At 34.7% G+C, this 288,358-nt stretch overlaps 15 protein-coding genes and 1 long non-coding RNA gene across 27 annotated transcripts; 9 read left to right on the top strand and 7 right to left on the bottom strand.

The window, feature by feature from the left end:
• Positions 1-81,184: 81,184 nt before the first annotated feature.
• LOC132281870 (uncharacterized mitochondrial protein AtMg00820-like) lies at positions 81,185-90,300 on the bottom strand. The gene is made up of 2 exons (XM_059783532.1): positions 89,875-90,300; positions 81,185-81,298 (listed from the first exon to the last, which is right to left on the bottom strand). The coding sequence occupies exons 1-2, from the start codon at positions 90,298-90,300 to the stop codon at positions 81,185-81,187; spliced, it is 540 nt and encodes a 179-aa protein (XP_059639515.1).
• A 19,151-nt stretch (positions 90,301-109,451) lies between these two features.
• On the top strand, positions 109,452-112,855 carry LOC132286258 (uncharacterized). The gene is made up of 4 exons (XM_059788541.1): positions 109,452-109,962; positions 110,093-110,214; positions 111,972-112,124; positions 112,543-112,855. Exons 1-4 carry the CDS (start codon positions 109,738-109,740, stop codon positions 112,640-112,642), a joined length of 600 nt encoding a protein of 199 aa, XP_059644524.1. The 5' UTR covers positions 109,452-109,737; the 3' UTR covers positions 112,643-112,855.
• A 1,717-nt stretch (positions 112,856-114,572) lies between these two features.
• LOC132285757 (zinc finger BED domain-containing protein DAYSLEEPER) lies at positions 114,573-125,366 on the top strand. Of its 9 annotated transcripts, XR_009472603.1 has the most exons (8): positions 114,574-115,082; positions 115,179-115,266; positions 116,224-116,347; positions 117,056-117,124; positions 121,128-121,349; positions 121,663-122,537; positions 124,127-125,159; positions 125,244-125,366. XR_009472603.1 is itself a non-coding variant. In XM_059787958.1 (7 exons), exons 3-7 carry the CDS (start codon positions 116,326-116,328, stop codon positions 125,039-125,041), a joined length of 2,046 nt encoding a protein of 681 aa, XP_059643941.1. In that variant the 5' UTR covers positions 114,573-115,082; positions 115,179-115,266; positions 116,224-116,325; the 3' UTR covers positions 125,042-125,366. The 9 variants fall into 9 exon arrangements, 8 of the variants coding, with proteins under 8 accessions (XP_059643941.1, XP_059643944.1, XP_059643942.1 ...); XM_059787958.1 differs by having other exon boundaries at positions 114,573-115,082; positions 121,185-121,349; positions 124,127-125,366; XM_059787953.1 differs by having other exon boundaries at positions 124,127-125,366.
• A 526-nt stretch (positions 125,367-125,892) lies between these two features.
• LOC132285758 (protein CHUP1, chloroplastic-like) lies at positions 125,893-128,350 on the top strand. 2 transcript variants are annotated; one of them, XM_059787962.1, is made up of 3 exons: positions 125,893-126,273; positions 126,417-127,180; positions 127,293-128,350. In XM_059787962.1, the coding sequence occupies exons 1-3, from the start codon at positions 126,015-126,017 to the stop codon at positions 128,286-128,288; spliced, it is 2,019 nt and encodes a 672-aa protein (XP_059643945.1). In that variant the 5' UTR covers positions 125,893-126,014; the 3' UTR covers positions 128,289-128,350. The 2 variants fall into 2 exon arrangements, with proteins under 2 accessions (XP_059643945.1, XP_059643946.1); XM_059787963.1 differs by having other exon boundaries at positions 126,162-126,284.
• An 8,143-nt stretch (positions 128,351-136,493) lies between these two features.
• On the top strand, positions 136,494-137,343 carry LOC132285367 (oleosin G-like). Its single transcript, XM_059787548.1, has one exon. It carries the CDS (start codon positions 136,578-136,580, stop codon positions 137,082-137,084), a length of 507 nt encoding a protein of 168 aa, XP_059643531.1. The 5' UTR covers positions 136,494-136,577; the 3' UTR covers positions 137,085-137,343.
• A 7,894-nt stretch (positions 137,344-145,237) lies between these two features.
• On the bottom strand, positions 145,238-145,949 carry LOC132283166 (uncharacterized). The gene has a single exon (XM_059785082.1). The coding sequence runs from the start codon at positions 145,884-145,886 to the stop codon at positions 145,461-145,463; it is 426 nt and encodes a 141-aa protein (XP_059641065.1). The 5' UTR covers positions 145,887-145,949; the 3' UTR covers positions 145,238-145,460.
• Positions 145,950-151,135: 5,186 nt separating this feature from the next.
• On the bottom strand, positions 151,136-151,998 carry LOC132284660 (CLAVATA3/ESR (CLE)-related protein 12-like). Its single transcript, XM_059786784.1, has one exon. It carries the CDS (start codon positions 151,618-151,620, stop codon positions 151,309-151,311), a length of 312 nt encoding a protein of 103 aa, XP_059642767.1. The 5' UTR covers positions 151,621-151,998; the 3' UTR covers positions 151,136-151,308.
• Positions 151,999-153,844: 1,846 nt separating this feature from the next.
• Positions 153,845-167,190, bottom strand: LOC132282925 (uncharacterized). Its single transcript, XM_059784765.1, has 10 exons — positions 166,962-167,190; positions 166,713-166,835; positions 163,742-163,862; positions 161,348-161,476; positions 160,782-160,891; positions 160,516-160,699; positions 159,523-159,726; positions 155,723-155,950; positions 155,331-155,535; positions 153,845-154,452 (listed from the first exon to the last, which is right to left on the bottom strand). Exons 1-10 carry the CDS (start codon positions 166,982-166,984, stop codon positions 154,358-154,360), a joined length of 1,422 nt encoding a protein of 473 aa, XP_059640748.1. The 5' UTR covers positions 166,985-167,190; the 3' UTR covers positions 153,845-154,357.
• A 1,832-nt stretch (positions 167,191-169,022) lies between these two features.
• LOC132286599 (early nodulin-like protein 5) lies at positions 169,023-170,667 on the top strand. The gene is made up of 2 exons (XM_059788957.1): positions 169,023-169,212; positions 169,793-170,667. The coding sequence occupies exons 1-2, from the start codon at positions 169,023-169,025 to the stop codon at positions 170,119-170,121; spliced, it is 519 nt and encodes a 172-aa protein (XP_059644940.1). The 3' UTR covers positions 170,122-170,667.
• An 18,892-nt stretch (positions 170,668-189,559) lies between these two features.
• Positions 189,560-194,390, top strand: LOC132285864 (kinesin-like protein KIN-8A). The gene is made up of 7 exons (XM_059788096.1): positions 189,560-190,621; positions 191,329-191,602; positions 192,232-192,282; positions 192,377-192,469; positions 192,547-192,912; positions 193,246-193,926; positions 194,115-194,390. The coding sequence occupies exons 1-7, from the start codon at positions 189,819-189,821 to the stop codon at positions 194,196-194,198; spliced, it is 2,352 nt and encodes a 783-aa protein (XP_059644079.1). The 5' UTR covers positions 189,560-189,818; the 3' UTR covers positions 194,199-194,390.
• A 5,545-nt stretch (positions 194,391-199,935) lies between these two features.
• Positions 199,936-201,774, bottom strand: LOC132282481 (protein MIZU-KUSSEI 1). Its single transcript, XM_059784184.1, has one exon. The coding sequence runs from the start codon at positions 200,968-200,970 to the stop codon at positions 200,200-200,202; it is 771 nt and encodes a 256-aa protein (XP_059640167.1). The 5' UTR covers positions 200,971-201,774; the 3' UTR covers positions 199,936-200,199.
• Positions 201,775-201,906: 132 nt separating this feature from the next.
• On the bottom strand, positions 201,907-209,569 carry LOC132282482 (protein Dr1 homolog). Its single transcript, XM_059784185.1, has 6 exons — positions 209,175-209,569; positions 209,005-209,067; positions 207,818-207,907; positions 204,054-204,148; positions 202,539-202,607; positions 201,907-202,279 (listed from the first exon to the last, which is right to left on the bottom strand). The coding sequence occupies exons 2-6, from the start codon at positions 209,057-209,059 to the stop codon at positions 202,121-202,123; spliced, it is 468 nt and encodes a 155-aa protein (XP_059640168.1). The 5' UTR covers positions 209,060-209,067; positions 209,175-209,569; the 3' UTR covers positions 201,907-202,120.
• A 7,437-nt stretch (positions 209,570-217,006) lies between these two features.
• LOC132285714 (G patch domain-containing protein TGH) lies at positions 217,007-254,853 on the top strand. Its single transcript, XM_059787909.1, has 16 exons — positions 217,007-217,350; positions 218,107-218,197; positions 218,294-218,388; positions 221,935-222,038; positions 222,828-222,889; positions 222,977-223,051; positions 224,817-224,968; positions 234,024-234,099; positions 234,186-234,272; positions 234,421-234,498; positions 238,134-238,278; positions 241,630-242,119; positions 242,278-242,562; positions 242,643-242,771; positions 246,133-246,351; positions 253,091-254,853. Exons 1-16 carry the CDS (start codon positions 217,216-217,218, stop codon positions 253,880-253,882), a joined length of 3,015 nt encoding a protein of 1,004 aa, XP_059643892.1. The 5' UTR covers positions 217,007-217,215; the 3' UTR covers positions 253,883-254,853.
• Positions 254,854-255,958: 1,105 nt separating this feature from the next.
• LOC132285713 (putative phospholipid-transporting ATPase 9) lies at positions 255,959-265,392 on the top strand. 3 transcript variants are annotated; one of them, XM_059787907.1, is made up of 12 exons: positions 255,959-256,037; positions 256,339-256,817; positions 258,333-259,681; positions 259,920-260,030; positions 260,349-260,625; positions 260,998-261,086; positions 261,167-261,275; positions 262,672-262,881; positions 262,986-263,111; positions 263,565-263,663; positions 264,076-264,267; positions 264,368-265,392. In XM_059787907.1, the coding sequence occupies exons 2-12, from the start codon at positions 256,425-256,427 to the stop codon at positions 264,992-264,994; spliced, it is 3,582 nt and encodes a 1,193-aa protein (XP_059643890.1). In that variant the 5' UTR covers positions 255,959-256,037; positions 256,339-256,424; the 3' UTR covers positions 264,995-265,392. The 3 variants fall into 3 exon arrangements, with proteins under 3 accessions (XP_059643890.1, XP_059643889.1, XP_059643891.1); XM_059787906.1 differs by having other exon boundaries at positions 255,961-256,817; XM_059787908.1 differs by lacking the exon at positions 255,959-256,037 and having other exon boundaries at positions 256,684-256,817; positions 258,305-259,681.
• A 591-nt stretch (positions 265,393-265,983) lies between these two features.
• Positions 265,984-266,815, bottom strand: LOC132285715 (probable calcium-binding protein CML15). The gene has a single exon (XM_059787910.1). It carries the CDS (start codon positions 266,693-266,695, stop codon positions 266,192-266,194), a length of 504 nt encoding a protein of 167 aa, XP_059643893.1. The 5' UTR covers positions 266,696-266,815; the 3' UTR covers positions 265,984-266,191.
• A 5,696-nt stretch (positions 266,816-272,511) lies between these two features.
• Positions 272,512-273,744, top strand: LOC132284387 (uncharacterized). Its single transcript, XR_009472260.1, has 2 exons — positions 272,512-272,730; positions 273,384-273,744. It is a non-coding gene; the product is annotated as an uncharacterized LOC132284387 (long non-coding RNA).
• The last annotated feature ends 14,614 nt before the right edge of the window (positions 273,745-288,358 follow it).

The raw sequence follows: 288,358 nt of genomic DNA, 5'->3' as shown, positions 1-288,358 counted from the left end.
AATCAATCATAATTGTAAGACAAATAAAAATCATGCTATTAATAATTACAATAAAAAATAGCAAATGTAATCAATTAAGCCCAAATATTTCGTACTTAATATCATATAACCTCTCCTTTGGGTGAGAATATAATATATAATAAACTTTACAACTTTTTCACATAATATATAAGAATGTAAAATTTATAAAAAATTTAAACACCTTAAGGCAAGAAGAAATCTTCAAAATTTATACATTTCATAAATTACAAATATTTTGAATTGAACCAAATAAAAATCTCCTTTGGGCGGATTATTATTTGTTATAATCTAAAAATGCAATTTTGATCCAAATAACCTTGGACCAAGAAAATTCTATAGATTTAACACCTAATCAATCTAGTAAAATTTTCTTAGAATTGGATCAAATCTTAAATTGGCAAAAACAAAAAATGACAAATTTTAATAGATTTTGACATACCTAAATCTTCACGTCATGCCCAACATATTTGTAGAATTCTAAAAATGTGTAGTAACATACGTAGAGTTTTATTGAGTTGTAAATATCTAGATTCTTTGAAAAAAGTGTTGTAAAGAAATATCTAAGTCATTCATTAGGGAAGAAGGAAATAAGTGACCGTATAGCTAGAATTGGTTGCCAATCTTTGACTACATCTAACCTCGTTTGTCAAAATTATCACAATGATTGACCAATTGGAATATGATTGATTGACCAATTGGAATATGATTAACAAAATAAAATATATTACAACATCATATATAAAAGTTATTGGGTCTCATATATAGTGATAGGGTATATGTCAAATTACATATAGTAATAATAATTGTATAAACAATACTATGGGTGAAAATTGTAGAAACTCTAGATGTTTTCTGATTTAATCCCAATAAATTTAATCACAATATGTAGTTATTAATTTAGTCAAAGTAGTAATAATATATACTTTGTTATTAAAATGGGTCACTCTTGCACCGAAGATGAACGGGGCTAAGCGATTTGCCGAAGCTGTGGGATGTAAAAATATTCTAATACCACATGTAAACTAAATTAGGATATCATACACATACATAAGACACACTGACTAAATACAATTAGGTTAAACATACCTGCGGAAGCTTATAAACTAAATAAATCCAATCTAATTGTTTTGCTCAAATGTCTTTTCAATAGGGCTAGACTAAATCAAATTAAGCGCACGTGTGAGAGTGGGGGACCAAGGCTGTATATATAGATATTATCTAATAATATCCCTCCCATCAAGGAGTCTATCAGATTACTCATATCATGTGTAATCCCTATCATGATAAGCATATATACGTACTTTATATTCATATTTCAAGGCACATGATTACATACGATTAAGGTACACCATAACCCAAAACTTTATAAATATCACATCTTTATAGGGTATTCGATAACTCATTATTTGATCTCAATCTTCAATCGGAGTTTTCTTTAAATGTTTAAGATAAAATAATGCCAAAAATGAGCATCAAACCTTGTAATTGCTGATCCCTTTGTGCAAAGAGGAAACGGTTTGTTCACCTCTTTTTCAGTGACACTGTTGTTATTTGAAAATTTAGCCCCCTAAGTTTGGATTTTTTCAGCAAGACAAGTCTCATCCTTTTTCAAAATGGCGACTGGATCTCGTTGGTGGGTAGAGTTCTCTAACTCCAAAAATCCAATTATATCGCCCATAAAGTGGCAAAACTGTCAAGAGACCCCATCTTTCTTATGATGTACTCCTTGTTTTATGTAATGCTTTCTTCTTGCCAGGTTTAAAAATTACTTTTTTCCACAATTGGTCCCAAAACAACTTCACTTCACTTCACACTCCAACCTTCCATGAGTCAAGTGTTTCAGAATGGTGGGCCAAAGTTGAACACTACATCTATGTGAGAAAATATTTAATTTCTATTAACCTATTTGGGTAAATCAATCTTTAAGAAGGTTTCTTTACAAAATATTTAGCCGGAGAGAGTTGATATGGTATTCTTAATTTTAAAATATAGTTACTAAAAGTCTATGGGATTATGGCAATGATGATAGTGACGTAGAGGAGTTATTGAAAGGCTCCCCGATTGTATGATATAGAAGCCTTGCTATAACATTCTTCAACGCATTTGAATTCATTTTCAACAAATCATGTTTGATTTAATCACATTGGAATTAAAAATAATGAAAAGAGAACATTTGTGTTGAACATAAATTTGAGTGTACAAAGTTTAATTTCATCATTTTAATGGTCCCGAATTTCAACTTTATTATCATCATTTTAAAGTGTTATTATTATATCACCATTTTGTTAGAGCAGAAATGGGGTATTACAATCAAAAATAGACCATGATTTGAGATGTTGGTGGAGTCACTTTAAGCATTAAAGATATTGCCACGAACACATGCAGAACGAAATTGATGAGGAGATGCAATAAAGTTGGAAAAAAAAAAAGGACATTGTCTGGTCGTCAATAATTTATGCCTTTGCTTGATGGCCTTGTACATTCTTTCTTTTTCCTTTGCTTATAAAAATCTCACTTAAAAAAAATAAAATAAAATAAAAATAAAATAAAATTGTTAGTATTCTGGCCTTGATCTCCATATAATTGTTAGTATTTCAAAAAAGAAGACTAACGAGGATCATGATTTCATCACGTGAGGAGGAAATCTTGCACAAAGAAACTGCATTGTTTTGGTACCCATCTATAGAGTCCCATGCTGGGTTTTGCATAGCCTATGTTGAAACTGCTGAAACTGCACGTTGTGCTTTAAAATGAGAATATTCTCAGTATTAGGGAATTGAGGTATGTCCAAAGACATATTACTTAAAAATAATTTTGTTCAAAGTGATTAATTGCATAATTGTTAATATGAGTTCAACCTATCACATCAAATAAACGGGTGTTGTAACTCAGGTTCAAAATAAAATTTGAGTCACAACTTTAAACTTATAATTAACTTTTCAATACTTTCAATTTAACTTTTACAAATTATTTTGAAAGTGTCAAATATTTGTCTTATTTTATTTCTTTAAGAAGACTTTGAGAACAATTTTTAATTTCTCTTTGGATTTGCTTAATACATTTAATTTATAAAAAATATGTTTAATACGTAAGAAATAGTCTGAATTTTGAATGAATTAGAAACTGACAAAAATAAAGAATATTTAATTTCTCTCTGGATTTGCTGGCGGGCCACTGGGCAAGTGGACTGGACATGGAAAAGAAAATTCAAACAAAGTTTCTTAAAATAGGCTGAGTCTTTCGCACTGGAGGGCCGAGTCCGCTAAACTCGTCCCGGTCTACCTCTGTTCCAATTGGTGTTTGAGATTTTGGTGTGTGTGACAAAGTGGGCCTCATTATTTTGACCCAGATTCAATTGGCAATAATAGTTTAATTATTGAATGACAGAAAGAAAAAAGATTTTTAAGATATAAGATTAGTTAGTTGTTACACAAGCTATTATAATACATAGTTATAATTAGGGTACACATCCATCCGAGACTTTTCTGAAATTCAGGGGACATTTTGCTTTTCATATACGAGTACACGTTGAGAGAAACATGTAAGAAGGTAGGCGACATTTCTGAATTCCAATATAGTACTAGTATCAATGTATATTAGTATTTCTATAAATTTTACACGTGGATTAACTAAATTTAAGTTTCAGTGTGTAAAATAGTTATATAAGTGCATATATTTGTGTCCACTTACATAGTTCAGGCTATTGATTTTCACGTCCATATTCTTATATAGTTATATAAAATAGTTGTATAAGTGCATATTCTGAAATTCACGTCCACTCAAATACAAGGGCGGATTTAGCCTTTCTAAATGGGGTGGGCTAATTTTGGACTGAGCTAACTTTGGACTAGCCTACCATTACTATTTTTTTTTTTGGGGCTGGACTTAAAGTAGTATGGTAAATTTTTTTTTTTTTTTTTTTTTTTTTTGTGGTGGGTTGAAGCCCAGCTTCTCCCACCCTTGGATCCGTCCTTGCTCAAATAGCACAGAAGGCTATTGATTTGTCGGTTTTAAAACGTAATTACACATTATTCAAGTTTCAGTGTGTAAAATAATGTGTATATATATATATATATATATTTTTTAAAAAATAATGTTTATGTAATTGGAGAAATTAAGTAGGGAACGATATTGACTCTCCAACAATGTACTCTAACACTTTATTCTTAGTTTTTTCTAAAATGAAATTACAAGTCTTTATACCACACAATGTTTTATTCTTATAAATTATAATGAAATTCACATTCTTCCCGTGTGTGTATGTAAAAGAAAATAGAGTTTTTTTAAATTAAAAAAAAAAATTTTAAAAAAAAACCATCACATTCCCTTTTTCTAAATAAAGTTGTTTCTAAATGGAACACTGTTTTTAAATCAAACTATGTTTCCTTCTAGACTCATCACATCCCCTTTTTTTTTTCTCTCACCAGAATCTCTTAGAGGGCTCTCTCCTCAAAAGTAAACACTATACAACTTAAAACACATCCTATTCACACACAAACATACATGTACAAACACATATATTCCTCTCCCCCTCAAAAGTAAAAGCCCAATAATAAAACTTAAAAACACATCCTATACACACAAAAACATACTTGTACAAACACATATATTCCTCTCCCCCTCAAAAGTAAAAGCCCAATAATGTTGAAATATAGAATCACAGCCCTGACGCAATCAAAATTCAAATATTATGTCATTATTTTACAAAAATATGGAGAAAAAAAAAATTAAAATACAAGCATCATTTTCATAAAATTGCACTATAATTTTAAAGAATGAGAGGAAAAAAAAAATTGTGCATACATCATACATAAGTGCAAGAATAAAAAAATTTAAAAAGAGAGAATAAAAATATAAAGGAAACAAAATTAGATTTGAAGAGAAAATTAGGATTTAATTGAAAAAGAGGGATGCGGAAGGGATTATAGAAACTTGAAAAAGAAGAAGAGAAAAGAAAGGAAGAGTTGTAAAAAAATTACTGTACATACAACAAAGTAAAATTAAAAAAGAGCACTAATTAAGGGCTGGAAGCTGCCCCGATTATGCCTCTGGCTCCATCAATGATTTGGACAGGTAAGAACATTGATGATAAGAGACTGTGGAATATAAAAGTTGAAAACCAAAAGCAGATAATAAGCTGACGAAAAGATTTGATGGTACTAAGAAATAGGATACAAAACTGATTCCTGTTCTATAAAAGCAGAAACATATATGTGTACGTTCCCATAGAAAGGAATTAAAGACATGTCTGAGCCAGCAAACCCTCCGCCTCCTCCGGCAGAGCTAGTACTGACCCCTTCCATGTCTGATCCAGAAGTAGTACTACTCCCGGTGGTTGAGCAGCAGCAGCAGCAGCACCAAGTCCCAGACAACCGTCAAGCAAATGCAGTACTGGAAATTCCACTTCAAGAACAACCCGTTAATAATGTTGGTGCAGCTCCTGCACATATTATTAATGCTGCCCACCACCACAATCTGGACTGGTCGGTGATGGTGGCTGGATTTTGTTTTCAGTCTGCAGTCACAATCGCCTCACAATCCATTCAAAATCATCCAGCTGACAAACTCCCTACAGCATTTCATATGCTATGTCTCGCTATGGTAGTTACTGTTGCCGCAATTTGCGTATCAAAGTACATCGCTACAAAGTTCCCAGTTGGAGCTCGAGCACTAGACCATGTCGGGATCCTCTCCGGGGTCACCGCCTTCCTCATTGCCGTCACAGTATCTGTCCCAATCTGCCTCAAGATCATCTCTTGGATCATCTTTGTTATTTCCATACTCGCCATTCTCCTCGTCAACCGCCACTAAGTACTTCTAATATAATTAATATTGGTACGTTCTAAGCATGTCTACAAATTAGTGTATATATATATAGTATGAAAAGATTGAGTGGGGCAGCTGCTTCTTTTGTGCCACTGTACTCGTGTCTTTTTGGCTGGTTGATTATGAAATGGACTAATTTGTATACATACTATATATATATTATGTATATATATATAGTATGATTTCGGTAAGTATATCGTTTTATACCATTTCTTAGTTGTTGGTGTTTTACGACTGTTTCTTAAGGCTCATCCATGTTCGGTCAACCTATGTTCGGTCAACCTATGTTCCAATTAATTGACAATTGGATTTTGGTAACTGACAAAGAGGCCTCCTTATTTTCACCCAGATTACTTGACAATTCTTATAAAGTTTAATCAATATTCAAAGACACAAAAAGTTTTCAAGATGTAAGATTAGTTTTTACATAAGCTATATAATAATACTGTGCGTAACTAGAATTACTGGTACCCATTCATCGGAGCCACTTCATCTCCAACTCACGCCGCACTTCCTTTCATATGTGAGTCCACGTTGAGAGAAGTATGTTTTCGGAGTTTTTAAATTGAAATTAATAAAATTGGAGAAAATTTTGATTTAAAGTTTGTAGCCTCAGATCATCTGTTTAAATATATGACTGTGTAATAACTCACATAATTAGTTACTAGTTTTTTCTTCTGTACTCCCTCTCTCTCTAGCTTTGAGAACAATACTCAAGTCCTCCTCGAAGATCTCCTAATTGGATCAATAATATGCACATGTTAAAACATTAAATAATAATAAAAATAAGATTAATCCATTTTAACGAGTTAACCCGGTTCAAGAGATGCAGATCTCTGAAATTGCTTCTCTCTCCAACCTCCAACAAAATCACCTTCATCTACCCAACCCTCATTTTGATACCCCAATCAATTTCCATCTTCGGAATCTCCATACTTCTTATAACAAATGTCCACAACAAATGATTTCTTTCTTGACATCTTTCTGCGCGTAACATCCTGCGCAGCCAAAAAAAAATAAAAAATTCATCCAGCTTTTCCATTCTAAAATTTCTTAGTAATTTAAGTCAAGTCCTCCTCCAAATATGTGCAATCCCTGAAAAGGAGAAAGAAAATTTCCTCATCAATAGTACAAAAGTGGGGAAAGAGCTAGTACTACTAATTCGAATAAGTAACATGGTCGCCAAAAGTCAATGCCAATTTTGAATCCCATTAACGGGCTTCCTCGTCTCCTATTGGGTATATGAACTAACAACACCAAATTCAAGGGTTCAAGGATTGGAGAAGGAATATATATATATATATATATATATATATATATATATATATATATATATATGTAAATCCCATTGCGTGGATGAAAAAAAGAAAAGAAAGAAATATTAGTCTATTAATATATTCATACACTAAGGCGTACACCTAAAAATATTGTTATGTCAAGGTGAGCAAAGATCCTGTTATGACAATAGACCTTCGTTGCCTAATTTTTTATTATGAAACTAAGCAAATAGGCGAATTCATTTTCTAGACTCTGATGTTTATTTTTGTTTTTATTTTTTTTGGTCTACTTATTCACATTGGTAATAACATCTTCCATTCTCTGTTCTTTCTCTAGAAAATGTTTTTGAGGACCCAATAAGTTACTCTTATGATTAGAAACTTTCAAAATTTATGGTAAAAGAAAATTTCTTACTGTGCTATTTAAATTTCAATAAGGTTTTATGTTAACATATATTAACCAAATTAATTTATGATAACATATACCCTCTTCAATTTAATAGAAGATGCCTTTGAAACAGCAGCTCTCTGTCCTTTAGGATTTTTATTTTCTCTGCTTAAACCCTGTTGCTTGGCATGAAAGGCAAATAAACCCTGGTTGCGCGTACATATTTAGTAGAAGACCAGCCTTTGTGCCCGCATAGGTCCTTGCATTTTATTTTATATTATTAAAAGACTTGTCTTTTTGACCTTTGCCAAAACAAAAAAAAACAAAGGTGAAAAGACAAAGCTTTCGTGCCCCCTCCTTTTTCTGTCACGTTCATCATTTTGCCATTGAACATTGAAGTATTACAGAGTACATTTTTTATATAGCTAACTAGACTCTCTTTCCCTCAACAATATGTGAATAAGAAGAGGTATAAATAAAAATGACAGAATTTTGAAGAGAAAAATTTGGGTTTAATTGTTATTGAAAGGATTAAAGAAATTTGAAAAAAGTAAAAGATAAAATAAAGGAAAAGTTGTAAAAAAAAATTAGGTAAAGATTTTGTAATTTTTTTAAAAAATTACATTCAACAAAGTAAAATATAATTAAAAAATGAAGAAAAAAAACAAGCACACGGTGCTTGGGGAAGTTGTCCAATGTCCCCCATTATGCCGTGTAGGGGAGGATTACAATGATAATTGAGATTGTGTAATTAAAAGCACACATGCACGTCAAAAGCAAGCACCAAAAGTAAAAGTAGACTATTTTTCTATTTAATTCCATTATCTCTTTTAATATTGAAGGCTTCGTTTGGGTTGAGAGATTTGAAGAGAAAAGAAATGGAAGGAGGGTGACTAGCATGTTTGGTTGAAAAGAATAGGATAGAAAAAAAAGAATTGGGAAGGATTTAGAAGAATATCTATCCCTCTAAATCTCTCATATTGTATCCCTCCAAAATTGACTAGATTTGGAGGAATTTGAAGGGAAAATAAGCTAATAACAAAAGTAGCCTTCTGTATATTGCTTCACTTATGTATATTCCATCACACCACAGCATTAAATTAGCAGTTGTACAGAGAGAGGGGGGCAAGCTTGAGAGTTGAGAGACAGCGGCTAAAGCTTAAGAACGGCGAACCCGAACTGGAATAGTGGGTGATGAAAACTAAAAAATATGGGTTTTGATTTTTTGAACAATCTGAAATGATATGCCGATATGGGTTTTGATATAGGTAATAGGTTTTGAACTTTTGATTCTTGTCGACAGATAGATTAACTAAAATATATGGGTTTTGAACTTCTAATTCTTGTAGATTTTGTAGTTTGCAGTTGTAGAGAGAGAGAGAGAGAGAGAGGGCAAGTTCAGAGTTGAGAACGAGAATAGAGATGGAGGTGGCTAAAATGATTTGCCCTACTAACCCCACAAAAAAGGATAAGATAGAAATTTTAATTATTATTCTTTTCTTTCTTTTCTCTCCTCTATGTTATCCAAATAAGAATATTATTCATTTCTTTATTTTCACTCCTATCTATCCACATATAAATATAAATTATAACTATCCTTTTCTTTTTTTTCTTTTCTCTCGTGACTAATGTTGTCTTTTCTTTTCTGATCTCTCCTGTATATACAACTAAACCTGAAAGTCGAGTGAAAATTCCTCCGAAACATTCCTCTTTTCTAAAAGCAAAAGTTCCCATGGAAAGGAAATTAAGAAATGTCTGAGCCAGCAAACCTCCCGTCTCCTCCGGCAGAGCCACCAATCCTCCCTCCTCCGCCAACAGTAGTACTGCCACCACTTCCTTCAGTAGTGGTTGAGCAGCAGCAACAAAACCAAGTCCCAGACAACCGTCAAGAAAATGCAGTACGTACTTGACATTCCACTTCAAGAACAACCCGTAAATATTGGTCAAGCATCTCCTGCACATATTAATGCTGCCAACCACCACCACAATCTGGATTGGCCGGTGATGGTGGCTGGATTTTGTTTCAGTCTGCAGTCACAATCGCCGCTTAATCCATTCGAAATCATGACAAACTCCCTACACCATTTCATATGCTATGTCTGACCATGGTAGGTGCTGTTGCGTATCCAAGTACATCGAGCTCGAGCACTAGAGCATGTTGGGGTCCTCTCCGGGGTCACAGTATCTTCACCACTCTGCATCAAGATCATCTCCTGGATCATCTTTGCTCTTTCCATACTTGCCATTTTGGTCTTTAACATAACGGTTTAATTTTATAAATAATTATTAATCGGTTTCTAAGCATGTCAAGTAATCATTTTTAATTTATACCAGGGGTGGGAGATTGTTTAATTGCGTTAAAAACTTAAAATTATTATATATGAAAAGATTGAGTGGGGGCAGCTGCTGCTTTTCTGTCCCTGTACTCTGTTTTTGCTAGTTTTGTTTTTATTTATTTTTTATGAATTGGATTTCACTATTTCAGTTTCTTATTTATTTATTTACTAGTATTTATTACAACAGGGTTATATATCTCTGTGTGTTACGGTTTATCCATATGTTGGATTGGTAGTGTGTTCCAATTGCTATTTGAACCCAATTGGTCCTGTGTTCCAATTGCTACTTTTTTTTGGTTATACTGACGAGTAATACTTTAATAATCTTGTAATATTGATGATAAAGTATTATTAATTAATTAAATATATGGTGGCACATAGTGATATTGTAACAAATATGATTCACTAAATAAATACATTTTTTATTATTATATAATATGATTCACTAATTTAATCCCAAGATTATTAGTACAATTTTGTATATATATATATATATTTATAGGTATAGTTACTAAAAATTCTTTTGCACCACTTAACAAATATTCTCTTAATTGTTATTATCTTATTAAACAATTTTATTAATCAATACACAACATCGTCCACACACTAGTGCAACCATAATAGAAGTGCCGTTTGTCTTTAAAAAATTCAAAATTTCATCTTTCTTTGCATCAGTTTTATCTTGCAGTGGCTAATTCTGTGAAAGAGTATGCCTCTCTATTTTCCACGTGTGTCTAAGTCACACAAAATGAAAGTAAAATGGAAGTGAGAAAGCGTTAAAGTGTAAAAAATTTTAAAGTAAGAGCATCTTGAGAACGTCTATATATTAAGTTTAAATAAAATTATATCAGATTATAACATATATATTTTTTATTTTTTTATTTATTTAAAAACATATGTTAAGTATATTTATGATTATTTATTTCATTAATGATATATATAATAAATAAGTTAATTTTTTTTTACTAATAGAGAGAGAGAGTCACAGACATGGTTTCACCGGACACTCGCCGAAAATGATGACGTACGGCACAATCCGTAATAATTTCATTTAAGAATGGAAAGTTTGAGCAGCCTATGTGCTGGACAAGACTTGGCTCCACATGTTCTAATGTGGCACTTTACTTCAGTCTTAGAAACCTCGTATTTCCCACTCCGTCGGTCAAACCAACGATTTCGCGGAGTAATGGAGAGATTTGAGTTCAAGTTCTCGGTGGAATCAGCATTTAGCGATGGGTCTTCGCTCAGACGTCTCTTCGCAAATATAGTAGTACTGCACAGGAGGTTGGTCTCCTTGACCAGCAATTTCATTGGGGAGCGCTTTCTTTGGTTGGACTAAGATCCAAATCCAGCGGGAGGTTCAAAGTTCGACTACCTCTCCTGCGCAAAGGAACATGTGAGATCTGGCTTCAGCACGCGACGGCTATGGAAAGAGATGTTCAACTTCCGATTAGTGAACCTTCCGACCAGCTTCCGCGTGGACTCAAACTCGGGACTAGTCGTTGTCTGAGCCAACTCAACTTTCAATGGATAGAGAACTCTATATTGTTCCAAAGGTCTATAGCCTATCTACCCAAAAAAGGTGCATATAGCGCGATGTTCCATTGATGTGGGGTGGTGCATAGGTCTTGCCAAGTTTAATTTCTTGCTAGCTCAGGGCAACCCGCAGGCCTATTTCGAGACGCAACTAGAACTCACTTTACAAGTGGACTGTTCTGAGTTTTTGATTTGGGTGCTATCTTTGTGTATATGTTTTCATTCTTATTTTTGGTGTTTTCTCTATTTTTTTCACAATCCTTTTTTGATTTGTGATTTGTTTGGTAGATAAGAAAATAACACACAAACCAACCAAGCCAGCCGTACGAATTGCATGGAACGGACACAGAGAATACTAAGCCGTAACTAATAGGGCTTGAATATATATATATATTTCTAGGAAAAGTCACATGCAACATACGTGGTGGTTATTTTGTAACTTATAAAATTTTTATTTTTATATTTTTTTTTGTTAATTGTTGATTTGAAGCTTGCAAAAGTAAACCTTACAAAAAATTACAATTTTTTGCAACTCTTTTTATATTAATTAATAAATATTTTTTATATTAATTAATAAATACTGAAATATTTTGAAATTGGTGGTAGAGTTTGAGTTTTGTAAAGTAATAAATTCTTTTAGATTTTTATATTATTACTGAAATATTTATACTTTATTTTTTTTATTAATTAATAATTTTTTATTTTAATACTGAAATATTTGAGTTTTGCAAAGTAACAAATTCTTTTAGGTAATTTAAATTTTATTAGGTAATTTGTAATTTGAATTTTATTAGATAGTTTGAATTTGATTAGGTAATATGTATATATATATATATATATATATATATATATATAAAATAGTATAGATTTGAATTTTATTAGGTAATTTGTAATTTGAATTTTATTAGGTAATTTGATATTTAGTATAATTTTAAATTTACAATAGAAATTCAATTCTATTAATTTTTAATTAAATTTCAAAATAAAAATTCAATTATACTAATCATACATTATATTGAAATTGATATAAAAATTTATTATATGGAGTTTGTGCTTTTTTGGAAGACCCTAGGTTATATTTATTTTTTTTAAATATATCCTTATCTAATATGATAAAGTTTATAGAAAATAAAATAGGTAACTTGTGATAGAATTTTATAGAAATTATTTTATTTTCTTTACATAGATCATTGTCTAATTAGATTTCCTTTTAATAATAAACTCATAATAAAACTCGAATCAAGAAAAAGCTAGAGATTTTCTTTTATTAAAAAATTCATAATAATAAATAGATAATTCATAATAATAAATTGATAAATAAGTTAATTTAAATTTTATTAGTCTGATTTTAGAGTTTTATAGATTTTTTTATATATAAAAACACTTTTTATACTCTTGATAGAGCTTTTGTATTTTATTCTGAAATTCTAAATTTCTAGAATTCTGAATTTCTGTACCCCTTTCTTCTTCCTCCATACCTGTAACGACCCAGTCATTTGCCTTTCTTTCCTTTTTCTTGAAATTTTACGAATGAAATTTTTTCGTTTAATTTTCTTTTCTGAGCATTGTTTCGTGTCGCTTAGTGTCATCTTGAGTACTCGGAATTGGTTCCTAAGACTCTTTTCCGTGGATTGACAACATCCTTTGAGGACCGAGTCATTTTCACATTTTTCGTTTTTCGACACTATTCACTTTTCGTCATTTTCCCTATTTCGTCCTTTTCTCTATTTTTTCTTTTCCCCGTTTGACACTTTGTTGGCGTAACCACACTTCTTGTATTCGGAGTTGGTTTTTGACTTCATGTATCTCCATCTTGAGTGGTTTCCACGAAATACGTATCTTTACTTTTGCAAGAAAGTACTCTGGTTGCTCCCGGTGTCCATAGGGGCATGGATGAAAAGTTTTTTGAAATTATTTTCTTTTTTTGGGGTATTTTTCGTAAATATCTTTTGAAGATATTTTATTTCAGGGGTTTTTAAGAAAGTATTTTTGGAAGATATTTTTATTCTGGGCCATAAATACAGTTTTCACTTTTTAGAGGGGCCATTGTGCAATTAATGAAAGTTATTGCAAAATGTGTTGTTTGAGCCTGGATTCTCGTACGGGATTCATTTTCACATTTCGTCGAGTTGTGTACTCTTGAAATTTCCTCTTGGTCGATATTTTCCAGTTTCAGGGTTGCTGGCCCCAGTTTGTTCCAAACTTGTTTTAGGCATAACTTTCTGCTCGGGACTCAGTTGTTGTCGCCGTTTCTTCTGTTATTCATATTTTATCATTTTGAATCTTTTTCATTCACAAAGTTTTGCCATTTGAGCGCGTCTGCTCAAATTTTACTTTTTCGGACCCGACGGGGCCCGTTCGAGACACTTTTTGAGATTTCTTTAAAAAGGGGGTGAGATATTTCATTTTTCATCTTCTTCCCTCTTCATGCACGACCTGGAGCTCCCATGGCAGCCCAAGGGGTGCTGTCATCTTCTCTCTTCTCTTTTAGTTCACTTTTCCTTGATAGAAAGTCTTCGGCCTTAACGTTTGTTGTTCCCCTCGCCGTGCTCTACATTTCCCACTTATTAGAATTCAGTTTTGACTATTTCTTGAGTTTGGTTTTGAGGTCAAATTATGATTTTGATGGGGCTTTCATGGGGGTTATGTTCACGGCGTTATCCTCGACAAAGCTAGTAGTTTCGTCGGATTCGGAGCCGTTCCATTTTGGAAGGCCTTTGGGATTTTCATCTCAAATTGAGGTAGGAGATATTCTAGGTTTAAATTCTTGTTATATAGCATGCTTGTGATGCTTATACTACTTGTTTGCATGATTAAATATAAAATCTAGAGATTTTATTATTTATTTTTCTTGTACGGGATCTAATTTTTCCGGTTGCTCATGACTTGGTTTAAACATGTAGCATGATTTTATATTACCCTTTGATATGCTCATTATTCTGTATTAAAATTGGAACATTTGAATAAGTATTAAAGATTTTATTTAATATTTATCTTAGGTGAAAGATTAATTCACATGGCCTTAACTAGTTTAAAATCAATTTGTGTTAGCATATTAAATTAGGCCTTAGCATGCTCTCCAACATAGTTGAATTTGAAAGTGATTGGAGTTGTTTTGAAAATTAGTAATTATTAATTAATTTGAGTAATTAATTTGCCCCGAGTGCACTATTCACTCTATTTAAATTCCAACTTGATATTCTTGATTTACATGCCATATAGTTTCACATATATTTGATTTAGAATATTCGGTTAGGTTTTGAAACCTTTTATTTAATTAAATTATATGTTTGAGATTTAATTCTTATGGTGATATACAACTTGGAATTGTATTGTGGCATGCTAGAAAATTAAGTTTTGGTATGGTTGTTCACATGTATTAAATTGGGATTTATTGTATGAGAATTGCAACTTTTGTTTTATATTTAACTTTAGTGAAGGTTTAATTCGCATGGTCGTAAATTGAATGAAATAAACTTGTAATGTGATATTACATTAGTCCTTGGCATGTTTTTCAACATAGGTTAATTGGAAAGCATTTGGTTAAGTTTGAAAATCAAGAGATTTTAATTAAAAGAATTAATTAAAATCTATTTTGTGGTCCCATTAGCTTAATTAAGGTTTTAACTTGATATTTGTATTGGCCATGACTTGTTTACTAGTATATATTAATTTGGGACTATAAGAAGTTGTTTTAGAACCTTGGTAATTAAATTAGCATGATTTAATTAAAGTTCTACTTTGTTGTTCCAACAACCTAATTGAGTTTTAGAATGGATATAGGTGATGACCATGCCATGTCCTTTAACATGTATTAAATTGAGGTTATTTGGAATTGAATCGGAATCTAGAGAATTTAATTATGTTTATCTATTTAAATTATATTAATTTGCTCCATGATCTAGTTGTGTTTTAGAAGTGGTTTCTATATTCAAATCATGGACTTAGACTTGTTGTATATTCATTTGGTTATGTTTTGAACATTGGATAACATAGTTGCTATATTTGTATTCGTGATAATATGTTTTCCTTATTAAATATATTGTTACTTTGTGTAATGATTTGCACACTTCGTGTTTAACATCTTTCATGCATAGCGTGTAACGAATCGCACACTGAAGATTCGACATTCATCATATCATATTAGTTGTGGATTTAGAGCATGTATTATATAGGTTTCCAAATTTGGTTGTGCTTAGTAGATAGTTGATTATCTTGCATATTCCTATTGATATATGCGTTGTTACACAACTTGTTGATTTTAGAAATTTGGGGATGTCGTTATTTGACTATGGCTAGGACGTGGTTCTAGTACGGGGGATAGTACCTCTATATGGTCTAGTGGGCACATAGAGAGGTTACCCATGGGCTAGTAACCCTAAAGTAACTATGTTGTTGGTCTGATCCGGCGTGACGTCCGAGTATCCACTTTGTTTGATTTCGCATTTCATTTTCAAGTTGATAACTAGATGATATTGTAACTTGTTATTTCTTATTTGTCGTTCCATTTTAAGTTACATGATGTTAACTTTGCGAAATTATGCTTTATGCGTTGTATTGGAAGTTCCAATGTTGGTTAAATTCCATCGATATTGAAAATTGTATTTTGACGTTCTAACAAAGCTTAGGATTGATCCTATTGATTCATTTATAACTTAGACGTTAGGTGGCATGACCCACTTCTGTTGTTTTCGTGCTTTAGATTTCAAGCTGATAACTTTAAGAAATTGTGTTTTGTTGCCTTTTATAATATGCTTTTATGTGGTTAGATTGCATTGAAGTTGTAAATTGCGGTTTGATTGTTCAGCATGGCCTAGGATGATTCCTTAGACTTATTTAGAACATAGACGTTAGGTGACATGATCACTTTAGTTGTTTCTGTATTCGAGATTGCAAGTTCATACTTTTAAGAACCTATATCTTGTTACTTTGTACAACGTGCTTCCATATTGTTTAAATGGCATAGATGATGTGATTTATGCTAGAAACACTCTAAGGTAGCTTAGGATACTCCCTGAGTCTCATTTCGATATAGACGTTAGGTGGTATGAACCCCTTTAACATGTTTCACCTTAAGGTGATAAATTTGTAAAATGCTAGGTCGATGCATTCTCATCTCCTACGAGTAGCTTTATATTACTCACCCCTACGATACTGGGGCATATTTCAGGTACGAAGACTTGGTTCGTGACGCCTAGCATTCCTTGGATGTCGTGTAACTTTCAAGTTTCCATTTCATGCGAATGTTAACATGAAATGTCATTTTGTAGACTTATATGTCAAAATATGTATATTTGATTCCATGTATGTAATGTGTACTTAAGTACACTTCTTTCAATATATTTGATATATATGAGATGAGGCCGGAGGCCAATGAACATTATATTGTATTCTATGTACTTTTTAACTTTATGAAATATTGTGAAAATCTTGAAAAATTGTAAGTCATTGCTTCACCATGGTTGTATCAGGTGTGGGAATTCCATTCTCATTCTTTCATAGGGTCTCATAAATCATGTTTGAAGTGTGGTCAAGGGCCAAACGGTCATTTGATCCCGTTTTGTATATTTGGATTCCGAGTTTTCATTCCAAGTTCCATTTTTGCCTTTTTGCCAGTTAGGGGGTCAGATTTTGTATCGGTGGTATTTTTAAGTCGTGGACCATTGTAGCACGTCCAAATAGGTAAGTTACGTTTGCGTGCATGGTCGTTTCCGGGCAAAACCTTATCGTTTGTGTTTTGAGCCTCTTGTGAATTCAAATCGTATTTTTTTTGCATATTCTGATCTAGGGGCATTATGGACCTGTCACATCAGGTTTATTTTCTTCTTTTAACATGGTTGAATAGAAAACATGATTTTAGGGGGGGTTTCTTCTTCGTGTTTTTCCAGAAAATGTCGTCTTGGTACCGGAAATCCCTCGTGAAGTTTCAGCTTCCAGTTTTCATTTAGCAGCTTTATGACCCTCTTGTTCAGTTCTGATCTAGGGGCATTTTGGGGATTTCACAGTGAGTTTTTTTCGATTCCGTCTTCAAAGTCGGGTAGAAAACTCAATTTTAGGAGGGGTTTCTTCTTCGTGTTTTTCCAGAAAAACTCGTCTTGACCTCCGTTTCAAGTCTCAGTTCTGAGCAGATCAAAAAAAATGTAGCAGCAGCCAAGGGCTGCCACCAGCCATGTCTTTGGGCGCCGGTGGGCTCGCGCATGGGCGCCGTGTGCGCCATGGCCCTTGTCGGGCCGCCGCGACGTCAATTCTTCTTTTGGACTTTTCTCCTTCATCCGGACTCCGATTCAAGTGAATTTTTTTTTTGAATTTGACCAATTTTTCGCTGTCTTTCCAACGGTGTGCTCAATTGCACCCGGTTCTTCTTGGATAATTACCAGTTTGCCTTAAAGCTTTAAGTGTCCGTTTTTCGTCGTCATGCCGTTTCTCCTTTGTCCGGACTCCGAATCATGCGATTCTTGAGTCTATCTTGTTTAGTTTTTCGTTGTCCTTCCAGCGGTGTGCTCGGTGGCACCCGAATCCACATTTTTTAAAAATGACTATTTTGCCCCTGGGGGCTTATTTGTCATATTTTGACCTTTTACTTCCGCATCAGTTCTCATTGAGTTCCATGACCTCATGGAAGGCCACTTTAACTTCTTAGAGTCTTGTTTTCTGTTTTCGCTTCCGCATATCGAATCCGTTATCGTGTCAAATCTTCAGTTCATCCCGGACACGCTGGCCTAAAAACCAGGGTCGTCACAATACCTATATTTATAGGTTTCTTGGATTAATAGGATGATGACATGTGTCCTCCTAATAATGACATAATCATAATTAGGCCGAGTCGGTTATATTGGGATAATTATCCATAAAAAATAAAAATAAAAACTATTCTTTTTGTATCAATTAAAATATATTTTACTGTGACTGATTTTATTAGGTAATTTTTGGAGTTTTATAAAAACTATTTTTTTAAAAACTATTAATATGACAATTTATTTCATCATCTTCCTAATCACTTTTCATTAATAAAATTATACATATACATTTATATTTAGTGGCGAATTTTTAACAAAACGAACAAATCATATCATAATGTATCTATATTTGTAATTTTTCTTTTTTTCGTTTTTTTATTTGAATTTATCAACAATTTATTAAATAAAACAACGAATTATAACGGTATCGATTAATAAATATTTTTTATTATAAAAGTCATAATAAATAGATAAATATATTTCCTTTTATTAAAAAACTCAAAATAAATAGATAAATAGGTAATTTGTGTTAGCGTTTTATAGAAACTCTTCTAAAACCTCTTTTTATATTAATTCATAAATAATTTTTATATTAATAAGACTTGTGTAATACCCTGTAATTAATTAAAGAGTTTAGTTTATTTAAATTCAATTATGTGAGGATTCCTTTACCTATTATTGTGCATGCTACATTGTTATATTAAGTTCATTTAATGGTGCATGTAAATTAATTGTGTGTGTTAAAATAGTAAATTTATTCATTTAATTGTGCATGTATTATTATAATTAATTTTATTTGTTGATTATGTTTAATTAATCATTATTAGTTAATTAAAAGTATTATATTTGTGTTATAAAGTATTATGATGATATAATGTATTATTTTGTAATAACAATAATAATAATTATATAAATAATAATAATATAATAATAATAATAATAAAAGTTTTATTAATAATAATATTAGTAATATTAATATTAGTATTAAATCAATGTAATGATGAAAAATTAAATCTTAGGATAGGATTTACCTTAGGACATCTTGCTTGACTTGGCTTGCTTGGCTTAAATGTTATAGGTAGGGATATGAGAAATGGGTGAGAAGTTAATATAAATTAGATATTTGTATTATATATATTATATAAGTTTGTATATATATATTAGTAGCCAACTTACTCTAAAGGCGACTTACTTAAGTTAGAAAGCTTAAACATTACAGAGAGCTATTTTATAGGAGTGAAAGGAAAAGAGAGAGAGAGAAAGAAGCTTGGACCGGTGTAGGCGATTTTACCCGACTACGCGCAATCGGCGGATTTATTTTAAATCCATAAGGCAAGTTATTATCTATTTTTCCCCTTTGAATCCATAAATTATTCATTTAATTTATTTCGGTTTTTTTTAGAGACTAGAAACCATGGTAGGAGTTTCAATAAATTATTTTTAGTTTTTTAAAATAATGTGTTTTAATTATTAAAGAAGTTAGTTATTTATTTATTAGCCTATGTAATTAAAATATAGCTAAAAATAATTAAATAAGGCTTTAGGGATTTTTCTAGAATTTTCTAGATTTTTCCGAGGCTTTTCTGCAATTTCCGGCGAGCCTCCGGCGAGGATTCCGGCCACCGGCAGTGAAGAAGATGACCGGAGTGATCCGGTGTGATGCGGCGCATGGTAGGTTAGTGCGCGCGTGCATCTTGGCCATTGGTAGAGTCTGATTGATCCGGTGCATCGCGGTCCATGCTACCGCGGTACACCCGGATCCATGAGCACAGGATTGAGTGATGAGAGGGTGAGATGATTCAGTGTAGCGCACCCATAGTAGGATGATGCAACCACCGAATCAGGAGCCGCCGCGTCAGCAAGTTACCATTAGTGCGCGCGTGGCAGCGCGTGCGCGCGCGTGGAACGCTCCAGACGCGCGTGGGAGGGCGTGCGCGCGCGTGGCTGATGCCAGACGCGCGTGGAAGCGCGTGGGAGAGTGGGAAAGCTTGGCGGCGCGTGTGGGGAGCTCTGGGAGGCGCGTGGGGGAGCGTGAAGGGCCTCTGCAGCTGCTGAAAAAGTCCAGAATACCCCTAGGGACTGTTTTGTCATTACCAGGACCTTCACTATACATTTTGGGGCCTCGGGTTGGCATTTTTAGAATTAACGGGACATTATATTATTATTTTATTTCTCGTTAATTATTATAATTGTCCGATTAATATTTCTAAATATTAATTGTATCAGTTAAAGTGCGAATCGCTAGTAAACATATGTAATTAATTTAACGACTATTAATGGTATTATTTTATTATACTGTAATAACCATTAATGTTAAATTAATTAGTGCTTGGTTTTATTCATATAAATAACCCATTATATATTATGGAATATTTATACTGTTAATCATATATAAACCATGATTATTATGCTGTGTGCATTTCAGGAAATAAATGGACTGTTCATTATGTCGCATTTATATTATATGGATGTGTTGCCATATAGAACCATATGAGCTGGCTAATAAGTTTAGACTTATTTATACCTTATGCATTCGTTGTGATAGACAGATGTGTGGCTGTCGGAGTATGTGGTTTAATATTATTGGCATGTGTTGCCTAATTGACATACTCGGTATATTTATTAATATTACTGGCATGTGTTGCCTAATTTGTATGCTCAGTATATTCATCAGTACTTTGAGAGGTGTTAACACTGTGTAGTTCGTTATAGTCTGTGTTGTCAGTACCGTGCACCATGTATAATAGCTGATTTCCCGGGTAGGCGACACTTAACCACCTAGTGTGAGTCTAAGTGATCACCGTCTATTCTGGTTGAGGTCATGTTATACATTGGATAGTTCCCTTAGGATGTTTACAGATATAGTACTCAACCGATTCATAATGATTAATTTATTTGATTCTCTGATTTGGGTCATAGTAGAGAGGACTTGCTCGTGGGGTTGACCCACCATTGTTGTTATTTCAGGATACGGTCAGTACCCGTTCCAAGGTTGAGGTTAGAAGTGTGGAACCACCATCCGAACTCATCTACTCTTACGATCCAGTTCAGGGTAGAAGTTGTATGTATTACTTCAGTTTCAGTTTTTATTTACTTTTGACGTTGAACTCTCAGGGTTATATTGAGGGATCCTTGACATAGGATTTCCAAGTTGTAATGAAGTACTGTATTAAATAAAGGATGGATGGATGTTGTATTATTTAGTGTTCCTTTCTTGTCTAAATTCTTTTATTATCATCATTTTGTATTCCATGCTTGTATATTGCCAATTGTTTTTGATATCCCTCGTTTTTCGTGTATAAGCCTGATCAACTTATGCGTGGAAAATGTGGGGGTGTTACAACTTGTCTAATTAGATTTCCTTTATTAAAAAACTCATAATAAATAGATAAATAAATAGTTTGTGTTAGAGTTTTATAGAAACTCTTTAAATATATCTTTGTCTAGTGTGATATAGTTTTATTGAAAATAAAATAGATAATTTGTGATAGAGTTTTATAGAAATTATTTTATTTTCTTTAAATATATCAATGTGTAATTAGTTTTAATTTTATTAAGAAACTCATAATAAAAGCTAATTTGTGGTAGAGTTTTAGAAAAATTATTTTATTTTATATATCAATTAATAAATATTTTTATATTAATAATTATTGGCTGATTAGATTTTTTTATTAAAAAATTCATAATAATAAATAGATAAATAGGTTAATTTAAATTTTATTAGTTAGATTTTAGAGTTATTTTTTTATTTTTATTTTTTTTAAAAAAAAGAAACTCTTTTCATATGATCAATTAATAATTATTTGTATATATAAATAAATAATGAAACTCTTTGCACATTTAATAATTGTATAGATAAAAACTGTTTTTATATCAATTAAAAAATATTTTTTCTCAAACTCTTTGGCAGAGCTTTTGTATTTTACTCTAGAATTCTAAATTTCTAAAATTCTCAATTTCCGTACCCCTTCATCCATACCTTTATTTATAAGTTTCTTGGATTAATAGGATGATAACACGTGTCCTCAGATAATAACATAATCATAACTGGGCCGAGTCGGTTATATTGTGATAATAATCCATAAAAAATAATTATTCTTCTTATATCAAATAATAAATATTTTATTAGATAATTTTTAGAGTTTTATAGAAACTATTTTTATAAAAGCTATTAATATGAAAAAATTTATTTCATCATCTTTCTAATCCATTTTCATTGATAAAATGAGAAATGATACATATACATTCATATTTAGTGCCGAATTTTTAACAAAAATAACATATCGCATCCTAATGTATCAAATATTTGTAATTTTTCTTTTTCATTTTTTTTTTTATTTTTCAACAATTTATTAAATAAAATATCGAATTATATCCGTATCAATTAATAAATATTTTTTATTTAAAAAACTTATAATAAATAGATAAATAGGTAATTTGTGTTAGAGTTTATGGAAACTCTTCTAAAACCTCTTTTTTATATCAATTCATAAATAATTTTTTATATTAATAATAATTGTCTAATTAGATTTCCATTTACTAAAAAACTCATCATAAATAGATAAATAGTTAATTTGTGTTAGAATTTTATAGAAACTCTTTAAATATATTTTTCACTATTGTGGCAGAGTTTTATTTAAAATAAAATAGATAATTTGTGATAGTTTTATACATATTATTTTATTTTCTTTAAATATATCCTTATCTACTTAGATTTAATTTGATTAAGAAATTCATAATAAAAGCTCATTTGTGGTAGAGTTTTAGAAAATTATTTTATTTTATATATCAATTAATAAATATTTTTTATATTACTAATTATTGTCTAATTAGATTTTCTTTTATTAAAAAATTCATAATACTAAATAGATGAACAAGTTAATTTAAATTTTATTAGATATATTTTAGGGTTTTGTAGAGTTTTTTTTATTATTTATAAAATCTCTTTTTATATCAATTAATAAATATTTTTTTTATATAAATAAATAAATACTTAAATACTGAAACTCTTTGCACATTTAATAATATATTGTATAGATAAAAACTCTTTTTATAACAGCTAAGAAATATTTTTTTATATAAATAACTAAATACTGAAACTCTTTGTACATTTAATAATAATATAGATATAGATATTGATTTAGAAAAATTATTTTGTATTTTATATAAATTTTTTCAAAAAATTTATATTAGTAATTCTTGTCTAATTAGATTTTATTTTATTAAAAAACTTATAATAAATAAATAAATAGGTAATTTGTGTTAGAGTTTAATGAAAACTCTTTAAAAAAACTCTTTTTATATCAATTAATAAATAATTTTATACGAATAATTGTTGTATAGTTATATTTCATTTTATTATAAAATAATAATAAATAAATAAATATGTAATTTGTGTTTGAGTTTTATAGAAACTCTTTTAAAATATCTTTTTATATCAATTCATAAATAATTTTTTATATTAATAATACTTGTCTAATTAGATTTTTTATTATTAAAAAAGTCATAATAAATAGATAAATAGGTAATTTGTGTTAGAATTTTATAGAAACTCTTTAAATATATCTTTGTCTAGTGTGATATAATTTATTGAAAAATAAAATAGATAATTTGTGATAGGGTTTTATATAAATTATTTTATTTTCTCTAAATATATCCTTGTCTAATTAGATTTAATTTTATTAAAAAAATCATAATAAAAGCTAATATGTGAAAGAGTTTTAGAAAAATTATTTTATTTTATATATTAATTAATAAATATTTTTTATTTTAATAATTCATTTTATATTTAAAAAACTCATAATAAATAGATAAATAGATTTCCTTTTATGAAAAAAGTCATAATAAATAGATAAAAAGGTTATTTGTGATAGAGTTTTATAGAAACTCTTTTAAAATCTCATTTTTTATCAATAAATAAATAATTTTTTATGTTAATAATAGTTATCTAATTAGATTTTCTTTTATTAAAAACTCATAATAAATAGATAAATAGGTCATTTGTGTTAGACTTTTATAGAAACTCTTTAAATATATCTTTGTCTAGTGTGATCGAGTTTTATTGAAAATAAAATAGGTCATTTGTGATAGAGTTTTATAGAAATTATTTTATTTTCTCTAAATATATCCTTGTCTAATTAGATTTAATTTTATTAAAAACTCATAATAAAAGCTAATTTGTGGAATAGTTTTAGAAAAATTATTTTATTTTATATATCAATTAATAAATATTTTTTATTTTAATAATTCTTTTTTATTAAAAAAAACTCATAATAAATAGATAAATAGATTTCATTTTATTAAAAAAGTCATAATAAATAGATAAGTAGGTAATTTGTAATAGAGTTTTATAGAAATTCTTTTAAAACCTCTTTTTATATCAATTAATAAATATTTTTTTATATTAATAATAGTTATATAATTAGATTTACTTTTGTTAAAAAAACTCATAATAAATAGATAAATAGGTAATTTGTGTTAGACTTTTATAGAAACTCTTTAAATATATCTTTGTCTGATGTGATAGAGTTTTATTGAAAATAAAATAGGTAATTTGTGATAGAATTTTATTGAAATTATTTTATTTTCTCTAAATATATCATTGTCTAATTAGATTTAATTTTATTAAGAAACTTATAATAAAAGTTAATTTGTGGAATATTTTAGAAAAATTATTTTATTTTTTATATAAATTAATAAATATTTTTTATTTTAATAATTCTTGTCTAATTAGATTTTCTTTTATTAGAAAATTCATAATAATAAATAGATAAATAGGTTAATTTTAATTTTATTAGTTAGATTTTATTTTTATAGAGGTTTTTTATTTATTTTTTTATTTATATAAAAACTCTTTTCATATCATCAATTAATAAATATTTTTTTATATAAATAAATAAATACTTAAATACTGAAACTCTTTGCACATTTAATAATTGTATAGATAAAAACATTTTTTATATCAATTAATAAATATTTTTTTATATAAATGAATAAATACTAAACTCTTTGGCAGAGTTTTTGTATTTTACTCTGAAATTCTGGATTTCTAGAATTCTTAATTTTTGTACCCCTTCTTCTTTTTTCCATGTCTCTATTTATAAGTTTGTTGGATTAATAAGACGATAACATGTGTCCTTTCCTGATAATGACATAATCATAATTGGGCCGAGCCGGTTATATTGTAATAATTATCCATAAAAAATAATTATTCTTCTTATATCAATTAATAAATAATAAATAAATACTGAAACTCTTTGCACATTTAATAATAGCTGGATTTCTAGAATTCTTAATTTCTGTACTTCTTCCTCATTTTTCCATGCCTCTATTTATAGGTTTTTTGGATTAATAGGATGATGACATGTGTCCTCTCATAATAATGACATAATCATAACTAGGCTGGGGCCGGTTATATTGTAATAATTATTCATAAAAAATAATTATTCTTTTTATATCAATTAATAAATACTGAAATACTAAAACACTGAAACTCTTTACACATTTAATAATAGTATATAGAATAGATATAGATATATAGGGGCTTTTTTGTCATTTAAGATTACAAATATTTTGTTTTAAAAATTTGAGAGTAAAATAGTCCATTCGCATGTACAAGAAGCCAAAAAGTAAATTAAGGTGTAAGTGAAAGTTAAAACTCAAATTTTCATCTGACTGACCAATAACATAACCTCAGGGGTTTGAGTGTAATTTACCCATGATTGTACGATAGTATAGTAATGTTATATAGCTGGGACACACAAGAAATTTAAGTAATTAATGTATATATTGAGTAATAGTGTAAGTAATAAAAGCATATATGGTAATATAGTTGTTCTATATCACTAGGATTCTATCAAATTTAGTTATATAAAGTAAATTGTATGAAAATCGTGAATTAGGAAAACAAATTCGCGAATTGCAAAAATTGAATTTTGTGCTGATCATTTTGAACCCCCAAACTTCCAACAAGCAGCAAAGCCTAGGAGCCATCATCGGCAGTAGTCAACCAGTTATCCTCTCCTTCCCCCCCCCCCCCCCCCCCGGCAATGAGTCCAAAGCGGGTGCACTCTCAAATCACAAATTCGCGTGCGGAGCTTGAGAGCGGGGCCTCTCAAAACACAAATTCGCGTGCAAAGCTTGAGAGCATGGTCTCTTTAGACAAATTGTGTGACTAAGGAATATATATATAAGAGCACTAGAAGATCACAATTAAGTAACTAGTAAGTAATAATCATCTTTGCTTACCCTTTAACTACAAAAAAAAAAAAAAAAAAAAAAAAAAAAAAAAAATGCAATAATCATCCTGTAAGGATAAGTTTACAGAGGTCCATTGATGGACTGGGCTGAGAAAGGGCCGTAGAAAATAAAACAAGTCAAATTGAAATAGAGCCCAAAAATCATAGCCTAACGAGTTGCAACCCAAATAGACGTAACAAATGACTGTTATTAGAACTCAATTCTTGTTCACTTATTTTATTTTATTTTTGTGATAACCCCAATTAATTATAATTGAAGGTGCCATTAAAGATGATTTTGCTTTCAAAAAAATTCTGTGTCTAGTGTCGGGTCTGCCTAGGAAGGTGTTTTACAAAGAAGACTAAAGTGGATCAGGATCCACTTTTATGTGATGGGATCCTATACACATCCTGTGCATCAAAGGTGTGTCACTGAAACGAGTATTCCTTTCGCACAGGAGGGAATCTAGGTTTCACTAAATACGGGCCGAAACTTGTTAGTTTGAGTCTTTCGTGCATTAAACAATGACTTCTAAATAATTTGGTATATCTTAAAATAATAATAATAGTAATATAGGAAAAAATAAATAATTTGGTATATCTTAAAATAATAATAATAGTAATAATAGGGAAAAAAAAAAAGTCTCCACCATTATGATGCCATTGACGTATCACCGGTTTACATTAATTTTTGCTAAATTAGTGTCGTAATCTAGTAATAGTTCGAGGACTTCTGTCAAAAAAAATGTTACAAATGTTGAAATTCTATAGCCTTAAAAAGGGTGAGGACTGAGGAGACTCCAAACCTTAAAAAGCACATCACTTGTCGTTCATTGTGGTGGGTAGAGCTCCAAAATGACACCTATTGTGTTTCTGATTATGTTTTGATAGTTACAGACAAGACAATTTATTTAATTACATCTTTATTTAGACATCCCTTCGTACCACTGGTCCACTACGCTTCGACATAGTATAACATTACATGTTATATATATATATATATACCCTCAATTTTCCAAGTTCCAACTATCATTATTGTAATTACAAATATATATAAAATTTTTATATATATATAATTTGATTTTTTAAATTTTTAATTATGATTTATGACAAATACACACAGACACTTCTTTTGCCATTATAAAATTTGAGCTTTCATTTTTTTTCACTTTTAAAATTGAAGAGAATGGTTAAAAACTCAATTATTATGTTCGGGGTAAAATAAATAATTAAAAACTCAAATAGAAACAGTGTGAAATTAAATTAAGTAATGTGAAATTGAGGCAAGCGTATCAATTCAATATGAAAATTTCAAATTTTCCCTAGGTTCAAACTCTTGACATTATCTATCAAATCCATGGAAAAAGAATGCAGACACTGGAAGTCAAAGACAAAGGGTTAGTGATTTTCAGTTTAGGACTTAAAAAACAGTAGACTGATTAATAAGGTGTGGGAAAATACATCATATAATTACCTAATCTAGAACATTCCCATTAAATAAACGCTTTACTAGGTCCCACTCCCTCCAAAAGTTCAAAACGACAAACAAAAAGGACCAAAACGCAAAACCACAGTGTCCAACGACATCGCCGCTTTTCTCTCGTCAGTGGCGGAGTTAAATAATTGTGGTGACACAACATCCGCCAATCTCTTCCACTTAATCTGCTCACAGTCGGCATCACCGTACACGTTTCAGAGTACATCATCATCTGATGAAACCCATTACACATTAACAATTTATATTAAAGTTAAAATTAGACGATAAATACATAAAATATATTAAAGTTGAAAATACAAAAAACAAAAATTGGTCTTGGTACTTTATAAAGAGTACAATTCAATTTATATTAAAAAAATTAAAAATATTTAATAAAACTTAGTCAGAAAAATCAAAATTTAACTTTTTATCGAAGTAAATGTGACCATCTTACATTTTGAGATGCAAAATTATAAATTAAAATATTTCAATCATTGTTATAATTTTGTTGCTTGAACTGGGCTGAGTTAAAAATTTGACAATTGATTGTATTCATGAATTAAAATTTTAGTTTTTTGAACTGGGCTTAACTATCATTGATGCATTGATCCTCTAAGTTAAATATTCTCTAAGTTATCCTAAGTTGAATTCGTTACAGATTGACGCGTGATATTTAAAATCTATCTATATACTGCTAGTGTTAAATCACGTCAAATAATTTAAAGAAATTTTGAAAATTGTATCGTTTTAAGATAAGGAAAATTTACCAAAATTTAAAAACTACATCGTTTTAAATTAAGAAAAAATCACCACACTTTAAAGACGTTTAACTTTGTTATCTCTCCTTCATCTTTTCTAAAAAAATCCTCCCCCTCTCTCCTCTTTATTCATATCTTAAACAAGTCCGGATGATATCTGTTTCTCTTTTAAATAATAACAAATTAAAAAAAAAATATTCTTAGTTGGTACTCACACGTGAGACGTTTAACTTCGTTATCTCTCCTTCATCTTTTCTAAAAAAATCCTCCCCCTCTCTCCTCTTTATTCATATCTTAAACAAGTCCGGATGATATCTGTTTCTCTTTTAAATAATAACAAATTAAAAAAAAATTATTCTTAGTTGGTACTCACACGTGACACAACTCCGGTTCCAAGGTATTGTTTGCACCTTGCTGGAAATGTTTAAATTTTAGATTTTTTTTATCATTTTATTTTTTGATTTGGGTAATACAATAAAAAAAGGTAATAAATCCGTTAAACCAGAATTCAACTCAACTATAGGCATGATTAATATTACTACAAACAGTATTTTGGATCAGTAGTAGAGATCAAAATATCATGCATTTGTATTGTCATCATTCTACATATTGTATTAAGAATTTTTTTTTTTTTTTTTTTTTTTTTTTTTTGCTGAAAAAAGATTAAAACCATGTAATGTACTTATTTCTATTATTTAAACTACAAGTGTAGAAGATATTTTTTTGGAAAAGATAAGGGAGAGATAACCACATTAAACGTCATTAGAGTATAATGAAATTTTCTTAATTCAAAATGGTGCAGTTGTTAAACTTGGTAAATTTTTCTTATCTCAAAACGGGGCAGTTTTTAAAATTTCTTTAAATTAGTAGACGTGGTTTAACACCAACAGTAGATAGATTTTAAAGGTTACGTGTCAATTTTTAACAAATTTAACTCAGAATAACTCAGATAATATTTAATTTAAAGGATCTAAGTCCAATAATAAAATAAACAGTTTCTTGTTTAAATATAAATTTTTTTTTTTCTTTTGAAGGAAAGAAATATAAACAAATTATTTTTACCATATAAATCATTGTATTACATATATAAATTGATATTATAAGTATGTATTTATTGTCAAATTTTATTTTTTGAAAGTTTTTATTACCATAAATTTACATGATACATGATTGTGTATTGTTTTTTAATTATGGAAATTATGGCCTCAAATGGATGTCTTTTAATTAATTAAAATGATAGTTAAATTCAATTATGGAAAGTAATGATATTTTATACATATATTACTATATTACATTATGATACTAAATTTAAGGCTCTTCCAAATTAGAGGCCCTAGACGACCGTCTTGGTCTTGATCTTGCCCCGCCCCTGACAACGAAGGCGTCTGAGTGTCCCATGTTCGAATTTAACTTAAGTACATTAGTTTAGTTAATATAATTTATTTTTTATTTTTTCAAAAAAGAGAGATTGGACTTTCGAATTATGATAAAACAATATTATTATAAGTGTGTGTATTTATTTAAATTTTGTTAAAAAAAAATAATCAAACTTAACTTTGTTAAATTAAAATTATTTTTAAGTTTGACTTAAGTTGAAATAGTCAAGAAAATGTGTTCAACTTTGATTTGCTAGCTGCTTGTTAAGTTTGAGATTAAATTCACCACTTTTTTGAATTTACGGGCCAAGTTCAAATTCAAATTAGTTACTGTTACGAGGTTTACAATTTATTACTATTAATTAAGGTATTTTTTGTCGCGAGTCTTAAAATTTTCTGTCAAGATGTGTTGATCAAGCTGATCAAACTTGATTTATTTAATAATAAATAAATTAGTCTAAACTTTTTTCAAATTTAATTTAATTATCAAATGGGTATGATTAAATTAAATGTTGATTGAACAACTCCTTCATAATCAGTCCCCACATAATTCAATATCCCTATATATATATATGTATCGATGTGTATATGATGTGATCGTAGGGGTTCTGTTTCAGACGATGATCGATATTATTGTCACCGAAGGCAATCAAGACGGAGGCAAGATTACTTCGATTGTTAGAGAGATCGGCGCTTCCACTCTCGTAGTCGGACTTCATGATCACAGCTTTCTCTACAAGTAAGTTCAATCATTCCCATTCACAAATTTGAATTTTCATTTATAACCAAATCAAATAATTGAAATTTGATTGATGATTAGCGATTTCAGGCTACTTAATTTGAATTAATGAAGCTATATATGCTTCAACGAAGAATCCAATGCGCGCGCGCACACACATATATATCTGTGTGTGTATATATATATATTGCTACTCATATGTGGTTTCCACGAAGAATAGTCTATTGTTATATATGTGTATCTATATGTGCATATATATAAAAGGGTTAAATGCAAGAAATCCCCCTGGATTATTGGGAAAACTGCAACTAACCCCCTAGACTTTAAAAAATGCAAGAAACCCCCTAGACTATGCAAAATTATTGCAGATAACCCAATCCGTCCAATTTCCGGTGATATATGACCATTTAAATTGGTTTGTTAATTTTAAATGACCATATTGCCCATAGAAGTATGAAAGGACAATAATGCCCCTAATTTCCAACCATTGACAGCCATTCCTTATAATTAAACTGACCCAAACAAACCTTTATAAAAAAATTCCCAAATCAACGACTCTGCTCTGCAACCTTCTAGGATTTGTCTTTGTTTTCAATTAGCTGTTCATTTTGCTGAATTTGGTGGTCAGAAACAACAATTGTCGTGCTTTTGTGCGAATCAACTGTGCATCTTGGTAAGGGTTGTTATCCATCTGTAGGTTTGTATTTTGGAAAGAGCGAACAATTTTTTTTTCACTTTATTCATCATCGTGCTCTAATCGTATCCATCAAATTTTATGTCTCTATGTATGGTAAATATATATGGTATTAGTTTCTCTATTAATTTTCATTTATATGGTATAATTTGCAGAAAATGAGTGTTGAATCATCTGTAAGTCATAGTTTTCGGGGTGTGGTGCGAAGGGGTCCTTTTAGGAATAGGAAATATTGTTGTGACAAAAGGGCAGCTGTGTTCATATCTGAGTCAACTAACAATCCTGGCAAGCTCTATTTCAATTGCAAGAATAAGGAATGTAATTTTTTCCAATGGTGGACTCCTCCAACAGGTTTCGGTGAAACTATTGAAGATGGAGATTGTGATACCCCCAGATTTCCTGATGCGGGTTGGCCAGGCCCATGCCCAATTACCCGAGGATATCAAACCAATTAGCAATTTAATGAACACAGAATACAATATAGAAAACAAAAATGAATAAAATTTTGCTGAAAAGAACCTAGAATGATAATCCAATAATTGAAAATCTCAGAATAAATAATTTCATTGATAATTAAAACTATTTTGATACAACTGATCCACCACGAATGGAAATCGTTCTCCAATTTATACAACTCGGGAATCCATCTAGTGGACCCCTAAAATATCCAATGGTACTCAAAAGACTGGAACAAAACCCAAGTCTTAACATGAAATAAAATCCTACGCCATCAGTAGAGTGAATAACTGTATCTGCTCAGCACGATCAAGCTCTACAGCCCAGAACTGACGAACACCTGAAAAAAATAATAAAAGGGTGGGTCAGGCCCACGAGCAAGTTCTAATCTAACTGCAATCCATACAGTGACCCGATACGCAGATACACCATAGATACCTCACAATATCTATCTAGTCCATACATATATATATCCACACTATGGGACATTCACTAAACTATAGTAGGGATCTCAACCTGAATAGAAGGCAACATGCGAATACGCACCCAAAGGTGGGCATGAGTACCTAGACCTAACAGGGTACACCCAACCAACTATAACCAGCTACACATCCACTGCATATACGCACCTTAACCAACAAGTTTGAGACTCAAGCTCAACTCGTGGTACCATAAACATATATATCTAAACTCCGTTCCTAACCATTCACAAGAAATCCAATAAGTCATTCGGCGTATTCAACCGTACCGACTTATATATATATAAGGAGGATTTATTCAATAACCCGTTCCCTTATTCCAAAATAGGTAGGACCGAGTATTTTAAATCAGTCTGTCCCTAGTATGCCACCGTCCTATACCGGTGCATACAATCCACAAAGTCCATATAATTGATAGAACCAGTCATACTGTTCACCAATTAAAATCCATAAGGTAGGAATTAACGTTTCGAGCTAAACCATACCTAGTATGTCACCGCCCCATACCAGTACATACGTTCCTCCATATCCATGTAAATTACATCATATATATTTATTAAGATAGTAATTTACAATCCAAAACAATATCCAAATAATTGCAGCAAAATATATAAAGTTCCAGCAATTTAAATCCTAACAGTTAACCCTATAATTGCAGGAGATGAGTTAACAAATCAACAACTAACATCCAGAGCAGGCATAGATCACATCTAATACATCAATGACCCTATAATATATTTAAAATCATTATATAAATATACTAAATCCCACTGGAATGCCTAAAACTAAGCTTAAGCATTTAAAACTTCATCTACCCACTAACCGTATACAATATACATAAGTTTTATACGGTTTGATCCGTTAATTTATAATTAACCTTAAATCAATTTAGGGTCTTAATAACACCCAAAATTAACTATTTAATCCCTCCGTGAAGTCCCATTAAATTTCTAAAATTTAATCAAGCTATTTAGTTCCTTTATTCGGTTAGTAGCATACACAGTTGTATATTTTTACATTGCTTCATCCTTTGTCTTAGAGACTTAAACCATGCAACAATAAGTTTAATAACACTTAGAATTAACTAATTAAATCCTCTGTTAATTCCCTACAACCCATCGGAACCTTCCAATTGCTCACACAGTGCCCAAAACACCCAAACAGAGCTTTAAAAACCCACCTGTACGCACCAAAATTGAGCCTGCTCTTTAAAATAAAAGAGCAGGCTCTTTTTTTTTTTTCCATTGAGCCAGCTCAATGAAACCTTGGAGCTGGCTCTTTGCTGAAGGAGACGGCTCTTGGATTTCCAGAGCCGTCTCTCTCTTCCTTGAGAGCCCCCTGTTCAGTCTCTGCTCCATTTTTACCTATCTGCCCGTTCTCTGATCAGTCCCTACCCTTCTGTTTATTTCTTAAACTGATCTTAAGGGTTTATTATCACTCTATTAGCATCCCCAAGGTTTGATTACAGCAATTTAAATTAATTACAAAGCTTAAGTTTGCTATTGAACTTACCAAGCTTTTAGTATCAAAACTGAAACTATATGCAGAAATAGAAACGGAACAGATTACACACGTATTTAAAACAGAATACTAACGTCCGTATGAGTTTTGTATAACCCCAGTAGATTTCCTATATTGTGCCTACAAAAGTTGCCATCAAATACAAAGACTAAAGCTACGATAGAAACCACATGCTTAAAGTACAGAAAACTGAAACAACACTTGCATACACTGTAACAGATATTGATTTCAACACATACAGACCAACAATATAACACATAATAAACATATCAATTCCAATTTCTGCTTGATTAAACCCTAGAGATTATCTAGGTGCACAGAACACGGCTCAAAGGGAAAGAGGAAGATAGAACTTGCCTTTGAGATTTCGGTTCAAAAATCCCAACACCGTCTTCTAGATTTTCCGGCGACTACTGACTACCTTCAAGTCTCCTATGGCTCTAGTTTAATCCACCACAATCCTCCCTTGATCCCCTCTGTTCTTCTCCTTGACAACCCTTGCGGTGCCTCCGTTCCCCACACTTTGTTTCTATGTTATCTCCCGTGTTTTCTTTCTGTGACTTTGATATATGAATAAACTTTGTATTTATGTTTTAAACCCTAAGTCATCACAATGATGTATTTATAGACAAATACAAACCTAGGTCCAAGTAAACCCTAAACTTAAATCCCAATTAATCATGTCGGCAAGTCCATAAAAATACTAAAACCCTAATATTATAGCATATATTAATTATAATTAATAATACAAGTTTTAATTATTAATTAATACAAATAATTGAAACTTATCCTATATACATATATACCCACATATACATATATATCCTTCCATGGGTAAATACTGTACCCATTTATACTATCTTAAAATCCGTGAATCCTATCCAAGCCCAACCTCATTTTAAAAATAAGAAAACAATACATTTACTTAATTAAACATTTAAATGCACAATTAACAATTTAAATCCAATAAAGAACAAAACAATAAAGCGAATTGTCATATAAAAATGAAAGAAAATAAATTAAATTCCAATTTTATCCTTTTTAGAACTAGGGGTATTACATTCTTATCCCCTAACAAACGGAATTCTGTCCTCAGAATTCACGACCTTGAATTATTTTACAATTCATTTCCGTTCCGTTGTGGACTCTGCCTCCGTGTATAGGCTCCACCACATTCCAAATTTTCCAAGAACAATTTATAGGTCCGATATAAAGGAAACACAAAAATTATTCAACACCTAAACTGTATTTAGCAACCACGCATCCTGACCCAAATTTTGATATAGGGTAGAGATCCCTATTCCTCCAAATTACATAACATAGATGTGTAAAAAAAAAAATTATATGCATTCCATCCCAATGTTTTTAAAAATACTAATCGATAGGCTACTGCCTAAATGGAGAAACACCATCTATGAAAAGTCAATTTAAGACACAAAAACTGACCTTCCTCAATAACGCAGCTTGCTTCCGACATGGAGGACATCCTAATCACATACTTGTGTCCCCAACCAGTCCATACTCCCAATCCGAGCAATATAACAAAAATAAAACACATAACAATCAAAGATAAAATAGGTAATGCAACACAAAATAACAAAATCAACCACATAGACACACACAATACACCCAAACAACCAAAATACAATTCCGAATTAGAACATCCTCCATTCCAGAGAAGGAAAACCTCCTTTGAACTCAAGTTCCCAAATTATGTCACGACAGTTCATTTCGTAGATTAGTTTACACCAACTCTACCAGTATCATTCACTATACTACTGGTGAATGAAAACACACTTGTGCAATTCGTCGTCCTCAAATTTCAGTATCCCTTTTCTTGGATACGCCAAAATCTCCTTCCTTAGGATCCTCTTCAGAATCCTACTCTTCGCCTCTCTCCTCTTTGAACACAACTGAAATTATGTTGGTCCCAATAAACGGTGACCTACCACCCACACCTTAATCCTTCCTTGGCGTATACTTTCTAAGCAACGCTACTCTTAGAACTAAACCTTTGATCCTAAGTTCTGCTTCTGGCAAGGAACTCGATAACCTATTCCTTTACTCCTTTTGGGTCCGTATCTCCTTCACCTTGAACCCCATCCTCCTCCTAGTGTCAACACTTCCATACCTATGGAATATAATTGACATCAGCTCCTCCTACCGAACCGTAATAAGAGTACAACGAATCCTAATATGGCTCTAAGTTTTTCAGAGACGCAACGCGGAAGTCTTATAATGAAAACACTCCTAAGGACACTAGAACCTGGAGTACTCTGATACCAACTGTGATACCCCCAGATTTCTGGATGCGGGTTGGCCAGGCCCATGCCCAATTACCCTGGGATATCAAACCAATTAGCAATTTAATGAACACAGAATACAATATAGAAAACAAAAATGAATAAAATTTTGCTGAAAAGAACCTAGAATGATAATCCAATAATTGAAAATTTCAGAATAAATAATTTCATTGATAATTAAAACTATTTTGATACAACTGATCCACCACGAATGGAAATCGTTCTCCAATTTATACAACTCGGGAATCCATCTAGTGGACCCCTAAAATATCCAATGGTACTCAAAAGACTGGAACAAAACCCAAGTCTTAACATGAAATAAAATCCTACGTCATCAGTAGAGTGAATAACTGTATCTGCTCAGCACGATCAAGCTCTACAGCCCAGAACTGACGAACACCTGAAAAAAATAATAAAAGGGTGGGTCAGGCCCACGAGCAAGTTCTAATCTAACTGCAATCCATACAGTGACCCGATACGCAGATACACCATAGATACCTCACAATATCTATCTAGTCCATACATATATATATCCACACTATGGGACATTCACTGAACTACAGTAGGGATCTCAACCTGAATAGAAGGCAACATGCGAATACGCACCCAAAGGTGGGCATGAGTACCTAGACCTAACAGGGTACACCCAACCTACTATAACCAGTTACACATCCACTGCATATACGCACCCTAACCAACAAGTTTGAGACTCAAGCTCAACTCGTGGTACCATAAACATATATATCTAAACTCCGTTCCTAACCATTCACAAGAAATCCAATAAGTCATTCGGCGTATTCAACCGTACCGACTTATATATATATAAGGAGGATTTATTCAATAACCCGTTCCCTTATTCCAAAATAGGTAGGACTGAGTATTTTAAATCAGTCTGTCCCTAGTATGCCACCGTCCCATACCGGTGCATACAATCCACAAAGTCCATATAATTGATAGAACCAGTCATACTGTTCACCAATTAAAATCCATAAGGTAGGAATTAGCGTTTCGAGCTAAACCATACCTAGTATGTCACCGCCCCATACCGGTACATACGTTCCTCCATATCCATGTAAATTACATCATATATATTTATTAAGATAGTAATTTACAATCCAAAACAATATCCAAATAATTGCAGCAAAATATATAAAGTTCCAGCAATTTAAATCCTAACAGTTAACCCTATAGTTGCAGGAGATGAGTTAACAAATCAACAACTAACATCCAGAGCAGGCATAGATCACATCTAATACATCAATGACCCTATAATATATTTAAAATCATTATATAAATATACTAAATCCCACTGGAATGCCTAAAACTAAGCTTAAGCATTTAAAACTTCATCTACCCACTAACCGTATACAATATACATAAGTTTTATACGGTTTGATCCGTTAATTTATAATTAACCTTAAATCAATTTAGGGTCTTAATAACACCCAAAATTAACTATTTAATCCCTCCGTGAAGTCCCATTAAATTTCTAAAATTTAATCAAGCTATTTAGTTCCTTTATTCGGTTAGTAGCATACACAGTTGTATATTTTTACATTGCTTCATCCTTTGTCTTAGAGACTTAAACCATGCAACAATAAGTTTAATAACACTTAGAATTAACTAATTAAATCCTCTGTTAATTCCCTACAACCCATCGGAACCTTCCAATTGCTCACACAGTGCCCAAAACACCCAAACAGAGCTTTAAAAACCCACCTGTACGCACCAAAATTGAGCCTGCTCTTTAAAATAAAAGAGCAGGCTCTTTTTTTTTTTTCCATTGAGCCAGCTCAATGAAACCTTGGAGCTGGCTCTTTGCTGAAGGAGACGGCTCTTGGATTTCCAGAGCCGTCTCTCTCTTCCTTGAGAGCCCCCTGTTCAGTCTCTGCTCCATTTTTACCTATCTGCCCGTTCTCTGATCAGTCCCTACCCTTCTGTTTATTTCTTAAACTGATCTTAAGGGTTTATTATCACTCTATTAGCATCTCCAAGGTTTGATTACAGCAATTTAAATTAATTACAAAGCTTAAGTTTGCTATTGAACTTACCAAGCTTTTAGTATCAAAACTGAAACTATATGCAGAAATAGAAACGGAACAGATTACACACGTATTTAAAACAGAATACTAACGTCCGTATGAGTTTTGTATAACCCCAGTAGATTTCCTATATTGTGCCTACAAAAGTTGCCATCAAATACAGAGACTAAAGCTACGATAGAAACCACATGCTTAAAGTACAGAAAACTGAAACAACACTTGCATACACTGTAACAGATATTGATTTCAACACATACAGACCAACAATATAACACATAATAAACATATCAATTCCAGTTTCTGCTTGATTAAACCCTAGAGATTATCTAGGTGCACAGAACACGACTCAAAGGGAAAGAGGAAGATAGAACTTGCCTTTGAGATTTCGGTTCAAAAATCCCAACACCGTCTTCTAGATTTTCCGGCGACTACTAACTACCTTCAAGTCTCCTATGGCTCTAGTTTAATCCACCACAATCCTCCCTTGATCCCCTCTGTTCTTCTCCTTGACAACCCTTGCGGTGCCTCCGTTCCCCACACTTTGTTTCTATGTTATCTCCCGTGTTTTCTTTCTGTGACTTTGATATATGAATAAACTTTGTATTTATGTTTTAAACCCTAAGTCATCACAATGATGTATTTATAGACAAATACAAACCTAGGTCCAAGTAAACCCTAAACTTAAATCCCAATTAATCATGTCGGCAAGTCCATAAAAATACTAAAACCCTAATATTATAGCATATATTAATTATAATTAATAATACAAGTTTTAATTATTAATTAATACAAATAATTGAAACTTATCCTATATACATATATACCCACATATACATATATATCCTTCTATGGGTAAATACTGTACCCATTTATACTATCCAAAAATCCGTGAATCCTATCCAAGCCCAACCTCATTTTAAAAATAAGAAAACAATACATTTACTTAATTAAACATTTAAATGCACAATTAACAATTTAAATCCAACAAAGAACAAAACAATAAAGCGGATTGTCATATAAAAATGAAAGAAAATAAATTAAATTCCAATTTTATCCTTTTTAGAACTAGGGGTATTATAGAGATGAAGCTCGAATAGGTCATGTTGCGCCTCTCAGTTCGTTCATTGCAATTGCTAAATTAATGTTTGTTGGAAGCATGTTCTTCTTTGGGTTGTCAGTTATAATCTTATTTTGTTGCCTTTTTATGAAGTGAGTTTTTTAGCTGGGACTTGATAGTGTTGGATGTTGAAGATCAATTTTAGGAGTGGAATTTTTTGGTTGGTTGGGATTTAGTAGTGTTGTATCTTTATGTATCATTTTAACCACTTGTAATACTTGAAGTATGTTGAATGAAAATTGTGTCTATTTTGTTTAATGACAGTGTAATGCAATTGTGTGTATTTTTTGGTTATATGTGTTGTGCAATGCAATGACAAAAAATGCAAAGAGGTGTTTTTGGTTGTTTGATGAATGACAGTGCAATGCAATTGCATCTCTTTTCTAGTTGTATATGTTGTGCAATGACAAAAAATGCAAGAAGGTGTTTCTGGTGGTTTGATGAATAAGAGTGCAGTGCACTTGGTTGTTTGATGAATGACTGAATGATAGTACAGTGCAATCTGTAATAGACTTAACATAACATGCTCATCTCTCCATTTTTATGCACATGTTTGTATGTAAATTGGTATGGATGAAATTTTTTCTAAATTCATAACAAAATTTAGAAATTCCATAATAACAGTCAATAAGAGAAGACTCAACTGAAATCCATTTAAGCTTTCATTCATTGCAATTGGAACTCCATAATAACAGTCAATAAGAGTTTCTCTTATTGAAACTCCATAATAACACTGCCTATTACAATGGTTAAACCACGCATATCATGATATTCCCTCTTATTGTGATACCCCTCGATTCTAGAGCCACGGGTGATCAAGTCTGAGCACAGATCCGAATTATATCAAACAATTAATATTTAATCGAACACAGATGGCAAAATGAATTTAATAAATAAAGTTTAAGCTGGAAGAAACTAAAAGTAAAATCCTTTATAATTAAATACTTAGAATCTGATAATCCAAAACTCCATCAGTTTAACAACTCGGGAATCCATTTCTAGTGGACCCCTAATAAAAATCCCAAACTAAATGAAAGTAAAAATTGAAAATAAAATCCAAATCTAATATTTAGAAAGAAATCCTACGTCGTCGGTAGAATGGAAGATCGTCTCTACTCAGCACGAACAAGCTCTAGACTGGAAATGTCCGATACCTGAAAAATGATGAGTGGGTCAGGCCCACATGCAAGTTCTATACTACTACTACCCAAGCAGAGACCCGATACGCATGTACATCCTAACCAATCCAACAATAGCTAATAGTCCGTAGATAAATATATATATATAATCACACTACAGGACTCTCACTGGACTACAGGCCTGTCTTAACCTGACTAGTAGGCACCATGCGAAAACGCACCCAAAGGTGGGCATGACTACCTAGCCTTAGCAGGGTACACATCCAACCATCATAGCCAGCTATGCATCCCAATGCATATACGCTCCCTAACCAACGACTCTGAGTCTCAGGCTCATATCGTGGCATCATAAAAATATATTTAAATTCCATTCCAAACCAAAGTGTCACTCAATTATTTATTGATCTGACACAGAAGACAGGTAGGACTTAACTTTTGTAGTTAATCCATCCCTTAATCCAGAGTAGGTAGGACTTAGCATTTTTTTGAGCTAATCCCCCTAGTATGACACCGTCCCATACCGGTGCATACAAACCATCCATCCAGTATTGATAATATATATATGATAGCATAACATATCAATATCAACATATCCAATCATAAGCATAACAAGAATGTTTAATTAGCATGCTTGTTTCATACATCTAGTACCTGATTCTCTGACAAATTTTTAAATGCAGAGAAAAAATATAACCATCCTGTAACTCACAATAAGCATAATAATAATAACAATAGCATATACATGCTTACTTGTAATTATTCCACAACATCCCACAAGTTGACATAAATAAATTCTTGGTAACATCAACTGGTTTCATATTAAGTATTAACTGAATTATATTAGTTAATAGGCTTAATCCCCCTACCACTGATATATGATTTACATATCAAACTCCTAATTCAGTTGCTAATTTAAAATTAATCAACTTGAATCATCTACAAAATTTCAACTATGTAAACTTCCTTAAAAGTGTCTTACTGTCACTTATGAATATATATAATCATTCTGTAATCTAATAAACTTAACTTAAATTACAGAAAGATGATTTAACCATATTACCATTCCCAGATAAATTGCAACTCATAGGGTTATGCACTTAAAACCCTCTGCCTCCAAGAACAGTCCACAAGTTCACCTGAAACTATAACGGTTTAAATCTACCGATTTCTTTGTAATTTATTATGTATCATCACACCTTCAGAATTTCTAATAGGACTTAGATGCTACTGAAACATCCCTGCATAGCTCCTAATAGCATTTGAAAACACCAAATTCTGAAACCCGTAGCCAAAACCATCACTGAAAAGGCGAAGAACTGAAACCTGTTGAAGGAGCCGGCTCCGCACAAAGTGGAGCCGCCTCCACTACCAAGTAGAGCCTGCTCCACTTTTTAATTGAGCCTGCTCTACTTGAAATAGAGCAGGCTACTTCCCGTGTGCGTCGTTTTTCCAATCCTAGCGGTGTCCGGCTGTGTTGATCCTCCAAACCAAATTTCTTGCTGATTAAAATTAAGTCCTTGGGTGTTCAAAAGTTAATTAACTTCCTTGATTAATAATCACATTCAGTGGGAACAAGAATTAAACAGAATAATTTAAAAACGCTTAACATGTACCTAAAAGAAAACATACTGTTCAACTTCTTCTCCAACTCCGGCAACTTTGTTCCTCCAACCCACGTTTCCTATGGATTAAAACTAAGTCCCAAAGGGCTCTAAAGTTGTTTAAGTTCATTACTTGTTAATCAAATTCAATTAAAACAAGAACAAGCACAAACAGTTTCATCACGAACGGAAAATATATACAAGAACCCATACTGTTTGAAACAAATAATTACAACCAAATTAATTTAGCTTTATTTCTTCCTGGAACTGAATTAGAGATACAAAGAACACAGGCCAAAGAGATAGAGTTAGTAATAAAACTTGCCTTACACCGACGTCTTCTTAAAATCCTCCGGCAAACTCTCTGCTTGCTCTCACTTTGCCTCCACAGAATAACTTACGTTTTGTTTTATTTTGTTTTAAACCCTAACCCACCGTATTATGCATATTTATAGGCTTTGGCATTAAACCCTAATCCATGCATAACTATAGGTCTAGCTACAATTATAGTCGGCTCAACTAATTAATTTAAGTAATTAAAATAACACAAATATATAATAAAATTAAAACTATTTTATTAACCCAATTACACTTAAACCATTAATGCCAATTAAATAATTAAAACACTAACAAGTAATTCCAATTAAATAACGAAAAACAAATATCATTTAAATAAATTAAATCACCACAAAAGAAAACAATTAAGCACCTAATAAAAAAAAATGACACATAATCAAATAAAATGCACTTAAATAATAAATTAAATACCATTAAATACCAGGAATATCCTTTTTAAAATTAGAGGTATTACACTTATTGACTGTGTGTGCCATAAGGTTATATCATCAGATTAAACCAAATTTGGGTTAACATACAGAATTTTCCCTTATTGCCTCTTCGAATTCAAAACCTCATAATTTTGACAAAATCCAAACATAATAAACCATAGAATGTCCCAAGGTACAAAGACCACCCTTTTTTCTCATGCTTGTGACCTAAGAACAAAGTGACATAACATACAAAATTTTTCTCTCTCTCATACATAACCTATCATACATTCAATTGCAGCCCAAAAAAAAAAAAACATTTCATACTGATAAAGTAGTCATACATTCAAAAAAGTTTAGAACAGTAACACTGATAAAACAACCATACATTCAGAAAAGTTTAGAATAGTTACACTGATAAAACAAGCATACATTCAGAAAAGGTACATAAGAAGACTGTTTTGAGCTAGTCTTTCACATAACCACATAGTGACAACACCAAAAAAGCCAACATATGTAGTCTTCACTCCATTATCTTTAACAACCACCAAAAAATCAGACTCTTCAAGTCAGCAACAGTAGAGTGACAAAACCATCATCAACTCTGTGGCGATATCAACTACCAACATGCATACTCACTATCCATCATTGAACTGTTAATCAACCAATAAATTTGTTAACCATTTTGTTAACAACAACAAACAAACCATAACATTAAATCTGAATATGTTATGTTTTGAACTTGAAAAAGTATGGTATGTTTTGAAGTTGAAAATTAAATTGATGGCTGAGTTTGTGACAGCTGCGAATATGGTATGTTTTGAACCTGAAAATAAAATTGGTTGAGAAACATGATATTTTAAACATAAAGAAACCATAACAAGTGTGTGTACATAACATAACATTGGACATACCTCTTGGTTTGAAGGTGCTGGAGCAGGAACTTTAACTCCTCTCTCTCTCCCTCTTCCAGCCCTTCTTCCTCTTCCTTTTAGTGGCATCCCAGCAGGTCATCTTGTTCTCCCTCTTCCAACATTTGGTGGTCTACCTCCCCTCTTTGGTGGAGGTTTGTCAATGATGAAAGGCTCAGGTATTTTGCAAGTCCTTGAGTTATGCCCATTCTCTTTGCACTTGGTACATTTTAGACCAACCATTGACCTGCTAAGCTTAGTTGAACCTTTGGGATCATCACTCTTCTTATTTCTAGCCTTTTTGGGCCTACCAATGGGTTTTCTATAATGTGGTGGAAGTAATGGGTCAATGGTGTCAGTTTTCATTAACCTTTCCATTGGAATGGGAAGGATCATGCCACTATAATACTTCACATAGGTTTCCCTCTGATAAAATGGGTGAGCATATGTAATACCCCTAATTTTAAAAAGGATATTCCTGATATTTAATGGTATTTAATTTATTATTTAAGTGCATTTTATTTGATTATGTGTCATTATTTTTTTTTATTAGGTGCTTAATTGTTTTCTTTTGTGGTGATTTAATTTATTTAAATGATATTTATTTTTAGTTATTTGATTGGAATTACTTGTTAGTGTTTTAATTATTTAATTGGCATTAATGGTTTAAGTGTAATTGGTTTAATTATTCTATGTGTGTCTTATTTTATGTGTGTCTTATTTGGTTTAATTGGGTATACTAATTATTATTTTGTTCAATTAGGTTATTTGTTAAGTATTTAATGGTGAATAGGGTAATTAGGTAAATACATCTAACTAGGGTTTTAATTATAGTATAAATTAGGGTTTTATATTATAGCCGTCGTAGGTTTCTACGTTAATTGGATGGGCTGGTTAGGATTGTGAGTTGGACTTAAATGAACCTAGGGTTTAGGAAAACTCTATAAGTATAAGGTAGACGTCTGTGTAGGGTTTTTTTTAAACAAAGCACACGTTTTGTGGAAGTGGAGAAGGAAAAACGCAGTTTTTCACATTCTGCCAAGGTTTGATCAAAGCTCCGATCCCGCTTCGTCCGTGGTCCGATTAGCTGAAATTTGGAGGATAGGTTCACGACTCAGTGACGCACAATCTGAACGGTGGAGATCAGAGTTTGACCTCGGGAACAGTGATTCGTACTCGTGAACAGTAACTGGGTCGCACAGGTTTTTTTTTTTTTTTTTTCCATTCTGCCCAGATTTCATCAAACATCCGACCCCGCTTCGTCCGTGGTCCGATCGAGCTGAAATTTGGAGGATAGGTTCATGACTTAGTGTCGCACAATCTGAACGGTGGAGATCAGATTTTGAGTTCAGGAATAGTGTTTCGTACCCGTGAACAGTAACCGGGTTTTGGAACTCGCCGGGATTTTTATAAGAAGACAACGTTGAAACTTTGAACAAAAGTTTCTGAGGCAAGTTTCTATCCTTACTCTTTCCCTTAGGCTTCATACTCTTTGCACTCTTAAATGATTCCAGGATTAATGAAGATTAAACCAAACTAAAATGATATCTGTTTTGCTATGAAACTGGTAGTTACAGTAGTGTTGTATGCTTGTTCAACCTAGACTAAGCATGTTTGTGGATGCATTGTGGTTCTATGGTTCACGTTTTTCCTTACTACTACTAGTATAAATTATTGGAAGGATGGGTCTAGATGATAGTTATCTTAACTTCTGTAATAGCAACTGTTGGAACTTAAATACTATGAGGATTTGAGTTTAACACTAGATCGGTTTTGTGGAACACTATAATTTGAGCATGTCTACATACATACTGTGAATATTGTTTTAATGCTTACATTATCACAGTTAGTATCAACTGTGGAGGTTAGGATTTTGTAATACATACCCTACATATCTGTATGTCATTTGTAAAGTGTTAAATGGAAGTTTTAATTAATTCTGTCTTTATATCAGACTAAAGAGAACAACTTAAATTGGGCATGTATATGTTGTTGTTGTGACCCTGTTTATCAATGCTTATTTTATCACTACTAACATTGAATGTTGGAATTTAGTTGATATATACTTGATTTATTGGTATTATTGACTACTGGAGGATTAGAAAGTAGGCACCGGTATGGGACGGTGGCATACTAAGGATGGGTTTGGTTTTTAAAACAATACCATTACCCACCTAATTGGAATAAGGATGGGATTAACAAAAAGTTAAGTCCCGTGGATTTGTATTGTTATGGCAACTACTTGTTGAGCGGCAATACCAGGGATTTTGGATGGATTTTATATATGTACTGTTATGGTGCCTCGGTATGAGCTTGAGCCTCAGGACCGATGGCTAGGGAGCGTATATGCATCGGGATGTGTAGCTGGCTATGATGGTTGGAGGTGTACATATGCCCACTTCGTGTGCGTTTTAGCATGTTACCTCTATTCAGGTTGAGACCGGCCTGTAGTCCAGTGAGAGTCCTTTAGTGTGACTATATATATATTTACGGACTATCAGCTATTGTTGAATTGTTTAGGATGTACATGCGTATCGGGCCTCTGTTTGGATTGTAGTAGTATAGAACTTGCGCGTGGGCTTGATCCACTTCTATTTTTTCAGGTACACGACAGTTCCAGGCTTAGACGTGTTTGTGCTGAGCAGAGGTCTCTATTCACTCTTCCGACGATGTAGGGCTCTCTCTATAGTTTTATTTCTGAACGTTTATTACAGTTATTCTATCTTCCGTTTGGATGTTTGATAGGGGTCCACTAGAGATGGATTCCCAAGTTGTAAACTGATGGAGTTTTGGAGTTTGGGTTTGATGGATTTTAAAAATTATAATATTTTGCGGATTCTATTTTTAGTTCCTTCCAGCTTTAATTTCATTTCTTAATTTATTTTGTATTCCGTGTTCATTATAAAATATTAATTGTTTGATATTCCCTCAGGTTTGGGCCTGGGCCTGATCAACCCGTGTCTCGGATCCGAGGGGTATCATAGCATATGCCTCAGGAGAGTCCCTCTTAATGAAAATACATGCCACAACATGCCTACATGGGATACCAGTCAAGTTCCAAACTTTACAGCTGCAGGTTCTTTTATCAATGTCAACTGCCTCACTAATGCCATAGTATTGCACCTCATATTTGTTCTCACCAACATAATGAACTTTACACATGGTAGCTTGCTGTTTGACTTTGTTCAATGCCTTTTATATATCTGGACATAAGAAGCCAAATTATGTATGCATCCATTCCCTCTTACACTGGAACCTTAGCATTAAGTGTCTTCTAATCCATTCAAGCATGTAGATTATTGGTTTATCCCTTGCTTCAAGAATTACAGCATTCCTACTCTCACAAATGTTATTAATGAGCACATCATTTTTTGAAGTTTTAGTGAAGGATGACCTTGCCCACATTTTAGCTGGCATCTTTGTTAACCATTCATAAGCTTCAACATTCAAGTCTCTGATTTTCTCATATGTTGTTGAAACTTTACTTCAGTGTATGCCCTTGCAGCTTCCCATAATTCTATCTTTAGTTGTTGGCCTTTGAACCTCAGCTTAAAATTCTCATAAAGATGTCTCACACAAAACCTGTGATCTGACCCTTCTATAAGTGAATCAAATGTTTCTACTAAACCCTGTAAATGAGACATCAAAATGTCAGTGAGTGCAAGTGTGTGTGAGTGTAAGTGTGTGTGGATACTGTATGGCTGCAGGTGTGTGCAAGTATGTGTAAGTGTAGGTGTGTGTGCAAGTGCAACTGTGTGTAACTACAAGTACAGGTGTGTGACTGCAAGTGCAGGTGTGCAAGTGTGTGTAAATTGTACCTTTTGTCTGTCAGATATGAAGGTTATATTATGGTATGGCCCTACAGCATCCATCAACTCTCCCATGTACCATTCCCAGGAATCTCTAGTCTCTGACTCCACTACTGCAAATGCAATTGGAAACATTTGACCATTACCATCAATGGACACTACACTAAGTAGATGACCACCATATGGTCCCTTTAGGAAGCATCCATCTACACCAATTAGTGGCCTGCAACCTAGCTTAAAACCAGTTATCATTGCAGAGTAAGATATAAAGACTCTTTGAAACCTTCTAACATTTTTAACACCAGTGGGCTCAGTTTGCAGTTTAATTATATTACCAGGGTTAGTTCTCAATATCAAACTACAATAATCCCTCACTTTACCATACTGCTCAGCATCATTCCCCTCAATCATTTCTAATGCTTTTCTTTTTGCCCTATAGACTTTGTCTTTGGACACATTATGTCCATATCAGTTGCAATGATGCTCTTCAGTGTAGCCAAAGGAATCTTAGGGTTTAACCTCACTTGTTCACAGTATTTGTTTGCTAAGTAGGATGATGAGGCTTGTCTATTTGTATGAAACCATAAACAGTTACTATGATCTGGCACATAGGTCTTAATAATCAAACAATCTTCATTTTCAGGTTTGCTTGCATGTATCCTCCAACCACATTCAGCCTTGCACACTGCAGTTACCCTATCTCCATCATTCATTGTGAACATGATATCAAACTTGTTTCTCAATGCTTTTTCCCTAAGAGCTAACCTAAAATCAGCAGCTGACCCAAATTTCATTCCTATTTCAAGTTCTTTTTCACCAAAATCTCTTGAAGGAATGTAATCCCGATGTGTAGAACCACTATCAATACCTTCATCATCAGATTCACATAAACTTATCAACTCATCATTAGGACCATAATCACTACACATTGGAGCAATAAGTTCTGTTTCCCCCACTGGATAATCCCACCTAAACTCACCATTTGAGTTAACCTCATTCTCTGCCCCATTCAACAAGGGTGCAGTAATGCACAATAAACATACTAAACACATCTAAATCACATTTCATTTCTCTAAATTGTTGCCACTCATAGGGTATTTTGTAAAACACTCACTGATCACCCCATACCCAACTCAGTTGCCATCCCTTGAATCTCAAGAAATGACATCTTGTCAGAGTCTATTTTCTCAAACTGAGTTATATTTCCTCTTAGATATGTCATTGGGGGTGATTTCTCAAAGATACCACCATGATGAAGTTCAATAGTAAACATAGCATCCATCTACAACAAGAAGTGGGCTTACTTAAAAAAGATATAGATACAACATTCAAATACTGTATAGGCAGCAAATTTACATATAGCAGAAATAATGCAATCATTAAACAATTAGAGCACATGTTCAGTGTGTATGTCAGTATAAAAAAATAATTAGAGCACATGTTCAGTTACATGTGCAATTTCAGTTACATAAAGGGACCACTATAAACTATGCAATCAATAATGGTGGGTCAAAATTAAATACACAGCAAGACCACTTCATATCATAAAAGGCCATTTGACTAACATAGAGGGACCACCATTTCATATAAAGTTAGTAAACAAAGACATTTTATACTGTTTGATGCAGACAACAACAGAAAACAAAGTTTGATGCAGACAACACCATCATACAAAGTTTGATGCAGACAACACCAACATAGAAGCAAACAAAATGTAGACTAAGATTCAAACAAGCAAAACACTATGACCTTTTAACAAACAAAAAAAAAAAACAGAAAACAACATGATACTATCAAAGGTCTTTCAACACAAAGAAACAAAAAGAAAAAGATAAAATCACAGACCATCAAATATATATTTTTAGTCCCATACTTCATTATGTCGACTTAGACTTTGTAAAAAGCAAGAAACATCATTTATAGAGTCACTATCCAAACTGTACGAGAGATACAAAAAATTGATGCACACAGAAATTCAAAAAATCAGCTGATTAGAGAAAGAGAGTTACTGATCACAAGTCGGGCTCTTTAACGCAATCGTGATATAGGGTTTCACATATGTGATAGGTCACTTTTGTTGATTAGGTTTGCCGAGCATAGAGTATACATCAACACCACAAATGGATGTTTGTGGGTCTGTGGCGCGAATAAGCTAGTTGTTGGTAGTGATACAGTATAAGAGATAACATACCTTATCTCTTTGGTGTGGTGTCGAGCTCCCATTTGCTGTTGAGATTTTTGTTGCCATGTCAACAACCTAATATGACAATACTTAAAACGGTGTCGTTTCAGAGTAAGGGCAAATATGTCATTTTTCTTTTTCGGTGACCTGATGGGGTAATATGTAACAAAATCAAAGTTCGGGGGGATTTTTTGAAGTCCAGGGGGGTTAGTTACAAAACCCCAATAGTCCAGGGGGGTTTCTTGCATTTAACCCTATATAAAATTATAAATACAGGTGCATATGTTTGCGCTCCAGTTTAAGTCAAATGACATTATTAATTACATATGTGTTCAGGCGCCTATATAAATTTTCTGTTTACATAGGTGGTTTATAAACTTTGAGAATAGTCCTCCGCGTGTCTCCAAACATGGAATTAATTTGAAAAAGTTGCTCTTTCAAAAATTTGAATTTATTTGATATTGGGTTCATGAGAGGTGATTGTGTACCACTGGTTGTATCTTCGGATTGTTTAAAGCCAATTCTAGTCCAGTTGGTTAGGAATATTTGAATGTGTAGGTCATCAAACACCATAGTAAATTAATTGATTTAATCTGAGATAAGGACCAATTAACCAGATGTCTTAGGTTTGATTGAGTTCCAAATCACTTGGAGTAATTTTTTGTGAATAAGAGTTTTGAATAAATAAATTTTAGGCTTCTTGGGACGTGTGTTGATATAATGGCGATAATCGCACGATGTGGATATAAGTACCAACATTTTCATGAAAAAAAGTTCTATGTTCAAGGACAGGTCTCTAACTAGAACATCTGGTATAGGTTAATAATAATTACACCTTTTTTTTTTTTTTTCACTAGATTTCTTAAGTTGGACCCCAGTGTGGTGGCCCTGTCTATTCTTTAATCCAAAGCATCTGCAACAGGATTCGAATAGGAGCATCAAACAATTAGATTAAAAGGGGATTATTATATGACCGGGGATTACAACTTCTCGGCCAATCACAAGCTGACATGTAACCAAGTAAATTTTCAATTTTCAGATGCTTTCCACCATTAACAGTAGTTAAAGGCAGTTAATTTTGGTTTTTAGTTATTGTTTAAGGCTAGGTTTCATTTATGGGCCTGGACCCATCTGGTTTGCCCTAAAGTGAGCTTGTAATCCCTTACAGGCTGTTTGGCCAAAAGGCCCTCACTGTAAGTACTTTTACATTTATAATACTTGCTTAAAATTGTAAATAATAATAATAATAATTGAAGGGCTCGCTTTATTACTTGTACCTAGGATTACAAAGAAATCCAGTGAAAAAGTATTTTGGACTCGAGTTTGGTTTAGGTGTGGTCCTGACCGGGTGATGTTGGCTCATGAAACAGGTTCTTTTTATGAAATGAGTATGAAACATTTCAAATTATTAAAAAACATCAATAATTTCTTCATGGACTAAAGACAAAAATTACCATTATTCAAGCTTGACTTCTGTAACATAGAGTTCATTGGGAGTATTCAAGTGCACTTGTTAATCCTACAAAATATACACAAGTCAAAGCCATTAAACAAAGTTGAGCTCGAGTTATTGAACAATTAAGTTGTTATGCAGTCCTATTGGATCATATATTCTTTTTTCCTTCTCCCCTTTGAAAAATGATGCTCACGCTTTAGTTTTCAATCCCCAGCTTTCCGTTTTGGTTTTATGAGGCAATAACCCCAGCTTAAAAGTCCAATTCACTTTTTCCAATAAACAAATTAATTCTAAAGAGTAATGCTATTGAGACAGATTACTGTAACCATCTATTTGTTTAGTTGATGACGTTTATGTGCATTTGATACCGTGGATAAGCATTCGTTTGGGTTTGAGTATTAGGGCTGAGAATCATTTTCAAAATCGTGGGTCCCTTTCTTGTAATGGGTTGGGCCACATTTCATGGGTGGGGCCCTTAAGCCGGCATAATAAGATGATGACAGTGAATAATAGGGTCCCTAAACAGTCTGGTCCTATTCTCAGCCCAGAGATCATTTATCTGATGTATACAGTCATTAATGCATTGTTCCCATGAACTTTTGTTCTGTGAAAGCAATAACATGCATTTGGTTAACATATATATATATTTTTTTTCAAAAAAATTGTAGGAAAATACAATTTTATAGTTTAAATAGTATGAATGATGAAAGTTACTAGAAAATATTTGTACTTACATGCCTTATTATACGAAATAGTAGAATAATAAAAATAAAATTGTGTTTCACCCATCTTTCTATACCCAATTGTTTTGTCAGTTGTTGATTCATAAATTTTAATGTCTAATTGACCCCTAATGAGGTCAGTGAACAAAAATGTAACCATCTTGGAAAACTTTATATTTTCAATGATCTTATAATAAATGGACTTAAGCAAAATGCTATCAATAAAAAGTACTAATAAATATATATGAAAAAAAAGGATGAATTTTTAAAGTTAAAAATAAAACCTTGTAAGTCTATTCCGATGACTCATAGAGGTAAATTTATATATGTATATAAATACAGAATTATCTCTATTTCTAAAGTCGATTCTAGTTTTAGTATAATCTGTAATTATGCAATAAATTCAAATGTATAAATATTCTGTTTGGATTTGTTTGGAAATCTAGGGTTTCTATTGTATAACTTGATCTTCGTTAATGTTTTCAATTTTGTGGGCAGATAATTCAACATTGAAATCTAGTTTTACGTATATGGATGTATTAAGTACTCCGTTTGCTTTTCTATTTCTTTAAATACTTATTGAATTTCATCGATAATTTTTTGTGTAATCATATATGCCCGATCCTATGTGTTTTAGTTCATCATATTTGTGAGGTTTTATTTGATTTGATACAAAGTGCGTTGAGTTCAATCGAATGGCTTTATGTAGACTTTACTAGTTTAATTTGGGTTGTTGTGTTTGCAATTTTAGTAAATTTGTTGGAAGACCATAATGTTTATTGAATTTCATTAATGCTGCCTTGATTTGGAGTAACGAATCCGCCGTATGGATTTGATATTTTTACTAAAATTGGTGATTGTGGCTTTCACTATTCTGTGATTGAATTTTCATTTTTTTTTTTTTTTTTCCAATAGAGTTTTTGCTTGTAGTTGCAGACATCGGGTTATTTTTTTTTAATGTATTTGCTTGTAATTGCAGATATGAGATTATTTATTATGTTTACATTGGATAATAAGAATTGTCATGATTGTTAATTCTTTTTCATGATTATATAATATGTTTGTTTCTAAAATATTATTTTATTTTTACTTTGTTGGTGTTTGTCAAAGATCTACGTTGTGGTCAAGTCCATCGGACGGGACGGGTAAAATAATTTACCGAAAATTAATGAATAAGTTATTTTTATTAAATATTAGTATTTTTTTTCTCCGTAAATATTTTAAGACAATCAAATATCAAAAAATAAAAAAATATTTTACATCCAAAGTAACGGAGCCTTAGACAAAGGGAACCTTAATGTCTAAACAATGTAATACTCCAATCCTTAGTTAAAGAGACATAAAATCGATGGGAAAATATAACATGCATACTGTGATTTTTTACTATCCTTTCGTCCCTTGTGTGTAATTAAGGTCACAATTTTAGGCTAATGTTTTGTATGATAAATTCTATGGCCTTCTAACCCAACTAGGAGGTTTCTGACACTTCATAACTTTCTAGGAGTTCTTGAATTAATCACTGGAGTAAAATCAGTGGCCTCTCTCTCTCATTTTTCAGCTTTTGACGGAGTAAAATCAGTGGCCTCTCTCTCTCATTTTTCAGCTTTTGACAAATCAATTGAAGCCTCCGGCTGAATATAATATATACGAAGTGTATTAATACACTGTAGAAGGGAAAATCACAGGTGGAGACCAATGATTCACCTCACTGGAGTAAGCCCTGAGAGAGAGGGGGCAGACAGTTAAGAAGATAAACTTTCCTCTAAGCTTTATTGGTGTGCCATTTATTAATAGGGAAAACATTTGACTAATTAATATAGCTAAATATACTCAATAATTCCTAAATTGATTGTGGTGTATAGATATCTTAGAAACTAAAGAAACATCAAAATTGCAATGCCATTCCTGATCAGGTGTGCACAAGAGGTCCTGTTGGAAACCAATACTCAAACCACAATTAAGTGGTGTGCACAAGAGGTCCTGTTGGAAACCAATACTCAAACCACAATTAAGTTAACTCTTGTGTTAGAGTATTCTATTTTATATATGTTTCATTTTTTTTTTTTTTCATTGTATGCATTTAGTAATTTATTTATGATTGTGCAGATGGATAGCATTGTGAATGCAGTTGCTATTATGTTTCATGGATTGGAGAATACACTCTTAGCATTGTGAAATACTGTTGGGACATGGCTAAGGGATTTTTGGGATTACTGCCACTTCGGAATGTAATTGCTTGTCTGATTGTAGTAACACTAATACATATTGTATATGTAGTTATATTGGTATTGGTAATACATACTGTATCTGTAGTTATCTTGGTATTGATTTTTGTGTTGGGAAAGATAACTTTTGTGACATCTCAGTGAATATATTCCGGGACAATACCTCTATAATTGTGAGCTGTTGTGAATATTTAGTATGATAAACTTGTAAACTTGTTTTTACCTTCCCAGGTATACAAGATTCTCACTAGACTTGTTGGCTACAAAGAGACTCATTCATTTATATAGACATCGTTTCTTTTGGAAGCATTTCAATCCATAGCCAAGATATTCTTTCAGAAATATTCCTGTAAAATATCTAAATATTATAACAAACTTTTAGAATCCACAACCACCCTGTAAACACTGCACAATTTCTCAATTTCTCTAGACTAACTCAAATTTCTACATCTGCCCATAAGGACAGATGTCCTCACAAATTCAAATTTAGTCTTATTCACAAGATCAAATAATTATTTTTCACTATAAATCTCCAAAACTAAAAATAATCTGTGTGGTGTGAATAAGTAAGTTACCTACATAATATTAAACAAACGGTACACATGAGGTTCATCATCACTACACACCAATCTATAGGTCTTATTTTCCTCCTTAAAATTAGTTCAATCATAATTGTAAGACAAATAAAATCATGCTATTTTTAATTACAATAAAAAATAGCTAATGTAATCAATTAAGCCCAAATATTTCGTACTTAAAATTATATAACCTCTCCTTTGGGTGAGAATATAATATATAATAAACTTTATAATATATAATATATATAAGAATGGTAAAATTGGCAAGAAGAAATCTTCAAAATTTATACATTTTATAAATTACAAATATTTTGAATTGAACCAAATAAAAATCTCCTTTGGCTGATTATTATTTGTTATAATCTAAAAATGCAATTTTGATCCAAATAACCTTGAACCAAGAAAATTCTATAGATTTCATAAGTGAACCACTTTGGTATAACACCTAATCAATCTAGTAAAATTTTCTTAGAATTGGATCAAATCTTAAATTGGCAGAGACAAATAATGACAATTTTTAATAGATTTTGACATACTTCAATCTTCACGTCATGCCCCCACCAACATATTCGTAGAATTCTAAAAAAGTGTAGTAAGGATAGATTCCAATGTACAGAGAGTTTTATTGAGTTGTAAATATCTAGATTCTTTTAAAAGATTGTTCTAAAGAAATATCTAAAGTCATTCATTAGGGAAGATGATACTTGTATAAAGTTTCGAAAATAAGTAATTGTATAGCCAGTGTGTGTACTTGCATTGTAAAATACAAATGCAACTTTGCAAATCTTTGACCACATTTAACCTTATTAAATCCCAAACCCATGGTGTGTGTATATATATATATATTGATAGGCTCCAAAACGTTCTCAAAATTATCACAGTGATTGACCAAAATCTGATAAAATAAAAATACAGAAATATCCACTAAATATTTAGGTCATGCTAAATCACGACACAAGTTTGTAAACCATTGGAATATGATTATATATTACGAAATCATATATAAAAGTTATTAGGTCTCATATTTAGTGATATATATGAAATTACATATAGTAATAATAATTGTATAAACAATACTATGGGTGAAAATTGTAGAAACCCTATATGCCATCCGACATGTAAACTAAATTAGGATATCATACACATATACAAGACACGTTGACTAAATACAATTAGGTTAAACATACCTGCGGAAGCTTATAAACTGAATAAATCCAATCTAACTGTTTTGCTCTTCATCCGGAAAGAAACAATAGAATATTGTTTTAATCTTCCACCCTCTCCACTTTTGCTCAAACGTCTAGTGCTAGACTAAACCGAATTAAGCGTATGTGTAAGAGTGGGGACCAAGGCTGTATATATAGATATTATCTGATAATATCCTTCCCATCAAGGAGTCTATCAGATTACCCATATCTTGTGTAATCCCTATCACGATTCTTGTGTAATCCCTATCACAATAGGCACATATACGTACTTTATATCCATATCTCAAGACACATGATCATATGCGATTAATGTACACCATAACCCAAAACTTTATAAATATCACATCTTTATAGGGTATTCGGCAACTCATTATTTGGTCTCAATCGTCAATCCGAATTTTCTTTAAATATCTAAGATAAAATAATGCCCAAAATTCTTACAATTACAGCATCAAACCTTGTAATTGTTGATCCCTTTGTGCCAAGAGGAAACTGTTTGTTCACCTCTTTTTAAGTGACACTATTGTTATTTGAAAATTTAGCCCCCTAAGTTTGGATTTTTTCAGCAAGACAAGTCTCATCGTTTTTGATATGGTGGCTGGATCTCGTTGGTGGGGAAAATGATTACATTGATGGTACAAGAGATTGTGGAGTTTAAAAGATGCCGCTTGGTACCAAAAGTTTAAAAGATGCTACAGTAAATGTTTTACAAGCAGGCTTAAAAGATGCGGCATCTTTTAAATTCCACAATCTCTTGTACTGAAAGTCAAAAGTGAATTAGTATGCGTTCACACAGAGATGGAGGAAATTAATGTCTGGGCCCGTAAATTACAACAGGGTTATTAAAAATTTTTGCATGTGTGTTAGGGTTTATTCATGTTTGATTGGTCCAATTGGTGCTTGAATCTTTGACAGTTATGTGGGATTTTGGTCAGTGTGACAAAGTGGCCTCATTATTTTGACCCAGATTTAATTGGCAATTATATAGTTTAATTATTGAATGACAGGAAAAAAAGTTTTTAAGATGTAAGATTAGTTTTTACACAAGCTAGAATGTTAGTACATAATTAGAATTCCTGGTACACATCCATTGGACCCACTTTATTTCCGATTCAGGTGACATTTTCCTTTCATATAGGAGTCCACATTGAGAGGAGTATGTAAGGAGGCGAGACTTTTCTCCTTATTGTTCTATAATTGAAGAAGAGGAATGCAAAATTTATTGAGGCTGCATCCCGTCGTAAGGAACTGAAGCTAAGGAATTAGGGAAAAATAATTAAGATAATTGAACTAAAATTTTATTCAATTCCACAAATTTTGATTCAATGCAACCGAACATAGACGGAAGGAATTAAAGAAATTTGAAAAAGTAAAAGAGAAAAGAAAGGAAGAGTTGTTAAAAAAATTTAGAAACGGATATTTTAGGAAGGCAATTTTTAAATTTTATTTTTCCTAGTTGCAATTGTAAAAATTAAAAGATTGTAAATATAAAATATAGTAATTTTGATTGGACAGGAAAAGAATTACATTGATAATTGATGGTACTAATAGAATGTGGAATATAAAAGAACCAATGAAAAACATGACACCCTTGTTCTTTTTCATTATTTCTAGTTCTCTTTCATCCACAATCTATCAGAAAAAGAACTAAGGGAAAGCAAAACATCCTTGCTATTTTTCATTGCAGAACACCCTCCATATATATTAGTTATGGCAACTAATATATATCAAATGTATTGCCATATCAAATATAGATATAGTTACCTTGTTAAACTAAATCATCTCTTTAATGTTTTGCTTATATCAATAGAACTTTTATTTTTATTTATGCAAATTGTGAATTATTGCCCTATATAATCTAAAGCTTCGTTAGTTTCTGATGCGCTGTTGGCATATCATGTTAGTGTGCCAGAAACTTTTAGATGTTTGAGCTCTAACCATATGATAAAAATGTAGTGACCATGGTAAATAATTTAAATACATGAAACTTCCACATCAACCATAAATAAATTTGAGCAGCAGTTGGACATAAGTTCAAAGTATTTGTTGTGGGATCAATGACAACAAGTATTATTATAACATTATAGATGCTGATAATTATATTACAACCCCATTATGACCCATGGCTCGGTCCAAGATTGAAGAGGAATGGATTACATGGATGATTGATGGGGTGGGTTACGAAGAGATGTGGAAATTAAAAGATGCTCCCTGCTTTTGGTTCATACTAAAAACAGAATATTTGTTCTGCTTTTACAATTCCACTTTTTCAATATTAGAGCAGAATAAAAGCGGATCAGAATTGTAAAGTAGAATTGATTATTTACAATTCTGCTTTAGTACGGTAAAAGCAGAACAAATGCTCTGTTTTTAATATGAACATCTTTTAAATTCAACAATCACTTAGTAGTTATTACAATTCTGCTTTAAAATTGTAAAAGCATGATTGAATTTTAGTACTGTAAATGCAGAACAAATGTAACAAATGTTCTGTTTTTAATATTTTAAATTCAACAATAACTTAGTACTGTGTTCCCATAAAGAGAGGAAAGAAATGTCCGAGCCAGCAAACTTCCGGCAGAGCCACCAAGCCTCCCTCCTCCACCAACTTCCTTCCATGGCCGATCCAATATAAAGGAATGAAAATGAGATTTGAAGAGGACAATTAGGATTTAATTGAAAAAGGGGAATGCAAATTTTTTGGAAGGGAGTATAGAAATTTGAAAAGGTAAAAGAGAAAAGAAAGGTTGAGTAGTAAAAAAACTACTGTACATACAACAAAGTAAAATTTATAAAAAAAAAAAAATATGAAAAAAGAGCACTCAGGTCTTGGGGGGAAGCTGCCCCGATTATGCCTCTGGCTCCATCAATGATTTGGACAGGAAAGAAGGTTGATAATCGATGATAAGAAACTATCGAATATAAAAGTTGAATACCAAAAGAAGCCGTGTTGATGGTACGAAGAAATTGTGGAATTTAAAACATGCAGTCATCTCATAAAATAGTATTTGAGATTTACATCTACAAAAGTTCCTAAAATTCCTCCAAAACTCATTCCTCCTGTTCTATAAAAGCAGAAACATATACGTGTACGTTCACACAGAAAGGAAAGACATGTCTGAGCCAGCAAACCTCCCGCCTCCTCCGGCAAAGCCACCAACAGTAGTACTACTTCCTTCCATGTCTGATCCGGAAGTAGTACTACTCCCGGTGGTTGAGCAGCAGAAGCAACAAGAAGATCAAGTCCCAGACAACCGTCAAGCAACTGCAGTACTGGACATTCCACTTCCCGATGCAGCTCCTGCACATATTAATGCTGCCCACCACCACAATCTGGATTGGGCGGTGATGGTGGCTGGATTTTGTTTTCAGTCTGCAGTCACAATCGCCGCTCAATCCATTCAAAATCATCCTGACAAACTCCCTACAGCATTTCATATGCTATGTCTCGCTATGGTAGTTGCTGTTGCCGCAATCTGCGTATCAAAGTACATCGCTACAAAGTTCCCAGTTGGAGCTCGAGCACTAGACCATGTCGGGATCCTCTCCAGTGTCACCGCCTTCCTCATTGCCGTCACACTATCTTCACCACTCTGCCTCAAGATCATCTCTTGGATTATCTTTGCTATTTCCATACTCGCCATTTTCCTCGTCAACCGCCACTAAGTACTACTTCTAATTGATTTTATAAAATTATTATTATTGGTACGTTCCTACAAATTAAGTGATAAATTTTAATTTATGGGAGTGGGGAATTGATTGATTGTGTGTTAAAATTAGTATATATGAAAATATTGAGTGGGGCCAGCTGCTTCTTTTGTGCCATTGTACTCCGGTCTTTTTTTCTAGTTTTGTATGGCTGTTTGGTTGATTATGAAATGAATTTCGGTAAGTTTATTGCATTATACCATTTGAACAATTTCTTAATTGTACTCCATAATAGTTTACATCTCTTTACACATGTATTTATATACATGCGTACTTGATTTACCAGTAAAGCTAGATAAGATATAATTCCATTGAATAAGGGATTGATACAAATAAGGAAGTAAATTAGACTTTAAAGGAATCTAAATATTTGGTGATGAAGAAAAGATCCCTAATCAGTAGTGATTTGGGATTATTGCCTAATACTCCCCCGCAAACTGGATGTCGGTAGAGAGACCAGTTTGGAAGAAAGAAAAGAAAATTGATTCTTCGAAAGACCTTTTGTGAAGATGTCAGTTAGTTGATCTTGAGAGGGAACAAATTGAACACGGTGACTGCCACTTGCAACACGTTCGCGCACAAAATGATAATCTAGTTCAATGTGTTTTGTGCGTGAATGAAACACAGGATTAACTGCCATATAAGTTGCACTAAGATTATCACAATAGAGAGTAGTAGGAGAGGGGATTGTAACACCAAGATCTTGAAGAAGATACCGGATCCAAATAGTCTCAGCACATGCATAGGCAAGAGCACGATATTCTGACTCGTCACAGGACCTAGAAACAGTAAGTTGTTTCTTGGCACACCATGAAATTAAATTAGAACCCAAGAAAACACAATATGTAGTAGTTGATCGACGATTGTCAGGACAACCTGCCCAATTAGCGTCGGAGAAAGCAAGAAGATGAATAGCACAGGGTGAGCGTTGAAAGGATATCCCGCGCCCAAGAGACCCTTTCAAGTAGCGAAGTATACTCTTTACAGCAGCCAAATGTGGTTCTCGAGGGTGACTGATAAACTGAGCTGCATGATTCATGGCGAAGGAAATTTCTGGCTGTGTAAGAGTGAGATATTGTAATGCACCGACCAAATGACGATACTTAGACGGATCTGACAAAGAAGCCCCATCAAAAGCAGACATGTGCATACGAGCAAAGATCGGCGTAGTGCATGGTTTACAATCAATCATATTACTTTGGCGAAGTAAGTCTAATGTGTATCGTGTCTGCAATAGATGCAAATGATCAGGATGACGCACTACTTCAACACCCACAAAATAATGTAAAGGGCCAAGATCCTTGATTTCAAACTCCTTGGCTAACCTTTGCAGAAATGAAGAAATTAGAGGTGGAGAGCTGTCGGCTAAAATGATGTCATCAACGTATAAAAAGATAATCATCACCATATAAGATTTACGATACACAAACATTGAAGAATCTGCCCGACTTTGAATGAAACCATAAGCAAGGAGAAACGAACTAATTTCTTGGAATGAGGCACGTAGTGCTTGTTTGAGACCGCATATGGCTTTATGTAACTTACGGATATGATTAGGATGAGTTGGATCAATGAAACCAGGAGGTTGAAGCATGTAGACTTCTTCAGATAGTGACCTGTGAAGAAAAGAATTTTTAACGTCTAGTTGACTAATAGACCAGCCATAATTCATAGCAATACTGAGGACTGTTGTAATACACCTAGTTTTTAAATACACCTAGATTTTAAAAAAGATAGTCTCGGTATTTTGATTATTATTTTATAGAATTTTTATTTGTTTAATTATTAATTATTTGTTTAAGTGGGTTTTCTAGTTGTTTAATTTATTACTTGCCTTTGTTTATTAATTTGGTGTGTTTAATTGATTAATTGATTGGTTAGGTTATTAAATGGTATTTGAATTAAATTGTTAATGATATTGTATTTTTATTTCATTCAGTGTTTTATTTTATTTCTTGTAATATATTTCTGGTAATGTTAATATTAGGTTATTAACTTAAGGACGTCTTCTGGTGTAGCCGACATAGAATTTAATCGTAGGTTTTGTTATGGGCCGACTAGGATTAAGTTTAGGGTTCTATCTCTTTTTTGACAAGGATTAGGATTTTAGTATTAAGCCTATAAATACACCATTATGCTTTAAGCCTAGGGTTTACGTTATATCATATAGCACATACACGTAGAGTTGTTCTGTAAAAACAGATGGTAGAGGAACAGAGCATTGTAAGGATTGGCAAGGAGGAAATCAGAGAGGACCAAGGAAGGATTGTGGTGAATTATCTCGGAGTACTAAGAGGCTTAACAGTAGTTCGGTGTTGCCGGAATAGTGGACACGACGCCGGGATTTCATAACTGAAATCACAGGCAAGTTCTCTTCTTCCTCTCTCCCGTTGGCCTGTGTTCTGTGCACCTAGATAGTCTCTAGGGTTTAACTAATTAGTAATTGAAACTTACATGTTTAATATATGCTTTGTTGATGATCTGTTTGCCTTAAATTCAAATCTGTTTACAATTCGTGTATGGTTGCTCCCAGTTCTGTTCATTAAAACATGCTAAAATCTGTTGTGATTTTAATTATTATTCTTACTTTTATCTTTTGTAAATGAACCATGGGGATGTTAATGGGATGATATAAGACTCCTAAGATCAGTTTGTGAAGAGGAACAGAGGGGTTGGAATAGAACTATAGTTTCAGTTTTGTTCCTAACGCGTGATAATTTCGGTAGCAAATTTAATCTCTGTAATTGATTTTAATTGTTATTATCAAGCCATTCGGATGCTACTGGGTATTAATATGACACCTAACATTAGTTTTAAAAACCAAATAGAAAGGTTGCAACTGGCCGGAGTTGAAGCAGAGGTCAGAAACGAAGCAAATGAAGCTGGAACAGAGAAATAGCTCACATGGGGGGAGAGAGCCGGCTCTAGATTGTCAAGACCCGGCTCCCACCTGTTTAGAGCCGGCTCTAAGGTGGTTTAGAGTCGTCTCTATGCTGCATTGAGCCTGCTCAATTTTTCTAGAGCAGGCTCTTTCATTATTTTGTGCGTACAGTGACTTTTCAGTTACTGTTTGGGCACTTGGGGTTCCTGATCAGTTTTAGAAATTTAATAGGTTTTTAAGTAAGTAGTTTAACATGTAACTAAGGTCTTGAATTTCATAAATTTACCCCTTAGTTTTAATAGAATTAACAATACGCTATTTGACAACTTTGCGTACGGTTAACGGCTGGAAGGAGAATATTAAATTCTTTGATGCAATTACATGGATTAATACTGGATTTTAATTGCTAGATTGTTAATCTTCTTCCTGCGATTATTTGGATATTAGTTTTGGATTGTAAATTACTAAACTGTTATATATATGATGTAATTTACAAGGATATGGAGGATTGTATGCACCGGTATGGGACGGTGACATACTAGGGACGGTTTAGCTTAAAACGCCTAAACCTAACCTAACGGATTAAAGGAATGGATTTATAAATATTGAATCCTAATTATGTTTAAGTTAAATCAACTACAACTAGGTTGAATGGCTTCCTGGATTAATGGATGGTAGTTAAGTCATATCAACTGAATAAGTTGAGAGACTAACTAGTTTGTTTATTGTATGTCAGTTCAATAAATATTTGAACTACATACCCTGGTTTTGGACGGACTTTATATATATGTTTATGGTACCACGAGATGAGCTTGAGTCTTAGACTCGTTGGTTAGGGTGCGTATATGCAGTGGATGCGTAGCTGGTTATAATAGGTTGAGGTGTACCTTGTTAGGTCTAGGTACTCATGCCCACCTTTGGGTGCGTTTTCGCATGTTGCCTTTTATTTAGGTTGAGACCCATATTATAGACTAGTGATTGTCCCTTTGTGTAGATATATTTATATGTATGGACTAGATAGGTATTGTGAGGTGTCAAGGTGTATCTGCGTATCGGGTCACTGTATGAATTGCAGTTAGATTAGAACTTGAGGGTGGGCCTGACCCATTCTTCTATTATTCTTTTCAGGTGCAGGACGGTTCCAACCTTAGAGCTTGATCGTGCTTATCAAGTACAGTCTCTCATTCATCTACTAATGTAGGACTTCTCTCGATGATTCTAGTTTGATGTTATTAGTTCCAGTTCAGTTGAGATTTTCTTTAGGGGTCCACTATTTGGATTCCCAAATTGTAACCTTGAAGGTTTTGGAGGATTGAATTAATATTATTTATCGTTGGAGGATTTTATTTATATTTCTTTTGGTTTTCTTTATTCAAATTCTTAATTTTCTATTCTGTATTTGATTTAAAATACTTTAATTGTTTGATATTCCCTCGGGTTTGGGCCTGGGCCTGATCAACCCGTGTCTCGGATCCGAGGGGTATCACAGTTGGTATCAGAGCACTCCAGATTCAAATGTCTCTAGGATGTTTCGTATTAAGTCTTCCGCGTAACATTTTCTCTTGATTAGAGCTTAAGTTTAGGATTCATTGTATTCTGTTACAGTCCATTTAAAAATCGTACTGATGTGTGTCTTCTGTGTTAACAGAATGGTTAACGCTAGAACCAGATGAAACCGTAGGCAGCGAAGGGAAGCAACACATAGGAAGCAAGATCTCCTACAGCTTTAGCAAATGGGGGAAGAACAGCTACTACCTAGGTTTCAGGAGGAGGAGCAAAAGGAAGGTGGTCAGTTGCATATCGAGCAGGAGGACGAACATTTAACTCAGGAGTCCTAGGACCAGGGTTGCAATCAAGGCATGAAACCAGAGTTTACTCCTCAGTTAGTTTACACCATTGTTCAAGCTGCAACAGCGGGGGTAGCAACTGCACTTCAGAATCAGCTACACGTTCAGCAGACACTAGAAGCAGTACCAGTGGTGAAGAATGTGTTTAAAGGACATTGTTATGCCTGCGGAGATTATGGGCATACAGCCAGACAATGTCCTAGGTTTGCTCGGAGATAGCATAATGAGGGATCACAGGCAGGATGGGGTCAGTCAGAGGCTAACCAGCAAAGGAGACCGTTTGGTACTTTTTAGGGTACTTGTTATACATGTGGGGAGATGGGTCACACTTTCAAGCAGTGTCCCAAACAAGGAGATACCGGGCCGGCAGGAGGGTACCGACTCACAGGGAGGATGGTTCTATTAGGAGTTTTGTTTGTTATTTATAGTAGTGGAAGTATTAGTAGAAGTGTGGTACAGATTTAATCACGCACACTAATAGCGTGTTAAGGAATATTTTATTATTTTCTTTTGACAGGTTATGGTTTAAAGTATGTTGAGGTTTTTTCTAATAAATGGTTTATGGAACTATTTTGTTTTATTTATTATTCTTATTGCAATAATAAGGATTATCACAGTAGAGTGATTGGTTTTGGACAAACAAACAGATATTTGTTTATATGTATGTTGTGTTGAGGCAGGACGATTACCAAGGAGTTATAAACGAACTTGTGTAAATCGATATGGTAGTTTTGTTACCGAATGATGAAATCCCAGGATAGCACGATAATCTAAAAGGGTGTAACTTCGGAGTATTTTAGTTACCTTCCGTATTTTGCTCTACGGAGTATTCATCATTTTAGTTTGGATAGTTCAGTTGGTGACACTGTTGCAGGCTCAGATTTTTAGCCAATCTAGTGGTTCTGGATATGCACACTCATGCTGTGTTACTTGGGATGGGCTGATTATCCTATTACTCTGGCCAAGTTAATTATTATGATGGGTCAGTTATTTTCACCATTCCTGGTCAGGACATATACGTCGATGTTATACCACGTTCTAGTGGGCTCACTAGCACCTACTTGTTTCATATGGAGGAGGAAACAGAGCAGGGGACTACTGTATTATTGGATAACATACCAATTGTACAGGATTTCTTGGATATATTTCAGGAGGTTCCAGGGTTGCCGCCTAGTCGAGAGATTGACTTTGTGATAGACTTAGCTCCAGGCACCACGCCTATTGCTAGGGCACCGTATGGGATGGCACCAGTGGAGATACGAAAGTTGAGGGATCAAATTCAGCAGCTACTCAGCCGGGGTTTTATACGCAGGAGTACATCACCTTGAGGAGCATCGATTTTATTTGTGAAGAAGAATGATGGTTCACTTCGGCTGTGTATAAATTACAAGGAGTTGAACAAGGTTACTATTCGTAACAAGTATCCGTTACCCAGGATTGATGATCTTTTTGATTAGTTGAAGGGAGCTGCGTACTTCTCCAATTAACGGTCTAGATATCATCAACTTCGGGTTCGGGAGCAGGATGTTCCGAGGACGGTATTTCTCACAAGATACGGATCTTATGAGTTTCGAGTAATGCTATTTGGGTTGACTAAGGCACCAGCGATTTTCATGGATTTAATAAACAGAGTCTTCAGGGCTTACTTGGATCAATTTGTCATTGTCTTCATAGATGACATTTTGATTTACTCGAGGTCAGAGGACGATCATGCTAGACATCTTCAGATAGTCTTGTAGACGCTTCGTGAGTACCAGTTGTATGCCAAGTTCGAGAAATGTGAATTTTGGTAGTGGGAGGTGAAGTTTCTAGGTCACGTGGTGTCGGAAAAAGGAATAGCGGTGAATCCAGCTAAGGTTTCAGCAGTGGTTGAGTATAGACAGCCTACTTCACCTACTGAGATTGGGAGTTTCCTCAGTTTGGCAGGATATTACAGGAGGTTTATTTAGGGATTCTCAAATATAGGGGGACCACTCACTCATCTGACTAAGAAGGGTGTACGGTTCGTGTAGGATGAACATTGTCAGAAAGCTTTTAATGAGCTGAAGACTAAGTTGACTCTGCACTGTTTTGTCTACCCCACAGAGCGGGATAGAGTATCTGGTCTACACCGATGCTTCTTTGTAGGGACTTGGATGTGTTTTGATGCAGGAAGAGCTACCGATTTTGTATGGATCTCGGAAGCTTAAGCGTCACGAACTTAATTATCCAACGCATGATTTAAAGTTGGCAGCAGTGGTTTTTGCCTTACGCATTTGGAGGCATTATCTGTTGGGTGAAGCCTTCAGATTATTTAATAATCACAAGAGTCTGCAGTATTTGTTCACTCAACGGGAGCTGAATATGAGACAACGCAGATGGTTGGAGTTTGTAAAAGGCTATCACTTTTTTATACAGTATCATCCGGGGAAAGCGAATGTGGTGGCGGATGCACTCAGTCGCAGACCTGTTGGTAGTATTTCTGTTTTATTCACTATTAAGTGGAATGCTTTGAGGAATGTGGATGAGTTATCATATGCTTTTATGGCTTGCATGTGGTTACACCTTCTATCATTCGCAAGGTTCTGAAAGCTCAACTCAAGGAACAGCAGTGCATTGACAAGGTTGCAGAGATAGTTTCTGGGGAAATTACATTTTACTATGTTGGGACTGACGGAGGCTTGAGGTATAAGGGATGCTTAGTAGTACCTTCTGCTGACGATTTGAGGAAGGATATGATGACTGAGACTCATCACTCTGAGTTTTCGGTTCATCCAGGAAGGGATAAGATGTATCAAGATATGCAGAGGTAGTTTTGGTGGGCTGGTATGAAGAGGGACATTGTTTTTTTGTTTCTCAGTGTAGTACTTGTCAGATGGTTAAGATTGATCATCAAAGGCCATCAGGAGCTCTACAGCCACTACCGATTCCGGGGTGGAAATGGGAGAGCATATCTATGGATTTTGTGGAAGGATTGCTGAATTCTTTCAAGGGTTATAACTCCATTTGGGTCATTGTGGATAGGTTGACCAAATCAGCGCATTTCTTACTTATTTGCACTGACTACACCTCAGAGTAGTTGGCGAGGCTTTACATTTCAGAAATTATGAAGCTACATGGTATTCCATTGTCTATTATATCAGACAGGGATTCGAGCTTTGTGTTTGGCTTTTGGAAAAGTTTTCAGCAGGCTTTGGGTACAGGATTACACCTTAGCACTGCCTATCATCCTCAGACTGATGGACAGACTGAGAGGGTAAATCAGATCATGGAAGACATGCTACGGTCGTGTGTTTTTTACTTCAAGGGACACTGGGAGGATTATTTGCCACTTGTAGAGTTTGCTTATAATAATAGTTTCCAAAAGACTATTGGGATGGCACCATTTGAGGCATTATACGGGCGACCGTGTCGCTCACCTGTTTGTTGGATGGAGGTTGGTGAACACAAGTTTTTGGGTCCTGAGTTTATTAAGGATACTTCAGAGAAGATTGCTCTTATTCGGGATCGCATGCGTACTGCCCAGAGTCGACAGAAGAGTTATGCTGATCGGCGTACTCGTGCTTTGGAGTTTAGGGTTGGAGATCAGGTTCTACTCAAAGTGTCACCTATGAAGGTGTTATACGTTTTGGGAAGAAAGGGAAGTTGGCACCGCGATTTGTCGGTCCATTCATGATTACGGATCGAGTCGGAGCTGTTGCATATCGGTTGGCACTTCCGGATAATTTGGATCGCGTCCATAATGTGTTCCATGTTTCCATGTTGCGGAAATTTCTGCGAGATAAAGATCGGTATCAGTATATCAATGTTGGGGAGATTGTAATACCCCTAATTTTAAAAGGATAGTTTCGGCATTTATTTTTGATTTTTATTGTATTTTTGCGTGATTATTTGGTTTAATTATTTTTATTTATTAATTTTATTTAATTGTTTACCTATGTGACATGTATTTAATTGGCATTTATTGTTTAAGTGTTTTAATTGTTTAATTGGCATTTATTGTTTAATTATGAATTGTATTTTCGTTAATTGTTTCTTGTTTTCTTTAATTGGGTTGTGTATTTAGTTATATGTGTATTTTCTGTAATTGGATTAGTTTGGTCATTCTAATGTGTAATTGGTTTATTTAAATGTTTTAATTAGATTAAATTATAGATTAAATTAGTATCAGTTACTGTATTAAAATAAATTAATAACTGGTCTAATTTTAAACAGTAGGGTTCCCTAAGAGGTTACGCATATGTAGCCGAGTATCTTATAACCTAGATTGTTATATGGGCCGACTGACTAGAGTTTTACATTTGAGCTCTGGCTTTAATTATACAAGGCTTAGGGTTTAGGATTTTTACTCCTATATATACATAGTTGTAATCTATATTAAGGATTGGAAAACCCCTACTGACGTAACATAGAGACAGAGAGTTACAGAGTGAGGCTTTGAGAGAGCAGAGCAAGTTTGTGAGGTTTCCAACCGAGGCTTCAGGATTTGGCTTAGGAAAAGGGAAAAACAGAAGTAATAAGAGGCTAGATAGTGTTGCAATGGTTGCCGGAAGTTAGGACGACGGCGACAAGTTTTGAGTCTAAAACTACAGGCGAGTTCTTCTCTTCCTCCTTCCATCTGGCTTGTGTTCTGTGCACCTAGATAATCTCTAGGGTTTAATTAATTATTAAATCAGAACTTAAATGCTTACCATATAAAATATTGATGATCTTTGCGTATTAAAATAAATTCTGTTTAATGCTTGCAAGTCTTGTTTCAGTTCTCTGTTTTAAGCATTTTTTTGTTGTAGCAATTTTAGTTTATGCAATTGTTTTTAACCTCTGTAAATAAATCATGGGGATGATTATGGGGTGTTATAGGACTCTTAAGATCAGTAGTGAAGAGGAACAGAGGGGTTGGACTAGAACTGTTATTGCAAAATAGTTTCAGATTTATTCCTAACGCGTGTTAGTTCGGTAGCAAATTTAACCTCTGTAATTGATTCTAATGGTTGTTATCAAACCTTTGGGATGCTCCTGGGTGTGATAAGATGCTTAAGATCTATTTTAGAAATCAACAGAGTGGTAGGAATTGATCAGAGAGGGAGCAGACGGACTGAAACGAAGCAACGGGGACAGAGGCTCTCAAAGGAGGTGAGAGCTGGCTCCATGGATGTGGGAGCTGGCTCCCACAACAAGTAGAGCCGGCTTTAAGGACTCCTAGAGCCGGCTCTAGGCTGAAAGAGCCTGCTCCCAAAATTTGGAATATACGATTAATTTTATTTTTTATTTTAGTTTTTAAGCACTGTTTGGTATTCTGGACACTGTTTAAGCCTTGGGATGTTTCTAATGGATTGTGGGGACTTTTCAGAGGATCTAATTACTTGATTCTAAGTGTGATTAAACTAGTTGATGCATGGTTTAAGTCTCTAAGATAAAGGATAAAACAGTATAAAAGCGTATGACTTAGTACACTGTTATTGGATGGGATGAAATAAATTGTTTAGGTTAATTTAGCAATTTGTTGGACTATAATAGGATTATAGAATTTGTTCTAAATGCATGATAGAGTCATTGATATATTGGATTGGGTCTATGCATGCTTTGGATGCTAGTTGTGTAAACTATTAAACTGTTTCTTACAATTACATGGTTTAATTATGGGATTTAAATTGCTGAAATCTTAAATACTTTTCTGCAATTATTTGGATGGTGGTTTTGAACTGTAAATTTACTTGTTCATTATGTATACATTGTAATTTACCTGGATATGGAGGATTGTATGCATCGGTATGGGACGGTGACATACTGGTGACGGTTTAGCTCTAAACACCTAAACCTAACCTAACGGATTTAAGGAATGGATTTATAAATATTGAATCCTAATTTTGGTTAAGACATGTCAACTGCAACTAAGTTTAGTGGCTTCTTGGATTAATGGACGAAGGTTAAGTCACATCAACTGAATAAGTTGAGTGACTAACCAGTTGGTGTGTTGTATGTCAGTTTGTTGAATATTTGAACTATATACCCTGGATTTGGATGGATTTTATATATATGTTTATGGTACCACGAGCTGAGCTTGAGTCTCAGACTCGTTGGTTAGGGTGCGTATATGCGGTGGATGCGTAGCTGGTTATAATAGGTTGAGGTGTACCCTGTTAGGTTTAGGTACTCATGCCCACCTTTGGGTGCGTATTCGCATGTTGCCTTCTATTCAGGTTGAGACCCATATTATAGACTAGTGAATGTCCCTTAGTATGGATATATTTATACGTATGGACTAGATAGATATTGTGAGGTGTCTACGGTGTATCTGCGTATCGGGTCATTGTATGGATTGCAGTTAGATTAGAACTTGCTCGTAGGTCTGACGCACTCCTTTATTATTCTTTTCAGGTACAGGATAGTTCCAGCCTTAGAGCTTGATCGTGCTTGTCAAGGACAGTCTCACATTCATCTGATTACGTAGGATTTTCTCGATGTTTCTAGCATTTTATATTTTAAATTTTCATTTTCAGTTAAACTTTTGGTTAGAGGTCCACCAGTGGATTCCCAAGTTGTAACCTTGAAGTCTTTGGAGGATTGGAATTTTATTATTTCAGTTATGCATGGAGGGTTTTATAATTAATGTTTCTTTCAGTTTTATTCCATCTTTATTATTTCATTTTGTCATCTGTGTTCGCTTTAAAATACTTTAATTGTTTGATATTCCTCGGGTTTGGGCCTGACCTGATCAACCCGTGTCTCGGATCCGAGGGGTATCACAGAGATTGAGTTGCAGCCGGTTGTAACTTATTTGGTGCCACCGTGTCGTATTGTAGACCGTCGGGATCAGATCCTTCGTAGCAAGGTTATTCATTTAGTTTGTGTTTAGTGGAGTCATCACGATGAAGCTGAGTCTACTTGGGAACGGGAGGATGGCATTCGTTCGTAGTTTCCTGAAATATTGGAAGAAGGTAAGAGCGAATTCCGAGGACGGAATTCCTTTTGTTAGGGAGGAAGAATGTAATACCCCTAGTTTTTTAAAAAGATAGTCTCGGTATTTTGATTATTATTTTAATGGATTATTATTTGTTTAATTGTTAATTATTTGTTTAATTGGTTTTTCTGGTTGTTTAATTTATTACTTGCCTTTGTTTATTAATTTGGTGTGTTTAATTGATTAATTGATTGGTTAGGTTATTAAATGGTATTTGAATTAAATTGTTAATGATATTATATTTTCATTTCATTCACTATTTTATTTTATTTCTTGTAATATATTTCTGGTAATGTTAATATTAGGTTATTAACTTAAGGATGTCGTCTGGTGTAGCCGACACAGAATTTAATCGTAGGTTTTGTTATGGGCCGACTAGGATTAAATTTAGGGTTCTATCTCTTTTATGACAAGGATTAGGGTTTTAGTATTAAGCCTATAAATACACCATTATGCTTTAAGCCTAAGGTTTATGTTACATCATATAACACATACACGTAGAGTTGTTCTGTAAAAACAGAGGGTAGAGGAACAGAGCATTGTAAGGATTGGCAAAGAGGAAATCAGAGAGGACCAATGAAGGATTGTGGTGAATTATCTCGGAGTACTAGGAGGCTTGACTGTAGTTTGGTGTTGCCGAAACAATGGACACGAGGCCGGGATTTCATAACTGAAATCATAGGCAAGTTCTCTTCTTCTTCTCTTCCGTTGGCCTGTGTTCTGTGCACCTAGATAATCTCTAGGGTTTAACTAATTAGTAATTGAAACTTACATGTTGCTTTGTTGATGATCTGTTTGCCTTAAATTCAAATCTGTTTACAGTTCGTGTATGGTTGCTCCCAGTTCTGTTCATTAAAGCATGCTAAAATCTGTTGTGATTTTAATTACTATTCTTGCTTTTATCTTCTGTAAACGAACCATGGGGATGTTAATGGGATGATATAAGACTCCTAAGATCAGTTTGTGAAGAGGAACAGAGGGGTTGGAATAGAACTATTGATAAGCGCCGAATATTGCATATTCAAGCGCCCTTAATTGCATTAGTTAAGTCCATTGTTCGTTTAATTATGTAGATTACTTTCATTTGAATATTTTTGTGCATTTTCAGGTTCAATTGCAATAAAGGAGTAAGAAGGGTGTTTTGTAGAGTTTTTGAATATCAAGGTGCCAATTCTGAAATTCTGGCAGCAGTAAAGCCCGAACTTTGTTCGCCATTTTGACCTACCAAACTCAAGAACTGGACTTCCATCATGACATAAAAGATTTAGAGCTCTGAATCAGCTTTCCAAATCTTCAAGCGGTTTGTCATTCGGAGTTCGGAGCAGAGAGTTATGATCTTCCTATTAGAGGTGCTCAGAACTGCCTGGCAGCAATGAAATTCTGCCTTGATCTTCATTTTCGACCAACCATCCTTGAGAATTGGATCTCTACCAAAACATGAAGTATCTAAAGCTATGAATTAGATCTCCAAATCTTCAAACGGTTTGTCATTCGGAGTTCGGAGCGCAATGTTATGGCCATTTCATCAAAGTAGGTCCGGGCGGAGCAAGTGAAGCATGGAACTTTTTACACTAAATTCGAGTGCTCGAGGCCCTATTTCGAGCACTCGAAATTTGGGCAGAATGCCCTTCGGAAATGGCTCATTTCAGCCCACTTGCACCTTGGTTTCTTCATTTTGTTTTCCTCTTTAATGAAGTGGTTGGAGATGTTGGTTGGTGGCCTCTTGGAGTGGATAAGATATCTAATAAAGGGAAGGAGGCCACACATTGCAATTAAGCTTCATTCTACAAGATTAGAGGAGGGAGAAGAGAGCAAAGAGGAGGGTGTGTTCTTGAAGCCAAAGGAAGGGAGCTCAAAAAATGGCTTATTCTTCCAAGCTTCCTTTTTCCATTTTTGTATCCATGGATAACTAAACCTCCATCTAGGGAGGTGATGAAGCTCTCTCTTGTAAGCATGCTTTAATTTCATCTAATTTGGGGAATGATTCATGTACATGGTAGTTTCATGATTTAGAGCACTTACACTTGTTGTAATGGATTTCAATGCCTATAAATGATCATGTTGAGTTCATTATCTTGTCTTAGATTTTATCCTCTCATGATTATATAACTTGCATCTTCATAGTGAGAATGGAAATGAAATTGTGAAATGGGTTTAAAGGCATGTTGTATGAGAAATTTGTTAATCCATAGCTTAAGACTTCCTTTTGATGGATTAATCTTGTATCTTGACTTCATGTGCTATTACCATAGTGATTGAGGGGTTTGATGGTCCCTAGCTTAGTGAACATGTTATGGCTACACCCTAATCTAGGTAGTTCTAGCATGTGGCTCTTTGAGGGATTATACTTAAATCTTGATCCTATGATTTTCTTGAGGATAATGTAGCAATCTAGTATTGTTACATATCATTGCCATGTAGTGAAATTATTTCCCAAGTTAATAGAAATTTAGTATGTTTATAGGATTGGTGGTGAATTCACTTCCCTAGACCTCCGTTTCTAGACTTCTTCCTCTTAAATTCCTTGCATTTATTTCTTTAAGCACATTTCAATTCTAGTGACTAAGTGACAAACCAACAAAACTTTATATACCCCTTCATCATTCTAAAAGTAATCTAGACTCTTAGGTTGCCATAGACTAGCGCAGTCCCAGTGGTTCGACTTACCCGACCAATAGCCCTATTTTACAATGATTCGTGCTATTGCGAATGTAATACCCCGATAATTTTAAAAGATTTATTAATTAGGATTAATTATTTTATTTTATTTTTCAATGATTTATTTTATTTTATTGAGTGCTAAATTAATTATCTTATTTTAATTAAGTTATATTTCGTGATTATGTATGATGATTGATTGTTTGTGTGGTTGATTATTGATTGAATTATTGGTGTGTTGATTTTATTGGTATTATATGACTTAGTTGTAAATTCTTGTTTGTTTATGTGCTTCATGTAATTAGTATTTTAATTTCTGTATTTAATTAATTATCTTATTTATTTAAATTAATTGGATTGGGCTTAAGGAAAGTTGGACCAAAAGATGTGGTCTTGGGCTTGTATGAAACCTTATTGGGTTAATTAATGAAGGTCCGTGGTTATTTAATTATTTAAATGATCACTTTTGTATCAATTATATATATATATATATATATATATATATATATAATTATATATAAATATAATTAATTAATAATTGTTATGGAAAGATATATATATAGATATATATTTATTGATATTTATAAGTATATATGATTTAATTAACTAATGAGTTAATTATGGAAGGAATATATATTTATATATATATATATGTTTATAGATATAAATTATTTAAAGATTATTATTTTAATTCATAATACTAGTTGGAATAGGATTTGGAATTTAAGATGTATAAAAATACACATAAGGCTTTAGGGTTAAAGGTTTTACACGTTAGAAAAATAAAACAGACAGAGAGAGAGGAAGAAGAAGGGCTGACAAGGAGGAGGTTGGATCTGAAAAGGAGGACGTCGGAATTGGAAGAGATAATTAAAGCTTAAAGCGTCGGTTTCGTTTCGAAACCTTCAGGCGAGTTTTCTCTAACTTTCCTCTTAGAACTCATAAGGATTTCACCTTGAGTATCAAGGCTTTAATTAAATTTATTTGTTTAAAAATTATGGTTAGATCGGAATAATTAAAAAGTATAAACTATTATATTTGATTTTTAGATTATTGGATTTTAATTGATATATATAGGTGTTATGTATATTTTAAAATCAATCTATAGGTGGATTTGTGACCCAAGAGAGTTAATTATGGTTTCTTTATTTTCTAGAATTGTTCTGTAATTTTCTGGAATTTTTCTGATATTTTTAGGAATTTATTAGGATTTATTTTCCTATTATTTGTTAGGAAAATAAATAAATATATATATATATATATATATATATATATATATATATATATATATACTAGGTAACTGGCGCATGTGGAGCGGCGGCACAATAAAGAATTGATCCAGTGCGGCGCGGTGTAGGATAATAGGGTGTATACGCCAATTAGGGCCATTTGATTAATTAAACTTATGTGAATTGATATGGTGCATCGCGGCGCATAAAACTTTGGTGCGCATGTGTATCTGGACCATAGAAGTGGTCTGGTCAACTATGGGATTATTTGGTGTATTGCAGACCATGAGAAGATGGTGCACTCGCTGATCTGGACCTTAGATCTATTATAGTTAATAGAAAATAATCTAGTGTGAGCGTGTTCATTTGCGCACTCATTTATGACCATTGGATGCGGCATAAAGGAAGTGATGGATTCAGTGTGGTGAGCTCACGGTAGCTGAAAGAGCTTAGCCAATACCAGCACACAAGGAGGCTTGAATCCAGCGCGTGCAAGTGCATAGTAAGCACGTGGGCGCGCGTGGGTAACTATGTTGGCCTAATTCGACACTAGAAATTAAAACGGTCATAACTTAGTCATTTTAAATCGAAATTGGGTCATTCTTGAACTCAAATTCAAGGATTTTTCGTCTTCTTTCCAATGGTACCAATTTCATTATCAGATTCCCATCCTACTAGGAGATATTTATGTTTTAGTGAGAAAGTGTCGGAAAACTATTTAAACCAATATGGAGTATTTAAAGGAAACTATTTCTGACATATTTAGTTGCACTAATTTGTGTAAATATAATAAATTAATAATTTGTTATGGAAGGAAGTGTGTATATATATATATATATATATAATTATTTATATATGTGTATATATAGTTTAATTTGTCTATGAGTTGTATGGAAGGATGAATATATATATATATATATATATATATATGTATGTATGTATGTATGTATATTGATTTTAAATAATCAAGGATTATTAAAGAAGGTGTTAAACACATATATACATTAAATAACATATGTGTAGGTATATATATATATAAATCATTTAAGATGATTAATATTATCATTCTTATTTGGCATATCTTAATAGGCTGGTTGTTAAATTAATGATATGCGTATAATATGCATGTGATGGCTATGTATGATTTAGCGTATTGTTAATTTTAAAGTTAATTCATGGTTAAAGTGTGGGCATGGATGAATTGTCAAATGATTAAATATATTACCTAAATATTTGTATGAATAGAATACATATATGGAAAGTATGGATGAATTGCTAATTAAATGTATGAATAAATATACCTGTGGAGGCATGGTTGAATTGCCAATGTATAAATATACATACACGGAGGCATGGTTGAATTGCCAATGTATAAATAAATATACTTATGGAGGCATGGTTGAATTGCCAATGTATAAATAAATATACTTATGGAGGCATGGTTGAATTGCCAATAGATAAATAAAAATATTTACAATGGCATGGTTGATTTGCCAAAGCATAATTACGTTGTTATGTGTTAGATGATTAAAATATCATCTATGGTTGTTGTATGTATGGATTGGATTAGGGTTAGATATTCTTAAATGAGAATAGTTTAGTACTTACTGGTTAGTGTATTATTTTACATTAATAAAATAATATTGGGGAAGACGTGGATGATTTGTCAAAACTTGGATTTTGGATATGTGATTTAAACAATTAAAATCATTAGACATGTATATCGTGCTTTATTAAAGTTAAAACTTTATTAGGTTTGGTTTTGATCAGAGATGATCTGCTTATTGGTTTTCAGAGGCCTGGTAGAGTGAACTTGCTCGTAGGGTTTAACCCACGATTTATTTTTCAGGTTATTAGAGGTTCCAGTCTCGAGGTTGAGGATCCGCAGCTGGGAGACTGTCATTCGTCTATTCATCTTGTGTACTTTTAAATAGTATTAGATTATTGGATAATGTTTTAAGGGGTCCTTGAGTTATGGGATTTCCGAATTGTAATTGTTGGAGAATCATTAAGTAATATTTATTTATTGGTTTTCTTCAGCGGTTTATTTATTCTTTATTATTCTTCTTTGTATTATGTGCTTGTTAAATACTTAAATTGTTTTGATATCCCTTGATTTTGTGCGCGGACTTGATCAATCCGTGTTCCAAAATTAGGGGGTATCACAGCAAAGGTTGATGTTTAATTGACCAACCGATCAATTTTTGGCGCCGTTGCCGGGGATTGCAAACGGTTTAGCGACCAAAGTTCTAGGGTTAAATTTAGTTTGATTGTGAATACTGTGTTTTGTGAATATTTCTTGTGTGGTTTAACCATTTTTGTGTTGTAAGTGAGATTCTAGGAACTCGAAGCTCGCCGTGGGGAATGCTAGCAAATTGTTAGTCTAGAGGACCCCAGGTAAGTCTCTTGACCTTCTAGTTTCAAATTATGGATATTGTGCATGTGTTAAGCTTAGAAGTAGTTAAATTGCAAGCCCTTATCGAGGCTATTTCAATTGTGTATTTTCAATTCCAAGCATCGGTCCTTGTCGTGGCCATTTTAATTTTTGTCTTGATAATTAAGGAGAAAGGGAATATCATTGTATGTGGAGTTGATGATAAAGAATGTTGTGTTGATTATGTTGTGTGTTGTTGATGTTTAACTCCTAGATGGAGAATAATTATCTCCCAACTCAATTCTACACACCACATGCGTTTTGTGCTTTTTGCTCTAGTAATACACATCATACAAGAGATTGTCTTCTAACGAGACAATTCTCGGATTTTTATCTAGAACAACCAAATGAAAATTTCTTTGAACCGAGTAGTGATCCATACTTCAATGGTTACAACTCGGGTTGGGGAGACCAACAAAACTTCTTGTGGCATGACATAGGAAATTCAACCCCACAATCTCATATGCAACCTTTTCAACCCAATGATCATTCTTTCCCGCCCTCTTCTCCTTTTCCACCGTCTCCATTGGATGAGCTAATTGTTGCTAACAAACAAATGATGGAGTCTATGCACACGCAAATGATGGACTCCAACAATCAACTATTGGCTTCCCTTGCTAGCATGTAATCCACAGTAGAGTCTATCAATCAAGTGGTACCATATCACCAGTCCCAAGTTAGTGCAATGATAGATGACCAAATATCTCAAATTCAACAAAGGATTAATGCTAAAAATCATGAAGAGGAGGAAACATTTTCATGTGAATTTATGGCCAATCCAAAAGAAAATTCTATGAATGATGAGTTTACTCCTAGTAACTTTCATCATGAGAATGATCAAGTGGTTATTACATGTGAAAATGATGAAATGGTGGTTGAAGATCAATTTGTTGCCCCACATCAAAATGAGGCAATTGTGGCTCAAAATGGGAAAAATAATGATGTAGAGATTGTCTACCCTACTCCAAAATAGCCCCTACATAATCCTTTGCTTGATGCACCTCCTTTAATGGAGGATCCTCTAAAAGCTTGCTTAGCTCATTTCAATTATGAGAATTTTGATGTTGACAATTTTTTTTTGGAGGTAAATTCTTTGTTTGATATTCCTCCACCTATTCACTCTCTTCCTTGGACAACATCAAATGTATCCCTCTCTTGGGAGCTTGCATCTCCTCTCATTCCTTCACATGAGTTATCTCAAGCTATTGAGCCCGAACCGCCAGATAAGTGTGAGGAGGATGTTGAAAGTCTGAAGGATAATTTGTCGAGCATTCCCGTGCTCAGTATGACCCTTCATAAGTCTTTGCTTAGTGCACCCTCACTTAATCCATCTTCTAATAATCCAAATCAGCCCCATAATCCAAAGTATTTCATTGAGGATGAAGAGTGGGTTGAGGTCTTTCCGCTACCTCTTTTCCACTTTTGTCTTCAAGCTCTTCCTCCTTCGCTTTTAAAAGAATTATCCTATTTAGGGAAGCTTGAATCTCTTGAGAGACATGGTATAGGGTAAGGAGGACTAACCTGATCTCGGTGTGTCTAGCTATCGAGATTTTTGAGGATTAGTACCTACTCTAACTTCGTCTAGCTATCGACATTAAATTTAGCAAAGCAAGGGAAGCAATTCTTTCAATTTCCAAGCTTCCTTCTCTTTGAAATTGCTCGTGCCTTGCAAAATTTTCTGGGAAACGGTTTAGAAAAGCCAAAAATTTGATTTTTCTTAGACCTTCTCAACTCTAATTTTCATTCCCGGAAATTTCCATCGCTTCCTAGCAATTTCATCGGATCTTGGGAATGTTATTCATGTGCATAATGTCTCATTTGTAATACATTCTTGAAAATTTTCGCAAAATCATCCATGCATTGAAATTCTTGCACTGTTTAAAATTTTTCCATGCATTTGCAATGTTTGAAATTTTTTCAAAATTCCCCATGCATTGTCCCATGCAAAATTTCAATTTCTTTCCATGCATGCAAAGCTTCAAAAATCCATCCATGCATTAGATTGGAATAATGTGCAAAGTTTTAAAATTTTCCATGCATGGCTTGAATTGAAGCTGCTGCTTGCAATGATTTTTCAATGCATGGGAATGACATGAAAAATTTTCGATGCATGGAAAGGCATGCAAAGTTTTCAAATATTTTTCCAACTGCCATGCAAAGCTTTAAAAATCTTTCCATGCATGGGAATGGCATGCCAAGTTTAAAAATTTTCCATCCATGCAAAAATTTCAATCCATTTCATCCATACACTCAAAACCTATCCATGCAAGATCTTTCATGCATTCAAGTTGGCTGAAACATTCAATCTCCAAGTGCCAATTCATTTCAAAGCTACTGAGCCAATTTCGTGCCCTCCAAATCCCATTCAGATTGCTCCAAATTACCACACCAATTTTGCATACTCACTGCCCAAGTTTAGAGCACTCTAGCTCCCATTTGGAGTGCTCTAAATGTGAACCATCAATCCCAAGCTCACTGCCTTCATTTAGAGCGCTCTAGCTTCCATTTAGAGTGCTCTAAATTTTCAGCCCAACATCCCGCAACCACTGTCTCCCATGGAATGAGATTGCAAATGCAAATGCATGGAATTTCCATGCATGGACTCCATTTTGAACAGCTTCCATTTCCATGTTGCTCACATTCCATATTCCATTGTAACAAATTCAACTTCTATGGTGCTCACTGTCTTGCATGTTTTCCCCTTTCACTCCTTACTTCAGTCCTCACAGCCGAGCTCACCCCCTAGCCTACTGAGCCATTTTCGAGCACTCTAAATTCTAGTTTGAGTGCTCGAATTTCATGCACCAACCCACCCAACTCACTGCTCTCAGTTCGAGCACTCGCCGATCCTATTTGGAGTGCTCGAACTCCACCTTCTTTCTCTCTCCATAGCCAACCCCAACATACCGAACCTACTGGCTCCATTTCGAGCACTCGAGCTCCCCCTAGCGAGTGCTCGAACACTTCATGCCAACGCCCCGAGCATTCGTTGCCTCACCCTCATCGTCTTCTCTTCCTCTCGGCCATCACATCTATAAACCAAACCACCCATCAACCATCCCATGTATACAAACCCAGTCCTCACCACCCACAACCCACCTCTCCCCCAACACAACACCACCCATCGGCAAAACCAACCAACCCTCCCTAACCCCATGACCTCGCACACATAGCACACTCTCTCTCTTGGCTACCTTACCAACAAATCAACCTCACACCAAGCCACTTTTCACCACCATCCCCTCATGCATGATCTCCTCTCTCTCTCAACCCGAGCCACGCCACACACCAACCCTCCATTTCCACTCTCTGCCGGTTTCTCGAGCACTCGAAGAAGCATTTCGAGTGCTCGAGCTTACTCGACCTTCCTCACACTAAACATCCCGAGCTCACTGCCCTCCATTCGAGCTCTCTTACTCCCCTGCTGAGTGCTCGAAACACCACCCAACCACCCATGCTCACACGACCCAACTCTCGGCATTTCAGTTCCGCAGCCACTGCCAGTTTTTCGAGCACTCGAAGTCCAACTTCGAATGTTCGAACCCCCTCTCAACCTCTCCCAAGCTCTCTCACTCACCACCCGAGCACTCAACCTCTCTCAACCTCTCGGCATCTCTCCATCCAGGCCAACCCAAGCATGCAACCACCCCTGCATGCCAACTAACCACCACCCAGCCACCAACCTACCCACACCAAGCAACCCAACCCCATCACTCCTCTCAGTTTGCACCAATCAACCCAACCCCATGCAAACCCAACCACCATCAACACCAACTCCACGACCTGCATCACCCTCTCTCTCAACCTCACACCCCACCTCCACATTCAACCAACCTAACTCACAAACTCAACCTCATCTCCTCTAACCACAACCACCTCACCACCCCCTTGCATGCACACCACCCTCTCAACCAAACCAACCTCTCATGCGACCAACCCCTCATGCACATCTTAAAAATATATATATATATATATATATATATACATATATATTTATATATATATAGATATAATACTAATAATAATAATACTAAATAAATAAATAAATCAATTTTTTTGGCATTGTTTTGTTTTTCATCTTGCACTATACTTCAGGTTAGAGTTTTTATTTTTGTTTTGGTTTTTCTTACGAGCCCTATGCTTTTCCATGTATATTTTAGTTATGTTTTGATAGGTCTTCATGTCCAAGTTTGGGGGACGCGTTTGCGCATTTACATCGATGGATATTTTTGCATTCGTCACTCTACTTGGTAATATTGTTCTTTTACCTTCTTTGCTCTTATTTTTGTTTCACTTGTTTTCACACATTGAGGACAATATGACATTCAAGTTTGGGGGTGCAATAGGACATTTTTGGTTTCACATTTTTGCTAAGCAATGATATTGTAATTTGAAACCTGTTGGAGATGAAGCATATGTTTAATACCTTGTGTATAGAAGCAATTGAAATTTTTGAAAATAAAGAAAAATTTGAGTTGAAATGATTATGTAGATTCAAATTAGTCTGTACAAATGTCTCAATTAAATTCTCGCTGGATTTGACACTCTTTTAAGCTTCACAATGCACATTGGAAACTTAACTGTGAGGCATGCAACTTGGTCAACCTTGACCTTGGCCTAGTTAATTTGATTTGATGAACCTGATAGATGAATATCTTTGGCATGATTTAAGTTGTCTAAAAAAAAAAAAAAAACTGAGAAAGAAAGAAAAAAATGACCAGTTGACCTTCGTAGCCTTTCCAACTCAAGCTATTAAGCTCTAGGAGTGTCTCTACACTTAGCACCCTAAAGCCGTTTGGTTTGGGAGTTGTTGGCCTAACGCTTGCTACAGGAGTTGGTTAGAAAGCTTAAAGGACTTAAACATTGCACGGTCATTCAAAAAAATTGTAATAAACATGGTTCGCTAGAGTTCGTAGCCTTTCCAACTTGAGCTATTAAGCCCTTTGGAGTGTCTCTACACTTAACACCCTAAAGCCATCTGGTTTGGGAGTTGTTGGCCTAACGCTTGCTACATAAGTTGGTTAGAAAGCTTAAGGGATTTCAGCATTGCACAACCATTCTATGTTTCGCTTATGAGTTACAATAAATTATCAACAAGCAATAAAAGTTGTCTTGTAAATAAAATCATGCATGCCTTAGGGACCTCATTTAAAGGGGAATTCAATGATTTGAAAACTTGTGCTTTGGAATTGGAAAAGAAAGTAAAAGCTGCATGTTGAGAATCCAATTCACTTTCACTGAAGCTAGAGTTAATTTCCATTCAAGAGATGATAATTGAGTTATTTATATAGACTTTGATGTTGATGCATGTATGTGGAAATATATTTAGCCAATTTTTGTATCAATGCTTCATATATGGAAGGTAGTTTTCCCAATTACCCCATCTCCAGTTTTTGTCTGTTTCAAGTTGTATTTGAGCTATGTATCTATCTCATTTTACCATGGATGATATTTTTGTAGTAGCATGCCCATGGTTGTCTTTTCATTAAGTTTTTCATTGTAGTTTTGCTAAGGGACTAGCAAAATGTAAGTTTGGGGGTGTGATAAGCGCCGAATATTGCATATTCAAGCGCCTTTAATTGCATTAGTTAAGTCCATTGTTCGTTTAATTATGTAGATTACTTTCATTTCAATATTTTTGTGCATTTTCAGGTTCAATTGCAATAAAGGAGTAAGAAGGGTGTTTTGTAGAGTTTTTGAATATCAAGGTGCCAATTCTGAAATTCTGGCAGCAGTGAAGCCCGAACTTTGTTCACCATTTTGACCTACCAAACTCAAGAACTGGACTTCCATCATGACATAAAAGATTTAGAGCTCTAAATCAGCTTTCCAAATCTTCAAGCGGTTTGTCATTCGGAATTCGGAGTAGAGAGTTATGATCTTCTTATTAGAGGTGCTCAGAACTGCCTGGCAGCAATGAAATTCTGCCTTGATCTTCATTTTTGACCAACCATCCTTGAGAATTGTATCTCCACCAAAACATGAAGTATTTAAAGCTCTGAATTATATCTCCAAATCTTCAAACGGTTTGTCATTCGGAGTTCGGAGCGCAAAGTTATGGCCATTTCATCAAAGTAGGTCTGGGCGGAGCAAGTGAAGCATAGAGCTTTTTACACTAAATTCGAGTGCTCGAGGCCCTATTTCGAGCACTCGAAATTTGGGCAGAATGCCCTTCAGAAATGGCTCATTTCAGCCCACTTGCACCTTGGTTTCTTCATTTTATTTTCCTCTTTAATGAAGTGGTTGGAGATGTTGGTTGGTGGCCTCTTGGAGTGGATAAGATATCTAATAAAGGGAAGGAGGCCACACATTGCAATTAAGCTTCATTCTACAAGATTAGAGGAGGGAGAAGAGAGCAAAGAGGAGGGTGTGTTCTTGAAGCCAAAGGAAGGGAGCTCAAAAAATGGCTTATTCTTCCAAGCTTCCTTCTTCCATTTTTGTATCCATGGATAACTAAACCTCCATCTAGGGAGGTGATGAAGCTCTCTCTTGTAAGCATGCTTTAATTTCATCTAATTTGGGGAATGATTCATGTACATGGTAGTTTCATGATTTAGAGCACTTACACTTGTTGTAATGGATTTCAATGCCTATAAATGATCATGTTGAGTTCATTATCTTGTCTTAGATTTTATCCTCTCATAATTATATAACTTGCATCTTCATAGTGAGAATGTAAATGAAATTGTGAAATGGGTTTAAAGGCATGTTGTATGAGAAATTTGTTAATCTATAGCTTAAGACTTCCTTTTGATGGATTAATCTTGTATCTTGACTTCATGTGCTATTACCATAGTGATTGAGGGGTTTGATGGTCCCTAGCTTAGTGAGCATGTTATGGCTACACCCTAATCTAGGTAGTTCTAGCATGTGGCTCTTTGAGGGATTATACTTAAATCTTGATCCTATGATTTTCTTGAGGATAATGTAGCAATCTAGTATTGTTACATATCATTGCCATGTAGTGAAATTGTTTCCCAAGTTAATAGAAATTTAGTATGTTTATAGGATTGGTGGTGAATTCACTTCCCTAGACCTCCGTTTCTAGACTTCTTCCTCTTAAATTCCTTGCATTTATTTCTTTAAGCACATTTCAATTCTAGTGACTAAGTGACAAACCAACAAAACTCTATATACCCCCTCATCATTCTAAAAGTAATCTAGACTCTTAGGTTACCATAGACTAGCGCAGTCCCAGTGGTTCGACTTACCCGACCAATAGCCCTATTTTACAATGATTCGTGCTATTGCAAAGGTTGATGTTTAATTGACCAACCGATCAACTATAGTTTCAGTTTTGTTCCTAACGCGTGATAATTTCGGTAGCAAATTTAATCTCTGTAATTGATTTTAATTGTTATTATCAAGCCATTGGGATGCTACTGGGTATTAATATGACACCTAACATGTGATACCCCTTGGATCTGAGACACGGGTTGATCAGGCCCAGGCCCAAACCCGCGGGAATATCAAACAATTAAAGTATTTTAATATGAACACAGATGACAAAAAGAAACAATAAAGATAGAATAAAGCTGAAAAAAATAATAATAATAAAACCCTCCATGTATAACTGAAAATTGAAACTCCAATCCTCCAAAACTTCAAGGTTACAACTTGGGAATCCACTGATGGACCCCTAACCAAAAGTTCAACTGAAACTGAAAACTGAAAATAGATAATGCTAGAAACATCGAGAGAAGTCCTACATAAACAGATGAAAGTGAGACTGTCCTCGACAAGCCCTATCAAGCTCTAAGGCTGGAACCGTTCTGCACCTGAAAAGAATAATGAAGGAGTGGGTCAGACCCACGAGCAAGTTCTAATCTAACTGCAATCCATACAGTGACCCGATACGCAGATACACCGTAGACACCTCACAATATCTATCTAGTCCATACGTATAAATATATCCACACTAAGGGACATTCACTAGTCTATAATAGGGGTCTCAACCTGAACAGAAGGTAACATGCGAATACGCACCCAAAGGTGGGCATGAGTACCTAGACCTAACAGGGTACACCTCAACCTATTATAACCAGCTACGCATCCACTGCATATACGCACCCTAACCAACGAGTCTGAGACACAAGCTCAACTCGTGGTACCATAAACATATATATAAAGTCCGTCCAAATCCAGGGTATGCAATTCAACTATTTATTAAACTGACACACAATAAACCAACTAGTTAGTCACTCAACTTATTCAGTTGATATGACTTAACTACTATCCGTTAATCCAGAAAGTCATCCAACTTGGTTACAGCTGATCTGACTTAGTCACAATTAGGATTCGATATCTTTCAATCCATTCCATTAATCCATTAGGTTAGGTTTATGCATTTTGAGCTAAACCGTCCCTAGTATGTCACGGTCCCATACCGGTGCATACAATCCTCCACATCCATGTAAATTACAACATATATAACAGTTCAATAATTTACAGACCAAAAACCACCATCCAATAATTGCAGAAGGAACCTTAACAATCTAGCAATTAAAATCCAGTAGTAATCCATGTAATTGCATCGAAGAATAAACTATTCTAAAAATTAACATCCAACACATGCATAGTTCAAATTTAATAAAACAATGACCCTATCATGTATTTAAAATTAGTTCTATAATAATATTATAGTCCAATAAATCGCTAAATTAATCTAAGCGATCTAGTTCCTTCCATTTGGTAACAGAGTACTAAGTCATATACTTATATTTTGTTGTATCCTTTAGCACAGAGCCCCCACTATGCCACAAGTCCAATATATTACTTTAAAAGACTTCATCGTGCATCTAAAATAAATTTAAACTCATTTTATAGCACCCTAAACCATCAGATTAAAATTAATCAACAAATTTCCTTTCAGCCGTTAACTGTACGCAAAGTTGTCAAATAGCGTACTGTTAATTCCATTAATACCAAGAGGGTTTTTGATGCAATTCAAGACCTTAATTACATCATAGATTATTTATTTAAAAGCCCATTAAAATTTTAAAACTGTTCAAGAACCACAGGTGCCCAAACAGTAGCCATAAACACTGTACGCATCAAAAAAATGAAAGAGCCTGCTCTAGAAAAATAGAGCAAGCTCTAAATCAGCATAGAGCTGGCTCTACCACCACCTTGGAGCCGGCTCTAAACAGGTGGGAGCCGGCTCTTGGTATTCTAGAGCCGGCTCTCTCTTCCCCTGCGAGCTTCCCCTCCGTTTCAGCTTCGTTCTGACCTCTGTTCCAACTCCGGCCAGTTGCAATCTTTCTGTTGGGTTTTAAAACTAATTTAAGAGTCATATTTAAGCCTAATAGCATCCCCAAGATTTTATTACAATAATTTGAAACCAATTACAGAGATTAACCGAAGCCATTTAAATTGGTATGCTTGAAGAACAACACTGAAAATTAATTTTAGAAAAATTTCAGTTCTCTTCCAAACCCTCTGTTCCCTTTTACCACTGAACCTAAAGATCTTATATCAATCCCAAGGACATCCCCATGGTTCATTTACAGAGATTAAAAGCAATTCCAAAGACTAAAGTTACAACAGAGCAACATGCTTATAGAACCGAAAACTGAAACGAGACATGCATGAACTGTAACAGATTGATTTTTCAACATAACAGATCATTCACATGACATATATTAAACATATATCTTCCGGTTATTGATTGGTTAAACCCTAGAGATTATCTAGGTGCACAGAACACGAGCCAAAGAGAAGGAGAAAGAGAAGAACTTGCCTTTGAGTTTCAGACTTGAAACTCTAAATTCTCAGCTTCTGTGGTGATATGTTTGTGTCCTAAACTGTAAGTCTGCTTCCCTAGTAACTTGGTTCAACCCAGAGACACCTCCTATCTTCCTCTGTTCTCCCCCTGTACTTCACAATTTCTGTGTCTTTCACAGAATGCAATTCACGTCTCCGAGTAACTGCTATGAATCCAAACCCTAAGCTTACCGCACATAATATATTTATAAACTTAACTCTAAACCCTAATCCTTGTAACCTTAAAGCCAGAGCCCATCTCGGCCCATAAACCGACCTAAGATAAATACTTACGTCGGCCACCCATGTAAATTGCAACCCTAAATTCACGTAGAGAACAGAAAACTAAATTCCCTTAAATTTAAATTTCCATTAAATAAAATTGATTAAACAATTAAATAAACACAATTAAATAAATAAATAAAATTATATAAACAGTTACCAAAAACATATTAAGTAACATGACTGATTAAACAAATAAACCATTAAGCAATTTATTAAACCAAATAATGCACATACAACCAATTTAAACAAATGAAAAACAATAAGATAAATAAAAATGCGATAAAGACAATAAAATAAATAAAAATGCAATACAATAAATATTAAAAATGCCGAGACTATCCTTTTAAAATTAGGGGTATTACATAACATTTGTTTTAGAAACCAAATAGAAAGGTTGCAACTGGCCGGAGTTGAAGCAGAGGTCAGAAACGGAGCAAACGAAGCTGGAACAGAGAGATAGCTCGCAAGGGGGGAGAGAGCTGGCTCTGGAATGTCAAGAGCCGGCTCCCACCTGTTTAGATCCGGCTCCAAGGTGGTTTAGAGCTGGCTCTATGCTGCACTGAGCCTGCTCAATTTTTCTAGAGCAGGCTCTTTCATTATTTTGTGCATATAGTGACTTTTCAGTTACTGTTTGGGCACTTGGGGTTCTTGATCAGTTTTAGAAATTTAATGGGTTTTTAAATAATTAGTTTAACATGTAACTAATGTCTTGAATTGCATAAATTTACCCCTTAGTTTTAATAGAATTAACAGTACGCTATTTGACAACTTTGCGTACGGTTAACGGCTGGAAGGAGATTTACTGATTAGTTTTAATCTGACAGTTTAGGGTGCTATAAAATGATTCTAAATTTATTTTAAATGCACTGTGAAGTCTTATAATTAATAAATTGGACTTGTGGCATAGTGTGTGGCTCTGTGCTAAAAGATAAAACAAAAGATAAGTATATAACTTAGTACGCTGTTACCGGATGGAAGGAACTAAATTGCTTAAATTAATTTAGCGATTTATTGGACTATAATATGATTAGAACTTATTTTAAATACATGATAGAGTTATTGTTATATTAAATTGGAACTATGCATGTTCTGGATGTTAATTGTTAGAATATTAAATTCTTTGATGCAATTACATGGATTAATACTGGATTTTAATTGCTAGATTGTTAATCTTCTTCCTGCGATTATTTGGATATTAGTTTTGGATTGTAAATTACTAAACTGTTATATATATGATGTAATTTACAAGGATATGGAGGATTGTATGCACCGGTATGGGACGGTGACATACTAGGGACGGTTTAGCTCAAAACGCCTAAACCTAACCTAACGGATTAAAGGAATGGATTTATAAATATTGAATCCTAATTGTGTTTAAGTCAAATCAACTGCAACTAGGTTGAGTGGCTTCCTGGATTAATGGATGGTAGTTAAGTCATATCAACTGAATAAGTTGAGAGACTAACTAGTTTGTTTATTGTATGTCAGTTCAATAAATATTTGAACTACATACCCTGGTTTTGGACGGACTTTATATATATGTTTATGGTACCATGAGATGAGCTTGAGTCTCAGACTCGTTGGTTAGGGTGTGTATATGCAGTGGATGCGTAGCTAGTTATAATAGGTTGAGGTGTACCCTGTTAGGTCTAGGTACTCATGCCCACCTTTGGGTGCGTTTTCGCATGTTGCCTTCTATTCAGGTTGAGACCCCTATTATAGACTAGTGAATGTCCCTTAGTGTGGATATATTTATATGTATGGACTAGATAGGTATTGTAAGGTGTCAACATGTATTTGCGTATCGAATCACTGTATGGATTGCATTTAGATTAGGATTTGCGTGTGGGCCTGACCCATTCTTCTATTATTCTTTTCAGGTGTAGGACGGTTCCAGCCTTAGAGCTTGATCATACTTATCAAGGACAGTCTCTCATTCATCTACTTATGTAGGACTTCTCTCGATGATTCTAGTTTGATGTTTTCAGTTCCAGTTCAGTTAAGATTTTCTTTAAGGGTCCACCATTTGGATTCCCAAGTTGTAACCTTGAAAGTTTTGGAGGATTGAATTAATATTATCTATCGTTAAAGGATTTTATTTATATTTCTTTTGGTTTTCTTTATTTAAATTCTTAATTTTCTGTTTTGTGTTCGATTTAAAATACTTTAATTGTTCGATATTCGTTCGGGTTTGGGCCTGAGCCTGATCAACCCGTATCTCGGATCCGAGAGGTATCACAACTGTACGAATTGTCGTAGGCTTAACCACTGGGCTCAACGTCTCATCATAATCGAGACCAAGTTGTTGATGAAATTCTTTAGCAACCAAGTGAGCTTTATAATGTTCAATGCGACCATCAGAGTGACGTTTAATTTTAAAAACCCATTTACAACCAACAGGAGTGTGAGAAGAAGAAAGTGGAACCAAAGACCATGTACCTTTCTTTAAAAGAGCATTAAATTCATCAGTCATTGCCTGACACCACTCAGGAGAGTGAGCTGCATTAGTATAACATGTTAGCTCAATGTCTGTAGTGTGGAGAAGAGACGCAAAGGCCTGTGGTAATGGGTGTTTAGTGGTAACCATGCTGTGAATATTCTTTTCTTTCAGAATGCCATCACGAAGCCTTGTAACCATAGGATGTTAAGAAGTAGATGATGGAGCTGAAGTGGATATTTGCTCAGTTGGAAAAGAAGATCCAGAGACCATTACAGAGGATGGTGGAGCAATGGGTGTAAGTTCCTGAGATGTGGTAGAGTTTAGGGCTGGATCCATGAATGTGGAAGGTGTATTTGGTGTAGTAGATGATGGCAGTGTGAAGGATGATTGTGGAGAGAAAATCGGAACAAAGACGATGTCATTCCCTGAAAGTTGCGACGGATAAAGCGCATTTAGCAGTGCAGTGGCATATGGAAATATGGACTCATCAAATTTAACCTGTCTAGAAATGTATAGTCTTCCAGTGTGCGAATTAAGGCAACGATATCCTTTATAATGTGTACTGTAGCCTAAAAAGACACATTCAATAGAACGAGCTTGTAATTTGTTAGTAGTATAGTCACCAAGAAAGGGATAGCAAGCACAACCAAAAGAATGAAGTTCACCATAATTAGGTGGTGAACCAAATAAAGCCTCAAAAGGTGATGACCAACCCGAAACTGAAGTGGGTAACCAATTAATAAGATAAATTGCAGTAGCCATGGCTTCAACCCATAAATTAAAAGGCATGTGTGAAGCAAGAAGTAATGTACAACCCATTTCAGAAATACGGTGATGTTTGCACTCTGCAACACCATTTTGTTGCGGGGTGTGAAGACATGAAAGTCTATGGTGAATTCCTTTTTGTGCACATAAGGTATGGAAGTTTGTGTTATCAAATTCTTTTCCACCATCACTTTAAAAAGTTTTGATACACAATGAAAACTGATTTTCAACAAACACAAGAAATGAGGTAAAGTGAGTGAAAGTTTCTGACTTATAAATCCATGTGTAGCGAGTGTGGTCATCTATAAACAAGAGATAATAACGGAAACCAGAAATAGAAGTAATGGGAGACATCCATACATCCGAATGAACTAAAGAAAATGGTGTAAGAACATGTTATTTATTAATAGTAAAAGGAAGTCTTGTAGACTTTCCTAATGCACAATGCTTACAAAAACTAATGCGAGAAAATTTAAAAGATGATCCGAGACTTTTATTGGAACTTAAAACTTGCAAAATTTTTGATGAGGGATGCCCGAGACGATGATGCCATAAGGAAGAAGAAACACAAAAAGCAGATAAAGCATCGCGAGGAGCCACATCTTGTTTAATAGGGTAGAGACCACGCTCACATGGCCCTAAAAAAGGATAGAACCAGTACGTAAATCACGAATAATAAATCCCCACGGAAGAAAAAGAAAACTAATAGAATTATCATGGGTAAATTGAGCAACTGACAACAAATTTTTGGTCATCGAAGGAACATGAAGTACATTGAAAGACGAAAATGTGAAGAACCAGTTTAAAGAGAAAAGTTACCAGAGTGCGCAATAGGAAGTGAGTCACCATTGCCTAAAATAACCTGAGCATTATTACCATAGTCAGATTTCTGAGTCATGTGACGAGCGTCACTCGTCATATGATTTGTAGCACCCGTATCAGGATACCAGTTAGGACCCACAAGTTGAGATAGTTACATTCCAGCAAAGGTAGAGACGAGATCATCATCAAATTGAGAAGTGCGGGAGGAAGGGTGCTGCCCAAGAATGCCTTGATGCGTACTATGGTTATTGTCATAACTATAACCACCACGACCATAATTGTTGCGACCTTGATTATTTCTAGCAAAACCAGGACGCCCATATCCACCACGATTGTTATCATAACTATAAGTGTATTGACCAAAATCACCACGCCCGTATCCACCACGAGTATTATTATAAATGTTGTTGGAATAATTAGAATGGCCTCCACGACCATGACGACCACGACAAGAATTAAAATTTTGGCCTCCACGGGTGTTGGAAATAAAGGCAGTGGGTGTGGTGTTTTTAGAACTGGGATGTGATGTAATTTAAGATTTAAAACAAAGAAAACAAGCACGAAGATCCGAAAATTTGGGAAGAGGAGGAAAATTGAGAATAACAATTTTCAGCATAGCATAGTCTGAGCCGAGACCGTGAAGAGCAAAAGTAACGAGGTCATTATTAGAGACTGGTTCATTAATGGCTGCGAGGGCATCAGAGAGAGATTTGGAGTGTTGTAGGTATTCAGAGATGGATTTGGAACCTTTAGAAAGTGACAAAAGCTGGGAGCGAAAATTCGTGGCATTGGCAAGAGATTGTTGAGAAAAATTTTCTTTGAGACATTCCTAAATTTGACAAAAAGTGGTCAACCAAAAACTTGAGACAAAACAGAGGGAGAGAGCGTAGCATTAATTAAACTGATGAGAGTTTGATCAGTTCTAAACCATGCTGTGTACTCCGGATTAGTGACCTCAAATTTGCCATCAGCAGAGAATATGGTTTGAAAAAGACATGCTTCGGATCCGTCAATAAACCTCCAAAAATTTTGGCCGACAATAAACGGCTTAATTTGTGATTGCCAAATAAGATAATTTGTATCCGTGAGTTTGATTGAAACAAGGTGTGTGTGATAACCCTCAATTTTAGAGCCACGGGTGATCAAGTCCGAACACAAATGCGAGGGATACCAAACAATTGGTATGTAAATAAGCACGGAATACAAAATGAAATATGAATAGAATAATAAAGCTGAAACAATTCTAAATTAAAAATCCTCAAAATAATATAATTTAAATCCAATAATCTAAAACCTCCATTACTTTAACAACTCGAGAATCCATCTAGTGGACCCCTATCAAAATCCCATACTAAATAGGAAACAACTGAAACAAAATCCAAAGCTAAACATGGAAAATAGTCCTACGTAGTCGGAGGAATAAGTGACTGTATCTGCTTAGCATGATCAAGCTCTAACCCTGGAACTGACGAACACCTGAAAAATAAGAGAGTGGGTCAGGCCCATATGCAAGTTCTTTCTTACTACCATCCATACAGAAACCTGATACGCAGATACATCATAGATATCTCAACAATAACTAAAGTAGTCCATATATGTATACATACACACTATAGGACTCACTAGCCCAATAGGTCTATCTCAGCCTGAGTAGAGATACCATGCAAATCGCACATAAAGTGGTCATGTGTACCTAGACCTACCAGGGAACAACAACTATGTCCAGTTATCCATCCTAGGCGATATACGCACCATAACCATGATCCAAAGACTCAAGTTCATATCACGGCACCATAATCATAAATACATAAAGTCCATATAAGCCTACTACAAAATATCATCCATCTAATATAGTGACCTGACATATGTATAAAAAAATCCATCCAGAAACCAAAGTATGTCATTTAATTGTTTATTGATCTGACACCAATATGAGTAGGACTTAACCTTTATGGTTAATCCATACCTCAATCCAGAATAGGTAGGACTTAGTGTCTAAACTAATCCATCTTTGGTATGCCACCGTCCCATACCGGTGCATAAATCCTCCAAATAACATAATTGCTAAAACGGTAATAAGTACTCATCAGCCATACTCCAGGGTATGCATAAATTAAGTTTAATACATATATGACCATATTAGACATTCATTATATGACCCAAAAATCATGTTCCAATCCTTTGAATTGCTAAAATAAAACTAAACATTTAAATCCTTCATACAGTCCATAATTTGATACAGTTTACAACAAATTAAATATCAATTTAATCCAATTAAAGCATGGTTAATTGCAGATAATCCACTATACTTATAACACTGTTGAAATATGACTAAACATTATTAAATCATATACAAAAGATTTGCTAAGTTCCAGTAAGCAAATTAATTAACAAAACAGTATGCAACATGTAGGTTTTTTCTTAACTTCATGTTGCTCCATTCCTTAATACATTAATGTAACAATGTTTTCCAATATTTTTATAGGTCCATAGCAGTTATTTACAACATTTAGTGCAATTTAAACGGCTTAAGAATACCCTGTACAGCCCAAACACACATGGGAGCCGGCTCCCCACCCTTGGGAGCCGGCTCTAAGGAGCTGGGAGCCGGCTTTTGCCTTGAAGAAGCTGGCTCCCTCCTTTTGGGAGTAGGCTCTCTCTCCTTTAAGAGCCGTAGTCCGCTACTGTTCGTCTTCTTCTTCTCTGATGACATTGCAGAACCTTCTGTAATGCCTATTACAGTTCCTAGGGTTCAACTTCAGTCCCAGATTAATTATACAACACTATTATGCATCAACGACATAAATTATACCCAAGCTTAAAATCAACGACAGCAAGATTTAATTATAAACTTCAATCAACCCTAAACCAGTTTAATTCAACGAAATCAAATACAGTTCAAACTTGCATAAAAGATATGTTTTAACATTAATTTAAAACCTGAAGTCTACCTAGGCATGCACATAATGCAGGTGTAAGGGAATGAGTTAGAATATGAACTTGCCTTCAGTTTCAGTATTGAAAACTTAACAACCGTCTCTGAGTTTTCTGACCACTTCCTAGACTGCCGTTCTACACCTCCGTTGCTCTTGGTTCAACCAGAACCAATCCGTTCCTTCCTCCTTGAACCTCTCTATTAATCCCTCAAGTCTCTCTCTCTCTTTCTCTCTACCTCTCAATACGTGAATAAGGTTTTTGTTTTACCCTAGCACGTCTCACCCTAAGTCTGACTATCACAGTATATATATATAAGCTTTAATAAACCTAATTCTAAGTCGGCTACCTTATCCCACGAGAACTCATAAACATAAAACCCTAGAAAAATGTTGTATAATTAAACAATTAATAAACTAATTTAAACTAATAAATCAAATGTTGCATATAAGTAAAATAAATAACACAATTTAAACCATTAAACAATTAAAATAATTAATTCAATTAAATAAAGCAAATAATACAATTAACTCCATTAAATAACAACAATTAAAATAATTAGGCAAAAAAAACAAATAATCAAGCAAATAATCAAAGAAAAATGCACTAAAATAATAATTAAAATACCGAGACAATCGTTTTAAAATTAGGGGTATTATAGTGTGAGATATTGGAAATAGTGAGAGACGGGGAAGAGGAAATAAAAGTGGCAGATGTGGAGGAGACTGGTTCTATAGACATAGTGAAGCAGAGATGTAGAAGTGTTAGACGAAAAAAAAAAAAAAAAGACAGCGAAAATGTGATAAGGATCAGAAAACTTGTTGGAGTATTTGAATACTCTGATACCATGAACAATTTCTTAATTGTATTCCATAATAGTTTATATCTCTTTACACATGTATTTATATAATGTGTACTTGATTTACCAGTAAAGCTCGATAAGATATAATCCCATTGAATAAGGGATTGATACAAATAAGGAAGTAAATTAGACTTTAAAGGAATCTAAATATTTGGTGATAAAGAAAAGATCCTTAATCAGTAGTGATTTGGGATTCTTGCCTAATACCATTTCTTATTGGTTGTTGATGTTTTACAACTGTTTCTTAGGATTTATCCATCTTCGGTCCACATATCTATATTCCAATTAATGGCTGCTTCAACCCAATTGACAACTGGAATTTGGTCACAGACAAAAAAGCCTCGTTATTTTCACCCAGATTACTTGACAAATGACAATTACGTAGTACTATATAGTTTAATCATGGGTTAAATGTTCTCACACCCCCTCAGGTTTCAGTTTATTACTCTCACATTAAACCTTAGCCAATTTTGCTAATACACCCCCACGAGATTTAATTTATTTTGCCGTGACACCCCTTTCTTTTAAATTGATAAACTATGATGCCTAAATTACTCTCCATGGTTTTATGTAAATATAATGCCAATTTAATGGACTAAAATAACCCTAACAATTCTTCCATGGCGAACCCAAATACCACCACAATCACAATATCACCAGAAAACAAACCATGATCACCCCAACCATCGCCACCACACCACAACCACCTGGGAGGAAAAAAATTAGAAGCCATGGCCATTATTATTTTTGTAAAGTCATTCCTATAGAATTTACCCAAAAAAAAAAAATAGAAACAGAGGTTAGTTTACCAAAAAAAAAAACATATGATATAGATCTTTTTTTTTAAAAAAAAATTCCATTTTAGAACCACCTAGGAGGAAAAAAAAAAAAAAAAAAAAAAAAAAAAAAAAAAAAAAAAAAAAGCCATGGCCATCACTATTTCTGCAAAGTCATTCCAATAGAATTTACCAAAAAATATATATATATATATATAGAACAGAGGTTAGTTTACCAAAAAAAAAAAAACATGATATAGAAATTTTTTTTTAAATCCATTTTTGTTTCCAAATAAAAAAAAATTTCATTTTATTTTCTTTCAATTTCTCGGAAACTAAATAGAGAGTTGGTTTACCTAAAAAAATAAAAATCTTTGGGTAACCACTCTACCTCTTACAAATATAAACATGGAACGGTGTCCCTCGGTTCATTGCTAGTTTGAATGCTTGAACTGCCGTAGATGGATGGCATTCTATTACTATACTCTTGACAAGGTTGAATCTGGTGAGAAAAGCTCGGAGACGTTCATCTTCATGCTGCTTCATCGTAAACAGACTTGAAATATCTTTGGCCGGATGCTTGTTCGCGTAATATTGGCTTATGAACCTATCACACAAGGTCCAGAAGATATCCACTGAGCCTCTTACCAGGTTCTTGAACCAATTGAGCGCTGGTCCGGTCAGGCTTGTAGGAAAGCACTTGCACATCAAAGGATCATTCTCCGTGTTCAGAGCCATTTTCAATTGGATGTGGTAAACATGATCGATCGGATCACTCATTCCATTGAATAGAATGAAAACTGGCATAGAAAACTTTCTTGGATTTGGAATATTCAGAATCTCGACTGTAAGTGGTGAATTAACTGTTTATGTTGCTGAGCGAAGGGCCTCATTCTCCCTCGGCAACCTTGGGAGAATCCTTTGATCTGCAAATCTGCCATCCGAACCTCTGTAGTCGTACATAGCCATTAAAGGCCGGTAAGGCAGATTGAATGATCTTTCCTCCGTGAACTCTCTCTGCCATGGTGACGTAACCTTATTGTGGCCAAACTCCATGGCTTCTTCACGCATCAGTCTTTCTTAATACGGATCGAACACCATGGCTTCTTTTCGTCTGATCCTCTTGCGATGTGGATCCAAATGAATAGATCATTCTCGATCCTCTACGTGACGGATATTTGACGATAAATCGCCTGGCCTAATCTCTTCGCGATGAAGATCCGTGTGATTGTTTCCTTCCTGCTCACCTTGGTGAGCAGCATCAAGTTGCAAGGCTCTATCTCCTACTGGAGGTGGTCGTGGAATTGCCAGAGCCTCCCGATGCTCCATTCCAGCTCGCAATTCTGCAATCTCTCTTCTCAGGGCTTCAATCATGCTTATTAACTCATCAAGATTCGTTTACTAGCCATTCTCTTGTGGATTAGAACTCTCACCTCCTATCATCGTTCCTGATAGGAGTAGAGTCATCAACCGTAAATTCCTGACCGGATTTGAACTGTGCTAATGCGAATGCACTAGATCTGGCCTTAAAACTACCTGAATTCCGATCTCTTTCCACCAGATCTGATCTACAATCTGTTGATTCTATTCCTGCCATAAACTCGTCAGATTTAATCTCGCTAAATAGATCAAGATTTTTCAGATCTGACTCCAATCTCCAAAGATCAACTAGAACTAGATCTCTACAAGACAAATCATGATCTTACCGATCTTCCTCCAACTTCCAGAGATCAAACTTTTTCATCACGAATCAATCTTCATCATTTCCCACGGCCGGTGCCATTGAAGATGTAAGAAAAATGCTCTCTCAATCTAGAAAGAATAATTATACCCTTCAAAAATATTTCGATCCCTTTTCCCTCCCTTTTTCGCCTATTTATAGACTGTCACAATCATTCTTGAAGCTTTCTAACTAACTTCCTTGCGCTAGGCTGAACTTTTGAGCTTGCCTTTGTTTTGAGCCCATTTCCTTTTGTTTTAATTTGCTTCTCAATTGATCCTCTGGTCCTGGGCTTGCTCAATAAGGATTTGTTTTATTTCAGTTGCTCTTACCCAACCCGTTACTAACAATCTGGATCGCGCCCGGCCCAAGTCATTTTTAGTATCTTCAAATTAGTGATGAATACAACCAAGGAATACAAAACTTTCGCTGCAATCCAAAATGGATGGATAAAACTGTATATTTAAAACTGAAAATTTCAATCCATATGTGGCAGTGAAATAAATGAAGAGAGTGAAAACTAAAACTAGATGGTTAAATGAAAAAAATCTACATACAGTGTTGGAGAAATACAAAAACGTATTCAGAAATAATGAAGGATCAAGGTTCAGTTATATTTCTTTTATAAGATAGAATACACTGTTGCAACATGAGCAACATGATTAGAAAAGTTTAATTTCCGAAAAGAAAGAAAGAAAGAAAGAAAAGAAACATAACTGGAAAAGTAAGTATAATAGGAACAAAAAGAAAAATAAAACGGAGAACAGGTGACCACATCCATAACCAACCCTACTTGGCACAAATTATCGCAATAGCTCAAGACCATATGGTTTCAGTTTCCCCTTAAACTTCCTTTTTTTTTTAATTTTAATTTAATTTAATTTAATTTTAAAATTTTAAATAATTATTTTAATTTTTTAATTTCTTTTATACCAATTTTTTTCATTATTTTAAATTATTTAAATTTATTTTTAAAATATTAAATTTTAGTCAATTTTTTTATTTATTTAAATTTTTTTTTTTAGTTTATTATTTTTAAAAAAAAATTTTAATTATTTTAAATTTTTTCTGAAGTTTTTAAAATTTTTTATTTTAAACTTTTTTTAATTATTTATAATTATTATTTTTCATTTTTAAAATTATTTTTTTAGAAAAAATTTCTAGAGAAAGGATTAATGAACGACAAATTTAGAGAGAGGAGATTGTCAGTAAGAGAATTTTAAAGAGAGAAATGAGTTGAGTGCAATATAGAATAGATGTGTGTTATGTATTTATTATGTGATAGGTGAAATGTGGGTTGAATATGGTTCAACCAATCTTAACTGTCAAATTAAGTGGTTAAAAATTACGTAACCCATCTTGACCCTCAAATTAAATATAATTCACCCATAATTATTAAAAGACAGGCTAATATAGACGAGTTGATAATTTTTGACTCATTTTGATACCCTAGTATTATGTAAGATCGAATTCCTAATGCTTAGAATTTAAAGTCGGTGATTGAATCGAGTAAGTAACACGGTCGCGAAACGTCAATGCCAATTATGAATCCCATTAACGGGCTTCCTTGTCTCCTATTGGATATGTGAACTAACAACACCAAATTTAACGGTTCAATGATTGGAGAAGGAAAATTTATAAATATATATATAAATCCCATTTCGTGGATGAAAAAAAGAAAATAAAGAAATATTATTGTTATGTCAAGGTGAGCAATGATCCTAGTATGACACTCGACCTCGTTGCCTAATTTTTTTTGATTGAGACCCTCAAGTAGGTGTTTTGGCTGTCAATTGGGTTTCAATGGTTTCTACGATTAAATTTAATGTGATGTTTGATATAAGGTTGATTCTAGATCAATTATCTCAATTGTCTCTATTTATATATATATTTTTGATAATCATGGGAGTTCGGATCAATTTGCACGCACATTGACTAATTTTATGAAACTCTGAAATTAACGACCAAGTCTCTATTACCCAAATAGGCGAATTCATTTTCTAGACTCCCATGTTTATTTTTATTTCTTTGGTCTACCTATTCACATATGTAGTAACATCTTCCATTCTCTGCTCTTTCTCTAGAAAATGTCTTTGAGGACCCAATAAGTTGCTCTTATTATTAGAAACTTCCAAAATTTATGGTAAAAGAAATTTTGTTCCTGTGCTAGTTAAATTTCAATGAGATGTTATGTTAACATACCCTCTTCAATTTAATAGAAGATGCCTTTGAAACCGCACCACTCAGTCCTTTTGGATTTTTATTTTCTCTGCTTAGATCATGTTGCTTGGTTTGAAAGGCAAATAAACTCTGGTTGCGCATGCACATTGGATTTTGGAGAATTTAATTAATAAAAAGAAAATAAAAATAAGAGAACTTTGAGAAGACCAGCCTTTGTACCAGCATAAGTCCTTGCATTTTATTTTATATTATTAAAAGACTTGTCTTTTAGACCTTTTGGCAAAACAAAAAAAACAAAGGTGACTTTAACTGAAAAAAAAAAAAAAAGAAAAGAAAAAAAAACAACAACAAAGGTGAAAGACAAGCTTTCGTGGCCTCCTTTTTTTACGTTCATCATTTGCCATTGAGCATTGAAGTATTACGGAGTACCTTTTTTATATAACTACTCTCACTCTCTTTCCCTCAACAATGTGGTGAATGTGGCGAAAAAGAAGAGGTATAAATAAAAATGACAGAATTTTGAAGAGAAAAATTTGGGTTAAAATGAAAAAAGAGGAATACAAATTTTATTGAAAGGATTAAAAAGAATTGAAAAAAGTAACAGATAAAATAAAGGAAAAGTTGTGGAAAGATTTTGTAAAATTTTTAAAAAATTACATTTAACAAAGTAAAATATAATTAAAAAAACTGAAGAAAAAAAACAGCACACAGTGCCTGGGGAAGTTGTCCAATGTCCCCCATTATGCCCTGTCTCCGCGTAGAGGAGGATTACAATGATAATTGATATTGTGGAATTAAAAGCACACATGAACGTCAAAAGCAAGCACCAAAAGCAAAAGCAGACTATCGTTCTATATAATTCCACAATCTCTTTTAGTAATGAAAGTCAAGAGTGAAAATTCCTCCGAAACATTCCTCTTTTCTAAAAGCAAAAGTTCCCATAGAAAGGAAATTAACTCCTCCGGCAGAGCCACCAATCCTCCCTCCTCCGCCAACAATAGTACTGCCACCACTTCCTTCAGAAGTGGTTGAGCAGCAGCAACAAAACCAAGTCCCAGACAACCGTCAAGAAAATGCAGTACTTGACATTCCACTTCAAGAACAACCCGTTAATAATGGTCAAGCATCTCCTGCACATATTAATGCTGCCCACCACCACCACAATCTGGATTGGCCGGTGATGGTGGCTGGATTTTGTTTTCAGTCTGCAGTCACAATTGCCGCTTAAGCCATTCGAAATCATGACAAACTCCCTACACCATTTCATATGCTATGTCTGGCCATGGTAGCTAGTTACTGTTGCCGCAATCTGCGTATCCAACCAAAGTACATCTTGTTTACACCCTTATTTTCCACTTTCCAGTAGGAGATTACCTAGGTCGATTTCAATGGAAAGGTACTGCGGCGTTCCAGTGGAAAGCCTTACAATACATGACAGCCAAAGAAGTAAGCGGTTACATGCAAAGTGGGACACATGGCAGCCAAGGAAGCAAGCGGTTACATGCAAAGTGGGACACATGGCAGCCAAGAAAGCAAGCGGTTATAAGTGGTTACATGCAAAGTGGGACACATGGAAACTTAGGAAGCAAGTGGTTGCATGCAAGCTACCATTACTAAATTCTATAAATAGGGCATATCTTGTAACTTAGAAAGTCTGCTCAACGCCAATCAAACTACGCATTTCAATACTATCCTTACTTTTCATTGCAATGCACTTTCAATATGATTAGTTTCAGTCCTGCACTTTACTTTTCATTAGATAATTTTACAGTCTTTCCAATTACTTTCTCAGTTCCTCCTAGCCAGTTAACTTTCCCAAAGTCCTTTATCAAAGGTAAAAAGAACCCTGAGGTATTCATTCCAGACCTCAACACAATCGCCTGGTCCCGCAGTCTTCCTTCTGGAATATTGTTTGGATCTCTCTTTGGAACTACTGCAGTTCCTGGCATGCCCACCCGGTTCCATCGGAACCTGCGCAAGCTCTTTTCAGGCCAAACATAGTGGCACGCCCGGCGGGACATTCTGAACGAAGTGTTTCTATGGCGGGAGGAAAAAGACACGGCAAATTTGTTCAAGATCCTACCGAAATTGAAGAGGAACTGGCTATTGAACTTCCTGATGAAAGTTCGCGGGCCATTCCTGAAGAAGGAGAAAAGATGATTGCAAAGTTCGTCGAAACAATGACGAGCAGTCCAAATATGGATATGACACGATTAATTAGTCATAATCACAACGAGATTATTCGAGCACAAGACAAATTGACCAGCAAACTAGAAGCTACGATTGAAAGGTCTCTTGTTAGTCTTCCTCAAAGCATGACTAATCTGACTCAGAGCATTGTCGGTCTTCCTCAAAGCATGGCCAATCTTTCTCAAAGTATGGCCGATATTAATCAAAGCATGGTCAATCTTTCTAAAAGCATGGCCGGCGTCCCTCAAAGTTTGGCTAATCTTTCTCAAAGCATGGCCAACAGGCTAAGTAATTCGGAAGATTCTCAATAATCGGCCGTTCCAGTGAACAGGCCAAGTACGTTTGTTGAGGGGAGTCCTTCTTATCAGCTTGTGCATTACATGCCATAAGCGCAGACGATGCAGATGCCATATGCACAATCAATGTCTATTCCAGTGGAACAGCATGTGCAGAATCCTGTGGTAATTCCTCAACAGGTTTGTCATGATGTTTTTACTAACAATTGGCATCAATTTGGGTCTTCTCAGGGTACAACTTAGGCAGGTCAATTAGAAAATCAGTTGTATTTTTCACCCAATGTTGGCCAGCAGAATGTTCAGCCACCTCCTAACATTCTTCAAAGACCACCTCAGGTTTTTTCTATGGCAGTTGAGGGGCAGAACGTACCAAGGGAGCTTCCTGAAGAAGGAGGCAATAGAGATCGCTGGAGGAATAACCCAGACCCAAACCCAATTCCAGTAGTGTTTGGGGGGCATCTAATGGCCAACTTACCCAAAAGTTGGCCAGAAAATACAAACTCACTACCCCAACCTATGGTGTCGATTCCACCAGCAGTGAAGTCGATTCCGCCAGTAATGAAGTCGATTCCACCAATAGTGAAGTCGATTCTGCCAGTAGTGAAGTCAATTCCACTACCACTTCCATCGCAGATGCAGGTTCCACCTAAGGTACAGAATCCTTCAGCAACAATGAAGTCGATTGCACTGGCAGTAGCTCAACCACTTCCATCGCAGGTACAGGTTCCACTTGAGGTGCAGAACCCTCCACCAGCAGCAGTCCAGAAAGTTCAATTTCAGGTCCAACAGAATATTCCACTTTCGAACATTCAGCAGCCTAAAAGCACACCACCAAGGACACTTATGGCCTTTCCAATGGCATTCAAAATTGAACGTCCTCCAAGGAAACCTCCTAATCAAGGAGTAAATCTAATCCGTCGGAGGAATATTCCTTTAGCAGACCCAAATCCTATTCCAGTGGTGTTTGGGGGGCATCTAATGGCCAACCTACCCAAAGGTTCGCCAGAAAATACAAGCCAACTTGCTGACTTCTCCCAGCAAGACTGTGGGTTGGTCATGAGGAATGTCAACAAGAGTTTCCATAGGAAGCCGTATCACTTCTTCCATTGGAAGAAGATTTTCCACAGTAAGATTTTCCTTCAGAAACGGCATATACTTTTCAATCGTTGTATATTCTTCCACATGAAGAATATAACAGTCATAGTATTTTTCTTCCAATTTTGGAAAAAAAATGCTATTACTTTATTTGTCCCAAATTCACATCTTGTGAATTTTGGGGGGCAAAACTTGGCCAATCAACTATGTTTTTGGCCTGAAGATGTACAAATCTATCCTCCTCGTAAACCTCCAGACCCCAGGGGGCAATGAAATTGGACGTGAGGCTTCAAATCTTTATTTTAGTTAAATAAAGCTGCTTAAAATTTTCGGCCCAAAGGTACATTCCGGCTGAAAAATTTTAGTTATTATAATATCACATGGCAAATTCTCACTCACATCTAAAATTTGATATGCCTTATAATTCTTCAAGGAATATCAGGCGCATCAAATTTGGGAGGCAATGTTTACACCCTTATTTTCCACTTTCCAGTAGGAGATTACGTAGGTCGATTTCAATGGAAAGGTACTGCGGCATTCCAGTGGAAAGTCTTACGACACATAGTAGCCAAAGAAGCAAGCGGTTACAAGTGGTTACATGCAAAGTCATGGGACACATGGCAGCCTAGAAAGTGAGTGGTTACATGCAAAGTCATGGGACACATTCTAGGAAATGGGCGGTTACAAGCGGTTACATGCAAAGTGGGACACATGGCAGCCTAGGAAGCTGGTCGATTCTAATGGAAAGTTACTACGACATTTCAGTGAAAAGTCTTACAACACATGGTAGCCAAAGAAGCAAGTGGTTACAAGTGGTTACATGCAAAGTCATGGGACACATGGTAGCCTAGAAAATGGGCGGTTACAAGCGGTTACATGCAACATAAGACACATGGCAGCCTAGGAAGCTGGTTGATTCTAATGGAAAGTTATTACGACATTCCAATGGAAAGTCTTACGACACATGGCAGCCAAAGAAGCAAGCGGTTACATACAAAGTGAGACACATGGCAGCCAAGGAAGTAAGCGGTTACATGCAAAGTGGGACACATGGCAACCAAGGAAGCAAGCGGTTATAAGTGGTTACATGCAAAGTGGGACACATGGAAGCTTAGGAAGCAAATGGTTGCATGCAAGCTACCATTACTAAATTAGATAAATAAGGCATATCTTGTAACTTAGAAAGTCTGTTCAACGCCAATCAAACTACGCATTTTAGTACTATCCTTACTTTTCATTGCAATGCACTTTCAATATGATTAGTTTCAGTCATGCACTTTACTTTTCATTAGATAATTTTACAGTCTTTCCAATTATTTTCTCAGTTCCTCCTAGCCAATTAACTTTCCCGAAGTCCTTTATCAAAGGCAAAAAGAACCCTGAGGTGTTCATTCCAGACATCAACACAATCGCCTGGTCCCGCAGTCTTCCTTCTGGAATATTGTTTGGATCTCTCTTTGGAACTACTGCAGTTCCTGGCACGCCCACCCGATTCCATCGGAACCGGCGTAAGTTTTTTTCAGGCCAAACACATCTCTACAAAGTTCCGTGCTGGAGCTCGAGCATGTTGGGGTCCTCATTGCAGTCACAGTATCTTTACCACTCTGCATCAACATCATCTTTGCTCTTTCCATACTTGCCATTTTGGTCTTTAACATAACGGTTTGATTTTACAATTAAATAATTATTAATCGGTTTCTAAGAATGTCAAGTAATCATTTTTGATTTATACCAGGGGTGGGAGATTGTTTAATTGCGTTAAAAACTTAAAATTACTATATATGAAAAGATTGAACGGGGGCAGCTGCTGCTTTTCTGCCCCTGTGCTAGTTTTGTTTGTGTTTTTATTTATTTATCATGAATTAGATTTCACTATTTCAGTAAGTTTATCCCTAGCATTTCTTATTTATTTATTACAATAGGGATATATATGCTTGTGTGTTACGGTTTATCCATGTTGGATAAGTAGTGAGTTCCAATTGCTATTTGAACCTTGGTCCAGTGTTCCAATTGCTACTTGAATCCAATTGACAGTTTGATGATTTTTTTTTTTTTTGAAAGTTCAAGCAACTTACGGATAAAATGGGAATTCAAATTTGGACCTTTGACCACAAACAACACATACCCTAAATTATCACACCACATCCCACTTTGATAAAATTTTTGTTATACCAACTATTAAAACTTTAATAATCTTGTAATATTGATGATAAAGTATTACTAATTAATTAAATAAATGGTGATACACTAAGTTACATAAAGTGGGGGCAGGAACGAAAGTGAATTCGAGAGCAGGAGCATGAGTGTGAGAGTGACAAAATTAAATCATAAATAGGGAGAATTTGAGCGAAAATACGCGCGGAGCGCAAGAGCGACACCTGTTGAAAAGACACATGTTGAAAAAGATTGTGTGACTTGAGTAGTACATAGTGATATGATTCACTAAATATATATATATATATATAATATGATTCAATAATTTAATTCCATGATTATTAGTACAATTTTGTATGTTACTTTTTATACACATATAGTTACTAAAATTCTCTTGCACCACTTATCAAACATTCTCTTGTTATTATCTTATTAAACAATTTTGTTAATTAAGACACAATATCATCCTCACACTACTGCAACCATAATAGAAGTGCTATTTGTTTTTAAAAAATTTCTAATTTCATCTTTCTCAATACATCATTTTTATCTTGCAGTCGCTAATTCTATGGAAAAAGTATGCTCTCTATTTCCCGTGTGGGTATATGTGTCTATAGATACATGAATACTAAAATTGGGGTTGTGAATCAAATGAAATCGCTATAAAGAAGAGCGCAAGAAGATCATAGATCGATTAAGTAACTAGTAGTCACAGATCGATTAAGTAACTAATAGTCATAATCATCGGATAAGGATAAATTTACAAAGGTCCATTGATGGACTGGGCTGAGAAAGGGCTGTAAAAAGTAAAACAAGTCGAATTGAAATAGAGCCCAAAAACCTAAAAAGGCATAGCCTAACGAGTTGCAACCCAAATACACGCACCAAATGACTCTTATTCATCAACCACTAATTTGCTTCCCGTTACCACATGATATTAGAACTCAATTCTTGTTCACTTATTTTATTTTATTTTATTTTTGTGATAACCCCAATTAATTATAATTGAAGGTGCCATATGATTTTGCTTTCAAAAAAAATCTTTGTCTAGTGTTGGGTCTGCCTAGGAAGGTATTTTACAAAGAAGACTAAAGAAGATCAATATCCTTGTAAGAATCTGTGTGCATCAAATGTGTGTCGTTTTAGCGCACATGCATTCACTGAAACGAGTATTCTTTCCGAGTGAATCTAAGTTTTACTAAATATGTGCTGAAATTTGTTCGCATGAGTTTTTCATGCATTAAACAACGACTCCTAAATAATTTGGTATATCTTAAAATAATAATAATAATAATAGAAAGAAAGAAAAAAAAAAAAGTCTCCACCGTTATGATGCCATCGACGTATCACTGGTTTACATTAATTTTTACTAAATTAGTGTCGTGATCTAGTAACAGTTCGAGGACTTCTGTAAAAAAAATGTTACAAATGTTTGAAATTCTATAGCCTTAAAAAGCGTGAGGATAGTCCCAAGCCTTAAAAAGCACGTCACTTCATTGTGGTGCGCAGAGCTCCAAAACGATATATTTCACATTTTTTTAAATAATATATTTCACATCTTTTCATATATGTCTTTTAAGTTTTAAATTTCAAATTTAAACATTCAAAACTTAAAAGGACAATTTAATAACTTTCTAAACAAATAATGTATGTCTCACATATCTCCTTAAAAATTACTATTCTTCAAACATGACACTAAAATTGGGACGGAGGGAGTACATTACATGTTATATATATATACCTCCAACTGTCATTATTGTAATTACAATATTTATAGAATTTATATATATATATTTGATTTGATTTTTTTAATTTTTAATTATGATTTATGACAAATACACACAGACACTTCTTTTGCCATTATAAAATTTGAGCTTTCATTTTTTTTTTTTTTCACTTTAAAAGTTGAAGAGAATGGTTAAAAACTCAATTATTATGTTCGGGGTGAAATAAATAATTAAAAACTCAAATAGAAACGGTGTGAAATTAAATTAAGTAATGTTATGAAAATTTCAAATCTTCCCTTGGTTCAAACTCTTGACATTATCTATCAAATCCATGGAAAAAGAATGCAGACACTGGAAGTCAAAGACAAAGGGTTAGTGATTTTCAGTTTAGGACTTGAAAAACAGTAGACTGATTAATAATGTGTGGGAAAATACATCATATAATTACCTAATCTAGAATATTCCCATTAAATAAACGCTTTACTAGGTCCCACTCCCTCCAAAAGTTCAAAACGACAAACAAAAAGCACCAAAACGCAAAACCACAGTGTAACGACATCGCCGCTTTTCTCTCGTCACAGCCGGAGTTAAATAATTGTGGTGACACAACATCCACCAATCTCCTCCACTTAATCTACTCACAATCAGCATCACCGTACACGTGTCAGAGTACATCATCATCCGATGAAACCCATAACAGTTTAACAATATGCATGAGTGCATGACTGATTACAATGAACAGGCCGGCCCTAGATTCTCATAACACAAGCAAAAAAATTTATGTGTGTAAAATTTACATTAAAATAAATACATAAAATATATTAAGGTTAAAAATATATAATAAAAAAGAAATTGGGTTTGGTGCTTTATAAAGAGTAAAATCTAATTTATATCAAAAAAATTTAAAAATATTCAATACAACTTAGTCAAAAAAAATCAAAATTCAACTTTATATTAAAGTAAATGTAACCATCTTACATTTTGAGATGCAAAATTATAAATTAAAATACTCTAATCACTGTTGTTTGAACTAGGCTGAGTTAAAAATTTGATAATTGATTCTATAAATTAAAATTTTGATGGTTTGAACTGAGCTTAACTATCATGTATGCACTAATATTATATAATAATAAAATAAACAAACTATCGTACATGCACTAATATAATATAATAATAAAATAAACAGTTTTTTGTTTAAATATATATATATTTTTTTTTTGAAGGAAAGAAATATAAACAAATTATTTTTACCATATAAATTATTATACTACATATATAAATTGATATTATAAGTATGTATTTATTGTCATAATTATTTTTTAAAGTTATTTATTACCATAAATTTACATGATACAACAAAAGAAAAGAATCAAGAAATAAATAGAAGAGGAAAGAAATGAAACCAAATATAATATATAAGTATAAAATATATGAGGAAAAAAAAAGAGGAATAAATCAAGGAGTAAATAAAGAAAGAAAATGAATATAATATATATGTATAATATATATTTCAATAGCTATTTGTTAAGTTTGAGATTAAATTCACCCCTTCTTTGAATTTACAAGCCAAGTTCAAATTCAAATTCGTTACTGTTATGAGGTTCACAAGTTATTACTTATTACTATTAATTAAGGTATTTTTTGTGATGAGTCCTAAAATTTTCTGTCAAGATGTGTTGATCAAGCTGATCAAACTTGATTTATTTAATAATAAATAAATTAGTCTAAAATTTAATTTAATTATCAAATGGGTATGATTAAATTAGATGTTGATTGAACAACTCCATTCATAATCAGTCCCACATAATTCAATATCCCTACACAGGACAGAGATCTAGTTGATTAGAGCTTGATCCGTTCGTGAACTATTTATAGCACTAGAATGGAGTGTGAACCTGAATAATTCACAATAGCAATAGAGACACAGAATTCACTAAATTCCAGGAGAGAGAGATCAGGAGAGAGAGAGAGAGAGGTCAGGAGAGAGAGAGAGAAAAGTTTGAAGAAAATCCAACTAATATAATATAGAAAGGCTAGAGAGAGATTGTGTCACAGACTATCAACTCATGTGAAGTCTAGAGAGAGAGAGAGAGAGAGATCGAAAAGGGGGGAAATGGATGCAAGAAAAATAGTGGTGATTGTGGAAGACGTGGACGCGGCAAGAACCGCACTCCAGTGGGCTCTTCACAACCTCCTTCGCTATGGCGACTTGATAACTCTTCTTCACGTCTTCCCTTCCACAAGATCAAGAAACAAGAACAAGCTCAGACTCCTCCGTCTCAGAGGCTTCCACTTGGCCCTCTCTTTCAAGGACATATGCACTACCGATTTCCCAAACGTAACCACTCTCCATCGTCATCATCAAATTCTCTCTCTCTCTCTCACACACACACACACATAAATGTGTGTGTATATATATATATATGTATCGATGTGTATATGATGTGATCGTTGGGGTTCTGTTTCAGACGATGATCGATATTATTGTCACGGAAGGCGATCAAGACGGAGGCAAGATTACTGCGACTGTTAGAGAGATCGGCGCTTCCACTCTCGTCGTCGGACTTCATGATCAGAGCTTTCTCTACAAGTAAGTTCAATCATTCTCATTCACAAATTTGAAATTTCATTTTTAACCGAATCAAATAATTGAAAAATTGATTGATGAGTAGAGATTTCAGGCTACTTAATTTGAATCAATTAATGAAGCTATATATGCTTCAATGAAGAATAGTTCACATTTATATATGAGTTCGAATGTGTCTATGTGTTTGAAAAAGTTGCCCTTTCGAAAATTTGAATTAATTTGATAGATGTGTTCATGAGAGGTGATCATGTACCACTGGTTATATCTTCGGATTGTTTAAAGCCAATTCTAGTTTAATTTGGTTAGGAATATTTAAATGGGTAGGTCATCAAACACCATAGTAAATTACTAAATTCAATTGTGTAATTGATTTAATCTGAGATAAGGACCAATTAACCAAGATGTCTTGGGTTTGATTGAGTTCCAAATCACTTGGAGTTATTTTTCGTGAATAGAGTTTTGAATAAATAAATTTTAGGCTTCAGTTAAGAGATGGGACGTGTTTGGATAATTGCATGATTGCACATCATCTGGTGACTATGGACATCATGGCTTACGATTATAATAATTATAGTACTTCTTTTTTGTGGTGGTCCGTCTCTTCTTTAATCCAAAATATCAATAACAGGATCCAAATTTCCATTGGAAATGTGGTCACGCACTTGGTTAGTTTTCCTTTTATGGCAACTCTTGACTCTAGTCGATATGCAACCAAATAAATTTAATTTTATTTAAATTTTTTGATTTCGTGTTAACTTGAAGACAATGTAATTCTCCGGAATTATATAATAATTTCTCCGGTTACGAGTGATCCCAGCAGCCACTTCAATTTTCAGATGCTTTCCGCCCTGTGTCATTGATTTTATACAATCTGATTGAATGGCTCACTTTTATGTATCGCATCGTTTTCTTATGTATATAATTGAAAGGCTCGCTTTATTACTTGTTCGTAGGATTATAAATAAATCCAGTGAGTTAGTTCAAGACGACTCTATGCTCCAAAAAGTATTTTTGGACTCGAGTTTGGTTTAGGTGTGGTCCTAACCGGGTGATGTTGGCTCATGAAACATATTCTTTTTATGAAATGAGTTTGAAACATTTCAAATCATTAAAAAACATTAATAATTTCTTGGTGGACTAAAGACAAAAATTACCATTATTCAAGCTTGACTTCTCTAACACTCGAGTTATTGAACAATTAAGTTGTTCTGTAGTCTTATTGGATCATATATTCTTTTTTCCTTATTCCCTTTGAAAAATGATACTCACACCTTAGCTTTCAATCTCCAGCTTTCCGTTTTGGTTTTATGAGGCAATAACCGCTGCTTAAAATGTCCAATTCACTTTTTCCAACAAACAAATTAATTCTACAGATTAATGCTATTGAGACCGATTACACTAACCACCTATCTGTTTAGTTGATGAAGTTTATGTGCATTTGATATGGTGAATAAGCTTAACCGTGGATCACATTTGTCTAGGTTTGAGAAGTAAGACTGAAAATTATTTTCAAAATCGTGGGTCCCTTTCTGGTAATGGATTGGGCCACATTTCATGGATGGGGCCCTTAAGTCGGCATAATAAGATGATGATAGTGAATAATAGGGACCCTAATTCCAGTCCTGGACAGTCTGGTCCTATTCGCAGCCCAGAGATCATTTATCTGATGTGTACAGTCATTAATGCATTGTTCCCATTGAACTTTTATTCTGTGAAAGCAATAATATAAACTCGGTGGTTTTTTTCTTTCTTGTGGATAGGTTGGCCATGGCCCACAACAACATTGCAGACAACTTCAATTGCAAAGTTCTTGCCATAAAACAACCAACACCATTGACAGCAAGGACCAATGTAGTAGTAGTAGACGGTTCAACCAACATGGACTTCTCTCAGATTGAAATTGCCAATTTAAGGTGAGATTGTTTTGATTTTTTCATCCACTTTTGGTCTCACTAGTTCATTTCACATGGGAAATAGTTTGAAAGGTCACCCCATTTACCTATAAACCTATATATCTATATTTATAAAATATAGATAGGTTTTAGAGTAGAAGAAATTCCTCAAATGCAATTAATTTCTACATTCCTATAATATACTGTATATTTTAAGTGCCTTTTTATCTTTCCTTCCGGAATTGAGAATGAAGAGTAATAGTGAATTGACCCTATTTATTTCGAGCCCACTTAGAGACAAATGGGTTTATAAGTTATCACATTGAAGTCATATATATACGTGGTGTGTGTGTGTGTGTGTGTGTGTGCAAAATATTTTAGATCCGAGTTTCGAATGATTATATCTTTCTAACTGTCCAATTTCATGAACATTTTGCAGTTTCCCTGACACTCCTCCACCAAAAATCCCATACAGAATCTGTCCAAACCCTAGAGCAATTATATGGAGATCAAGGCCAAGTAGAAAAGATGGTTCTTGAAAGAATGAATGTATATGCTTAATTGGGTTGACATCAAATGATAGGAGTTGGGTCAACTTATGATACAATGATCTTTGGAGCCTGGATTGGATGTGGCATTAGGCTTTAGCTTTGAATTGGTCTTTCTCACACAACACACTTACACATTGATCTCATGTATTTAGCTGGTTATACGGAGTAAAATCAAATTTCTGATTTGAAAAGTGATCTATATATCTGGTCATTGCATTGTTACTGTGCAAATTGTGTTCAGTTGGATAATCTGAAAACGTAGTGTCACGCATATAGGCACCAATAAACAAATGGGTTAAGTGCAAAAAAAAACCCCTCTACTATTAATATAGTGTAAAATAGTTCCTGTTGGTATAAAACTCTCATATATTATCAATTTCAAAAAAAAATTCCTGATATATAGAGTTTGTGCAGAAATAGTCCCTACTTTTTAAAAATGTGTATTTCAGTCTATAAAATTCAAAAAAATGTGTAAATAAGCCCCTAAAAAAGACAAATTTTATCCTCATTTGGAAAAACATATACTATATATATATACACACATACACAATATATATATATATACATATATATACAATACCATAATTTCCTCTAAAAAGAATCCATATTAGAACAGACACTAGTTTCACTGCCCTCGAATTGAAGAAAGTAAGACCCACAATACCCTTTTGGGTCCATTGAAAACGTAAAGTAAGCAAATGCATGCAATTTTGAAATTATAGTAATTTCGTTAGTTTAACTTTACAACAAAAGAAAAAAATCCATTTTACTATAATTTAGTTTAGAATTCATTAGTAATTAATTTTTTACAATTTTGTCATTATTTATTGAATATCTTAAATATATTTATTTTAAGGTTAATGATCTTAATTGGATAATATTGAATTTTGTAACTATTAGTATAAAATTTATGTGAAAAAAAAAAATTCAAAAATAAAAGTTAATGGTCTTAAATTAATCGAATATTTTAAATTTTTTGGCTCGGTCTGTTTAGATGAAAATTAGTAGTGGTTATATTATATATTTGTTTAGCATGAATTTTTTTAATATTATTTCATTTATATTATTATAGGGGGTTTTAGCATGAACAGGGGGGTAATTGCACCCAAGTAATAGTATATAGGGATTTTATACCACTTTTGCACTAAGTCGATAGTAGAGGGGTTTTTTTTGCACTTAACCCAAGGGCAAAATTGGGTTTTGAATTTATTTTATGTCAATTTTGACAAAAAAGTGGTTAGAGGGGTTTATTTCCACATTTTTTGAATTTTATGAACTGAAATGCACATTTTCAAAAAGTAGGGATTATTTATGCATTAACCCTATATATCAGGGGTTTTTTTTTTACACTTAATCATAAAACAAATAAACCATTATCGGTTTGGTCCAAGGAACTTTGGATTCTCTAATATAAGAATATCGGTTTAAATTTGAGGATAAATTGATACAGATTAAAATTATCGATTCTAATACGATTTAATCCACAATCTGCAAGACAAAATGGGTCAATATATATATTTTTTTTTCATAGACCCTAGTTGCAACTCAAGCGGAAAAAAAAAATTTGAGTCACAACTTCAAACTTGTAATTAATTTTTCAATACTTTTAATTTAACTTTTACAAGCTATTTTAAAAGTGTTAAATATCTGTTTTATTTTATTTCTTTAAGAAGACTTCCGAGAACAATATTTAATTTATCCTTAGATTTGCTTAATACATTTAATTTATAAAAAAATATGTTTAATACGTAAGAAATAGTCTGAATTTTGAAAGAATTAGAAACTGACAAAAATAAAGAAAATTTTTTTAAAAAAATTTGTTTATGAACGTTTTTTTGAGTCTTTGACTTGAGAGAGTTGAGAGCCACACACTTCAAAATGGTTCGAGCGAATTGAAACTGAGCTGGCGGGCCATTGGGCTCGACATGGGAAAGAGAATTCAAAACAAAGCTTCTTAAAATCGGCTGAGTCTTTCGCACCGGAGGGCTGAGTCCGCTAAACTCGTCCCGAGCCACCCGCTCGAGTTGTTACACACACTCACTAGCCGAGCCAGACCACTTCTCTCTCTCTCTCTCTCTCTCTCTCTCTTTCTATAGATAATATACCGGCGTGACAGACAATATGCCAAGGCGTTGTTTAAGCCGTCGAACAGAACAGGCGTCACTCACACGGAGTCTAGAGAGAGAAAAAAACACATAAATCGATCTAGAGGCGTCGCGGCTCTGCTAAGACAGCGTCCCTCCATCTTTCTCGCTCCTCGATTTTCTCTCTCTTCGCTCGGCTCAGATCCGGCTCCGATCCGGCGTCTCCAACCTCTCTCCCGCTTCGATCTCCCTCTTTCTCTCTCAACTCTCTTTCCTCCTTTGTTCAGTGACGTCTTTGGAAGACAGAGCTTCTTCAGAGACGGAGGAGTTCGAATGTTCTCATGGTGAGTGATAATCTCCGTTATGCAAAGAAACTAAAATTCACATTCTGATATTAAATTCAGCTCTAATTATCATTTTCTTTGTTTCAATTTTCACAGATTGTTTGTGTAAGGGACTGAGACTTCAACGGAGGACGATCTGTTCTGGTGTCAGTCTCTCCAACTCTCACTTCTCATGAATTTTGGGGTAAATTCACAATTTCTCTTTCAACCACTCTCTCTATAGATACATATATATATGTGTCATACTGAGTGCCTGTTCAAATGATAGCTCAGTGCCCTTTTTTTAATCAAGTGATCTGAGCAAAATGTTAACAACTGTATGGATGTTTGTCACAAGTTCAGTGAAGAAAGCCACTTGAAAATTTATATTGCAATCCAAGAATTAGAATGTTTTTGTTGTGCTGCTGTAAATGGACTTAATACTCGTATTTACTTATAGATTTGATGAACTGTTGTTTTGATGGACAAAGCAGGCTATGCTCAAACCAAAGAGAAGCTCTGCCATTTTTTTACACAAGGCCTTTATGCAGATATAAGTTCTTAAAAATTAGCGATTTCAAAAAAAATTAATGCACTCACGGTGCTACTCTAAATTGCTTTCATAACCTTCAACACCTTATGCATCAAGTTGTAAGAATTGGTATGAGACGGGATCGATTTAAACTTGATGTGAAGTTTATTATTTTGATTTCGCATACTCAATAATTTTCTCCAAAACCATCTTTTTTAGGCTTATCGTTTTGTTAGATATCCCTAACATGTTAATTATGTGTGCTAAATATCAAGTTTCTTAATTTCTGTCTGTCTCTTACATATCAATTAGAGTTATATATCGATTTTTTGGTTGATCAAATGCGTGCTTGTTGCTTGTATAGCTGTTCATTTTTCAATCAAATTGACTTTGGAGATGCGTGAAACATCTAATTAAATGGTGGGTTTGAAACTCCACCACACGCTCAGAAATGAGCTAAAATTATGAATGTACATCTTACATAAACTGCCTGGATTCACATATATTCAATTGTGCTCATGAATTCTCTTACATTTGACCATATACTGACCTATTTTGACATGGGAGTCAATTAAGATTACCTATTTCTAGTCCTCACTTACAATAATGTGTTCATGTTTGTATGTGTAGGTCACATGAATTTGTCGGGTGTTATTTGGCTCAATCATGCCAATTTGTATGGTTATTGCAATGTTTTTTGTTGAATGAAGATATTGTAAAGAGTTGACTTTGATGGTGCTACTCATTTTTGAAGGTGAATCTGGAGAGAACTCTAATGGTTCTGTAATAATAATTGATATGTTTCATATTTGGCTTGCCTTTTGTGCTGAGAGCTTATGCCCACTCCATAAACTTATCAAGTTGGAAAATGCTACAAGCTTATTTGAAGCCCTTTAGTAAATTTGATATCTGGAATGTTTCACACCTATTGGCAAATATATTGGACATCTCATGATCAATTCTAATAGTTCTTCTGATTGGCATTACAAAATAATATAATAACACCAAATTGACCTATCGAAAGAAGGGAGCGATTACTGTCATTGCTTGAATGTATTAAAGTGTTTCCGCCAGAAATACTAAATAGAACATAGCAATGCAACATAGAGGAAGAAGAATCCCATATTTTAAGTGACAATACTAAATTTTTACTCCACAGAGACTGGCTTGTTTCTCACTCAATCAAATATTTCATGTCTTAACAACTTCTGAGTAATTCTAGTATTGAATGTTCTTCATTTCCTATAATCAGCTTTGGATCCCATATTTATATGGTAATTGATGTTGTTGTATTGTTTAAGTGGGTTATTTTATATAATGTTATCGATCCGTCTATATCTTAAACAAACTTTTAATGGTTAAATATATGAAGACAGATTCTAATTTTCTTGTTCTTTTTGTTTTGCTGGAAATTTTAGTTGTTATGAGGTGTTTTTATCTCATTATCCTTTTAATCAGACAGGATCAGTCAGCGGAAAAGCTGGGAACCTAATGGAATGGAGTGTTAATAATGCATTTAAAAGCTTAAAAGGTATTGGCATGCATGTATCTTCATTCCTTTTAATATTCATTTGACTCGATACTTCTTTTGATTTAGTGCTTGGTCGTAGATTTTGCATATATTGATCGTACTTGAAGCAACTTAATTTTTGGAGAGATTTGAGGAGAATGTTTTGGCCCTCAAATTCTTCTGTTTGATACTTTTTCCCTATGTTGTCATTCTTAGTTGCTCACTTGCTCCAACTGTAATATTTATCACAAAAAAAATAGTAATAATAATAAAAAAGTGCTCTAACTGTAAGAAGCTCCAATCTTTTGCATAGGATAAACCTCTCTTCATTGTTATTCTTGTACTGGTTGTAGTTTTATGTAGCTTTTTCCTGAAGGATATTAGTAATTTCAATCTGATATGCTGATATCACATCTGCTAGTTTGTGGCCTATTCCAGTTAGTGTTGCCATTGCTACTACTTGAACCTAATATCTTCTCCCAAACAGAATGTCTTGATTTTTATTCTATTTTTTTTCAATATTTTCTCCCCTAATACGGCTTCCGCATTAGTTATGTCGAAAAATTAAATTGTGATAGCCTCAAGATTGATACTTGACCTTTACTTAATTGAGGCTGTCATGGTTTGATAATATGTGCCCCTTTTGCGGTACTGTAGTTTCTAATAAGCACTTTATTTTTGTAGAGCTTCAAAAAGTGCTGTTTCTAAAAGATCGATTAGTGTTTGGTGATGCAGTATGTAAAGTACTTTTTATAAATATTATTTTTCCATAAAAAACCTCTTTTGATATATTTTTTTACCTGTACTTGCAAAAAGTGTTCCAAATTTCTGCTTTGGCTAAAAGCACTACTAAGCCAGAATTTCTACCAGTAAAAGGTACTCTTTTTCTATTTTTTAAAATTTTATTTTTATTTTTTATTTATTAACAAACAAAGTTTATAGAGAATTTTCAAATTAGTGCTTTTAGTCTGTCCAATAGCAATTCCAAACGGGCCTATATTGTGTTGCTCACCTTGACGGTCATGCTTCATTAAGGACCTTGGTCCTCGGGATATTTACTACCCTTAATTATAGTGGTAAGATGGTTTTGAAAATGTAATAGCAAACCATTGGCGAGAGGGAGAAGGGGCCAATTTATTGTAGTTTCTAGCAAAGATATTCTTGGAGAAATAATCTTAGTTTGCCCATCTTCACTAACAACATAGAAACTATATTGGTAGATAATGACTGTTCCGAGAAGTATTAAAGAACTTCATTAAAATTGTTGAGGAATAAAATGCTAGGAGGATGGAAGAGATTACTTGAATCAAATTTTAATTTATGAATGTGTTTGTGTGCATTTGTGGTGGTGTAATAAATGTGGACAGGATCTTGATAACAAGAATCATTAAGTATTTTAAAAACAAGATATGAAGAATGTAAAGATCCCTTTGAATTACTCTTTTTTGCATTTCCTGACATACTAAAGTGTTATTTTTGGTAGGTTCAGTTTTCATACTTCATACTTTATGATATGATAGGCATTTGGTTGATGTCAAAAATTATTACTCAAATGCAAGGTTCTAGTCTTTTTGCATTTCCTGGTATAGCTGTCTTGAAACTCAACTCACAAAGCCATTCCCTAACTTTATGGTTAGCTAAATGAAATCTATCTCACCGTTCTGCTTTAAAGCCGTAATCTTAGTCAAGCCAATTTTATGATATCTAGCATTACCCTCATTGTGGATCATGTCACTCTTACTGGTCTTTTTTCACATGTCCAAAACATCTTAATTGATTTTTCTCGTTCTATCTCCAATAGGTAATAGTTCTACCATCTCATGAATATGTTCATTTCTAGTTCTATCATTTTATATCCTGTTGCACATCCATCTCAACATTCATTTTCACCATGCTCAGTTTACGCATATGTTGTTTCTTAGCTACCCAACATTTTGTCCCATAAAGAAGATTTGGTTTAATAATTGTTTTATAGAATTTCCTTTCTATCTTAGAGGGATCTGCTGATCATACAATATTCAGACACACTCTATTTTAACATATTCTGCCCTGATTTTGTGATTATCATTGTTTTGAGTTTCTCCTCCATTGTGAATAATTAATCCTAAATAGTGAAATGTTTATTTTTTGGTATCTCTTGACCCTCAATTTTCACTATCTCCTATTTGTATTTCTAGGTTTACTAAAGTAACAGTCCATATATTCAATTTTATTCCCACTAATTTTAGATCTTTTTAATTCTAGAGCTTATCTCCAAACCTCTAATTTTGCACTTATCCCTTTTCTAGGTTCATCAATCAAATAATATCAGCAAATAAAATACACCATGGAATCTCATCCTGGATGTGTCTTATCAACATCCATAACTAAGGCAAAAAGATATGAGCTTAATATTGACCCTTGATGTAAGTGTACAATAATTGAAAATTCACTTGTTTCCTCCTCACTCGTTCTAACTATAGTTATACTTTCATCATACATGTTCTTTATTACATAAATATATCCCTTTGAGAGTCTTTTCTTCTAAAACCCTCCATATTAGATCTCCAAGTTCAAGTACTGTATTTAGGTATTTTTCTAAATTATTAAAAGTCATACGAAGATCTTTCTTTCTCTCTATAGCATCCCATCAGCCTCCTCAATATAAGTAAATTGCCTCCATCTTTGACTTCCTGGGCATAAATCCAAAATTATTTTTTTGCATTTCAGTTTCTCATTGTAGTCATTGTTCAAACACTCACAAAGTTTCATAATATGATTCACTAATTTAATTCCACAGTAATTAGTACAATTTTGTATGTTCCCCTTTTTTATATGTATAGGTACTTAAATTCTTTTGCACCACTTATCAAATATTCTCTTAGTTGTTATTATCTTATTAAACAATTTTGTTAATCAAGACACAACATCATCATCATCACACTATCACAACCATAATAGAAGTGCTATTTGTTTTTAAAAAACTTCCTAATTTCATCTATCTTAATACATTTTTTTATCTTGCAGTCCCTAATCCTATGAAAAAATAAGTTCTCTATTCTCCCTAAGATTATAATACTTTATGAGCCTTAAATTTCTTCCATTTATTCTTCACTTTTATATATAGGTTATAAAATTACTTTTGCATTTAGTATGAATAATGCGTTGTTGATATTTTCAATTTCATATATATGTTTTTTGTTCGTTTTCTTTTATACATTGATAGAGGTCATAAGTTATCTATGTTAGTAAAAATTTGTGAAATCATAATAAATTATGAAGGGCGATTACAAAGGAAACGGGTTTAATTCAACTTTTGAGTATTTGGCCATGGTTCGTCTGTTTTAATATTATTTTTGTTGAGATGTGCTAAATGGAGATTGCAACTAGTTCTGCTCAGAGAAATGGGTGAGGACTCTATACGGATGGTAGGTTTGGTAATTCGTTCTTCATACTAGGTAGGAGAAGCTGATGGACCCTGAAATTATTGATTTTAAGGGTGTGAAAAGCTTAAAATGGTTTTGTATGGTTGATACGGGTTATCTTCTTTCTTTTCTTTATCCCTTTCTCATAGTGATTGGCCATTAGCTATATTCTTCCATAAACTCATATAATTTGATAAATCCTCCAAGGTGCAAGCTCGTTTTGATATGATTTAACCAAATAAAATGACCTTTTATGGAAGTAGGGATGCTGCTTGCTTTTTGGATGCTAGTTTATGTAAACAAGATTAACTCATTGCACTGCTGTTACTGTTAAAGAGTATCAAAATAATTTCCACAAATGGTGTTAGGAGAAGAAAAGACGAAGACTTTGCAATTGATTAGATATTGAATAGTGAATCTCCCAACTGTATGATGTAAAGGCAAGGGTGATGGTGATGAATGTGCAGACAGTATACTCTAGTTTGCTTCTTATTATTTTTCTTTCCCCCGTTTTGCATATTGGGCTTTTTACACCTGGAAGATTTAGATTTTCATGTTAGCACTACACTGTATTGTGCACGAATCTTTGATTCTACTTTCTTTGTTTTTACTTGGAGTAGATATGGAACCCAAATCTGTGATGGATATGACACTCATTACTGGTATTGACCCAATAGATACTGGATTGGGTTCTTCAGAGAAGGGAAATGCTGTTACGACACCAAAACCAAGAAAGAAGACAATGACATCAGTTTATCTCAAGTTTTTTGAAACAGCTTCTGATGGGAAGAGTCGGAGATGCAAGTTTTGTGGGCAGAACTACTCCATTGCAACTGCTACTGGTAATTTCTCTGCACTTCCTTCTATTTCATGACTTCGATTTTCCCCATTTCTCCCATGGAATTGATCCAACTCTTGAGAAACGTAGGGTAATAAAATTTCAAATCCAGGATCCATTGTAATCAAATTATGGGTCTGTGGTTTTATTTCCAGAAAGGAACTGGGGGGACCTCTGTAGAAGATGTGATCAGGTTGCTCAAGCTCACATGAGTTTGAGATGTATCCAAAAGTTGATTAGTTTTAAACCAAGATTGGCTAAAAGTATTCCATTTCTCTTCTAATTTTTTATTAATTAATTTTTCTTTTCTGGTGTAGGCAATTTAGGGAGGCACCTTAGTAATCGCCATCCAGGATATGATAAATCAGGGGATGCCGCTGCCACGAATCATGCTCCCCGACCCAGCACTGTAGTTAAGAAATGCAATTCTCAAGCTCAAACACCTCAGGTCGATCTTGACCATTTAAACTGGTTGATTATCAAGTGGGTCATTCTAGCGGCTCTCCCTCCTTCTACCTTGGAGGGAAAGTGGCTGGGGAACTCCTTCAAATTCCTCAATCCTTCAGTACAACTCTGGCCAGGGGAGAAGTACCGAGCAGTACTACTTGAAGTTTTCAGGAGTATGAGGGAGGACGTAAGGACAATTTTGGATCAGGTTTCTTCGAAAGTCTCAATTACGCTCAATTTCTGGACTTCCTATGAACAGATAATATATATGAGCATCACATGCCAGTGGATTGATGAAAACTGGTCCTTCCAGAGGGTTCTTCTAGATATTTGTCACATACCTAGCCCTTGTGGGGGTCCTGAGATCTATTATTCTCTACTTAAAGTCCTCAAGTTGTACAATATTGAGAGCAGAGTCCTCTCCTGCACTCATGATAACAGTCCAAATGCCGTACATGCCTGCCATTCATTGAAAGAGGATATTGATAGTCAAAAAGTGGGGCCGTTCTGCTATGTTCCCTGTGCTGCCCGTACTTTAAACTCGATCATCAATGATGGATTAGGAGCTACAAAACCAGTGATCTCTAAGATTAGGGAGTTTGTGCTGGAGATGAATTCGTCCTTGGAAATCTCAGAGGCTTTTATTCAATTTTCAACAGCTTATCAAGAAGGTAGTTGGAAATTTCCTCTTGATGCTTCAGCTCGGTGGAGTGGCACTTACCAGATGCTTGATGTTGCGCGTAAGGTACTTGCCCTTTGTCCCTTGCAAGTTCATGACTAATAGACTGTTTTGTTAATTTTTCCTTGATTTTCACAAATCCAGTTCCTTAATTTTGTGTATTTATGTTGCTTATTATTCTAGATATAAAAAAAAAGAAAGTGTAATCATCCAACAAGCTTTGAAAGTCAAATTTAGACCTTATTTTGATATATAGGTGGTTTCAGTTTTTGGCTTTTTCCATTAAACAAAATAATAAAAGCTTAAATTTTTTAAATAATTGTTTGATACAAAAGTGAGATCTGGTGGGTAGAGGGTGGTTGAAAGGGTCATAGGGTCATTAACCAGCGTGGTCCCCCTCAATTGGGGGTGCTGGGAGGGCAGTTTGGATACAACCCTTACCTTGGCATTATTTGCTCAGGACTTGAACCCTTGTTCTGAGAGCTTAAGCTTCTACCAATGACCCCTAAATTTTGGTTGAAAGGATTAATTTTAATTAAATTTCAAAACATTGTTTTTGTTGAGTAGAGTTAAATTTGTATGTACTCCTCTGTTTTCATTGGCCATAATTTTTTTTTGCATCCTTCTCCTTGATAGATGTAGTTCAATGCCACATTTTAAACTACTTACCAAGTTACAATAGATCATATCAAATTTGATTTTTATAAGAAACCTAAAAGAAAACGAAAAATTGACCTCAAATTGATTTTTGTTTTCTTTTTAATGTATAATTAATAAATCTCATCGTTTTTTTTTACTTCGCAATAACTCGGGATTTAATCCCATAGAGATGAAAAATCTTTGGCCCGTAAATTCAATGGATGCATTACCTCCCGATCATAATGAATCGGGTCAATATCACGAATAAACAATATCTAAGCTATCAAATCAATTCGTTGTCAAGAATTGAATAGTATAACATAGGAAGATCTTTTATCCATTCCGAATCCAAAATTGGATTCCTGATCCAATCAATAAATTTTTTTTTTTAAAAAAAATTTATCATTCTTTTTTCTTCTTTCTTCTTTCTTTTCTATAACCTGCCCTTCCTTGTACAATCATATGATGAGGTATCATCTGACCACCTTCCAACTTCCATTAATCACAAACATTAGAAGTGAAATGGAAAAAGAAAGGAGTTAAGTTCTAAACTCCGTTTTAATGATCTAATTTTCTTGGAAGACAAAGAATCAGGTAGTCATCATTATTAGTTGAATGTCATCAGAATCAACTGGCTGGTATTTTGTTATCTCCCATTGTAACAGTTGAGTTTTTCGCTTCAATTAGTTAAACATTCAGTTTGATTGCAATGGAATTGTTATTTAAAGTTTTTTACAGGATGGTCGTTCAAGAGTCGGAGCTTATTAGATTTTAGTCATTAGCAGTTCCCATTTGTCCCTCAGGCTCATGGCTCATCTCATTTCAGTGGGGAGATAGTTATTGAATTTCTGTTGTGCATAGTTTCTTGTGGGGTAATAAATGTGCAACTTTGATTGTGTGTGTGTGAGGATGCGTTGATAATATTTACTTCTGTCTGGGTTGAATTTCTTATGAGATTTCCCTTTTGAACTAAACTAAATAGTTTTTTTTTTTTTTTTTTTTTTTAAACCATGCAGGCTCCAAAATCCATGGAGACTGTGATCAGGAAGTACGAGGAGGTGATAGGGAATAGGATGCTATTAGGCTCTGTAGAGAAGAATTGCGTCAATATAATGCATAATTTTTTTGAACCCTTCTATAAAACCACGAACAACATTTGCACAAACAAAGTGCCGACCATTGGGCTTGTTCTCTTCTTCATGGATCACATTTCTGATATGATTGCTACTTACAGAGACTCCCGGCAGAGCCCAGATTGGCTCAAGAAAGATGCTGAAAATATGGCCGCAAAGGCTCGAAATTATAATGAACAGGTTTGCAACGTATTCACATATATGACTGCAATTCTTGATCCCCGGATAAAAGTTGAACTCATTCCTGAGAGTCTCAACTTGGATAACTATTTAGAGGAAGCAAGAACACATTTCATGAGAAATTATTCTACCAGCCATTTCCAGTCTATGACCAGTGGCTATGGTGCTCAAGAATTGGAAGATGGAGGAAGTGTTTCTTTTGCAGAGGAAATTGCTCGTAAGAAACGTCGGGCAAGCATAAATTCCGCTACTGATGAGCTTACCCAGTATTTATCAGAAGCCCCAGCCCCAATTCCGACGGATGTTTTCGAATGGTGGAAGGTGAACAGCTCACGCTATCCACGGCTATCTGTTATGGCTCGGGATTTCTTAGCTGTACAGGCAACTTCAGTGGCACCCGAAGAGATCTTTTGCAGCAAAGGCGATGAGATTGAGAAGCAACGGTTCTCCATGCCCCATCAGAGCACACAAGCTCTCTTTTGTATAAAGTCATGGACTGAAGGTGGGATGAAGGTGAAGTACAAGTCGACTGAGATTGATTATGAGAGACTGATGGAATTGGCAGCTGCTGCGGCAGCAGACAATGGTGCCGTAGGTCTTGACAAGAAACCAAAATGATGACAGAGAAACGCCATTGGAGGGCATATAAGAAGAAACTGCAACTTTTGACAACCATTGGAAGGCATGGGAAAGATGTCCTATGTGATACAGATAATTTTCTGACTCTATGATACATGTAATTTATTGTACTTTATCTTCTTCTCTGGAGAGGAAAATGGTGATTTCATTATCCCCTTCTGATTCTCTTTGTTGTATGCAGAAGGTGAAGATTGTGCATTGATGTACATATCAGAACGGAGAGAATCCTAATTTAAAAGGGAGATAAACTTAGCTCTGCAATATGTCACATGAACATTTAGAATATGATTCATGTTTTATAGATTGTTTTACAGATGCTTATTAATCAAGTTTAAATTCATAAATAGTTGAATATATAAATAATAACTACAAACAAAAATAAGAAAATTTATGAAGTACTTTAAACCTAATAATTCGTGAGATGTACAAATTGTCATTTTTTTTTTTTTAAATACCATTTCTTTTTTCGGCTCCAGTCTGGTGTAATTTAAACTTGACTTTGGTGTATTTGCAAGTAAACTAATTTCAATAACCCATAAAAAAAATATCATTTTAATTTTTTGATATTGTATTATTTTGTTATTCTTCTAACTAATCGGTAATATGATTTTTTTCAAAAAATATTAATTAGCTTTAGGAATTAATTCAACTACAGTGTAACATCACTCAAGCTAAGCTAATTTAATTAATTAAACTCATAATTTATAATTGAGCTCGACTCACTACTTAATGAACCTACACAGACTGAATTTTTAACCATTCAATCAAGGTGTGGAGCCTAATTTTTTTTTTAAAAAAAAAAAAACATAGGTCAACTATTTGAGTCGGGTTAAGGTTCTGCTAAGATATTCTGGTGCAACAGTATTATTTTGGTTCACAGGTAATGTTCTTCCAGTGAAATTGATTTCTATCATTGTCATGTAGCCGAACAAAGATCAACCACTACTTGTTGATGAGATTTTTTGACTATGAAATATCTCAGAATTTCATGGACTTGATAAGAATGAATATTTGTGATGGTGAAATAACAAAGACTTCCAAAGCTTTAAGTGGCCATGTCTATGTTGAGCTTCAAGCTTTTCTATCTACTGAAATTGCTTACTACATGGTAGCATTCAGGGTCAGCTTTCTAGTTTTAGCTTCAGTTGCAGCTTTTGCAGTTGCTCGGATTAACGTTGATCGATCAAGAAAGCCAAACTCATCAATCAAAAGTACTACACTAGTAAATTTTCATCCTTGCTTTTTGTACTACTTTAACTTAGTTAGAATTATGTTTGTGTTAGAATTTGATTTCTTTTTCATATTCCAGTTTTGCCAGTCTTTGCTTACTTTGCTTTGGTTTCTGTGGACTCAGAGAATGACTCTGCCTTCCTACAAGAAGAAATTGAAGAAGAAGAAGAAGAAGAAGAAGAGAGAGACGAGTTTGAAGGCTCTAAGAAGAAGAAGAAATTGCAGGTTGAGCCAAAGGAGAAAGAAGAGGTTAAAATAATCAAATCTGATTTGAAACCAAATGAACACGAAAACGATGACTACATAGAATTCGAGTTTCCAATACATAAAAAGAAGAGGAACAATGTTAGCGAAATAGAGATGTCGAAGAAAGTGAAAAGCGAAATGGAGCAGAGGAGAGTGAGTCTCGAAGTGAAATTGGTTGAACTAAATGGTTTGAAAGAACATCAATTGCACATGGCTGAGCTGCAGAAGCATTTGAAGGCCAAGACGGCAGAGATTGACATGCTCACCGCCACCATAATTGCGTTACAGGCTGAGAGAAAGAAGCTTTATGAAGAAATCAAACAGAACAAGTTGGCTGAAAAGCAGGTTGAGATTGCAAAGAAGATGATATTAGAAATGCAGGCAAAGAAGCGTGTCGATGCAGACCAGATGAAGGGGCAGTTGGTGATGCTCCAAGAACAAGTAAATGGGTTTCACATGGAGGAAACAACAAAGATTGTAGATGCCAAGGTTGAGAAGAAGCTCGAGAGCATGAAAGATGTAGAGTTGGAAATTGTTCGGAAGAAGAGAAGGAACAAAGAGCTTCAGTTAGAGAAGAGGGAATTGTCAGTTATGTTGGCTGCTGCTCAAGCCAAAATCACTGCACTTTCCAATATGACTGAGGTACATAACATTTCACAGCTTTCACTAATGACATATTTATGTATGTACTTATGTTTGCATACAGTTATTGCTATGCTAATTTATTTATTTATTTTTTAATATGGAATTGAAGAGAAAAATTCTTGTGAAGATGGAGGAGGAGTTAAGCAGCTTGAGGCTTGTTAATGAAAATCTCAGAAAACAAGCGGAAAGACTACAGAAGAACAGATTTGAGATGGTGGAAGAACTAGTGTACCAACGCTGGCTCAACACTTGCTTGAGGCTTGAAGTTCAAGACTACAAAACCCCGCGACAAAGCATCTCAAGCAGTGATTCACACGAGAAAACCAGCAAGCTAAGTTTTGATTATAATTTTGACAGCATTTCATCCAATGCATTCACTTCTGAGAGCGACAAAATCACCACTACTACAATTGATAGCTCTTCCACTAACCAAACAAGTGTTCATAAGAAGTATGGTCTAATTCAATACATAAAGAGATGGGGGAGAAGCCGGTATGATACAAGTGCTGCACCGACACAAGGCAGGTCCCCTCCTAGCAGAAAAGGCCTAATTCGCAGGTTTTCCACGTCAATGGTTCCTGAGAAAACATCAATGCTAAAGACTAAAGGTGACAACGCGACGCAAACTCCAGAGACACCTAGCTTGCCGCGCAAAAGGAGAGTTTCTTTTAATGACTCAATTCAAACCGCGCCATCAACGTTTCAAGATTCCCCAGAATCGGTGAGAGGAGCATCGGATGATGAGCGAAAAAGTGGCCAGAGTTGTGAAGACAACAGAAGTGTGAACACAATTGCTGCATTGGAGGAAGAGGAACCTGAATTGTCATCACTTGAAATGAATGTGTTGGAGAACAATAATGGTTCAAGCAATTCAAGTAGGCAAGAGATGGAGAGTGAAGAAATGGAAAGCCGAGTGGTTAGCAAGATTGATGTGCCTCCAAGTGAAAAGGAGGTTGGGAACCGAAGGGTGCATTTTGTTGCTGCTTTCTTCTTTTTGCTCTTGATGTTAGTTGTTTGTTTTGTATTTCATACTGGTGGTATTTACTATTTAGTACCAATGGTAGTGGTTTGTAATATTTTATTCAAAACCATAGGAATGTATTAGAATTGTCACAATTCCTCAATGCTCAACTTCATGAAGATAAATGGAATTATAAATTAAACCAATCTAGACTGTTCTTACACAATTAGGATGGACTTTTGTTTCGAGCATTTTATTGGTTAAAATTTAATTATTATTTTCAAGAAATGAGCATAATTGATTTATTTGATTTTTCATGACAATTTCAATCAAAGCTGTAATGACCCGAACCCGAGGGTTCGAATCACTAACCCGGTCCTTATCCGAACCCGATATTAACTAAGGGTATTACCGTCCTTTCCTATGTCGATACATAATAATAATAATAATAATAATAATAATAATAATGATAATGATGGGATCATAGCCATAAAATATGTCAAAACAGTCCACTAACCCGTCAAAACCTGTGGAGGAATGCTGTCTGCCACTTCCTTTTCGTGACCTAAAAAATGTTAAAATGATGAGGTGAGCTAAACGCTCAGTAGAAAGTGTCTAAGACACACCTCTTATGACCCCGTCAATCCACATAGAGAATAGAAAGCAAAAGAACGAGATTATATCTCGAGAGTCAAGTAAAACCACTGCATCATTAACAAACATACATATCTCAACCAATTACCAAATGCATCACGTATGCCAATGATGTGCCTTGCCATGCAATGTCACTCCCCGTTTCCGAAACCATACCGTTTCAACTTCCAAACCGTTAGTGTAATCCGACCCAAGGCACCTCCAAGTTATCACGAAAGGGGGATTGGCTAACCATCCACGACCACAAGGCACCTCCAAGGCGTCGCATCCGGCCTGGTTAGCTCAACCGCACTAGGGTCTCTCCCTAGTCCCCTCTCTAAACCACACTAACACCACGGACCACTAAGCTCCTTCTAGGCGTCCGGGTTTTCACAAACACTTTTCAAAAACTTTTCCCCAAAACAATTTCATTGGTTTTTAAAAAAAATATTTTTCCCCTTTTTCTTTCCCAATGGATGCATGAATGCTTCATGCTTCACAATTTACTATAATTTTCACATCATCAAACCTTAACAACATTCCATACTAAAGAAGAATTTTCTCATGAATTTATAGCATACTTTCAGTCAACAAAATTTATACAATTGCACATATTAAATAAGGACATAATCACAAAAGCATGCTTTTTATATCCAATAAACAAATCATACACACATATATTATTTACACATAACACACATAGAGATACGCATCATATATCTAACATCATGGCAATTTCTCAAGAAAAATTTACAATAAATCTCATACATTCCGTCTACATCATGATCACATTATTAAGGGAAATCCTAACATTTATTTTCATAATTTCAACATCACTTTTCATAACAATTAAAAATCATAGGGCACCTAAAATGTCAATACTCAGAATGTATCTTCACCACCAAGTATATAATTATAATCATTAGTTCAATTAACACATATAATACATCCATCACTTTAATTACATACAACCACAACAATATAGGCAAAATTGCTAAAATCAAACATGCTTAGAATCAAATTAAAGGGGAAAACTCACAAAAGATCAAAGAAAACATGAATTAGAACACCCCTACCTCTTAATTGTAGAAAAAGCCCCAAATTGGTCCAAATTTTTGAAATTCTTAGAGTGACCAAAAACCGAAATTGTTTACATTGATTTGTAGATCTCAACGAGCTCTCCGTTTTGCCGCAAACGGCACCCAAAAATTTCAAGTGGTTAGAGATTAATCAAAAACTGAAGTTTGTATAGAAAAAGAAAAATGGGAGAATAATGAGAGAGAGCAAACTGACATGAGGGGAAAAAAAGAGGAAAATGAGGTCTGTAAAGTGACCCTTGTCATTTTGATGACTAAAGGTGTATGTGGGTCCCATCACTTTTAATTAACTTTTTCTTTATTTTCCTTCTAATTTTTTTACCACAAAATTATACATATATAAATAAAGTACAACCACCACAATCTACCCTCCTTAAAAGATTTTGTCCTCGAAATCTACCCTCCTTCAAGGAGGAGACCCACAACCACACGCCTTCCCGAGAACACCTCGCAAAACCCCAAAACCATGAACTCACCAACATTATTGCCTTTGACACCGGACGTCACCAGGCAATCGCACACCACTACCACAAAAACACAATACTCACCACCCTATGAGGGAACTCATTACTCACGACATTAGAACACGAGACCAACTAGGCCCTACATCCAACTCTCAACGGACATCAGTCCACTCTACACTACTGCGCAAGACTCCGAAGCCCGAAAGAAGAACGGTCTCTAGACCACCGAACATGACAATATTCAATCTCAACTCCTTCCTAAAAGGACAAACAAAACTCCAGAAAAAGAATCCCGCCCATCTCACATTCAAGCTCAACTCTAATCTACACATCTCTGTTTGACCGAACACTCACTACCTAACACTCAATTACACCATTACATACCCGTAAAAGGACTACCAACCACACCAAGCAGCAATCACTAAACTTATCATCCGCAAGATGACCAAACAACAAATCTCCCAACGACTGCATAATCATAAGTCACAAGAGCTATAAAACGTACTATCCTGTACCTAGAACCTAAATCCTCAAAACAAGATCTTCAATAATCAATGATCATACCACAAACCCTTTACCAGACACTTGGTACTACCTAACACACTCCGTCACCCAAAACAAACCATCCGAATCCACACTGTCACACCGACACAACGCGCAATACCGTGCTCTCATTATCCTTGACAAATTAAACCAATCATTGACTTTTGACCTGACACCGTGCTAAGAGGGACTGATTCAGGAGAAATGGTTGGCCAGGCTATTCTCATCATCGATCTGGTCTCAACACAGATATCGTTCTTGTCCTCAGGTCCAAACCTCAAACACACTCTTACGCAGTCCACAAGACAACTATGAGATCCACCCACTGTTAATCCATCGTTCTACGTAACCTCAACAACTATACAGTCATATACTTGCTCTAAAAATCCCAATCATACTTCAACAAAACAACCATAAAAAGCTAAAAACAATATGGCACCAAATACCACAGTCATCAACTAGCATAAAAGATCCCTAATTTCCTCATAACACCCACACCAAGTAAACAACTCGTAACATTACTCGATTCAATTCCTACCCCGTCAAAATACACAATGTGACTATCTCATGCCTGAAACCTCAAAACCAAGGTCAATCATTCCTATAGTTCTTCAGTGGAATCCAATAATCACACTTTAACCGCAAAACATTCAAACACTACCAACACTTGTCCTCAAGACACTGCTAGAATCAATCACCTCTAAAAACATCCAAATACATGAGTCACATCACATCACCTAATTATCCTCAAGCTGTGATTCACGACACATTTCCTAGCCATCTCCGCTAGTACTAAATATCATAAACACAACCCATATTCAGCAACCCGTGCCTCACATCCTACCAATCAAAACCACTCTCAAAACAAACACTACAAAAACCGAAAACTTCACCTCCCTTCATGGGACTGAGTCGGCCCCTTCAATCAGGACCTCAATCGATGAACTCTAATAACGTAACAAACTGCTCACAAATCCGTCCGCCCACAGACGCGCACAATTCCTAGACGGAGTACAAGTCTCGCGACAAACGACGTCCTTACCAGGATTAGAACAAATGAAAAGGGTAATGAACCCCGCTCTTACAAGAGACTGACAACTCACACCTGAATGCACCCGACACCCTGTCAAACGCTATTCACCAATCGTCCAACCGTGGACACCTAATCTCACCTGAGATGAAATGAACTCCTTACACACAAGGAGAAGAACCAACTGGAAACGCATACGGGACTACCAACGTAATGCTAGGCGACCTCGCCACTTATAGACCGTCAAACACAAACATAGATCCTCACATACGTTATATCGTGATACTCATGCCAACCAAAACCAACCAGATAAGAGCACTAATGCTCACGACACTCGATCACTAGAAACAATCATAGCACTTTGGACACCGCGTTCCGTCCTATCTAGAAACCGTCACTCCCAAATGACAACCTCAAAGGCATAAAATGACACTTTAACACCCATTCCACATTCACCCTTCAAAACGACATTACCTCGAACACCATGCACACAAGACCCATGACCTCAGTCACAACAGTCCACTGACTCCTCAAAAGAAAAAGGTGCATATCCGGCAACACCGCTTTGTTGGTTCTAAAAACTAAGCCGTCCACAATCACCTCAACTGGCGTACAATCCCATCACCTACCTGACAACATACAACAACACTCACAATTCTAATCTATTCTCGGTTCATACCTGAAACCATTATACTCATCAATGTTAAACATCACACCATAACGCCTCTACTGCCACTCATTCGAAACAACGGTTCAAACCTATCACCCCACCAGACCATCAAGCCACAACTAAGCGATTCTTTTTCAAACATCCTTAAGGTAACACCATCATAACAAAAGAATAAGTATCACTCTCGATACTCCCCCACAACGGCCACTATTTACCACTAGAAAAGAACCTCCATACTGCAATGCCATGCCGACAAATCGTCAAAACAAAAATGAGTATAAAACCTAGAATGCTCAACACCCAACTATTTCCTCAAAACCATCTATAATGCAATCAATCACCAACTCTTAACCGGCCACCCAAACCACTATTTCTAAGACAATCTACATGCCTAAACAAGAAAGCTTCATACCCTAGGTTCAACGTCACTACTTCCCCTCTTCCCCGTTCTTCAGAACCCCCTTTGGCCCGGACAAAAGTCAATTGGGGCTACCAACTAGACTTATGGGATCACCCTCGTCCCAATCATTCTAATCATCAGTCTACTTCTTCAAATCCTCAAACAACTAGCACTACTTCTTCATACCCCAAATGCAACATAAAATTCAACTCTAGTCCACAACTTACAATTTCTAAAACACAGTTCATTTGGTAACACAGTACTTACCATTAATCACTTCATCTGTAACAACTAAACATACCAATGACCCCATATTACCTGCCTTATCGTGCAATCTCATATCACACAGCTAAAACTGACCATTATACCTCATTTTGTGACTCTCTCGATAACTATGACAACCTATAACTCCACTCATCCATCGAGCCATACAATTGACCCACCGAGAGTCGATTACCCATAGTACACTCCTGTAACTTTTTAAAATGGAAAAAAATCACCCCTCAACCAACACACTTTCTTACACCATACCAGTACACCCGCAATGCATATCTACAACCCATAAACCACATTCGTTTCTCAAACGACCTCTGTCACACCTACCATGACCCGTTCGAAAAGAGCCTCCGCACCAAATCGTAACCCAGGTCACAAATATTAACCTCCTAAGGTCATACCTTTCTCCCACAAAACCCTCACTCGCACACCTGACCCCCACGGTCACAGGAACCCATGCACCAATGCATGAAACTCACAAACAACATAATCACCGTGCCATGAAATACAAACCCATTCTAAAGTTATGCTCTAAGCACCGCACAAAATGCACTAAGAAGATCAAGAGGACCCCACACTGGATAGCTCAATCCACGAGCTAAAAGACCAAGCCATTCGTTCAATAAGAACTGGCACCAAACAACCCTGGAGCAACCGAGCTCCTCGCTTACTCAGGTCAAGACTTGCACAATCATCTATGCCGTGACAAGTACCCCACCGTATTAGTAACTATCCCAATGCTTAACCGTATAACCATATAAAAATATAGACATATACGTTTACAAAATGAATGAAACCCACAATAGTACAAAAAACATATCTGCATATACCATACTCATTACTTGTCACATTAGTATTTAAATTAGAACTGCACACACCGTGCCTACCACTTTTCGTCACCATAATCTTCATACATAATCAACATGCTTTCCTTTTCTTTCACATTTCATTTACATGGTTAGATCATCTAATTATTCCTCGTACATGGCCATGTAACATAAACTTTAGCATATAAACATATAAATGTACAAACACATAGCAAGGAAGCATGTCTTTCAAAACCGTAAACACATAAACATGTAAACAAGTAGACAGTTAAACATATTTTTCAAACAACAAAACACTTTAGCAAATAGTCACATAAATAATGCAAATGACTTCCCACACAACCCTAGGTAAGCCTCTACCCGTCGTCCTAATGTTTTTCGAACCATCGCTTTGATACCAAATTTGTAACGACCCGAACCCGATGGTTCGAATCGCTAACTGAGTCTTTATCCGAACCCGAAGTTAATTAAGGGTACTACCATCCTTTCCTATGTCGATACATAATAAGAATAATAATAATAATAATGATAATGATGGGATCATAGCCATAAAATATGTCAAAACAGTCCATTAACCCGTCAAACCTGTGGAAGAACGTCGTCCGCCACTTCCTTTTCGTGACCTGAAAAATGTTTAAATGATGGGGTGAGCTAAACGCTCAATAGGAAGTGTCTAAGACACAACTCTTATGACCCCGTGAATCCACATAGAGAATAGAAAGCAAGAGAACGGGATCATATCTCGAGAGTCAAGTAAAACCATTGCATCATCAACAAACATACATATCTCAACCAATTACCAAATGCATCACGTATGCCAATGATGTGCCATGCCATGTAATGTCACTCCCCGTTTCTGAAACCATACCGTTTCAACTTCCAAACCGTTAGTGTAATCCGACCCAAGGCACCTCCAAAGCATCACGAAAGAGGGATTGGCTAACCATCCACGACCACAAGGCATCTCCAAGGCGTCGCATCCGGCCTGGTTAGCTCAACCATACTAGGGTCTCTCCCTAGTCCCCTCTCTAGACCACACTAACACCACGGACCACTAGGCGCCTTCTAGGCGTCTGGGTTTTCACAAACACTTTTCAAAAACTTTTCCCCAAAACAATTTCATTGGTTTTTTAAAAAAATATTTTTCCCCTTTTTTCTTTCCCAATGGATGCATGAATGCTTCATGCTTCACAATTTACTATAATTTTCACATCATCAAACCTTAACAACATTCCATACTAAAGAAGAATTTTCTCATGAATTTATAGCATACTTTCAGTCAACAAAATTTATACAATTGCACATATTAAATAAGGACATAATCACAAAAGCATGCTTTTTATATCCAATAAACAAATCATACACACATGTATTATTTACACATAACACACATAGAGATACGCATCATATATCTAACATCATGACAATTTCTCAAGAAAAATTTACAATAAATCTCATACATTCCGTCTACATCATGATCACATTATTAAGGGAAATCCTCACATTTATTTTCATAATTTCAACATCACTTTTCATAACAATTAAAAATCATAGGGCACCTAAAATGTCAATACTCAGCATGTATCTTCACCACCAAGTATATAATCATAATCATTGGTTCAATTAACACATATAATACATCCATCACTTTAATTACATACAACCACAACAATATAGGCAAAATTGCTAAAATCAAACATGCTTGAATCAAATTAAAGGGGAAAACTCACAAAAATCAAAGAAAATATGAATTAGAACACCCCTACCTCTTAACTGTAGAAAAGTTCCAAATGAGTTCAAATTTTCGGAATTCTTAAAGTGGCCAAAAGCTGAAATTGTTTACATCGATGTGTAGATCTCAACGAGCTCTCCGTTTTGCCGTAAACGACGTCCAAAAATTCCAAATGGTTAGAGTATAATCAAAAGTTGAAGTTTGTATAGAAAAAGAAAAATGAGAGGAGGATGAGAGAGAGCAAACTGACGTGAGGGGAAAAAAAGAGAAAAATGAGGTCTGTAAAGTGACCCTTGGTCATTTTGATGACTAAAGGTGCATGTGGGTTCATAACTTTTAATTAACTTTTTCTTTTCTTTTTTTTTCTTCTAATTTTTCCACCCCAAAATTATACACATATAAATAAATTACAACCATTACAAAAGCATACACTTGCTGCTTTATATTATTAGTAAATTAAGTGATCAATATGCAAGAGAAACACCATCATCACCATCCCAAGGGGCAAGGAATAGAATCACACCATCCTTCAATACACCTGTGCCTTACCCAATTAAACCCCACACCGAATTACCAAATCTAAAGAAGGCCAGTCCAGCATGTCTCCCACGTGTGCACTTGCGCTGTACCTCCCCCACACGTGTCACAGAAAAACCTTACCCTCCTTCTACGTTACAACCTCATAGAGGTATATCTACTCTCTCTCTCTCCCATCTCTCTCTCTCTCTCTACACAACAGATTCTCCTCTCGAATCTTTACGATGTCCGATCGGCACTCTGGCTTCGGCCAACATCGGAGAGCACCAAGACCCATCACCGCCACCTACTCCACCAATCAAGGTGGTGGATTTCTCGGCAAGTTCCATGAACATTCTCCAAGTTCAACCCAACTCATGGGATTCTTGACCCTCATAATCTCCGGAGGCATCTTACTCCTCCTCACCGGTCTGACCGTCACCACCATTGTTCTGGGTCTGATCTTCTTGGCTCCTTTGCTCATCATATCGAGCCCCATCTGGGTACCGGCGGCGGCGATCCTCTTCGTTTCCGTCGCCGGGTTTTTGTCGATGTGCGGCTTCGTTGTGGCTGTCACAGCCGCTCTCTCTTGGATGTACAGGTACTCAAGGGGGCTGAACCCGCCCGGTTCGAACCGGGTTCAGTATGCCAGAAGCCGGATCGCCGATACGGCGACTCACGTGATAGACTATGCCAGAGAGTATGGTGGATATTTGCATGGTAAGGTGAAGGACGCAGCTCCCGGTGCGTGATTGCGAAGGACAGGAGAACCGGCCGGGTTAAGTGTGAACCGGTTTTTCTGTTGACATGATTTGATGTTTTGTCATTTCATTTGTAGTTTTGTGGATCTAATTGAAATGTGGTGTGGGTTGAGGCAGCTGTGAACCGGAATGTGATGAACCGGGTTTATTGAACATGTTTGATATTTTCCTTTGTGTCATGAATTCGTCATGTTTGTATGTACTGTGAGCACTGTGCTGACTGATATATCTTATAACTTTTATTTATTTATTTTATTTTTATTTTTAATTTTAAATTGGTAGTAGTTTATTGATGTGATTGAGAAATGTGGGAGGGTTTGATGGTGTTTGTGGGGTCATGGATAAACATGAACCAGTGTATTAGTCATATGGAGGTGGCCCAGCCATAAAGGAACATTTGGCCTATCCTGACACAGTCATTTGATTCTATCCTTCATTAGGCTTCGATTTGGAGGCATTTGAGAAGAAAAGAAAAGGAAAAGAAATGATTATGAAAATTGTGTTTGGATAAATTTTAATGAAAAGATAATAAAGGATTGGGAAAGTATTTTCAAAATTTTCATCTGCTATTGATATATGAAAAGAATACTGATTAGGTAGTGTTTTCGTTATCTCAAAATTATTTTCTTATAATAGTTGATTATTATCAAAATTATGATAGTAATTTAATTAGTATTATTATTTTTTTTTTATCTTTTTTCAAACAAGAATATTATTATTATTTTTTATAATTTATTCAAATATGAATAAAGATTATTATTATTATTGATATATATATATACACATATATATATATATATATATATTTAAAACTAATGTTATTTTTTTATTTTTTATTTTATTTTTCCTGTTTATTGTCGGTCACGCATACCAAATCATTCCAAATCATTAATAACTCAATGAGAAGAGAAGAAGTTTGTCCCATTTTAAGTCGTGTGTAGCTAAGAACAGAAATTTGTCCCATTTTAAGTGGTACATATAGCTAAAAACAGAAATTTGTCCCATTTTAAGTGGTACATATAGCTAAGTCATATAGCGAGGTAGAGAGATGTGCAAGAAATGTGAGAGCAGTATCAGAGTGTGCACGAGATGTGAGACTGTGAGAGCGTATCCGTTTCTATAAACTGAACTGTATTAGATTAGAACTTAGAAGATTTGACTTGAGTGACTTAAGTTCCATAAACTTGTAAAAAAAAAAAATCAACACAATTATATATATACCGACGAGGAGAATGAATATCTCCGCTGTTCCCGACATTAATCACCAATACATCTATGTGGGTCAAGGAAATCACATGAGATAAAGCAATGGGCCCACCGGTCTATCTCATAGACGGAAATCCACATGAGATAAACTAGTCGGTCTATCTCATAGAGCTGGGCGGCTCATTTGAACAACGGGCTGATTTGGCCAGTCTTGTAGTGGGCCGAACCGGCCTGCTGTTTTGCAGTCTTAAAAGATTTTTTTTTTTATAGAGGTATATAGGCTTCATACTACACGTACCATTCAAGTCAGGTGTTATTAAAAAACATGAGACTTCAAAAATTTACTTTTTTTTTTTATTCTTGCTAATGCCACTTCACCCTTAATACTATTTTAAAATAATTCTATTTTACACCAATTTTCATCACTAATCATATGATTTGTAACAAGTTAGTCGTCAATTACATTATATGATTTGCAAAAGAATGTGAGGTTACTGCAATCTAATGAAAGGTTAATAACGCGTCTGTCATAGCATTTCTAATCCATCTTTGTAATTATATCATCATGTCAAATCACTGGGGAAGTCGATATAATTTAATTGAAGAAAAATTGCTACTTTTTATGTTCTTCCTTTTTTCTTAATAAAATTCAAAAAGGGCCATTAGTGTCTATCTCCATTATTCTATTTTTGAATAGAATAAAATTGGGCAAAAAATGCGCTTTGGCTCATGAGAGTGAATTTCAGTGCAAGTGCTGACAATGACCAGTGCTATTTTCACTTTCGGATAATTGGCTGTGTTATATAATAATGATCCAGTAACACATTCTCTGGACGAGTATGAGACACTGAACGAATTATTCACGAATAAATTATAAGGACTCGTGATTTCAAAAAATAAAGTGTTAAATGTAAGGTTCAACATTTTTTTATAACATAATGTATTTTAAAATCTTGATGGTTGTAGATTCATTAAAATTTCAAAATTAAATCAATTTACTTTGGAATAATATCAAGATAGAGACATCCTAAAAGTCTCGATTCTGAAAAAATTAAAAACAAACAATATTGCTTTTGGGTATTACAAAACCTTTCAAAGATTCTAATATTGAATTAATTGCGCACCTTAAAACTTAAACAAGCTTTCCAACCTTTCATTTTAGAGTGGCATGTATAGTTCACTGTAACCTTTGATTCTAAAGGAAAATTGATTTGACCAATTCCTTTATTATATTATTATATACATGCCTATGCACACATAACACAAGGTCTATCTCTTTGGGATCAAAGCAGCAGCCCATTAGAGTGCATTCCATGAACAAGCATTCTGACCCTCTCTTTAAATATTGGACGCTTAAAATCAAATTTTCACAATGACCAAAGGCTAGAGAGAAGTCAAAATAACTTATGGTCATTGTGGTCATTGTGAAAAATTGATTTTGACCGGACTGAATTATTTTATAAAGAGAAGTCAAAACAACCTTTGGTCATTGTGAAAAATTGATTTTGACCCAATCAACTTTAATATATAGACATTAGTATATTTTATAGAGAGGAGTCAAAATAACCTTTGGTCATTGTGAAAATTTGATTTAGACCCGACCAATCTTTAATATATATAGACACAAGCACATCAGATCAAGGTTTTATCTTTTGGAATAAATGAATTTGGTTTGTGTGTTTACTACTTCATATAGTTGATATTGACTAGAAAATTTTGAATTTCCACCATAAGTGTGCATAGATTCTGTAGTTGAATAATCATCTTCTCATTGGTATGAAATGAAGTTGAACCATTCAAATATTCAATGAACATTCTTATACCACAAATGATAGTGGCAGTAGATGATATAGGATTTAATAGTGCGCAAGTTAGTAAAATGGTCCAATTGGTGTATCAGATTATTCATTGTTTATTGGCACCGTCGAATCATAATTTGATAACCATTAATATTTGTTTGCACTGTTTAACCAACTTTGATAGAAAATAAAATTGGCGTACCAAATTTTCCCTTTAAACACTTTCCACTATTTTAGACATTGTGTGGTGGTATTGGCAATATCAATTATGTCCACACAGAAAGGAATGAAAATTCCTTTGGAACCCCGCAAAGGACGAAGGGTGTCATTTGACATAATATTACATTTTCTTGATGAATTAGTTTGATTTTATTAATTTTTATTTGAAATATAAAAAATATAAAAATGACTTTGCTGCAAATCATTTTTTAAAACTCTAGTTTATTATTAAAAAAATTACAAAATGACAATTTTTTAAAAGTTGATAATCGTATTTCCTTTTTTTCTTAAATGCACCCTCTCGTAAAGTTAAATGACATTAGGTGTCCCAAATTCATAATATTAGATGTGTTTTATTTAAGTTCAGTAAAAGACAAAGTAGTATTTCTTTTTTTTTATATTTTTGATAGTTTGCTCAATAAAAAATAAAAAAAAAAAATAGTACATTCATCCAATAAATAAAATAAGGTAATACTAGTTTGTTTTAGAATAGAATAGTGGTATGTTCGGTAAGGGTGGAGCCAAAGTAATATCCATTTGGGACCAACTATTAAACATAAAATTTTAAAATAAAAATAACATAAACTCCTTTTAGTTGGGGTGGAAAAATAGATAGAAAAGAGAGGGGGAAGAGATGAAAGGGGTATCTTAAGGATGGGAATGCGTATATCTCATTTTTTGTTTGGTTAAATAAAATTGATAACAAAAAGAGTAGTGATATTCACATCGAAAAATTGCAGTGAATTGTCTAATTAAATAATTTTTTATTAAAATTTTATACCAAATACAACCGATTGATGGTGTGACACTTTTTTTCTTTTTTTTTTTTCTGTTTGGTTAGAAGGAAAGAAAAAGAGTTTATATATTATTTTTATCAATATATCCTGATCACATTAAATTATAAAAATTAGATATTTTTTTCATTCTGGGTCAAAATAAATAGCAACGAGGGATGCTTCCTCCCTTCCTCCAACCAAATACGGAAAAGGCATTTTATCTCTTGATTCTTTCCTCTTATTCATCCCTCTTTAATCATTCCTTCTAACCAAACATAACACAAAAGAAAAGATGTATATAGAAAAATTTAAAGCATACCAAGGCTCATTTGGACAACAGGTCCAAACAGAAGAAAATAAAACGACTTCCAAAAAAGTACAACCCTGCCATGGTACATTTCAAACATTTAATAGAGGAATGCATGAGGGAAGTTCTATTGAATTGGCCACACTTTATGCTAGAAAATGTTGGGTAGTTATGAAATAAGGTACGAATTAAGTAAAGTGTGGCAAAAATGTGAATATTGGGATGGATTTGCTGTAAAACTAAAAAAGATAAAATGAAAAAATTAGAAATGATTAAATTCGTGAGATGGTTGGAGTAGCACACATTAAAAATGAAATGAGGGGAAATCGGTTAAAATAGTTTGGTTGTGAGTAAAATCTATAAGTGCGTTAGTTAGGAAGAGCGACATATATATTCCATATTGAAAATAATACGAGAAGACCAAAGTTATTAGAATTCATAAAGATATGATAATATGTGAACTAACAGAGATTATGGCCGAATGAAAACATAGAAAGGGCTTGACTGTTGTATTTTTATAAAAGACAAAATCAAAATATCATATGAAACCTATGACATGTTTTTTTAGAACAATCTTTATATTAGTCTTATCACTTCTTTTATATATATAAATATATATATATATATATATATATATATATGTCTTTTAAATGTAAAAAGGTATAGTGATAAATTTATTAAAATAAATTCTTTTCTTTTCTTTTCTTAAATATGATTAAGTGCTATTACCCCGCCTGCGTATTACAAAGAGGTGGTGATGTGGAGAGGAGACTCCCACACATAAGTAAAGTTCCAATTTTTTCACATTGTATTGAGATTGTGGAATGTTGAGAGAGTTAGAAGAGTCTATAGTATTGTAAAGTTTATAGAGATTTGTAAAGACTAAGAGATTTTAAAAAGGTCTAGGGTGTTTTGTATATATGGATAGAGAATTCTAAAGATTAAATTTTAATCATGAATTGTTAAGCATTTTAGCCGTTCATAATGTTTATAAATAAGTGATGGTGTGATTTGTAAGTTCCAAGATGTAAGAATGTGAGAATCTTGTATAGCAATTCTCTAGGACAATAAAATGATTTGTCTAGCCCAGCCATAATGTGTGAAATTTGTTATAAACCCCTTCTTTTAAAGAAAATTAGTCCGGTATCAGTAGTTTATTAACAAGTTTCGAAATATTAAATTATTCCAATAAACTTCTGTTTGTAGCATTAATTAGTTGACATTTCAATAAATTTTCTTTCCTTCAGATATTCTACAGAATTTCATTACCATGTACTACAAACTAAAAATGTTGTATCTTTAAAAAATCTATAAAAATGATTAAACATTAATTTAGTAGAACTTGTCCACAAACATTATACAAGAGTTGTAATCTTAAATTTTTACTTGTTAATTTAGTAGAACTTGGTCCACAAACCATTGATTTACCATGGAAAAAATAAAATTAAAACTTCAACAAGGACATCAAGGTAAATTGAACTCTCAATGTTGTGCACTAATCAAATTAGGGAGGGTTCACGTACATCATTCATATGATTAAACATGCTAGTCTTTGCAAACTTCATGTTTTGATCCGAAAATTTTGTTTAAGGATGCATTAAGCTATTTTTGAACATCAGAAATCCTAATAAAATTGGGATTCATGGATCAATTAAAGGATTGATTGAAGCTCATTGGACTTAGGTTTCAATCTATCGGTGTTTTGACTGATCGAAGGCTATGGAATAGCAATTTCCAAATCTAATTGGTGTATAAGTTTTTCTTTTTTTATCAATATTTATTACTTCTTCAAATCATAACTTGTTAACCAATTTTGATAGAAAATAAAAATGGATAACAAATTCCCCTTTAAACACCTTGAAATTTTAACGTAACACTCAATATCAATTACGACCGAGTATGTCACACAGAAAACCCTTCAAGAACTCTAAAAACGATATTTGGCACCTCATGTCGTTTGAGGTAATATTACCTTTTCTTGATGGATTAGTTTTACTATTTTTTTATTTAAAAATATGACTTTGTTGCAAATATTTTTAAAAAAAAAACACTCATTATTAAATTTTTTTTAAAACTCGTATTTTTTTTTTTTAACTAAATACACTCTTCTCGTAAAGTTAAATGACATTTGATATTGTCCTAACTCAAAATAATAGAAGTGTGTTATTTAAGAAAATACATTAAAACTAAAGTGCATTAATCTCAAGGGTTGACTTAGGTATGCATTAATGCCTCATGAAGCATCACATTCTATTCTTTTTTAGTGCAAATAATTTTTTAAAAGGAGTGCACATAAGTATCAACTAAAAAAATCAAAACAAAAACATAAAAAAGAGTGCATTAATCATCTCTTTTCTAACAGGAATAATGATATTTGGATCAAAGAGTTGGACAAAATTATATAACATAATACAATTAATTAATCATTAATAATTAAATAAAGAAATAAATGATCTCACTTTCTTATATTTAGTATGCACTGCCGAACTCAATAGATTTATAGTCATTTTCCTTCTAAAACTTATGTAGTGTTATATTATAGTAGGGTCCACCCCATCGCGACATTACATTCTACATTTTCAATACATTACTCGCCATGTGTACATGGGGTATGTTTTATAAGAGTAGCTCTCCTCTCCGCTACATATATTTCTCTTGTATTTTAGTTTCAGTGTGTTACAACTTCAAATATTATTTTATTTTATTTTTTATGGTCCTTTTATTTAGTGGGATAGAAAAATAAATGAAAGGGAAAGGGAAAGGGGAAATGAATAAATGAGGCATTCTTAGGGAAGGAATGGTGTTCCCTCTCACTTTTTGTTTGATTGGATGAAATAGATAATAGAAAAAATAGATGGAATGAAATGGATAATAGAAAGAATAGATGGGGTGACATATATATATATATATATATATATATATTACTTGGAAGGAGGGAAAGATGATATTTTATATTATTTTTACTAATATATCCTTATTATTTAAAATTCTAAAAATTCTATATCTTTAGGAAGGCTAGAAATGAAAAATGCATATTTATGTTAGTTATTACCTTTTTTCTCTTCTCTTTCCTTCAATTTTGAATGAATAGAAAAATACAAAAGAGGGAGTGATGCTTCATCCCTCTTTTTCCTTCCTTCCAACCAAACACAAAAGAATTATTTTATTTCCTCTCTCATCTATCCCTCCAACTAAACATATCATTAGATTTATAACAATATAATTTGTTTCAGAAAAGGTGGATGAATAAGTTTACCATGAGTAAGCTAATGGTTGTTAGTGGTACTTGATTCATAATATGTGGGATAGTTTAGGGGTTCTTGCAATCTACCTATTAAAGAAAGAAAGAAAAAGATCAAACGACCATGGATGATCGATATTACATAGACCGGCCAAAGAGGGTTTGGACAAATCCGAACAAAAATAAAAAGAATATGAATTTCACTGAAGTGTATCGTCATCTATTCTACTTGAATTTAATATAAAATTTTGTTCGTTTACTCTTTTCTATCAAATAGTTAAGAGCACCAAGCACTATTCATGAATAATTACATGAGGTTAATTATCTTAATAATTTTATACGAACTTGATTAAAGAGAGAGGGTTTAGATCTATCACATAGTTAGGTAAGAGAAGTTGACAAATGTACCATTTTCCTTCATTATAACATAAGGTCAAGACTGACCTTCTAAAATACTTTACCAAAGTATAAAATGGGAATATATTTTGAAAGTAATTACTATAAAGTAAATTTGAAAAGATAATAATAATAAATAAATAAAATCGGAAAACAAGCATAAAAATAGAGCCATATAAGTTGTATAACTCAGAGAGAAATTTCTACGAAACGTCACAAAAATTATACCACAAAATGCACTTTCTATTGAAAAGTTTGTACACGCATAACTAAAAACTGATTTTCATAAAAGATGACGAAATAACCCCTGGTTGATCACCTCCACTGTTCTCTCGAATCAAACCGAACTGCATGTTCACACGCGTAAACAACAAAGAAAAAGAGAGAAAATCAAAACTCGTACACGTTCAGGTGACCATATCACTACACTCCTTTCGTCGCCGAATAAGTATAGCTCGGCAACGGACTGGCACGTGGAGACCTCGTGGGCAGCTCGGACATTTTCTTTCCGGTGCTATCATAATAGATTACACCCGAGAAATCCAACGGCTGACATTTGTCGCCCATCATGATCGTCCTCTGCCACAACCCACCATCTCCAAACTCCCCATCTTCGAATTCCTCGCCGGCTCTCTTCTTGTGTCGGAAGCCGATCGCCTTGTTGCTTATGGTGGCGAGGAGCTGCTTCGGCCGAGTCAGCGGTGCGATTCTGGGACTGCTGGCGAGCTTTCTGGAGGCTCGGCTGGCGTGTTTGGCGCACAGAGCCCAGAGAGAATTGACGGAGTCTAGCAAGCCGATGGAAAGACGCTTCGGCAAGCTGCCGGAGTTGATTGGTGTTGTACCGGCCATGTGTTTGGTCACTGTGACTAGCTACCACCGGAGAGGAGGGAATTGGTGAGGGAATGGATTTGGACTCTGCATACATATATATAGAGAGAGGGGAACAATGGTGGTGGTAACCGGCAATAGGCGGTGGCTCATGGAGTTGACTTGCTCTAACTGTCCAATTACAAGTTTGTTTGCGGTCTAAAATTGGACTTTGAAATTTTGACTCCACTAGGAGTGATACGAATACACAAAACTTTGATACATTATTAATTAAATAATAATAATTATTATTATTAATGCCTCCAATTTAACTTGTCTGTGCCATAGGAGGTTACGATTAAAAGAGAACATTTTTGGCTTTATTTGTTACACGACAGGACTGGTGGTGTTATTTATTTATTTATTTTTATTTTTGTCTTAATAATATTTTCTTTGCTTTGCTATGAACACATTTTCAGTTTTGACACTCGTATGTGAGCATGCGGAGTACTTTTAACTTTTTAATAAGTGGAAGATGATATTTCCACTTTAAAAAGATGAGCCACTCTTTGCATACCAGAAAAATAAAATATTAAAATAAAACAAAATGAAAATCTAAAACACGTTTAAACATTTTATTTGCAAGACTAATTTCTGTGGGCTTACGGAAGTTAAACACTAGACCATGTGTCTTCCACGTGTGGTGCACTTGGATTTCACCTGATATAGGCAGTTGTTTTCATTCACCAATATATATATATATATAGGAGTATATATTATTATATTGTAAAATTGTTGGGTCAATTCAGGTGGCGTGAGTATATGAGGTCTACTCGGCAAGACTCACCTTAGTTATTGGTGGATGTCTTATAGTGGAACTAAGATGCAACTTGGAATTTGGGGTTCTTATCTCTCAGGGGCCCACCAAATGAAATTTAGGCTTATTGAAAATAGATTTGGATGGTTGAATTTACCGGATCAATTCAATTTCATTAACAAATTATCGTATTGAATATTTTAATTCATATCTTATTTAGTTTATATTTGAATTATTTTTTATTTTTGTAAAGATTAAAATAACATGTATATAAGATTAAATGCATTGAAAATTTGTTAATATATAAAATGGTGCATAATATGACTATGCAACCAAATAAATATATTAATATATAATTTTAATTATTCTAGATAACTAATATTTATAATATTCATATATAGTATATTGTAATGTAATAATAATATATATATATATATAATTTGAATCAGATTAGATTATCTATAATTCATATCGATTTGTTAAGGTAATAAATTATTGATGGATTGTTAAATTTTTTTTTTCAATTCATATCCAATTATTTGAATTAAAATTCGATTCATTGATACAACTAGTTGAAAGTAATATTATAGTACCAATAGAAAGAAGTAGGGATTGGCACTAAAACTAGAGAAATTAGGCACATGGAGAGCCAAAAACTAGAAATGAATATTGTGGTGGTAGGTTAATGAATGGTTTAGCAGATAAGAAAGCATTATATTATTATTTAATCATATATATTAGTGTTTGGTCACCTCCCATTTATCTTGTGCATTTGGACCAGCCACCTTGACTAGTGTGTGTTTTTCCACACACTCTCTCTCTTCTACGTTGTCACAAAAATTATTGGTTGGCCAATCTAGATTATCTTCTAACTACACCTTAAACTAATAACTGAAAATTTTAGTGAATATGGATAATTTGTGCCTTTTGTGTTTTCAAATATAGTTTAAGCGTATTAGGAATTCTCCTATCATTTGGTAAAAAAATAAAAATAAAAATAAAAGAAAAAGAAAAAGAAAACTGCAATGTAGAAGTATTGAAAGCTCAAAATGACAAAAATTATAGCAGGTGTTTCAATCTAAAATAGTCATTTATGCATATAAGCACAAAGTTAAAGTTTAGGGTTAAAACACCCTTTTTATAGTATACTTTTTGTGTACACAATCCTTTGTTTTTAAAATAAAAAGAAACTGCAGTCTCTCTCTCTGGAAGCATATATTTAAATTTATAACCCGGCCTATATATATTTATAATTTTAAAAATACTTTATAAATTATATGAAACCCAATAATCTTTTATTTAGAAAAATAAAATTTCCTTCATTTTCTCGCCAACCAAACAACACATTTCTAAACAATAATAATGCATACTTCCAACAATAATAATGCATACTTCCAAGATAATGGCAGTAGTGATGAACACTATATGGACTATAGTTAATTTGTTATGTTTCGATAGTCCAGTAGTTAGTGCTTTCGGTGAATTTTGGGAGTGTCAGGTTTCGACTCTTTACTAATCTAACTTCTAACCCTTTTTGTCTTTGTAAAAAAAAAAAAAATTCGTATGGTATAAATTTAAGTCATCAACTTGATGCAACAAACAAAAGGCCCTGTTATTTCTGAAGGATTGTGAGAATGAAATATTTGGGCCTAGAAGAAGTACATTATATTTGGGCCAAAGTTTCAACTGTGTATATTCAGTGATTAAAGTGACCAAAGCCCACTGTTTTCTCTTTTAGCCCATATTTACGAATTTGGCTTTAAATAAGTTCCACAATCATATCCATACCAGGCGTCAAAAGTCGGAACCTCAAAGCTCAGTCAAATTGGGCTTCCCATAGCTGAGGACATTGGCATACCCAACCCAATAAAGTCAGAAATAATAGATTGTTGCTGGAATCTTCTGAGAGTTTGAATTGTGTTGGAGTTGGCCCCTTATAATTGCTACTGAAAGTGGTGAGGGGCATCATGTTTGCTCTATCCCATAGTAACATCTGGTTGCCACATGGCACCAGCTTATTCGTCTGACAAAATTAGTAGAAAACAGCTGGCTTTGTTATGTGGGTCCCACATGGACCCCACATGTTGAGACTGGCATTTAATTAAAAAGAAAAAGAACACATCACCCTCTATATTTGAATTGAATTGTGTATGAACCATAGCATAAATTTTTTTTTTTTTTTTTTCTTCTTTTTTTTAATAGTTAGATATAAACTTAGATGTGTTAGAGAAAGTCTATAATACTAGGAGTATTACACCCTTTGAGTTTTTTTTAATTATTGAATCATTCATTAGGTAGGTCTCACTATCAAGTAAATTTAACGACTGGAGACTTTAAGAAAAGTTTGAGTCTCTCGTTAAATCATTCATCAGGTGGGTTTCACCACCACATTCAACTACTTGAGACTTCATGGGTACAATATTTCTAGGTATTGTAAACTTTCACTTCGTGAAAAAGTTCGTAATTAAATTTTAGGTAAAGTGCAAAATATTCCCTACCATATAAAAAATATGAGAGACACTCTTGCTTTTTAAAAAGTAAATATAAATTTCTATATTTTGAAAATTTATAGCAAATTCTTCCTGGTGAACAATTTTGACCAATTTTATTAAAATCCCAAATTACCCTTAAGGAAATTTTATGAATTTCTTTTTTTTTTTAATAAATAAAAAATTTAATTTTTTTGGGATTTTATAATTTTTTTTTTTTTTTCATACACACGTCTCTATATGAAACTTGAATCCCTGGCAGGTAAGAAGCAGATACCGCTAAACCATTGGGCCGTTGGTTATTTATTTACTTATTTATTCATTTTTATTTTTTAATTATTTTTAAAATTTTATTTTTCCTTTATCTTAAGGATATTTTGGGTATTTCAATCTTCAAATTGAAAATTTGTTCTTATTTGTTCAATTTTAAAAATTTAGGAGAATTTTTTGAACATAGGGGTTTTAAAAAATTTAGGAGTTTTTTTTTGCCCTTTACTCTTAAAATTTAGAAGAATGAAAATTTTGAGAACAGGGAATGAAGATAGTGATATTCTACTTCCAGAATATAGCAACGAACCATTAATAAAATAGTGGGACACTATTTAAGAATTGAATATGAACAAGAAGCACATGTTCAGGTGACATGCATCTCCAGTACTCCCCCATTAATCTGATCCTCAAATGCATCTGGATCTACCCCTCTCTCTCTCTCTCCTCTTCTTTTTTTTTTGTTTCCAGTAAGCATCTCTCCCTTTCTATATGTGTGTGTGTGTGTGTGTGTGTGTGTGTGTGTGTGAACACGATTGGAGCCTCGAATGGAAGAATCATCCACCATGGAGTGGGGATGCCACTGGGCTTGTTAAAAGTCAAAGATAGCTCAAGAACAGTTCCATACAACAACAACTATTGTTGAAATGCACAAAATCTCTGTAACCCATTCAACCACTAATTACCCACCCATCCATCATTGCAGGGAAAAAAGAACGGTGTGCATCAATGGTGATCATTTTCATGCCACTCAAACCATTCAACTTTCTTCAGAGTCATACTAGCCACCACCACTTTCTTTTCACAACCTCCTCAATTCATCTAATATGAGCATATCAAATAAGTGAATCCACGTTACTGAAATGTGTAGATTTAATGTGTTGAAAATATTGTTAATTATGTTGGAAAATCCTACAACACAGTGTTGTACACAACAAATGATTGATCTAACTCCAAACCAAGAAGATAGAAACAAAATTTAACAATATTTTCCGATCTTAAGATGTTCTTATTATTAAATCATCGGCTTTTGTCATAATTAGTAATTAATCATATCTGTCAAAACTATACATTGACTAATGCTACTTTAACTGATATAGTTAAACCAATGCTACGTTTGGGAGAATCCGTGTCTTGAATTTGAAATTGAAAAAAATTAAGTTTAAATTTGTACTAACTTTTTTTCAATTTCAAATTCAAAAGGTGCATTCGATAACTGCATAAATATAATATTTAATACCGTAATGGGTCCTAGTCTCATGTGTATTACAAATGAACTGGAATGAATTGAACCTATCACTGCAAAACATACTTCATCAGAGTTTAAAAATAAATATATACATGATCATTAAAGTCAACCCTTTCTGGTAATGCTTTGTTACACATAATATAATCTAATATATATATCATATCATTCAAAGTTTTTATCATACCCAACCCCAATAATTAATATAATGTTTACTGTTAATTAGCACAATGGCACCATAATTTCCTCTTCCCTCGACGTGCCGTCCCGTCACAACTACTCCACTTTGTTTCAAACTAAAATTATATAAATTGGAAAATTAAATCATATAAATATTTGAGTATATACTGTAATATAATCAACATACAATACATTTACAAATAAAATCATATAGAATTAAATGGCACCATAGCTTGAGAATTAGATGAGACATTTAACTCACATGAAGCACATACACATAGACAGACAGTACTAAATTTAAACATAGTAATCACGATGGTATTCGTTTGATCTGAATTAGATTTCTCAGTCTCTAAACAAGTATAGAATCATACATGTAAATTTGAAAAGAAAAAAAAACTCAAAAATGTTTTTTTTTTTTTTTTTTTTTTTTAAGCATGAATACAAAGGCAACTGTAAAGAACCTCAATGGTGCAATGGATTGGGACCGGTGGGAACGAGGCGCATTTCAGCACCGTAACGTGGGTCGATCTCGCTGCTTCCCGGCCGGACGGGGACGTGTCTCCGGTGATGCCGCATAAAGGGTGTGAAGTCAAACTTGGTGGCTAATGCTTTTCTGGTGGGCAAAGTGTGATGATCGTGATGATGAGAGAGATCAGAGAGATGACCATTTTTGCTGTTGTCGTGCTTGAAATTACGCCATGCATGAAAACACAAGAAGAGGAGAGAGATCCAAAGAATGATGGTCAATGAATATCGTGTAATCTTGGGAGCCATAGTGGAGAAGAAGAGGGAGCATGGAGAGAGAAAACAGCTGGGAGAATGGAATTGGTATTAGTTTTGATTTTCAGATGATGATGGAGTAGTAATGGTTTGGAATGTAGTTGACAGCTTGAATGTGATAGAGTAGCACAAGAAATGTTGCTGAAGGTTGACATTGGAGTCTGTTTGCTTCCATGAGACTCTGGTTATATGCTATAGTTTAATATATATATATATATGTATGTATGTATAATGTATGAATATGGAGAGAGAGAGAGAGAGAGGTTTCTTAGGTCCAAATGAAGCGGAGAGGGAGCAGAATTGTGGATTAGTCTTCCAATAAAGCTTCCTTTGCGTTCAAGGAACAAAGGCCCATTAAAAGCAGATTGTCAAACATTGAATTATAAATACAGATGACCAGAGAAGGAACACATATATATATATTTATATATATGAGCAATGATCAGGTGATTCAGCTCACAGTGCACTTATGTTTGACAATTGATAGAATTATATGTGTGTGTGTAATTAATAATGATATAAAAATATTAAGTACTAATTAGTAATTAAAATGCAAGAAAATCATTTGTAACTTTATATGTTGAACCAATGGAGTCTTTATTTGGTTAAGTCAATTTAGTGAGCAGAAGGATAAAGAAGAAGAAATTAAAGAAAAGAATAACGATTTTCCTGATATCTTCTCATTAAATAAAATCTAAAATTTAAAGTTTCTCCGAAAATGGATGGAAATGAGCAAATGAAAAAAGAAAATGGAAAATAACATTAGCATTCTTGATTATTATGTAAGTCACAACAGATTCATACTGGTTTGGTAAGAAGAAAGGTGGGAGAGAGCAAACAGGGAATATGAATAGTGAGAGGTATAAAAATAAAATAAAATAATTATTATTTGAGTGTAGAGGGATCCAAGGGGAGCGAAATGTTGAAGGAAAATAGTCTTCCCTTATGGTGGAAAGGAAGGAAAGTGCTTCTCCCGTGTAATGTTGAAGGGGTGTAGTTTTTTTATTTCTTTCATGCACATCAAACGTAACAAAAGAGTATATTATAATTCAAATTTATATAAATAAATACTTTTTTTTTTGCCATATATTTTCCCCTTCTTCAATTTGGGTTAATGTCTAAAAAGTTCAGATCGTCCCTCCAACAGTGCAGTCGTGTATTTAGAATCCTTTTGAAACACTTCGTGACAATTTTTCAATAATTTTATTAAAAAACAAGATTTCAATGCAATTTTAAAGCATATTATATGAGTTAATAGAAAAATAAAAACAAAAACAACACCCCTTCAATCCTAAGCCCCAAATTAGGGACTATATTAATGATATTGTGAATAAAATAAACAAAAATCAATTCATGTGCATATATATTATGTTATTATTTTATAACCATGGTATCGTCGTGTCCATCCCATTTTAAGGGTCCTATGTGTTTTTTTTATAGAATGTTCCCAAAGTTATTTTAATCACCTTCCATTAGCGTGGTTGATCCAGCTTGAGTAGATTAGTTCTATGTAATTTTTCAATTTTGATTGAAATAATTTTTTTTTTTTTAATAAAAAAATTGCAATTTTGAAATACAGACGGTCCCACATCACACAATCATACATCAAATTTTGTGACACGAGTCTTATGATAACATTTGTCATTCAATCCATGTCAAAAACAAACTGTTTAACTTTGCAATGGAATGGTTGACCTACCCTCATTTACCTGCTAGACTTTTTCCCTCATGGCCACCACTCCACATATGAACCTAAGTGGGAGAAAAAAGATCCATTATCGTGTTGTGTGTTTACTCGAGCTCCAAAGAAAGGTAGGAATGGCTGTCTCTCTCTCTCTCTTTCTCTCTCTCCACACACACACACACACACACATATATATATATATACTTTTGAACCACCCTTATCTTTCGGAAGTGGGAATGAACTTTGAATTGAAAGGATTTGCGAGAAATGAGAGGTTATTGTCGGGAAGACCATAGAGACGGTATACCACTTTCCCAATAGTAACGGCCCACCATCAGAGACTTACTAGTCTTCCAAAACCACCATTCGATTTGACCCCCTTTTGTTTTTCAGATTAGATTTACAAACTTAACCCTTCAAACGAACATGTCAAAAGAGTTGTTGGCCACCCTTGAAAGTTGAAACTAATCTTGATTATTGCAGTGTAGGTCAAATTAACCAATACTACTTACTACTCATAGTTGCACACGCTCAAACACAAACCCAATGAACTCCAATCTGTGTTCGATCACAATAACAAGCCAATCTGACTCATGGGTAAGCCCCAATTCTCATCATGTTAATAATGCACCACAGAAAACAAAGTTCCCTCCTACCTGCTGAAATTACACACTAAAGATGCAACAATAATTAATTTAATATTGTTACCTTTTCGACGCACTTCTTGCCGACACAAATGCAAGCAAACGAAACTAAAAGAATATTTAACTGTATTTTAAAAACCTATTTCAGAGTGTCAGTAGTGCTACTACTTATCGTTCTCATTTTTAGACTACTTCATGATTCTCGCTTTGTCCACCATCAACTGTCAGTGCTACTGCTTACAGGGCATCTCCAAGTAAAACTGAGATGAGAAAACATCAACCAGCTACATGTATGGTAGACCTGCTTTGAGATGACAGACGAGTTATCACGTACTGGAACTTGAGAAAACCTGCATCATGTTCTCTCACCTCTAGGTCCATAGAAGACTTTAGATCAAAAAACTCAACCCTCCTCCCAGTCTATATCATCCTCATCATCATCTCCAGAAGCATCGGCTTGAACATTCAAGTCAACCTTGTAACTTTCACCTGTATTACCTGTAATAAAGGTGGGCAGGAACTCATAACATCAAACCCATATCATCAAGCATGGCTACCCACAAGAGAACAAAGGAAATTTTGGAATTCTTGAAAACCAATTACACATTGATTTTCCAGAAATCATCAGCTTTGGTTTTTTGATCAAAAATTAAGAGAAAAGTTAATTTCAATGAAATTTGTATTTTTCATACTGATTTGAGTAGTACTTCTATTTCCCCTGGATTTATTTATGCAAATGGTTGGTGTTTAGCTTTGTAATGTAGGTTGGCTTTTTCCTGTGAGCCTGAAGGACACGGGCCCATCTTTCTTCTAATAATATTCTTACCTCCCCCACTCCCCAACACGCTACACAGTGAGTTTTCAGTGTTTTATATTGTATTGACAGAAGATGTTCTGAAAGAAGTGAAAGAACCTTTTTATGCTTCGGATTTTTCAAAAAACTGGTAACCATTTGTAAAAATAAAGAATGAAAAACAAAAATGTGTTCTCTGTTTAGTTCATAAATTTTCTGAAAAGAAAAGAAAAGAAGGAAAGTAAAAGGCAAGCAAAAAGGCCCCAAAACACTTGAAATCTAATATAAATACTCGGAATATGGTTTGAAAATATTAAGAAACTTTCTGATTACATTTTAAACATATTAATAGACAGTGTTCTGCCAGACTAGATTTAGTATTTCGGTTAGATATTTGGCAGAATGTGAGTTAGAAAGCGACAATTAGCAGATTGCAATGAACACAGGAATATATACAGTGACTTGACTTCATGATTGACTATTTATCATCACCGATGTTAATTGGTTACTAAAGAAGCTTCTGCAATATTTCTAAAAAGCAAAATTAGAATTTCAAAGTAAGGTAAGATATGTTGATGTCTACCTGCAGGTGGAGCCTCTTCCCATTCGACATCGTCATCTGCCTCACCCTCCTCACGTTTGAACTTCATGCCAACTTGGCGTCCAGAAGATGTGTCATAAACATCATTAGAGATGTTAGTGATTGACAACTCCTCCTGACTCTTAGAAGCAGCTTCTTCTTGTTGCCTATGAAATAGAGCAGCATAATATGCTTTAATGTATTCATCCTACAAATTAATCAGGAAGTGGAAAGGAAGTGAGATTTTAAGAATTAAATAAATAAAGTAAAAGTTCATATATGACAGGTATTAAAATAACAAACAATTACTATATGACAGGTATTAATATAACAACCAACATTTTTTTTTTTGGATGGTCAAGAAAATATAAATGAGTTTATCAGTCTGCACTAGCCTGTAAATTCTTCTCATCATCTTTTCCCGCTGTCTTTTTGTCATCTGATAATCCTGCAGATGCTGAAGTGCCCTCCATCTTTGACTCCTGTTTCATCTCCCCACGCTGTTCTTTTGTAAGGTTCATCCCTTTCTTGATCATCCATGGAGGCAAAACTTTCATTGAATTTGCATTCTCAGATTTAATATCCTCTCCTTTTTCGTCAACACCGGAAAAGGCAACTTCAACCTGCCAAGAAATAGCCATAAATTACTTGCAACCAATCCATTTAAAGGTAAAAATTATTAAATGATGCCTGAAACCAAGGCATCCAACCATTTCAATCAATATCCTCAGGAGAATAATAAATAGGAATACCAATGGGGTGGGTATGGGACAAGAAGCCCCCTCCCTGCCCTGCCCCTGCCCCCGTTAAAGGCAGAAGCCCCCAAACCCACTGTGTCCCATCTTAGGGAAAGGCCCTACCCCTGCCTCCCCCATCCCGCCACCATCTTGTTCCTGTATTTCTTTTTTCAAATTATTTTTTTCCTTTCAGAATACCATTTGATGACAATATAAAACACGTGATGGATAAGTATCAAAACATGATTAGAAATTTTAGATTACAAATACATAGTTGGTAATTTTTAGTGACTAAATTAAAATTAAAAGGTATTTTTGTAAATCTAATACATAAATGCGGGGCAGGGAACCCCTTTCCAACCCTCGAGTGTGTTTTTGTTTTCTCCCCCAACCCCAGCCCGTTTAAACTTCCCCCAAATATGTCCTGTAACGAGTGGGCCCAATGGGTCAAATTGTCATCCTAAAAATAAACGGATATTACAGAAACTATTTCCCTTTTTGCCAAAGAAAAGAAAAACAAAAGAAGATGCCAGAAGTCATCTGTCATTGCTTTAGCAAGCTTCTTGTAAGCCCGACTAATTACAAAAAGGGACTCAGATAAAAAGAGGAAAATAACAGAATATATCAGCTATAGATAAGTCGAGGTTGTCTGTGTGTGTGTGTGGGTGGGGGGGGGGGGGGGGGGGGAGGGAGAGAGAGAGAGAGGATGTTTTTAAGCTAAAATAACAAGGCTCTTGACAAAGCAGTACCTCAAAATTGGGAGGTCATCTGAAATGATCTAAAAATGATTGTTTAAACAAATTTCAAGCTCTGCAATAGCTGATCAGCAAATTCAACCTCTATTGAAGCCTAAAGGTTAGAGGTTCCATCAACCCCAAGGGCCATAAGCTGATAACAAATGGTGGTGCTTTGAAAAAGATAATTTCCAAGGTGAGATATACCCTCATAATGGAAAGCCATTAGTCTTTGTTGATCCTGTTAATCCTGAGTGCTAGGAACAGATTAAAATCCAACTTTATTTTCATTATGTGTGTACTTTCAACTTGAACCTCTCATCTCAAATATGAGCACCTGAGGTTTCTCTAGATGGAACACTGCACAAATATATCTAGGGATTAATGTGTAAAGAATTTAATGAAATTTTCTCGATCTGTTGTTTGCCAATGAAATCAAATTTGAACATGCATAAGGCACATGGATGACAGTCTTCCAGACTTGGTTCAACAGTTGGAAAAAACTGGTAATGGATGGCATATGTCAGTGATAAATTGCTTTTGTCGACTAATATAGCACTTCTCTATCACAAGGTCGCCGAAGGATGGCTAAGGCACAAGGTCGTTGGTCTTAGAGAGACAAAGGCTACGTTAGAGTTATCACAATTGAGAACAACAGCTAGGATGATTCTCTTCAATTTGCAAACAGAATATCTCAACACTAAAAACATATAAATGAAAATAGGACCTATTCTTTTCCCTCTGCCTCCAATCCGAAATCAACTTGAATAGTTATGTAGTCTTAAAGCTTTTGGCCAGTATCATAAATTGCCCTACTCGCTTAGGCTCCCTGGTGGATAACTGGAAAACTGAAGATTTTAAGCCTAAAATTGAGAGAATTAGCAAATATCCAGCAACTTGATGGACTTCCTACACCTCCATATATATTATCTATCAAGATAACTACTGTAGCAAACCCAATGAGTAAAAGTGATTGTATGGTAAACCTGCAAAAATCGATTCAACAACGGTGGCTTTAATAAAAGAATGATAATCAGAACAATAACATTCAGCCAACTTTAACCAAATCTGCAACACTAAAATGTTTGCTATACAACTACTTGCCAAAAAGGTTAAGCTGCTAAGGAATGGGCCAATCAATGTATAACAAAACTCTCACCCTCACATCTGACCCATCATTCACCTTGTGAGGCAAACAAACAAAACAGAGTGCAAACAGATGAACAGAGTGGAGAAACATATTCATATAGAGATGCTTGAACCAGAAACAAAGCTCTAAGACCATAACAGTCAACTATTTGCATCGAAAGCTTCAGCAGTTAAGGAATGCATCCAACAACGTATATCAAGTTATCACGATGGAAACAACCTGATACGAGCTGCTAAGTATTTTAAGTAAATAAAACCAATTAAAGCTTAATTAAGATGCAGTTCTATGCTTCCCTCGAACCTTGCAAGCAACCAATTCTCTTCTGAACTTGAAACTCAAATTGTAGTATTTATGATAGATTAGCATAAAGGGATTCCTAAATTAAAATTTAGCAGAGTTTCAAGAAAATGAAAAATAATTCACTTACCAAAAAAGATTTGTCATCTTGATAATATATATACAACATTTTTTCCCCCTCTTTGCAGCTGATGGAGAGAACCCTGGGCAGTTTATTCCATGCACTACTGTGTGGTGGAAGAGTTTTTATTTTGTGCTCTTAATCCTCTTGCTGTAAAAGGTTTCTCGTCTTTCAACCTTGTAAATTTTTTCCAGTTATAATATATTATATGGCTTTTTAGTTTTTTTTTAAAGAAATTCTAAGCCAACTTCTGAAATTTGAAAGAAAATAGGCTATAATCCAATCAATTTTCGTGAGAAAATGGATATTCTAAGAAAATTTAAATCCAAACGAATGTTTAAAAAAAGTTTGCATTTGTATTTTTAATGTACTTGGGAAAATTTCAAACCCAACACATGTACTTCTAAAAAATTCACACACCTTTCAAGTTCTTAAGAGTTTAAATGAATAACACAATCGTTGGTCAAAGGAGCCATTATTCTTAAATTTTATCAAAATTAAACTTTTAGAAGGTAAAAATCATCCACAAATATAATTTGGTAGTATAACAGACGGATCAAAAAAATTAAAGAACCCAAGAAGATTTTAATGTTTTTGAGTTTAGGAAATACCAAGGATCTAATCATTCTTTAAGAGAGATGCAGACCAAGAAGTCTAAATCAAGCAGTCCTAGTCAAGAAAGAGGTCCAGAAGAATTTCTATATTCGCACTGAAGTTCTTTGGGATGGAAAAGGGTTGCGGAATAATTCTCAGTGAACCAAATAGTGTGAGAAAATTTAAAATGAAAAAAAATCTGGAAAAATCTAAATTCACTCTCCACATAGCATATATATACAAATACTAACCAACTGTAGGCTTCAAATGTTTTCATATATATACAAATACATGCCAACACTAACTTTAATTCAAAGCTTAACCACAATACACGAGCATGCCGAAACACAAATTGAAGTCCAAACCACATGTAGTACAAAATAAATTAAACTATGTTTGCTAACAACCAAGATATGAGAATTTAAGCACTGCTCCCTACCAACAATAAAATGATACCAGTACATAAAATTAGAAAATATAAAATAAGACTTTATATCTTATATGTACACATAATTTTCTGTGTCTGGGTGGGTGAGGGATGGGAGAATGAGTAGAAAATTACCTTTGTCTCTCCAACAAATGGCATAGGCGTTCCACCATATCCAAGTCCCTGTGAAGATTTAGAGGGATCAATGGCACCAGAATCCCCATTTGCTGCGCGTACAGCAGCATTCGCTCGCAATTCCCAGGCTTGGAGTGTTCCAAAATCAGGAACATTCAAATCTTTCACTCTGGTGAGTTGATCCATTAATGGCTTGAGCTGTTCCTGCACTCATTCAGTATTGTCACCTCATAAAAGGGAAAAAGAACGCATGTAGAACAAATAATATACAATCGCTGGGGAAGGTTCTCGAGTAGCATCAAGTTAAAAATCAGTATAATTCAGTATCCCAAAAAAGAATAGGAATGGATTACTTGAGTTAATGTACAAATAACTACCCAAAGCTTCTCTTGAAAATCCTGAGTTGTGTAAGACAAACATTTTTTATCCTATCTCAGTTCAGCAATGAACATGCAACAGAAACTAATGAATGGACCCCTACATAAAAAATATTTTCTGAATTCTGCCTGTCACAAGACTCATAACTTTACTGTTTATGAAAATTCAGCTTCTACAAGGACCAGAACTTGTTCAAGCTGAACACAAACCCGGGTTGACCCTTAGGCAGGCTGGGACAGTTTCTTCACCACTCAGGATGGATTAGGCAACAATTCAACCCAATCTCAGTTCAGGGTGGACATGAGTTAAAAGTGGCATGCAACCAACTCACCTCAGTCTCGACCCTCAGTTCTACTGTACATGTAATAAAATGTTAATATTTGATGTGTATATCTAATTTATCATAAGATGGCCATAATATGATCTACCAAAACTATTGAACAAAAATGATCCCCAATAAAAGCACTAGAACAATCCTGATAAATTGAATAATTAAAGCATCCAAAAGGTATTAATGTTGGCAGTTTCTTACCTAAATTCTCAACATTTTGACAACCAAGACAAATAAATCATACCATTGCCAAAAAGAAATGTATGATATTTAAAGAAACCAACCTCCATATTTTGAAGCATGTCCTTGAGCTTTTCACGCCTCCGCCTCCTTGCATTGTCATCTCCATCTCCCATTTCTTGAGCAGCTAACTTGTCACTCTCTGCCACAAGTTCTCCATTGCAACTTTCACAATGAAAATATTCATCATCTGGGGAAATTAGTCGTAGTGCATCCAAAGCAGTATATCTGGACATCCAAAATCAGAAAAACCTCAAACTTTCACCTAATGATATATAGAACTAACAGCATCACAAGCAACAGCAGAAACCTTTTCCCACAGCCGGGGCATATATACTCCTGAACTGTGTTCTTGTTTTCCAGTTCATCTTTTAGCTTTTTCCTCATACGGTGAAGTCTGTACCTCACAACGTCATATATCTGCAACATACATTTTACTTTAGGTCTTCCACATTTACAAGAGCCTGGACATATTAAAAATCTGATGAACAGGAGGATGCTCAAGAGAAAAGAAAGCATAGTCTAGGGCTTATTTTGCCTTCTATATCCCATCATATCACTAACCATACAGCCATACATAAATCTCTTAGAACAAAATCAAGATACAACCATAGTTACATACACACACACACACACAAAGTATACTACACACAAAGTTAATATATAGCTCTTGCCAACATATATATAAACACAAACAGCACAGACACACACCAAAAGTAAAGTATAAATTCTATAGGCGACCATTAAAAAATTATTTCTCTTTTCAACCTAAAATATAATAAAGCAAAATGAATCTCAAGAATCAAATAACGAAAAGGCATAGAGTAAGTAATAGAAAGTGAATTAAACGTGACTTATGGATATACAAGGAGGAACCTGTGCATAATCTAAGCAACAGTAAGAATGAGTGTGCAGCTTGATCTTTTCTTCCCCCTCTCTCCCAGTCGGATGACCATCAGCTGTGGCAGCAACTGCAGCACTATAAATTTTTGCCCCTTTTGCGGTCTGTAAAAAATTAATGATGAATGAATGATAGAATGAATAAAAGAGGAGAGCGTTTTCCACAATTAGGTGAACTTTCTAATGTATACCACAAACTGACAACAAAGAAAATGAAGATTTTAACCATGCATATCATCATTAAATTACCAAGTGACCCTTAATAAAACGAACCATCAAACAACCATCATACACAATAGAGAAAAGTCACATTAAAACACAGAATTTAACTAAGTTATAGTAAGGGGATACATATACAAATAAGAAGATTCATTGTTTCTTCTTTCTACTTGAACGGGAGAATGAAATGTTAGAAAACAATTTGTCTCTGATAAACCTCAGCCACAAGCAATTTCACAAACCTCTAAATATGCTAGGTGAACCTTTTATAATATAGAATTAAAGAATCCATAAGAAAGAAGAAAATGAGAATACAAGAAAAAAATTCCTAAATTGAACGTAACATATATACAGAAAGATTATACAACAACAATAGTCAAAATTAGAACCAAAGGACAAAGGCAGCATAAAGTCTCAACAAAACCTTTATGGTTCTATCTGGAACTTGTAAACCGCTAGGAAAAGGACAAGAAAGTATAGGGATTTTACCTTTTTTAGTTGCGATGGAAAACTGTGAAGAGAAGAGGATATGATGGGCTACTTACAGAGTAGAAGAAAAGAAAATCTGAAGGAAAAAAGGAGATTTTTTTGTTCCTTTAAAGAAATCCAATTTTTTTAATTAAAAAGTGAGGATATTCGAAGAGTTTTCATAAGCTAAATCCTTCTTTTCTTCTTTTCCATTTCTTTTCTTTCATTGTTTTGGAGAATCCAACAAAGCCTAATGTCGGACAGTTTCCTCTGCAAAAGGTTAGCATCATAGTAGGAAAAGATCACCAAGAAGGATAACACGCAAGTTGCACAGAACAGCAGGGATAACCAAAAAAGGGGTATAAGTGAGAACGCATCATCATCATCATCCTTGCCTTGGTCATATTCAAATGGGGTTGGCCACATGAATTCTCTTTCTCCATTATTTTCTATTGTAAGCTATCTCTCCAATCATATCCAGTTTCTTAAGGTCTTCTCTTATATACTCCATTCCATGTTAGTTTCAATCTGCCCCTTTGCCTCTGACCTTTTACTCTAGCAAATATTGTTCTTTTTCTTGATGCAGTCTCTAGCATACATTGTATATGTCCATGCCATCTAACATTTTGATTACTACTCATGTCTCTCTCTGTTACTCCTCATCATCCACCTCAATATTATAATTTTGGCAACATATTAGTGTCGTTTTGTTTCTTTTTTATGAAGCAGAAAAATGGAACACCTCCAAAGCATTATTATTATTTGTCTGTATATGTATATAGCACATTTAATTACATAACAAAATTAATCTCTCCACCTATTCCAATTATACTTAAACCATCATCAATCTCTCCATCTTTTTGTACAATTGATCCTATGTATCAAACAGATTGCAAGAGCATATTTGACCCATCTAGGGGGGTTAGAGCACTTCAGTCACAAAATAAATTAGATTATCAAGAATGAATCATATTCAGAGGTCGTATACATCTAGCCAAAAAAAAAGGAAATAGAAATTTACATGAACAAATTCCTCCACTTTACTACGTTCACAACTGGTCAAAAACATCCAAGAAATTTATCTATCAACCTGAGCCAACTCTTTTACGCATATATTTTGCAGACATTAGAGGGAGAACAGCAGCTTGTTATTCTAAAGTTGACTGCTTCCAGCAAAAGGTTTATTTTCTGGGGCACTGTGTGGAATCCAAACTGAAAACCTTTATCGGAACAGTTGTGAAGAATCCACACAAAGGAAAGAATGTGGTTGTGTCTAACCCAAAAAACAAGCTACAAGGAACCAATAGGTCTAACAACGAACTGCAAAAAGTGAGGACTTGAAACTCGGGTCTCCAATGAGATTGAACCTCATTGCACGTGAGGACTTGAAACTTGATTCTCCGATGAGATTGAACCTCATTGCACTAAAATTCTAATATAGAATTACCAAACCGTTGCAAGATATGAATATCACGTGTAAATTAGTAGTAAATGCAAGTACTACATGACTTTTGGTGTATCAATAACAACGATTACTTAAAATTCTACAAAGATGGTTACGTTAGTTCTTCAACCACTTAAAGTAACAGGATTAGAATATGTTGCAACAGTTGATGAGCAAAACTACTCAAAAGCAACAGTAATAAGCACCACAGCATAAAAATGACCAAAGAAAACACTTACCTCTTTCCTATGATCTCGGGTGACTAGCTTTTCTTCTTCAAAAAATCGCAAAGTCCTACGAAGTTGCTTTGAGTGCAGCTTCAAATCCTTTGCTAAATCTTCTTCTCTGACCCACTGACGCCTAAAATAGAAGAAAATAAATATAGATATTTATTTATATATATTTAAAACACAATAAAAAGAACTTAAACTCCAACTAAACTCCCCTTAACAAATTACACTAAAAAAAAAAATCTACATCGAAAAATATAATATAAACAATTTTAGTTTTTTTTGCACTTCGAAAAAAAAATAAAAAATAAAAAATAAAGAGTTTTAAAACACAAGGTCATACACAGGTGCATGTTTTTTACTTCTATCCATGGTTTGAAGCATTGACCAATACCATAAAAACCACACACTGATCCAGAAGTTACCATTCACTCGGAGAATACATTTCAGTGCTGAATAAGTCTCGTAAAGTATAGCTGGGTTTTTAGGTATATCAAGCCTCCTCAACATAATTCCCTCTAATGCCCTCGCTGTCATCATGCTAAATCCCTCCATAACTGGAATGAACACTAAGAGAAGCAGATCCCACTTACTGAGGCCTCTCGAGTTGCAAAAGAAACCCAATGTTGTTCCATTGATCAAATTGAAGAATCTCAATTTAAAAATTCAATCCACATTCTTTACTTATGTTAAAAACTCATCCTCTCAATAATACACAATAGTAAACGCCAATAAATGTGGTCATACGCCATCTCAATTTCCAGATTACAGATAACAACTAGCTTGTTGTTGAAAAATTTAAGAGTTTATAAACTTATTGCTTACAAGCATTGCATCCAAAAATTACCAACCACCCTCAAAAGGCTTAAGGGGTTCTGTAATGACACAATATATCAGCTTCCTTAACCTCAATTATCATCGACTCGCTTCCCACCAAGCTACAGGTCTAAAATCCTTCAACTCCACTTCCATCTCTTCATGAGAACAAAACAAAAGAAGCATTAAAGGTCCTCTCAAACTCCTCAGAAGCATGCAAATGATTCATCAGAGTTGTCTCAACTGGTCTCACCATCCTCAAGACTGCATGGAGAAAAGCCATCAACATACCATTCTGACCATTCGTCTTATCAAGTTGCAGCTCTCAAAGCTAACTTTACTTCCTCGGAAATAGATTCCCCAACCACTCCTTATCCCTTCCCGCAACCTTGCTAAACTCCACAATCAAGCCTAAACCACCACTATAAAATTTCTAAATATAGCTCAACATATAAGTGGACAATGACAGTCTTGATGTCTTCGTCTCTATGTATATATAAACCATCACAATAACCATCCCAACATGATTGACCCTCCCAGAAAAAATTGTTAACTTGGGGAAGATCTTAGTGCTTTATCCCCTCCCTTGAGCTAAGATTCTCTAGACTTCTATCTCCATCTAAAGTCGCCCATCAAAACAATTTCCCCAAGGTCCACCTTTCAATCTCCCCTCCATGCCACTTCCTATGAATAGCACATGGTTGAAATGCTTTTGGTAACAATTAAAACCTTTAAGCATTAAATGTAAAATTGTTTATTAAAGTTAACAATGATGTAAGAAGACTAAGGTGTACTCATCAAAACATAATAATAATAATAATAAGGGAGTAAAAACCAAGGTGCGTTTATATTTTAACCATCAAACTTGGGAATCTGAACTCTTTGTTTGGCTCGCTACTGGATTAGAGAAATGAAAAGTATATATAAAAAAATAAAAAAAACAAAAAAAAAGAATAAGAAAATATTTCCATACTCCTTTGTCAGTTTCTCCATATAAAGTGTACACAATTTACAAGAAAATATTTCCTGAAGTAGGGTTCTTGAATTTATCTAAATTTCGAGGAAAATTTTTTCTCTAAAATTATAGATTTAGATAAAAACAAATTATCAAATGTACTAAGCTTCACTCGATCTGGAATAAAAACACACAAGTTGCAGACCTCTTTTCATTGTTCATGATTTTCAGCTTATACTAATTCTTTAAATGTATTTGCACAGATACTTCACTTAAACATTTTTTTAACTTTGACTTTTTGGGTATGATCGCTTGAATTTTTGGCCAAAGAATTTGATGACAGTCATCTGGGCTGCTTTGTTAACACATCTATGTGAATTATGCAAATTATAAGATGCAGTCACACTATGTCTACTGTACCCAAATAATAGTTTCATACCATATAAAGCCTCTACTACTAAATCTCTACTAAGTTCTAAATGGGTCTTCATATTGCTCCATCAACATGAATATACATTTCAATTGCATTAGGTGAGAAACAAGTTGGTTTAGTTCTGTCAAGAATATCCTTTCAACATTATAAAGCAAATCTTATAAATTCCTTCCACAAATTTTCTTTTTTGCATCCTTGTATTAACTTATTCTATAAATTACAGAAGGAAAAACAACACAAAAATACGTATGGACTTTCACTTTCAGTTAATCGGCTAGGTAGCACAGTATAGAGGATACCACATGATCAAATTTTGGTACATTACTCCATAAAAGCACATTTTCCAATAATACTGCAGTATATATCCAGTGCTCATGCTCCAAAATCATACATCAAATCACCATTTCTTTACTTCTTTAGGGTCACAAACAAAAAAGAAAAGAAATGACCCCACCCTCAAAAACCCCAAAAATTAGCTTTCCGAAATTTTCAGTAACCACGTACATAAAGTCAAAAAACCCTCATTCCAGAGTTCACCTGCTTCGTTTTAGTTTTACCACTAAAACACAAAAGCATAAACAAAGTCTGCTGATTGAAATCACTTCTTCCAAATTTCAGCAGTGTCATATAGTATAGCACATAAAAACACTGAACAAAACTTGTTTCTAAATCTAAATACCCAGATTCACACCTCATTCAAAGACAACTATATACATGGAATTATGCAGTTTAGAAGTATTAAGGCAAAAATTGGGATGTATTATGATGAAAAGAACCTTGTGAGGGCATCAAGTACAACAACAGCAATTCCCCTATTATCACTCCTCCCAGTTTTGGGTTGATTATCCCCTTTTGTTGTGATGTCATCGTAGAACGCCCTCGCCGCAAGTTTTACCAACCTATCCGTTTTCATTGCCAAAAACAACACAAAATCAGATCAATAGACCAAAATCAGTAGGGTTTTGAATTCCTAGAAAAAGAACAAATCGAGGAAGATTTAATAGACAAATCACAATTTGTTTTACCTGTTGAATGGTTCGACGCTCATTTTTTTTTTCTTTTCTTTTTTTCCTTTTTTTAAAAAATTAAAATCTGCAAGTAATCAGAAGATAAACGATTTGAGCTTCGTAATTTCACTGAAAATCGCAAGAGAGTGACTCTTTGAGTATTCGATTTGGTTTCGAGTTGGAGATTGCTTCGTGCGCAGAGTGTAGAGAGAGAGGATTTGAAACAGAAATAGGAATAGAAAAATTATGGTTGTCCCACCCTATAAGTCGATCGCTGGGCCTGTGAGAGAGTCCTAAACACCCACAACTCGATATCCAGTTATTCGGCCCGGTAAGCCCGTTCGGTATGAAGGAAAAAAATTGAATGAAAGAGAGAAAAAATGGGATGACTGTAACGTCTAGGTAAGAAATTAAGTATTTTTTTATTTTTATTTGGTTGGTTGGTTGGTTAGATGGAAGAGAATGAAAAAAGCTGACAATTTAATTTGGTATAAAAAGAAATATAAAATTTTAAGTTTTTTTTATCCTTAAACACATCACTATTTTATTTATGGGATTTATTAAATATTTATTAAGGGTGATGTAATAATTTAAAAATTCTATAATAGATTCACTTATCTTCTCTCCTATCTTTTGTCCATTTTTGGGCAAATAAAAATTTATAAAGGAGGATTCATCCTTCCTCTTATCCTTTCTTTCCTTATATCATCTCTATCGAACTAAAGAAATTTGTTCCTTTTTTCTATTTTCCTTCCACCCTTTTCTTTCCTTCTTACCGAACATAGCATATATTTACTTGGGCCTTGGCTCTGTTTTTGGCCTAACAAAATGCTAGGAATCCAATTCAAGGGTCTAACCCAAGTCCATGGCCTTTCTTTTTTCTCTTTATTTTTTTCGGTTTTTTGAAAATGACAAATAAGTCCTAAATATTTTTAGTAAGGCTTTGTTTTATTTATTTTTTTCTAGAAATATTTTTCTATTTAAGTTCTAAAAATGTATCTACAAATTTTCAGTGAAAGTTTATAATACCCTAAGATTGTATTCCTGAGATTTTGGCCCATTGGATGTGGTAGTGAGATTGACGCAATGAATGATCAATCCAACAGCTAATAGGCCCCAGGGGCACATCACTTCTGGAGTATTATAGAAAAGTTTTTCAATTAGAACTTTTATTTGAAAACTGTTATATAATCATTTTTTATGTTCTTTTAAGTTTTATTTTTTAATAAATACTATATAACAAATTTAAATTATAATTAAGTTTATGGAAGTTCAATTCCAAAATCATTTGTAGAATATTCCACAATCGTTTTTAATATAAAAATAAATAAAAATAAAAACTAAAAATTTTATTTAAAAAGTTAATAAAATATTATCATTTTTTCTTATTCAAAAAAATTTTGAATAAATTTTTATATTTTTTATAAATAGAGTAATACATCTTGAAAATAAAATATATAAAATTAAAAAATCTAGTTGCTAATAGAAAAAACTTTACACATGTTTAAATAGCCAAATAAAAATGGATTAGATCTCAATTTTTTTTATAGTAATTATAATTTGCAAAATTCAAATATGATTTCCTAAGGCTATAAACGAAAATTTAAGCGGTTTAATACGTAAATTGGAATTTTTTTTCCCAAAAGCAGGATTTGCTGGTTTTATTAAAAATTCATAGAATTTTTCTTTCTTTTCCTTTTTTTTTATAAAAAAAAAAAAAAAAGAAAAGAAAATTATTAATTTTTCTTTTTTTCTCCCCTTGATATGAATGAGGTTTTTTTTTTTTTTTGGATGACACGGCTTTTTGATTCACTTCTTTGAAAATCATATCCGATCCTCTTGGTTGACTTTCATTTGGTAAAACGGTAATATTACCAAGTCAAAGATGGCCCTTCCTGAGCCGTTGCCGCCAACCATCCCACATTCTCCGTGTATCTCTCCTGATAACTCTCACACACTCTCTCTCTCTCCCGGCCATAACCAACTTCAAACTCGGCTCCTTTTTAAGTCCAACTTAATACCAAAGCAAGAGCTCTCTCTCTCTAGGTTTCATTGACACTGGTTTCTCTCTCTCTCATCATGGCCTCCTGCAAAGCTCTTCTCCTCCTAATAATAACCTTCCTTTCTTCCCTATTCTTCCTCACAGTACATTCAACAGCTGATTTCCACGTTGGTGGTGAAGAAGGCTGGGTTGTTCCTCCATCCAAAGATGAACAGCTTTACAATGAATGGGCCTCCAAAAACCGCTTTAATGTCAATGACACTCTCCGTAAGTACTATTTCTTCTTGAATCTCGATCTCTTTATAACGTCGAACTTTTCTAATATTATGTTTGGGAGTACCGGATTTCTGAACTAAATTTTCTTCGATTTTAAATTGAAAATGTGCTCCCAATCATAACTTAAATGTCGCTGAAAAACATTAAAAATGAAAATTTAAATACTTGCGTACCCTATAGTTGAAATGTTGTCGAATCTAGTACCTAAAAGTTTATAGGGATTTGCTTAGTTTGTTACTCAAAAAGCCGAAAATTGAGAATTAGATATCTGTACAAAATCTTTGTTTGGCTCAATTTTTTGAAAGAACAACTTTTTTCATAAAACATTCTTATATAGTTATAACAAACCAAACAAACCCTAAATGTTTCAGAATCCATCCTTAGGGTGTACACAAACACACTCATAAATTACAGTTGATATATTAATGAATCTAGCAAAACTTTACGATCACTAATTTATGAGATCCTTTTGTTATTCTTAGTTGGTGCGAGTAAATATATACACATACTCCGTGTTATTTATGAGTTTTTCTAATACGTTATCCATGGGGGTATATATATATATATATAGATTTTGCATACAAGAAGGACTCGGTTTTGGTGGTGACTGATAAAGAATACGATAAGTGTCACTCTGTACACCCTATGTTCTTCTCCAACAATGGCCAAACCGCCTTCATATTGGACAGACCAGGCCTGTTCTACTTCATCAGTGGGGTCTCCGGACACTGCGAACGAGGGATGAAGATGATCATCAAGGTTTTGGATCCCGAAAGCCCACCTCAATCAGCAAACCAGACGACGGAGCATAATAGTGGTACAACTGAAATGGCTAGTGCAATGTCTACTGCAACTTTTGTGCTCTTCACCATGTCCTTCTTTGGGACGCTTTTCGCGTAATTCTGGTGCAATATTAATTGGTTGTTCTTTATTATCTTCTCATTGTTTTTAGACTTAGCTGACTAAGGGTAACTAGTACATTTATTTCATATCTTATTGTGGGATTCTTTTTCTTTTTCTTTTTTATATTTGATTTGTGCTGTTAATGAGATTCGACTATTAGGGAACTAGTAGACTGCTTTCATGATTCATTTTTCGATTGTTATTAATTCAATTTTATTCTTTAGATTTGTTATTAAATGAGGATGAGCCATTAATTATGATTTCTTAAGAATTAACCACCATTTTGATGGAAAAAAAATTTTGTTGCTCTCTCACTGCCGAGTTCCAATGACCATATTAACCTCACTCCTAAATATAGTCTTGTCATCACCAAGTTAAACGTCAAGTAAGTCAAAAAAAAAAAAAATTACTTTTCTTTTACCATATACACCAATACTGCTCTATGCATTTTACTTTATATAATACATTATAAAATATATAAATACAATTTAAATTTACCTTTTCACTGAAATTAAAATAAAATTAAAACGCAAAATAATCTCACTTTAAAACAAGTTAACAAAAATTAAAATATGTATTTTTTTTTTTTAGAAGCGAAAAAAAAAAATATGTATACATAACATGTTTCTCAAACAGTCATATAATTATTGGGTCGCGTGCAAAAAACACCTCTCAAGTATGCTTACGGTGCATATCACACTTATCGCGTGCAAATAACACCCCTCAAGTTTCAATTTGGTGCAATTATGTCCCTGTGGCATATTTAAAGCCAAACTTGACTAAACTACCCTTAGTCAACAATTTTATAAAATATATAAAAATACAATTTTTTTTGTAAAAAAACTAAAAAAGACAACCAACAAACATCATCGTTTTGCACACCCATTTACATTACACCACATTCCATCATTTCACAAACCGTAACCCATCGTCCATTATCTGCCTCCATCGCCTTGCGTTCTTGAGAGAAGAGACTAGAAACCCTAGCCACCATCGTCCATCATCTACCTCCATCGCCTCGCGTTCTTGAGAGAAAGAGACCAGAAACCCTTCTTCGATTCAGAAACTGAGCGGTCTGTTCTTATCGATTCAGAAAATAAGATCAGTTCGTGTTCTTCTGCGAAACTGTAAGTCCTCTAACCCTTATTTATCTTTGTATTTTGTTTTTAGGTTTTTCTGTCTCTCAATTAGGGAATTTTTTCTCTTTCCATTAGGGTTTTTCTTTTCTTTACTTATTCCCCAAATCAATTAGGGTTTTTTTTTCCTTTTTCTTTTCTCAATTAGGATTTTTTAAGCTTTGAGTAGTCCATAGAACTTGGATGATGTATCAACTCAAATTTTTTGATACATCATCTAAGTTTGGCCATGGGCATTTCCAAACAACATAAGAAAAGGCCAAGGTGTGATACCCCTCGTTTCTAGAGCCACGGGTGATCAAGTCCGAGCACGGATCCGAGAGATACCAGACAATTAATATTTAACAAGTATGAGTACAAAAGATTTAAGAAATAAATAATTAAATACGTTGAAAGAATTCTAAATAATAAATCCTCAAAAGTTATAAAACTAATATAATCCAAACTTTCCAAAACCTCCAATATAAGTACAACTCGGGAATCCATCTAGTGCGCCCCTAATAAAATCCCAATAGAAATTAAAGAACGGAAATAAAATCCAAAGCTAAAATATGAAAGGAAATCTTATGTAGTCGGAGGAGTGAATGACTGTCTCTGCTCAGCACGAACAAGTTCTAAGCCTGGAACTGATGAACACCTGAAAAATAAGAGTGGGTCAGGCCCACGAGCAAATTCTACTCTACTACAATTCAAACAGAGACCTGATACACATGTACATCCTAAACAACTCAACAATAACTACATAATCCATAAATATATATATCCACACTAAGGGACTCTCACTGTACTACTAGGCGGTTTCAACCTAACTAGTAGGCATCATGCAAAACGCACATGAGGTGTACATGAGTACCTAGACCTAAGAGGGTACACCACAACCGTCATAACCAGTTATGCATCCCATTGCATACACGCTCCCTAACCGTCGATCCTGAGACTCAAGCTCATATCGAGGTAACATAATTTTATATTTAAATCCATCCAAACCAAAGTAGTGCCGCTCAACTGTTCGTTGCCTTGACACGACATATATAAATAGGATTTAGTACTATAATTAATCCATTCCCTTATTCCAAAGTAGGTAGGATTTAGCGTTTTGAGCTAATCTATCCCTAGTATGCCACCGTCCCATTTCGGTGCATAAAATCCATAAATCCAGTAGTTGATAATACAGATAATAAAAGTAAATATCAACTAATCCATAACAAGCATAATAAGAATATGTAAATTAGCATGCTTGTCTTATACCACTGATTCATAATTATCCAACAATTTATAATGCAGAAAAAAGGTGTAACAATCCTTTAATCCATGATAAGCATAATAATAATACATAAATTAACATACTTATTTGATATCACTAATATATGATTAAGTTGTATAACCATTCACAGGAAATTGCTAAAATAAAGATAAGCAATTTACAACATCCAAATCCAACAACAATATGCAATTTATTTAAGAATTACATACCATCTAAGCTCCCAGCACTATGTGGTTCATGATGCATAACTTGCCCTCTGGAGTTTTCATACAACCATAGACATCATTTAAGCCATGACAGCTCCCAAATTAAACCTGGAACCTCAAAAACCCATCCCAGTAGTCAAAACTTCGCCGAAAATCAACAAAAAATGAAGGAGCCGCATTCCCCTTGAGTAGAGCCGCCTCCCCCACTAGGGGAGCCACCTCCTTGCCCAGTAGAGCCGACTCCCCCTTGTGGGTAGCTGTCTCTTTGAGAGGGGAGCCGTCTTCCTTCAAAAAGGAGCCGACTCTCCTTTTGTTTTCATCCACCTCATCTTCTCCAGCGACTTCCACCTCATCTGTCCTCCATCGCTAGGGTTTCTAGGTGTCTGAACTAGGTCCCAGAGTATTCCAGCACTTATTTAAAACCATTATGCACTTGTTTAAACCAATCAAAGCAAGAATTCATGCAGAAAAACTTAAAGTCAAACGATTAACAATTCGTTAATATTCATACCGCTTTACTCTAATTCAACATGTATAACAGATTAGTTTAAAGTTTAATTACTCTTGGAATTGAATTAGGCATGTAAAGAACACGAGTCAAAGGGAGAAAGTTAGATATAAAACTTACCTTTAGGTCTCAGTTTGAAACCTTGTACTATCGTTTTCCTAAACTTTTTCGGCAATTCCTACTGTTCTCCACTCCTCTGTTGCCCTTGGTTCCACCCACGAACAACACGCCTTCCTTCTCTCCTTGATTCAGCCTTAGTCTTAGCCAAACCCTAGTTTTCCTCTCTCTGTTTTCTCTCAGACCTCTTTGTATCTCTCCGCCACTATGTTTGGTGAATAGGGTTCTAAAACCCTCGACAGACATAAACAAGTATATTTATAGGCCAATTAATTTTACCCTAATTCTAATCTTGTGAGGAGACGGAAAAGAAAAAGAACAAAAATAAAATAAAATAAAGTCGGCAATTTCATATATATAAAACCTTAAATAAAAACATTTAATTTAACACTTAATTTAAACGAATATAACAATTTTAAACCTATAATTTAATTAAACAAATAAAACAATTTACACAATTAATACACTGCCGCATAAGCATTTAATTCCAATTAAAACAAATAAATCAATTTAACAATTAACCAATTAAACAAAAAACCAAATAAACACATAAAGAATTTAAAATTACAATAAAACCGTAACAGAAATACCGAGACTATCTATTTTGAATTAAGGGTATTACACAAGGTCTATGGACAACTCAAAGCTTAAAGAACCAGAGATCATCATCCGTGTTATCTCTACTGCATTTTGTTCCCAGTTTATGGCCGTCATTTTAGTCAATGAAGTCGAGAGCTCTCTTTTGTTTTAGATACCATTATTCTTCAATTTACGTTTTACTTTACCAGTTGTTTCCCATGACCTTTTGAACGTCTGTAACGACCCGGTCTTTTTCCTCCTTTTTCCTTTTTCGGCGATTTTCTTTTTTCATCTTTTTCTTGTTTTGTCTTTTCCCTATTTCGTCTTTTTTCCATTTATCATTTCATGCATTCATGATATTTGATTTCCATGACATTTGTATTTTTACTTTTGTAGAAAATACATTCTAGTTACTTACTTTTTTATAAAGGGCATGGATGCATACTTTATTGTAATTATTCTTTATTTTTGGGATTTTTGTGTAATTACATAAAGTAATTATTTTTCGTCTTGGGGACCATTTTGTAATTTATTTTGGAAGATATTTTCAAAAAGGACCTTTTTGGAATTTTTGAAAAATGTGACAAGTGTCACATTCTCATGGAGTTACTTGTTGTCACTGGAGTAGAGTGACTTGAGAGCATGATCTATTGACATTTGGAGGGTGGAGATTCACCCACTTGTTGGCCTAGGATTGGAGCACTTGTTGGCCTAGATGGTTGACAAGTGTAAGCTTAGGATTAAACCTAGGAAGGGGCCTTGGATTTGTGACAAGTATAGGATCACAATTAAGTCTTGCATTGTGTGTGTGTGTGAGGTAGTATAAGACCACATAGTGAGTGGAGGAATACTAGATCCTCCACTCACCATTTTCATTTTATCCTCTTCATTTTCACTTATTTTCTAAGAACCTTAACCTAACCACCATTGAAGAAAAGCTTGGTTAATAACTTTGACTTCATTTTTTGCTTCCTTTCATTCACCCTAGACTTGGAACTTTGGAATACAAAAGTTTCCCCTCACTCTCCTCTTCATTAACCCTAAACTTGTTTTCTATTTTGAGCTTGGTAACTTGGATTATAGAGATTCAATTATCTATTGAGGTAGGGGTTGAACCTTAACACCTTTGGCATATAGCAGGTCATATAGCAGCATTTCGAGGTGTTTCAATCGACCAAAACTCTATTTCGGTCGACCGATAGTCTTTGGTAACATTATTGCACAGTAAAGAGTACATTCCAGTAGCCATTTTCAGCTTTCAGGGCCATTTCGATCGACCGATGGCCTATTTCGGTCGACCGATGGTTCAAGTCGGTCTACCGAACTAAACTCACTTTAAAAATTAAGATTCCAGTAAATCTCTGTGAGTTTCAGTTGTAATACCCCTAATTTAAAAAGGATAGGTTTGGAATTTATTTTATTGTTTAAATTATATTTTTATTTATTTAATTATGAATTGGTTTGTTTTAATTGAAAATTTATTTAAATTTCATTATGAGTTTATTGGGTTTTATGTTTATACCTTGTTTTAGTTTAATTGTTTTCATGGTTGTATTTTGATTGCATTTAGTTATTTTTTTTAATTAGGATTAAATGCTTTATTTGATTTAATTTAACTGTTTAATTGATTTAATCTAATTTAATAAAATGGTTTGATTAATTTAATTTAAGTGGTAATTATTTTAATTTAATTGTATTTTTAAATAGGGTTTTGTTTTAAAAGTCAGTTGTTGCCGACGTAGGTTTTATTAGGTTTCTTTGGGTCGGTAAGGATTTTTAGGAGGGTTGGAATTAATCTAGGGTTTAGTAAAACCCTATAAATATATGTGAGATGTCTGTATAGGGTTTTTAGAAAAACAAACAAAACCCTATTCACGTCTCTAGAGATAGAGAAGCAACAGAGTAGTTTTGCAGTGGGAATCGTCGGAAAGCTTTAGAGACGGCGTAGAGATTTTGAACAAAGATCTCAAAGGCAAGTTCTAACCTTACTCTCTCCCTTATACTCGTGTTCTTTGCATATTAAATTGGTTCCAGGTTTATTATATGATTTTAAAACAAAAATAAATAGGCTATCTGTTACTAGGACGCAAACTGTTAATCCTAGGTTTGGTTTGATAAACTGTTAAAGCTTGGAACTGATCTTGCATTGTGCTTGGTTAAATCCATATTAGTAAGTATAATCAAGGCTTAAACCAACATTAGAATTTACGGGGAATTACTTAGAAATTTCTGGTAATCAAAACGGTGATCTGTAGAAGGGTTTAAACGTAGCCGGAGAAGAGAACACAGAGCAAAGGAGGGGGAGAGCTGGCTCCTTTAGGGTTTGGAGCCGGCTCTACATGCTTGGAGGCGGCTCCAAGACACTTAGGAGCCAGCTCCAAGGCCATGGAGGCGGCTCCAAGGTTTTCCAGAGCCTGCTCCATTTGGTTATCTCCAGTTTTCCACGTTCCGTGAGGTTTTGTTCCAGTTTTTAGTGAGATGGCTTTATGGAGATTGATTTTCTAAGTTATCTAAATGGAATGGTTACTATAATGGATGGTTTAACAAGGGCCTGGAGTGGGATTAAGTTCCAAGGTATTAAAGGTTGCACCATGATTTTTACTAGTTTTCCTACACTCCATTTTGTTTGGTCCTGAATGTATTTTCATGTTATAATTTCTTCATTATGTTAAATTTTTATTTAGTTTAATGAAATTGATGAGTAATGATTTTTAATTAACTCTATATCATGTTGGAAATCAATGGAATTAATTTTAGTTACAAGGTTGATGTGTTAAAACAGTTGGAGTTTGGGATTACATAAACTGCTAGTATTAAATTCTTGTGCAAAGTTTATGTTTTAATTAATTTTGGTAACTGAGCAATGAATTTAGTGGACTCTGGAATTAGTTGGAATCTAATTTAAACATCTAAGACTCTTAGGATTGAAACACAGTTTAACAGAAACTCACCGGAGTTGGAAACAGAAGAACAGAGAAGAAACGACTTAAGTTTTCAAAGAGACGGCTCATAGAAGCAAAAAGAGCAGGCTCTTTGCAACCAAAGAGCAGGCTCCAAGCAAAGAAAGAGCAGGCTCTTTCATTAGTGTGACGTATTCTGTGACTTGTTTGGCTACGGAACTCGGATTTTGGATTTTTCAGAAGCTGTAGGAAGCTATACTTGGGTGTTTTGAGATGTTCTAAGTCTAATTAACACTTGTGAGAGTGGATTAAAGTTTAATAAACCAGTATGTGTTTATAGCTTAGACATTAGTAAGCATCGACGAAAGTTGTTCATTGTAGTGCAGAGGAATTATACTTCTACTGAATTTAATTTATTTTCTCTGTGGATGGAAAATGGATTAATATGATGCTATTAATAGTGACAAGCATGGTAATTAATATAGTTAAGGTTATTGTACTTGTCATGGATTCGTGGACGAGAAGGATGAATTATCTGCATGCTCAGTAATATGATAATTTATAATGGAGATATGGGATGAATATGATAATTTATATATTTATTTTATGTTCATCATGGTATTAATTGATATGTCTTATGGTTTTGGTTTGTCAATTACTAGAGTAGGCATGCTAGTCTATATCTCTATTTATGCTTATTACGGTTCAGTTGCTATGTGCATTGTTTATGTATGGTATCAACTGTTGGATGGATTGGATTGTATGTACCGGTATGGGACGGTGACATACTAGGTTTGGACAGCACAAGTTGCTAAGTTCTACCTATTTGGAATGAGGGTACGGGTTATTAAATAAATCCTCCTTATATGTATGTAAGTCGGTGCGGTTGACTACGTCGAACGACTTAATGGATTTCTTGTGGATGGATGGAATTGGAGTTTAAATATATTTTATGGTACCGTGACATGAGCTTGAGTCTCAGAGTCAACGGTTAGGATGCGTATATGCAGTTGGATGTGTAGCTGACTGTGGGGATTAAGGTATACCCTGTTTAGGCTTAGGTACTCATACCCACTCAGGTGCGATTTGTGTGATGCCTTCTATTCAGGTTGAGACCCTCTTCATGGTCTAGCGAGAGTCCAGTAGTGTGGATATATATTTATGTACGGACTATTAGCTATTGTTGAACTATTTAGTATGTACATGCGTATCGGGTCTCTGCTTGGATTGCAGTAGGATAGAACTTGTTCGTGGGCCTGACCCACTCCTATTTTACAGGTGTACGACAGTTCTAGGCTTGAGCTTGTTCGTGTGGAGCAGAGACGGTCACTCATTCTTTCGACGATGTAGGATCTCTTTCCAGATGTTCGACTTGGATTTTATCTTCAGTTTTACTTTAATTCAGTTTGGGATTTTTATATTAGGGGTCCACTAGAGATGGATTCCCGAGTTATTAAAAGATTGGAGATTTTGGATTGTAGGATTTTAAGTTATTAATATTTTAAGGTTTTTATTGAGGATTTCTTTTATAGTATCTTTCCGCTTATTCTTTTATTTCTTAAATCATTTTTTTTTGTAATCTGTGTTCATTTAAAATACTTTAATTATTTGATATCCCTCAGACTCGGGTCGGACCTGATCAACCCGTGTCTCGGATCCGAGGGGTATCACAGTTGGTATCAGAGCACTCCAGGTTCAAGTGTCTCTAGGGGTGTCGTATTAAGTCTTCCGCGTAGCGTTTTCTTTTGATTAGAATTTTTGGTTAGGATTCGTTGTATTTTTTACGGTCCTAGTGACTTGTACTGATGTCTATCTTTCTGTGTGAACAGATGGATAACAGAGGACAGACTGTACAAGGAACTCGAAAGGAAATGAGAGCGGCACGTAGGCAACAGTATCTCCTACGGCGTCAGTAGATGGAGAAGGAACAGCAGTTGCCTGAGTTTCAGGAGGAGCGGGAGGAGGTTCAGCAGACTCCAGATCTGGGCAAGGATCTAGAGATTCCTCCTCACCTCAATGATTTCGTGGCTCGAGCTATAGAAGCTGGGATAACAGCTGCAGTTCGGAATCAACCACCGGTTCAGCAGGCACCGGTTCCAGCACCAGTGGTTCAGGTTAATACTTGGGAAACGGCTAAGAGTTCTTTTACAAAGGGGAGTCCACCTCTGTTTTCGGGATCCACCGATGCGAAGGCAGCTCATCAGTGGAAACAGGACATTGAGCGTCATCTTCGTTTGGTTCAGTGCACGGAGGTTCAGAAGCAGATGCTTGCTACCTTCAAGCTAGTTGGGGATGCACTGCAATGGTGGAAGTCAGTTACCACCCCAGAGGAGAGGATGACTTTGACTTATGAGCAGTTCAGTACTCGATTTGATGAGAAGTACTTTCCATATGCAGTCAGGGCGGCTATGAAGACCGAATTTCTCAATTTGGAACAGGGGAATATGACAGTGGCAGAGTATGAGCAGCAGTTCACGCGCTTATCACTTTTCACACCGGAAGAGGTGGATACAGAGGAAAAGAAGCGAAATAGTTTCGTCAAGGGACTGATGTGGTCCATTAAGCGAGCTATCACAAGGAGTCCAGCCTACACTACCTATGCTCAGGTGGTGGACGCAGCGTTGCAGCAGTATCAGTTGACCGTGAATTTCAAATAGACTCGTGGTGAGAAGCGGGGAGATAAAAACTCTGCTAATCAGCCAACTGGAAAAGGGAACGACAATGGACATCGGCAGGATGACAAGGGCGAGTTCCAGGGACAACAACCTTGGAAGAAGCACAAGGGTGGTCCAGATACTCATAGGAATGGGGTGCCTATTCAGAGGCAGCAGAATGGGGGACCACAGGCAGAACAAGGTCAGCCGCCGGCTAACCGGCAGAGGAGGCCATTTGGTACTTTCCAGGGTTGTTGCTACACTTGTGGAGAGTATGGTCATACCTCCGGACAGTGTCCTAAGGCAGGACAAAGACAGGGGCAAGGACAGGAACAGTATGTGCAGCAGGGGCAGAGGGCACCAGTACCTCTACCAGCTCCACAGGTTCCACAGATTCAGGGACAGACACATCTGGCTTTACCGGCACCGCCGCAAACTCAGGGACAGGCACCACAACAGTTGCGCTACGGCAGGGTGTACAACCCCATGCCACAGGATGTATAGGCACCTCAAACTATTGGGGGTAAGTTTTCCAATTCATAGTTTACATGGACGTGTTTTACTTGATACGAGTACTACACACTCGTTTGTGGTTAGGACTTTTGTTGTTTTGTTTGGGATGAGGACGAGGATATGGATTCGCTCACAGTTCCCTAAATTATGGGAAGAAGGTAAGAGCGAATTCCGAGGACGGAATTCCTTTCGTTAGGGGGGAAGAATGTAATACCCCTAATTTAAAAAGGATAGGTTTGGAATTTATTTTATTGTTTAAATTATATTTTTATTTATTTAATTATGAATTGGTTTGTTTTAATTGAAAATTTATTTAAATTTCATTATGAGTTTATTGGGTTTTATGTTTATACCTTGTTTTAGTTTAATTGTTTTCATGGTTATATTTTGATTGCATTTAGTTATTTTTTTTAATTAGGATTAAATGTTTTATTTGATTTAATTTAACTGTTTAATTGATTTAATCTAATTTAATAAAATGGTTTGATTAATTTAATTTAAATGGTAATTATTTTAATTTAATTGTATTTTTAAATAGGGTTTTGTTTTAAAAGTCAGTTGTTGCCGACGTAGGTTTTATTAGGTTTCTTTAGGTCGGTAAGGATTTTTAGGAGGGTTGGAATTAATCTAGGGTTTAGTAAAACCCTATAAATATATGTGAGATGTCTGTATAGGGTTTTTAGAAAAACAAACAAAACCCTATTCACGTCTCTAGAGATAGAGAAGCAACAGAGTAGTTTTGCAGTGGGAATCGTCGGAAAGCTTTAGAGACGGCGTAGAGATTTTGAACAAAGATCTCAAAGGCAAGTTATAACCTTACTCTCTCCCATATACTCGTGTTCTTTGCATATTAAATTGGTTCCAAGTTTATTATATGATTTTAAAACAAAAATAGATAGGCTATCTGTTACTAGGACGCAAACTGTTAGTCCTAGGTTTGGTTTGATAAACTGTTAAAGCTTGGAACTGATCTTGCATTGTGCTTGGTTAAATCCATATTAGTAAGTATAATCAAGGCTTAAACCAATATTAGAATTTACGGGGAATTACTTAGAAATTTCTGGTAATCAAAACGGTGATCTGTAGAAGGGTTTAAACGTAGCCGGAGAAGAGAACACAGAGCAAAGGAGGGGGAGAGCTAGCTCCTTTAGGGTTTGGAGCCGGCTCTACATGCTTGGAGGCGGCTCCAAGACACTTGGGAGCCAGCTCCAAGGCCATGGAGGCGGCTCCAAGGTTTTCCAGAGCCTGCTCCATTTGGTTATCTCCAGTTTTCCACGTTCCGTGAGGTTTTGTTCCAGTTTTCAGTGAGATGGCTTTATGGAGATTGATTTTCTAAGTTATCTAAATGGAATGGTTACTGTAATGGATGGTTTAACAAGGGTCTGGAGTGGGATTAAGTTCCAAGGTATTAAAGGTTGCACCATGATTTTTACTAGTTTTCCTACACTCCATTTTGCTTGGTCCTGAATGTATTTTCATGTTATAATTTCTTCATTATGTTAAATTTTTATTTAGTTCAATGAAATTGATGAGTAATGATTTTTAATTAACTCTATATCATGTTGGAAATCAATGGAATTAATTTTAGTTACAAGGTTGATGTGTTAAAACAGTTGGAGTTTGGGATTACATAAACTGCTAGTATTAAATTCTTGTGCAAAGTTTATGTTTTAATTAATTTTGGTAACTGAGCAATGAATTTAGTGGACTCTGGAATTAGTTGGAATCTAATTTAAACATCTAAGACTCTTAGGATTGAAACACAGTTTAACAGAAACTCACCGGAGTTGGAAACAGAAGAACAGAGAAGAAACGGCTTAAGTTTTCAAAGAGACAGCTCATAGAAGCAAAAAGAGCAGGCTCTTTGCAACCAAAGAGCAGGCTCCAAGCAAAGAAAGAGCAGGCTCTTTCATTAGTGTGACATATTCTGTGACTTGTTTGGCTACGGAACTCGGATTTTGGATTTTTCAGAAGCTGTAGGAAGCTATACTTAGGTGTTTTGAGATGTTCTAAGTCTAATTAACACTTGTGAGAGTGGATTAAAGTTTAATGAACCAGTATGTGTTTATAGCTTAGACATTAGTAAGCATCGACGAAAGTTGTTCATTGTAGTGCAGATGAATTATACTTCTACTGAATTTAATTTATATTCTCTGTGGATGGAAAATGGATTAATATGATGCTATTAATAGTGACAAGCATGGTAATTAATATAGTTAAGGTTATTGTACTTGTCATGGATTCGTGGACGAGAAGGATGAATTATCTGCATGCTCAGTAATATGATAATTTATAATGGAGATATGGGATGAATATGATAACTTATATATTTATTTTATGTTCATCATGGTATTAATTGATATGTCTTATGGTTTTGGTTTGTCAATTACTAGAGTAGGCATGCTAGTCTATATCTCTATTTATGCTTATTACGGTTCAGTTGCTATGTGCATTGTTTATGTATGGTATCAACTGTTGGATGGATTGGATTGTATGTACCGGTATGGGACGGTGACATACTAGGTTTGGACAGCACAAGTTGCTAAGTTCTACCTATTTGGAATGAGGGTACGGGTTATTAAATAAATCCTCCTTATATGTATGTAAGTCGGTGCGGTTGACTACGCCGAACGACGTAATGGATTTCTTGTGGATGGATGGAATTGGAGTTTAAATATATTTTATGGTACTGTGATATGAGCTTGAGTCTCAGAGTCAATGGTTAGGATGCGTATATGCAGTTGGATGTGTAGCTGACTGTGGGGATTGAGGTATACCCTGTTTAGGCTTAGGTACTCATACCCACTCAGGTGCGATTTGTGTGATGCCTTCTATTCAGGTTGAGACCCTCTTCATGGTCTAGCGAGAGTCCAGTAGTGTGGATATATATTTATGTACGGACTATTAGCTATTGTTGAACTATTTAGTATGTACATGCGTATCGGGTCTCTGCTTGGATCGCAGTAGGATAGAACTTGTTCGTGGGTCTGACCCACTCCTATTTTACAGGTGTACGACAGTTCTAGGCTTGAGCTTGTTCGTGTGGAGCAGAGACGGTCACTCATTCTTCCGACGATGTAGGATCTCTTTCCAGATGTTCGACTTGGATTTTATCTTCAGTTTTACTTTGATTCAGTTTGGGATTTTTATATTAGGGGTCCACTAGAGATGGATTCCCGAGTTTTTAAAAGATTGGAGATTTTGGATTGTAGGATTTTAAGTTATTAATATTTTAAGGTTTTTATTGAGGATTTCTTTTATAGTATCTTTCTGCTTATTCTTTTATTTCTTAAATCATTTTTTTTGTAATCTGTGTTCATTTAAAATACTTTAATTGTTTGATATTCCCTCGGGTTTGGGCCTGGGCCTGATCAACCCGTGTCTCGGATCCGAGGGGTATCACATCAGTCGACCGAAATAACTTGATCATGCACAGCTTCTTTGTTGTGTTTCAGCACTGAAGTTTCAACTTCAAAAGGTCATAACTCTTTCATTTCTAACCCAAATGGGGTGATTCTTGAGCCTAAACTCAAGGGTTTTGAGTCAGTTTTCTAATGGTACCAATTCCATTCTTAGATTCTAATCACAATGGGAGTTATTCATATTTTAGTGAGGTAGTATCAATTTTCGCTTAAACTGGGAAAATGACATTTTGTGGGATTCTTGTCCAAAGTTCTTAGAACCTCTTGGAATGTTGTTAAATGATTATATTAGGTTGTATTCACCTTGTTTGACTTGTGTGGAGTCAATTTTCTCTTCTCAATTATGAATTGACCATTTTGCCCTCCATTAACAGATTTTACCCATTTTAACTCTAGTTTCTTCTTTCGCTCTCCTTAAGTTCCATGACATCATGGAATGTCACATTGGTGCCTTAGAGATGATTTATATTTCAAAGAACTATGGTTTTATCTTTTGCTTCCGCATTTCGAATCCGTTATCGGGTTAACTTTCGGGTCATCACTGACGCACCGAGTTGAAAAACTTGGGCCGTCACAACGTCTATTGCCCTTTGTTTTTGGTAAAACTTTTATTTCTATAATATTGATCTAGTATTGTTGTTGAACCTTTAAGTTCTGGTTTGTTTCTTTATGCGGAGTTTGAGTTTTAATACTGTGTGTTTTTAAGCTATTAATGTTTATTTTTATACAATGTCTTGAACTTTCATTTTGATTACTGGGCTTAGTATTCAACTCTACCCCAAAAACCTGGATTTGTTATTTGTCTCTTCTTGGAGGTGGTAAAAGTATGTCAACATTCCACTTCGATCCCTTTGCGATAATCCAATTTCTCTTCGGTATGTTCTCTCTCATCTTCTTCTCCAGCGATGTAGGGCTATTTTTTCCATCTCTTCTTCTTCACAGCTTCTCTAGATTTTTTTTATGGATCATGTGATTAATTTTTTTACTTCTAGATCATTAGATTTTTTCTTCTGGATCATTAGATTTTTTTATCTATGCCTTTGATATGCCTAATTATTTGTTCAAAATTGTATTAACAGGTTTTAAATGTTAGCCAATCTTAAATTGTTGACATGCTTACTCTCCTATCACAAGCCACCCAAGACTATTCATGGAATTTGGTGTCTCATAACATAACTTTTGTGTATGATATGGCTTAAAGTTGCTGAAACTGGTATTACTTTTTGAACAGGATGACTTCGATAGGCCATTTAATTTTGTTACCTTTGTTGAAGGTGAAAGTGGCTTTGCGAAATTTTAAACTGGGTTTTGTTTAGGATAATGGTTGATGTATCACGGCTTTACTTTTTGAAGGTACATTGGATACTTTAGATGTAATGTTTAGTGAATGCTTGATTGCTTGTCAGTAAAGTATTCACTTGTATTACTGGGTTTTTATTTTACTGAAAGTAGTAAATTTGTTGAATATGAAATTGGGTTTGCATATATTGAATGGTTTGATGAATGACAGGTTAGGTGAATGCATTACTATAGTTGAAAGTTTAGTGATGACAAATATTTATTCAAAATAACACAGATTCTCTTCGCTATATGATACAGATTAAGAAGCCAAAGTAAAAAATGTCAAACAAACCACAACACATTCTTGCACAATGATAAAACATTCTATCCGAATTTCAAATCTTCAAAGGACTTCTAACTTAACAACAAAGAGAATGGCTTTTTGAGGTTGAAGATTCTATGTAAAAGAGAGAAATATAAAGAGATACAGTGCCGAGAAATGCTAAAGGGAAGTAATATATAGTGAAAAAAGTTATTAAAAATATATATATAAGGTAATGTGCGCATAACACCCCTATAGTATGAGATTAGTAACATATTTATCCCCTTGGGCATTTTTGGAAGACTAAAAGGGCAAAATAGGTATTACAATAATAATTTAGGGGTGTTTGTTGCACAAAGAGGTAATTTTGCACAATTTCAAAAGATTAGGAGTGTTTATTGCACACCTTTTCAAATAGGGGGTAAAAGTGCTACTGAAAATATACTTGATGGGTGTTTTCTGCACTTACCCCTATAATTATTGGTGATTAGGGTTATTATACATACCCCTGCCTTAAAAATAGGTCCAAATCACTCGATTCTCAAATTTTCTCCAAATCGAAGATTTCGAACCATAGTTGCGTAGAATTCAGTCAAATTGAACAATTTTAATTCTTGCTACCACAAACTAAATCTTACCCGCAGCCCCCTAACCTTAACTTTTTATATTTTTAATTTTTATTTTATAACATTGTAGGTATTTTGGTCTTCAAATTGAAGAATTATCCTACCAAAGGTTGTGTAACTTACTGATACCTTCTCTACCTTCCAAAAGGAATGGTGAGAATTCGAGTTTCCTTAGAGACAAAGTGGGTAAGTAATTTTCTTGCCAATGAAAATTTATTTTTGAAGAAATTTTCTTATTAATTTGTTCAATTTTATTTGGAAAAATATTGAGAATTTTTTTAACACCAAAATATTTGCACATTTTGTATATAACAGAAATTTTTTTGCACTATTTATATACACGCACTTTACAATGAATGACCCTCCAAAAACCATTTCAATGTCAATGACGTTATCCGTAAGTAATTGATCTTGCATCCACTTTCTAAAACGTCTCTAATGTTATTTGTGAAACTAGCTAATCATTTGAACTATGACCATTCTTGGCTGCATGGAATTACATTTTTGACATTGAAAAAATTGGAGAAAAGTTTAGTTCAAAATTACAAAAAATTAAAATTATTATTATTTTTTAATTCCATCAACTCCAATTCCAAATCTATGGAGTGTTGGAACATGAAATTTTAACGCATACCCCGTAGTTGATATCTTGTTCAATTTTATGGTTATTAGAATTTTTTTCTTTTCCCTAAGTTGGTTATTCGATTTTTCATAATCCATTTTTGGGCGTATACAACACACACATACATTACAGTTGATTTGTTATTGAATCTAGGATAACTTCATGAGTCCTTATGAGATCCTTTTTGTGTACTTCGTGAGCGTGTGTGAATACATACACACATACCCTTGTGTATTTATGAGTTTTTCTTATCCATCCATTGGATGCGTATGTGTGTGTATATATATACACAGTTACACACACATACAAAAGAAGGACCCCGTTTTGGTGGTGACTGTGGTGCAACCCAAATGGCTAGTGCAATGTCTACTCCTACTCCAACTATTGTGCCGTTAACCATGTCCTTCTTTGGGACTCTTTTCATCTAATTCTGGTGCAATATTGGTAGTTCTAAATTGTTAATTGTTAATTAATTTTCTTTTTCTTTTTCCTCTTTAAATTTGATTTTTACTATCCATGAGATGCAATTAATTATGTTTTTTTATGATTCACCATTGTGATAATTTTTAGCCATAGTTTAGGTTGCAAAGTTTGATCAATTTTTTGTATATGGATGAAACTAAATTGCTGTGTCTGATTATAGACAGAACATGATTTGTCAAATTGTTTGAAATTGGATCGATAAAATTATGGGATTGATTATAAGATTGCTTCTGAGCTAGACCATTTGTCCATAGCGGTCTTGGTTCTGAACTCCTACGCCTTATGTTAAGGTTTCACTCCTAAACCTGTCATGCCTCATTTTTCTTTCATTTTTCATTTTTCATTTTTTCCCTTCTCATTGATGACCACCCTCATTTTTCTTTCCCTTCCCATTCCCTCAATTAAACTCTCTTACTCTTTCAAATGCACACTCAGCCTCTTTTACTTGACTTAAAATATTTTTCGTAAATTATTTTTTTCATTTTTCAGTGTTTGAGAGACTCCAAAGTTAGAAAATTATTTTTTATGTAAATAATTTTATCCCCAAATGACTGAAAATGATTTATCAAAAAAAATTCCACAAGTCATTTTTCACAAATTATCTTGAATTATCTAATTATCCGTATTCTTATTGAACCCCCATATCCCTCTAACAATTAGTCCTCCATGCTTTCATATCATAAGAACTAATTGTAATTCAAACAAAGGTGCTTACTCTGAAGTAATACTAAGATAGATGAGCTCCGGAAAAGTTTATGGTCCAAAAAAGTAAAACACCGAAGGTGGTTACAAATTTATTTTTCTCCTTTCATCAATTCCATCTGTTGTGTGCTTTGCTGTTGGCGGGGCTGGGCCGTTTTGTGTTGAGTTGCCTTTGTTTGGGTCCCTCTTTTGGGCTCTGTCTTGCCCTCTTGGGCCTCAGGCCGTTTATGTTTCTAGGACATTGTAATTTGTATTCACATTTTATTTCCCTAAACAACAGTACTACTTTCTATTTTTTCTCATTTGATTTCATTATTAATTAAACCCATAAAGCGCGCCAGAGCACAGCAGAGGATCCGTGGTACTAATTTATACGCAGTGCTACCCTGGCTAAGGATTTCAAATTTCAACTGAAATTCTTGACCGAACACTATTTATTAGCTAGATACAAAAAAATATGGATCTTGTTTTTTTATATCTTACATATTCAATCAACCAACAATCTTTAACTAAAGTAAACTTAAAAAAAAAATCATAAATCGCGTCCTCCGCCACTCGCAAATATATAATGCTGGTCATGTTAACCACTAATCAATCTCATTATGGGATGGTAAATTGTACATAAAAGCCAAAAAGAATGGGAAAATGTTGGGAATATGATGAGTACATTTGATTCTTGAAGCGTGCATGAAGGGTCATAATTTGGTAGCTTTGATGGCCTCCCAAGCATTTTCCTATATAAAAACAATCGATAATGATGACAAACATGGATACCATGTCCCATTCTCTCTATATATATCATAATATACCCGGTTATGTATCTACACACAAACACACACACACACACACACACACACACACACACACATATAATTAAACTAGGATAATTGGATGAATATGATTCTTGTTCTTGTCACAATGTGGTTGGTTTGATCCTGGGGTTGGGTATACTAAATTGATATTGCTCAATGGAATCATGCTATCTATTGTAGTAATTGTTTGACTTTGAAGTTAGGAAACTTAATAAGGTTTTTTACATAGGCAAATGAAGTGTTGATAGTTTAGGTTTGGTTCTTCTTTTGAGAAGAAAAAGTGAAAGGTAATATTTGTACATAAAGCATATATTTTTCATCATGCACCATGTGATCAAACAAGATTAATGATCTGGGCCTTTGGATTTGGTTGACCACATCTTCTGATGGGTACCAAAAACCATTTGATTTGTGACCAATTCATTAGATACTGTTTGCTTTGCCAATTTGTTGAGAGAAATTGAAAGGAAAGGATAAAAAGAAAAGTGATTTATCCCACCCACCACACATTCACTCTGAAAAAAAAAAAAAAAAAAATGATTTCTCAAAAATAATTGAAGATTGAGAGGAAAAAACAAGGAAAAGAAAATGGCATAAATTTATACATTTGTAAGTTGTTTTCCTCGTAATTTTATTTTTCTTTTCCGTTTATATCAATTTATAGAAAATAAAAAATAAAGTTTTCCTTGCATTGACAGGTGTGAAGTTCTTGATTTGAATAATGAGTTCACTTGATCATTGATACAAAATATCAAATATTGATTTTTCCTTTAAGGACCATGCATTTAAATGGATGTTATTGGACAACCTATTTCAAATTCACATTTATATATATATATATATATATGAGATTAATTAAGGAAGGTGACGATGGCAACCTCAAATCCACCCTATAAATGCTATTTATCTTCAAATCCACCAAATTTATATACAGTATGTTTTTTCCTCTCTACAATGCAATTTTATTTTCATTTTTTTACTACTATCAGAGGATTTCTCATGGAGTACTTGGAAACATTTTGAATTGGACCCAACGACCCATGGTGATAACGGACCGTTCGGGATCTGACAAATATGACCGTTATAAATAGCATTTGAAATATTCAAAAAGGAGGTAACTATTAGCACTCCAACTTTTCCTATCAGCAGTTCACTTTAAGACAAATAGACAATTTCAAGTACACTGTAGATGGAGTACAAAAAGCAAAAACTGTAGCGCTCATACAATTACCCTTCAAAAGTTTGCCTCCCCTGGTTTACTGATAACCGTCCATCTCCACAGAATGAACGGTTCAGATTTCCCTCGAAAATTTCCCCAAATCAGACACGATCTTGATCTTTTCCCTCTCATCTCATTTCCCCAGTTTGTTCCAGGTTCTGTTTTAGCTTCTTCTACTATACTGTCACTGCGCTTTCCATTGATTTTCCAGCGACACTCTTGTATTTTCCGGGAAAATTTTTGAACTTTCCTGCAATAAAAACAGTGTCAGCAAGTGGGTCGGCAAGAAAACCACAAGGGCATGTTTGGGTAGTGTGGTTTCAATAGAATGCCTGTGTCAACTAGGTCTCAGATCAACCCAAATCCAGAACAAAATGAGTCCAATCAAGGCTATAGAACCAGAATGCGAACAGATCAAGAAGAGACCCACATGGGTCTTCCACTTAGAAACCCACACCATGGCTTGAAAGAGAAGATGAAGGCGTTGACCCTCTTGTATGAGCAGCAAAAACAAGCCTCTAATGCTCTCAAGAACCCGCCTTTTCGGCCCGAGGAGCCCCGATGTTCAACTCATCCAAGCGTCGACCTTCTCAGCTCAGGCAAGAGAGAAGAAAAGAACCCAAGTGAATCAAAAGAGAGTCATGTCATGAGAGAGAACACAATGCCCAACTCTACAGTGACAAGAACTTATGTATTGCCTAAGCCGCCAGTTGATGATGCGAAGGAGAACGTGGCAGTGGGCGGTGGTGATCGGATTGTGGGGTTTTCGTGCCCAAGAAAGCCGGTGGCTTTGGCTACTGTGGCGAGGAAGCTCTCAATGGGGAGCTCAAAAACAGAGCCAACAGGGTTTGTAGGGGCTAAGAATGTGCAAGAATTGGAAACCATTTCGGAGAAAACGGACACAATTGGTAGTAGAATTCTTGTATTTGTGAGGCTTCGGCCTATGTCCAAGAAGGAGAAAGAAGCTGGATCGAGGTGTTGTGTGCGAATTGTCAACCGGAGAGAGATATATCTGACGGAATTCGTGACAGAGACTGATTATCTTCGGCTGAAGAGGGTTCGAGGGAGGCATTTCACCTTCGATGCCTCATTTCCTGATTGCACTACTCAAAGAGAGGTTTATTCCACCACGTGAGTTTGAAAAGTTCTAAGTTTTATTTTATTTTTTTCAATTTGTTCTAACTTTCTACAAGCTAAGATCCATCCAAAAAAAATAAAAGATTTAAAAGTGATCTCTTTGATTTTGTTATAGTAACAAAACTGCCCTTTTGCCCATTGGTTCTATGTTTTATATATATAATGCTTTCATGATCTCCCAAGTTATATGTATATTTGTGGAATGGATGGCCAATAGGGAAAATGAAATTTAAAAGACCATTTCTTTGTTACACTTCTATATTTGGTGTTAACCTTTCGTCTCCCACTGAAAATAATCAGATCCTCCAATACAAAATTAGTGCTAATATTCTAGTTTGGGAATTCAGCATAACCCACCTATTAAGAATCTCTGCTACTGTCATACAGTGTTTTCCCTAGAAGTTGGGAGATATTCCATGCTTAATGAGTGATTACTAAGAAAAGTTGTAATGGCTTAAGGCTAGCCCTTTATTTATTACAGTTTTACTTGGCTTTATTCCCTTAAAAGAATGTCACATCTTGCAACATAACTTGATGCTAAAAGTTGTTGTATAGAAGAACTCCAACATAAATTCTGCGATTTGAATTCTATATGTTTCCCAAAAATTTTAGTTTTTTTTTTATGTAGAAGTAGTGGATAGTGCATTACTTGGTTATCAAGGAAGAATTTAACAGAACTAGAGGTGTATATGGACTTACAGAACCGCGGAGCTTGTGGAAGCAGTTCTGCAAGGGAGGAATGGTTCAGTATTCTGCTATGGTGCCACAGGAGCAGGGAAAACATACACTATGTTGGGCACGGTGGAGAATCCGGGGGTGATGGGTTTGGCAATAAAAGATCTTTTCAGCAAGATTAGGCATAGGAGCTGTGATGGAAACCATGCGGTTCATCTATCATATCTTGAGGTCTACAATGAAACGGTCAGGGATTTGCTTTCCCCCGGAAGGCCTCTTGTCCTTAGAGAAGATAAGCAGGTTTGCTTCAATATTTGCATAATAGTATTTCTTATAAAAAAATACTATACGTGTCAAATAGTAATACACATGATCCATATCATGTTTGATATGTTAAGACAAAATATTCCCTTAAGGTACATTATGCTATTGTTGCTAGCAAATCCATTTCCATGAATCTTACTTTCATGGGGTTTTGGTAGCTACAACATATTAGTTTCAATTATGATAATTTTCATAGCATTGGCAAAGTATCCATGATTTTATTAATATATTATCAAATTGGAACAAAGTTATCTTTCATCTGTTCGAGCAACTTGGAGAGAATAACTTAAATCAGCATATATGTTTTTATCGGTAACCAGACTCTTTCTTTTCGCCTTGATGGTTTCACAATTAAAATATTTCCAATTGGCCATCAATTTTTCCCCAAAAACATACAGAGCTTTTGGAGACTGAATCTATAGAACACCACTTTATTTTATTCCTGTATATATGTCTAATATATGTATAGAAGTAAATTTCTCCTAAACCAAGAAGTAATTTATAATTTGTGTTATGTAAGCGTTAAGACCATTCTTTATCATTTTTCTCTTGTTCTGGTATTTAAATTTTTTGTAAACTCAGAAAAAAATATTCAAATACTTCAGGGGATCGTGGCAGCAGGTCTTACTCAATACAGAGCTTGTTCTACAGATGAGGTAATTTCCTACCGCCCTTCATGATGCAGGAAACATTACAGTTAGATTGCTTGAGTAGAGAGATTACTTTCTGGTTTTGTTTGATTCATGACAGGTGATGGCATTACTTCAACAAGGAAACCAGAATCGAACAACTGAACCAACTCGTGTTAATGAAACTTCTTCACGCTCCCACGCTATTCTGCAGGTAGTTGCAAAGATTTTCCAAGTTATTAATATTTTAATTAATCTCAATCTAAATTTGTATTTGTTAATACTGTGTAGGTTGTGGTTGAATATCGAGTTCGAGATGCTTCAAATAATGTTGTTAATCGAATGGGAAAGCTTTCACTTGTAGACCTTGCTGGTTCTGAAAGAGCTCTGGCCACTGATCAGAGAACATTGAGATCGCTTGAGGGTGCCAACATTAATAAGTCACTCCTTGCACTGAGCAGCTGCATTAATGCCCTAGTTGAGGGCAAGAAACACATTCCATTCCGCAATTCCAAGCTCACTCAACTGCTCAAGGACTCTCTAGGGGGAGCTTGTAACACAGTAATGATTGCCAATATCAGCCCAAGCAATCTCTCATTTGGTGAGACCCAAAACACCCTTCATTGGGCTGATCGAGCTAAGGAAATCCGGAAAAAGGTTCATCTTCTAGGCTTCTCACTCTTAGACCTTCTTCTTCTCCACTATAGTTGCGACATAACAGTCAATGTTTCAAAAAAGTTATGAATAGTACTTGACCTTGTTACCATGATATTCTCACATATAATTCAGAAATATGGAGAATCACATTTATTTCTTATCCCTTCTTGTGAGAAAAGAAGCATTCTCTCGTGCAGCATGCTTTGTCTTTTCCTTTCTACAGTGAAACTCATTCTATTAACATACAAGGCTAGTTTCGCATAATCCAGTACCAGCAATTCCTGAACTACTATAAAGTAATATAATTTCCTTTCTTCTCTTACACAATTGCAGGCATGTGATGCAAATGAAGAAGTATTGCAATTACCTCAATCTGAAACAGATCAGGCCAAGTTATTACTTGAGCTGCAGAAAGAGAATCGTGAATTGCGAGTACAATTGGCACGCCAGCAACAGAAGCTACTAACTGTTCAAGCACAATCCTTGGCAGCAAACTCCTCACAAACCCCTTCTGTGAACCCTCTATCAACACCTCCTCAATCTTCTGCCCAACCAAGTGAAAAACGAAAGCCCAGATCCACTTTCTTGGCTGGGAATTGTTTTACACCTGAATCAAAAAAGAAGGTAGCAGAGGAGACAGTTAAGGAGCTTCGCCATACTGTAAAAGCATTAGAGGCAGAAGTTGAGAGAATGAAGAAGGATCATGCATTGAAAATAAAACAGAAGGATGATTTTATTCGTGAACTTTCTCGAGAAGGTGCAAAACTAGCAGGAGTGTGGGGGGTGGGGCTAAAGGGGGTCGTCACAAGGGCGAGAGTGCGGCCAAAGGATAAAATTGAAGGTGAGTTAAAGAGCCCGAGTCATCGGTTTCAGTCTCCAGCACCAACAGCTAAGAAACGCAGTTTTTGGGACATAACAACTGCGAATAGCCCATCAGCTGCAACACTAAATGGAAGAAAAACTAGAAGCCATGTCACTTCTGAACCTGTAGCAGCTCCCTCCATGCTTCTTCAGGTAAAGTAATATTCTATCTCATGCCTACTTTCCCTCCAGTTTTTCAAGATTGAAAGGCTGGTTCAAAAGATTCATGATATTCATGCATGCATATATATATATGTTTGTGGGTGTGTGCATGCGTGTATTAGACATGTTTCTGGTTTATGTTAATGTTCTGACCACTTTCCTCTAATTACATCACGCAGCCAGGTTTTGCTCGTCAAAAACCCGAACCTCGCAGTAAAAGAGGGGAATGGGAGAAAGATGAGCAGCAATCAACTCAGAAGTGATTGAAGAAGGTGAAAAGATGACACTCATTTATTCTTCTTCTTCTTTGTAATATTCCCACTTGTCGAACTGGTGCTTGACAGTAAAGAAAGGGCTATAACTTGGTTAGTGGTATTCCTGTTTTAACTGCCCCTGTGCTAGTGATCAACAAAAGCCCATAATGAAAGGGGGGGAGATTGTAATGCTTCTTATGTTATTCTTTTATATGTTGATTTTTTCAATTTAGGTCACTAACACATATCTATGAGCTGATTCTGAAAATGTCTTATTTCCAACTATTGGGGTGATTAAGCACACATCAGTGGGAAAAAAAAATACTTTATTTCATTTGATAACTTTCTTTTTCCATACAGTTTGCAATTGACTTATTTGAAACTTCTAACGTGAAAAAAGAAATTTTATGAGTTTTTTGGAGGGTGGTGGGGATGGGGAAGGATGATCATGAAGGTGTATTTCCTCTCTCTCTTCAAATATATTGAGTTGTGGTTTTCTTCATCAATGCGTTTCTTTTTCCGTACAGTTTGCAATTGATTCAATTGAAACTTCTATTGCGAAAAAAGAAATTTTATCAGTTTGGAGGAGGGTGGGTGGGGATGGGGAATGATGAAGGTGTATTTCCCCTCTCTTTAAATGTATTGGGTTGTAGTTTTCTTCATGAATGCCTTAAGGGAAACTAATAAAAAATTTTGCTCTCGGTGAAAAGGAATACTCCTTGCATTGTATATTAACCCTCTCTTTTGAGCTGTTTTTTATTCTTGTGAAATTTAATGCTTTAAACCAGTAATGTTGCTTTGTGTGTGGGTTGGGGGAGGTTGCACAATGAGTTTTCAATTTCTTCTTATGCAATCTACAATATCCTTTGTTAACATCCTAAGAAAATATCCTTTGTTAACATGCAAAAAAATAAACCACCTTCAAGAATATCATATTTTTCAGCATTGTAAATTTGGAAATAATTCCCTGAACAATTGTTTTACTCTTCTTTCGTGTTGTTGTTTGATTTTTAGACACGGCACTCACACATTCACTTTTGCCCTTATGGAGACTTGAACCCTCGACCTTCTACTTTAATGTTTTTTTGCTTCACGGAAACAAGTCAAGATGCACTTAGTACATCTGTGCGAAAGTGAATGCAAGTTTCTCAGGTAATATGCATAGCTCTTTGTGAATTTTAACAATGTTACGAGTCTATGACATGCTAGAATTCGATAAACTACTGTAAATGATAGTACAAGGTGTTGTTGCTTGGTGCACTGGAAAAAAATCAAGCTGTCAAGTGTGAGCAGCACTTGCCATACCTTCGATTAAGGGGGATCTCATGGTGATGTCTTTTACTGTTGATGATAGTGCTATGTAAGAAACGAGTAATACTGTAATCTTACGAAATTCAACTGTGAAGTCTTTGTATCCAGGAGCTATTATTTTTGCAGTTTCTTGATATTTTGTGAAGATAAATAGGATAATCATGCAATGCATGAGGTCCATACTTGGATTTTCAACCAAACATGCCCATTCAGGCGTGTATTGTAATTCAATGCATTCTTACCGTCTATTAACCGTTTCTATCCAATCATTAACCACATTAAATATTAAGAATACAGTAATTAACCGTTTCTATCCAATCATTAACCACATTAAATATTAAGAATACAGTAAGGAATCGGTAAAGAGGTTATGTTAAATAAAAACTTTGCATGCAACCTTTACACTAAGATATTCACGTGATACACATAGGCACCCAACTATAAACTAGTTGCAGATTCACACTTGAAACACTAGTTTTCATAACTAGTGCACAAAACCTATTGTATCTTCATGCTGGCTGGACTCTCACGTTGAGTTGGAATATATACCATCCCCTCATTGTGCCTTAAATTTTCCGTGGAGGTTTGTTATGTTTACCAAATTTGTAACTCACAATGCAATCTTTTACATATTTTTTTAAGTAGTCACATCCTTAATTTGCATTAGCAACTATTTTTTACTGAAAATTATCTAGCCACAAATTTTCTTTTATACATATTGCCAACAAACAACTTCTCAGCCTCGAGAGAATAAAAAAAAAATGAAACCAATTTAATGATTGTAGCATGGTATTCAAATTTAGCCAAGTAAACTGAATATTGAAGATGTATAAATTCTAAAAGGGAAGGAATAGTTCAAAGAATAATCTTGTTTTACTTCACTCTTTAATTACTCCATATTTCCTTAATTTTTTATATAAAAAAAAAATTTGGCACCTATATAGGAATGTGCATCTTTTTTCTTTCCCAGTCTCCTCCCATACATCACTAAAGTTTTAACCATCAATTATATAGAAATAACAAGAAATTGATAGAAATAACAAGAAATTGTATATGCAAATCATTTCACAAAAAAAAATTTATTATTTCAGATTTATACATCTCCAATCTACCAATAGTCACTGAGCTATTTTATTATGTTGCTAAGTTTCATACCCATGACATGCTTTGTGTATCTGCAAATAAATAAATAAATAAAGTGTGACTACATCCGTTATACTTAATATGCTCAAAAAAACTTTGACTACTACTGTCATGCTTAATATGCTCATTTGAACATTGTTGTTACCACTTCATTTTAATTAACAGTCGTCAAAAATACATTATAGCTTTACATTTTTTTTTTTTACCTAGAATTGAATGAATCAATTTTTTATATGTTGCCTCTTCTAAAGAATTATCCTGGCTCCACCACTGTTTGAAATTTTTGACACCTTCCAATTAACTTCCTTCAGTAGTCTTCTTTCTTATTTTCCACATGGCTCTTAACTTTTTCAGTATAGCATCAAAGTAAAAGCTTTAATAAAAAAATACATTTAAATACACCATTAAAAGGAAAGAAAAAAAAAAAAAAGACATTGCTTGGTGCATTTATGGAATTTTGGGTTGAAAGGGGTATTAATAAAGTTTTGACACAGTAGTAAAAGTTTAGACTAACGACGAGTGAAAATACAAAGTTGAGTTTGAGAGTGGTTTCTTGCAAAATAAAAACAAAAGTTAGAACTCCCCCTCCAATCCACCCAGTTCTAGGTCTCATATCAAAGAGTCTTCTAACCTTCTTATAGTTCCATCTTCTTCCTTATTTTGACTCTCTTTTGCGAAAAACCAAGTAAATTCACCGATAGTACTATTGTTATGATTGTAATATCTAATATCTTATATTATCTTTAAATAAAATGGTGCATATCGTAAAAATCTGTTTCGAAAGTTCAAGCAAATGTATACACATCTCCAATATTACCGAAATACTAAAATCTCGCTTTAAAAAAAAAACAAAACAAAACAAAACAAAAACAAAATCAAGCTATTTGAAATAATAATATTATATATACATATGGGATGTTGTATGAATATTACAACGATGGTCAACTTATTCAACTGATTGGGGAACAATAATTGTGACTTTCTTATAATAAAGTCACTCTTTGAACAATATTGCATCAATGACTAAACAATTTTTTAGCTTGGGCCTGTATTGATTACAACAATTATAGTATAAAGCAAGGGTCTAAACTTTACTTACACCAAACTACTTTTGAATCTTTGAATAATAATGACTAGATGATCAAAAAAACCTCGATTTCCGCAAAGGTGATCTCAAAAATCTTTTTGTCCTCTGCTGTAATCCACACCACACCCTCTGAAAATGGCCCCATCCATTCTTTACTTTGTGTGTGTGTGTGTGTGTGTGTGTGTGTGTGATTAAGCAAAAGAATACACTATATGAAAGCCTTGAAACAAGGAGGAGATATAAGAGAGTTTCACATGGACCATCTTTTCTTTTTAAAGATGACCAAAGTTGAAAATCAGTCATATCAAGAGCAATTACCCTTAGAATTTTGTATTTGTTTTTTGGTTTTTCTAATAGTGAATTGAAGTCTCTGTTTCACAATTCATCAGTATAATCTATGTTTTGAATTGTCTCTCAATTCGGTAGTGCATTTTTGTACCTGAAAGACTACATCACTTTCTAACCAGCTCATGCCAAATCAACAAATTTCAACTTGATAAAAAAATAGAGTACATAATTTTGGGATAGACTAGTCACAAACCTAACATTTTGGTGAAGAAAAACATCATGCAATTCCTTTTTTAATATTAACAAATCCACCCCTTTTCTTGTCTTTTTCTTTAATATAAATGACAAACATACTCCCTTAATATTTAATTTTTCTATTTACAAGTACATTTAAATCATTTCTCTTTATGAGTGAAGTGCATTTGGTTATAAGGAGAGTGCAAATATCGCTCATGATTTTTAATCCAAAGAAATTATGTCGTAACTTTAATAGAGTCGATATTGAAAGAGAAAAGGTTTTAAAATTAGAAATTAGAGGTGTGAATGTTCGAAACCGGACTCCCAAAAACAACGGAAACAAATCATGATGAGCTATGAAAGCGTTCACATCATAAATAAATAGATCATTCTATTCAAATTAGTCTAATAAACATTTCTTGATAGTTATAATTTTATGTGTCGGTGCTTTTATATATATATATATATCTTGAAGTCTGCTTTATAGGGGATTCAAAATCATTGAGGCCACTGTTTCTTTCTTCCAAAAGAATGCAAAGATGGAGGGTTCAATCAAAGTTATATGAACTGCAAGTGGGGAATGGCAATCCCCAATATGAATATGAAAAGCATAATATGCTGCTGCCTGATTTGTCAGGTCCTAGAAATTTCCTCTGATATGCTTTTGTGGAGTTCTATAACTAGTCTTTAATAATAAATAAATTGGGGATTCTTATGTTTCTTGATCACTGAACACAAAAAATATTCATCAAATTCAATGATTGGAAGGAACATCTAATATCTTTGGATCAAATGCCAAAATTGTATTGAGTGCATTACTAACCTAGTTGCAAAAGGAAAACCCACCTATGCTTTTAAAATATTAAAGAAAAGAAAAGCAAAAGAAAAGAAAAGGAAAGGAAAGGAAAGGAAAGGAAAGAAAATAAAAGAAATTGAACCCATCCATAGTGGACCTGTTTCACATTTGTGTGTGTGTGTGTGTGTGTGAGAGAGAGAGAGAGAGAGAGAGAGTATTCAAGAAAAGCTGCGGCTTGTCTAGAAGCAAAACCATATCCAAGGAAAAATGGCAATGCGAAGAACCATATCCAAACACATGAAACTCTTAAAGTGTATGCCTTGTGACTCATTTCCATCAATTTACTAGATGAGATTATTAGCTCTTTAGTAATGATTTTCCTTGCTCATTAGTTTAAGGCTCTTTAATTATAATTTTTCCAAATAAAACACCATTCAAACAAATGAATAAAATTGTCATGTGGACCATTACATTGCATTTTCTTTTTTCTTTTCTTTTCTTTTCTTTTTTTTCTGGTCCCCAAACACATGCAGTTTCCCCATGTCAGATACATCTGACAATTACCAAAACAATTCTAGAGGTATAACATCTATTGTATGATGCCTTAAAATATTATGGAACACTAGAATTATTTCTTTCACATTTTGTTTAGCATTTTACTGCATAAATTGGTCATGTAGAATGGCACTGTACTGAGAGGAAAACAAAATCCTGTAATAGTGAGACAAATATATATATTTCCCATTCCATCATCCCAAAGCTAGGTAAATACATTAAACCCAATTTTCTATTTTCTATTGGAAAAAAAATAACAAGAAAAGAAAAAAAGACGGAAAAAAAAAAAATGGAGATAACTAGATCCCTGCATGTCCTTGGCTCAAGTGTGTAGTAATAGTGAGACAAATATATATATTTCCCATTCCATCCCAAAGCTAGAAAAATACATTAAACCCAGTTTACCATTTTCTATAGAAAAGAAAAAAAGAAGGAAAAAAAAAAAAAAAAGAAGACAAGAAAAACATTGGAGAGAACTTAGATGCCTCCATGTCCTTGGCTCAAGAGTTACACAAGTATCATTAGTTCACTGTTCTGAAGTCTTGAAGGAAAAAAGAAAGAGGAACTGAGTAATTCAGAACTCCCATGGCAACTTAGACTCTAAGCAAGTAAATACTGAGCTCAGGAGCTCCATTGCTATCGGGGTTCATCATATAAAAAGCCTCAGAATCTCTAGACCCCACCACTCTTTCAAACTTGGCCCTCATGTACATTATCTCACCATCATTTCCATCTCCTTCTTCATTCCCAGCAGGCAAAACCCCAGCACCCATTGAAATTGGCTCCACAGCCTTCAAAACCTTCCAATCCTTCGGCCCACATTCTCTCCTCATCGCAAAGCCACACTTCTTCCCATTGCAGTAAGTCCTCCACACAGGCTCTTCCAGCAGTCTCACTGCCTTCTTCTCTTCTTCCTTCTCCTTGTCACACTCCAAAGCGATTCTAACCAACCCCGACGCCATTTCCCGGACCAATCCGCTTATCGGAGTGGCTAGTTCGATCAAGAAGGCCGGTTGAGAGTTCGGATCCCTTTGGAATGCAAAGTGTACATGCCCACGCCGGTTTCCAAAGAGGGTACCCACCACTTTGGGTCCAAGCCCCAGTGGCAAGTGTGAACGGTTCTTGTTAAACGCAGTGAGAACCGAACGCAGCCTTGAAACTGCTATTGCTTGCAGCTTCTTCCTTGGGGGAGGTGTTGAAGCCGCCGGCTCTGTTGTCACCGCGGCCTTATTAACCTCTTTCTTTTCATCCTCAGTGTTGTTTGAGGACGACTTGATGGTTGGGACTTCTTCATCTTCGTTACTAACCTTCTTTGTCCAGTGGAAGTGCCTCTTGGGGACGTCTTGGGAGAAGCTCTTTGCCATGACTGTCTTCACATGAGAAAACAAATCAAAGGGAAGGCAGCTCCTTAAAGATTGTGGGATAGGTAGAGAGAGAAACAGACACAGATTCTGGTTTCTTCTTTAGATTTTTTTAATTGGATTTTGGGGTTTTCATCTATTCTTTTGTTTCTAGTCCTTTGTTAGTAAAAGAGAATCCTGACAAAGGAAACATTATCTACCCCACCAAACTGTAATAGGAATGAAGAACAGGGACAGACACATCAGGGTAGAGAGAGAGAGAGGTTTTGAAATAAAGAAAGGAATCTAAGGGAGACAACGTATGTGTTATTTCACTTTCTTGTGGGGTAGGGAGGGAAAGCAAGGGCTTGACTGACTCTTTTTTGACTTGAATCCAAATACGGTAAAAGTCACAAAAGTCACACAAAACCAGAGCCATCACTATTCACCCTAGACATGTTTCCAACACAACATTCTGCACCCACGTCTTCTATTGCCAACCTGCACCAGGGCTCTGTTGGGTTCCAGAATTCCCAGATTGGCTTCAAACTTGAAAGACCACACACTTCACCTACTAGCAAAGACGTGCACCAAGGTTAAATAGGGTTAGGAGTATCTAGATTCTGATCACCTACCTAAAAACCGAAATCCCATGGTTTACTAGGACCCACTATATGGCCAAAATTAACTTAGTCTTGGAAACATCATTTATTTGGCTAATCACCCATTTCAAGCATCCTACATGGGACCGGTTGATTAGTTGCTCTAAGCATCAAGCAAAGTTGGAATTCTCCACTGATTAAATTTATGACCCAACATTATATAGCAGTCCCAACTCCCAACCACCACCTAATAGCGTCAAGTTCAGTAACAGTGAGTCAGTGACAAGTGCACCACCATTTCCTTCCAATCCAATTAACAGATAATAACTGGACATAAGGTTTCTGAAATAGAGGCAAATTTGGACAAACTCTCACTAATTACAGTAAAACATATAGACATGATTCAAAGAGTACAAACTAAATCCAAATCTAGAAACTTCAGTATAAAAAAATCCAAATCTAGAAATGTCATGTAACTAGCAAGGGCTTTTGTACAGAAATAAGAGGAAGCAGCACAGAAGTAGAGAATGCTTGCATACGGTTCAAAAGACTAGAGAGTAAAGGTCTTGAATTTAACTATCCAAACGCGGTTCGGGGTCCGACTGTTTGGGGACCGTGGCTGTACCATTCATTCTTGCACGTGCCTCTGCAAACATCCTCTGCTGCTCAGCCAATGCTTCTTCCTCGGTCATTTCAGCTACATTGCTCAACTTCCCACCCCTTATGGTGTCCTGTTGGAAGGTATTTCCAAAGAATATCAGTATATGCTGTGTGTTTGAAATTACATAAATGTTTAAAATTAAGTTTACTAGTTGCCCTTGTTCACTGGTTTCACAACAGCCAATTGGGTAACATAAGAGGGCGGATGAATCAGATCGACCAAAAAAGACTGGTTCCAGTCACATGGTCTTGTAGGCCAGTTCAACCCAGTTGTCATAACACGGGTCTTGTGTGAATTAAAATGTTGATAAGCATGTAATGAATAATTACCATAGTCTCAAGTTTGTGTTGTTCGTATGCAGCGTAGACCTCTTCAATGTATTCCCCAAAACCAAGAACCTGAGAGAATCACATTTACAAGTCAGGGCAAGTATTTTATATGCTCTTAGCATCAAGGCAGTAAAATACAAGCAAATTGTAATATTCTAAAAATGAGGTGAGGTTATATTTATTGCTACTCATCCTGCACATCAAAATTAAGCACAATGCAAATGTTTCTTGTATCTGGCTATATATATGCTGACAAACTTTGTTGGCCGCAAACGTCTCAAGGAATGTCTACAATTTGCTTTTCTTCCCAGAACACTAAAAAAGATCATTGGCTTGAATTAAGATTTAGCTCACATTAACATTGTCTACAGCACAATGTAAACACGCATCATGCCCAAGCTCCTTCAATTGGCTTGTAAGCTTAAATTCCCCTTGGACAATACTAAAAGAAAGTGACAGTTATTCAGGAAAAAAATAAAGTGACAGTTATTCAGGAAAAAAATAAAGTGACAGTTTATGCTAAGTGACCCCTCATTACTTGTCCCAGCATTGGGGAAGTCTCAGGTGGATGGAAGATCTGAGTCCCCATAGGAACAACAAACAACGCATGAATGAAGAGTTGAGGAATAATATAAACCCAGAAATGGACATACAACGTTAATCATACAGATGCATTTAGTTTCTCTAGGAAATAAAAGTGGAGCCAAGGGCGCACTGTGAGGAGAGGAAGACATTATACAAATTTTGTGTATCAACTTGGTGTTAAGGAACCATAATTAATAGGGCTGCTTGTGAAGGTATTCTATTTTTATTGATTTGCTACGTCTCTATATAATGGGATTATACAAATCTTATAATCTCGTTTATTTGTATTGATGCTGAATTATCTCTCAACTCAACTCAACACAGCCATAATCTAACTATTTTTGAGGTCTGAACACGAAACCTGTTTGCCTTCACGCCTTTGTCTAGGGCCCATTGTTGAATCATTACTCTAAAAAATCATGTAAGCTCAATAATGTAACATACTAGATTACCAATCCACTGAAATCCAACTGCGTGTTGCACTGGATGCTACTAAATGAACCAGCTACCTCAGTCTAAGTGGTTGATAACCTCAAAACCCCAAAGGTACAATTTTATTTTATTTCAAAAAGCCACAGGAAAGGATCGACAATATTCCGCTCGTGGATATTTTATCATTATATTCCTAGATGTTGGCCATTCATCATGTGATGGTATCAAGAAGATTCGATACATAGCAAGATAGTTCTTTTTTGCACCTCTGCTAGGTAACCATAAGACGGTTTGACAAGTTACATAATCATGTGTCAGGTCTAACCTCAGAAGTGGTCTCCACTTAAGAAAGATGCCTAGCTATGCATCATAATAATGTTAAAATACAATATAAATGAGGAAAGGTTATTAGAAACTGTAATATGGACGGAACACATATAATACAAGGAACAAGAACTGAAATTGAAATTGTAAAAATATAAATTGGATAAAAAAAACCTCTAAAGCCTTGAGTACATGCTCTGGTGCAATTGTTCTCTTCTCTTCTCTGTTACAAACTTCATTCGATTCCGATGAAATAAGGTTTATAAACTCTGCAAGATCATCGAACAAAGGACAAAGTTTTCTTCATTAAAAAATAAGTAAATAAACATAAACTCAGATCTACTAATGCTATGAACTGGCAACTGAGCTGTAATAAAAAGCATGCATGAACCTATTGTTTAGGAAATTCTTGAAGACAAGAATAGGCAAGTAAAAAGAATACTAAATGTGCATCAAATGGACCAGAGGCTAATGGATATAACAACATTGACACGAGTGTAAACATAAACCACCAAAAAAGGTTAAGCACTTTCAAAGCATAGGAAGAATATTGAAAACGCATATTCTTCATTCTATTTTCTGTTATGTGAAAGGAAGCGATTGCTCCTCGACTAATGATTAGTTGATCTTTTGGACCCTATTGGTCCTTAGGTTCCACTTTCGTTTTTGTATTAGGGACACATTCCCCTTTTGAACGCTTTTCTAATCGATTTTTACTTATCACGAAAAAAAAAAAAAAAAAAAAGCAAAGGACCATAGTTCCAGAAATTGATAAATTCAATTGTTGCTAGAAAGAGGAGATATGTTTATTTTGAACATTGAGAAAGAAGATTTAAAAAATTAATCTTAATAAGTAAAAAAAATTAAATGTTAAAGCCTATCAAATTTGGAACAAACAGCGTATTATAAAGAAGATATTGAAAAACAGAAGGTAATGAAAAAAGAACTGCTCTGACAAAAGAAAAACATTTCTTTCCAAGGAGAAGCAACATTGAATAAGAAAACGAGAGTACAAACGAGCAAGAACATTCCTCAAGTAAGCAGGAACAAATAGGAGCTCTATACTAAACATAGAAGTGGCATTACATTCATAGGGCAGTTTTCACGTAGTTAGAAGGTCGGCTACTGAATTAGCAGAACTAGAATCTCACAGAAACAATAACAATTCACAGTCTTGTAACATCAACCACTATTGGATGGTCATAGTTTCCAAGTACCTCCACCCTCATCTCTAGTCCATAGGATGACATTATAACTATAGCATATCATATAATCAAACTGTCAATTCAAGTTTGGCGGCTTTATGGAGGGCTCCCACTCCTGAGCTATTGCATCACCAGGTTCAAATTGCCTAAACATATAATCCCTCAAAATCAAAGTTGGCCATGTCCCCATTAAATGCCCATCAAAATCAAGCTAAACAAAATCCGCAGCGGACATTCACTACTAAGATGGTGACAACAAGGAGCATTGTTAACATAGCTCGCCAATGTCTTCAAAAAAGGCTAGGATGAATATAAACAGAATTTGTAGCATGAATCTTATTGATATCCACCAAATCAACTTATGCTCAAAGGTAAACTCATAAAAGCAGCAATTCCAGAATATCATGCTAAACACTAGCCAAGTGTGCATATTTAATGTTATCATCCAATTACATTCCAACCCCCCCCCCCCCCCCCCCCCTCTTTTTTTTTTTCTTTTAATGGCCATTAATGATATGCTTTATATCATTCTACGAATCTACAGTCTATAGATCATATTAATTAATTCTAAGAGATATATTACTTTCGGTATTCATGAGCTGATGGGAGACTACTTGCATCAAATGTGTCTAATGCTTGATTTAAATTGAATATGATAATATAAAATATGTTTAAAATCTATATGATTGCAGCCTTTTATAAGTGCCATTTGCAATTATATTTGATATGATACATATTTAAAGGACAAAATCTCATCTTAATATGCCAAAATCTATTTAGCAGAAAAAAAAAAACTTGGACGAGCTTTTTTGGCATATTTTGAATGTGTTAATTGTACATCAAACAAATTAAATGTTTATGCAAATTGAAAAAGATATAAGCATACATTCATTTAGCTAACCCATTAATTGAGATGCTAAATTTTTTTCTCAATTTAACGTTGACTAATTTGTGTTGCATATCTTGACATTTTCTAATTGTAATTATATTTGATATACATTTCTGTCACGCATGGACCTTGATTCACCAATGTTCACGCCTTATGTTGCATCATGCACTTAGCTTTGGAGACCATGGCATCTTATTATTCCATAAGTTTTAATAATTATGCCTATGAAGGAAATATTCTTTAAATTTTTTGGGTAAAGTACGATAAAATTTAAAGAAAACAAAACTGTAAATTTATAAAAAAGCTAAAACTAAAGCATCATGAGAAAACATGAGGATGTGTTTAAATGGAGGTCATAAATACAGTTGGACTACCATTTTTTCCATCAGATTTTAACCTCACTCCATCTTGACAAACGCTGCTCAAGCTCACAGTAAGAGATGAAAAGAGCAGGCTCAAGCTTTGCCCACCCCCATAATTTGGTTTAGATGTGCTTCCATGATGGATGATATGCCAATTATGCAGAATAAGGGGGAAAAGTGAATTTAAAACACAAACGTGATTTCCAAAGTTCTGCTATCCAATTGAGTTGACAACCAAGGCCCCTCACCCCCACAATAAATAAATATATAAAATCAAATAAAGGGAAAAAAAAAAAAAGGGACTGCCGAGACACATTCTGTACGTCATTGGCACATATCGAGACCAACATTGTAAGAGAAAACATAAATTGTAGTTTGGAGAAAAACAACAGCGTTTTCCAGGCAACTGGGAACTTTCCAGACAGCAGCAAACTTCTTTCAATAGCAAGGCATCTTTTGCTGTGGTACCTATTTTTTTAAGTTTAGAAGTAGCTGAGATGAAAGATTTAGCACATTAACTGTCTCCAACTGACTTAACAAAGCTGAGAACAATAATATTCAACTTCAGCTTATTTAGTTAACAAGCTAGGAAGTTGAGCTTGAGAGCAAATTAAGAACTAGAATAACTTGCAAACTTTGAGACACAGATTCCTCCACCACAATTTCATGCATGAAGACAAAAACTCATCATGTGTGCGCAAGAGAGATAAAAAATTTAGCCTGCCCATGTTATAGTTATTAATTTAAATTCAATGACACTCCATTCTTATGAATCACTTATTCTACCCATGAGCTTAGGGGAGGACCCAGAAACTTTTGTTCGGGGGACCGAACTAGCTCTATGTACTTAAAATTTTAAAAGTTAATTAGTAAGTATTTTTATTAGCAATATAGCTCTTGATATATGTACATATTAACATATGTGGTGAAATAATTAATTATAATGGGCTTTATTTTTCTATTCAAATTTGGGCTTGTTTCAACCGGATTTTAAAGGGCCCAAGTTGAAATATTTTACAGGCTTGGGGTTGGGGGGCCATTAAAATACTCTATGCACTTGGTCACTTGGGTTGGGGGGCCAACTGATATTTTTTCTCAAACTCACTACAAAGAAAGGCCCATAACTAAGTTGAACATAACTCTTCATCCTCCCTACCTTCCATTCTTTTCAATGTTCTTTCCTGCTAACCAAGTTGAGTATAATGTCTATTCATGATACACACACACACACACACACACAAAAGAAAGGTCATTGCTAAAGCAAGTACTTCAATCAATCTCAAATGGAAAAGCAGTAAATTAATAGACAAAATTAATTCCTCTATGCAACATCAAATAGGAAATCATTGCACAAATCATCATTGCAGAAGACATTTGAACGCCACTAACAACCATAGAATAATAACAATTAACTAAATAATGCAAATTACATAAAGGATGATGTTAAATAACAGATACAAAGTTGTATAATTAATTTCTCACCTACACAACACTCGATTAAAAGATCTTGAGCATCTCTTGCAACACGAACATCTGGAGGCAACATCTCCTTGATTATCTTAGTCATAGTAGCTGGTGATAAAATATAAGTTGCATTAACAAATCAAACAAATAAAACCAACTTAGACAATATGATGCTCAATCAGAAAAAAAAAATAAGGAGCATGAATCAACTAAGTTTGTAAGTCATCAATCCCAGAACACAAAATGCTGTAACATGATATGCTAGAACTAATAAATTAAGCAGTGGAATTTGGGGACCCCTACAGGATTATGTACAAATGTCACTCACGCCCTTACCTGCTCTTGGCATCATTCGTCTTAAAAACACCTTAATATTTTTAACATTAGGTTTATGAAATGCAGGAAATGTAGCCCAGTTTAATTAAATAAGAAAACACGTCAAGTGGTATGCCTTGCAGACAACCTGGCACAAGACATTAATTCATGAATACAATAACTAGATATTGCAACACCAAACTGTCAAAATTTTCTATTTTCTTCCCTTTTATTCTTTAACAAGGCCATGAAGTGATATTGCATCAGCTAGACAGAATGTGTTTCAGAGTCTTTCTCCACCATACTCTCCGAATTCTCCTATATGGACGCAATTGGTGCTCAAACCACACTCCAATACCTCATTGACCAATTTTGTCTAGACATCATGCTAACTGATTCAATAGCACAAGATTTTGTATTAAAAGAACAAATAGAGATATGAATCAATAAACATCTGGCACATAAATTGGTATTACCCATCTAGATTTGCGAATCATTTAATAGTGTACCAAAGATACATATCCTTCTCCTATTAAAACTAAAAACTTTTTTTTGATTTTTTTTGATTTTTTTTTTTTTTGGTGCAAGTGCTTTACAATGGACACAAATCATTGCTTCAAGGGTTTAGAATCTGTTGAAGACATAAGAATAATCATAAAAAATATATATAAATCTGCCACGGAAATATCTCCTTTTATGCGTTATGAGAATAATCATTGTTATCATTTTATTACAAATTTAATATGCTTGCTCAAAGAACGAAAAAAGAAAAATCACCTGCTAAACCAAAAATTAAACAAATAATTTAACAGCAAATACAAAGGCGTGTGCGAGTGTGTGTATATATTAATATGAATATATAATTCAAAAAACAGAAAAGAAAATCGAACCTTTTGGAAGCGAAGCATCCTCTTTCGCCTTCCCGACGATGTCCATAGGTTCCATTTCTCAACCTTCAAAACAAAACGAATATCAAACGCTTAAAGTTTAAGCCAAAACGAACAAACTGCCTCGAAACTCACACGCAGACACACGTAGAGAGATATGAAACGAGACTTACAAATCTAAACCTTCTTTGGCAGATAACGAAGAAGAACTGAAAATCTACTCAAACGAGGATCTGAAAATCTACTCAAACGAGGATCTGAAAATCAACCGATCGTCGACAAACCGAATCCGACTCGAATTAGAAGATCGAAAGTTACAGAGAGAGGAGAGAGAGATCGAGTTTCGCAGGCGATTAGGGCAAACTTGTCTATAGCGCGTTGAACAACGATTCTGGACGCGCTTTAATAGCGCGTTAGTGTTGTTAATGTGCGACCCGCTGACTACTCGCACGGTGATTGGAAAGTGGTGTCCACGTCCAAAGAAGGCGTATGGGGACATTAACGATAACATCTATATATGTGTGTGTGATTTATATATATATATGGTTTTCGTCTTGAATGAAGGCCTCAAACAGGTGTTCGATGAATTGCTACTGAGAGATGGCGGTCTCTCTGCCAATTAAGAGAGGCCAACCGTAAAAGATGAAAGTGGGCCATCCCCATTTATCCAATTTTAATTAATTTGAAAGTGGGCTTAGCCTTAACCTCTTGTGGATCTGTTCGAGTAATGGGCTCGGATTTTTTAGTTTTTGGAAAGTCAAGTAATGGGGGGATTATTAATTACAAAAAAATTAAACAAAATTTTAAATACTATATATTTTTATTAGTGGGGTATTCAAACGCACACCCGTTTCAGAGCTGTGATTTACCAAGCAAGTGACTGGAAAATATCATTCTAAATATGTAATATTACTTTCTTTCTTTTCTTTCGTCTTAAAAATATTCTTTTTTATTATTCTATATATTTAATGTTGTAATCAAAATTACTAAAGAATGGACTACTTATTGATGGTGAAAAACTAAAATCCAGTTTGAATTTTGTTTTGTAGAACCTCACGTGGAAACGAGGGTGGGTCTTGATGGAATAGTAAAATTATTCGACTTGAAGGTCACAAATACAAAAATATTTTTTTAAAAGACGTCGTAATTAATTAGTGGGTGATGGGAGACAACTCTCTTCAGCATTATAAGCAAGGAATCAGAGCAAAGCAAAGCAAAGCATCTAATCTAACACTAAAATGTCCAAAGTGTTCTCCATTTCAATTATTCTGTTCTTTACTTGCCAGCTTTATCTATAACTACTTCTCACGTAACTTTTAATTCTGATTCCATAGATGCAAGATCAGTGTGGAGCTTTGCTACAAATAGAGGGCGTTGAGAAGAAAATTGTGATTGGGGACAACAAGGTAAGGATATATATAGATATATATATATATTCAAGTTAATTTAAAATGTCATCATTGAAGGCACAGACACCCGATCATCATGAGAAGGACAAGAAAGTGCCCCCCTTCTCCGGAAATATTGGTAAGTGTGCACCCAATGCTGCTGCTGGAGTCTGTATGCCCAAGACCCATGCACCCCAGCTGTCTCCAAAGCCAGAGCAGAAGATTCACAAGCCTAAGAAGAAGGTACATATATATATACACACACACGTGTGTGTATTTATATACCTCTATACATGCATCAATATAAAGCTAGCTCATATGTATTTTTAATTATTGTTGTGACACTGTCACACTGAATAAAATTGCAAAATCTGAATGACATGATATGAAATTTTGGGCACTATATTTGTGTTCCTTGTATATTAGTCTAATACAGGATGCTTAATTTGTTGGTCTTGTAGGGTACAAGTAGTGAAACAGCGGCGAAAGAGATTGTGATAATGTGACAAGGAAAGCTGGAGTGTTGCCTACATATTTGATAGTCCTATCAAATTCATCCTATATATATATGTGTGTATGTGTGTTACCTTGAGTACTGATCATTTCAAGATAGATATTTATACCCTTTGTTTCGAAATGTAATATTTGTAGTTTGCGTATCTAATGCTGTAATTAATATATATATATATATATATATATATATATATATATATGTTGTGTGTAATAAATAGAAGTGTCAATATTAGAGTACATGGCTTGGAGTTTGGTCTCTCTCTCTCTCTCTCACACGCACGCACGCAAGCACACAAACCCCTAGCGACGATAGTTAATTAAACAACAGTTAGCCCCCTTGTGATAGTTAATTAAACAGCAGTTGTTAAACCAATAATAGTCTTAATAGAGAAGTTTATAGTTCTTAGTCCATGCTATCAGGGTGGAGCCAGAATTACAAAGCAAGGGGCTAAAAATAATTAAACTAATGATTGTTTGTGTCATGCATGCTCTAAATACAGAATTGTCATATATCAGTCATTCAATTAAACTCAATAATTTACAAATTTCTAACACATTTACACTTCCAAACTCTAACGTGTTTTACAGTCAATAATTTACTAAAGTGTGTTTTATACAAGTATTAAAACAAACACTTACAAGAATGCAAGATGTGTATGTTCTTTATCAATAAATTCACATTATAAAGTAAGACATGTGTGCTTCGCCCCTGACTAGTTATTAATCCATTATATAGTAAATTACATAATTTAACAAGAAACCATGCATTAAGTCATCAACAAAGGCTTTTTTTTTTTTTTTTACAAAAATAAAAATCAATATTTCACTAGATTGACAATAATAATCTATGATATCCATCCACCTATGCCTTAGTGCCTTACACACCAAGATTCTAGATCTTCTTCCATAGACTAACAATGTGTTTGGTTTGCTGTGTTGGCCATATTATGTTTTATTATGCTTTCGTTTGTGATTGGGCATGTCCATGATTCATGGACTTGTTTATATTTAAGGCTTGGTCTTTGTAAATTTTATAACTCCTTTTATTTATAGAGATACTATAGATTGGAATGGGTTGGGCTAATAGAAAGAAGAAGAGTAGTACATAAGTTTATATGAACAATAGTACTGTTGTTATTGTTGCTTTTTTTTTTTGTTTTTTTTTTTTTTCAATTGGACCTGTGTGCTATAGCCCAAGTTAGCTCATTACTAGTTTCAGCCTGCATACTATATTGAAATGAACAATACTACCTATTCTTTATGATAAGTTAAACCTAAAATACTAATTGAAGGGTTTTTATTCTAAACATATATTTTATTAAGTGATAAACATGAGTCCCACTTGAATATGAGAATAGTCTTTTCAAGTCTAATTAACTTATTCGTGCAAATATTATTTTTCTAGTGAAAAATAAACAATGTTGACTATTGTTAATTTATTTGTTTGATTAACAAAATAAGTTATTAATAATTCTAAATTAATCCACTTTTATTGAGTTACATGAGAGGTAAATTGGTTTCACTTTAGTAGACCGATAATAGATGCAAAATTTATTTAAAATTGAAATATGATCACATGTCGAATTGGATGAGAAGTCGAGGATCAGTATTGGTACGAACCACATGCAGCCCAACGGCGTGAAAGTTCTTGTAATTCTTATTTGTGACAAAATTTCCTCGAATATATATACTCAAATTGATTCGAGCACTAATTTGCACTGAGATGAAAGTATATGCCAATAAAAATTTGGAGAATCCATGCTCAAATCATGCTTGTGTAGTTGAGAGAAATATAAGTTTCATCTAATCATAGGAATGTGTGATCGACAATATAATTTTGTTATGTCTTAGAGGTTGTGCAGGTTCATAATACTGGATATATATATATATATTATGAATTGTGATAGTTAAGGCCTCGTTTGGATGGGAGTATTTGGGGGATAGGGAAAGAAAATAAAATAAATGATTAGGATTGTTGTGTTTGGATGGGAGGATTTCAGGAGGAAATAAAGGATTGGGAAGGATCCCTCCAAATCCCTCATATTGTGTCACGACCCGAATTTGTAGGACTCGGTCCATGAAAAAGAAAGAATAAACTCAGTCCTTAGGCTCCCAATTGAACCCAAGTATGGTGGTCACCTAAAATATCCCAAAACCTGTTTCAAGTCCTCAAAACACCATTCATTATGCTAGAGCTTCAAAATCGTACACACTTCATATAATTACAAGCACTAAGTTTGATAATCATAACCTTAGTTACATATCATACTCGCCTTACATCAAATGTGATATAAGTTTCTCTTGCAACGTAGAGATATCATTAAATTACATGCTCACAACAAAAAACATATAGACATTACTTCATGCATAACATTAATTTACACCAAAAGTTATGTCATGCTAGCGGTATGCATGAGACAAAACGGATTCCAAACTTCACATGGCAACTTCAATGATGAGATTGATGAATCTTTCCTTCCACTTGTTCTTCACCTAAAATTTGTCAACGAGTGAGCTTAAAATTGCTCAGTAAAGAGTGCCTAAATAACACTTCCTATAATATCGTAAGTCATGCTCACATAACACATAATGAAATAAATAAGAAGCGATCATGCTTTTAGGATAAAGGTAAAAGTAGATGTATAAGTTACAAGTTACAACAAATTCCAAAGAGTAAAATAACGTTGGCACGTTGGTACTACAACATAACTCAAATAAAGTAACTTTAGGAACACCATCCAAATCATATGCTAATGCACACCTACACTTCATGAAGTCCCCTGCATGGACTCACACACACAACACAACATTGTGATCCAAAAATTAACATAAAAACATGGATTGGTTCACAACTGAGTATGGAGTACTTTCCCATATCCCTACCCTCGATTGACGGGTTACTAATCTGTCGGTAACGACACCCACTTGGCCAATTTTTGAGATTTTCAACCCTATTTCAACCAGAACCAATCCCATTTCCCACACACTTAGGAAAATCAGCACCATAAACTTACGAAAATTCAATACTCGCACTTGTGTTCCACCACACACATACTCTATGCAATGCAATATGAGTAATAATAAAGGGATTATGTTAATACATGCTAACAAAATGAGCAGCTAGCAAGAATGAATGACTTTCACATAGACTTTTTGACGAACACATAGCATGCTATCACATAACTAAAACAATTGTATATGTTGAATTCAATTATGACACCAAGATAGAACAATTTATTCATTTACATAATTCTTAGCACCTTCTTATAATTTTTAGCACTTAAATATAACTTTTAGCATTTTAAATATAAATTCCAACACATATAAACCCTCGTAACATGTATCCCCACACATAAGATACGCAATGCACAAAAAACAAAAAAAATGTGGTATCACATATTGTATCCATAAAAAAATGAGAAGATTTAAAGGAAAATGAAAGTAGGTTAGTCATACTTTCATAATGCCAGAATTAAACTCCAGTGTTATAACATTGACTTGAAGAACCACCGTCGTAGGAGAAGGATGTATCAATTTCAACGATGTGATAAACTGCAAATCCACAATATACTATTCTAAAGGGAAAAGATACATATAGAAGAAAAGAGGACATAACACAAAATTATAAAGAGAGAGAGTGTATACATAGAGAGATTGTATTTGTACGGAGTAATGCATCAGAAGAAATCTGAAGTTTAGATCGGAAAAGAAAGCAGCGACGTCTCCTCTAATTTCAATCCAATACCGCTAAAATGTTTCTTTCTATTTATTGCTGAAATTATTATTCTTTCCAATTTATGTGGAATTTTGCAAATCGGCGATTTGCAACTGCTATTGCAGAGGAGGTGGAGGACTTAGAGGTGTTTGGATGATGATGATAAGTTCGGTATAGCGGTGAAGGAACTTACCGGTGAGACTTAGATGGTGGCCGGAGGCTACGACAAGGCTGATAGGAGCAAGGAATGGCCGGAGAGAAGCAAGGAGGATTGACTGTGTCCCAAACCCGGACTAGAATGGGGCTTGGATCCCTCATAGTACAAATTTTACAACGGTAGGGTGGATGGTGGTGGTGGTGGTTCGCCGGAGAAAAAAGGGGTGGATGGTGGTGGTGATATCTACATTGAGAATTATAGATGGAGGGTATGATAGTAATTCGATTGCTATCCTTTCTTTTATTTTCCCTCATCTATCATATCCAAACAAGAATACTAGCATTTCCTTTATTTTATTTCCTATCAATTCAAACATGAAGGTAAATTATTGCTATCATTTCCTTTAGTTTATTTTCTCTTGTAACTAATATTATCCTATCATTTATTTTCTCTCCTTCGCATCCAAACGAAGCCTAAGTGACGTAGGTTTTGTTTAGTTCAGTGTAATAATTTTTTATTTTTAGAGAACTGAAAAAAACCTCACGACGAGTGTTATAACATGGGGCGAATGGCAAAAAAACCTCCCTCGACTTTCACCTGTTAGCAAAAAACCCCCTTATGAATTATTTTAGCAAAAAATCCCTCTCAACTATCATGAGTGGGGTATTTTAACTGCTGTCTATTTAAGGAATTATATTTTGGACGAAAATACCCCTTAAACAGTTCAACAAATTTTTTTTTTTTTTTTTATTTACCTTCTATTATCTCTCTAACCTCTCAATCTCCTCCATCCCACCATCCCCACCACAACCCACCTCGGCCACTGCCACCACAATCCACCTCCATCCAACCCTTCTATATCTCTCCACTCACCGCCACCGCCACCACCAAAATGGAAATTGGGCTCTTGAAAGGAATAACAATATCCATAAACATAATTTCTCAACTGTTTTGAATTGTTAAATTTCTTTAGCCTTTTTTGTGATTTGGTCAAATTGTTGTGTAATTGTGTTTCTTCATGTTTTTAGATTTTGGTTGTGTTTGCTTTTTCTGTCTCTTTTTTATCTGCCTCTCATTCGCAGCTTTGTTCACTTTTACATAGGCATTACCTTTTCATATATATATATATATATATATATATATATATATATATATATATATTCCTGAAGTAATTAATAAATGTTTTGCACAAATTTGCAATTTCATTGGGTTATTAGTTTTTATTGAAGTGAATTGATTTGATTCCTAATTTGTGGGGCTGTATGTTACCACATCATTAGTTTCACAGTGGATGGAGGTGGATTGTGGTGGCAGTGGCAGAGGTGGGTTACGGTGGCGATGGTGGGATGGAGGAGATTGAGAGGTTAGAAAAAAAAAAAATAAAAATAAATAAATAAAATTGTTAGAACTATTTAAGGGATATTTTTGTCCAAAACATAACCCTTTAAACAGAAATCAGTTGAAATACTTCCACATGATAGTTGAGGGGAATTTTTTGCGAAAACAATTTACAAAGGAGGTTTTTTTGTTAATAGGTGAAAGTCGAGGGGGGTTTTTCGCAATTCGCCCTATAATATATAATGTTAAATGTAGTAAAAATTTAAAATAGTCAACGTCTATATGACTGTCAATATAAAAAATCTCACGAAAGTGTCAGTTGTATTTTACCCTAAAATGTATATTGCTAAAAAAACTATATCGCTTGTCAGTCCACAACTTCCGATTAAAATGCGATTTGGGACTATAAATAAATTAATCGTGTATATTTTTAGCATGAATTTTTTTCAAAAAAATTATAAAAAATTGTCATTTTATAGTTTGAGTAACATAAAACTTGTCATAAAAGAAATTATTAAAAGTTTATAAAACTTTCTCAAAAAATATTATATTATAATTATTATTTTTTAAAAGTTTATATGATAGTTAAGTAGCTATAGAAAATAATTTTCTTTCATTTTATTTTCTGCTAATTATTTTATTTATTTTATTTTATTGTAATTTCTAACTAACCAAATGGAGGCATATCTTTGTGCTCTATTAATCCATAATCTAAAAGTTCTAGACAGACTTTAAATTCAAACACATCCTCATTTTTAAGTCATCCTCGCGACCTATTGATAATAAATACAATATATATTTTTTATAATAAATATAAAATATAAAATTATAATAAATAAAATATATATATTTTTTCTTGATTTTGAAACTGTTAAATTTCGAAATTTTCTCCCTTTCTATTTCATGAATTTTCAAGATTTTCTGCCAAACCAAACAACGCCTGAAAGCTCTCCCCTTTCCTTTCCCCACTTAATTTTCCCTTTGCTAGAGAGTTCTCTCCGACAGACAGATAACACTACTAATAATACCCTTGGAAGTGTAAGGTCAATCCTCTAATCACCGGTCAAGGTTGATAACAGTGGTTTCGAATTCATCTATAGAAAATGGGCAGTGACGAAGAAGATTTCGTGTTCTTCGGGAAGCCGATTGAGCGAGAAGAAGACAACTCCAGCCGCAAGAAGAAAGCCCTCGCTGAGGCTACCGGTCAATTGCGAACCCTTCCATCTTGGAAACAAGAGGTATTTCTTATATATATATATATATATCTATATCTATCTGGTGTATGTGTACTTCTACATATTTGAGAATGAAACATGTATAGTTGTATTAGGTTCAATTGAGCGTGATAATTGTTCCAAGTATTGGATGCACATATAATTCAGAACCCTAATTTTTTTCTGCTTCCGGACATGTTATAAGCAAATAACGGAGAATTATATGGTAATGATCAGTTAAGTTCAAGGAAAGTTGTGAACTACTATAATTGATTGAAGGCTTACCTTAATTTCTCTTATAGCGTTTAATTTATTCCTCTCTAGCAATTTTATTTTTAAATTTATGCTATTATTTGATCATGGTTTTACTTTGCAATTGAAGGCTTACCTTCATTTGTTATTGAGGGTTTCGATCAAATTGTTTTGTTGTTTATTTTGGTATTAATGGGATTTTAGGTGGTCATGGGAAGCATTTGAAAGTTCCAACTAATTTTGGGGGATGGGTTCTTACCTTCAAATGCTGTGTAAACCGCAGTGGAGCCATTTTGTTTCCATGGGATATTAAAGACACCCTTATTGTGAATCAAATTTGTAATGCTGGTCCATCAGATTATGCTTATAAATTTACAAGGGATAGTGGCAGTACATGGTGGTAAAGACTGCATATGCCAACATGAATGTATTTTTAGATTAAACAATGGATTAACAATATTCTTAATTTAAGTGTCTTTGTGTGTTGCGAATCAGATGTTAGCCATGTTAAGTTTTTGTAATTTTCAGGTCAGAGATGAAGAAGGGAGAAGAAGATTCCATGGAGCATTTACAGGAGGTTATTCTGCTGGTTACTATAATACTGTTGGGACTAAAGAGGGTATATTTTCAGTGCACCTTAGAATTAGGCTACTTCATATTGCTCTGAATTTCTTGTTGGTGTCATTTTCACTAACATGTGTGAAATTACTTGCAGGATGGACTCCACAATCATTTACGTCATCCAGGAAGAATAGAGCTGAAGTTAAGCAACAAAATATTATTAACTTCTTGGATGATGATGAGAAAGAGGTATGTTCTGTTATATTGTCTTCCTTTTTTTATATAACTGTATCTGTCTTCGTTCTTTGAAATGTAATATTCAATTTTATGCACACAATAATTTTGATTCTAAGTCATTTTCTTCAGCTAAGACCCTGCTCTATTTTCTCAATTATATATATTTTTTCGAGAAATGGTGAAGTGATGTCAATCAATTTTCGTTTGAGGGAAAACTTGTCTGAGGTGTGGCATGTTTTGTGGTCATATTATCGAATATGTGGTTATTTTTCAATTTTACTTTTCCCCTCCTAAGCTTGAAGTTGAAGCATGAACACATCTTTCATTTAACCTAACTCTAAGAGGAAAAAAAAGATCAAGATAGTTTGGGAAATTAAGAATTTGTATAAATCACAGTAGGAAGCATAAATGTATGCCAGAGCTCCTTTCCTTAAATATTTTGTGATTAGAAGATAAAATTGTAAAAACAATAAATTTAGAAGTTCATAACCATCATCATCCTTGTCTTTATCCCATAGAGATGGGTCAGCCTCATGAGTTATCTTTTTCCATTCTTTCCTATTATAGACTATACTCTTAAATTTAGACTTTTCAAGTCGTTTTTAATTACTTCATCCCATGTGAGTTTTGGTCGGCCTCTTTGTCGCTTACCTTCTACGCAAATAACTCTTCCTCTTTTTATAGGTTCATCATTGGGCCTACTTTGACTATGACCATACCACTAAAGTTTACATCCTAATTTTATCATTTATAGGTGCCATATCTAATGTTTCCCTCATACGTTCGTTATTTATCTCATCTCATTTAGTGATTCCTATCACCTCATTTCCGCTACATGGATGTATTTGCGCCTTTCTCAGCTCTCAAAATTCCACTCCATACAATATTGCCAGCCTAATAACCGTTCTATAGAATTTTCCTTTTAGTTTATTTAGTATATGTTTGTCACAAGGGATACCACTAACTTGCCTCCATTTTGTCCACCCAACTCCAATCCGACTGACTACGGTTCTGTTTGGCAACCGCTTTTGCTTTGCGCTTTTGTGTTGACCCAAAACAGAAGCAACATTTTTTCTTTTCTTTTTTTGAGAGGTAAGCATTTAGAATTCATTAATAAAACCAACAAAGGCAAAACCAATTACAAAACCGGGATTTAATGACGTCATGATAGCCCCAGACCAACCAAATCAAAATAAACCAGCAAACAATACAAACATAAACTCCTAACAAAAAGATAACAGATAAAAGCCAGAAAGAAGGCAAGAATTCAGCAACCCAGCAAAGATCCTTAATTTTTTTGATAAGTAACCCAGCAAAGATCCTTAATACTATTCATAAGCAATGTTTTTGCTTTCAGTGTGTTCAATACTATTCATAAGCATGTTTGGCACTTTGAAAAATAAAATGGCTAGTTAAAAAGGTTGTTTAGGGTTTTTATTTTTTATTTTTTTTGGGGGGGGGGGGGGGGGGGTTTCGTACTATTAAAATCACAACAAACATTACCAAACACACTTCCATGTTTTGCTTCGCTACAATACATTATCCGAAGCAAAAAACATGAAGCAGGCTTGCCAAACAGGGCCTACATCACCGTCTATCTCCCCATCTTTTTGTAGTATTGATCCTACCTAGGTAACGGAAATAGTTTTTGTGAGTAATTATTTGGTCTGGTAGTGTAATATTTGTATTGTCATCTTTTTCTACCTTATCAAATTTACATGTCATATATTCCGTTTGTAGTTTTATTAATTCTTAGGCCCCTTGACTCTAATGCTTTCCTCCATGTTTCTAATTTTGTTGCTAACGCTTTGAGGTATCTATTAGTCCTGATTACACCATGGGATGCTTTCTTGAATATCTTTCGTTATTTCGTCTAATATTATCACAATTAGGTATGGACTCAACATCGATCCTTGGTGTAGTCCCCACCTTACAGGGAAGTCACTAGTTTCCCCGCATGTAGTGTTAACTCAAGTCAGTGTCTAACTATACATGTCTTGAATAAGATTTTTAAGTTTTATAATTGTTTTCTTTGTGGATCACATTCTTATGCACTATCTTGTGGCGTATGATTGTTGGAACCTTATCTTCGGCATTTTTGGCGTACACTGGGTAATGCCTCAGTCTTCCAAAGGACTGATTAATGCGTGGAGAAGATGTCCAGTGAGAAGTCACGCTCGTGACTATTGGAGGATAGTTCTACACTGTGTTTGGTGGTGTTTATGGAGAGAGAGAGGAATAGCAGAAACTTTGAAGGAAAGGAATTGTCTTTCGCGACCTTGAAAATTCATATTCTTCGTTCTATTTTCTGTTATGTGAAAGGAAGCGCTTGCTCCTCGACTGATGACGTAGTTGATCTTTTGGACTCTATTGGTCCTTAGGTTCAGCCTTTGTTTTTTGTATTAGGGACGCGTTCCCCTTTTGAACGCTTTTCTAATCGACTTTTACTTATCAAACAAAAAAAAAAAGTACTTGTTTTCTTTGTAGAGTCCACCAAATTATGTCCCTTGGGGTCCTACATCCTTTCTGCTTGTTTGTTTGTTAATAATATGTTGCCTAAGGAATTTTTAATTTTTTTTAGGAATTTTTTTTTTTAATGTCCATTGGCACTCTATCATATGCCTCCTTTAAATTTAGAAGTTACATGAATTTATAGTTTAAATTAAAGAAAACTATTGTGAATTCTGGAATAATCTTGAAGATATTGGGAACTTGGAAATAATTTTTGCTAGGTAAGTTGCTATCATTTTAAAGCTAAATTATAGTTTGATTGGATCGAGTTTAAAGTTAAAAAATTTAAACTGACCCTTTAACCTTCAAATCTCTCTCTCTCTCACACACACAATACACTCCACAAGAACATGTGCTTGTAATTTTTTTTTTAATCTCACTATATTATGCATGCTTGCCATCAATCAGTCTTGCTTCCTAAGGTTGTTTTTTAGAAGTCCATTGTTTGATTCAGCTGGTACTATTTTTGGTGCTATGCTTTTATTCAAACAGGAATTCAACTGTAATAAATCTGAGTTTATTGAATATATATATATTTTTATATGTGTCTTAGAATTTCAGAAAGTTACAATCAATTGTGCGGTTTAAGATTCTAAGACCTTCCGTCTGCCCTCAAGCCCTACGAACTTTCAGTACTTGTAGAGAACTGGCTAACAGGGCATTTTCTCCTCGAATGTACTGTGATATAGAACTGGTTAACAGGGCATTTTTAACTAATAATCTTACTAGTGTGGATATAAATCTGCTCAGATGTAACACTGGCTAGACCTTCATTGTGATTATCAGTCCCCAAATCACAAAAAAAGCAAGGACTTGAATTACACCTTGATACATCCGTTCGGCATAATTTCTTCCCACCAAAAACAATAGACTGAATTTTTTTTGTAGATCACATAGGATGCGGTTGTTGGGTCTTAATAATTGTCATACGCTTGACATTTAATCTACTGAATGCAGTTAATTCAAATTTATGGAATTTATATTGTTTAATACTGCTAATCTAGTAGACAGCCATTCAAGTGTTTTAATTGGCCTTTTCACATTTAGGAAATGGAAGGCCGCTCCTTGGGGACATCTATGCAGTTTGATACATTTGGATTCACAGCTGCCGAACTTGCTCGCAAACAAGCTGAGAAGGAACAGCAACAGAGGTTTTTTCATGTGCTCATCATTCACATTTCTTGATATTGTGATAAGTAATGGCATTATACAAGTAGGAGTTGAGTACTTTTACCAATGCTTTATGCCAATTACATTGCTCAGAAAACCATTGGCCTAACTGTTGAATCATTTCCAATTGGTTGTGATGAAGTTGTTAGATATTACAAACTGTAGTGCATTTTGGGTTCTCTACATTCAGTTCCTCCTTTCCTCTTTTCCTTTTAATATTTCTTCACCCTTTAACTTTTTATTTGAATTTGAAGTCCGTGACATTCTGAGCATATATTATTATTATTTTGTGGGAAGGGGGTTTGTACCTGTTTTAATACACCATTCTCTTAAAGTCATAAGTAATGCTTCAATTACTTTTCACCTGGAAATTTGAATAATTTTCTTATCATTATTATTACTGTTCCAGTGAATTTGTTTTTGAATTTACTTTGGGTACCGAAACAACGACATATTTCTGGCCTTTATAACTAGTTGTTGAATTTTCCTCCACTTTTTTGTTTTAGTATTCAGTTGTAACTTTGCATTTTGAATATGAATGTTCTATGTCAATTATAGCCTTGATTCCTTTTTAAATGTTCTGCATCAAGTATAATACTTTATCGTATGTGCTATGTTGTTCTGGAATCTAGTTTTTTTTTTTTTTTTTTTCCTCTTTGTTTGTGTGTGCGCAATTTTTTTTTTTTTTTTCTTTTTTCCTTGTGTTTTGTTTTCATTTCTTGCGGGCAGGGTCATCAAAATATCTTAGGCTTGTCTTTCATGTATTGCAGACCGTCAGCTATTCCTGGACCTGCTCCAGATGAAATTGTTCTTCCAGCCACTGATTCTATTGGTTCGCTTCATTTTTACTGTGAAAACTATATCTTGGTTCCATTTGTGGTTATTGCATCTCTCAACACTTCATGCTATTGCTGATCAGGTGTAAAGTTGCTGCTGAAAATGGGATGGCGGCATGGTCATTCAATAAGGGATTCACACCCTAATTCATTGTATGGTATGTTCTTCCTACCAATTTAGAACCATCTGGTAATTCATCTGCATTCCATATCCCTTTTTTTATGTATGTTGTTCTACCATACATCTATAGGCATCTTTTCTTCTTCACCTGATCCAAAAGATGGGGTTAGTATCTTGGGTGATCCAGATCTCAATACTGAGGCATTCTTATGGAAATACGGTGGACATTCAAGAAGAAGAGGGTAGATTGATGTTTTCTCATGGAGTCCCTTGTACGAGCCTGGTTCCTAGAAAATGAAGTAAATGTTGTAAATCAGCATTTGAGTTATGCTAGATCGACATTCATCAATGATCTATTGATAGATAACAATTTAAAAATTCTGATTAATCTTCTTGTGTGGGAGGAGTACCAAGAGGATGAATTGGAAGGTGGGTGTGAGGTTGGGATAGCTTTTGGGCGAGTAGGTTGAGGTCTTATGGTGTTGAAACACTATATTCCGTGGATCATGGCACAACATCCCTGGATTTCCTCTCTTCATTTGCACAAGATGATAAATTTGGAGTATAGGGCACACAAATGGATACATGATGTTTCTGTGTGAAACCACAGGATACAGTGTCAATCGGGAAAAACAATTAGAAATTTAATGTTATTTTAGTCATATCATTCTGTACCATGTGAGCGGTAGGACCTTTTTTTTTTTTTCTTTCCCCGAAAGCAATTTTGGGTTTCCTAGGTTCCATGGCCAATTTTTCACATGAATAGTGGGATTTTAAAGAATGTTTCAAACGCTATTAGTTTTGTACCTTGGAAAAAATCTATATGCTTGTCTTCAGCATATCTTAAAGGAGTATCAGGAAAAAGTTTTGGACTCAAGCTGTGAGATGATTTGAAGTCATTGAAGTGGAGCCCATTTTGGAGATATTTATGCGCTCTCCCGAATTGTTCTTGATATGATGCATTTTGAATAAAGTTGCTTGTATAGTTTCTTCCCGTGATGAATGGCCTGCATGCATACGGTTGGCATTGGAAACAGGAAACAAGGCTCTAAAGAGAATCGGTTGAATTAAGGGGAAATGATTTGAGATTGCATAGGAAAACTAGAGGGAATTCTGATGAGAAACTTTGCCAAGACAAATAGGAACTGAATATACGTGTAAAAACTTTAAGTAAAAACCTTGGGGAGAAGAACTACCAAAACTTGAAGAAGATGGTTATGATTATGTTTCGTATTGGACTATTGGGAAATGAAAAAGACTTCAAAGAATTATAGGAATTTTCCCATCAATTTTGGAGTCGATTCCAGTTTAAGATTGCAACAATTTTATATGATTTTGAGGAAGATGGTTATTTATGTTTGGTATTGGAGAAAGACTTGCAAGAATTATTGGCAATTTCCTGTAATTTTGGTGTTCTATTCCAGTTTAAGATGAACATTGTTATATGATTCTAAAACATGTATCACGTGTTTCTCAATGATTTTAAGGCATTCCCAGCTATATATATATATATATATATATATATATATATATATATATATTTGCAGATTTCTAGAAGATTTTCGGGTTTCCTTTCTGGGAGCAAGACCTTCTTTTTTCCTCTTTTTTCTTTTCTTTTTGTTCTTTTTCTTTGTAATTTTTAATCTAACGATGGCATGTATTTTCCTTAAAACATTATTTACCTTGAAGTTTGTTAAAATATATATATTTTTTTGTTATCAAACTTTGCTTTGATGAGTTTTATTTAATTAGATTAATTCAATTTTGTTGTAACACATCTTATTTTTGTTGTTTTAATCCAGATGCTCGCAGAGAAGCTAGAAAAGCTTTTCTGGCATTTTCTTCTGATGATACAACCAACCAGCTTACGCATCCTGAGGTTGCTAAGGTTGATCTTGAAAATGTTATGGAGCTACCCACTGATGGTGTTAATCAGGTTTCTCAGAGTACACCGGTGAGCAGATTTATCAATTCTATTGATTGAATGAGTAAATTTTGTTGCCTCATTTGGCTTTGATTCCTCCATAAATTAAATTACATACCTCTACATGATTACTGTTTAAACATCATTTTCTCAAATTAAGATGGCGTGTTCAAAAAATTTAGTTCTAATATTTTCACTTTCTTTTTGGGTACAAAACGAACCTTTTCCTAAATTTTTGAGTGTTCTTTAAGTTCATGGACATGTGAGGTGCCACAGCATGCATTGAACAATTTTTTTCTGGACCTTTGCCATACTGTTTCATGATATAGCTACAATTTGAGTTTCCAATGAATTACAAGGTCATAGAAAATGATCTATTTTGGCCGTTGAAAGATCACATTGTAATTATTGTTAACCCAAATTCATATGTTCAGCTACTTGCTGTTTTACCATAATTGTATAATTAGTGCTGGCAGTTAATTGACGGTATGATATATTGTTTGCTATTGTGGTTTCAGTTAAGCTGATTATGAAACTTGTTATCCGATATTATTGGCATGGACTAATTCAAATTTTTATTCTGGTACTATAAGTAACAAACAAGGACTATTGTTTGCAGTATTAACAATACCATTGCAGTTCCTTTTCGTAAAAAATAAAATAAAATATAGCTTGACACATGAATGTTGCTGATGTTTATGTTTGATCAATCCCAATACATATGTAGTTGATAAATAATGGATACTTAACGTGAAAATACATTCTAGTGTTGCTCAACATGTTTCTGATAAAATTATACAGTCGTTTCTCTGCAAGATTCCCCTCAAATTTTTTTTTGATAAGTAAGATTCTCCCTCAAATTGAGTCGAGGAAAAGACCTTTTCATACTAAGGATAAATATATATGTTAGTATTGTTCTTTTAATTAGTTATGAACATGTCACGTTTAAAAAAATTGATCTCTAACTTCTACAAGCACGTCAGATTATTATAGACCAGTGCAATGGTGCATGTGGTGAATACCTAATCATTTTTATGTTGTAAATTCTTAATTATCCCATCGATCATTTGGTAAATGATTTGGTTCAGTTTTTATTTATCTTTGTGTTTTTGTTTTTATAAATTAGTTTCCTGTATCACTGTGTATCAACCGGTAGAAAGTTTTTCCGGGGCTTATTGATATTGTGATAATGCTAATTCTTGGAATCTTACTTGCTGTGACCACTGAACCTTCTTAATGCATTGTTATAACAATCTTGTTTATCTTTGTTGTTGAGGGCTGTCACATGAACTCCCTTCTTCCCTCAAGGTATCAGTTCAACATGACATGACATGACATGAGGATGGACATGGGGTGTGTCCTACACACGAATCCATATCAGACATCCTATGCATGTGATAATAGAAGAAGCTTGAACTTGATACTGCAAGACTTTGCTATTTCTAAAATAAGGAGAGATAAAAATCCATTTTTTCCTGTACACCATTTGTAATATATTTTAGGGTTAAATTACATTGACAACCCCTAAGGTGCCCTTGTTGTACTTAGATGCCATTTTTACGAAAACCCAAACAAACACACCTTGGGGTTTAGCACATGATATGGTAGAGAACAGTGGCAGCAAGTAGAGGTTTGGAGGTTCGATGGTAGAAATGTAGAAAAACAGAGGAGCAGTGGCTGGAAATTCAAATAAACAAATTGGTAGAGCGAAAGGATTGAAAACAAGAAAAAACGTATTGGAATCACTCCGACAGGGCCTAGGTATCACACCTAGAGAAAGCCTCACACCCTTAGAATTTGTGAATCACTCACAAAGAAGCCACAAAGGATATTTTTATTCATTCCTTGACTGAGTAATCGTTTCAATCCTTTCTCTCTACCAATCTGTTTATTTGAATTTCCAGCTACTTCTCCTCTGTTTTTCTACATTTCTACTATCGAACCTCCAAATTTCAGCCCTAGTTGTTAAAATTTTCAGAATCTGAATTCTTTGAGTTCTTAGCTATTTAAGGCTGCTCCCTTGTCCTACATCATGATAACTGCCATCACCCTCCTGTTAACTAGTCGTCGAGTCTTTCGCTGACGCTAAATTGCCATCGATCTTTGTCATGACATCCATTGCTTGTTCTTCAGTGTTGTTTCCTTCGCATTTGGTTTCTTTTCTTAGGGAAATATTTACTGATGTGATTAGAGTGGGAGCTTTGTCTGGTTATGGGCTTCAACTGGGTTGTGGCAAGGAGAGGGATAATGAGGAGGGCCGCGGTGATGGTTGGGTTAAGGGTGGTGGGTGAGGTTGTAGAGTTGGGATCTGGCAGCTGGTGGGATGCAGGTGCCATTGATGGCGGCGGGGTGACGGCGGCGGTACCATTGGGTTTGAATGAGGGTGTTGGAATGCATGGAGGAGTGGTTGGAATCATGGTTGGAGGGAAAGTCGGCGAAACTGTGAAGGTGGGGAGGGGGGGAGAGAGGGTTTTGACTGTGATCCACACTTGTTATTTTTTGGGTTAATTGGTAGGGGTAGTATGGTCATTTTACATTCAGGAAAAAAAATGTAATATGATGAATGGCAGCTATGAAATTGCACACGAAATTTTAACGTTGGTTGTGATGCAAACTCTGATAGGGGTGTGAGTGTAGGTTTTCCCAAACATAGTAGCCAAGTGTAATTAAGGCAAACTTTAGGAGGTGTCAGTGTAATTTACCCTAAATTTAATTTAACTATATCCATTTACAATGTTATGTAAAATATATTTATAAAAAACATATGTTTCCATTCCATTCCCCAACTACTCGGGGTGGAATACATGAATCCTATGTTTCCATTCCGCTCTATTTAAGGCCACAGCCTCAGGCCCTCAATCAATCCACATGCTATTATATCTTTCCTTACTAACTCTACTCCCGTAAACTTTAGTTCTATCTGTAGTTACTACTTTTTCTTGCCCTCTTTCTTTATCACTGGGTTTTCTCCACCTAATAATGAAATGAACAAGCACAATCTACACCTCATCCCTTTCTATGCCAATGATATTATAATGATGATGTATGAAAGTATAATCTGTAGTGTTGAGGATGGAAAGGGTGTGGATGTGTCTCAGCTGCCAAATCTTGTTGGAGGTTTGATGTAGGACAAAGGATAGGCTCAAATAGAAGAAAGTAAATAAGAGTTATGGGCTGGAAATTCAGAAACAAAGCTAGGATTCAGGGGTTGTTAGTAGAAAAGAAGGATTGAAAATAACCTAAGAAGCACGGACACGGATACGGGACACAGACATGACACGACACGGACACGGCGACACGGCAAATCCAAAAAAATTAGGACACGGACACGGCAAATAGTGTATATATATATATATATCAGCATTAATAATTTTTTTAAAAAAACACTGATATGTTTAGGTTGGAATATATATATATATATATATATATCACTGATATGTTAGTATATATATATATCAGCATCTTTAGGACACGGACACGGCGAATTGTGGCATCTTTAGGTTAGTATATATATATATATATCAGCATCTTTAGGGTAGTACAAAACAAAAAATTGAACATATCAGCATTAAAAATTAAAAAAAAAAAAAAATTCCAGAAAAGTGTGTCCGAGCTGTCTGAGTCGTGTCCGAGCCGTGTCCGAACTGTCTGAGCCATGTCCGAGCTGTGTCAAAAAATTAAAAAAAATAAAAAAATTTCAAACACGTTTTTTGGCGTGTCTGACACGTGTCGGGGCGTGTCCGACGCGTGTCCGTGTCCGACACGTGTCGGACACGGATTCTTCGCCCATTTTGGAGTGTCCGTGCTTCCTAGAAAATAACAAAGAAAAGCCAATTGGAATCACTCCAATAGGACCTAGGTATCACACCTAGAGAAGGCCTCACACCCTCAGAATTTGTGAATCACTTGCAAAGAAATCTCAAAGGTTAATTTTATTCAATCATTCGCTGAGTATTCAGAGTTACATAGTATCCTTTTTATAATAAAAGATGACCCTTGGATTACTTTACAATGGAGGTAATCAAAAGTTGACTTTAACTTAATAAAGTAACAAATAACTTAATTGATGAAATTTAATCTAATTATGCAATTTACCAAAACAAGGTAATCAAAAGTTGACTTTAACTTAATAAAGTAAAAATAACTTAATTGATGCAATTTAATCTAATTATGCAATTTACCAAAACAAGGTAATCAAAAGTTGACTCTAACTTAATAAAGCAACAATTAACTTAATTGATGCAATTACCAAAATAATGAAATTTTACCAAACCCCCTAATTATGCAAGACTCCAAGTGGACCCCCCATCATCTAGCATGTGCCAAATTAAGGTTTGAGCCTTAGAACCCTCCTTGCCACGCCTTTTATATACTTTAAAAGGCTGCGGCCACTGTTCTCTACCAATTCTTCCCGGCGAGGTAAATGCATGAAATTGTTCATAGAGGTCTGGAGCTAGATGTTGGAACTCACTGTCGCTAATCCATGTACAATCAGAAAGTGGTCGTCCTTTTCACTTAACGAGGAAGGAATTTTTGATAACCGCCAGCTCTTGTTGAAACAAGTTGGTGATCAACATCTTCTATTTCCTCCTTTACCCGTGGGGCTAAGGGAAGGCGAGTGATAGGATCAGCAAGAAATGGATCAGCAAAATGGCCTGAATGCAAGGTGAGATCTTCGATGTTGAGGGCTTTACTGATACCCATCTCTTCTGGTAGGTCAAGAACATAAGCATTGGAGCTAATTTTCTTGAGAACTTTGTATGGGCCAACACTCTTTGTGTGAAGCTTCTTATAAGCACCTTTAGGATATCATTCCAGTCTTATTCGCACCATGACCATATCTCCTTCCTCAAATTCAGCAAACTTCCTCTGCAAATCAGCTTGTGTTTTGTAAGTCTCATTGCTCATTGCAATCTTCCTTCGAACTTCCGCATGGATGTCTCTGCTATGCTTACTAAAAGCATCAGCTTCAGCACTAGGGCATGCCACAATTGGTAAAGGCACTAAGTCAATTGGTTTCCGAGGACATAACCCTGTCACAATCTCAAACGGGCTGCGCCATGTGGATTTGTTTACAGAACTGTTGTAGGCAAATTCAGCCATAGGAAGAATCTGGTCCCAGCTACTAATATGGTCACCAACAAGACAACGAAGCAAATCACCCAAGCTTCAATTAATAACCTCAGTTTGGCCGTCAGTTTGGGGGTGAAAAGAAGAGGAAAACTTCAGCCTTGTATTCAGCATCTTCCATAATGTGCACCAAAAATAACTCATAAATTTTGTATGTCGATCAGAAACAATGGTGTTTGGCAATCCATGAAGCCGAACAACTTCTTGAAAGAAAAGCTTGGCAATGTGGACAGCATCGGATGTCTTGGAACAAGGAATGAAGTGTGCCTTTTTTGAAAAACGATCCACAACAACAAATATAGCATCATGACTTTGACTTGTTTTAGGCAACCCAAGAACAAAGTCCATGCTTAAATCTTGCCACGGCTCATGAGGGACTGGGAGCGGCGTATATAAACCTGTATTTTTCTTTCTTCCCTTGGATATTTGACAAGTTCTACAACGAGCAACAATTTTGGCCACATCCCGTTTCAAACTTGGCCAAAAAAAATGATCTTCCACCAGGGCAATGGTCTTATCTCTTCCAAAATGACCTGCTGCCACACCAGCATGCAACTCCCATATCACATGTTCACGAAGTGACGTCTTAGGCAAGCAAAGTTGAGTTCCTTTGAAGAGATAACCATCATGTACCGAATAATCAGGATATGTACCCTGCTGTCCAGCTATCAAATCAGCATGTATGATGCTAAAGTCCGTGCAAGATAAGTAGTCTCGTTTTAGCATATCGAAACCAAGAACTTGAACAGCCATGGAGGCAAGAATATGAACAACTCGGCTAAGTGCATCGGCTGCCTTGTTCTCAACACCAGCTTTATGTTTGATGACAAATGAGTACTCTTGCAAGAATGAAACCCACTTCCCATGTCGGTGGCTTAACTTCCTTTGGCAGTTAATATATTTGAGGGTCTCGTGGTCAGAATACAAAACGAATTCCTTAAAAAGAAGGTAATGACGCCAGTAGCGAAGTGCTTGAATCACAGCGTAAAATTCTCCATCATAAGTGGAATACCTTTGCTTTGCTTCATTAAGTTTATCACTAAAATATGCAACCGGATGTCCTTCTTGACTGAGCACGCCTCCAATTCCAACCTGTGAAGCATCACATGCAACTTCAAACACTTTTGAGAAGTCTGGAAGGCGTAAAATAGGAGCTGCAGTCATTCTTTTCTTCACTTCTTCGAAAGCCTATGCTGCTGCCTTTGTATAAACAAACTGGCTGTTCTTCATACAATTGGTGATAGGGGCCATTATTGTACTGAAATTTCTAATAAATCGCCGATAGAATGAAGCTAGCCCATGAAAACTCCGTGCTTCCTGCAATGTGCTGGGAATTGGCCAATCTAGAATCGCTTTCACTTTATCAGGATCAGCTTCTACCCCTTTGGAAGAAACAAAAAAGCCCAAAAACACCACACCCGGCAACATGAAGGAACACTTCTTCAAGTTCATGTAAAGCTTCTCTTGGTGGAGAACTCTCATAACTTGTTGAAGGTGGGAAATATGTTCCTCCCTTGTTTTGCTGTAGATTAAAATATCGTCTAAGTAAACAACCAGAAAACGACCAATAAAGGGCTGCAATACCTGAGTCATGAAGCGCATGAATGTACTAGGGGCATTGGAAAGACCAAATGGCATAACTCGTAGAGTCCATCTTGTGTCTTGAAAACTGTCTTCCATTCATCCTTGGGCCTTATGCGAATTTGATGGTAGCCACTTTTCAGATCTATCTTTGAAAATATACAAGAACCAGCTACCTTGTCTAGCAAATCATCGATTCGAGGAGTAGGAAACCGATACTTGATTGTAATCTTGTTGATGGCGCGACTGTCAATACACATGCGCCAACTACCATCCTTCTTTGGTGTGGGCAAAGCTGGGACAGCACAAGGACCTAAGCTTTCCCGAATAAATCCTTTGGACAGCAGCTCATTAACGTGCCTCAGATGCTCGGCATGCTCGCTTGGATTCAAATGATAAGCTGGAAGGTTAGGCAATGGAGACCCCGGTACAAAGTCAATCACATGCTGGATATTACGTAGAGGAGGGAGTTCATTAGGGAGATCTTCGGGAGATAAATCTGAGAAATCTGACAGCAAATTGGCGACCTTTGATGGCATTGAAGAATCATGAACAGCAGCAGTTTCTTTGATTTCCCTTGCTACAACAGCATATACAACACTCATCTCTTTACTTTCCAATTGAAACCTCTTTTTGGAAAGGAGATCGAGGGACATTTTCTTGCTTTTTGCATCATCTACAGCCAGTCCACCTTTATATTTCTCCATTTCAGCTGAGGACATAGGCTTCAAAATAATTTGCTTGTTTTTAAACAAGAAAGTGTATGTATTCTCCTTCCCACAATGATACACATCTCGATCATAAATCCAAGGCCGCCCAAGAAGAATATGTGTCACTTTCGTGGGAATTACATCACACCAAACAGAATCATTATAAGCTCCACAAGAGAAAGAAACGAGACTACGTTGAGTTACCGGAATAGAAGTACTATCTATCCACGCCACTTTGAATGGTTTTGGATATGGTTGGATTGAAAGCTTGAGGTGCTCAACCGTGGCTACAGACACAACATTCATGCAACTTCCGCCATCGATAATGACCTTTCGAGCTTGATTCCCACAACGAACTAGCATTTGAAAAATAGATGTGTGTCGCCAATCTTCATCTTCAACTTTAGGGGCTGCAAGGATGTGCCTCACAATGGAGATTGATGGAACATCTTCATCCTCTTCTAGATCATCAAGGTTGTCGATCCCATAGTCAAACAAGTTCCCATTGTCCTCTTCCCCATGTTCTTCAGGCATTATCCCAATGTGTAAATTTTTCTTTGGACATTGGTATGCCATGTGACATGTTTCTCCACATTTGAAGCACTTGTTACTCCTTCCACTTCCTTTGTTGGCCACAATACTCTTCCCTTTAGGATCAGCCATGTTAGAAAAGGCAGTTTTGATCCAGCATTTCCACCATTCGGCTGCGTTGTTACTGATTTTGTCGACATGATGTCAACTCAAGCTCTGATACCAAAACTGATGTAGGACAAAGGACAGGCTCAAATAGAAGAAAGTAAATAAGAGTTATGGGCTGGAAATTCAGAAACAAAGCTAGGATTCAGGGGTTGTTAGTAGAAAAGAAGAATTGAAAATAATAAAGAAAAGCCTATTGGAATCACTCCAATAGGACCTAGGTATCACACCTAGAGAAGGCCTCACACCCTCAGAATTTGTGAATCATTCACAAAGAAATCTCAAAGGATAATTTTATTCAATCATTCGCTAAGTATTCAGAGTTACATAGTATCGTTTTTATAATAAAAGATGACCCTTGGACTACCCTACAATGGAGGTAATCAAAAGTTGACTCTAACTTAATAAAGTAACAAATAACTTAATTGATGCAATTTAATCTAATTATGCAATTTACCAAAACAAGGTAATCAAAAGTTGGCTCTAACTTAATAAAGTAACAAATAACTTAATTGATGCAATTACCAAAATAATGAAATTTTACCAAACCCCCTAATCATGCAAGACTCCAAGTGGACCCCCCATTATCTAGCATGTGCCAAATTAAGGTTTGAGCCTTAGAACCCTCCTTGCCACGCCTTTTATATACTTTAAAAGGCTGCTGCCACTGTTCTCTACCAAGGTTGTAAGTGTCTCAGCTGCTAAATCCTGTTGGAGGTTGTACTACAAACTTAGGTCAGGTCCCTGTTGGAGCTCAAACATGATCACATACTTGCTTCCCAACGTGAGAAACAGAAATATATAAAAGAAGGTAAACAGTTTTCTGATTCTGAACTGCAACATTATACTGAACAGTTGCATTCTTTCTTTTTAGCTATCCATTTGATTATGCATAGCTCTAAATCAATCTTTAGAATGGTTTATTTTGATGTTTGAGGAAGAAGCCGTGTCTTTCTGCTTTTCTCCAGGTTTACGTAATCAATCCAAAGCAGGACATGTATGGTTTGGGCTATGATCCTTACAAGCATGCTCCTGAATTTAGGGGTATGTAGTTTCTTAAAATAAACTAACTGTTTACAATTTTGTAGCTGGAAACTGTAAGACTTCTTAACAGTATATTTAATATGCAGAAAAGAAAAGGTCACGCTTATCCGGGAATAGGGAGCTGGCCCATAAAAAACCTATCTCAATGAAAGATAGTCTTCTTGGTGTCAAATGTAAGATCTATTCTTGTATAATCTATTCTACATATGGTGTTTTTTTTCAATATCTACCTTCACTTTTCCTTAATTGCGTTTGTGTTATTCCATGGATTTCTTATCTTGAAGTTGAGGTTTAATTGACTTGTTGGCTTAAATTTATCAGCAGGAAGGGTTGCTACTGGTTTTGGCATTGGGGCACTTGAAGAGCTTGATATTGAAGATGAGGATGTATATACAGCTGGTTGGTACTTTTATGATATATTAGTAGCATTATAAATCATCCATCATGATAGTACAAGTTATACTTTGAATGGGTTTACGACTTTCTATAATAATTCTCGGTGCACATGTCTGCCGGAGTAATATCTTTGATCCATGGGAGGAAATGTGTTGGACAGTATATTAGTTAAATGTTTTTCTCTAGCCTTCATGGTGCAACTGGTCAAGTCATATGCTGTCTATATATGTTGTCATGTTACAAGTAAACATTCAAACCCTGTTTAACCAGATTTCCTGGAATATCATGTTACCCTTTCTGTGTGTGTTTTTTGGTAAGTATTTTTGTGAAGCCCAACATAAGATAAACCGTTGACTATCACTACGAATTAGTGGGCAGCAACATTTACCCCAATACTCTTGTTTTTATTTTATTTCTAATTAATTATAGGGTTAATTGCACTGACACCCCCTAAGGTATTGTCAATGCCACTCAGCAGCAGCTGGTCAACGTTTTTTGAACATTAATACCTCCTGAGGTTTTAATATATTGCATCCACACCCCTTACCGACCTAGAAAAAGACCTAAATGTCCTTTGACTAGTCAACAATTACTTTTTAATCATGAAATGACCTAAATGCTTTCTAATTAATTTTAATGGACCAAATTGACCCATCGTCCACCATCATCAGTACAGTAGTTGTATCGATGGAGCAAAGCCATTAGATATAAAGGATTGACCCATCATCCATCATCATCGGTATCAGTAGCTAATTTACACCCCATTAGCGTGAAGAAGACCTTAGTGGCTGGCCTGAGATCTCTGCGATGTCGCCGTAGCCGATGGTACTGCACATGGTGACAATGCAGAGGAGCGTCCACGACCGGGTGTAACTCTGTATATCTCCATTTTTTGTTACTCTATTTTACCCTAATTTGAATTTCAAACCCTAATTCCCTTTGCCCAACAATCTTTAAATTGAAGCTACAAATTTATTGTGGCGGCGGTGGTGGTGTTGTTTCTAAATTTTTTTTCTATTGTTGTGGTGGTAGTGGTGTCTGATTGTGGTGGGGGTTGTGATGGTGTTTGGTTTTTTTTTTTTTTCTTTTCTTTCTATTGTGATGGTGGTGGCTGTGGTTGTGGAGGTGTCTGGGTGTGGTGGTGGTGTTTGGGGATGACAGAGAGATTACAGAGGGGGAGACACGTATACAAAGAGGAGATTTATGAGGAGAGAGAAAGAAAGAAAGGGCGGAAGATGGTGGGCGGCGGCGGCGATGGTGGTTGGTGGCAGCAATGGCAGTTAGTGGTGAGAACTGGTCGGCATGGTGGGTGGTGGTTGTGGGGTTGATGCTGTAGTGGTGAGTGGAGAGAGGGGCGGCTGTTGGTGGAAGTGGCGATGGTAGTTGGTGGTGGCGACACCCCTCTCTAAAGAGCTGAGCTCTCTTTTCTCTCTCATCATCTTCTCTGGTGTTGAGGGGAAAAAAATTCTTTTGTCAATTCACATTGTTGATATTTTGTGAATACAATTGATTTAAAAATTCAAGGGCATTATGTCATTTGAAACCTCAGGGGTGTCATTGTCCAAAATTGTGTTGACCAGCCGCTGAGTGGAATTGACCAAAACCTCGGGGGGTGTCAGTGCAGTTAACCCTTAATTATAATATTGGAACTGCAATACACAGTGGGTAAGGATTAGGAATCCTTCCAACAATGGAAAGTTAAATCCACTAATCAACCAATGGCAATATAGAAAACACAAAGCTTTTTCAACCTGACCCTGGTCCCTCCTCATGGGATAGAAGTTTCCTCTAGTAACTGCTCCCGCTTTATCCGTTGATTTGCACTTCTAATAGTTTATCTTGGGACCATTTGATTACTGCTTCTAAAGTAAGATCTCTAATTTCATGGAATAAGGTGGGAATAGGGCTTTGATCTGAAGGTTTTGGGATTTCACCCCCCATCACCACCTTGTGGTTGCCCTCAATCACAAAAATGATGAAATCTCAAATATGAGGCATCCTGTAGCCCCTAAAGGAGACTCGGATCTCTGCTTTGATATGAAGTCCAATTCCGGCTGCCTTGGAAAAAGAGAAGATAATATTACTAAGAATGGGAGTTGAAAAAAGTGTCTCCTATCTCTTGTTGATATTGAGTTCCAGCGCATAGCCATTGAAAGTAAATTTGACTATCCCCTTCAGAAAAAGCTCTAGATTTTTTGACAGAGTTGGCCTTTGCCCCTGTAAGAAGAAGTCCCAATCCAATCTTGTAAATCAATTCCGTAGGCATCCTGCTGTTACTTCAGTCATGGAGGCTGAGAGAGACCCAAAAGCACTTTATCCAAGAGATTCTCTTAATCTTGTTATCTTAAATTCTGGTCCTGGTCCAAGTGGTCTGTATCATAGCTAGGACATCACTATCTGGGAGAATTTTCGCTCTCCACAAATTAGAAAAACCACGAAAGAGAAAAAAAAAAAAAAAAATCTCATGCAAAGCAAAGCAATCCCATAAAACTTGGAGAGAGTGAGACACCAAACGCATATGCCATAATGCATAAAAGGGGCAACAGATGACAAAGTGGCTCAAAATTTCTTTTGTGTTCTTGGATAGCAGATGCTGATCCGGGCTATAACATTGGTTAGGCTTAAGAATTATTATTATGCCAGCAAACCAATTCCCAATTAAAAAGATGGTCTCTTCTATCTTCTCTCGATACAGACCAGAAAATAGAAAAAATAAATAAATATTTTTCTCCTAAAAGATACATCATGTTAGAGGAATGAAGGCCTACAGCTCTCTCTCTCTCTCTTTCTTCTTTTGTCCTCATCCACTGCATTGCAATGATATAGTAATGCTTGTGATAAGTTCTTTCTTACCGCTGCTTTGGAAGCAAAATCTTGTGATCCCTGGGTTGAAGGGAGTGCTCTGAAATTTAGACTGTAAGCTGTTATGTATGAGTGGATACTCATAATAGTGATGTTGTTCCCTCTGTCCCATAATAAGTGTCTTGCTTTCCTTTTCGGGATGTCCTAAAGTAAGTGTCCGCTTTCCTTTTTGATATGTTTCAAATTTCAACTTCTCCAAATTGTCCATAGGTTTGGAAAAAAGTTAGAGATTTCAAAGGGCAACACTTTTTATGGGACGGAGGGAGTAGATAATGTATATTGCGTCTCAACTGAAGCAGCTAATCGATCTATGTTTGATTTTTATGCTACATGTACTGGTGGTCTTCCTGGTTTAGATTTTTATATTTATTTTTAAATAAAGAAGTGTACAGCTCCTGAAGTGCAAAATGCCAGTAAAATGTATGTAGGCACATCTTGAAACTAATATTCTCTCTCTACACACACATGCATATATCCCCCTCTATTTTTTTTTTTTGGCACGAGTGTGTTTGTGTGTTGATAGGGTGAACATCACTATTTATGATGCATCAATAATCAATATGTCCTTTAGTCTATATTCAAATGATCAATTATCTACTTTTTGTGTATGCATGATTTGGGTCAACTACATAAAGAATGCAACCCTGACATCCACTCCTGCCTTTTCATACCATGCCTTAATCACTGTTCAACAATTTCTTTGGCCAAATATTGATGTAAAGGATAGATTTGCCAAATTGCCACTCGTAATGAATCTAATGATACTTTTTGTTCAGGTTATAACTTTGAAGAAACTTATGTTCAAGAAATTGAAGAGCCTTCAACTTTGAGATTGGAAAATAAGAAAAAGTTCAGTGGAAAAGAACTAGGTGTTCTTCCTGGTTTTAAAGGTGCATCAAATTCTGACTACCAGTTGGAAAGGTGATTCTTTGCAGTAACTTCTTGATGTACTCAAGTTTAAACTCTCTTTCTCTTATTAGTACATTTTTAAATTGCTATGTTCTGATTTTCACATAAAAATTAATTCTCAAGCCTAACTATAATACTTATGGGAAAAATTATTTTTAATGTGCAATATACATCTTACAATACATGTTGTACAGTACATCCAAAGAAATATATTATATAAAATCATTTTTTTTTTCACTTAACAAGAAAGTTATCCAATCCTTATCCATTTTGCATCAGAGGATATATTTTGCTTTCATTCTGTTGTTGCTGCCAAAATAGCAAAGAAAAACTATGTTACATGGACATGACTATGGATGTCGAGTGCAGGTATGTGTCCAAGTGCAAAATGTATTAAAGCCCCAAACAGAAGGACACGACGACTCTACTAAATATTCATATTATTTAAATTTTCTTTTATTTTCTAGAAAACAAATATGATGTTTTTATGTAACATGGTATCCAAATTCCAACATAGGCATTTCACTCATGTTGAAGTATTAATGTAATAAAATTGAATTGCTGGATATGTTTTGTAGGAGCATATTCTATGGAATATGTTAGATGCATATCTCATACCTACCTCTGTGTGTCGTGTCCCACACGTGTACTTCACGCATTTTTTTACGAGTATACGTTACATGGAAGAAAACTAGAAAAGTAGAGAAGAAAGGAAAAATAGAAAAAGAAAAGAGAAGGTAGCAAAGCACAGAAAAGAGAATGATCTTCTACGTCAGTTGTGTTTAAAAAAAAAGAAAGAAAAAGCATGGAGAAACTATTTCTAAAAAAATGTCAATGGGACCTGACGCCACGTCATAGCGGCACAATCACTCGTAGAAGACAATAGTGTTATCAACAATGGTAAGTGATAGGATAGCTGAAGAAGCTGCCTCCAAGCCCCAATTTAGATAGTACACCTTTTGCTACTGAATTCCAAAATCACATGAACATAAACCTTTTTGGTATCCTATTTAAATAGTACACTAGGGTCAGCTCTCAATTTTGGTGTCTACACTCATTTGCTACTGAAACTGCATCCAACATTTGACGGCCTTTACCAAAGGGCATTATATGAATCGGATACAGTATCATCTAACAGTCTCCTTGGCCTTTAGGGCTAACACCTTAGCTAGGAATTTATACAACCTCTACCTCACCTAGCTTCCTGAACTCTACCTCACCTAGCTTCCTGAATTCCTTCAAATCACTGCTGTTGCCCCCTTCTTTGGAATCAAGGCAATAAAAGATGCATTTAAGCTTCTTTCAGACTTCCCCACATCATGCAAATAATAAAAAAAGCTAGCATATTGCCATCTCCCAACACCGTTTGAGAAAGCCATCTTCATCCCATCAGGCTCTGGGGTTCTATCCACATTAAGACTTTTCAAAGCTTCCACCTTGTCCTCCTCTTTATCAGCATCCCTTATTCTTTGGATTGCAAACCATCCAGCCTGTATTTCCAATTCTCAGTTTGCTGTAGAATTTCCTGTAGAACGCACAATACCATCCTTAACATCCTCTTTGGTGACCTCCTTCCTTTGATTAGTGACTCTTTCAATCTGATTGGCATGCCTATAAGAATAAATGAACTTGAAAAAGAACTTATATTCTGAAGACACTCCTTTAGCAAAAGAGAGAGTTGTCTTCCAATTTACCTCTCCCATCAAAGTAATTCTCCTCAGCTCTGCCTTCCTGTATCTATTCTTGCCATTTCCTCCTCATTTAATCCCCTTCTTTCACATCTAGATCATTGACTTCCCCGCAGGCCATAACTTTTCTCCCCTATGTATTTCTGAAGCCTTCCCCATTTTATGTTCTTAAATCCTCTTTTGCAATCTTAAATTTCCAATATAAAACATAACTAGAAGAACCTTAATCTGAGGGCTTCCATCAGTATCTGTCTTGCTTCCGCATTGCTCATTTAAGTTTATAGTTAAAAAAAACTAGCTTTTCCTGTAAATTGACATTAGAAAAGTTAGTACTTCATGAGATATAAAGCTTTGTTTACACCTGATGAATCTTTCTAGACATGATTTTTCAATGTTAGGCATGAAGGAATAAATATATGACACTTAAGAATATTTGTTTGGTTTATCTCACATGGTTCTGATAATTACAATAAATGATTATTAAAAATAGTAGAAAATTGAATAAATTTGTGAATAATTATGTTTTCGGTTAAGACAGAAGGAAAACTGTTTCCGTTGGATTTCCAGATATTGGCTCCAGGCATTACCTCATTAAGTACTGATGAGCTTGAGACCTGATTATACTTTAGATTTATTTTATTTTATTATTATTATTATTATTATTATTTTTTTATACAGCTATATAATGACTTCATCTGGTTACCATTTTATGTTCTTAAATCCTCTTTTGCAATCTTAAATTTCCAATAGAAAACATAACTAGAAGAACCTTAATCTGAGGGCTTCCATCAGTATCTGTCTTGCTTCCGCATTGCTCATTTAAGTTTATAGTTAAAAAAAACTAGCTTTTCCTGTAAATTGACATTAGAAAAGTTAGTACTTCATGAGATATAAAGCTTTGTTTACACCTGATGAATCTTTCTAGACATGATTTTTCAATGTTAGGCATGAAGGAATAAATTTATGATACTTAAGAATATTTGTTTGGTTTATCTCACATGGTTCTGATAATTACAATAAATGATTATTAAAAATAGTAGAAAATTGAATAAATTTGTGAATAGTTATGTTTTCAGTTAAGACAGAAGGAAAACTGTTTCCGTTGGATTTCCAGATTTTGGTTCCAGGCATTACTTCATTAAGTACTGATGAGTTTGAGACCTGATTATACTTTAGTTGGTTTTTTATTTTTATTTTTTTTATACAGCTATATAATGATTTCATCTGGTTACCAAACTTACTTCTCCCATCAACCCCCCCCCACCCCCCCCCCCCCCCCCCCCCCCCCCCCCTTCCTCTCCAAACGGAGAACTGATTAAATCTGTTTTGTGATTATATCAACTAAAATAATCCAAAGCAAAGAGGCTCTTATTTTTCACTGAACTGAAAATTACTGCAATGGACATCATCTTCCAACCATTTAATTTCTTTTGCATCATTCAGTTTTTTTCTTTTTTCAATTTATTCAAAATATAAGTTCATCTTACTAAGTCACCACACAACATATGGAAAGTAGAAAAAATCAAGTCGCAATACAGTATGTTGAGTGATAAATTTCCTTGTAGGTGCATTGTAATGGTTTAAGTATTATTTTCTTTCAAATGAACACATCATTTACTTACTATTATTATCTTTTTGGTCCTAAGATAGCTCGGTTTTCCTAATTGTTGTTCAGGTTTGATCCTCCAGTTGTTCCGAAGGATTTTGTACCCCATCATAGATTTCCAGCTCCTCTTGATACTGACAACAAAGTTGCTGATGCCCCTCCCCCAGAGATTCCTCCTCCAGAGGATAACAATCTAAAAATCATGATTGAAGGGGTTGCAACTCTAGTGGCTCGCTCTGGCAAATTATTTGAGGATCTCTCCAGAGAGAAGAATCAATCGAATCCATTATTTTCTTTTCTTAATGGAGGAAATGGCCATGATTATTATGCAAGGAAGCTCTGGGAGGAGCGACAGAAGCGTAATGATCAAACCAAGAAGCAATTGGATGCAAAAATCTTTCCAAGTGTGCAGAAGATGACAGCAGAGAGCCGTGGCAAAATTTTAGGAGAAAAACCCCTTGAGAGAAGCTCCATAGATGTGAGCTCATCAGTTACTTCTGCAGATTCTGCTCAACTCCAATTCCATCTTACAGATACATTCACTACACCTGCGTCATTTGTAAGTGACCTAAATTTATGTGGCAATCCTTAGCTTGAAAATGACATCTCGCACTGTTTACTAATATGAAATCCAGTATGCTACACCTCAATTTGGCGTTTTCATAGAAAATAGAAGTTGGAATCACATGTCTATGTATTCGTTTATTTGGAATCTAGTGTGAGGTCCCAGAAGCTGCAAAACCTTTTCGAGACGATCCTGCCAAGCAAGAAAGATTCGAGCAATTCCTCAAGGAGAAGTACCAAGGAGGGCTTCGTTCAAAAGATTCTGCTGGAGCAAGCAACATGTCAGAAGCTGCACGTGCTCGTGAGAAATTAGAGTTTGAGTCTGCAGCTTTGGCAATAGAGAAAGGTAAATGGGGGAAAGAAAGTGGTTTTTTTGATCAGAAAATTATGGCGCTATCCCCAATTTCAGGATTGCAGTTTACCTCTGGTGCACTTGAGGTATGTATCAGGATGTGTAACCTATAATTTTAAGTTTGCAGACTTGGTTTCAAGTTGTTTACTCAAGTGTCTGAAAACAGCAAACTAAAATTAGTCAAGCTGAAGAGTTGATGATGAAGAAAATGTACCCGAAACGAGAAGAGTATCAGTGGCGACCTTCATCTATTCTGTGCAAACGCTTTGATATTATGGATCCTTACTTGGGGAAGGTACACTATTTCCATTCTTCCTCAAATTGCAAACTTTTAACTTCTTTCTTTTTTTTTTTTTTTTTTTTTTTTTTTGTGGAAACTGCTAGGAAGCACGGACACGCTTAAAAGGTTGAAATGTCCATGTCGGACTCATGTTAGACAAGAACAAATGTCCGACACGGCCTGGCACGTGTCGGACACGCTAAAAAACGCGTCTGAATATTTTTTATTTTTGGACTTGTAGACATGCAGCTGACACACTTGTTTGATTAAAAAAGGTTTTTTTTTTAAAAAAAATACCGAAAACGATGGTTTAAAATGTAAAATATGTGAAATTGTTTGAAAAGTTTCAATAACGTGTAGGTCCAAACAAAAAAAATAAAATAAAATAAAAAATAAGTTTTTTTAAATATAATTTATGAAGCAATTTTCTTGACTTGATTTTCTTAGAGTTATTACTTGTTTGAAATTGTAAATAATGATAAAAAGAAAATGGTAAGATTCTAGCTCTCTTTTGTAACCAAGCTTCGAACTTATTACAATGACGTCCCTTCTTCTGCTCCTTCAATAAATCCTCTATTTGTAATAACCTGAATCTGAGGATCCGAATTGCTAACAGTCGATGATACGTAACCGGGACCTTATCCGAACCCGAGGAATTAAATGAGGGTAAAACGGTCATTGAGCATCACTTCTAAATGGGCTCACTACTGGTCGGGTTATATAATGATTGAAACGATGACCAAAATCAACTGTGCAAATATTGGCATGTGTAATAGGAATGTCCAGTGCCCTGCGTGTGTGTTGCGCGTGTAGGCACGCTACAAGCAACGACCAGTCGTAGGTTGGGGCGACCAGTCGTCCTAACTCCAATTCTCTGGTGAACAGTAACCAATCCCAAAACTCAAACTCGAGATATCCGGTTCCTTTCTAAAACTTTTTCACAAACTTCTTGAAATTCAATTCATTTGACTTCTCAACCCACCCTTTCTACCATGCTTATGCCATGAATGGACCATGCATCACTATATGTTTAATCCATGTACTACAACAACAACCTTAATCACAAAGGCATCCTAGCGTGCACATAATTTGCAAATTAAAAGCATAATGTACTTAATCAACATTTTCATGTATAACATTTCGATTAAATTAACTAAGACAATGTTTTCCTTTATTATATGCTCATCATAATTATTCAAACATTCACAACAAGGCAAGACGTACTCATGGCAAATGAATTGGGCAATTTAGCACATAATCATCCAAATATCACATTAAAGCATGGATTTTTCATCTAAGAAGCACAACTAGCATTTCAATTCAATGTCTTCAAACTCAAACATGCTTAGTAGAAAATCAAGACAAAGAACTCATGAAAAGGCAAAGTATAATGGTTTAAACACCCCTACCTCAAAGTGAAGCCAAACAAACAAGCCCTAAGACACTCCAATTTTCAGAAATTTCCAAATGCTAGCAAGATTAGTGTCGAGAGTCAGCAAACCAAGGAATATAAAACTTAGAGCTCAACATGAAACCTTTCAGTTGACCTCATCTTGCTTCTGGCGAAGCTTAACACAATAGAAATTGTCAAATGAAAGCCCTTGTGAAGTAGAACCAAATTTTCTTCTTGCTCAACTCTCAAATCTCACTCTAACTAGCTCAGATATGAGATTCAAAGAAGAGGGTTTGTGTTTTTAGAAAGAGAATGAAACATAGAGAGAATGAAAAATTCTAGAGAGAGAGAGAGCTTGGCCGAATCACGGGGGAGGAGAAAAGTGTTTGCCAAACAAAAATTTGGACTTGTGGCCTTCCTTTGCCCATGTGTCCCAATGGTGGCCCCCACCTCCAAAGCTAATGTGCAAAAATACCCTTTGTGTGTCATCATATAAACTAGCATGCCATCTAAAATATCTTGCATAAATATACACCTATATATATGTATATATATATATAATATACATGCCAAATGCAATAATGAATAAAATGCAAAACCGGAAGAATTCCCAAACACGGAAAATCCGGTCCCGGCCCCGAAAACTCAAAAATGACTCCGTGCATTCAAAAATGGCGAAAATGTTCACGGTACATTTCTAAGTGTCCCAAACTCGTAGAAATGTCCCAAATGATTCCCGGGACCAACGTGGCACGCAAAACGAGGTACAAAAAATAATAAAAATAAAAGTACCAAAAAATCCAAAAAAAAAACTGGGACATTACACTATTTCTATCGCTTTTTTCTTTTCTTTTTGTCCTTCACTTCCTATCACAAACCTTTTTCTTCTTCTACGGGTTTCCTCTTTTGTTATCAACAAAGAGTTACTTTTTTTACTCAACAACACCTTAGTTTTCTTGTATCTTTATTTTTTCTTTCTTTGACTGATTCTCTCCCTCTCTCTCACTTTCATTCTTATTCAACTTATTATTTTGTTTAGGTATGGATTTAGATTACAACAAACTTTATAAAGCAAGTTTAGAGAATATACTTTTAGCCCATTCTCTCATCTGGTTTCTCTTATAAAATGAGAGGATTGTTGTTGTAATTCATTAGTTATTGCGATATGGGATCTTTTATTCTTAATTTGACGAAAAGTAATATTTGTCTCATAATAGATACTATCACATAAATAATATATATATATTATTCTCCATGTCCCTGCCGTGTCCGTTTGGTGTCATGTCATATATGTGTCTCATAACTGTATCTGTGCATCTTAGGAAGCCAATTACTTTTATAGGCAGAAGTTAATTTTTTGATTGACAATTTTGTGTACAGAAAGCAAACATGCTTGGTTTCCTTTTGTTTCATTGTTCATTCATTAATGAAGGCATTCTATGAGTTTGTTTCTGCATATCCTTAACTTACTTGGGGAAGGTTGTGTGGTTTGCTCTTTTGCTCCTGTTCTGCATATAGATCCATGAAATTAAAACGTTTATGCATTTATTTAGTATTTTGGAGTTGGGAACTTTTTCACCTTGTATATGTAGAACTCTTTTGTTCATCAATGAGTGATGCAAATTTCTCATCTCGGTGTTAGTGGGAAGTTGGAACTCATGTTTTTTTAGAGTATGCGTGGTGTTTCTTCTTTTGGTTTGCGGTTGACAGGTTGTCCAATTGCAGAAGGGAAGTTTCAATCCTAGTTCTCTGGTATGACTACCTAGAAAGTTTATCAGTGAGGCTAAGTGCACCTTCTTTTAGGTTTTCTATTTCTTTTGTTGTCTTCATCTTTCCCTAGGAAGCCCATAAATGCATATGTCACACTTTTCTTATTATTATATTGGTATGCTATCTCACGTCAAATTGAAATTTTTTAGCTTACTTATGCATGTTTTTTTTCCGAGAAGTTAAATTAAACTGAATGCATGTTGTTGTTTTCAGCCACCACCAGCTCCGCGGGTGAGGAGCAAGATAGATTCTCTTATTTTCATGCCAGATTCAGTTAAATCTGCAAAACCGGAAGGAACTGTTGCCACAAATAGGGAATCATTGCCTGGGCACCAATCAAGTGTTGAAGAGATAAACAAAGAAGCAAGTGATGGCGAAATTCAAGGCGAGGTGCAAGCTGAAAATGTTGAGAGGCCAGTTGACCTCTATAAGGTACCATTTTGTTCTATTACATAGCTTTTTATTGGGTTTTCTATATATAAAAAGGATTCCTATCAAACATGGTAGGACATGTGACTGTACATAATTTTTCTCTATGGTATTATCTATTAGTGTCTCTCATATTTAGTTGTGTAGGGATGCATTCGTGGAAAAAAAAAAAAAAAAAAAAAAAAGAACTTTCACGCACGAGCTCAATTGTGTTTAAAGAAAGAAAATTATCCTGCTCCTACCTCATAAAGGAGGATGGAAGAAAAGTTCCCTTATGCCCTTTGCTCAGAACAATTCCTCATTATCTACCTTAAGTTGGAAAGATACAAGATTTTTTTCAGATTTTATTCTTATTCAGGATCATAACTTTATGTCAAAAGAAAAATAAGATTGTCATGCATTGTAAGATAAGAATTAATGAACTTCCTGAACCCTTTGTCCTTTCCTTTCTGTTTTTCCATCCTTGTAATGCTTGCCTATGCGATCCTTATAGATAACCGGTCATTTTATGTTCTTTAGAATCTGTGTCATCCATCTCATTGTTCACTGTTCATACACCTCCCTGCTATAGGTGTATCTCTGAACTGCAACATCTAAATATATGGATGACCCTTTGCCTTCACATAAAAATTTCCTTCATCTTGGTAGATATATGCCAATCACACAACATTCAGAGAGAGCAAAGTTGTGTATATATTCTGTATATATTAACCTTAAGCACTGAGGCTTATATATTCTGTATATATATGCCAATCACACAACATTCAGAGAGAGAGAGAGAGAGAGCAAAGTTGTGTATATATTCTGTATATACTGAGGCTTATATAAAACAAAGAGTGATAACCTAATTACACAATGTTACCTAATTACACAATGATCCTAACAACTATGGGTAATTACATAATGACCTAACATAAATATATATATATACATAAACATTCTAACACTCCCCCTCAAGCTGGAGAATATATATCAAATAATCCCAGCTTGGAATAGAAAGTCCTTAACCGGTTATGACCCAATGCTTTGGGAAACATATTAGCTAGTTGATCTTCAGACTTCACAAATGGAGTAGAGATGCTCCCACTTAATATTTTTTCCCGAATAAAGTGACAATCAACCTCAATATGTTTGGTCCTCTCATGAAACACATGATTTGATGCAATGTGAACAGGTGCTTGATTATCACAGAACAATGGAGTAGGAGCTTTAACTATCAACCCAAGTTCTTTTAGAAAATGTTATATCCATGTTAACTCACTAGTGGTATGGGCCATTGCCTTGTACTCAGCTTCAGCACTAGATCGAGCTACCACCGTTTGCTTTTTACTTTTCTATGTAACAAGATTTCCTCCTACAAATGTGTAGTAGCCTGTAGTAGATCTCCTATCTAAAGGAGAACCAGCCCAGTCAGCATCTGTAAAACCTTCTACCCTGATATGTCATTTGATTTGTATAGTAACCCAAAACTTGGAGCTTGCTTGAGATATCGGATAATCTGAAGAACTACAATCCAATGTGGCATTCTAGGAGCTCCCATAAACTGACTTACAACACTAACTGCATATGAAATATTAGGTCGAGTGATAGTGAGATAAATTAATTTCCCAACAAGGTGACGAAATCTGCCCGGGTCATTAAATAGATCACTCTCATCAAACATAAGTTTTGTATTTGAATCCATAGAAGCATCAATCGGATGACCACCTAACGCACCCGTTTCTTTTAGTAAGTCCAACACATATTTTCGTTGAGATAAACTTATACCCTCCCTGGATCTAGCAACTTCAATACCCAAGAAGTACCTAAGTTTACCCAATTCTTTAGTGTGGAATCGATTTTGCAGAAACAACTTCAACTTAGCAATGCCTTCAGAATCATCACCTGTGATCACAATATCGTCTACATACACCGCAAGAAAAATGAAGCTAGCTTTAGTGCGCAGGTAAAATACTGAATGATTGGTCTGGCATCTTTTAAGACCAAATTCTAATGCCGCCTCAGAGAAATTTCCAACCAAGCCCGTGGAGATTGTTTCAATCCATACAGGGCCTTTTTAAGGTGACAAACAGTGTGATGAGACTTCCCCTGAGCAACAAACTTAGGTGGTTGCTCTATATAAACTTCTTCAACCAGGTCACCATATAAGAAGGCATTTTTGACATCCAATTGAAACAACGGCCAGTTACAATTGGCAGCAATGGAAATAAGTACTCGAATAGAAGAAATCTTAGCAACAGGGGAAAAAGTCTCATCATAATCAACACCATAAGTCTGAGTGTACCCTTTTGCCACTAGACGAGCCTTCAACCGCTCAATAGACCCATCGTGAAGGTATTTAACTGCGTAGACCCACTTATAACCAACTGTTTTGGAGCTCGGAGGTAAGGGAACAAAATCCCAAGTTTGATTACGATGAAGGGCATCCATTTAATCTACCATGGCTTGGCGCCAATCCGAATCAGAGAGAGCATCTTGCAAAGTCTTTGGAACGAAAGTAGCAGACACTGGATAAAAAACAAGATAAAGAGGATGAAATATGATGGTAGGAGACAAAGTTAGAAATGGGATGTGTAGTAACACACGACCGAATACCTTTGCGGAGAGCAATAGGCAAATCATTAGGCAAAGGCGTCGGATCCGAAGACTCTGAAGGAGATGGAGGGAGCGAAGTAGGCGGTCAAGGTCGTCAGGTATAAACCTGCAATGGGACAACGGAGTGAGGAGGTGCGGAAGCAGGAAACAAAGAGGGAACCGTTGGGATAGGTGGCTCAGGAGTAATATCAAGAGGAGTAGTAGAATTAGAAAAATATGGGAGAGACTCAGAAAAGGAGACATCAGCACTAGTGAAATAGCGTTGAAAATGAGGACTATAACAACGATAACCCTTTTGAGTGCGAGAATACTCAAGAAAAACACTCTTAGTGGCACGAGGGTCGAGTTTATCAAGACTGGGTCCAAGGTTATGGACATAACACACACATCCAAAGACTCGAGGAGTAAGATTAAACAATGCGGAGTTTGAAAATAGAACAGAATGAAGAGATTTACCTTGTAACACTGTCGAGGGCATCCGATTAATAAGTGACATGCCGTAAGAACACCATCACTCCAAAAACGTTTGGGAACATGCATATGAAATAAAAGGGCACGACAGACTTCCAAGAGATGACGATTTTTACGTTCAGCTACTCCTTTTTGTTGAGGAGTATAAGTACAAGATGATTGATGAATGATGCCTTTAGCATGAAAATAAGTCTCAAAAGGGTCCGAAAAATATTCTTTGGCATTGTCAGAACGTAACACTTTAATGGAACACCCAAATTGAGTTTTTATTTCTTTGCGAAATATTTGAAAAATAGAGAACAACTCAGAATGATTTTTCATTAAAAACAACCAAGTCATACGAGAATGATCATCCACAAAAGTCACAAAATCCATTAATAGAAATATGTTTTATTGGTCCCCATACATCTGAATGAACTAACTGAAAAGAACTAGCAACACGATTACTAGCTCTCGGTTTGAAAGATACACAACAATGCTTACTAAGCTTACATGCTTCACAAGACATGGACTCAACATGACTAGGACCGGGGACTTGACGTTGCAAAATTGATAATGATGGGTGGCGGAGACAACAGTGCCACTGGAAAGAAGACAAAGATGATTGAAGAGCCATGGGAGATGGTGCAAGATCGAAGTAATACAAGCCACCTACTTCATGTCCCGTACCAATCTTCTTCTTTGTCTTGAGATCCTGAAAAATACATGTGGGATAAAATGTAACGAAGCAGTTAAGAGATTTAGTAATTTTACTAATGGACGACAAATTAAAAGGGAATTGAGGAACATATAACTGTAACGACCCACTCCACCACATGGTATGATATTGTCCGCTTTGGGCAAAGCTCAAGAGCAAAACCGTGCGGGCTCAGGCCCAAAGCGGACAATATCATACCATGTGGTAGAGTGGGTCGTTAAAATTGGTATCAGAGCCTGACCCAGTCGGAAGTGTGCGGACGGGGACGTCGGTCCTCTAAGGGGGGTAGATTGTAATGACCCTGTGGGCGGGTGTGCCGTGGGCGAGACACTGACAGGCTACCACACTAGCGAGTTACGGGTGCACAATCCCATATCGCCTGGGAAAGGGAAAGGTGAAGTGCTTATATGTAGGTGTGTCACTCCAATTGGTATGAGGCCTTTTGGGGTAAAGCCTAAGAGCAAAACCGTGCGGGCTCAGGCCCAAAGCAGACAATATCATACCATGTGGTAAAGTGGGTCGTTACAATAACACAGAGGAAAGGGATATAGAAGAGGTGAGATGAATAGTTCCCAAACCCAAAACTTTAGTTGATGAGCCATTAGCAAGAGTAACACTTTGAGAGGAAGGAACAAACTGAAAATCAAATAAGCGATGAGAACTACCAGTCATGTGATCGGATGCGCCAGAGTCAAGACTCTGATGAGAGGAGAAGAGACATGCAGGGGCACTACCTGATTGGGCAAAGGAAACCATGGAAGATAAGGTGGAAGGCCGTTGTTGAGACAGAAACTGAGCATACTCATCGCGGGGAATCGTGACCATAGCAGGCTCAACAACTACGTGTGGAGCAGTGGGTGTGGCAGAGAAGGAAGAATCCCCTTCATTAGAATTCACTTGATGTGCATAGGTAGAAGGTGGCGGTTTTCATTGAAGATCCCAACAGTAATTGACAGTGTGATTAGTGAGACCGCAGTGAGTGCAAAGTTTCGTGTCTCTGCCTCTGCCACGACCACGAGTAAAACAACTGCGAAAGCCACCCTGGTTCACAACTAAGGCAGAACGCTCACTGCTAGGAGGAGCAATGACACCACTTGAAGCACCACTAGATAAAGTAGCACGCTGGAGTCTTGATAACATATCAGGAAGAGGGGGAAGTGCAGGGCTACTCAAAATTTGTGCTCGAACAGGTTCGTACTCTAGTGACAACCCTGTGAGAATCCAAACAATATTAAAATCCTCACGTTGTTGTTACATGCTCTTCACATCAGAGGTGATGGGTTGATACAAGTTCATTTCTTCACAAAGTCCCATTGCCCGTGAGAGGTATACTTCTAGACTGTGAGTACCTTGCTGGAGGTCAAAGAGTTGTCTGCACACCTCATAAATTCTGGTTATTTTACCAGTACCCGAATATAACTGTTGGAGTCGGTTCCATATCTCCTTGGCAGTGTCCAAATACAAGAAGTTGGAGCTAATATGAGATTCAATACAATTCAGCATTAAAGAAATGATTTGAGCATCCCTTTGTTCCCATGAACTGAAATCAGCATCACTATCCTTAGGTTTATCCTTAACCAAATGAGTGCCAAAGCCTTTGGCTTTCAGAAAAATGACTACTGACTTGCCCATAAAATGTAATTTTTGCCATTAAGCTTGACTAAAGTCATGGGAGGATTGAAGGTGGCAGAAGATAACAGGTCTAAATTGGGAGCCATGGAGAAGAGAACCAAAAAACGAATCTGGAAAAAAAACGCAGAATCTGTATTCTGGCCGGATCTGGGTGAACGGGACGGATCTGAGCAAATGGGCCGGATCTGGGCAACCGGGTCGGAACTGGGTTGGATCAAAACCAGTTCTCTGCTATCCCGGTTTTAGTAAACCAGGGTTGGAATAGCATAACCGCGTAGCCAAACACGGTTGTTCTTCTTCACAACCTCACAGACAGACGCCGGCAAGCACGCAGCGGCGACGGCAACCCAATCACAAGCAGCGGCGACTCACTAGGCAGCGACCACACCGAATCAGAACCTCTGCAACTTCCGGCCAAAAGAAAAGACGAATCGATGAAGCCTTGCCTCTGCAAATAACAACGGTAGATGTCGGCGAGCTCGCTGACAGTCAAAGTGGCAACAACGCGAGCAACTAAATGGGCTTCAGGTCTGACGACGACGAATGAGGCTTTAGATCTGAGGACGGCGAACGAGGAGCTCTCAATCCTACCGGTGACCAAACTTCCGGTACAGACACCAACACCACAATCGCGATTCCGATCGCGATTCAAGAACAACACAATTGCCGTTTCCCACACCCATGAATTCATATAGCTCTGATACCATATTTGAATTCATGTGAGAGAGAGAGAGAGAGAGCAAAGCTGTGTATATATTCTGTATATATTAACCCTAAGCATTGAGGCTTATATAAAACGAAGAGTGATAACCTAATTACACAATGATCCTAACAACTATGGGTAATTACATAATGACACAACATAAATATATATATATGTGCATAAACATTCTAACACCCTTCAATATACTTCTTTTTCGATTATTGAATCAAAATTACAGATTTTGTTGCATTTATGGGTCTGGTGGCAAATTTTTTGTTTTTATTATTTTTTTATTCCCTGGGTCTGGTGCCAATTTTTTTGTAGGTCTATGTAGGTTACTGAAATTTCATTGTTTTCTCTCCTCAATAATAAACCTTTTGATTTCAAGGCATTCCGCTGTTATTTTCAACTCATAAAGGTCAATCATTTATGGATATGACACCTGCACTCGTACTTTTGTCTGATATGAACTAGAAAATGTTCAGTTGTCCTTTATGTGATCATACATCTGCTTATTTGCTTTTATTTAAGTTCATTTCTGTCTTCATGACATCTATACGTTCCATGTACATTGTCATTTTATATGTGTACTAAATAACTTGTGCTTTGAACTTTCACCGATGATGATGATTCTTCTCCTGCAGGCTATATTCTCCGATGATTCAGAGGATGAGGAAAATTCTAGTCCCAATCAAGTGGAGGATGCAGAAAAGAAGATTGAAGCTGCTAATACCACTTTAAGTCGTCTAATGGCAGGTGACTTTTTGGAATCCTTGGGTAAAGAACTAGGCCTGGAGGTTCCCCCTGATATGCCACTGCATTCAGAAAACAAAGCTAGGACATCAACTACACAGAAAGAATCTGTCAATGCTTATGAGGGAGATACTAACACCCTGCCAGTTGAGACGCCATCCGCCCTTAATGCTGTTAGCGGTATTTTAATAAATCAGGAGGTGCCACAAGGCAAACCACATCACCAGGAGATTTCTAAAGGGGGTGGATCTCATAAACATGAGCTTGTTGATGCTAACACACATAGAAGTGGCAGCAAATCAACTGAGACTGGTTCCTCTGTGAAAATACCTGGTAAAGTTGAACAAAATGTGTCTGCAGAAAATAGGAAGGATAAAATTTCCACGGGGCGTCGCCAACATTGGAGTAGCAGTTCATCAGAAGATGAAAGGAGTAGAAAACGCTCGAGGCGTCATCGGCATCGAAGCAGTAATTCATATAGTGATACCACCGATTCGTCTGATGATTATCGAGATCGACAGCATTCAAAGTCTAAGGGGAGAAAGAAGGGATCCTCTCGGGAAAAGAGTAGCAGCAGAAAACACTCAAAGCGCAAGCATGGAAGCAAGGACTCGCCCAGCAGACATTCTCGCTATGTTAATGAGAGAGAACATTCAGAAGCAAAGAGGGAGAAGCGTAGATAGACTGAGGAAGAATCTATGCTGAGCACGATATCAGATTGGAAATATTTCATCTGGATATCTTCGCAGAAGAACCACAACAATTGGAAAGATAGTTTCACAAACGTTACTTCGTTCCAGTCTACGGTTGGCGGTTTTGAGTAGCCACTACTAGAGATTAGTTGATGGGAATTCCTTATTTGTCTTGCTCTATATCGATTGGGGGCTGACCACAATCAGAAGAACCACATAATAGAGGGAAATGCCATTTAATCTTAAAGCAAAACCTCGTCAACATCTTTAAATGCCAATACAAATAGATTTCAAGTTCTGAAAATAAGGTGTGCTTCATCATATACCTGTTAGTGTTATAAATTTTGCTGTTGAAACATTTATGGTTGAAATCTTATAATGGTGAAGATCTTGTAAACGTATCTTGCTATTGTAAAAGATATGTGAATGTTGAAGAGAAAAGGGGTGTAAGCAAAAAAGAATCGGAGAACCCAATTGGATACTTATCAAAAGGTGCATTTACAAAAGTAGAGCTGCAGATTTGGCGGGTTTTTGTTGAGGCGTGCTCAGTATTAGATGGAGTTGATCTCCTGCTTCAAGATGAAGGGAAGTTGGTTTGAGCTAATCATATTGTCCGAAATAGGGCGATTTTGCCTTTTCATTTATATATGCGTGACACCCTTTCTTTCCATCAACAACGTCTCCTCGTAAACCATGATAAAGAGTGTATTTTATTTATATATATATATTTAAATGTAGTGAGGAAAAGTGATTTTGTAGTAGTGTACTGATTTAGATATCCATGGACGCGTATTGATAAAAATTGTTCGCACAACATTTGCAGTGGTCAAAAGGTACGGAAATGGCCCAAATGGGGAAGTCACGTATATACCCATGTTACCTACCTTCTGTCATTCTAATTTTATTGATTTCTTAGGTCTAGCAACCCAAATAAAAGATCAGTAGAGCTACACATGTTGCCACTTGTTTTCTGGTCACCCATCAGTTAAGATGACCTCTCTTTCACACACACACACACCAGGAAACCAACCAGTCAATCCTCTCTTGCATGAGGGAATTAGTCGGTAGCTATCTGGCGGCACCCACCGAAGGACTTTCAGGTAAGCAATGGACTGACAAAATGCTCGGACTCTGAAGTGAGAGCAAGAGTTCAATTCCTGAGCCACAATTGGTATAGCCCTTATTATCGGCAAGTGTGAACAAATGGAAAATAAAAACACATTCAACTTTTCGAATACAACAAGGAATGATTCCTCCTTTTTCCTGTCTATGAGTTTTTTTAAGCATTATTATTATTATTATTATTTTGAGAAATGCCAGTCACTATGAGTCGTAGTCCGAATGAATAGTTGACTCTTGGAAGAATCTCATACATGTTTAATGTCTAATGCTTGTGAGGCCAATTAACTCACCAATTAACAAATACGAAAATACAAAAAAAAAAATTTGGCAAGACTCGAAGGCTCAACCTCTCGAATGACCGACTTATAATTTCTATTTATTTCTTTTAGTGGCACAATTTTCTCTCTCTCTCTGTGTCCTCGTTTCTTTTCTTTTTATTTTTTCTTTTCAAATATAAAAATGTATAACCTAGAAACAAGAAAGGAATAACGTTAGTATATGTAACACAGACATGATCTTTTTTCTTTTCTTTTTTTCTTTTTTTTTTTTCTCAACACGTGGCAGCTTTACCTTCCCAGACACTGCTTATTGCATGTGTACACTTCCAATTTATATTTTATTTCACATCACAATATAAAAATATATATATTGCACAAAATTGGACACTTGAAACGTCGGTAGTAACTGTTTTCAACTAACTCCAGAGAATAATTTCATTTCTGTTTTGTGTTCTTGTTTTTGAAGTAGTTCAATCCCTAAATAGGATTAGATGTAAAGCCCGTGTGCACATTTAGCTTCTTTGCTTGTAAGTTGTAGCTACAAGTCAAATGCCTAAAAAGCAAGATACTAGTCTTAAATCTTAAGATTCACAACTACCATTCTTCCCATTATTGAATCGTTGGTAAATTAATGACACTTCGGAATCCCCTGTTCTGTTCTGTCTCATATTCTTCGCTTAACTGAAATATATTTTTATATAATTTGGGCATACTTAGACTTTGAGTAGTGTCTTGAGCTTCAAAGGGTGGGTCTTTGTTTGTGCTTCTATTTCTTTAATTAGTTATCTTTATATAATCACTTGCATTTTTGCCTCTTTACTATACATAATATACACACACATACACACAGCACATTTTTATAAATATGTTTTTGTGTGAAAAGTTGATTTCGTTTTTGGTTAGCTTCTGGGTTTTTCCTGGGATTTTTTTTACAGTTGGGATATTTGAGCTTTGAGCACGTTATATGATTTTACAAGCTATTTATATGGTATCTAATTCTAAAACTTAGTGGGCTTGATCCACTTGTTAACTACCTGAATTTTTCAGTAAGGCGTTTTATTCTTAAAGAAGAATATTTTGCATCTTCTAGAGGGGCTTTTGCTGTGGTTTTTAAGATTTTGGGGATATAGAGTATGGCTGGTGGTAGAAGGAAAAAGCAGCATTTGAGTAGAATCCACGAATTTTCATTTGGAAGAACATCTTCCGATGAGGAGCTTTCCCTTATTGGAGGCCCTGGCTTTTCGAGAGTTGTCTTTTGCAATGACCCTGATTGCATTCAGGCCGTTTCTTTCAAGTTTGTTCCCAATTATGTCAGAACTACGAAGTATACCCTTGCAACATTTCTTCCAAAATCATTGTTCGAGCAATTCAGACGTGTTGCCAATGTATATTTCCTTGCGTGCGCTCTCTTGTCATTCACTCCGCTCTCTCCTTACTCTGCTGTCAGCAATGTGCTCCCTTTTGTTGTTGTGATTTGTGTGTCAATGGGTAAAGAGCTTCTTGAAGATTGGAGGCGCAAAATGCAGGTAAATCTTTTTGCAATACATCAAATTTTGTATTGTTTAGATGCGACTTTCTTGGTTTATTGTGTTACCATTTCTGACTGACAAATACTGCAAATGTATACTAGACTAAACTGTGAACTCATTTGAGCTACTACTTCATGTTGGTCAAATGTGGTTAAATTATTTTTGAAACAATGTTAATATCTGTGAAATTTATGTGATGGAGTTGTTTACTTTTAGTTAGTCTAGGATTAGAGATTGTCATCTAGGTGGTCGAGTTGGTGACTGAAGTGGTAAAAGAGTCTCTGAAATAATGTAGATGTCTGCGAATGTATGCAGTGGTGGTTATGTGCATTTTATTTTTATTATGATAGAATTTCACTAAAAGGTCTGAAGTAGTCTATTGAGTTGGTCTGTCATCTGAGCAGTGATAGGATCTCAGAAAATTTTAGGAATTCATTCATAATAAATCATTGCTAAGTACAAAGCCTTGGTTGAGTATCCTTATAAAACCACATTTATATTCCATTAAAAAAAAAAAAAAATATGCGGTCTTAGTTTTAGATAAAAGGATTTATTTGGAGCAGTGGTAAGTATTGCCATGGCTATCTTGGTTTCAAACTTGCACTCCAGCAAATATATTCTAGTCTGAAAAAACTTCTTGAACAGATAATGAATTTACCTTCTCCATATTTGTACTGAAATGATTGAATTATCTTTGGAACTATGTGAATATTTGGTTTAACTTATGTATTGGAGTTATTCACAGATAGTTATTTGAATTTAAGAAATTGTCCTCGAAGTTGCTGAGCCGGTCAATGAAGTAGTGCCATAGACTTTAAACAAGGTGAAAATCTGGGAATATTTGTATCGGTAGTTAGTTAATAGGAAAGAAAAAATCACTCCAAGTGATTGAAATCAATGAATTAGTCACTTACTATACATCATTTATAAACATGTATACATCATATAAATTTATTTGTCGGTAGTTATTGAACAAATTGTCAGCATATGTAGCGTTTATGCAATTCTGAGGGGCTGTTTCTTTCTGTAAGAATATCCACATCAAGATGCAAATGGTTGTGTAAAGGTTTGATAGGTATGCTATGTAACCACCATAAAGAATCAAATATGTATTTCTTAGAAAAAAATTCAAATTTGTATGTCTCAAAACTTATTTCATTTCATAGGATTGTTTTATGTATTAAAACAAAAATGCATTTAATTGAAACCAGGATCTATATAATAGTCATTGGCAGTTTTGATCTGTTTCTCTTTGATTATCGTTGTCTTTATATGCTGTCAAAACTACATGTGGAAAGGGCAGTGTCAGTAAGACATATATTCAAGTCTTCCGTTTTTCCTCATCTTATTATAAGTAGAATCTTTCTTTCCTTCAATTGTTTAAGATCTGGAATTTGTTGTAGACCTCCACCTAGTGATGCCTTTTCATCTAAAATCTGATATTCATGATCATTCTTTATTTTTATGGCAATTTTTCTACGCAGTATAATATGGTTGTGGGAATGTTATCAGGATATCGAGATGAACAACAGAAAGGTTAAAGTGCATCTTGGTGATGGCATTTTTGATAATTCTAAATGGAGGGATTTGAGAGTTGGAGATGTAGTCAAGGTGGAAAAAGATGAATTTTTTCCTGCTGATCTCATTTTACTTTCGTCGAGTTATGAAGAAGCATTTTGCTATGTTGAGACCACAAATCTTGATGGAGAAACCAATTTGAAGCTAAAACAAGCTCTAGAAATAACTTCAAACTTAAATGAGGACTCTAAATTACAAAGTTTCAGGGCGGTCATTAGATGTGAAGACCCAAATGCAAATTTGTATACTTTTGTTGGAAGTTTGATGGTCGGAGAACAGCAATATCCACTTGCACCTCAGCAGCTTTTGTTAAGAGACTCGAAGCTAAAGAACACAGATTTCATTTATGGGGTCGTTATCTTCACAGGTCATGATACAAAAGTTATTCAAAATTCAACTGGACCCCCATCCAAGAGAAGCACAATTGAGAGAAGAACCGATAAAATTATCTACTTGCTGTTTTCTGCTCTAGTTTTGATGTCAGTTGTTGGGTCAATTTTCTTTGGGATTGCGACAAGCGAGGATCTGGAAAATGGCGTGATGATAAGATGGTACCTTAGACCAGATGACACTACAATTTACTATGATCCAACAAGAGCAACAATTGCAGCACTTTTGCTATTTCTGACTGATCTAATGTTGTATAGTTACTTGATTCCCATATCTTTATATGTTTCGATAGAAATTGTCAAAGTCCTGCAGAGTGTATTCATCAACAATGATTTGTACATGTACTATGAGGAAGGTGACAAGCCAGCACAAGCACGTACCTCAAATTTGAATGAAGAACTTGGTCAAGTTGATACAATACTTTCTGATAAAACAGGAACCTTGACTTGCAACTCAATGGAATTTATCAAGTGTTCAGTGGCAGGGACCGCTTATGGCCGTGGAGTTACAGAAGTTGAGAGAGCTCTGGCTAGGAAAAAAGGGTCACCCTTAGCACAAGAGGTGACAGATGAAGGGGGCTTAGAGGGTTCTACAGAAGCAAAGCCATCTATTAAGGGGTTCAATTTCATGGATGAAAGGGTCATGAATGGTAAATGGGTTAATGAGCCTCGATCAGATGTAATCCAGAAGTTCTTCCGGTTATTGGCTATCTGCCATACTGCCATAGCTGATGTGGATGAAGAAACAGGAACAATTTCATATGAAGCTGAATCACCAGATGAAGCGGCTTTTGTGATTGCGGCAAGAGAACTTGGCTTTGAATTTTTTGAGAGGTCTCAAACAAGTATCTTGCTGCATGAGTTGGATCCCACATCTGGTAGGAAGGTTGAAAGGTCAGTACATTTCACAGGATATTCTAAATTATTTTTATTCATGTGAAATTTTGCATCAGTTAATTCTCTCTGTTTTAATATCTATATGCTAGTAAAATGTGTTTAACTTTGTATATTCGATTTTAATACTAAACTGCTTATGTTTTTAGATTATTCAGCTCAATGGTCACAGATTTTTTCTGGTTTATATGTTTTATTAACTAAAGAGAACATTCTACATTTTTATTGCATTTTGCAGGTTGTACAAACTTTTGAACGTCTTAGAGTTTAGTAGCTCAAGAAAGCGAATGTCTGTTATAGTAAGAAATGAAGGGGGAAGGCTACTATTGCTTTGTAAAGGTGCTGACAGGTTCGTAAAATGGAAAATCACTTTAAAGCTATGAGATTTTATTTAAATTAAGTTTGGGATTACATAAACTTGGCTCCTGTATAAGGAATAAATGTATCTCCTACTTGCTATCAAGTTGTTGGTCAGAAGAGTGGCTGTGTATGTGGCTTTTTTACCAATAAGCTGCAGCATTTATGGATTTCTCAAACAGAGAAGCCTCAATTAGACATGGAAGGTTGATATGTATGGAATTCCCTATCTTCTTGATGGGCCATCGCTGTTATTTCTTCTGTTTCATTTTTACTTAACACCTTTATTAATTTTTGTTTTCACATGCAGTGTCATGTTTGAAAGGCTTGCAAAGAATGGAAGGGAGTTTGAAGAGCAAACTAAGGAGCAAATTAATGAGTACGCTGATGCTGGTTTGAGGACATTGGTACTTGCATATCGTGAAATTGATGACGAGGAATACAACGAGTTCAATGAAAAATTTACCGAGGCCAAAAATACAGTGAGTGCTGATCGTGAGGAGTTGGTTGAGGCAGTTGCGGAGAGGGTTGAGAAAGATTTGATTCTTCTTGGTGCTACCGCTGTTGAAGACAAACTCCAAAATGGGGTATGTATTTAGACATTTAAGCAAAGAAGGTGTCTAGTACCACATGGAAATGACATCACTAAATGTTTGTCATAACATGCTAAAACACATTATCTTTAGGAATTGAATCTTTTAGGGGAAAAAAAAAAAAAAAAAGAGTTTCAGCAGTAAAGCTGGTTTGGAAATTTTGAAATAACTTCATTTCTTTAGCTTCTACATTTAATCAGCTTCTTGCTTGGGTATGAACTCATTTCAAGTTCTATTAGAACAAATAATTTTGAATTAAACATTGCACTAAGCAAAAAGACGAAATGGTAAACCTAAGAAATTGTTGTCTTTCTTTTTTCTCACCGAACAGGTTCCTGAATGCCTTTTTTTTCCCCAATAAATCAGGTTCCTGAATGCATTGACAAGCTTGCGCAAGCTGGAATTAAAATTTGGGTTTTGACAGGAGATAAGATGGAGACAGCAATTAATATTGGGTATAGTTGATGGACATGACTTTGCATATCACTAGACATTGAAGTCTATTGTCCTAATATTTTTAAGTTAAATTTTGCAGTTATTCCTGTAGTTTGCTAAGACAGGGAATGAAGAAAATCATAATAAACTCTGAGGCACCAGAGTTTAAAGCACTGGAGAAATATGGGGATGATTCTGCTGTTAGTGAGGTAAGGGCTAGTTTGGTGTGGTTGAATGAAATAAAGTGGGAATTGAATGAATCAGAGAAGGGAATGGGAATGGAATGACTATTCTCATTCCCATGTTTGGTTGCATAGAAAAAATCCTATTTTTGTAAAACACACACACACACACACACATATATATATATGTGTGTAGCCGACGTTTCATCAAATTTTTTTTTATTCATTTATTTATTATTATTATTTTTAAAGTGGGAATTGAATGGTCATTCCTTTAGTTGGAAAGTGGAATAAATTAGTGGGAATCACCATTCTTGGAGAATGGGCAAGAATCATCATTCCAACTTTAAAGTTAGTTACGAAACTAAAGAATGGAAATAAAAGCATTCCATTCCCACTTCATTTGATTCCATTCACTCACACCAAACATGGCGTGTAACATGTACATTTCCCATTTTTATTCATTCAATTTTCCAGGCATGGTAATCGATTGACAAGGGTGAATTGAGTTTTTATTGCATAGAAGCATATTATAAAATTGTAACAACTCAATGCCTGCCTAATTCATTTAAGACAAGCTTGGTTTCTATACTAATATATTGTTCTGTTCTGGAATATTCATAACATGAATATGGAGCTTTGGATGAGTTTATATAACATAGTTACCAGAATCTATTAGGTGGGAACCAACTTCCTATGGAATCTTTCTCCCAAAAAGTTGGAGCACCTTTATGGAATTTCAGAGAAAAATTCATATCCAATGAGCAGTTCTTATCACATTTTCAGAACTTTTAGGTAAACAGATTTCCCAATGTATAACAGATATTTAGGTAAGATTTCTTTTTGCGTTGGTGCTCCATTTGTTAGCTGACAAAGCATACGTAAAAGAAATGTGCACTTGAAATCTCAGAACAAATCAGGATTGATGTATGTATTGTAATTCTTAAAGCTTTGCAAATTTTCTGTTCCTACTATTCAATAATTGAATGCAGCAGTAGGTATTGTATATGTTTTATTCATGCGTTATTAACTTTCTCTTGTCCTTCTTGATTTCCGCCCCTGTTCTGCGTTCCATATTTCCCCTTCAAAAGTGGTAATATTGTGACAAAGTTCAATTCTAACTTAAAAGAAAATTTGATACTAAAATGCATACCAAAAAAAAAAAAAAAAACACTTCTGCATACTCAAAACCCTATAAAATCAGAATATGTGCATGAAGTATCAGTTTTACTTCATATATGATTATAGGAAGGAAAGGTTTTCTGAAATCATTGAAATGGTTTCTAGCACATCTTTCAAACAACCGAAAAAGCTATAATGGGTCTTTAGATAGTGCTATCAGTGTGATATGTTGTAGTAGCTTGACCAATATACTAGTTTTTGGCGTTATTTGTGATTTTAAGAAATTTGATTGATTGTTTAGGCATCAAAAGCAAACATCCTCCATCAGATAAGTGAGGGCAAGGAACTGCTTACTGCATCAATAGAAAGCTCTGAGGCATTCGCTTTGATCATCGATGGGAAGTGTCTCACTTATGCTCTCGAGGATGATATAAAGGACATGTTCATGGAACTTGCACTTGGCTGTGCATCTGTCATTTGCTGTCGTTCATCACCTAAACAGAAAGCACTTGTGAGTTACATTTTATGTTTATTGTTCAAATTTTCTAATCATTTCCGAATATCATTTGGGTATGTGATTCAGGGAATAACTAAAAAGCAGCAAAAACATTGCAGGTTACTAGACTGGTTAAAGTTAGAACTGGTAAGACGATATTAGCAGTTGGAGATGGGGCAAATGATGTTGGAATGCTTCAAGAAGCGGATATTGGAGTTGGTATCAGTGGGTTTGAAGGAATGCAGGTAAATGCTTAGCAGAAAATTCAAATGTTGATTATTGCACCTGCATATCCTATCATATGATCTGTTTCATGTTGTTATTTTTAGTCTCTTAATCCATGACTATTTTATGTTGTCTTGAATTGTGAGTCCACGAGGGCTTGGTTTGTTTGGTTTTCTTTTGGTAAGTATTTTATGAGATTTCCTTTTGTATGGAGTCAGCTTTGGGGTTTCGAATGAGAGAACTCATTGATGTAAAGAGGGTTATAGTTCGTGCAATTAGGCAGCGACCATTTTGTATTCTCTTCATCTCCATGGTAAAAAAAATTTCATTGCCTTTGCATTTTTACATGGGATTGAATCTGAACCAAGTAAATCTTAATGTCTGCTTTATGTTATCATGATTGACTCCACATCTTTCCTCTACTATTGTGCAACCTAATTTCAAATATGTCATAACAATTATGACAATTTCAGGCGGTTATGTCAAGTGATTTTGCGATTGCACAATTCTGTTTTCTGGAGCGCTTGCTACTTGTGCATGGACATTGGTGCTACAGAAGGATCTCATTAATGGTAAAGTTTTAATTTGGTAACTCAAGTCTTTAGATAAAAAGAAACATCTCTTAATTGAATTAACCTGTATTGGGCATAAATTTAGATGTCATATAACAATCTCTCTTTCTCTCTCTCCGAGTGAGACTCGTTACAATTTAGTTTCAATATTTTCGAAACTGGTTTGAATCGAAATGATGTGACATTTTTTGTTGTTTGGAGACAAGTGATCGACAATTTTGGTTTGGGACTGACAAAAAAATGATATTTCACTTGAAATTGAAATTTAATATTGAATACTTCCCAGGAAAAAGAAATTATATGTTGAATAATATCATCAGGATGCTTCTGCAATTTACCAACACAACTGTTGAATATCATCACAAGCCCAAACAAAAATAGTGAGTTGATGTATTAGTTTACTATTTTGCAGATATGCTATTTCTTCTACAAGAACATTGCATTTGGTTTCACTATTTTTTTCTTCGAGGCATATGCATCATTCTCTGGCCAGCTCTCATACAATGATTGGTATCTGTCCTTTTATAATGTTTTCTTCACATCACTTCCTGTGATTGCCCTTGGAGTGTTTGATCAGGACGTAACATCACAATCGTGTCTCAAGGTAGGTTCCAAATTTAAAAAACTTATTCATTTCTCATGTCATTCATGATGAATTTGTTAAAAACTGAAATCCTAACAGTAGATGGCATTGTGTGTTACAGTTCCCTATATTATACCAAGAAGGTGTACAAAATGCCCTATTTAGTTGGTTACGTATCCTCGTCTGGTCGTTTAATGGTGTATATGCTGCTACCTGTGTGTTCTTCTTCTGCATATATGCCATGGAGCATCAAGCATTCCGTAAAGGTGGGGAAGTTGTTGGCCTGGAAATCCTTGGCACGACCATGTATACATGTGTAGTGTGGGTTGTGAATGCTCAAATGGCACTCTCAATCAATTACTTTACTTACATACAACATCTCTTCATTTGGGGTGGGATTGCACTTTGGTATCTGTTCCTCTTGGCATATGGAGCTATGGACCCTGACATATCAACAACCGCCTATATGGTCTTCACAGAAGCCTGTGCACCATCCGTGACCTTTTGGTTCGTGACACTCTTGGTGCTGGTCTCGAGTCTTCTCCCATATTTTGCTTACTCAGCCATTCAAATCCAGTTTTTCCCAATGTATCACAACATGATACAGTGGATAAGATTCGAGGGGCAATCTGATGATCCCGAGTATTGCCACATGGTGCGACAAAGATCAATATCGCCCACGACAGTAGGCTTTACAGCACGGTTTGAAGCAAAATCCAGTCCCTTGGAAGAGAAACTTTTGCCATGACTTATATTAGAAGATAGCTAAAGATTTGTTGCAATTGCAGAGACAAGTATCTTCTATTACATACATATAGGTAGTTCTGTCAAATGCGAGAAATTGGCCTTTTGGCTGGGTAAGCAAGAGAGGTCCATCTTGGAGACCAGTACTGTTATAGGTTAATTAGTGTATTCACACCCTCCAATTCAATTCAATGGTTAGAAATGTTAAGTAAAAGCTCAAAAACCAGTATATTTTTTTTTGATGTATTGGTGAATTAGTGCTCTCACAATTGTTGTATCATCCCAAACCTTCTTTGTTTTACAAAGATAGGCTCAGAAGCTCTGCTTATGTTTTGCTTCTGCAATGTAAAATTTAATATATATTGATACTCTCAAGCACATAGTTAAGATATTTTTATGCTATTTATTAGCTGTTTATTTTCTTCTATATATATATAGAGAGACACACACACTATATATTATGGAAACACGAAGTTTCAGTTGACATTGTAAGGAGTTGGGTGAAGGGCACTTTGGATGTACCAACACTTCCAAGTCAATTCTGTTTTAAAAAAAAAATAGGCATCAGCTGACATTGTAAGGCATTGGGTTTAGAGACCTTTGGATGTACCAACACTTCCAAGTCAATCAGTTTTAAAATAAGGCATGCATATATATGTGTGTGTGTGTGTGTGGGTATATATATGATATATACATTTTTTGGCAGTGCATGTGATTTACATAATTCAATATCTCCTTACATCTGTAAAAAGGCTGAAAGCCTTATGCTTCATTTGTTTGCTGAGTTGATTTTAAATCTCTTTTATTCTCTTCCATCATATCAGTAGCCAAACAGAGCACTCCAATGTTACATGTTTTTAATTTTCCTACAGCTTTAAGAACATTAAATTGTTTCTAACAAAACACAAAAGAAACAACGCCCATGAAGCTAATCAAGATTAGAAATAGAAGACAAGATGGTTAAATATCATCAATAAACCAAAAACAAGAATCTATTCAGAGAGGAAGTGACAGTCCTTCAATTTTATATACATTAATTGAATGCCTAGAAGCAAACAAAACCTTATTAAGGCTTGGAAAACAAGTTAATCAAATAAACTAAAAACAGTGGGCTAGTGATTAAAAAGTTCACTGCGGCGCTTGTCAATTCTGTTACCATTACACCCAACACTACGTTTTACCACGATACTGATGTAATAGTTCAAATGGTATCATCTCTCTTTTTCCATACCGAGAGGCCGAGAAAGTCGGAGGCCGATCTGGCCATGATGGAAGCAAATTCATGGAAACTAATGACCCCATCACCATCCGTATCCGCTTCTCTGATCATCTCGGTGAGTTCGCGATACGTTAACGGCTGACCCATCTTGGCCATTGATCCGGCGAGCTCGGCCAACGTGATGTAGCCGTTGCCGTCGCGGTCAAAGGATCGGAAGACCTCCAAAAGCTGTTCTTGATCAACCAATATGTCTTGGTTAAGGTCAGGCATTATGGCACTGGCCAGTTCATCAAATTCCACAACCCCATTGCCGTTTGCGTCCATGTTGGCTAGCAAAACATGGATTTGGTCGCCGGAGGGGCTGATTCCTAGTGCCCGGAGGAGCGCCGCCAGCTCCAGGTGGGTCAGACTGCCATCGGAGTCCATGTCGAAGCGTGAGAATATGTCCTTTAGTTGGTTGAGTCGATCTTTGTGAAGCACCGACATATTTACAAAGATATGATAATTATAATAAAAATGATAAAGACCGAAAATGATGACGATGTAGAACGATGATAAGGTGTGGAGGAGGTGGAGGTGGAGGTGGAGGAGGGGAGGTGTTTTTGATGTATTTGGGAAGGGGGTATGGACTGGACTGTCTTGGTTTGTTATAAGTGCGAGGTGGTATAATTTGTGGGAAAATGCTAAAGATCACGATGATGATTTTATTACAATTTACGTGGATTTTTAGTTTTGGAAAAAATTAGTCAAATAATAAATAAATGATTATTTATTTTTGGGAAGAATTAATGAGAGATAGAGATGGAACAAAAAAAAAGTCTCCCCAAAAAACTAATCCTTTTCTTTGGTCCATAGCTCAATCTAAAGATAATTGTGTATCTAGAATTTTCGAATGAAAATACATATTTTAAGTCTTTAGACAGTTTTAATGTATAAGATTGATTTTTTTGAAAGAAAATAAAAGTTATGAATTAAACTTATTCAGAATTCAAGTATTCTCAATTTAGATTACTCTTTTATTTTTACACATGAATGATATTGGCGTTACAATTTGTATGAAATCTAATTGAAAGGTTGGATGAATTTAATATTCAAAACAAATTCATAATAAACTCTAAACTAGTTTTGATATTATTTTTTTTTTACCGAGTCTGTTACATGTTTACGTGATGAGTGTGTACTTTGTTAATCAATCTAAAATTGTAAATAAAGTATCGAGAACTTCGTATACTTATCCATGAATATGAAAGAAAAAAACAAAAACAAGGGTAATAAAAAGACTAAAAATACATATTTGTCATAGATATATAGTTTAAAATTATATCATGAATATTTTTTTCGTGACATGTAGCACTACCCCAATTTGTATTTGTTTAATTGTGTTTGGTAAATTGAAAATATTTTGTCACACAAAGCGCGTCGGTGGATTTAATTTTGCTTTTGCCCGGATGGGGGCAATTATAAGATTCCATAAATCCAATATATATATATATTGGTTGGTGAGTTCTAGGAAACTTCCATTTAGCATGCAAGCCCTGTGGTAAACTGACATTTTTAAATAAAATCATATCATATAGTGTAAAAAATTCTTTTTTTAGTAGGTCAGACATGCCTATAATTTTTTATTTTATTTATTTTAAATAATAGAGCGTGTTGTCCCCTAACCGCTTTTGTGCTACTTCATGGAGTTCTTTTTAGGTTTAATTCATTAATTTGGATATTGAATTTTACCATTTAAATAGCAAATATTTATTCTCCTTAATTATTTTTTATTTAAAAATAAAAAATAAAAAAACATGAGACTTTCAACTTTCCAAACAGGGAAAGATAGCGAAAAGTATAAAACAAACAACTTGTTCTTAATCACTATTAGAAACTAGTTTAATTTTAAAATGAAAGATTTTCGTGTGATCTTAAATTCAAAATTGGTAAAAATGTTAAAAATGATCTAAGAAAATAAAAATAATAGTCTTGATATTTACCTAACAATTAAAAACTTACTACTTCACCGAGTATATGTGACTATTTATGTGTCAAATATAATAAGACAAAATTACTATGAATACTCAAAAATGACATAAATGACTAGATTCAAAATATAAAAAAAACTAAGCACAATTTATCTTAAATTTATATGCATATGATTTGTGACAAGTATGATTGCATATATATCCACCAGGATTAATTTTTAATAAAAAATAGATAGATCCAAACATCTTGAAAAGTCAACTGAATTTTTTTCTGGCTTCCCCATATTTGGCAGCTAATCAATACAACTATTTTTACCTAACAATGGATTCACATGGTGGTTTTATCTTCTCATGATTTGCCAGTTGTCATGTGTCACACAACCGTACGTATTAGAAAATGAAGTCCACAAAAACCTATCCTCTACGTACTTTCTTCATTTTTCATAATTAATGAGTCATCATTTTCTTGGCTAAAAAAACACAAACGCCAAAAAAGGGAGTCAACTTAAGAACCTTGCTTTGCTGTTCCTCCCCATTGCCCAATGTTCCACTCAATTAATTAATTTTAAAAAAATAAAAAATTCACTTGTTGAACTCGATGACGGAGACTTGTTTCGTTTCCTTATCATTTTTTAAAAAATTAATTGATTACTTTTTTTATATTTTTTGTCAAATAATTATTATTGTTAGTAGAAAAATAATTAGACGAATTGATGATAAGAGAAAATTTGAATAATTAATTACTCAAATAACAATTTTAATTTTAATTTAAAAATACTTTTAGAAACCAGACACTTAAAATATTTTCAAAACACCGAAAAAAAATATATATATTCTACATAAAAAATATTTTACATTTAAATAAACGGAGTCTTCATTTGAAACGTCAAAAAATAAAAAAATAAACATAATCAATTCCCAAATCTGGATAATTGTTTAAAACTTCACTGAAACAAAAGTATACAAATTTGATATTGCTTAACACTAGGTTGGGTCATTAATCATTTCATGTAAATGATGTCAAAATTTAATTACATACTTTGTTTGTTGCTCTACCAGACAACATAAGATGAAGTGACACATCGTTCATTAATGGAATTGCCTCCGTTGGAATTGAAAAATAAAAATAAAAATTCACAAAAGGTCAAAATTAAAAAAGACCCCTCATTTTTTAATTTATTTGTCTAACAAAAATTTCAGAAAAAAAAAAAAAAAAAAAAAACCGTCAATTCCATTTATTCATTTGTTTATGATATAATTTAAAGTAAGAATGACCTTTCTATTATAATGAAAATTCATTTCACAACTAAACTTATGAAATGGTCATTCCATTTCTAAATTTTTTTTATTTTTTATTTTTTTTAAATCAATTTCTCAAAAAACCTTCATATTTTAAGTCCAAAAACCATCACCATCTTCCACCACAACCACTATTACCACTGCCTTCCAGCACCACCACCGCCACCGACTTTTACCACCACCTTCCACTACTTCCTTTCACCACTACCACCACCTTTCACCACCACTATTGCCTTCCACCGCCACCATCTTCCACCACCACCACCACCACCACCACCATTGCCATCACCTTTCACTACCTTTTACCACCGCCACCATTTTTTTTCATAGTCACCGCCTTCCACCACTATTGCCGCCACCGCCGCCGCCGCCTTCCACCACCGCTGCCATCTCCTTCCACCACCACCACAATCATTGTCGTCACTGCCTTTCACGACCTTCCACCACTGCCACCTTCATTGCCTTTCACCACCACCACAACCACCTCCATTTACTTCAACCATCGCCACCTCCACTGCTTTCCGCCACCACCATAGTCACCTACATCGACTTCCACCACCGACACCACTATATCCTTCCACCATCACCATCACACTACTGCTACCGCTTTCCACCACTTCCGCCGCCGTCGCCTTCCGCCATTGCCGCCGTTGCCTTCCAACACCACTACCGCTTTCCACCTCCACCACCACCACTATCACAATTTATTTTAAAAAAATAAATTTGAAATTTATTACATTCTAAATTCAAAATTGGTCCAACCGAACACTGAATGATATTATTATTCTATTCCTATACATTTCATATTTACAAGTTAAAACCAAACAATATAACTTAATTTGAAATTTATTCTATTCTAAATTTAAAATTGGTCCAATCAAACATTAGAATGATAATAATTATTAACATTCTATTCCTATACATTTTATATTTACAAGTTACAACCAAATAATAAAACGAAAATGGCCATTGCATTTCATTATTTCATTTCATTCTATTTTTGCACACTAAACACAACATTAGAGTCACGTCGGCTTCTTCCAATTAGACTAGTCAACAGTTTGGATCCAATACATCTAATCCCTGGTCCACATGATTAAGGATTCTTTAAAACGTAAGATGGAATCATGGAACACGTTTTACAACATTACTAGGTCCAGAAAGGGAGCATGGCCCAAAACCGTCCTCCGTTAGGACCGTTACCCAACTCTTTTTGCAATTACCTTTTTGACCCAATCGAATGCACCGGGGCTTGGTTTTTTTTTTTTTTTTTTTCTTCCTGGGTTGCTTGGTTTTACAATATAAAGAAAAATAATATTTTTTGTAATTGTCGGGTACATACATTTGGTTAATTATACAATACTTTAAGAAATTTCATACTATTATTGATAAATATATAAGCAAAATAATATTTTATAATCACTTTTAATTTTAATTTTTTTTGTCATTTATTTTTATTTCTTCTAAAAAGAACAAAAAATAATATTGGTTTGAAACAAACCTATTTAAACTTGTTTTTTTTTTCTTTTTTGGGTAAATACCTATTTAAACTTGTTAAGTCGCTTAATTCTAATAAAAAAGGACAAATTCAAATAAGCAATAAAAAATAAGATTTTCTATGACTTTTTAGAAAATTTTGATTTTAACTAAATACATACTAAAAAACTTGTTTGTTTTTGGTACTTCACTTCTTAGTAGACTATTAATTTTTATATATATTAAATAAAAATTAATATATACAAAAATTAAAATATATATATATGTGTATAAATTGAAAATAATATATAATGGCTTTTTTTTTTATTTATTTATAAAATCATGACTAACAAATCAAAGAGTTGAGAGTTATATTAGGTGAATAAATTTTGGACCAAATTGGTTATGAGGTACTCTTATTGTGGATCTTAAAACTTCCTTTTTTTAAAAAAAAAAAATTGCTCAGCAATCATATCATGATATTAATCTATTACATTTGTACAAATATATTTTAATGTTAAAAACTTATTAAATAAAGCAATACTTAGGCCCTCACTAGTGAGAATTCACATTATCACATTATCCTCACTAGTGATGTCGGCCAATAATAAATAGACATGTCATTACATAGATGGTAATTTATTATGATGGGTAAATACACACTTATCAAATCATAACCAAATCACATAGATGGTAATTTATTATTAGTCCACATCACTAGTGATGATGGAGTAGATCCTTATTAGTGGGGACCTAAGTATCATTCTATTAAATGTGTCTTCTTTATTTCTATATATTTTTATGTGTAAGGTTAAAATTTGGGTCTTAAAATATCTGACAAGTATTTAACACTTGAATCAAAATATACGATAAATATCATAAACAAAAAAGTATATATATGTATGTATATATATATATTATACTCCTTCCGTTCTAATTTAAATGTTTTTTTTTTTATATAGTTAAAACGTTCTAATTTAAATAAACGTTCTAATTTAAATGTTGCTTATGTGGAGTAGTAATTTTTAAAGGTAAGTTATGGGAAGTATTAATTTTTAATGAGACATGTGGGACATTATCTATCTAAAAAATTACTAACTTGGTCTTTTAATTTTTTAATATTTAAGTTTGAAATTTTACACTTAAAGAATACATTAAAAAATATGAAATATATTATTTTTTTTAAAAAAATGAACCATTATTTTGAGACAAATAAATAAAATAATAATAATAATAAAACACATAGACAACTATTTTGAAACAGACGAGTTTATATAAGTCCATTTTCAAAAGAGCTCCATTCTCAAAAGAGAAGTGATAGATCTTCCGACTTCAATTACTGATTATTCCTTCAAAAATAAGTAGAGAAAGAGATATTTACGAATTTTTTTTTAAGAATTCCAATAAGATTCAACCACATTATATTCGTAAAATAAGTCGATAATTTACGGAAGACCTATCATTTTTCTTCACAAAAATATCTGACATGTTTAGATCCTTATCGTCAATTGGATCCAACTTACAATCAATTATTAAGACCCAAAATGGTAAATTTGATATTTCCTCAATTCTCTGTATATTTGACTCAGTTTAAGTGAAGCACAAAGAGAGAGGAGAGAGGGGGAGGGAGAGAGGGGGAGAGGGGGAGGGAGAGAGTCGTACGGCAATGGCGACGCTTGATATTCCCGTTTCATCGTCTTCTCTCTCTAAACTCTTTATATTTATCTCCGAGATGTGCTTGCCTCATCTCAAAGTCACTGATCAGCCATATTTCCAGTAAAATGATAAATACAAATATAAATACATGTATCGGTGTTTCAGTTCTGTATTTATGTGAATATGTTGATTTCTTTGGCTTTTTTTCGTTGATTCTTTCATTTTTTGCGATCTGTTCAAGTCAGATCTGTGATTTTAATGGCCAATGGTTTGATCAGTGACTTATTTATTAATTATTATTTTTGGAATTTTAGTTATTTGATTATAATAATCAACTTCGTTTACTTTTTTATTGGGATTAATAAGTTATTTTTTAGGGTAAGATTAGGTTGGTTGAGGCCACTGGACGCAGCGGTTCATCGATCTGTTCCCTGAACTGGTTGTATAGCCGAAAAACAGGACAGGAATCGGTCGATAAACCTCTGCATCCAGTGCTCATCCTCTCTCTCTCTCTATATATACACACACACACATAAACAAATGTATATAGGTGTTTCTGTGCTTAATAATTGTCTCTTCTTTTTTCTTTTTTTTTGTATTTGTCTTGATATATATTATTTTGTTCGTAAATAAGTTTTTTTTATTTATTTGGTTCTTCATATGATTTTTTTTTTTTAAATTGAAAAATCAACGTAAAAAGATATATATATATATGTGTGTGTGTGTGTGTGTAATGCTTTTGAATAATGGTTTTACTCTCTGTTTATTTGCAGGGGAGCAGTTGCATTCCGTACAATCTTCCAGTTGTGGAGTGGATCTTCATAATTTGGTTCTGCCTAGGAGATAGTTTGTGTGTGAATTTTAACTCTGGGTACTAAAATTGTTTCCTTTTATCAAGTATGCAATTAGAATTTAGAATTAATTTACATAGCTTCCTCCACAAAGATAAATGTGTGTGTGTGTGTTTTTCTATGAGCTACATCTGTTTCGTGGTACTCTGTGTCTGAGACACTTGTTTCATTTTTTATGGGGTATGTTAGCATGAATTACATAAAACCCCTTACTAGATTTGATTCCCTTTGGTACCAATATAGTGTTATTTCCTGCAAAGTTTCTGAGTTTACTATTTGCACATACTGATGTTGGTAACTGTTAATTTCCTATAACATTTAATTGGTACTATAAAAAAAAAAAAAAAAAAAAAAAAAAAAAAAAAAAAAAAAAAAAAAAAAATCTTTCTGTTAGAACCTTACGCGTTATTTTATCTTCTACCAAACAAAACCTTAATATTTTTAATCTATTTGCATTTCACGTTATTTTATCTTCTACCAAGCAGCTGCTTAGCAGGTAGAATTGAATTAATTCAGCAATCCACCTGGAACTAGTTCGTCTATGTTTCAAATTAAAGGTTAAAAAGATCTCGCAAAGGCAGAACACATGGTAAGAACATGCTATTTCCTTATGGTGGGTTAATATTGTCATGGAAAAATATTCTCTCTTTTAACATTTTTTTTAAATTTTTTTATATCTTGTTTAGCTTTTCGCTTCAGTGTAAGGCTAGAGTATGAGTTTTCCTTGTTAACTATTCTCATGACTCAAGTATGAGTGAATTTTCCTTCATTAACTACTCAATGCAGAAGTCATGACTCTAGTCACGAGAGGGCACTTTTGATACTTGTTTATCTTGTTTAGTTGTTCGTTAGTCTCTCATTGCAGAGAACTTCCAATTTGTTGGGCAAATATTTACCTATTTTAGTTGAGATACTCAAATGTAGAGGGCTACAGTACCTACCCTTCACATTCTATGAAGGGTATTGTTAGTTTTTGTTACAAAGTGATGAATGACACACAATTGTTACACATAAATGGTGTATTTTTGTTGGGTTTGTGAAGATGGCAAATTTGGGAGGGAATCAAATTCTATTAATTGTCACTTTCTTGAATGGTAGTCAAAACCGTGTGTGTGTTTATGTGTGTGTGAAAGTTTCTTCAAATGGAAGCCTCCAAGTGAAGTGGAAGACATTTATTTTATTGGTGTTGTCATTGTTAGATGAAAGTGAGAAAAAAGGAAAGCAATGACGAAAGTGTCAAATTGGGAGAGAATCTACTATGTTGATGGAACTCTGGTATTAAATTCTATGTAGCATATATAGGAATCAACTCAAATGAATGATTCTTTTTAACTTCCTTTGAGGCCACCCAACCAAATCTTTGGTTATTTTCGACTCTTTGAGAATATGAATATATCATCTGTACGAAAAGCAATAGGTAAGAATCCTGGAAAACATTTTTATGACTAGGATTGTTTTGTTGTTATATATGAAGGTTCCCTCACTTTTCATGGATGGGTTGGGATATTACCACCACACTCTTATAATACCAATCTTATGTTTTCTTTGCTATAATCTAACTCTACTTTTTTTTTTTTTTTTTTTTTTTTTTTTTTTTTTTTTCACTTAGCCTCCCTTTGTTTGGATGTAAATATTTTCTTAAAAATATTTTTTTTATTTTTTAACGTTTGGTTGTTACAAAGAAGAAAAACAAAAATTATAATTTAACTAAAATAACTTACTCCTTAATTTTCAGTAAATTATGATCTCAACTTTGATTTAGTCCTTTGCAAAATACCAAAATATAAAAATAATTTTCTAATCATATCTTTTGGTTATTTAGATTGCAACGCTAATACAATCATTAGACTTAAATAGATTATCTTTGGTATTGCACGTCCCACTTCAAAAATGGACATTGGAGTAATAATGCATAAGATATTGAAAATGACAATGATGAGGGCATTGACATCAAGATGATAGGGACAAGAACGTGAACTTGAATTATTACAAGGGCACGCTGATGATACATACATGTATTTATAAATGTATACACCAATCATTTGGTCACTAGAATGATATCAAAGGGATGATAATTATATGATGCAGAATGAGTTGATAATTTTGGATGTTGTTTGGATTGTGAGAAAATTACGTGATGGGCAGCAGGGTGATACATGTTTGAGTAATAGATTTATTAAATAAATAATTAAATATAAAGAGTTCACAACTCTTATAAAGAATTTGAAATTATAAAAATGTCACATGCTAGACAAAGCTTAAAAAAATTTAAATATTAAAATTATAAGCTCTTTAAAAATTAAACATAGATGCATGTATCGTCATTGTTGGCTTAAATTTTAAGCATGAGTTTTTCATTGTCACATGCACATTTTTGGTGCTCTCTTGCCGAACCCACATGTGGGTCTCAAGGTCTAACTAAAGCCAAAAGTTGGTACTTCTGCCACTTTGTCACATAGTGGCTCTCTCTATCTCGGATTGTTTGGCACTTGTCCACGTAATGGGTCTCTCTATCTCACACACAACTGGGTGGAGAGAGAGAGAGACGCCAAAAACTATTTATGATGGTACTTCGTGACGTGACAAGTTTTTCAAAATTTCACACAAATTTCACACCTTCAGTTAAACAAATGCAAAAGTTGGGGCTGGTTTGTAATTGTAAAAATAGTTATAAAAAATTTAGAAAATAAAAAATAGTTTTTAGAGAATAATAAAAGACAGTTATTTGAAAATAGGAATTTGCTTGATTTATGACTCTGAAATTAGTTCTCAAGAATTCAAAGAATAAAAAACAGTTTTAAGAGAAAAAAGACCGTTCTTTAAAAACAGAAAACACAATTGTCTGAGAATAAAAAATTGTTTTTAATTTTTTGAAAATAGAAATTATTTTATTTTATTTATTAATATTCTTTTCGATTAGTGTATCTAAAAGTTCAAACTGTTAAGTAATGCTGCATAACCACCCATTTATACACAATCAATTTTTCATCCAGATCTGATGTGGGACAAATGATCCCTGTTACATTTTCCCTCACCCAAACTCGCAAAGCCCTCATTGAGGCTCGGGCCACCTTGTCTACCCAGGTTGCAAATTCAGATTCCCTCTGGGTCGTGCCATTGGCGTAATACCCAATCAAGAATTAGATCTGGCTCTGATACCAACTGTAACGGGTGAATGTTTGCCTATTTAGGTAGGGTATCATTTAGGCAAGGGGACGGAACAAGGATGTAAGGTAAGGGGGACAAAAAAAAATTGGGGGGCAATAATGTATTTTTTTAAGAATTTTAGTGGGGCAAAAGTAATATTTTATGGGTATATTATTGAAAATAAACAAATTATAAGAATATAATAAAAAAAAATTTTCAGAGGCCAAATATTATTTAGAGGGGAAAAGGAAATTAATAATAGTGAAAAACATCCAATATTGTATAATGTGACTTGTAATATTTTCAGGTCTTCTCATAGAGAAGAGCAACATACTTAGTAGTGCATTTAAGAAGAGGTAAGTAGTTTAAATAGAAGTAAGTAATTTAAATTGCATGGTCAGGAACAAAACAGTGCTGTAGTGAAACATATACATAAGAGATATTGATGACATGCTTGGGTGCATGCTAACAATTTATAATCGGAGCATCTCTAGCAGTTTGTTCTTTGCAAAGGATGATGTGTTAATTTTTTTCTGTGTTAATTAATTAATTTATTTTTTTATCTCCGGCTGTTAATAACATCTCCAACAAAATTTTGGATTATTATTATTTTTTTAGTTCTTGAGGTTGTTTTATACATTTTGTATAAAAATATATCCCCAGTAGCAATCAACAGTGTCATGTTTGAATCCCATGTAATTTTTACAAACCTACTTAATAGTATATGATTGATTATTAATGAAATGAGAAATAGGAAATAGAAAGGAAATATGCTGGTATGCAATATTGATATGAAAAATGATATTTATGCCGATGGATTTGGCAGGCTTGTTAGGCAGAATCCTAAGTGGTGTCTGGCTGGCAAAACCGAAACCACGTGCATGCCTGTAATCCATTCATCTTCTGGGTCTTTTTTCCCCTCCTCTCTCTTTATCTCTCTCTAGCTTCATCGGCACATACATTTTTTTATAACGTTACCATGGATAGATTTGATAATTCATTCATTACTAATATAAATCATGATATTTACAAATAAAATATTTACAAACTAGCTATAACGGGTGGGCGCTTGCCCATTTACCCAAAAGTTCGAACTGTTAGGTAAGGCTGCATACCCACCCATTTATACCCAATCTCTTTCCCATCCGATTCCGATGTGGGACAAAATGACCCTTGTTACATTCTCCCCCACCCAAACTTGCAACGCCCTCGTTGCGGTTGGGCCACCCTGCCTACCCGGGTGGACTCACCGGGACACACACACACATGATTAATCAAAATAATTTATCACAAATTATTAAGAAGGATCAAAATATGGATATATTTCATGTGTTATTCATGGGCAGAGTTAGTCTCTATTCCTGTCCCTTAATTAATTAATTAATTTATTATTATTATTTTTTTTCAAACAGTGAAGCAATTATATATATGTATAGGATTTACAGTGTGGCCCAAAACAGCAGTGACCAGCCCAACTTCAGGCAACAAAATAGGCCCAACAAAATAAGGCAACCATAAGCCCTACAAAGACTAATGCTTGAATGAAATTTAACTTAAAAAACAGTAACCGAGTTTGAATGAAATTTAAAGACTAATGCTTATGTGATCTCTTCAAGATTAAACTTATCTTTTCTCTTTAAACAGAAGAATGAATATCATGAAGGTTGAATTTGATTAGTTTTTTTTTTTTTTTTTCCTTGGAAATATTAAGGTTGAGTAAGTATTCTGCTTACTTTAATCTTTTGCTTACATGTCTCAGGCACATTAGACAATACATGAACTGATTTGGTTCTAGTAAACAAATAGTCTTTCTTATCATTTTCCAAACAACCAAAATATCACAAAGGCAAGCCCTACAGACAGCAGAGGACGAAGCAGCCATGATGTGAGAGGGCCAAACAGCCGCCGCCACCACCACCACCACCAGGTCGAATATATGTCATATAATTTTCTGATAACACAACCTCCGGCGCAATGCTGGGTGAACCTAAAAAATGCAAGGTTAATGTATATAAATATTTTTCATTAATAGTATATATATTGTATTTAACAGAAATTAGTTAATAGGAATTTACAGATTTTACTAGTTAGATAGTTGTTTTATAATCTTGTTGTGAGGTCACCTGTTTGAACATAATTATGTTCTACAGTTTTATAAATCAAGGTTTATTTCGTGCATGTAGAATATCTGCCATGTAATCCTTGAGCATCGATCAGCTAAGATAGTGAGTAAAAAATTTAACAGAGGTAACCATCAATTTCTTACTATTGAATAAAATACAATTTGTTCAATCGAATTATAAAAACGAACAAAGAAATTATCACATGGTTACAACCAATCCCATACAAATAATTAAATTTGTTTTTCATATTGTATGGCCACTTGTGATTCAGGTGAACCATAATAATGTAAAAAATGATTGTATATCTAAAATGTGATAAGTTGTTAAAAAATAAAAATAAATAAAAATAAAAAGCTACACGTACCTTAGGAAGAGATAAGGTAAGCACAAGTCTTCAAATCCACACTATTCTCATACACTCACGCAAGTAAATTTGCAGTTGACGGAATTGGATAACTCCGATTTTTAAGAGATATACATAAACATCTATTCAAACTCTTTTCTTCTAGTAGAAGAAATCGAGATTTGTTTTCTTATACCTTTTATATATAAATATATCATATATATCTATCTTCCTTGTATCGATACATAATACATATAATAAGCTAGTTAGCAATGGAAGATCAACAAAGCAATCAACCTTTAGGCCAACATCAACCACAGTCTAACCGTGGCCAATATGCCACCACCACACCCGCCCATTACATCTCTATACCCTCCAAAAAGCCGTCGCAGCTCCAAGATCGCGATAGCGAAAACAAAAGTCTCGACTGTGTGCTAGGCGTAATAATGATCATTATCGCTATCTGTTCTGGTGTAATCATTTGTTCATATATTAACGATAATCCACGTGTTCCGGAGTCAATTCAAAGACCACGACAGGTGGAACGTCAGTTTCACCGTTCAAAACACTAATACCATTTCAAAAATCTTGTACGAAGAAGCCCAGATTTCGATTTTTTACAAAGAGGTTAATCTTTCATCCATATATGGTACCATCCCATCTTTCTATCAGTTGGAGGAGGACCGAAGATCCCTACAAGTGAGCCTCACTGCTCCGACCACGTCGGTGTCCATGGTGAATCAATCAAATGGAGTTGGAAATTCGAGCGTGACCGTGACCGTGACCGTAGATGGTATTGTTACGCTTACCACCTCAAGACGATATTGGGATGATGAAAGACTGCATATGAGAGTCACTTGTAAGGATGTGATACTTGAATTTTCGGATAATACAACAGCAGCAACAGGTTCAATCTTGGTTGAACCCAAGAAAAGCAAGGTCCATTGTAATAATGTATCTACATATGTTTAAGTTTAGTTCATTAATTATTAGTTTATTCATATATATATTGAATTTAATATAATTAATTAATTAGTAGGATTTTAAAGAATTTAGTAGTTTAGATTAGTTGTTTTATTAATTAGCTTCTCAGGTTACCTGTTTGATTAAAATTTTGTTCTACAACCTCATATAAATCAAGGTTTATTTCGTAGATAGATCGAATATTTGCTTGTATAATGTTTTGATGGGAACTTCGTTTCTGTTACAGGGCAGTTTTGATTATGTACGTTCAATTTATGTGGGCTGGGGGCTTGGGCTAAATATTATCATATATATAAAATAAAATAAAATGTGAAACAATGATGATAATAAGCATGGCTTAGCTTGGACAAGTTGACCACCATCCGAGAATGTGAATTATATACTTTGGGGGAGATTATGCAAAATATATATATATTTTTTTTAATGGGATTTTTTTTTTTTTTTAGCCCAAGCAGAAAAAGAAAAAAGAAAAAAAATGGACTAAGTCCAATTACAGAGCACAACAAAGAAAACCCAAAGCAGACTAAAAAACCAAGTTCCAGCTGCATGGTAAATCTTGTCACAAAAACATAAGAAAGCACGTGTTATGGCCTTCCAATCCAAATAAAACCTGTCAACCTGATGCGCAGCTAAGCTTCTTTAGCAACTTGAGTGCCACTTTCGCAGAAACATCATAAAGAGGGAGAGAAAACAATCAATAAATCCTCTAATCTAATATTGAGGTATGCTAAAACATCCCAAATAATAGATTGAACAACAAATTAAGAACTATCTTTACAGCCTTGATGCATAGCAATGTTGCGCATGGTCCAAAATTTCCAAATGGTAACTGAGAAAACAGCACATAATATCTTGGATTTAATTGATTTAGCTCCAGTTTGTAGCACAAACCAATCCACCAATTGAGTCATTGATTGAAACCCAATATATTCTATCTGAAGAATACTAAACAGATGACTCCAAATATCAATGGCATACACACAAGTGCAGAATATATGATCATTCGTATCCAAATAACCAAAACAATCATGACAGATGGCTGTGACAATGATCCCTCTTTTCTGAAGATTGACAAAGGATAAGTTCTTGTTATGCAAAATGATACTAACCCCAACTGCAATTCTTGGTCTGCAATGTTTCCAAACCAGTTTACTCCAATTCACAGTCTGTTTTCGAGATCTACAAATTTCCCAATCTTCCCCAGGTTTTAAACCAAAATTATGTATGAAATTCTTCACCTCAACAGGATAAGTTATTGGGACAGACCAGATACCATTTGCAATGAAAGCAGCCACACATTCTGTTCTGTCAATTTGCCTAAACAAGTTAGCCCCAAACTTCTGAATTAGAGTTTGATTACCACACCAAGGATCTGTCAGCAACTTAAACTTCAAACCATCACCAACCTTGAATTCAATGTTATCCAAAACAACTTGTCGAACTTCTAAAATCTGTTTCCAGATTGGAAAATCGCTAAACCTTGGAATCACATTCCAAAAAGAAGATCTTAAATAAGTTGCCTGTAACCATTGGATCCATAATTTATCTTTCTTCTGCAGAAAATCCCAGCACAAAGTGATCTTTGCAGCTTTATCAATATCCTGAATTTGTCTGATATTAAAACCTCCCTCATCCACAGGTAATGTAACCTAACTCCATTTAACTTGGGACATTTTTTTAACATCTTGTTTGCCACTCCAAAGAAACAGCTTCAACCTTTTCTCTAACTGAAGTTTAATCCCCCAAGGGACCTTAAAACCAAACATCCAGTGATATAAATATGAGTAAAGCACTGATTTAATCAGTTCAATTCAACCTGCCAAAGACAAATTGATATTATTCCAATGTGCTAATCTATTATTCACTTTATCTAGTAAACTTCTAAAATCACCAGCTCTTAATTTATGATTTGACAGAGGAAGCCCAAGATATTTGAAAGGAAAAGATTCAATTTGAAAACCCAGAATATAAGCCAATCTTCTTCTTCCCCTCACAGACTTGGAAAAAATTATAGAGCCCTTATCTTTATTTACCTGAAGCCCTGTTGCAGTTTTGAACTTTTGAAACACCTCATCCACTGCTTTTACTGTAGGAATCTCAGCCTTGACCACCAAAATAAGATCATCAGCATAAAATACATGTGAAATCTTCATCCCTGAACTCACCACTGTCTTGCAAAGTTTGATTCTCCCTGTATCAATGTAATTAGACATAAGAGTACTGAAATATTCAGTAACAAAGGAGAACAACAAAGGAGAGAGAGGACATCCCTATCTAATCCCTTTAGCAGCAGAAAAGAAACCAACAGGTACACCATTGCACAAAACAAAAAAAATTTGGAGAAGAATAATACAGGCTTTAATCCAGTTAATCCATTTCCCACTAAAACCATGAATCTGTAACCTTGATAAAATAAATCCATAGTCCACTGAATCATAGGCCTTCTTAAGATCAATCTTCAAAGTCATATTAGAATCTCCATGTTTCTTGCCAAAATCTTTGACCAAATCGGAAACTAAAAGAGTATTATCATGTAATCTTCTGTTTTTGATAAAAGCAGTCTGTTCAAAGCCAATCAATTTAGGCAAAACTTCACTTAGCCTATTAGCCAAAATCTTAGATATAATTTTATACACAAGATTACATAAAGCAATTGGCCCGTAATTTGTAATCTTATCGCCATGATTCAATTTTGGAATCAAAGAGAGAAAAGTGGAGTTGATACCTTGGGGAAACTGATTAGTAGAAAAGAAGAACATGACTGCCTTGATCACATCAGCCCCAACCACTCCCCAGAACTTTTGAAAAAATCTAGCAGGAAATCCATCCGGCCCTGGGGCTTTATCTTGATTAAACCTTCATCACCACTCCATTAATTTCCTCTGCAGAAACATCACAATCAAGAGAACAACATTTATCCGGAGTCAAAAAATTTCTAGGTGGAACTGATTCCTGCAATAAACCATTTGGTTGTAAATAAAGATCAGAATAATAATGAACCAACCATTCTCTAATAGTCTTAGGATCAGAAGAGATAGCACCATTCACATTTTCCAATTGAGTAATTGCCTTCATTCCTCTTCTTTGCTTAACAATATTTTGAAAGTATGCCATACACTTATCCCCTTCCTTGATCCATTTTGCCCTGGATTTTTGAGCCCACAATATTTCTTCAAGTTCAAGAACATGCTGAAGCTTACCACTAATCTCCCTTTCTTTGTTTATACAGTCTTGCTGAGTAGGATCTTGTAGCAGTTCCATTTGAATTTTATGCAAATCTTCCCTAACTTCTTGAACTTGATCAAGAACCAGGCCTCTAGTTTTGTTCCACTCTTTGACAGCAGCCTTAACAACCCTCATTTTCTGTTGTAGAATATGAAAAGGATTGCCTGAACCAAAAACTTCCCAAGCTTTAGCCACAACATTAACTATCTCTTCTTGCATACACCAAATTTTCAAGAATTTAAAAGGCTTTGGTCCTTCTGAACAACTTAGATGCCACTTAATAACCATACCATAATGATCAGACAGCGATGCAGCAGTAAAATATACCTTAGTATCATTAAATTTTTGCAGCCACAGATCATTTGTCAAGACTGTATCAAGTTTAGCATTGATTCTGGCTTGAAAATTCTGTTTATTGCACCATGACCAGTCCCCATTATTAATAGGAATGTCATCCATCTGAAGATCATAAATAAGGCTATTAAATTCATCTAATCTGGCTTGAGGGATTCGAAGACCACCTTTCTTCTCATAATTATACCTCACAATATTCTAATCTCCCTATGCAATCTAGGGCTCCTTAACTATAGCTGCTTGATCTTTAAGAGATTTCCACAGCTCCCTTCTGTCTCATACTCTATTAGCAGCATATATAGCAGTAATACAGACAATTATACCTGACTGGATGTGTTTCACTTGTAAAAGCATGGATTGGACATCCTCTTTCAGCAACTTAACATCAAACACAGTGTCATTCCAGCCAACCCAAATTTTTCCTAAATAACTTGACTTGTAATTAGCCAACCACTGCCAGTGATGTCTAATTTTCTTTTGAATTCGATGAGCTTTTCCTTCCTTAACCCTAGTTTCCACAAGGATAGCTAAAGCAAACTTTTGATCTACAATCCATTGCTTTACTTCCTTTTGCATAGGAGGTCTGTTAAGACCTCTCACATTCCAGGCTCCTAACATTCTTCAAAAAGTGACAGTGATCCACTGCCAACAAGTTTACCCCTAGTTACTCTATCTAAAAGTGGTATATAAGGTTTCTTTCTTTATCTTGATTTACCCCCTCCTTGAGAATTATCTTCCTTTGAACCACATCTGTCCAATTTACACTAGTCTTCAACATGTTTCAGAGTTTCAGTACCTTCAATGGTAATAGTATCCCTTGTATCTTCCAATCCCTCTAACGTATCCTCCTCCTTCTGTTGATCCCCATTCACTATAGGAGGTTCAGAATCACCTATAACATCATCTTCATTATAAACTTGCTATTGTAGATGTTCAATCTCCCCATCCCCAATTTACTCACACTCACAATCTCCTTCGAGATTATTGGATTCACTGGAGTGCCCCTTTGTTGCTATTGGTCTTCACTATCATTGATCCTTACAGAAGGTGCATCCTTATCTTTCTCAACCACCATCAAACCTTCCTCAATCAATTCATTCGTGGATTCCAGTAAAGCAAAAGCGTTAGATGTAACAACTGTATCCTTCAGTGGCAAACTCTTCACAGGCATAATATCAGACACCTTAACTGCATTCCCATAATCTATCTTATTTTCTTACTGCTTAACAACCCATCGATCCAAAGATTTTTTCGGCCTAGCCTGCAAAATCTTCTTAGGACACTTATCTTCTAAATGATCCACTCTATTACAGAGTTTACACACAACAGGTTTCCATTCATATTCCAAAATAAGATCACAATCAATCCCATGTATATCAACAATCAGAGCTTCAGGTAATGCTACCTTGGCCTCCACTTCAACCATGTCTCTAACAAACTGCCATTTATCCCTAGTAGTCTCCGGATCATCCATACAAATAGGTCCTGCAAAGGATGAACACACCTTAGATACCGAGGTTTCATTGTGACAATGAACAGATAAATTATAAATACGTAGCCACATAGGCATGGTTTTAAGAACTTCTTTCTGTAAATTGACATTCTTGTTCCACTTCTTCAATATAATTGGCTTTCCTTCAAAGGTATGGATCCTAGATAACACTGTTTGGACATCTCCTTCATTCTTAAAACGAACCATAAAAAATCCATCTTTGAGATATACCAGAACAATATCCTTGGACCAATATTTCTCTACAAAAGTTTTGAAATAGGGATAGTATGGCTTTCTTCCCATCACGTAACCAATGACAGAAGATTTCCAATACTCCACTTCCTCAGTGACATCTTCATCTGTAATAGACACCTTCGCTCCACGGCACTCCTAATGATAATGTAAGTTTTTAAACGTGGATCGAGTTTCATAAAAAAAAACTACTATATGTAGGTTTCTTGGGAATTGAATTCCGGCTAATAGAATCTGTCGGAGGGATTGGGGAGGAGGATTGTCCCTCTTCGACGCTAAGCTTATTGTGAAATATATATATATATATATATATATATATATATATTGTATATTGACTAATTTCGTTGTCAAAACATGTCCGAATTGTAATTTTTCGGTTCAAAATTTTAAGGTTAAAGATCAGATGCGGATTTGAAGAAGTTCAAGTGTTCATGGTTTACTACACCCCAACAATGCTTTAGAAAGGTATGTGAGTGAGTGAAAACACTTTAAGGAGTTAGTTTAGAAGGTTGAAGGGAACAGAGGTTTCACTTCTGTCCATTGGGAAGCGGAAGAAGAATCCTTGAACCGGTACCAAACCTTGGTTCACAGCATAATTATTCACTGCCCTTCTTGAACCGATACCACAGTTGGGAACTGGTAGCCAAAATGCGTCGGAAAAACTTCTGACCTTCTTGAACCGGTACCACAGTTGGGAACCGGTACCAGGAGTCCTGACAGCATCAGAATTTCAATTTCCTTATCAGTTTTGATTCCTTTTTGGACCAAACTTCATTCCAAGTCCTATATATGAAATTTTCTATATTTTCAAAGAGATTAGAACATTCTAAACTCTATATAAACCTTGATAGTCATCTAAGTTTAGACACAGCTTTTGCATACAAAATTCAGATCTATTGAAAGCCATCTTTGAAAGCTATTTTTTATTCATTCAGAAAATAAATGTGATTTTTCTGATTTTATTTTTGAAAGCATACACATAAACCTAAGAGTGATTTAGTAATATTGTTCTTTATCTCATCGGAATTGAAGTATAATTGAAGATTCAGAAATTCCAAAAAGCAGAATTCATTCGTTCTTCATCAAATTCAGATCTAGAAGAAAAAGGGTGAAACGATCACACTTTGAAAAGGTCAGAGCATTCATGGAATGTTATCTGATCTACCTGCAACTCTTCTACAGAGATCAAGAGTAAGCTTGAGGTCGAGAGCTGTTGGACGGGAGAGTCGCAAAGCCAGGGATTGTAAGTACGTAATTGATTTTTGGTAGAACGATAGGGTGTGAGACTGAGTCAAAGTTCGATATACTTTGCTTCAAACATAATGGATCATTTATCTCAGGACTGCATAGTCTAACAAGGTTTTTCCTGTTACAATTGGTCTATTCTACCAATTGGGCTTTTCTCGATAAAATTCTAGTGTCATATCTCAAACTCTATTTACTTTACTTGCACTTTATTTTTGCTTTGTGGTTTGATTTTAGTTTTATTTTGGTAAAATTAAAATAAGTAAAAATTGGATAAAAGAGCAAGTTGAATCTATTTACCATCTCTCTAGATTATCTATCCATAGGGATGGCAAAAATCCCCATACCAGGCGGGTCCCCGCCCCACCCCGCCCTGTTTATGGCTAGTAAATGGGGAGGGGATAGAGATTGTATTTGAAACCCCGGCAGGGGATGGGGCGGGGATGGGGGAGGGTAACCCCGCCCCGCACCGTTTATAGTGCATTTTTACAAAATTTCCCTTACATGTTATAAAATATTACTAAATTATATAACTATATATATATATATATATATATATATATATATATATATATATATATATATTCCCTTCTGAAAGTAAAACCCTAGATATATTCCATCGCAGCATAAAGAAAAAACATAGTCGTTGTGCATCAAACATCTGATTATGTTTTAAATTGTTATAATTATGCTGAAACTTTATTAAATTATTAGGTTGAAAAATATTACGGCTGTGTTGATTTTATTGAAGGTGAATTGGAATTTAAAAAATGTTATGCAGGGCAGGGCGGGGGCAAATGTGGCGGTGCTGGGCGGGGATGGGGGAGATGGGTATGGGGGTGGGGATGGGGGTAAAAATTTTGACCGGGAATGGGGATGGGGATTGAGATCCCTGCCCCACCCTGCCCCATTGTCATCCCTATTTATCCATATTATATTTCACAACCATTCCGCTGCGCACAAACCCCCAATAAGTGGTATCAGAGCCATTCTCTGTACATTGAGTTGTTCCTTGTAGAATTTTTTTTTATAAAAAATAAATAAATAAATAAATAAAATTCTCTATTTTTGTTTTCAAAATTTGCTATGGATAGCGTTCTTAAGGAAGATGGATCTATTCAACGTACTCTTTTGTTTGATGGTGATAACTATGCTTTTTGGAAACCTAACATGACAGCTTTTCTTATGACTCAAGGTAAATATGTTTGGGCTGCAATTGAAAAAGGTTATAAAAAACCTACAGTTACAAAGGATGGTGTTACCATTGAAAAAGGAAGAGTCTGAGTGGACTCAAACTGAGAATAATGCTCAAGAAGGAAACACCAAAGCTTTGTTTTCTTTATTCAAATCTGTTGTCCAATCTGAGTTATCTCGTATTGCACATTGTAAAATTACAAAGGAGGCATGGGATATACTTCAACTTACCCATGAGGGCACAGATGAAGTCAAATTTTCAAAGATTGAGATGCTTGTATTTCAATTTGAAAATCTTAAGATGGAAGAAGATGAAACATTTTTTGAGTTTTACATGAAACCCAACCATATTGTGTCTGGCTTCGAAACCTAGGAAAAAAAGTGACAGATAAGAAAATTAATAAGAAAATTCTTAGGTCTTTTCCTGAAAGGTTCAGAATCAAAGTTGAAATACTGCAAGCAGCTCAAAACATCACTACTATGCAAGTTGATGAGGTTGTAGGTCATATTAAGAACTATAAGATCAAGTACTATGGAA

Source organism: Cornus florida, unplaced genomic scaffold, assembly GCF_030987335.1.
Source record: "Cornus florida cultivar Cherokee Brave unplaced genomic scaffold, ASM3098733v1 CherokeeBrave_3.0.0_Hap2_Chr11, whole genome shotgun sequence".
NCBI classification, from domain to species: Eukaryota; Viridiplantae; Streptophyta; class Magnoliopsida; order Cornales; family Cornaceae; genus Cornus; species Cornus florida.
Note: the sequence above shows the minus strand (reverse complement) of the source record. Positions and strands in the feature narration are given on the sequence as shown.

Coding starts and splice junctions, on each gene's coding strand:
- LOC132281870 (XM_059783532.1), bottom strand. CDS start 90,300: ATGGTTACAAGGCTTCGTGATGGCATTCTGAAAGAAAAGAATATTCAC. Junction 81,299..89,874: donor CTCTCGGATCCGAGATACGG/GTTGATCAGGCT, acceptor TGGTGTGGGTAG/GTTGGTGGCTGGGTGGTGGT.
- LOC132286258 (XM_059788541.1), top strand. CDS start 109,738: ATGGATGCAAGAAAAATAGTGGTGATTGTGGAAGACGTGGACGCGGCA. Junction 109,963..110,092: donor GCACTACCGATTTCCCAAAC/GTAACCACTCTC, acceptor GTTCTGTTTCAG/ACGATGATCGATATTATTGT. Junction 110,215..111,971: donor GATCAGAGCTTTCTCTACAA/GTAAGTTCAATC, acceptor TCTTGTGGATAG/GTTGGCCATGGCCCACAACA.
- LOC132285757 (XM_059787953.1), top strand. CDS start 116,326: ATGGTGCTACTCATTTTTGAAG. Junction 116,348..117,055: donor GGTGCTACTCATTTTTGAAG/GTGAATCTGGAG, acceptor TTAATCAGACAG/GATCAGTCAGCGGAAAAGCT. Junction 121,350..121,662: donor CTCCATTGCAACTGCTACTG/GTAATTTCTCTG, acceptor TTTCTGGTGTAG/GCAATTTAGGGAGGCACCTT.
- LOC132285758 (XM_059787962.1), top strand. CDS start 126,015: ATGAGATTTTTTGACTATGAAATATCTCAGAATTTCATGGACTTGATA. Junction 126,274..126,416: donor GCCAAACTCATCAATCAAAA/GTACTACACTAG, acceptor CTGTGGACTCAG/AGAATGACTCTGCCTTCCTA. Junction 127,181..127,292: donor CACTTTCCAATATGACTGAG/GTACATAACATT, acceptor ATGGAATTGAAG/AGAAAAATTCTTGTGAAGAT.
- LOC132285367 (XM_059787548.1), top strand. CDS start 136,578: ATGTCCGATCGGCACTCTGGCTTCGGCCAACATCGGAGAGCACCAAGA.
- LOC132283166 (XM_059785082.1), bottom strand. CDS start 145,886: ATGGCCGGTACAACACCAATCAACTCCGGCAGCTTGCCGAAGCGTCTT.
- LOC132284660 (XM_059786784.1), bottom strand. CDS start 151,620: ATGGCTCCCAAGATTACACGATATTCATTGACCATCATTCTTTGGATC.
- LOC132282925 (XM_059784765.1), bottom strand. CDS start 166,984: ATGAGCGTCGAACCATTCAACAG. Junction 155,951..159,522: donor CATTTGTTGGAGAGACAAAG/GTAATTTTCTAC, acceptor ATTTCTTGGCAG/GTTGAAGTTGCCTTTTCCGG. Junction 155,536..155,722: donor ATGATGAGAAGAATTTACAG/GCTAGTGCAGAC, acceptor ATTAATTTGTAG/GATGAATACATTAAAGCATA.
- LOC132286599 (XM_059788957.1), top strand. CDS start 169,023: ATGGCCTCCTGCAAAGCTCTTCTCCTCCTAATAATAACCTTCCTTTCT. Junction 169,213..169,792: donor TAATGTCAATGACACTCTCC/GTAAGTACTATT, acceptor ATATATATATAG/ATTTTGCATACAAGAAGGAC.
- LOC132285864 (XM_059788096.1), top strand. CDS start 189,819: ATGCCTGTGTCAACTAGGTCTCAGATCAACCCAAATCCAGAACAAAAT. Junction 192,470..192,546: donor GCTCCCACGCTATTCTGCAG/GTAGTTGCAAAG, acceptor AATACTGTGTAG/GTTGTGGTTGAATATCGAGT. Junction 193,927..194,114: donor CTCCCTCCATGCTTCTTCAG/GTAAAGTAATAT, acceptor TACATCACGCAG/CCAGGTTTTGCTCGTCAAAA.
- LOC132282481 (XM_059784184.1), bottom strand. CDS start 200,970: ATGGCAAAGAGCTTCTCCCAAGACGTCCCCAAGAGGCACTTCCACTGG.
- LOC132282482 (XM_059784185.1), bottom strand. CDS start 209,059: ATGGAACCTATGGACATCGTCGGGAAGGCGAAAGAGGATGCTTCGCTT. Junction 204,149..207,817: donor TTTAATCGAGTGTTGTGTAG/GTGAGAAATTAA, acceptor ATGATCTTGCAG/AGTTTATAAACCTTATTTCA. Junction 202,280..202,538: donor AACACAAACTTGAGACTATG/GTAATTATTCAT, acceptor ACCTTCCAACAG/GACACCATAAGGGGTGGGAA.
- LOC132285714 (XM_059787909.1), top strand. CDS start 217,216: ATGGGCAGTGACGAAGAAGATTTCGTGTTCTTCGGGAAGCCGATTGAG. Junction 218,198..218,293: donor TACTGTTGGGACTAAAGAGG/GTATATTTTCAG, acceptor AATTACTTGCAG/GATGGACTCCACAATCATTT. Junction 242,772..246,132: donor TGGATCCTTACTTGGGGAAG/GTACACTATTTC, acceptor TGTTGTTTTCAG/CCACCACCAGCTCCGCGGGT.
- LOC132285713 (XM_059787907.1), top strand. CDS start 256,425: ATGGCTGGTGGTAGAAGGAAAAAGCAGCATTTGAGTAGAATCCACGAA. Junction 260,626..260,997: donor AAGACAAACTCCAAAATGGG/GTATGTATTTAG, acceptor CCAATAAATCAG/GTTCCTGAATGCATTGACAA. Junction 263,112..263,564: donor GTGGGTTTGAAGGAATGCAG/GTAAATGCTTAG, acceptor TGACAATTTCAG/GCGGTTATGTCAAGTGATTT.
- LOC132285715 (XM_059787910.1), bottom strand. CDS start 266,695: ATGTCGGTGCTTCACAAAGATCGACTCAACCAACTAAAGGACATATTC.